Below are 288,358 nucleotides of genomic sequence, written 5' to 3'. Positions count from 1 at the left end.
TCTTGTCCTAGTATACAAAGACCAAAACACCAATTCAAAAGAACCTATGCACCCCAATGTTCACAGCAGCACAATTTACAATAGCCAAGTGCTGGAAGCAACCTAAGTTCCCATCAATAAATGAGTGGGTCAAAGAACTATGGTACATTTACACAATGGAATACCACGCAGCGGAAAGAAAGAGCTACTTCCCTTTGCAACAGCATGGATGGAACTGGAGAGCATTATGCTAAGCAAAATAAGCCCAGGGGCGAAAGGCAAATACCATATGATCTCACCTATAAGTGGAACCTAATCGACAAAACAAGCAAGCAAGGAAGTTATAACCAGCAACATTGAAAGAAAAACCAAACCGACAGTAATGGGAGGGAAGGAAGGAGGCAGGTAATGGGGAAAAGAAGAGGAAGGGTCAAATCAAGGAACCTATGCATAAAGGACCCATGGACAAAGGCAAAGTGGGGAAGGATTGAGGGATTGAGGGTGGAAGATGGGGCTGGGTGGGGCAGGGGGAAGTGGTGGTGAGAAAATGGAGACAAATATATTTGAACAACAAAAAATAATATAAAATAAAAAATCAGTATTGGTTAGATGTAACCACAATGATCCTGAGGAACAAGCCACCCTAACAACTCTGACGTGAAACAACTCTTTCTCCTGGATCTGCTAGTCAGCTGGTTTACTGCCATTGCCTGCAGGTTGGTGGGGGGCTGCCTGATCTAGGCCTTGTGGCCTGGGCAGCTCTGCAACACGCTGCAGGTGGGCTTAGGGCCACGCTGCTCCAGGTGCCCCCGATTCTCCTCCTGGGACCGGTTACCCACAGGCAATGGAAGAGCACAAGAGGGGGCACCTGAGCATTTGAACACAGTTGTGTCACGTATGCCTATCCCTCATTGACCAAAGGAAAGTTCATGGCAAAGCCAAAGTCCAGGAGTAGGGAAATATATTTCTTTTTTTGTGAGAGAAATGACAAAGTGACATGTCAAAGGACATATGTGTGTGTGTGCACGTGCACCCCCTGTGGGGGCTGGGACTGGGGCTGGTAATTCAGTTTACCACCCCACTCTCTGACATCTTACACCAGTTACCTCCTTACCCATGGTGCTCTAGCTCTATGGGGCTTCTCTCTGCTCCTTGAACACAACAAGTCCCTTCCCACCCTAGGCCTGTTTGCACTACTGTAAAGCTAGAGCTATAAATTTATTGGTAGCTCCAACGCTAAAGTTTGCTTTCCAGAGTATTCCAGTGACATGACAGCTATTTCTTTTTTTTTTAATTCCCCTTTTTAGCCCTTTATTTTTATTTTTGATCATCATTAGAGCACTCATTGACTCTAGGATGGATCTGAAAGCCTTTCAGATTCACCATCAAATCAATAAAACACTTTTATTTTCCTCTACTACTGTGAAACCTGCCAAAAGATGACAAAAGAATTAATTTGCTGTACATTTGCTCGATAGGAATAATGGGCAGTGGGCAGAACACTAGGAGGAAAAAACAAGTTTAATGGAACTTTAGAATTTTGGAGTTTAGATGACTTGGATTTTGTGAGTTTCTTAATTTAATAGATGCAATTTTCTTAACATCTGTAAGCTAACTTTGTTTTTCCTTATTCACATTACAATATACCAGCAGTCAGTTGGGTGTTCATTGTTCTCGTGCACACCAGGCATCTGTGGAGTATTCTGAGACTCCGGAGGAGCAGGGTTTGCAGAGGTGGAAGGTCAGACATAAAGGGTATATTTGGGGTCAGGGGTTGGCCCACGAGACACTTCTGCCCCAGGTTCATGGATGAGGGGGATCCATGGAGGGAGAATTCAAGCCGTTGCCCTTTTTGCTTCTGAGAGAAGAATGAAAGGAGAGGGTTTTGAGACCTGGGGGAGAAGACAGGCTGCTTTCTTACTCTGCTGGCTTAGGGAGAGTGTGCAAGAACCACTCTCCTGGTGAAGCAAAAGGGAGACTTGGCAGTAGCGCTCAGTGGGCCCAGGCCCAAGAGAGTGTGACTTCTGCACAGCTGTGAAGCACGTCATCCTCCTAACTGATTGACCACACAGTAGCTACATGGTTGAGGGCTTTTAGCAGGTCATATGCTATAATAAATGCTTTATACCTGAACTCACGTAACCTGCACAATTTACCTATGACTGTGGCAGAAGTGGTGAGCATCGTTGACACCGCAGGAAAGATTTGTGAAGACACCCTGGGCCCCTGTTGGAGATCAAAAGGACCTAACCTTCCTGAAGGCCCTGGCTGAGTTTTATCAGCTAGGAAACCCATGTTATTGATTAGCATTTCTCCATCCAGCGCTCACCTGGAGCAGTCACCTGCCTCTCATTGTGTAACACTCCCGTCACATCCAGGGGCACAGCTGCACTCTCGCATAGCTCCACGTCCTCAGATCGGAGAGCCAAGCTTATGTCCCACTACAGCCCTGTCCTGCCAGTCATCTCCTCTCTGGTCTCACCCACTCCATTCCTGGGACTATAAGAGAGTACAAGGAACTGGGGTGGATGAAGCTGGTGGACGTGAAAGCAGCTCGGAAGGGGCGTCGACTCACCCTTTCCTACCTGTCTGACTGGCTGATGTGGAAGACCAGGAGTAGCAGCCGTGAACACTGACGAGTTAGATCAACTGAAATGTTCTGTAGCAAACCCCATCTTGCACTGGGAGTTGTTAACGGGATCAAATGAGATGATGCAGATGAGTCTATTTTGTCAACTCTAGTCCTAGGTATAGGGTACTTTTAGTACTTTTGAAAGGCTGTCTCTCCCTGTGGAAGAATTGTTCATCCCCACCCTATTGATGCCAGGCTTGGTCATATGACTTGCTTTAGCCAATAACATGTGAGTAGATGGGGCATTTCTGGGCTGATGCTTGAAGAGCCAGCACAGGGCTCTCTGTGTTCTCTCTTCCCTGCCCCTGTTTTTGTCAGCTTAGGTCTCTGGTAACTTCTGTGAGCAGACAAAGCCCATTGCTGAACCAGAATGGATATGCACATGAGTGAAAATAAAACGTTGTTTTAAACTGCTGAGAGTTTTCAGGTTGTTAGATGTTGCAGAATAGCCTGGCCTAAGCCAACTGATACAAAGTTAAATCCTGGAAGTCTAGGATGTTTAGGAAATTAGGGCTCAGTTGTGAAACATAATGCTACTATCCATAACTAAGGTTGAAACAGGAAAAAATCCTTGGCTTCAGGTTAAAAAGAAGAGAAATTTGCCTTTTACTCATTGTTTTCTTTTATTTTTCTCAATTTCTTTGTGGTTTGGCATATACATATCCCAATGTGCAGAAAATGCAATACAATGTGTTTATTTTTATCTTTTCTTTACTTTCAGTAAACACATTTGATTTCATATTAGTGTTAGGGGAACATGGTCAAAATGACTATTGCCTTTTAAAAATCACTTTATACATTTGTACTCCATTATCTTTTCATGCAGTATTATGCAATTTGTTGAAAAATATCATCTATGAAATATAATAGCTTATATTACATATAAGCTATTTATAAAATAAATAAGCAGTTTATATAATAAAAATCATGCAATTAAAAAATTAATAAGTAAATCTAAAAATATTTACTTTTTTAAATTAAGGATTCCTAAAACTATCATTCACTTAGTTTTTTCTTTTTTAATTTATTTTTTCGAATACATTTGTCTCTGCCTACTCCCCACCACTTTCCCTTGCCCCCTCCCTCCTTCCCTCCCTCAGCTCTTCCCTTTTGGTTTTGTCCATGAGTCCTTGCTATATGTTCCTTGACTTTCCCCTTCCCTTCCTTTTCCCCACCCCGCCCCCCCATCCTTCCCTCTTGTCTCTGTTGATTTCTTTTCCTTTCAGTGTTGCTGGTCTTATTTTCCTTTCATCTTTGTATTGTTGGTTAGGTTCCACTTATAGGTTTTTAAGTGAAGATAAGAATGCTTTAAAAATATCACTGCCATTGAAACGTATTTCATGAAATATTTTTTAAACATCTGATTGTATAAATCAGAAGTATAGAGGATTTAAAAATATAATCATGTAACTTGCCAGGGAAAAATAGAGTGAATGACTTTCCAAAGTTGCTTCATATACATGTGGGTGTATAGTTTTCATATGTGTATGTATTTTATATAGATATGTGTGTAGAGTGAGAGAGAAAGAGTCACCATTTTTTGTTTTTAGGATTTTTACTGTATTCTTGCACGGAGAGTACAAGAACAATATCAAGAAACATGCAGCTTTCTAAGGTATGCATTTCCTGTGTATAATTTTTGCAGCTTTAGAGGAAAGTCATTGATATTTGATATTTTAAATTTGAAATTCAGGGTAATCTCCAATAAATGTCTGCTATGGTGAAAGCCAGCAGGGCGTATGGAAAAGTACATGGGCCTTGAAGTCACACAGACCTGCATCTGAATCCCAGTGTTACCACTTATTCTGCATTGGGCAAGTTAATATACCTCTTCTAGCCTCAGCTTTTTCACCTATAAAATGGACATAATAGTACATTCCTCCATGTTGTAGATTAAATAAAACAGATTTTTTAATCATTGTTTTTATCAGGCTACCTATAAGAGTGCCTGAGACTTAATACATATTCAATAATATTTGTTGAACAAATGAATGATTAACATAGATGAAAATAGTAAAACAGTTACATGAGGCCTATGAGTTTGCATCTACTTCTGGATCCCTTATTCTCTTCTACTGCTCTGTCTATTCCAGAAATACAACCAAATCTGGTGGTGAAGTCATTTGTAGAAACTAGCAGCATGTTGTATGTGTGTGTTTGCGTATGCATGTGTGTGTCCTTTAGGAGACTCTTCATTTTACAACTTCACAACAAATGCATCTGATGAGGCAAATACTTCTTCATGCTTTTAATTTACATATGATTCATGGATTTACCATAACTGATATCAGACCAGTTATATATTACATTACCTAAGAGTAAGTGCATGAATTAAACTGGACTGTAAAACAAGAAGCGGAAACATTTTTAAAAACAAGAGTAATACTCACCAAGAAGCTGAGAGCTGTATAGCTTAAAAGCAGCTCAATTGATTTTTTTATTTCATTTATTTTGGGTTTTGTGTAGCAGTATTCTGATAGCTCATTTATGTCTCCTGATCTGTTGGCCTCACTATCCCTCAGATTTTCTATTAATATACTATATTTTAAAACAGTGATGATATGACCTCACTCTAGGTCCACTTACATGCAGTGAAGGCTCGGGAGGATGTGAGCCCGGAACTGTGGAGAAAGCCTTTCCAGGCTGCGCAGCCTCCTGGCTTGGCTTTGCTCTGCAAACCAGCTTCATTCCTCCTGCTTTCTGAGGACTGGCTTCCTGGGCTGTCTTGGGCATGATTCATCCGAGTGACCCCACAGATGGTGCCCTTGGCTGACAAGAGTTCTAATCCAGCACCGATATCTTACTGCAGGGGGCCTTCTACGTCCCTGTTCCAAATTCCTGTGAGAAAAAAAAATCTGATTAGGCCAGTAGAGCGTTGCGTGAGCTGCCACTTACCAGCTGTAGCCAGAGGGGAGAACAAACGTGGTTTCAGGCCTTACAGAGGGGAAGTGGGAGGAGCGGGAACTTTGCCTTCTGTCCAGCACCTGAGGGTATTTCATAGTCTGCTTTCAAAAATGTAGTCAAAGGGATTCCATTTAAAAAACAATCATAGTAACTAAAAATACTGTTATTATTCTTTAAAACTAGATTTATTTAGTCAGATACCTCACCTCCCACAGAACAAAGATAAAATCTAAAGGTGTAGAGTGTTGTTAAGTAAGCCCAATCTCCTAGGAAGAATTATAAATGGATGATTTCTCAGGGTTCTAAAGCAAATTCTGAGAAAAAGCTATACCTAGCACTTACATTATAAGTAATGTCTTGAGGTTCTGTGGAAAGCTAAAACCTGGAAATTATTTAACAACAAAGGAAGCATTATTTCAGAAACTAAGTTGGAACATTATGAAAGACTAGCAAATCTATAAAAAAAAATAAACACTAGATGTGCTTATTAGAGTAGAAAAGGACTGTAGGTCAGAGAGAAGGAGTTTAAAGTAATTTGGCTAAGATAAAAAAAATCCAACATTCAAACTATAATTTTAAAAAAGGAGATGCTGTGGTTATTTTAGTTTCAACAGGCATTCTGCAAATGATAAAGCAGCACAGTGAGGTTCCTTTGTTATTGACAAATTCATATGTTGAAGACCTAACCGGCAGGTGTGTCTGAATTTGGAGCTGGGGCCCCTTAGGAAGTAATTGAAATGGAATGAAGCCGTAAGGGTGGAGCCCTGATCTGTTAAGGCTAGTGTCCTTATAAGAAAAGACACCAGAAAGGTCCCTGGTGCGTTCTCTCTCCTCGTTCCTGTGTTGAGGGAAGGCCCTGTGAGGACATAGCAAGAAGGTGGCCATATGCAAGCCAGGAAGAGAGCCCTCGCCAGGAACCAGATGAGCCAGCACCTTGATTTTGGACATCTAGTCTCCAGAACTGTGAGGAAATAAATTTCTGTTGTTTAAATGACCTGATCTATGGTATTTTGTTAGGGTAGATGATGATATCCTTCAAATCCTTTTTGTCGTGAAATTTGTTATCCAGATATTACTGTTGTGTTCTCTGTGAGCTTTTTGCAGGCCAAAACAAAAAACCTGTGGTGTTTCTCAGAGAACTGTGAGTAAGGAATTCAATGTATTTTCTTTCAAATGTGTAAATGGTGTCAGCATCTTTCCTCGATCAGACGTAAAGCGCCTCTGCTTGCCCCCGTTGGGTGTATGGATGAGGTGACTTTATTGTAAGGTATGAAGGCCCAAATTTGAGTTACAGTGTATAACTTAAATATATTTTAAAAGTTACATATTAATTTATCTGTTTGGGAATGCAATGTAAATCTCAGTCCCATAAGCCCTATAGCTGCTTTTCTCAGTTCTGCTAAACTTCCTTATCAGAGCCAAAATCTGAGCCTTGGGTTGTTTTAAGGCACGTGGACAGTCACAGGGATAAAAGGCCACTGCCAATGCATCTCAGCAATCCACAGGCCTGTCATATGACTGTGTCAGGGAACGGGGCCGGGGCGGGGGGCGTATATATGGTGGTCTTGCTGACTGAGAGTGGCAGAGGTCCTTACGCATGGTGAAGAGTGGTTTGATCAGAGACTGGAGTAGATTTTAGCCACAGACTGTTCACTTATTAATATATTATCCAGTGAATAAAGTCCAAATTCCCACAACTTTTAACCAGAGGCTTATGGGCCCCTTCTGGCCTGCAGGCATTTTATTTTATTTTATTTTATTTTATTTTATTTTATTTTATTTTATTTTATTTTATTTTATTTTATTTTTATTTTAAAATTTACTAATATTTAAACACTTAAAGATCTCATAAAAATCAAGCTTTTTGGTTTCTCTTTTAAAAAGCTAAAGAGCTTGTTGGGTCAGAATAAAGTGTACCCCTTAGGACAGGCCTCGAGGACCCAGGTCTCTGCCACTCCCTAATGTCTTTTACCTGTCCCATTTCACCGATTCATATTGTGTGTGGGTCATTTGAGGTCAGAGACTTTTAAGAAGGTTGCTTTAAACCAAATTTCTTTTTCTCAGAAAGGTTTTGGAGAGCTGTATGAGAACACCAGGCTCAGATACAGAAAATCAATAAACTCTAGTCATTTTTTCACAAATAAAACATGAAGGAGAGAGGTTTTATTAGAATGGGTGTTAATATGTCAAACAAAAACACCTTGAGGAAACACAAATTCATCCCTGGGCAATAAGATACAGTCTCTGAAAGAAAACTGAAGTTTACAACCTACAAAGTAGTATTTGCCTTTTTACAGCCTAGATTTTATTAAATGAGGCATGAGTAAGCATGCTCCTTAGCCACTCTGAGGACTCGGCAAACTGATCGGTAGTGGCGCGGTTGTCGGTGCGTAGGGAATGAAAACGGGGAGGGAGGAAGAGGAAGAAGAGAGGAGAACTAAAGAAGAAGGAAAGAAAAGAGGAAGCACAAGTATCGCAGGATTCCATTCACTACCAGTTCCTCTAAAACCAATGTTCACATTCACTTTTGTTCTGGTCTGTTATTGTTAATTAATCCACCAGATGGTGCTCTGCAATACCAAATAAACCTCAGTCCTTAATTTAAAAAATTGCATTGCCTGAACTGTCCAGGATTGACAGTTATCAAAACTGGAAAGGAAACATGCCTGACTACTCTTTATTTGAAAGTATATAACTATATAAAATATTTTTATGAGGAGGATAGAATTTAGGAGGAAAATTTGAGACATTTAAATGTTGTTCTTTTCAGTTTTCTTAAAATTGTCTTTACACTTTTATAAAGTATAAATATTAAAAACCAAGAGAATCACAATGAATATTTATTTCAAAAAACAACTGTAAACCTAATTTTGCCCATGCCTGTATGTCCTGAACCTGTTTTTATGCCAAAATAAGTCCTTTAGAAAGTCCATTCATCTGAATTCTTTTTTATTCTCCAAACTTGTATAACCACAAATGCTTTCTTTTTGCTATGGAGAAGTCAGAATTTAGCCTCATCAGATTTTATGTTAAATGCTTAAAATCCAAGCATTTAAAATCCTGAGAGAAGTAATAAACATTGCTTAATAGAAGTGTTAATGTGCCACTTCATTAATGGTAGAAATGGTTGTGAACATCTGCTACTTTTCACAGATAGTGTTCCTAATCACAGATGCAGAAATATTGTAGTAATTGGCATTTAATCAATTTCTTAATGAAAATTTTATCTCCAAAATTTTAGCCTATTTTCCACAAACAGCAACAACTATTTGAGCAATAAACCAAAATGCTATGGTTCCTGATGTCATAGTTTGGGGAAAGCCAAAATAAGATGCTTCAACTTGCCAAAGCCACTCTTTTTAATCTCCTCTAAGAAGTCGCTCCATGAATACCTCTTTAGTTTAGTTTATTTAGTTAGTTTAGTTTAGTAAATTGCACATGCAAGCATTTTCTCTCTTTTATAATCCTGAAAGCTTTTTTTTCTCTGCATACTGCTTGTGGAAAACAATGAGATCAGTTTTGATGCTAAGGTGTTATGGGTTTTATTTTGAAATTTGCTTAATGAGAACTTGAAAAATCAATGTAAAGGATGGATCTTATGGGCAAGTTGGATGAGCCAATTCCAAAGAGTTACACACTGTAAATTAATAGAAGAGTCGCCAAGTGACAAAGCTACAGTAAAAACAGACCAGTGGCTGCACAGGCTAGTGTTGGGGATGTAACACCCAGGAGTTTCCTTGTGATGGAACACTTCTTGATCCTGATTGAATCTACACATGTGGAAAAACTTCCTAGAACAACAGACCAAGAAAAAAAAGGAAAAAGATAAAAACAAAGCAGTTGATGTGAAAATCCAAATAAGATCTGTACATGAGTTAACAATATTGAATATCATTATCCTAGTTTTGACAATGTGCTAAGGTAATATAATGTATTATTATTGGGAAAAGCTGGGTTAAAGGCCCATGAGAACTCTGTACTACTTACACACTTTCTTGTGAACCTTAAACTATTTCAACAAATTATTTTTAAGTCAATGGAAAGAACTTATTAGATATATGAAGAAGTGGTTTTTTGGTTTTTTTGTTTGTTTGTTGTTTTGCTTTTTAATGCCAGAATGTAAGTTCTCTGAGTCCTTGTATAAGGCAGTGACACGAAATGCTTTAGGGAAAAAGGGGTGTTTGCAGTAATCCATAGGAATTTTCCAATAGCATTTCCTAAATAATGCTTCCTTTTAGTGTTAGTTTCTTCTCTGCCCCTTGTTCATCCAGTTTCTGCCAGTCTCCTGTGCCCCTTTATAGAACCTGACAACATTTTGCTTCTCTCTGTCTTTCCTACTGTCTCCTCTTCCTGTGTGTAGTATCTCCTTATTACTTCCACAAAACCCCAAAACCAGGTCAGGCATTTCCATTTATAGTTATTGCCTGCATGTACTTCTGTGTATTTCTGGAAAGAGGATGGGGTGTTAGGTGAATTCTAATGAGCAGGGATTGGTGAAACAGAGAAGAGAATTTATATTTATATTTTACCGAGGGTATGAGTTTCAAAATTTAAACCTCTGAATTATTCCTTTGGATGGCAAAGTTACATACAGTTGCCCTAAGTCCCTAGATCGCTCACTTTTAGGAGTGTTCTTCAGGAGGCACCTGGAAAGGGACTACAGTAAATAAGAAATAGGGTGACAATATTTTCCGTATTATTGACCTTGGTCAAAATCAGGTCACACTCAGAATTGCTAATTTTCTCATTTCAGTGCAAGGCCTTTTGGCACTTCAGGAGTCAGAGTAGATTTTCCCAACTTGTTTTGGGGATAATGCTTACCTGGGGCCTTGCGATCAGTTTGCTACCGAATCTCAAGACAATAATCCCCAGTTGATTTTTATTTTACCCTTAAAAGGAAAAAAAGTTGTGGGTGCAAAAGATGATTTCTGATCGATATTCAGGAATGATTCTACATTGCTTGATTATATAAATAAACGTTGGAGATTCTTGGTCTTGCTAAATTTAATTTCCTTTATAATTTTAGCCACTCCAAACTCTTCTGCAAAGCCTTGGGAAGTTTGGGGGTCAGGGAAGGCCATAATAAAAATTGTAATTGTAGTACATATTGTGTCTCTGTGGAACACAGAAAAATGACTTTTTAAAAATTAAATAGTACACAATAAATAATTGCCAAGTGGACCCTAGTATCTACTGGTATGTATACAATTTGATATTGTGGAGTAATAGTGGTAAAAGATTAATCATGAAATTATCATTTATGAGACATTAAATCAGGCCCTACCTCTGCATGTCTTCTCTGCCTTCCATTGAATTTCAAATAAAGAAATTGTCCTGATTCCAGTGAGCCTTATAAAAATGAATGCAAAAATATCACTAGATGGGGTTCCTATTGATTTAGGACTTGATAGCATCATCATTCCTTTCTCAGTGTCTCACCAGATGTTTAGAGATATCTTAAGTTGTTGTCCTAACTGTCCCGAATGATAATTTGGGAACCTCAAGCATGTAGACTGTTTGAAGGCATGATTTTATGTATTTCATGCCACATCCCTGGACCTTAAACAGTGTCTGACACAAGTGCTCAGTAGCTTTTGGTTGAGTTGAATTGGCAATTTGATGTTGGGAAAAGAGCTTTGTCTCTGGAGTCAGACCGACCTTGGTTAGGAGCCTGGCTCTGCCGCTGGGTGATCTGGGATGAGTTACTTCACTTCCCAGAACTCCAGCTTCCTCATGGGTAAGGTACTGTCTGGACTAAGATGGTGTGCTTGAAACACTAAGCCCGGAGCTTGGGAAGTACTGAGTGCCTAGTGAATGACTGTTCCTTTGTTAACTTTCTCCCATCTCTCCCATCCTTTCTCTGATAGAGCTCTCTATTTTTGAAAATGCAGTTGATTCAAAAGGGAGGATTTTCAGAGAAAACCATCATGATTTCTATGAGGAGTATCTAGATACAGAATTCCTGGGCAGAGGAACTAACTCCTGCCTGTATGTACTAGCTTTACTGACCCTAAATCAACCAGTCACTTCCACATAGGATCTCTACCAATATAAACATGGAGGACGCCACCCCCTAGATTTCCACCAGCCTTTGTTATTTCCTCCAACCCTCACATTCATTATTTTCAGGCAGGTGGGGAAGTTTGTGTTCAGTTGTGTTTTTGTTTGTTCCAATTTAAGTAGATTGGTATATGGACCTCTTCAATATCTAAGATGTCAAAAGGAGCTAAAAATGCAGAACTTTTTTCTTCCTTGACTTTTCATGGTTGATATATTAATTCCTCTGAAATGTGACTTCTAAGCATTCTCGTCTTTGAGGTTGATTACGAGTTCTCACTATCATTCAGTTGTCGTGGTATACCTTAAATTCCTCACTTATTTTATTAATATTATAACCAATTATTGATCACTTACAGTGTATCTGTGCTTTCTAGTGCTGTGAAGGATAAGTAAGAGCAAGAAAGTTGAGGGTATAGGCTCTATTCTCAGGGAGAAAATAAATATAAAGTAAATTAAAAATGTATTATATGTATAAAATATATTTTTATATATAAAATGGCTTGCATAAAGATACTAAATAAGAGGTTATTATGATTACTAGGTTTGTTGTTAAACTGGAGAGACAATTCTTATATATACTAGACAACTAAGAAAAATTATTTGGGAATATTTGCATATGCATGGCAGTACAGTAATTAATATGTATGTATATATTAATTCTCACCCAAAGATACGTTTATTGACCTTGTGAGAGAGAAATACTGATTGGTTTCTGCCCATATGTGCCCTGACCAAAGATCAAACCCACAGCCTTTTGGTGTGCAGGATGACGCTCCAACTAACTGACCTACCAGCCAGGGCAATATATGTACTTTTTAACATGCAAGAAATATCACAAATAGGCTGCTGGCATCATGGGCTGTCCAGCAAAGAGGAAGTTACCAAAAAGGGCCAGAAGAAACTAATGAGTATAAAGAACTGCTGCCGTCTCAGGAGGGCCCAGAGATGAAAATCAGCATGACCGTGGAGGGTGGAAAATTCCGTTACGATATGAGTCTGCAGCACTGTCCAAGGAAACCGATCCAAGGAAACTGGGATGTGGGGGTAGGCACTCTGAGCTTGGGGTGGTTCTCTGTGAGGCATGTGACAGAATCGTAGGTCAGGGAGGTCCTTCTCGGTTAAAGGGGTCATGGTTAGAGTGACCTTAGCTATATGACATGCTGGGATCATGGAAGAAAGAAGGGTAGGGTTGAGAATGCCTGGAGTCAGAACTAGAGGAAATTAATTGGGAAAAAGAGTTAACTCTCCCTGCCTCAGGAAATGGGCTAGAAGTCTCAATCACCAAGTCTAAGAAGGCACAGAAAACTCTAATGCAGTATTTCCCTAAGTGCCAAAAACTCCTAGTGATCACCACGTTTGTTAAAAACACGTAGTCACCGCTGCCCCACATGTCCTGAGCCATAATCTCCAGGAGAAAGGCTTGGGATTGTGTATTTTTAGCAAGTGTACCTGATGACTTTTATGACTAAGTAAGTTTTGGCAACACAGCTTTAGCCCAACCCTGTCTCATACCAGAATTCAAGTTCTCTGACACAAGAGGTTTGCAGGGCAAGGCTAGGAAGCAGGGCTTTTGGATGCAGAGAGGCTGTGTAAATAGTGTTTCAGGATCCCTTCACCCTCTTCAGTTTCTCAGGTTCATGGTCAGTATAATTATGTGCCAGACCTCCCTAAGTGAAAGGAGACCCTCCGAGGACTTGAGTAGTGCTATTAAGCACAGGACAGCCTTCCCACAGGAGCCTTAGTCCCCTGAAGCGTTGGAGGAGGCTCTGAGGTGGACAGTACTCTCAGGTGAGGCTAGAACAGGCAGGGGGAAGCGGCCATGAGTCGTAAGGAAATGATTCATGGGCCAGGAGTTGGGACTGTTAGGCTGGGAAGCAGTGCATTTTGATTTTGATCATTCCTACAGAGTGAATGCTTGTGTCCCCCCCCACCCCCAAATTCATATGTTGAAACTTAACCCCCAATGTGATGGTATTGAGAGGCCTTTGGGAAGTGATTAGATTATAAAAGTGGAGCTCTCATAATGGAATTGGTGCCCTTATAAGGGGCTGGTGGGGTCAGAGTTCTCTCCTTCCACCATGGGAGGACACAATAAAAATTTAGCCTCCGTGAACCAAGGGGGTGGCTCTCACCACACACTGAATCTGCTGGCACCCTGATCTTGGATTTTTCTAGCCTTCAGAACTTTGAGAAATAAATTTCTGTTGTTTATGAGCCACCCAGTCTGTGGTATTCTGTTGTACTAGCCTGAATGGACTAAGACAGCCATAGAATTAATAATAGAAATTAGAGCTTTTTGGGTTCCTTTGGATATATTCCCAGAAGTGGGATCACTGGGTCAGAAGGCAGATCCATTTTTAATTTTCTGAGGTATCTCTGTACTGCTTCCCACAGTGGCTGCACCAACGCATCCATGTTCATTGCAGCCTTATTTACAATCACCAAGATGTGGAAGCAGCCAAAGTGTCCATCAGTAGATGAGTAGATAAAACAGCTTTGGGACATTTACTCAGCCATAAAAAAGAAGAAAATCTTACCCTTTATGAGAGTAGGGATGGACCTGGAGAACATCATGCTACGTGAAATAAGCCAGTCAGAGAAAGACAAATACCAACTGACTCCACTCATATGTGGGATCTAATGAACAAACTGAACTATAAGAAGCAAAACAGAGACAGACCCATAGACATAGAGCAGGCTGGCAGCAAAAGCAGGGAGGATAGAGTGGAAGGTCTGAGCAAAAAGGAAAAAGGACTCATGGACATGGACAACAGTGCAGTAATTGCAGGGGGTGGTATAAGGAGGCTAAATAGTAATGGGAAAAATACATTAAAATATGAAAAAAGAAAAATGAATTAAAAAAAGAAATTATAGCTGCTTTTAAAAATTGAAATAGTAACTTGGAGTATCCTTCTAAATTCTGATGCATTTGCTTTCCTTTCTCAACAGGAGTCTCTCATTGTTCTTTTCATGGCCAAAAGAAAAGATAGACTTTCTGGTTCACTGTTCTTTACGCCGATACTACAGGTTATATTGTTATATTTTGTATCCTAAGCTTCTCTTTTAGAATCAGCAAATCACTAGTTGAGTAAAAGTTATTAAATGATTTAGAGGACTTAATTCTCTTTGTCTTTAAGAATCCTCTCTGACAGTCACACTCCTACCGGTTGCTTATAATCCTACCAATACCACCTCTTTCATGAGCCCTCACCTGGCCCCTCTATCCATATATGACTTCTACATCCTTTGAAACCCCATAGCATGTTGGTTTATAAGTTCTTTATGCCACTCATTTATTCCTTTTACTCTTCAACAACACTTAGTTTACCTTTATGTAGAATTTATTTATAACCCTTTTTGTTCCACAAAGGGAATAGAAGAAAATATAAAATAAATGAAAAGATAGTAATGAGAGGAAAATAAGTGTAAGCTGGTAAGATAAAGCCAACTGTGACAAACATTCATGGGGTACTTGTCATGTCCCACATGCTAGACAGTCCCTGCTTTCCTGGAATGCAGAAGTGAGTCAGATCACAGGTGTGGCTTGCAGACTACTTCAAACCTGGGAAGCAGCTTCAAACTATCTCTAGAGATTTGGTATTACTAATTTTGCCACCTACCCATCCATCTTCTTACTAATTCACCTGCTTCTCACTCTTGTTTGTTGCTGGAAATTAAGCTACAGCCTTTTTTCAATTGTGCTAATACTAACACACTTTCTAACTCTGTAGATATCTTGGTAGCTCTTCTTCCAGCCTCTTCAAGGTTTAAGGGCTTCCAGGCCAGAACTGTAAGATCATTCACATAATTTCACTGGGGGGACAGGGTATCCCTCAATTTTTTTTCAGGGAATTTCCATGCCCCTTGTGTGTCCTTAATATATAATATTTAGTAAACTTAATCCCTGGCAGTTTTCTATCAAGTTACAGCTGCCTCTGTAAGGGCAACTTCATTTATATAATGTTTTCTCTACATTGGCTAAAGGGCAGCAAATAAAATAAGGAAGTGATCATCATGTTCTAAATGTTGTAAGAGCAACTGATGGCACCAGCATAGTCATTTATGGCTCCAGGGCAAAGTACAGATGGAATGTTATGACTGTACTAATATGCCAAAGTGTACATTATTATCATGACCATGTTAAAAAAACTACAGATTTTCCTCAAATCACTACCTAATTTCTATATTTTGACCAAAATAATTGTAGGGGAAAATTCCTTCTGAACCATTTTTGAAGCAGAGCATTTGCATTAGGAACATATTTTAAAAATTTAAGAATATTTACTCTAATTTTGATTTATATCTTTGTGTATAAAGCAAGAACAAGAAAAACTATAGATGAAATATAATTTTATTATAATTAACCTTATAAATAACATTTTATTATAGCATCTATCATATCAGGTAATAACTAGTAATCAGAATTTTTCTCACAGGACTTATTTCTTCAAAAATACTGAATTTTTTGCTCCTCTATTTTCAAAATTCAACTAAATTGCTAATTTAAGATCACGAGTCTAGGTGCTCCTACATGAATTAGTAGTACGCTGAGGTAGCTCCGAGAAATATTAATTTCCTGGGTCTTTCTTTTCCCCCCCATGATATAATAAAGTCGGTTACTTCAACCTAGAGAGAGGATGTTAGACCATCCTTCCCAAAAGAGCCAAGTGTATACGTTATGTATATCAGGAGCTTTGCCACCCTCTTTTCAGGGCTCTCTTTCAATGGGAGGGGCACGGTGCATCTGCCACGACGTTGGGCAGAAGGGCAGGCAGGGTCAGCGTGCACAGATGCATACAGGGGTCGGCCTGTGATGCAAGAGGGCAGGCAGGGTCTCATGGGGGAGGTCACCTGATGCCAGCAGGGGTGACATTAAAAGCCAAAGGCAATTAAATGAGGAACCTGGGACCAACTGCCAGGGATCCAAATAAATTTGCAAAGGTAATTTTCTTGCATAGGACAAATATTTAGTAAATCCATGGCCATGTTTCTCAAGCTTATCTGACCACAGATTAGTTAATAAGAAATATATTTTAAATCATAGCCTAACACACGCTCACTTGCAGCCCCCATTGCATCCAAGTTTCAGAAAGATCCCTGCCCTCACCATGGGTGAGGCACTCTGATATTTTCAGTTCTCTTAGATTCTATTCTATTTATTTAAAGATGCTGGCAGAAGATGTATGAAACTGAAATCATGATCTGTGAGTCGATAGAAGTCCATAGCTTCAAATATACGGTTTTGGAGATTGGGAAGATGGGATGAAGAGAGTAGGAAAAAAAAAGACTGAAGGTGTGGTTTCTGATGTTAAGGAAATTGAAAGCTCCTTAGGAAGTTAGACTGTAACATGTAGAGCAACACTCAGAGGAGGGTAAATCAAAACAAGCATATTAACAGGCAAATCATTATTAATACGTTAGTTATAGAAGTGTCGACTTGAGATATGAATAGTTAAGCTCAGTGATTAGAGGTTTTCCAGAAAAAAATAAGTGTGAAGCCAGCTTTTGAGTGACAGGGATTGATGGGGAGTTCTGCGATGGAAATAGCCCAGAGGGTGTGGTGTCACAGCAAGCTCTGACAGTGCGTGGCTCTTGGTCAAGGTGGGCAGTGTGTACTGTATGGAAGGGTGGAGAAATTAACTGAGGAGAGGGGAGCTAGATGGAAGCTTTCAATACTTTAGCCTCAAAGTCTTAAGGGGAAAACTGCCTTTGCTTGTAGAAATGGCACAATGCAATTGTGTTAACAGATTATTCTCGTGACCTTGTTGCAAGAGGATGCATTGCCCTCAGACCTCATAGAGACAAAGGAGATGGTTGTTGTAACTTTGAGAGTGTGAAAAACCTGGTCTAATGTCACAGAAGTGAAAATATATGCAGGGAAGGATCCAGAGGGCTAAAGGATGCATTGGCTCCTGTAAATCAGTTTTGTGATGTATCTTCTTGGAACGAGAGTCTAATAATGCTGGACATGACCTGAGAAGTGATTAAAGGGACTGGTTGTCCACAGTGTCTCCTGTTGCTCTGCCAAGGCACCATTTTCCTCCAGCCTGCCCCTGATTTGCCAGTATTCATCCTTCCTGGGTTACACCACAAAGATCAAACTCATTCGAAAAAAGAGGTCAGGTCAAGGAACATGTATACAGGACCCATGGACAAACCCAAAGTAGGAAAGGATTGAGGGTAGGAGGTGGGGGTTGGTGTAGCAGGGGAAAGTGGTGGCAGGAAAATGGAGTCAAATATGTCTGAACAATAGAAAAAAAAAGATAGCCAAAAAAAAACCCAAAGACTTTTCACTTGGTAGGATGGGAGGATAACCTTTTGTCAGCCTCCCTCTGATCTCTGAAAAGCTACGTGTGCATTTAGAAAATGTGCCAGGTCTTTGCAAAACTGGGCCTAGACTCTCCAACGTAGTGAAAGAAAAGAGATTTTTCATGCAGGTGGGTGTGGCTGGACATCAGACCCCTGTATCCTCTTTCTAGAGATTCATCTTTCCCTTGGGGTTCCCACTAATTGCCCCTGCTCCTTTTTCTGCTGGAGTTGCCCTTCTTTACCTGTCCTGCCTGGGAAGATCTAGGCCTGAGCTCATTAAGGGAGCTCGATAGCAGATTTAGTTGCAAGAACCCATTACTGTCAAGCATGCTGTACCTCAGAACCAACTGCACGTGCATACATGGCAGCTGGCATGGAGTGAGTGCTCAGCTCCCTCTTGGTGTCATGCCCATACTGTCCCTCTGTTTGCTGATTAAAGTGCTCGTGCACTGATCTCCCCCCCCTTTACTAGTTGATAAGGCCCCTTATTCATCTTCATAATTCCTTACTACTAACACACAGTAACTTGCACTGTTGTCTGTTTTTTTTTTTTTTCATGAGACTATAAAGCATTGTTGTTATTCCAGGTGTCACTACAAGGCTGAAGTTAAAATTTTATCTTTTATTTAGAAGAATGACTCTAAATCAGTTTTTAGAAATTAGTTTGTTTATCAAATTACCAGGAATTTATTTGGCCTTGGACTATCTCTGAGGCCAGGCATGATGGCTATCGAAGGGGAGTCCTTAGAAGGTGCCAGGGGGCCTCAGAGATGCCCAATGAAAGGAAATTCTGAATATGAGCAGAAGCAGAGCACCAAAGTCAAGCTTCACCTACTTAATTACCTTAGCTCAATTTTTCTGCCTACATCGCTGCTCATTTACTAAATGCCATCTCCTCCCACTTTTGTTGATGGGGCATTTCCTCAGTATCGCCAAAGAGAACATACTGTTGCTTTCCAAGGCTAGACACGACGGGCTGTCCTCCCTCTCAAGTCTACAGCATTGGCACACTGATACTCAAGAGTTATATATTTGTGTCTGGGAAAATACATGAAATTCCATGCAGTGAGGGACTGTCTCTGTTTTGCTCATTTTATCTTTAGCCTAACACACAACAGTCTCAATGAGTAGTTTGGTAAGAGTAAATACCCTTCGTTGCCTCTGAATTCCATCCTCCCTCCGCCTCCCCCCTCCCCCGGCCCCAACACCTTTTCTTTCAGGGCTGGAACAACCGTCATCTCTGACAACTTAAACTCCTACTTTCTTGTATTCATCATTTCTGTAAGTATGCAATGAAACATTAACTTTTTCAGTTAAAATTCTACAACCAACGATTATATCCTCTGAATGACTTTCATATTTGTGGTCAGCTCTGGAGCTAGGGGGTTAGTTGAACCTGACCACAGATTACCCAGGAACATTAGATGGTTCAGTAGTATCAGCTCCTTGTTGAAGTTGTCAGTTAAATAATCTTTATATGTCAGTGCAGAAGATGATGCATTTAAGAACTTCAAGTTTCTTTCTTACTCATTCAGAGTCTTTTTTCAGGGTCATTGTCGGATAATTGCTCAGATGACGTATGAGGAAATATCTGTATGTTCCTGTGTAACGAAGACCAGTTCTCCCACACTGAAAAATTTCCACGCTGTTCTTCCACCAGGAGGAACTCTTGAAGTGACTGGAAGAAGTTTGGGAAGTAAGAATATTTCTGTCTGATAATGTTGCACAAACATTGGAATTTATTTCTGAGTTGCAATCTACCAACTCTGGGTCCACATCTGCCACATTATATTTATTTTTGTAAATGACATGAATGTTTTTCAGTATACCATAAAAAACGGAGGAAAAATTAAAATGAGCATTTTCTTTTTTATTAAATAGTCTTCTACAACACCATTTTAAAAAAGTGCCTAGTGTTGTACCTCATGAATGGCTTGTAATGTAAATAAGTGAAAATAGAATTTACAACAACAAAATACCTGTTCTTATTTAAGCATCCACAGTTTCTCCCAAGACTTCATTCTCAGCTGCTAGGAAAAGAGCACTAGACAGAAAGAAACCTCCACTCCAGGTAAGATAAATGTTTTAAATTTGATGTGTCATTGAAGACCTGAATCTTGGGTTCTTTTCTCTCTAAAATATCAAAAGTCTTTGTTCCAGGGGTTGCAGAGTAAAAACATAGGAAGATCTCTGTTGTCTTGGCACAAACCAAGGGGGCACCCAAAATTCCTGTGTTCATTTCTTTAAGTCCCAGATGGTGTCTAGATGTCAAACTGATCACTTACTCCTTCAGGAAGCTTTTAAGATGAGAAATCCACTTTTTCTCTGTGATATAAGGTAGTCTAGCAAGCTGGACAAGATAAATAGCAAGATTTTGTGGACTCTTCCTTGATTACACTGAACAATGCTCTTGATTATACTTGATTTATGAGCCTACAGTCACCGTCATTTGTTAAGCAGCTCGTCTTTTCTGAAATTGGGACACAAGTATGAGTAAGGCCTGATCTTGCAAGGAAGCGAGCTTTCAACCTCCACGGGCAAAGCAAATTATTTGTTAATGCTTTTGAAGAGTGCAAATTATCTGTAAATAACATTTGTGAGTTTTTTAAAAACGTAATTTATTATTATACACATCTATGGAACAAATGGCCTGGCCCGCTCCGTATCATACTTCTTTTCTCTGGAGGCCACGGTCCTAGAACTTCGGGTTCCTTCCATATTTGCAAGTCCTTAGTAATAAGCAACCAAAAAGCTATGTTTGGTAACTACAGACAGACCATTGTATTTGATAATTATGTCGATAATGATCAGCTTGCTGCCATTCCATAATGTCCCACAAAAACACATTCTCTTTCACATGAGGATCTGCCATTCCTTAATGTCCTAGAAGAACACATTCTCTTTCCCAAGAGGATCTAACCATTAACTATACCACCCTCTACTGATGGATGTCCTATCAGGTGTTCTAAGGTTGATGGCTCCCTGCTCAGAACGGATTTCTGTCCTCCTGGTGTCATCAGCTACTCCATGTTTCTTTTTTTTCTTGCTTATTTCACTGATTCATCAAGTATTTCCTGAGCATCTATTCTGTGGTGCTGCTCTCTGCCTATGGTACCACACAGTGTGGGCCCAAGGCATTCCCTACCTTTTTAAAAGTCACAGGGTTTCTATTTGTTTGTTTGTTTTGTTTTTAGGAAGTATGTTTTATTTGTTTCTGTAACAGGATTGTATTTTCAGTTGAATAAATTCTTTGTAAGAAGGCTTTAGTTTAGTCTTTTCAAATGAACCTGAGAGTTCCTCAACTGTCAACTAATAGGCACAGCTCTATCCAGATCCATGGAGAAGGGAGGGCTCAGAAAGGCCATTCACAAATTTCTTTAAGAATGTCTGGGCAAAGTAAACTGATAAACAAAACAGAAAGAGAGGCACAGATACATGGAATGGACCCACAGCTGCCAGAGGGGAGGCTGGTTGTTTGGATAATTGTTCCAGTGCATGTCCTGGATGCATTAGAGATTTTTCCCTGGTACTTGGACTAATAGGAAAGTAAGGTAACTCAGATTTAATTGAATGTGGTACATCTTATTTGATGGAACTGAGGAAAATTATAAGCACTAAAAAATTTAAATTACTTTAATGAAGACAAAGTAATTTCCTAAATTAATTAATATATCATCTATTAACTGCCATTAAACCCTTGTTAATTAAATAGAATGGTAAAGTTAAATAAAAAGATGGACGATTTCCTGAACGAGATGAAACTGTGATTTAAACATTATTCTTAATTGGTTTAATAGACACATACAACATTGTATAATTCAGCCAGGACTTGGAGCCAGAAGATGATGAAAAACCTCATGCAGGTAGAGTATTATGGGAGAGGGAAACAGTGAGGATAATTTTCCAGAGAATGACTGTAATCTAGTTTACTCTATTTCAGTGGTTATTAACTTTTGTCAGTTAAAAATTCAATATACATAAATCAACTAATATCTACTGAGTATCTCTTATATGCCAGACATTTAGGCCTAGGAGCTGGGGAGTTATGTGAGCAAAAATAGTTCCTTTTTAGAATTCGGTGAAAACTACGGTCTCCTTCCAACAGAAAAAAACTGTGTATACATGCACAACTGTGGACCTTGGTTAAAAAAAATTGAAAGCCACTGTGTTCTGCTAACTCTTATTTCTTGAGAGTTATTATGAATTTGTGTCTTTTATAGACTTGGTTTATTTCAGTTAACCAAAATGATGAGTGTTATTACTCATTTTAGTAATTACTAATTAGAATTATTATTATAATTAATAATTATTATTTCATCATTGAGAACAGAACTTCATTGTATCAATATCCCACAATTTGTTTTTCTGTTTTTCTTTGTTAGACATTTATGCTATTTCCTTTTTGAGGCTATCATTAATAAAACTGCTGCAAACATTTTTGTGCCATTTTTGTGGACATAAGCATTTATTTCTCTTATATATTTATGCTTATAGTGGAATTCCTGAGTCATAGGGCCAGCAGATGTTTGCTTAACCTTCAGAGAAATTTCTAGGTAGTTTTCCAATGAGGCTGTACAGTTTTACACTCCACCAGCAACACTTAGGAATTCCTGATGCTCCATATCTATTGGGAAATGCCCTGTCTGGCTTCAGGAACTGTGGCCCTGCCAACAGGCAAGAGGGCCCGAAGGTGGGAAATAATTAAGGAGGCCTTGGGAAACCACCACTGAGGAGACCAAACCTGTCCCCCTGGCGGGGGTGCAGCCCCTGCCTCCCTCACATCCCCCTGCTTGGCCCTGTGAAGGCTGGTAGTCAATGATGGATAAGATCCGTCGATGGAAGGGGCAACCTAAGCCAGACACAGCTGAAATGGAAAGCAGGACAAAAATTTGGGGGTCACGGAGAAAGGGCAAAAAGGCCCGCACCCCTCGGCTTGGCTTGAATATGGCCGGGGTCCTCGTTCTATCTGAAAGAAGTCTCCCTGTCTCTTGACGGCTTCCTGCCCCGGCCTGGCTCAGGCTTGAAACAATACTGGAGAGAGTCCTAAACTGGATCTGGCAGTGTCCTGGGGAAATCAGGCCTAAAAGTAAATTCTTTAAAGCATGCTTTTTTTCCTTCCTCAAAAGCTATGATAGCCAGCTTATGCTGACAAGGAAATTTACATTATTCACAGACCCTAACCCTAAATCCTTTGGCATTCTCAATGTTTACTCTCTCATGTTTACTAGTCTCCTCTCTGACTCATGTAAATCGGTGTGTTCCTGCCATTTGTTTTCTTCAAAACAGCATCTGTTCTCTGTAAACATTAACATACTGATGTAATGACATCACCTGCATATTCCTATTACCTAGCCTGACTGATAACTCTTTCAATAAAAGCCTTTGGACACAGGGGCTCGGGGCCTTCCCCACTGGAGGGAAGAGCCATTCCCTTCTCCTGGCAGACAGAGAAGTGTTTGCGACAAGTCATGTTTATTCCCCGCATCTCTGACAACCCTGGGCCCCCAGACAGGAACCCTCAGATCCAGGAGGCGCTGTGCTCCCTACCACACATATCCTTGCCAACGTTAGCTGTTATTAATCTTTTAATTTTTTGCTATTCCTATGGGTATGTGGTGGCATCTTATTGAAATTTTAATTTGCATTTTTCCTATGACTAAAGATCTTGGGTATCTTTTCAGCATGCTTTTTAAGTATTTAGATATCTTCTTTTATGAAGTGACCATTCCAGTCTTCTGCTCATCAAAAAAAAAATATTACTGATTTGTTCTTTATCTTTTCTATTAGTCTATGCTTGCCTTTTTACTTTAACAACAATGTATTCTCATAAATAAATTTTTTTAAATTTGATGAGATCTACTTTATTTTTTTTAGGAGTAATATCTTTTGTATCCTAAGAAATTGTTGTCTACCCCAGTGTTTTGAATAGTGGACTACTCTTAACAGAGATAAAGATGAGGATGTATCTTTTTAAGGTTATGAATTCACACTGATTTTTTTTTTAATTCTAAAGAAAGAGGAAGGGAGAAGGAGGAAGGGAGTAGAGGTAGGGGGGAGAGAGAAAGAGAGATACACAAACAGACAGACATCGATGTGGGAGAAACACTGATCTGGGGACCAAGCCTGCGACCTAGGTGTGTTTCCTCACCAGGAATCGAACCCACAGCCTTTTGGTTTAGGGGATGACACTCCAACCAACCAAACCACACTGGCCAGGCCTCACTGATTTTTAGTTTAATTTATTCTTTCTTGTTTTGTGTTTATTTCTCATTTATCTTATTATTTTATGACTTTCTCACAGTATCAACAGTCTTTTGACATTTCATAACATGTTGTAATTAAAATATATAACATTATATTACAAAAATATAAGTACATGTGAATATGTTGCTGGAGCCTCTTCTAGACCTTGGAAGAGGCCTGTGCAAGGGAGGTGCTTTAAAGCTTAAGAGTCTATTTCACAGTGAATCTGCCTTTGCAGGTTATCATTTACTGCATGGCATAATTCAAGTGCATAAAGTGAAAAGATTTTTAAAACAATTATAATTTTTGTAAGCACATTTTTAAAAGCATGAGTATTGCTGTACATTGTTGGAGAATATGCTTAGCAATGTTATAAAGTAGTCTGCATATTTCAAGTTTGACATTTTCATCGTGATGCAGTGAGTCAAGACAGAAATTTGGGATTCTGAAGAATGAGCTCTTGAGTAGCTAAACTAGTTTAACCAGCACTTTTAAGTTGATAAAAAATAATAGATCTTATTTGTACATCCTAAATATATTGTAATGCTCACATGTGACTTCCACTTTATTCCATTTAATTAAATAAAATTATTTATGCACCAAGATCATTGCCTCCCATAAAGAAAAATGTTAAGTATGTTAGTTGCATCCCCTTTAGCTTCTAATTAAATTTAACAGATGTCAGTTGCATACTATTGTGCCCAAAGTTATGCTAGATTGCATGATTAAGAAAATATATCTTATTTATTTAAGATGTTAATATAACTCATAGTTTGAAAAAAATGGTAAGGAGTGGCACTTAATCCAACAAATGCAGATTTAAGTTTCAAGCTATAACAGGCAGGAATTTAGAAAAATATATACAACATTGTTTCTATCTTTGAGAGGTTTACGCTTTGCTGTCACATTTTGAGAGTAAAACCGTATGTAAATAAACGATCTATTGTCTTGTGTACATGGTAGGTAGGCTGCCCTTTGGGAAAGGGCAGCAACGTGACCTGGAGTGGTCAGGTAGAATGTGGACTCAGTTGCAATGAATGAATAATGTTTGGATAGGCAGTGAAAAAAAGAGAGCTTCCTGGAAGAGTAAATGCTTTCTCATTCACAAGCAGAGCAAGGAGTTTTTAAAAGTATTTAGAAATTTATCATTCAGATTGCGGCATTTGCTGATGCCCTGTTATGTTGGCTATAAAACTATTCCTTAAGAGGTGTTTTGTTTAGGTCTCGGTAAAAATCTCCTTTAGAAATTCAGAGGACTCAGAATAAGGAAGACAGTCTTGAAAAAGAAGAACAAAGTTGGTCAAGTTTGTGCTTAGACATCCTTAGCCAATTTGATTTTTACCTTTCTCTTTGAATGTGTGCATAGCTTGGAGGCAGCTGGGCAATTCAGAGAGTTTACTTTGTTGTTGTTGCACCATTTCAGCCGAGGGCTAGTAGCTTAGAGGTTCCTCCTCTGACTGCTCATCACCGGTGTTGGAGAAACAATGAAAAACAAAATCTCCCACCCAGAAAACCTCCACAGAGATTCTTTGACAGGTTTGTCTTCTTTCTTCCATCTCCTTTGTTTAAGTTTCAGAGGATACCAATAGGCATCCTCAAACTAATTTAAATTTCCTAAAATGGTCTGTTGTGGGTTTGGGGCGATCAGAGAAGTTTCCAACAGAAGAGGTGATGGACAACACTCCTGCCTGCTGGGAATTTCTGCCAGTTCCTGTCGCGGTCACTGTGGTCTTAGACTTGCAGTCTGACTTGTGGATCATGGTCAACTTGTTGGAGGTCGTGTTTGAAGGATAAACATCACATGATATAAATTTACCTTTTGATATTAAAAAGAATCTTCCAATTAGAATTAATCATTTATCAGCTGCATCTTGCCATGGAAGCTATGTGTGGGATAGGTTGTTTTTACATAACCATTTGCAGTGCAATTTATCTGTGATCCCCAGGCATCAGAATCCTACCCCCTCCATGTGGTAGGTTAAAACTCCTTGACCTCACCCCAGACCTACTGAATCAGAATTTGGTGGGAAAAGCTGGTGCCCAGGGATCTACAAGTTTCATAAATTATCCAGATGATTCTTAGAACTCAGGTTTGGAAACCACCATACTAATGAGCTGGAAATTATTCCTTTCAAATTGTCCTGCTGAAAGCGTAGAGTCAAGATAGATCAACACTACTTAGTAGGGTAAACCTGACATCATTATGCTGAAAACAAAATACGCTTCACCAAATCGTTTGCCTTATAGTAGATAATCCGGACAGTAACTTCATTTGAATGTTTTCCTCATTAATTTCTGTTCTTGAATTTAGTTTTGAGTGATTATGAAAACACAAATAATTTGTGGTATTTCTGCTTATTTTAAGCTGCTTTTTAATTAAAAGTAACAGATAAAATCATTTGATTCCCTTCTTTATGTACCAAACGTGTACACTAGCTTAGTTTAATTTATTGTCACAAGGGGACATAGTATATAATAAATTTCTATGAGTGTAAATCACACCTCCCCCACCAAAAAACAACAAAAGAAACCCCTCATACTATAAAACTCTTTTATTTGATAATCACTGTTCATATGTCCCTTTATTAAACTTTAATCTATTAAGTTATCAATGTATTTTTAATTGTAATAAATACATATAACATAAAACTACCATCTACCATCTTAATCATTTTAAGGACACAGTTCAGTAATGTTAAATATATTCACATTGTTGAGCAACCAGTCTCCAGAACTTTTTCGTCTTCCCAAACTGAAACTTTGTCTGCATTAAACAACTCCTCCTTTCTCCCTCTGCCCCGGTCCTGGCAACCACCATTCTACGTTCTATTTCTATGAATTTCACTACTCTAGATACCTCACATAAGTGGATTCATGGGGCTTGTCTTTTTGTGACTGCCTTATCTCACTTAGCGTATTGCCCTCAAGGTTTCTCCATGTAATGGCATGTGTCAGGACTTGCTTTTCTTTAAGGAAGGAATAATATTCTAAGTATACATACCACCTTTTGTTTTCCATTCATCCATCAGTGGACACTTTGATTGCTTCTACTTTTTGACTCTTGTGAATAATGCTGCTATGAACATGGCTATAGAAGTGTTGCCATGGGACTCTGAATTCACGTATTTTGGATGTATACCAAGAAGTGGAATTGTTGGTTCATATGGTAATTCTATGTAAAAAATTTTGAGGAACCACAATTCTGTTTTCCACAGTGGCTGTACCAGTTTACCTTCCCACCAACATTATACAAGGGTTCCAGTTTCTCCCTATCCTCTTCAATACTTGTTATTTTCAAAGATTACCAATATTTTGATTTATTCTTTTCAGGGACCTTTATCAGCAACATGTTTTGTTGAGATAAGAATTTTGGAGCAAGGTGAAGTTTTTGTAAGTTTTCTTAGTTTATTATTACAATTCATTTATATTTCAAGTTTCATAGGTTTATTTATTTAAATACTTAAGATTTACATACAATTCATGTTTTATCTACTTCACATGGTCTGTAATACAGCCAATCATGACTTATATTGAATAAAAATAAAAGCAAACATTTATATAGTGTTTTATAAGTGATTTGCAGTTTACAGTGGGTCTTCATATGTTTTCTTATAATAATCTCATACTGATTCTCTATAGCTGTAGCCTCTCTCAAATGCAAATCTGATCATTTCACACTAATTTAAGGGGTTTTAATGATTTCCCAATGTCCATAGAATAAAATCAAACCTCCTCATAGTGGCAAACCATTCTCTCTAGCTTCATCTCTTGTTCTATCTTTCTTCTACTCTACACCTCAGCCAACTCAAACTGCATGTATGTAGTTTGGTGACTACCACACCATACTGTACCTTTGAGTATTTATTTATGTGGTTCCCTCTGGCTGGAACACCCTTCCCATCATCACACCAAGATTGACTGGGAAAAATGTTTTGTACTTTACCAAGACTTAGCTGAAAGGCCACCTTTTCCGTGATGCCTGTCCTCTCTCTCCCATGGTGTCTGCAATTGTCTCCCACCAAGTAGAAGTGCCCTCTTCTTTCAGCCCGCTGCAGCCAGAGCAGGTATTCTTTAGAGCATCCACCACATTTTACTACATTGTTTTGTATTTGTCTTTGTCTCTCTTTCTAGACTGTGGGCTTCTTGAGGGCAGAGTCTGAGGTCTAGTTTAACATGTGTCTGGTGACTGGTCCTTAGTGGGTTCTTAATAAATGTATATTGAATGAGTAATCCCCCAGGGTGTCCATCCTTTTGGCGTTTCTGGGCCACACTGGAAGAAGGACAGTTGTCTTGGGCCACACATTAGATACACAAACACTAATGAAAACTAATGAGCAAAAAAAGGGTTTTAAGTAAATTCATGGTTTTGTGTTGGGCCACATTCATAGCCATCCTGGACCACATGCAACCCATGGACCGCAGGTTGGACACCCCTGGAAGGGATTGTTGAGTGGGTGGATGGATGAAGGGATGGGTGAATGGGTGGGCGGGTGAGTAGACTGCTGGATGGGGTAGGATAGGTATTAATACTACTACAAGATTAAAAGTGATTAAACGGACTGCCCACAATTATATCACAATAATTTGGGGGCTAAAAATCAAATTCAGATCTTCTATCCTAATGCTTTTTTCCTTTACACAGTGTTGCCTTCTAAATTTAAAATTGTAATATTAAAAACATTGCATAAGAAGACAATAATCCATTTATTAAATAATTGAGTTTTTTTTTAATAGGTGGATAAAACTAATCGGATCCCTTCAACACATTTAATTGGGTTTCTGTTTCCTGATGATCCTGTCTTACCTCATTTATGAAATATTTCATTAAAATTTAATCAAGGCTCCATATCATTTTGTTAATAAAGTCTTGATATTAATATCAATATCCAAGAGGTTACAAACATTTGCAAAGTTTTCCTTCAAAGTGTGTCTCACAATGATTTCTTTTCCTTCCATTTTTCCTGTGGGGATCCCTCTGTGATAAAAATAACATGAACATTGCACCCAGAGACATTGACCTGCATTGGCTTCTTGGGACTGTCACTCCCTAGTTATGTGACCTTACCAAGTCACCTCACCTATATGAACCTCAGTTTCCTCACCTACAAAATGAAAAGAATTATATCCACTTCATATCATTGCTGTGAGGATTAAGTAAGAAAATACATGCCCAGTGTCTGGCACATATTAAGTATGCAAAACATGTCAGTTCCCTCCTTACATGAATTCAATTTATTTAAAAAAATAGATTCTTGGGGAAAAGGAAGGGAAGGGGAAAGTCAAGGAACATATAGCAAGGACTCATGGACAAAACCAAAGGGGAAGAGCTGAGGGAGGGAAGGAGGGAGGGGACAAGGGAAAGTGGTGCGGGGAGGCAGAGACAAATGTATTTGAAAAAATAAATTAAAATAAAATAAAAAAAAATAGATTCTTGTCCCCCCCCCCGCCCCGAATGCAATTAGATCAGTTCAAAGAGCAGGTCTTGTGTTCCAAACAAGACTAAGATTTCTTGAAGGCAAAGATCACATCTCATTTATCTTTCTCACAGTTGCTCACATATTTTGAATAAATATTTCCTGATTGCTTATCATTTCCATCAGGCATGTATATAACACTTTTCTTTTTTTAAAAAAAGAGAGGAAGGCAGAGGGAGGGAGGGAAGGAGGAAGGGAGGGAGGAGAAAGAGAGAAACATTGGAACATCAAAACATCAATTTTTTGTTCCACTTATGTATTCATTGGTTGCTTTCTGTATGTGCCCTGAACAGAGACTGAACTTGCAACCTTGGTGTACTGGGATGGTGCTCTAATCAACAGAGCACCCGGCCAGGGCCTATAATACTTTGAAGTAACTTTTATGGATTATCGTTTACCATATACCTCAGAAGAAGAAATGCCTTCATTTCTAGAACTTCAGGTGGTCACCAGTGAAAGATGACTGGTTATGCTTTGCATGTTGTCACTGTGCAATGTCTTTACAGATGAGGCTTAGGTGGTGTCTTGCAGCCTGTCAGGGCCGGGCAGGTTCAATCTGGATTTGGGCAGATGGAAGAAAAGTTGCGGAGCTGTGGGAATGTCTGACATGCCTTTATTAAGGGTGGGCAATCCACACTGCCACAAGCTGCATTTTGCACAGTGGGAAATCCCAACTCCCTTACACACTAAATATACACAAAGCCAGCAGGGTGCCAAAATACTGTATAACAAGCGTGACTCTGCACATGTGGGTCCATTCTCAAGGCTATGGGAACACTGCTTATGGGACCCAGTCTCAAGGCTGCAAGAATGCTGCTTACCTTAGGTACCCAGACATCTGGGCAAGGGAGCCTGACTCTGTTTACTCTACAGGTGGAGAATTAGAAGCAAAGCTCATTTGGCCTCGTGTTTATCTGGCCTTTTGCACTGGCTCCATTCTTGGTGAGCTCTGGAAGAATGAGGCATAAGATTCAATTACAGCCTTCTCAGAGCTTACTATTAGGAGTCTAATATATATTTAATTTTTTATTTTGCAAACATGTCAGTAAAACAATAATTTTAAATGAATATTTACATGTTCCCTCATAGTCTAAACAACTATTAATTTATTCTCCTGAACAAAAACTATTCGGTCCTACAGGTCCTAGCTCAAACGATCCCCCAAACACTAATCACTCATTTTCGCCATTAGGAATATTTCTTAAAGCTTGACCGAAAATAGGTTATGTGTCTTTGTTGTGTTAATTGGTGGTGTGGCTCATTCCTTATGAATATATGATTCTCAGCTTTATATTTATTTTAGAATCCGGTAGACATAGTTTGTATTCCCATTTTATTTGACCTCTGGAAAACCATTGCTAGAATTAATAAAAAGCTCATGTTTCTATCCTGACTCTTCTTGTCTCTTGCTTAATTTCATTGATAAAGAGGTGCTTTTTATTTTTAGTCATCGAGGCTCTCTTACAATTTTAGGGCTTGGCAGAAACATTGGGCAGTTCACAGGATCTCCATTTGTACCTGGTAAGAGCATGGCCTTTTCCCAAAGTGGTCCCTGAGTCCTTCCTAGAAAAGCTGTATGCTCTTCCCCGTCTGTCAGCGCGCAGGGGCTCGCAAGCCAAACATTTTCTCGCAGCTGTCCGCAACATAGGAACCCAAAGAGGAAGCTGACCCTGTAAGAATCAAAAACTTCAGGTTTAGGATTTTTGAAATAATTTAAATAGAATTACATTTTTAAAAAAACTTGCCATGTAATTTTATTTGGTCTCATTGCCTTTTTTTCAAGAGTAAATACCTTCTTTTTTCTTCATCTGCCACTTTCCATGTCAGGATTTATGCCATGTTAACCGAAACAGTAAAAAGACTCAGGCTTTTCTCTCACTTTTTGATGGGCACAAACGTTTTGCAATAATAGAAAGTAAGAGTATTTATTCAAGAGAGTTTCGAAACTCACATGTCCAGAGCTTTGCTTGGCGAGGCCACACGGGATGAGCCTACAGAGCCGCTTGCTGTGAGGCCAGTCTCTGCCTTCCTGAGCAGGCAGTAGCAATAGGGACATTTGTGCTGGGGCCATGGAACAGCTCTAGAAGAAGAGTCATTTAATGAGAGACTGGATTTCCAGGCATATCCAACCTACAGTATTCTCTTTTCCTCTTTGAAAATCCTAGAGGATTCTAATTCACTCCACCCTGCCACAGAAAATATTTAAGAGGCCCAGAGGTGTGATACACTGGATTGGGAAACCGTGATTTTAAAGAGACCACAAATTGCAAAATCAGAAGGAATAACTGCTGAACCTTGGGAGGAACAGAAATTATGAATAATTGAAGAGAAAAGGAAGTCTAATGTAAGAAAGGGATTGGTCTCTTACAACTGTGTCCCCGGCGCACAGGACGCATCCGAAACACGGAACCAGAGGTCAGAGGCAGAGAATGTGACCCAGGAGAAGGAAAGGAAGGCTGGGGCAAGGACCAGAGCGGAGGCACAGGGCCCTGTGTCTCACTGATGGACAGTAGCAGCGAAGATTGGACCCACACACCAAGCGACCTGAAAATTGTTGTATAGCTACCTATCTTACATATAAACTGTACATAGGTTATCCCATTTAGGATACGTATTTTCTTAACTAATCCTTTACAGTCCTTATGCAGAATTCCTTAAGGTTTTGGTAAGGAGGGGTGTCAGGATGACAGGGACCCAGGTGACTTTTACAGTGGCCACCCCAGTGCCCAGATTGGGTAGACCAGTCAGCAGCTCCTTGTAGGCACAGCTTGTCCTTGTTGATTGATTGGACCCTCGGGCTGGGTAGAGGGGCACCTTAACTCTTTCAAATCCACGTTTGACCCTCAACTACATTACTCTCGTGAATTAGACAACTAAAAATAGATAAACGTGTTTATTCTGTCTTCTAGATCAGTGAAGGAGCGGAATGCATCTTTATTCCCAAGCACTTGTTTCTTGCAGAAGCCAGCACTGATTTCGGGAGGAGAGCTTCAGAGCTGGTGTGTGCCTACCCCGAAGAGGAGGCTGCTAGGGGGTATCTGGTAGAGCAGCAAGTGTGGAACGAGTACAAGGCCAGACTCTTAGCTTGGCAGCTGAAGAGAGGAAGCTGACTCACTGGGTCAGCTCATTTTTATTTTTAATGAAACATTTTTAAAGAAATTGAAAAACACACTTGGGAGGTTATTTTAATAAGGCCTTAGAAGTGTTTCTGTCGAGGTCAGGGCATGGGATTTATTTATTGCTGGAATAAATGATGCCACACCCTAACTTGCTCAGGGCTCCAACTGTTAACTTCCTCATCCTAGAAACATATTGGAAACTTGATAAGATATATTGTTGTTTGTCACTGAACTGGTGTGTTTAAGATTTAGTAAAGTGGTATCATTTCACATTGGAAATTGTTCTGAATCTATTTGTTAATGATAAAAGCAGTCCATAAAACTATGACTAATGTGATTTCAATAAAATGTATATGCATTTTTATAGCATAGTCAGTGACAAAATTTTATCAGTGGTGATCTGTGAACGATACAGGTTTTTGTGTTTTAAACCTTTTTTGTGTGTGTATTTTTTTCCATTACAAAAGAAGTCTTAAAAATTCCAGTTCTGCCTAGGTAATGTTCCTGTGAGATGAGCTTTGCAGATTTTGAAAGACTAACACAGTAAATAATGAGGGGGAAGTGCCTCAGGAGTGCTTCACATTATATGAAAACTGTATCTCGTCCAGGCAAAGTTAAAAATGGTACTATCATGAGGTACTTCAGCAGGAGCTTATTGATGCTCCCACCTCACATACCCTCAGCCCACATCCAATTTCAGCTCTATTAGCTCCAGCATGTTAACAGTATTCTACTTCCAGATTTGGGGATTTTATGTATAAAAGCCTCAGCCTCCCAGTCTTTGATGGAAGGTTTCTGAGGCATATTCAACACACTTCCTCAGAGGGTCCTGTGGTAGTTACCTGTTTCTTTTAACAAATTACCTCAAACTTGGTGACTTAAAATAACACGTTTCAGTTCTGTAGGTCAGGAATCAGGTTAGCTGGGTGGTTCTGACCCAGAATCTCTCACAAGGCTACAATCCATGTGTTAGCCACGGTTGCGGTCAGCTGAGGTGTGACCACGTCTGAATGCTCCACTTTGAAATCACTCATGTGGCTGTTGGCAGGAGGCTTCACCTCACCACAGGGACCCCTTTCTAAGGCTCCTCACTCAATGGCTTACCCCAGAGAGTGGTCTGAAAGAGAGCACCAGTGCCCTGAATGGAAGTCGTCTTTTTTATGACCTGATCTCAAGAATGACATACCATAACTTCTGTTTTGGTCACATAGACCAACCCCGGAGAGGACATGACACAGGTGTGACTACAAGGAGGCAGGGGTCACTGGGGACCATCTGGGAGGCTGGCTACCATGGGTCCCCAGCAGGATTAGTCCCAGGCACCTACAACGAGAGATCAACTGATAATGCATTCCTGTGTTGTCTTTTCCTTCTTTCCTGTGACATTCTTCCCATTTCCTCACTTCTGCTTCCTGGGATGTCCTTTCCCCTCCCCTAGTCCTCTAAAACTGACCTCAGCCTAAAGTTCACTCAGCTTCTCATTTCAGAGGGACCAAAATAAGAGAAATCCTTGCCCATTAGGAAAAATGTCACTCAGGGTCTTCCTTGAGCTTTGTTAAGAAAAAACTGGCCCAACTTCAAACTTTTAACTTTATTTGGAAATAATTTAAAACGTAAAGTTGCAATAATAGTATAAAGAATTCCCATATATCTTTACCCAGATTCACCGGTTTTTAATATTTTACCACATTTACTTTCATCCTCAAGAGTCTAAATTCTGAAGCTTATTAAAATATCCAGTCATTTGTGCTTTGCTTTTCTGTATTTACAATATGACTTAATTTTATTTCATTTTCATTTAATTTGTCTTTTATCTTTGTGGTAGTCCCTAATCCCTTTACATTTGTTTTACTCATCTGAAACATGAAGATAATAATATTTATGATTTTAACTTATAATAAGGATTTAGTTACGCACACAAGCCATTTAGTACAAGGTATTTAATACACAGTAAGTGCTCAGTAAGTATTAGGGTTTTGCCCGTTCATTCTTTCAACAAATATTTATTGAGAAACGTGTTGCTGTTGTTCTTACCATGTGTCTTTGATGACTGATAAATAGCTTGATCTCAGGAGTTAAGCCCTGGAAATAATAGTAAAAAATGTCATACGTAGACACAGATGGAATAAAATGGTATCTGACCTTCACTTCAAAATAATTTGCAGGGGAAATAAGTATGAGTGTAGAGAAAACAAGATTGTTGAAGCTGAGTGATGGGTACGTGAGGTTTCATAGTCTCCTCTTTCTTATATATGTTTGAAGCTTTCCATAATACAAAGTTTTTAAAGAAGTACAAAGATGCATACACCAAATTAACCACTCAAAGTCCAGGTAAATGTCACATTTCCTCAGAGTTAGGTCATTTAATTGGTTCAAAAATTAATAAAATGAGGCAATGAATCTTAAGATTCTGACAAGCACAAAAGTCAGCTTCCTGTACCTTTACCATTAATTTTACAGCCACTTTCCACCTCTTTATTTTACTGTTGATCCTTGACACAAATTGTGTTCAGGTATTTACCCACAGGCTCTGACTGAATAGCAAATTATTCATGTCATGCTTATTCTAATACATAGGCTTTTATAAAACTACATTTATAAATGTGATTCTTAAATTTACTGATCAACTTAGGCTTTAAGCAATGGGAACCCAAACATTTTCAAGGCAACGAAGCCAGTATACTTGAAACTTGTATTATGAATGGCTATATTCTGAGAGTAAGCAGCACAATTTTCTTGAATTATTGTCAATAAAATAGGGGAGGGTGGACGGCCTAGGTGTGCGCGTCTGCGTTTTGCTGTCCCGGAGGGGGAGCTGCGCGGTCAAGGTGACCGGGGACTGAGCATTTTAGATCAGCTTGATAAACCTGGTGCACTACCATGCTGGCCACAAGACTTGTGTGTCTCCAGACACTACCTTCCTGGATTTTCCACCCAGCTTTCACCAACGCCTCCCCGGTTGTGAGGAATTCTATCAGGAAGAATCAATGGCTTTTAACATCCAGCAGGGAATATGCCACCAAGACAAGAATTGGGATCCAACGTGGGAGAACTGGCCAAGAACTCAAAGAAGCAGCACTGGAACCATCAGTGGAAAAAATATTTAAAATCAATCAGATGGGAAGAGGGTTTATTGCCGGAGGGGCTGCTGTTGGTCTTGGAGCATTGTGCTACTATGGCTTGGGAATGTCAAATTGAAGCAATTGGAGCAATTGAAAAGGTTGTAATTTGGACCTAGTATGTGAAGGATGGAATTCATTCCACCTATATGTACTTAGCAGGAAGTATTGGGTTAAGAGCTTTGTCTGCCCCGGCAGTGAGCAGAACTCCTGTTCTCATGAATTTCACAATGAGAGGCTCTTGGGTGACGATTCGTGCGACCTTTGCAGCCATGATTGGAGCTGGAATGCTGGTACAGTAATACCATATGACCAGAGCCCAGGCCCAAAGCATCTTGCTTGGTTACTACATTCTGGTGTGATGGGCGCAGTGGTAGCTCCTCTGAAGATATTGGGGGTGGGGGCCTCTTCTCATCAGAGCTGCGTGGTATACAGCAGGCATCGTAGGAGGCCTCTGCACCGTGGCCATGTGTGCACCAAGTGTGAAGGTTCTGAACATGGGAGCACCCCTGGGAGTGGGCCTGGGCCTCGTCTTTGCGTCCTCTCTGGGATCTATGTTTCTTCCACCTACTGCTGTGGCTGGAGCCACTCTGTACTCAGTGGCAATTTATGGTGGATTAGCTCTTTTCAGCATGTTCCTTTTGTATGATACGCAGAAAGTAATCAAGCGTGCAGAAATAGTACCAGTGTATGGAGTTCAAAAATATGATCCCATCAATTTGATGCTGGGGATCTACATGGATACATTAAATATATTCATGCAAGTTGCCACTATTCTAGCAACTGGATCCAACAGAAAGAAATGAAGTGACTCAGCTTCAGACTTCTTTAATGCATCAGACATCTTGCTTGTTTAATAGGGGCAGGTATTCACTAATAATTTGTTCAAGCAGCTTTTGTTCAAGTTTAGAAGATGCCCCTATAACTTGTTGTGTTGGAAATGTCCCAGTAATGTGATGCTTCAGGTCTACCTTTTCTCCTGGAGAATAAATTCATTAGTTCTCTGCCAAAAACAACAACAACAACAACAAAACAAACAAACAAACAAAAAAACACACCAAAAAGCAAACAATAGAGAAGGTATCAAGGTGAATAGTTTCCAAGTTAGAAAACTCTGAGCTTTTACTATGGACCTCTGGAACGCAGTCTTCAAATGACTTTTCAGATGACTGGGCATTTACTCCACCCCTCCCACCTCCTTCAATATCTTGCACTATTCATTATCTTCTCCCCAATCGTATCTTCAGTCTCCCTCCACATTCTTACTTTTTATGGTTTTGTGGAGTAGTGTGATCTGATATGCCTTATCTTAAGATACCATGTAACTCGTTCCAGGCAGAAAACTCTTGCAGATGCACAAGAAGAGGAGAAGAGTACCTGCTAGGCATTCAGAGTGGATAGAGAGAGCGATGACTGCTGAATATACCAAGGTCAGGGGCCATGGACTGTGGCACTAACTTGCCTTCAAGCTGCTTCTTACGTGGCCGCCCCCGGGCAGTATGCCCCAGGCTACATGAGAGCAGAAATATATTTAATAATGATAGACGAGTCTCCCAAGCAACTCTGAATAGGCCAGTAAGTAAGGAGTAAAATAAGAAATCACACAGAGGAATATCAGGAAAGGGTTTATTTTGTCCTCTTAAATCCCAGAATTAGCTCTGACTTCTTCCTTCATGATCCTCCCGTTCCTTCCATTCCTTTATGGTCCATTCTGGCTGCCTCTCCTGATAGAAGATGGCGCAAGTCTGACTTCATTCTTTCATCAGAAGTACATGGTTTTAGAATGCAAAAGTTAAGTTTTTTAAAGCAATGGATTCTAAATGGAGGTTTTTACACCTGGCAACATTGTGGAAAAGGGGAATTAGAATTTTTCTCATTTCCGTCCTTATTATATTGGAACTCTTTAGAAGGACTTAGTGGAAACAAACTCAGTTGGGCTTTGTTTAATGTGTACTCAGTGATTACTGAGAAATGTTTGAATCACTGGACTGGTTCCTTATTTTTGTTCTCGCAGTTGTTCTCCACAAAATATTAACTTAATTCTCCCTCTCCCACTCTCTGTTTATTATAGCTATAGCTTGCCAGAAATAAATAATTCTAGTATTCAAAGTCAATAATGTGTATTTAGTGAAACTAGATATGACTGTACTTTGGGATGGAAACTTGGTCCAGAATGCCATACATTTTCATTTTTTGTTTCTTTTTCTGTCTTATGATGATTTGTGGATTTGCTGCATTTTTTCACTAGGTCTTAGAATCAAAAGGTACCTTATACATCAGTGCAGGGACTGATCCAGTACTTGTCCTCTGCACCTAGCCCCTGGAACATAGTATGTACTCAGCAAACATTTGCTAAATAGCTTTATCAGGTTCAGACTTTCCACCCAGTAAAGGAATATTTTCAATCATTTTCCTGAAAGGTGGTCCTTCATATCTTCTGCTTGAACCTTTCCAGTTCCAGGGATTCCTTTCCTTCCTTCTCCCCCGCCCCTCCTTCCTTCACTAGATATATAGGTTGAGTTCTTACTATGTGCAGGCTCTGGGATATGTTGAGTAAAAATACATTCCCTGCCTTCATGGAATTCACAGGTTAGTGGAGGGCCACAAAAGAGAAGTGAAGTCAGGACTGTGATATTTGCTCAGAGGGCGAAATGGCCTCTTCTAGGAGGCCACAAAGGTGGGGAAACTCAGATGAGGAGGAATGGGTTTGGTATAGAAAAGAAGGATGACCACCCAGGCAGAAGGTCCTCACGTTCAAGACCAGGAGGTGGAAAGAAGCGTGTTGTACACCAGGGACTGAAAGGAGGTCGGTATGGCTGCAGCCAGCTGAGTGTGAGGGGAGAGAGTACAGCTGGGGGTGGACACAAGGAGGGCCAGCGCCAAGGGGCCTGTAAACCCTCAGGAACATGGGCTTTATCCTGAGAGCACTGGGGAAGCATCCAGTGGTTTTCATAAGGGGGTAGCATGATCAAATTTGTATTCAGCTCCCTGTTAGATGGGTGTGCACATGCGTGTGCGCGCACGTGTGTGTGTGTGTGGGGGGGAGATATCTTCCTTCTATTGATTTTAAACTGCCTCCACATGACTTTTTTCACTGGTCTTGCTCGTTCTTCAGGAGCTCTATGGAAACAAATCTCAGCGAGGGCTTTTCAAACTCCAGTTCTGTTTAAATTTCTTATTATCCTGATTGTGACTTTCTATGCCATATATATAGCTAATAGAGTTGAGTACAGTTCTCCAGAAAGTTTTAGAAAACAAATATATTATTTTCTGTAATATGGACGCTGTTCTTGAACACACACATCATCAAATGCTTCATAATAAGTCTGTAGCCCACCAAACAATCCAACCCCTGGATTTTTCAAGGGCCATGCTAATAAATTAGGAGGTCTCTCGGATTACATTTTTGCTCCATTATTTGTTTGGGTTTTTCTTACATGAATAAATAAATGAGTTCTGAGCACCATCCCTGACACTGCCACCAACTGAGCTGCGTAATCCTGAAAAGGCCACGTAGTCTCTCTGGGCTCCCGAGCTCTACAGAGAGCAAACCTCTTTCCCTAGTCCCGATGTTTCCTTCTGTGGGGTGGGGACCCCATTCTTGAACCAGTCTTAGGCTCTCTTCATTCTTCTCACTCAGTCTACCCAGAGAAGGAGTGATTTAATCTGATGGGTGAGTTTGGAAGGAGAAAATGAACATCCATAGCGCAATGCCTTTGTCTTCCCTCCTCTTTCTTTGGGAGCAAGCAGCACACAGAAAGCGTGTGCTCTGACCAGTTCTCCCTGTGCTGTGAGTTTTGCAAGTATTTGAGTCCCCAAGGGAGCCCTTCAATAATCCAGGGGAATTCTGTGTTGGGAGGCCCTCTTGCCTGCAAATTTAAGCTAGTTTCTTCATTATTTATCAGTAAGAAGGTGATAGCTCTGTCATATGTCATTGTCTTATTTCTGAACTGGTTCAGCACACAGTGCTATTTCTTGGGCTTTCCCAAATAATGAAAGGATAACCAATATTTATTCTCTAAAATTCATTGCCCCTAGGAATATGACTACATTTATCCCACTAAATGTCTTTTGGTTTTCCTCAGCCCATTCTTCATTACAGACAAAATTAGTATTAATTGGTACCAAGTAGTCTGGAGGAGTTAATTCTTGTCCTAAACCAATTAGCTAACTCTGAGGAAGTGAAGCTGGTCCTGGAGTCCATTCTAGAAAAACAAATGCAGTATGCTGGAATATTGCCATATTATTCTTCTCAATGTTATTCTCTTATTAGGCTATTCTCAATACCACACTGCAGTTATATGGAATCTCCCATTAGTAAAGTGCCATTTCTTAGAAAGGCTCAAAATCAGATCTGTCTGTAATCAGTACCACTCTATTATAACAAATGTTCCAGCAAGGTTATGTGCTACACATTTGGCATATCCTTTGAAAGGTGTGTCCATGGTGCCTGTCACGAAAGAAATGCAGAGGAAACTTTTACACACTGATGATGGTGATGTGTCAAAGTGTTAGTAGTTTATGTTTGCCAAGTGCTTTATGTGATTCAAAGAACTTTTTAACTATTTAAGGAATAATTATTTCTGATCTCTCTACCTAAAAGTTAGAAATATCAAATTAAATAACTGTTCAAATGCTTATTTTGGTTAAAATAATACAACTACAATTAATTTTTAACTGTTTCAAAGAAAAATTTAACCCTGATGTTGCTCATGGATATACTAAATATTAAATTTTACTCAGGTGCAATACTGAGGGGCTCTGATACAGGCATCTATTACTATTGTAATTGCTATCAATAGTGATAGTAAAGGGTCACCTAAATAATTCAGTCCAATAGAGAAGAGATCACCTTAATTAAACCAAAAATGCTTTCAAGTGTCCAGAATGATAGGAGTTAGGTAAAAGACCTTCAGTGAATGGATAAAAATTAATGAAAATTTCCAAATACTGAGTCGTGCTTCAAAAGTGTGTTTATAAATCAACTCTGTGCAACTTTGTCACCTTTCCCCAAATAAATGGTTTAAGAAGTTGAACTAAAGATGAAATTCATAATTCTGGGTTATGACAGCATATGTGAATCACTTGTGATATGCCCAAGCTGGTACTACAAAGACTCATTCTAGTTTTAATTCTGGGAACAATAAAGAGATGTGAAACTGAAGAGAGGAAAGATCTTTTCTCTTCTATCTGAACAATGAATTGCAAAGTTCTGGCCTCTCTTACTCCTTTCTTCTATTTCCTATTATGTCTCCTCTCTGGTCCTACTATGTTCTACTTTTGCCCCTTTAAAGGGTCTGAGCTGAAATACCTGCCTTTCATAGTAATCTGAGAATGACTAACCTGACTTTAAAACTCCCTGCAGTATTTGAATTGTTTAACAGGATATTTGTGAACCCAAAGCAACTGCTATTTCATAAGACTTCTGGCTAGATGACAGCAAATTTCAAAGATCCAGGTAGTGAAGGAGAAAGAGTTTGAGGTTTTGCGGACAGCCTTGTTGGCAGTTCCTCACCCTGTTGCCACTTGTTGCTGCTCTTTCTTTTCCTTCTGTTCCAACTCCACAGTTTTTCTAATATCTCTAGGATTATTCCCATTGGCAACTACTGAAATGTTGTTTGGGTAAGGAGCAGAGGGTGGTGCTTAATGCTGTGGCTCCTTATGTAGAGTAGAAGTCAGCTGAGCCACATTTCTGTGGACTTCGGTGATGTTTAAAGGCTCAAAACTACTATCTCAGAACAATATTTTTTTTTGCAATCTGATTTATAATTTTAATTTACTAAGTAAGTTTTCTTTCCTTCTTTCTTCCTCCGTCTCTCCCTCCCTCCCTTCCTTCCTTCATTCCTTCCTTCTTTCTTTCCTTCCTCCTTCCCTTCCTTCTTTCCTTCATTTTGGCTTTAAACAACTTGAATTTATTATTTCATAATTTCTGTGGGTCTTCCCTTCCTTTTTAAATAGATAGGGCTAAGTTATATTATACCCAGCAATTACCTGAAGGAGTCTAAAATAATGAATAATCTCAAAACATGGGCAAGTAAAATATAATTCATAACCTGCAGTTTCTTAGGTGCTGTGCTTAAAGAACAAGGACTAAGTAACAAACTGAGTTTGAGTACAGGGATGGGCAAATGTGCTCAACTGTGCATTGTTCTATTTCTCTTCCATTATGTCGCCGTCATCTTTCTGAATCATAAGGCCGTTAGGTTCTGTAGAAATGTCTTTTACATCCATCTCCTCTTCACGCCCACTGCCTGGATCAGTCCTGAATGTGCACAATAGCTCCTGTCTTATGGCTTATTCTTCTCTCATACAGCCTCGCACACTGCATTAGAGTGATCTTTCTAAAACATAGGTCTTACCATGTCATCTACCCACTCGGAATTCTCGAGGGCCTATTATCACCCTGTGAATACACCTTAGCACAATAAACAAAGCCCCTTTACAATCTTGCTGAGCCCATCTCTCCAGATTTGCCTCCATTCATTTTCCCACACAGATTTCTCACTGTCATTTACCAGTATACTCTGTTCACCTTCCTTCCTCCCTCTCTTCTGTCTGTCCTGCTTGTCCATCTGCCTGGAATTCCCCTTTTATTTTACTGCCTGAGCTGCCCCCTCTAAAGCAGAAATAATCATTCCCTCTTATTATACATAGTTCCCTTATACTATGTATAATACTAAACATTGCAATTTTTATAATATCTAACTTAGTATTGTAGTTATTTTTGTTTGCTTCTCCTAATCTAAGAAATGTGCTCTATCAAGGGTCTTCATTGTTTCTGGTACATAAAAGATGCATAAAATATTGGGATCAAATATTGAGAAATGTAGAAATTGAATTAAGTCAATTTAAATAAAGCATAGCAGGAAGCAGTAACCACCTTACTAAAATCTTAATGAATTAAACTGCTTATAGCACATACATAAAACATCTTTTCCTTATGCCATATCTTTCGGTTAGAATCTTAAATAAAAATAATCAAATAAAACAATTAGAAATTCAGGAAATTGGAGAACACAGCAACATATGTATAAAGACTCCATAATAGAACATAGCACTTTATAATATTTACACCAATGGCAATGATGAAATACTATTTGTATTATGCCTATTCACTATGGCATTTCTTATATGACACAGCATTAGTTTATAGTCTACCCTTGAGCATCTACTACGCAGTAAGGCTTGGGTTGGCACTGTCATGCAAAAGAAAATGAAGGACCTGTCTTTGCTGTGGGGGAAACTTCACCAGGCCTTGACATGGACAGTGTCCACAATATTGGAACTATTATGCACCCAGAAATATCATAGCTAGTGCAAAGACCCTTGTCATGACACAACCCTTTATTCTTTTAGTCATTTGTGTCTCTTTGTGAAAGGGACATCTGAATGACCTAATGTGCAGGGTACTGATCCCATCTAGAGGAGTAGCAGGTCCAGAGCGCAGCAAGGATGCCAGGTAGTTGCCAGTTTCTAGTTTGTGGTACTAAAAGTCTAAAATATTTTTTAGTCTATTTTTAGAAAGTTTCCTATGTACAGGCATATATGTCATACTCTTCTGTCTAAAAACTCCCCACTGCGTACCTATTCTGCACGAGGCAGAGTGGTGAAGGCTCTAGGGAAGAGGGGACCCAGGTCTTGCTCTGCAAAGATGGTAATACGGTGGCGCTGTCAGATGTAACTGCTGTAAGAAGGCACTAACACATGCTTTGGGGGTGGGAGAGAGACCATTGAGGGATGAATAAAATCTCCAGAGTAGGGGCAAGGTTTATTTATGTTTGCTTTGAAAAGTCTGGGCTCTTCATACAATACTGACATCTGCCTGCGTGTTCTGAGAATTTTTTCTTCTGTACATGTTTTCCACATTTACTACTAATGCCAGTGATACTGTCCAATTTGAAGGTGCAGAGGCCATCTGGGCGGGGGCTGCTTGGCTGGTTTTCCAGGCAAGACCTCATGGATTGGTCTCACCTGGGTGAAGTCACCAGACTCCCTAGTCTCGTTCTTAGCTTTGTGACTCAGGCATCTCATTTCCTCGGCCTACCAAAAATGTCATCTGAGCCAAGTGATCTCATTTAAACTGACAACACTGACCAAATTATCCATTTATGGTGGGGGGCTATTCTTTTATGGTAACATGTTTGCATCTGCCCGCCAGGAAGCTCTTCCTGGTTTCAAAATATCTTAAAGTCCATGTGGACATAAATCAGTTGGTTGCTCTTTAAGTACCACGTCAGAGCAAAAGGAGGTTTCTGCATGGCCAGATAGCACAAGTGGCTAAATGAGTCATTTCTCACTCGGAGCAGGCACTGTCCTTCGTGAGCATGTGTAATCTCCTTAGGGGCAGTATTTCCTCCCCTGGACAGCGTTAGATGGGTGCTGCCAGCTGTAGTTGTCCTGATCCCCATTTTCATATATTCATGTAGACCACCCTCTCACATCGCAACATTCGTTATTAAGAGATGATATATCACATAGATAAATTCTCTCTTCCTGTTTAATCCTTATTTATTAAATAAATAACCATTACTGAGTAAATAAATATTTATTAAATAAGTAACCCTTATTTATTTAAATTTAGATATATTTGCATATGTGTTGATGTTTTCAGTTGAGACATGTCCTTACCCCCTTTCCCCACCTACATTGTCCTGCCCGTCGGGCATGGCTTGCTCTGAATGGGATAAATCAGACAGCCCCATGCAAGAAGTTATTTTTAAAACTTGCATTGTGCTTACTAAGATAGCTGTAAAAACACTGCTGGGGAAAATTAAAGAAATAACATAGCACTAGTCCGCATAAGCCAATATTTGGATTACAGCCATTTATATTTTGCTCCTATATTGGTTTGTTCTCCATAAAACTCTCTTATGAAAACCCAGAAGAGCTCTATAGACCACAAACACAGTCATGTCAGATGGCTATTCAAATTCTTAATACCTTTTTTCCTGTGGGGTGTACTCTCCCAGATCTTATCTGCTGACTTCCTTATTAACTTGATCTTTAAATGTCATTATATGTATTTGGCTTATATCTATGACTAAAGGCCAATGTTTCTTCCATTGGCAGTTTGTGCTCATTTGTTCTGATAAAAGCTTTACAAATTTTTTTTCTTGATATGACTGGATATTCACCCATTTCTTGAAGTTATGACCTCCTCTATAATGCAAACATAATACCAGGACCAATTTATATTAGATTTAATCCACTGGTTTAGTCTCCAATGACTTTTAGGCTCCCAACCATCTACATTCTTTAGTTCCAAAGAGAGGGAATGTGTGTTGCATTCTAGGAGTTAAAGAAGCTCTGCTGTCAGGTAAGAATGCCTGGAAACCTCCTCAAATTCTAACTTATATTCCTTCTCCAAACCCTGGGGAATTTCGCAGTGCCATTGTAGTGGGCGCTGCCGGTGCCTCGCCCAGACCCTCCCCTGCCCCTTCAACATGTTTTGGTCCACTTCCAGCTGCCAGCATCTGCACTTGCACACCCGAGGGCTTTTCCAGAGCCATGTTCTCTGCCCAGATACAAAGGGGTAGGCTAGAAAGAAGGAATGGAGAATTAATATTCCTGAATATCCTCAACCAAGGCCTGATGGGACATGGTATACAAATACCATCCAACTGATAGCAACTTTTCCTCCAGGGTGGATGACTTTGAAGTGTATTACACTGTTTCTCCAAGTTCCTGGCATCACTCAGCTCCAGTTGCCCACAGCGCTGGCTGGCTCAACAACACACCCTTCACTGCTTCCTTCCTTTCCCTGGCTCACCTCCTCATTCCCCACCAGTACTTTCTGCACCTTCCAAATAAACCACTTGCACTTGAATCCAGGGTTTGCTTCTGAGCTCAAACTAGGGAGTGATGTAATGCAGAAGAGAAAACTTCCTAGCCTTAGGACCATTCTAATCAATATCCAGAAGCTGATGAAATATAATGGATATAATACCTGGTGCATGAAAATTACTGTTATGAATGCTTTTCATGATATTGTCCCTTGTGTTCTCCCTCTCAAGGGGTGAAAATCCAGTGGGAGAGGTCGACTTATCAACCATGAGATGTTAATACACTGAAGTTAGTGTTAAAAGGGAGGAGTGAGGAACTTCCTGTGGGAGAACAGAGGTGAGCCAATGGTGCTTCAGGATGGGATTGGGAGTGAAGGAGGGGTTTCAGGGAAAGTTTTATTGAGGATAATGACATTAGATAAGGAAGTTGGAAAAAAACATTTCAAAAGGAAGAGCATGGAGAAAGAGGGAGAGAGAGAGAACCAGCTGTGCACACTGCCCTGTGAGGGGAACAGTGAGCAGGAACATGAGTGTTAGGGGAGCAGTGACTGGGATGCGATGGTGGAAGGCCACAAATGCCTCGCTAATGGGAGCTGGCCTCTTCCTGCAAGTCACAGTGACACATCAAAAGTTATTACACAAAGGAGTAACATGATCAGCTCTCTGTGTTAGAAAATCTTGTTTTCAGATATATATAGAATTACTATGAGATCCTTCAGACTCTTTTTGGACCTCCATTTACATAGATGGGGCAGTGGAAGGTAAGTGGTTAAGCATGTCGATGCTTTTGTTTGAATCCCAGCCCTGTCACTTACTAATCATTTGATAAAAATAACTAACATATATTGAGTCTAGTAAGTGACTGGCACAGTTCTGAGTGCTTTGCGTGTACTAAACTATTAAAACCTTTGTCCTCCAGATTTCTCATCTATACAATGGAGATAACATTATTTTATGTTAAGAAAATATTATTTTATCACAGTATTTTATGTAGCTGCCTTGCAGAATAGTTACATGAATAAGTTTATGTGTGTAAACTTGTCAGAACAGTGCCTTAGAACATAGGCAGCAGGTGCTCAGTTAAATGTTATTGTTATTATATTCCCCTCTGCTCTCAGAAGAGCTCATATAAAGAGGGATCTGTGGCTTTGCTAAGTTCCCTAACATCTGAGTTCAGACATTATTGAAAAGCATCCAAGGCAGGCATCTGCCCAAGTTGAAGGGTAGATAGGAAGCTAATTATGGTGCAATATCACATAGCCTTACTTCCTTTGTGCAGCTCTATGAATTTTGTGCCCTGAAAAAGCTCTGTTGAATCTAGACCACAGCCTGTGCAGAGCTGTCCTTTAGTGGAGGTGCTGAAGGAGTTAAGGTAAGTTGTCCATCAGCCAAGGCACTTGAGCAGGGTTCTCGGTGTTAGAATCAAAAAGAAGCATAACACTGGCAGTGAGTCCTAGGATCAGAATTTGGAACAGTGTCTGTCTGGTGTGTCTGACACCAAGGAGCTTCTGCTCTACTGTCTATGGAGCCGTCTGTGGAGCCTCTAGTGAGCAACCAGGAAGTGGCCCAACAGCAGGAGAGGATTCACATGGCTTTGCTTGTCTGTACAAGGGCTGCTGGGTTTCCTTCTGGAAGGAGCTTATCCCTGAAGCTTCAAGTTCTGGTTATGGATGTCCTCTCTGAAACAGGTGTGACATCTTGAAGTACAATGGAGACTGTGGGGTAAAATGTGAAGCTTCTTATCCAGACAGCTTATGGAATTGTAGATTCAGAATTATAAATATGGGCTCTAGGCATCCATGACAATTTTGGATTAGAACTTGACTTTCAAACCTGGAAACAAGTCAGGTATGGAAAGAGAGAGGTTCACTGATTTAATGTTTATATTCATAGTTTGAAGTGATTGTAACTTTTTCATAAAATCACTGCATGACCACACTGCTTGCTTGCATGCATCCTTCCTGATTTTTGTCCTTTTCACTGACTCTTCTATCCTGAGGCAAGCAGTAGAGGTAGAACTCAGCTTCCTTAATAAAATATGATTAACTTGCATCTTAAAATATTTCATGTTCACAAGGAACTTGTAGGCCATTTTCTGATTTCTTGATGGGCCATTGGTTGTGCCCATATCTAACTATTGATAGTCTCAGTACATATCCTTGTCTCTTGCGTGTGTATGTGTGCATTGTTGACATCATATGTATGCTTGTCTGAAACCTGTTCACTTTTTTGAATAATATATCATATTTAAAAATGTCTTTGATATTTACCTAACTTTTAAATTTGAAAAGCAAAGGTGTGAGAGATAATTTTGCAATTTGTGCTCCCTTGTGTCGTATAGGCAATAAATGGTATTTTAATCTACATGCTCTAGTCCTACTCTTTACACTTAAATTTAAGCATCTTTTAAAAATAAGCCAGGGGGCGAAAGACAAATACCATATGATCTCACCTATAAGTGGAACCTAACCAACAATACAAAGATGAAAGGAAAATAAGACCAGCAACACTGAAAGGAAAAGAAATCAACAGAGACAAGAGAGAAGGAGGGAGGGAGGGCAGGGAAAAGGAAGGGAAGGGGAAAGTCAAGGAACATATAAGAAGGACTCATGGACAAAACCAAAGGGGAAGAGCCGAGGGAGGGACAGAGGGAGGGGGTAAGGGAAAGTGGTGGGGGGTAGACAGAGACAAATGTATTTGAAAAAATGAATTAAAATAAAATTTAAAAAAATAAAATAAAAATAATATACACATATGTGACTTTTTATTGTTTGCTTTTCTTATAACAAAGTGCAATAAAAGAGAATTCACTGTGTGAACAGCCTGGCAATTACTGTTTTTTACTACGCGTATGGTTAACATTTTTATTATTTTGGGTAAAATCTGAAACATTAAGTAGGTTAAATATCAACTTAGGGAATAATATTATCAACTATTATCAGTAAGGTAAGAAACCGACTTTAGAATCCTCCACACTAATTATATCAGTGTACAAAATTACAAAAATAAAAGTGACTCAAATTTTCACCACACAGCACCAGAAGCCATCTGATTCTTTCTTTTGTTGATGTGGGGAGCATTTCTGAGTCCTAGAGGTAGACCTCTATACCTCGTTAAATAGATCTAGCAACAAGCATTTTATTCTAGAGACTTATAGACCTCTAGAATAAAATGCTTGTTGCTAGATCTATTTAATGAGAGGTGAATCTATGTGTTTATGTGTTTAAAAACACATATTTATGCATCCTATGGCCTCGCTACTCAAAGTATGGATCCTGGACCAGCAGTATCAACATTACCTGGGAGCTTGTTAGAAATGCAGAATCCTGGGCTCTGTTCTAGATCTCTGAGCCCAAATCTGCATTTTAATAAGGTCCTTGACTCGCTCATATGCACATTAAAGTTTGAAAGGGGTTGTGTTGGGGAGATAAAAATATATACTGAAAGAAGATTTTTTTTCAAGAGTACTCCTATTTACTTGTTTGTAGTATTTAGGAATTCTCTGCAGGTAGACAAAAGAGTCAGCTGGTCCCTTTCCTCTTTCCCATGTTGTTTCCCTATGCACTGAGGTCTACTGTCTCATGTAGAGGTGTCAGACCTCTTTAGTTTGATTCCTGTCTCCACCATTTGTATAATATCTCTATGACCTCAGTTTCCCTACCTGTATGAAAAGAATAATAGTATCTCAAACAGTTGTGAAGATTAAATGAAGTAAAGTTTATAAATCTAGAACTTCAGTAGGTCTGTATTTTGTAAGCTGTTGTCTTAAAATCTCAGGTCCTCCACTAAGGCTGTTGGTGGTGGCAGAATGGTCCAGAGACAAGACTGGTCGGCTCAGAGAGCCTGGGATGGACAGGTTTGTCGGCATCCTGTTTAGGATATGTCTAGTTCTGGCATAGGACTGCCATTTAGTAGTTTAGTGCCCAACTGTATTGATCATGGGAGATTAATTACTAACCTCTTTTATCCAGTTCTCTGAACACTTATTTTCTCTATTTTGTAAGAAAACAAGCCTTTTGAATTTAGTGAAAACCCACTGTTAATGTACATTATTACGTAAGTTGATATCATTGATGGAGTAAATACTGGCACCTTTTCATTCCCTTTTTACCTCCTGCAAATAACTGTAAGTAGACTTAAAATGATAGATTGAGTGAAACGTAAATGGCAGGAACAAGAATTCATTCTTTACCAACCATTTTTAAGAGAGAAACGTGCCATGCCAAGGAACACTTACCAGCTGGAGATTTGGTCTCTAACCCCAATGTGGAGCCTTGAGACACAAGGAGGAATCCTTTTGCCTAGGTCACTACTTCTGAAACTTTAATACACAAATAACTCACCTAAGTATCTTGTTAAAATGCAATTCTGAGTCAATGTATGTGGGTAAGGCCTGAGGTTCTGTATTCCTAAGAAGCTCCCAAGTGAATTCAATGCTGCTGGTCCATAGACAACACTTTGAGTGAGGCCTAGGTTGTAACCAGTCTAAGTAGGTCAAAAAGATTTTTCTGTATCTGCGAAAGTCCTCACCTGAATCTTGGCTGACTTCATTAGTGGTTCTCTGCCCTAGTTGTACATTATAATCACCTAGGGTTCTGGTACCCACCTCCAAATGTTCTGGAATTCAAGGGTGGAAGAGAGCCAGAAAGGAAGGATGAAAAACAGATGATTCTGAGAGAGCTCAGGCTTTTCAACCCTTTGTGTTAACAAAGAAATTCCTCATCAAACAAAGAAATTCCTATGATGCAATAAAATAACCTTGCCCTTGTCCCTGGTCCAGATTTGGAGTAGAGTGTCAACAACAAGTGAAATCCTTGAGCTTTCCATAGAGATGAATCATAATTGCATATAGGTAACATGGATGTCAAACCATTTTTATAGAGCAGTTGCAGAGTACTTTTCAAGATGTAGTGCAGAAACATGTTCTTGGGTGAAAACTAGGTTCACAAGTTGAAGAATGCTGACTGACTCAGACTCTGGCAAAGGGACAACCAAAATGTGTTCACTTGGGGGAAACTGTATATATGATCCTTTTTTTGAGGTCCTTTCTCTCTAGTTAAGGAAACAAGACCAATGCATATGTGCAGTAAATGTTTAACTCAGCAGGCCTGGTTTATTCAAAGCCCCTTCTTTCCAAAGAAAGCCTAGCACTATAGGACTGGCTCTTGGCTAGCTCATGGGAGGTAACTGCTAAGCCCTTGGAATAGACTGCCCGATGAAGTGTTTTTTGTATGCCTGAGGTCCTGAACTGCATTCTATCAGTTTAACTCCTGGGGCACTGGAGTCTGTGTAGTTAAGGTCAGTCATGTGTGTACTATGTGTGCCCCTCTGCCTGATTTGCAACAATAATCCTGTACACCAAGTCTCCAGGGAGCTTCCCTAGCTGGCAATACTACACATGTTTTGTCACATATCACTGCATGGAGAATTAAGTGCATCCCCAGGCCACACCCTTAGGAGGGAACACCTAAAAGCTTGTGCCTTATTTCTCTTGGACTTTGTGCAAAGCACTTCTCCTGTTTGGTCATTTTAATTTGTATCTTTTCACTGTATAAACTGTAGCCATGAGAAGCACAGTTTTTCTGAGCTCTGTGAGTCCTTTGAAATCATCGAGCCTGAGTGTGGCCTCAGAAACCCCTGACAAGATGGTAATAGGCAAGATTAATCCTGAGTCTCTCATGAGGAAATTTATTTGGGACACAATCCAGGAAACAGAAAAAAAAGAAGAAAATAAAATCGTTATTGTAAGTGCCAATGGCTTGATGCCCTGGGACATTTTGAGGAGGTATAAAATCTCTCTCTGTCTTCCTGAAGGGCGGTAGGAAAGGTTTGTCAGAGCTGTGCAAAGCTGGTTGCCATTGTAATGGCTGGAACGAAAGATGGGCTGAGAGCCTGTGAGGCTGAGGGTAAGGATGCTCTTTACAGTCCATTTCTTGTATCACAAAGTCCACTTGTGTCCTACATCAAGTCCAATCCAGAGCCCCCCAAGGTGGTGGCTGCACATAATCTCTACAAAAGACTCAGTTAAAGGAGGTTAATGGAAGAAGTTAGTCACTATTGCTGCAAATGGTCTCAAGGCTATAGTTGATCTTTATTATCTATTCCTTCAACATGCATTCTGGATTCCCTCACCCTAGGCCCACAACCTAGGCTAGCATAGTGCAACATCCAAAACATGTAAAAGGAAATATGTAAACTATGTTAGATGATTATTAAAATTCAAACTGATACGTGATAATGGTTGTTGGTTATACAAATAATAATTTATGTTTATAATTGCTGTTCTTGAAGGGAATATGCTACATATTATGTGTTTTGAGGCAGAAAAAGAAGGTTAAAAATTAATGATCTAGAAAACAACTAATATTTGAAAACTTGATTTAAATTTAAAATTTTCTAAAGAATAAAGGAATATCTTGATTAAATATGTACAACAGATCACAATCTATGTGACAAATAAACACTTTTTATGCTTATATGAGAATTATACCCTGTCATTTTATTACTATCTGCTGGAATCCTGTTTCATAGAACTAACCAATAAGGCCCTTAATTTATTGCAGGGTTCTAATTACATTGAGACAATTAAATAACAATTTAATACCATCCCTTTTTAAATAAAATCACCAGAGAGACTTAGATTTAATGAAAGTTTAGGGAAAAAAAGACACCTCCCCCCAGCATTTTCTATTTCCCATTTGAATTAATTCCTTATTTAAGAAGTTAAAACTCAGCTTAATAGTTTGATGTCAGGTCTACATTTGACCAAGAAACTTCATGAATTCAAGAGTTAAGTTATCTCTTTTTCTTCCCTGTAAATATTGGGTTGGCCAAAAAGTCCATATGGGCTTTTCCATAAAATAAAAGATGTATTTTTCCTTGTCACCAATAACTATTGATTTGGAGATCTTGAGTATGTCCTGTATCTCTTCTGTGGTAGAACATTGGTTATTCTCAATTAGCATCTTGATTTGATCACCATCAACTTCAGCTGGTCTACCCAAATGGGTACCATCCACCTTCCAATGAGAAATCTCCAGCACAAAACTTTGCAAACCACTTTTAACACATTTGATCAGTCACAGCACCTTCTCCGTACACTGCACAAATCTCTTTCTATTTCAGTTGCATTTTTACATCACTTGAAATAATAAAGCATAATATGCTACAAATACTGTGTATTTCCTTCTGTCTTCAGTATTAGAATAGCTACACAAAAATTCAACAATTTTGATAAGTTTTTTAAAAAATGCATGCTGATATGACAGCTGTCACAATACAATTTAACAAAATTGTTTTGAATGAAGTTAAAGACAACTAAGCACTACTATAGCCATCTTCTACAAAAATACAAATAAACTTTTGGGCTAACCCAATAGATAATCAGGGCAAACCTATTCAAAGAAGCATTCACATTATGATGAGAAATGCAATAAAAATGTATATGAACTTATTTTGTAAAAAACATAAAGATGAGATAAAACTGCAGAACTCAACTTTAACTATCATTGTTATTGTTATAGTTTTTATTATTATTCAGGTCTATAATTCCTTGTCTAAAACCTTGGAACTGGACATGTATCCGAGATTTTTGGGCACATGATGTTGGTTTGTTTTATCGCCTCAAATACAGCATCTCTTAGTCACCTACTGGAGACACACTTTGTTCTTTCTATGTAGCTAAATCTTTCCTTGGTCATGACACATCTATGAGAAACATCCAAATATAAAAGTAAATATGAGACTTAGCTTGGACTTTGGTATTATGACAGAAAATGTTTTTGAAGGAAAAAGAAAAGAGGTATGCAAAAGGTATTGAAAAGAGTAGTTATTTATGTATAGTAACTCAATATTTTGCACTTGAAATTTCCCCAAGAGTTTGAGGGAAAATAGTACATAATTTTTAGATAATGGCTGCCAAACAAGGGAGCTTTAAGTAATTATATTTTCAAAGTTCACTCATAAATCAGACTTTTATAATATAGCTTTAAATTTTCACTTTTAAGGTGCTTGACCTCCTGTACCCCCCCCAAAAAAAAGACATTCATAATTACACATTCCACTGATGTTATTTTTAATATAATTCATGAAGGGTGTATAATTTTCAGGTACTTCTATAATGTTTAAGAATCCTTGACTTGAGGAGACACAGAATTTGGGGACTGTCTATAGAGCCATATACATTTACTATAATCACTTATAATATAGCTGAGCTTAAGTTTAGTTCATGAATGTAGAGTTGTTCAGGATAAAGTTAAATAACTCAGGGTGCCTGCAGTATGTCATTTGCTGGTGTATAAGACTCAAAAGTGAGTCAAATGATTTCAAGATTTTACAGTTAATAACCAAGAAAAGTAACACTTCAAATTTATCCCAGGCTTAGGGAATTAAAAGGACTCTCATGAAATCATATCCTGACGGAGTAGAAAGTCACAGAATTAAATCATCAATCAAACCTTGGGAAGAAAAGAGATATTATCCACTTGATATCTTTATAAGTTTTAAATGAGTACTATGTGTGCTTGCAAATGAAAGTCTGGCTGTCAGAGATGCTGATGGACAATGGGAGTCATCTCATTTCTGTCTCAAGAGAATGTTAATAATTCTCTGAACTGTCCTTTGACATAAGAATGATCAGTTATCTTGTGTAATGGGTCTAGATGGTGCCATTTTTGGCTGTCCTTATTAGCGTTTAAAAAGATGGCAACCGTTTTAAATAAGAATGCTAATGTTTGGAAGTTTTGATATTATTGATAAATATAAATACTAATTTCTAAGAAGTAAAAACAAAAATAATACATTAAAGTCTATATCAAATGTATTCATCTGTCTTCTCATGTATTCATCTATCTTCTGGGCAAGCTATTTAGTCTCAAGATATTGAAAATAATGTTAATGGTTTAATAAAATTTGCTTATAATTATTTTAAGTAGTTTTCCATGTTCCTGGGAAAATCAAAGTGCTCAGGGGAAAAAAGTTCAGTTACTTATGAATTCTTCTGTTTTCTCTCTAATAGATTCTCCATTTTTCTTATATAGTACAACTGATACCATCAGGATTTCATAAGAAATTAGTCTGTGTCAAAATCAGCCACATTAGTCAGAAAAACTTTATTTCTAAAAAAGATTTTATTTATTTATTTTTAGAGAGAGGAGAAGGGAGAAAGAGGGAAACATCAAAATGTGGTTGCCTCACACACCTCCTACTGGGGACTTGGCCCATGACCCATGCATGGCCCTGACTGGGAATCAAACCAGCAACACTTTAGTTTGCAGACCAGAGCTCAATCCACTGAGCCACACCAGCCAGGCACAGCAAAATTTTAAATGGTAACATTTCCTCATTATTTAGACTTGTTTCTCTCTGAAATAATCAAATCATGTGACAATACAGCTGTTATATGACTGAATATAAACATGATATTCTCTTCTATAAGGTTAGATTTTAAGGAGAAGTTTTGCGGAAGGCATTGATACTTCATCCCCTTTTAGCACTCTGAGGCAGTTATTTGCTAAGTAAACCTAAGAAACAGGTTAATGTGCTCCCATGTATAATGTGCACCCATGTTTTGTACACATTATATGCAGGATTATTATACCCATGATATGTAATCATTATACCAATGTATAATGTGCATCCTTAATTTTCCCTCAAAAATTGGGGCAAAAGAAGTGCACATGATACATGGCAAAATACAGTAATATTATGTCTGTTTCAACAGTTTACCCATTTCATTTAAAAATGTATACATATACTTCTAAAATATTTTATTATGAAAATTTCAAACTCACAGGATTGAAGAGAAAGGTTCAGTGAACATCCAGGCATTCATCCCCCAACAACAAATCATCAACTCATGACCTCCTGTTTCATCTAGTGCAATCTCACTCCCTGCCCCTTCCCCTCATTAAATTATTATGAATCAAATTCCAGATAGCATTCAATTTCACTTGCAAAAATGCCAGCATCATTTTTAAAATATAAGAACACTTTAAAATACATGTGACTCTATGCTTTCATTACCTTAAATAGTAATAATATTAGGAAAACTAAAATTAAAAAAAGATTGACATCAAATTGTTAAGTGTCTGGAACAACTGCAACTCTCATACATTGCTGCTGAGAGTAAATTAGTGCAATTACTTTGCAGCTTCTTATAAAGTTAAATATACATCTAATATACATCTAAACTATTGCCTAGTAATTTTATTCATAGGAATTTACCCCCAAAGAAACAAAAACATGTGTGCAAGGATATTTATAATGTTTTCTTCATAAGATCCCAAACTGGAAACACTCAATGTCCATGAACAGAAGAGATGTTTTTAAAAAGTGTTTTATTCATACAATTGAATGCTACTGAGAAATAAATAAGAATAAACTATTAATACATGCAACAACATCAGTAGGTCTCAAAAACGTTATCTTGATATATACCCATTAGAATGGCTGTAATCAAGAAGACAAGAACAGGTGTTGGCAAGGATATGGAAAACTAAAATCCTCATACATGGCTGGCAAGTATGTAAAATGATGTAGCCATTTTAGAAAATAGTTTGACTGTTTCTTAAACACTTAAATATAAATGTGCTATATGACCCAGTAATTCATCTCCTACTTATCTACCCAAGATAAATGAAAATATGTTAGGACAAAGACTTACATATGAGTGTTCATAGCAACATTTTTCATACAAGCCAAAACACAGAAACAACCCCCAATGCTCATCAAAAGATGAACAGATAAACAAAATACAGTATATTCATACAATGAAACATTCAGCTCATAAGAGGGAATGAGGTACACATCTATGCTACAACATGGATGGACCTAAAAAACTCAAAAATATGTTAAGTGAAAGAAGACAGATGCAAAGACCACATATCGTATGACTCAATTTACAAGAATTGTCCAGAAAAGGGAAATGTGTGGAGACAGAAAATAAATAGATGAGCAGTTGTCTGGGTTGAATGTGGGAATGGGGATTACTTGAAAATGAGCATGACAGATCTTACTGGAGTGATGAAAATATTATAAAACTGGATTGTATGATGGTTGCACATCTTGGCAAACTTAGTAAAAGTCATTCAATTGTACACTTAGAATGGGTGAATTTAATGAATACATTAGTGTATGATTCCTTTTATGTGAAGTTCAAGAATAGGCAAAATTGATCTATGGCACTAAGACAAGAAATTAGTTGTCCTGTGTTTAAAGTGGTGGAGGGAGGGTTAGTGACTGGAAAGGAACAAGAGGGAACTTTCTGGGGTCATGGAAATATTCTATATCTACAGCTACATCTGTACCTATATCTTATTTTGAGTGATTGTTACCCAGATTGTTAAAGGGAATACAAAAGTTAAAATGCATGAGACTGAACACAAGATCTGTGTACTTTACTGTGTACAAATTATACATTCTTTAAAAACATAATAGTAATTTCTTAATACTATCAAATACGCAGTTCTGAATTGCTTGTTTATTTATATAGCATTGATTTGTTTTAAATAGTATCTAAACAAATTCAACACATTGCCCTTAAGTGGTATGTCCCTAAGTCTTTTTTTCTTAAGAAAAAGAATAAAATTGATTTATAAGTAGTATGTGTTTTGCACATGCATATTATTTACCCTATTTTTCAGTACTTTATTGAAAAGTATTTTACACACAATAAAATACAAGTGTTCAGTGCATAGTTCAATGATCTTTTAAATACATACATGTATTTCTAATTAGAAAACTGATTTAGCCACATTGTAAAACATGTGAAAATAAGAGAAAAATTAAAAAAAAAACACAATTACCATTTTGGTGTATTTTTTTATTTTTCTTTTTTGACAACTTTCTCTTCTGTGAATTAATAATACGTAAAGTACAGTATTTATTATTATTATTACTCCACAGGCATATATTGCTGAGGAAATGGTCAGATTTGTAGCTGTAAATCGTAGTAATGCAACCATACTGAGTCTTGAAGCCCCAAGCATGCTCTCTGATGCTACTCTCCTATCATTTTCATATCTGGGAGATAATCAGGAAAAGGACATGTGTGCAGCAGCATTTTGAATCTGATGGATTCATTTCTTTCTCTAGAGTAGAGACAAACCTGTTCAAATTTTCCTGAGTATTATGAAGATCTTTGTGTTGGATTCAAGGGAAGGATACTGTGTTACTCCATCCACAGACCCACACTCACTTTCCAGTATAGCTTTTCAGTTGACAGAAGGATCACACAGGTCTTTCCTTTGACATTCTCAAGTTCTAAACTGAGTATGTCTTCCTAAAAATGAAGTCATGTCCCAGCATGTTTTGATCTACATTTATTGTTACCTGAATTACTCCATACCCAGGATTTTGGAAAACAGTTTCTGTGTAATGCTTGAGGCTTTGATCTCATTATCCCCCATGTAAATGCCAGGTTTTGTTGAGGAAGAAGAAGTTACGTTAAATGATAGGGACCTTGGGGTTTGGGTATGAGTTTATAAGCAGTACATTTTCTGGTCTGGAAAAGGTCACATCATTTCAGACATTATGCTCTTTTGGGGGACTGATGTTCTTTTTCCTGCTACGGAATGAGATGCAATTGACCTGTCAACAGAAATGGCTTTGAGAGGCTGCAAAGACAGTGAAATCAAATCACTGCAAACAAGATTATCTTAAAGTGACTTCTGAATAAATAGTGATTCTCCTACTCTCTGAACAGCTTTGAAGGTAATGCCAAAGGAATGAACATGAACTTCATGTTTTAAAAAGTTTATGTGAGCCTTTTCAAATAATGCTGTGGCCTCAACTGAATGTCCACAGGCAAAACCTTGACTTAAACTTTATACCTTATGTAAAAATTAACTTAAAATTAATCACAGTTTTAATTATAACACTTAAAAGTATAAACCTTTTAGGAGAAAAAGAACACAGAAGACAATTTTCAGAACCTAGGCCTAGGTGAAAAACTTTCAGGCATGATACTAAGAGCATGATCCATAAAAGAAAAAGTTTGATAAATTGGACTTCATCAAAATTAAAACTTTGCTCTGTGAAAGGCTTTGGAAGAGGATGAAATTCCAAGGCATAAACTGGAAGAAAATTTTTGTAAATAACTATTCAGCATAAAACCTTTATTTAGAATATATAAAGAACTCTTAAAACTAAACAGTAAAAAAATATTAGAAAGTGGGTAAAAAGACATGACCATACATGTGATTGAAGAGGACATACAGATGGCAAATAAGCAAATGAAGATGCCCCAAATCAATGTGTTAGAGAAATGCACATTAAAACCACAGTAAGATATCACTATACATGTACACATCAGAATGGCTAAAATAAAACATAATGATAACACCAAATGATGGAAAAGGTACAGAGAAAGTGGATCACTCATTGTTGATGGGAAAGTAATATGTTACATCCACTCTAAAATAGTTTTTCAATCCTTTATAAAATTAAATAAGTATTAACCTAATGGACCAGCAATTGCACTCTTGGGCATTTATCTCAGAGAAGTGAAAACTTACGTCAAGACAAAAACTTGCGCACATGTGTTCATAGCAGCTTTATTCATAATAGATAAAAACTTGATGCCTTTCAACAGGTGAATTGTTAAACAAAATATAATAAAAAGAGATGAACCGTTGATACATATAACTTGGATGGATCTCAAAAGAATTATGCTGAGTGGAAAAAGCCATTTTCAAAGTAAGATATTATATGATTCCATATATAGAACATCCTTAAAATAAGAAAATAATAGAGAAGATGATTGATGGTTGCTAGGGTTAGGGATGAGGAGAGGGGAGTGGATATGGCTAAAAAGAGTCGGATAAGGGAGCCTGTAGGGATGGAATTGCTCTATGTCTTGTCTTTTTAATAAGAAAAAAATTTACCAGATTTAATTGCATACATATATACAGGGGAATTGTTTTAGGTTTTAATTGTAGAGGTGGTATTTACAAGAATCTGTGCACTTGATAAAATTGCGTAGAACTACACACAAACACACACACACAAATGAGTCCATGTAAAATTTGTGAGAGCTGAATAAGCTCTGCAGATGGTACCAATGTCACTTTCCTGGTTTTGGTCCTGCGCCATAGTTATGCAAGATGTTACCTTTGGGGGTAACTAAGCAAAGGACACATAGGATCCCTCTGTGCATTATTGTGTCAATTTCTTGTGAATTTGTACTTGTTTCAAAATACCAATTTTAAAAGTTCTTAAGAACTCGGGTTTTGTGTTTTCTGAGAAGTCTGGATGGTAATAGATTATTATAGTAATTTGTCTCACCTCCTTCTATCTTCCTGAAGAATTTGTGGGTCTAGATCTTGAAAGTTGCGTGGAAGATAATGAATTCTCTTTTTATGCCTGTTCTTCCTCTTTTACACATCGCCACTCTTCATTATGACATACAAAAAGAAGTAAAACTTTAGTAGTTTTCAAAAACCCTCTCTTCTATTTGAAAATCTTTTCTTCTTCCTCCATTTTCTTGTCATTACCAACATAGTAAAACTTACTATGCACTTATTTTGTGTCAGTCACTGTTGCAAATTTTAGAAACCCAACCGAAACATAATAGAAATGGAAAATTTTCATTTACCTAACTCTGAACTCCAAAGGATGGACCTGGCTTTGGACATGGTTGAATGTTAGCATGTATAATAATTTCAATCTCTTCTCTCTTTCTCCATTTCTCATCACTACTTGGTGTCATTGTCAGAGAGCTTCTTGCATGTAACCCACATGGTCCTTATATGTCAAATTTACAGAGAGAGAGAGAGAGAGAGAAAGCCTTTGCCATAGCCCCTGCACAAATCCAGGGGTGGATCCTTGAAGGGTTTGGGGGTCTTATAGAAGAGGGATGGTTTGGTTTTTCAAAGGAAGGGATGTTGTGCAGGCAAAAAAAAATTACACACTCCCATTTTAGAAACAATAAAAACTGTATCTTTCCCAAGTCAATTATTATTTCAAGGTCTTTCAGCTGGTGGGTGGCATTGCTGTGACTCAAAACGAGGTAGGTGGTCCAGCTCCATCTCTCGAGTTCTCAATAATGAGGTCATGCTGCCTCCCAGAATTTTTGCTCTCCATGGTAGATAATCCCACTTCCTAACAATATTTCTGTATTTATTGTAACTTTCTAACATATGCTTATTGACTCTTCTCTTTATCAATTCTAGGTTCTAAAGTTTCCTAAACTAAGTAAAACCATAAGAAGTAGAGCCCAGGAATATCCTAAGCAATGCTTTCTGCAGTGAAAGATCGTTTCATCATCCCTATTGCTATTAGAAATAAAAGTTTTAGAAATCAGATTACTTATATATTTCAGTTCCCACTATGTGCTAAGTGCTCTAAACAACTCTAATAATTTGAGATAATAAAACAATATGAACGTGAATATAAAATAAGTGTTTTTTTAAATGATAGGAGAGAGTAAAAACCTGGTATGGCATTTTCTTTCTAGTAAAGGGAGACAGATGATAAACAAACCAACAATTACATAGATCAAGATACGTAATGCAGTATATCAGGTGGTAATAAGTGCTAAGGAGAGAAAAAAAAATTACAGCTATGTCAATGATATAGGAAGTGCTGAGGGGAAGAAGGCTGCTATTTATTATCAAGTGATCAGGAAGGGAGGTACCATCAATAAGGTAACATATTATCTGCCTGGAAACTTTGTCTGATATAAAATTAACTCAGTATTCCTGAAGTTCTCTATTACAAGATGGAGTAATGGCCCTGGCTGGTGTGGCTCAGTGGATTGAGTGCTGGCCTGTGAATAAAATGGTCGCCAGTTCAATTCCCAGTCAGGGGACATGCCTGGGTTCCAGGGGGGTGCTTAAGAGACAACCATACATTGATGTTTCTCTCCCTCTCTTTCTCCCTCCATTCCTCTCTCTAAAAGAAAATAAATAAAATCTTAAAAAAACAAAAGATGGAGTAATAATGTGCTAGGATAGTAAAAGTGTAGGAAGATAGGTATGAAAAAGTAGTGCAAATTTAATTTGTCTGATTAACTACAATCCTCACAAATCAATTGTTGGCAGTTGAACAATTAAACAAATGGATGTCATGATAGAGAATATTAGGGGTGATCTGCTTGGAAACTTACTCAGTTAAGGCAATAATTGCCTTAACTTTGTTTTTCAGTTTTCTCTAAGAAGTAAATATATTAACTACTCATTTTTGCTCTTTTCCTTTAATTTCATTAAAAACTTTTAAAAAATATTGTATTGGTTATGCTATTATGGGTGTCCCAATTTTTCCTTCTTTGCCCCCTTCTGCCTGGTACTCCCTTTCCTCTAGCAACTTCCCCTCTTAGTTCATATCCATGGCTTGTATATATGAGTTCTTTGGCTTCTCCCTTTCCTATACTGTTCTTAACCTCCCCCTGTCTATTTTGTACCTACCAGTTATGCTTCTTAGTCCCTGCACCTTTTCCCCACCTCCCCCTTCCCCTTCACAACTGATAACCTTCCAAATGATCTCCGCATCTATGATTCTGTTCCTGTTCTCGTTGTTTGCTTAGTTGGTTTTTTAAGATTCAGTTGCTGATAGTTGTGAATTTGTTGACATTTTAATGTTCATTGTTTTGATCTTCTTCTTTTTCTTAAATAAGTCCCTTTAACATTTCATGTAATTATGGCTTGGTGATGATGAACTTCTTTAGCTTTACCTTGTCTTAGAAGCACTTTATCTGCCCTACCATTGTAAATGATAGTTGTGCTGGATAGAATAACCTTGGTTGTAGCTTCTTGCTTTTCATCACTTTGAATACTTCTTTCCAGCCCCTTTTTGCCTGCAAAATTTCTTTTGAGAAATCAGCTGACAGTCTTATGGGAACTCCTTTTGTAGATTACCCTCTGCCTTTCTCTCGCTGCTTTTAAGATTCTCTCTTTATCTTTAACCTTTGGCATTTTAATTATGATGTGTCTTGGTGTGGTCCTCTTTGGGTCCAACTTGTTTGGGATTCTCTATGCTTCCTGGACTTGTATGTCTATTTCCTTCACCAAATTAAGGAAGTTTTCTTTCATTATTTTTTCAAATAAGTTTTCAATTTCTTGCTGTTCCTCTTCTCCTTCTGGCACCCCTAATATTCAGATGTTAGTACATTTGGAGATGTCCCAGAGGCACCTTATACTACCCTCATTTTTAGAATTATTTTTTCTTCTTGCTGTTTTTGTTGAATGCTTACTTCTTCCTTATGTTCCAAATCATTGATTTGAATCCTGGCTTCATCCCCTCCACTGTTGTTTTCCTGTAGATTTTTCTTTATTTCACTTAGTGTAACCTTCATTTCTTCTGGAGTCTTTTTTATTTTGTGGCTGCACTCTCTGAGTTCTTTGAGCATCCTGATCCCCAGTGTTTTGAACTCTGTATCCGATAGATTGGTTATCTTCATCTTGTGTAGTTTTTTTTTTCTGGGGTTTTGTTCTGTTCTTTGTTTGTTCTTTGGGCCATATTTCTTTGTCTTCTCAACTTGGCTGCCTCCCTATGTTTGTTTCTGTGTATCAGGTAGAGCTGTTTTGACTCCCTGTCTTAGCTGTCTGGCCAGTTGTAGAAAAGGCACCTGAAAGTTGTGTGGGTCAGAGTCTTAGGTAATTGCCAGGGTGAGGCAACCTGCTTCACCACTTTGTGGGCTCTGCTTTGGGGAGGGCTCAGACAGGGGACAATGCTGCTGCCTGGTTTCTTGTGGTTTGGCTGCAATCGCCCTGTGCGACTGGTGCCCTTCTAGCTGTTGCCCTGGTGCTGAATCCCAGAGGGGTAGGTCTGTGTATGTTTTAAGGCCATGTGGGCCCTTTAAGTGGAGTCTCCTGAAAATCTGGCAGTTTCTTCTACCACCCCAATCCCCACAGGTTTTTATAGCCAGAAGTTATGGGGATTTATCTTTCTGGCACTTTCTGGAACCCTGGACTGTGTGGTCTGGCCTGGGGCTGGGATCACTTGCTCCCAAGATATCCTTCTTGATTTTTCATCCACACACATGAATGTGGGACCACCCATTCCGCCAGCGCTGCCTCTCCATGCTGCATCGTGTCTCCTTGCCTCTCCATCTGTCTCTACATCTCCACCCATCCTGCCCATAGGGATGAATGTGGCTTTTTTATATCCTTGGCTCTCAGACTTCCATATGCCTTGATTTTCTGAAGATTCTGGATATTATTTGTTCTGAGGTCTAGTTGTAATTCTTTTGGTGGATGTGCAAGGAGGTGAAGCATGTTTACTTATGTCTCCATCTTAACCAAAAGTCTAAAAACTCTTAAATTAGGGTTGGGGTTCAGTAAGATTGAAAGTAACTTACATCTGAAAGCATACTAATGGGTGGAAACATAGAAAAAGGACCTGTGATTGATTTTTGAGAAAAAGAAATTCAATTACCTTACACATGAACAAAGATTCAACACTGCTAATTTTATTCTTCTCAGAAATTTCTTAAAATAATAGTCTAGTATTTAATTTAAAGCAATATGGTATATATATACAATTTTCAACACTTTATATCTGTATGGTCAACTTAAACAATCAGAGTTACAATTATTTGACACAGTACAGATAAAATGAGTAGCGATTACTTCTTTTATGTTACTAATTGAAGTGTCACTTATTTTTACAATCAAAAACTCATTCCAGGACTCTTTATATTAGGTATTTTTTAATAAAACCAAATTATACCCAATTTTTCTCAATTCTTTTGACTAAATGCAATAAAATTTTTTATTTGAACATGCCTATGTATGAAAATTGTATATTTTTCATAAATACCAAGTGTTTTTACAAAATACAATGTTTTGATTCATTTTAAATAGATTAAAAACAAGTCTAACTATAAAATGCAGTTATACAACTTACTGTGCAGAAATAATGAAACTTGATCTTTCCTTGTATTTTTATAGCTATCACTTAATTTTAGGTTCTATTTTAATAAAACCTCATATGTCTGGAAGTACCTCTTTTTCTGCCAGCTTTGCCCTGATATGATTCATAAATATGTCAAGAAAATCTAATAAGCCTTTCATGAGTATGTATTAATATTTTAATTGCAATTTAAGAAACAAAGAAAAGATTCTGACTTCTACAGATCGTAATTTTTTAATGTCATGTTTCATATTAGCAATAACAGTGCTGTTTTTCTATAATGGCTTTACCCTCAGAACTATCTATCATGTAAAAAAAAAATGTAGTCTTGAGAACATCGAAGTAACTGCAAAATGTTATTGAATTGATTTCTTAAAAATTCTCTTATTACTTATCTCAAAAGAAATTTATCTCTAAAGGCTCTCTGAGATAAACATGTGCCGCTGTCAGGCTTAGAGAATTCACTGACAGTATTTCTACCCACAATGCCTGCTTAAATTGAAGCATGAAACTCAGCTCCTTTTGCAGAAATCATTAGCAGGACTATCTCTTGGACATACAAATCTTTTATTCACCATCAGTCCACCTCACAGTCAGTATGTGCACTGTATGAACTTGAAAACAACCTTAAGGGAAAGTACTTTTAATAATGTTTATTATTTCTGTAAACTGTTTAGATTAATTTTATCAAGTAATTAGAGAAAACAAGAAAAGTTTCTCTGTGAGTTGCTGTGTTATTATCAAGGCAAACTTATTTATCCTACAACAGGAATTCTTAAGAAATGTATTTGGCCCGTGATCCTCCTTTTTTTATGTTTTGTATTTCATTGTTCATTTGTTGTCTCTTAGGAGAATGTTTCTCCTGGGGTGTTTTCTCAGTACAATGTAGTTCATTCAAAAGTCCTTTCTAGTTGAGAGATTTTCCTGGAAGCAAAAGTTGATATCTACATAGTTTAAAGAGACAGGTGGGAAAAAATAACTATGAAATGTTAGTGTTGAAAGAGAAGGCTAACTCAGTTATAAAATGGGAATTTCATCCAGATGCCAAAGATGTTTGTGGAGAGAGCTGAGAGGTATCCTTGTCTCTAAATAGACAACCATCTTCTGAACCAAACAGGCTTCTAGTACATTTATGAAAAGATATTCAACCTTATCAGTACTGGGAATTGCAAACACACAGTGAGATGCCACACCCACCGAATTGGTAAAGATTTTTGCAAGCATGTGCAGCAACGGAAACTTCATGCATTGCAGTGGAGTGTAAACCGGTACAACACATTGGGAAATAACTTAAAGCAGAGTTTAATTATAGATTATTCCCTATGACCTAATAGCTCTACTCCTAGGTATATACCTCAGAAAACTCTTCCACATGTGCACCAAGGGACACATACAAGAACATTCAGAACAACCTGGTTTTTGCAGAAAAGAAAAACTTGTAATGCATGATTGTCTCTTTTGCTGACCTGCTGGGTGTATAAAAAACATAGAGCCCACTGTTTTCAGGCTCCTCTGTTTTTGCTGACATCTCATTCCACACAGGCCACTGATACTAGGGGTCTTTCAGGGCACATCCAAGAGACAGAAGGAAGGCAGTGGGCAACCACAGTTGCCTCCAATCACCTACATCCTTATTTCATTTACTCCTTTACATCTTTTGAACTACTATTTTATTACTCTGGAAATAAATCAAAATACAAACAATTTTGAATCAAATCAATTCTCACCCATCCTCAAACCTGGTCTAGGCCTTATTATAATCTGGCCTTGCTCACATGTTTCATGTATATAAAGAACTTAAAAATGGTAGCCATTTCCCCCCCACTTTTTCTGTCTGGGCTATACTTCTGCCTCTTTCTGACATAGCACTATCCCAATCTCCCTGTAATACAACTATTTGAGTGTGAGTTTGGAGTTCTTTACCTAATTGTAAATTCCTTTTGGAAAGGTCCTATTGTTACTAAATGTAGCCTTAAGGGCAAGCCATGACTATACTGGACTGCACAGTGCATGCCCAACACATTAAAAACCCTGATTTGGCGGAGAAGCATCTTTGGAGAGTAGAAGGGGCAGTGGCTCTCTCATATGCCAATATCCTTGAACAGATTGTATAAATCTCTCCAAACATCATCAAATGAGAATCATAATACATTAACATTCCAGAGGTGCCATGAATATTAAATGAGATAGCATGGAAAAGTGTCTGGCTTAAATATCTCCCTTAAGAAATGTCAATTTGTTCTTTATCTCCATGTCTTGAATTCTACTCTGCTCATTTGTTTGGGTTGTTGATTAAGTTCCACTTACAGGTGAGATCATATGGTATTTGTCTTTCACTGCCTGGCTTATTTCACTTAGCATAATGCTCTCCAGTTCCATCCATGCTGTCCGGAAGGGTGGGGGTTCCTTCTTTCTTACTGCTGTGTAGTATTCCATTGCGTAAATATAGCACAGTTTTCTGATCCACTCACTTACTGTTGGGCACTTAGGCTGCTTCCAGCACTTGGCTATTGTAAATAACACTGCGATGAACATTGGGGTGCATGGGTTCTTTGGAATTGTGACCAGAGGGATGGGGGGAGGGGGGTAATGGGGGAGAGAAGGGGAAGGGGCATGTCCAGGAACATGAATAGAAGACTCACGGGCATGGACAATGGGGCGAGGATTGGCTGTGGCGGGGGCAGGGGAGAGCAACAGGAACAAGGCAGGACAACTGCAACCGACCAATAAAACAAAGAAAGAAATGTTAATATACTTCCTTCCTCAGTGTTAATTTCAAAAGGAGGTCAAATAAGAGCAGTCTTCCCTCTTTCTGTAGAAGAAAATTAAAACCTTATCAGGCAGCGTCCTTGAAGAGGCTGTTCTTGGACGGTTCCACTTAGGAAGTAACTATGGACAGTGTTAGTGGAAGTCAGACCACCCTTCAGGAGGCAACAGCTCGGGAGTGACAGCAGCAAAAAAAATAAATAAATAAATAAATAAATAAAAATGCATAGGAAAAGGAATTACCTTAGGCTCGGACATTCATAAGACAGCCAGAGACCTTCCAGACTTGTTAGAAATGTGTGTGTGGTCAAGCCCCCCCCCCCCCCCCCCGCAGTCCTTTCTTTTCTTGACCTTCATTAACGGACAACTGCATTTTTCTAAATGGTCTCAGGCCTTGCAGGGATTTGGAGAACATCAACATTACTGTTGAACCAGTATTGTTTTTAAATGCACCAGGCATTGTGCTAGGAGCTGGGGATAAGCCAGTGAACGGAACAGAGGTTCTATGGAGCTCAGGGAGAGGGTACCACACTGTTGGGCAGAGCAGGCTTCCCCGGGAGAGTGAGGAACACGGGGCGTCCCAGACAGGCGTTAAGAAACGAGAGAGCGCAGCCACATGCACGTTAAAAGTCCCAGCCTCTTCGGACCACCCGGTATGCCATCCTCCTTCGGCCCCCACTCAGATCCCTCCAAAGGAGGGAATGGACGTTCATTGTTTTAATTCCATTCTCCCCTTTCCCAAAGCTCGTAGAGTGGGGACAACGAAGTGCTGGTAGCCTGAGTCAGAGCTCAGGCCAGGGGGCGCGGGTCCCGCAGGGGCGTGGAGAGGAGGCGGGCGGCGGGTCCGGAGTGACGCTGGAGGGGCCAGGGCGGCAAGCTGCGAGGTGACGCGCCCGGGGACAGCGCCGCACCAGCCCACGTGTCCGCGAGATTTAAAAGTTGGCGGCGAGCGGAGCGGTCAGCCAGGCGACCCAGGCCCACGATCGGCGTTCCAGGGACGCAGAGACAAGACCAGGACACCCTGTGGAGCAGCGCAAAGTCCCGACACCCGAGCCATCCACAGGGCCCAAGATGCCGCCAGCAGCGAGCCGCCGCTCCGGGCTGCCCCCGGGACCAAGGGCTACGGCATCCCAGCTCCGGATGCTGCTGCTGCTAGCCTGCTGCGCGGGCGCCTGCCGAGGTAAGCCTGCCCCGCGACTCACCGCGCCCCGGCTCCGCTCGCCGCGCTTTCTTCCCTTTCCTTCTTGCCTATTCTATACTCTAGGCTTCTGGCCGCGGGGCTCTCCAGGTTCTTGCCCTGGACCACAGGCGCGGGAAGCAAGCGCGCAGGTGCCAGTGGCGCGTCTGGAGCATGTTCCCCGGCCAGGCGCTTTGGTGCCCCACAGACAGGGGACGGAGGGCTTCCTCAGGCTCGGGATGTCCAGCCCCCGTAGCCCAGGGTTAATGAGAGTTCAAAGAGTGAAAATTAAAATTATCTCCCAGCGATTGCAATTACTGGAGGGATTGATAGTTGAAGCAAAACTAGAGTGAGTTTGGTGCTTCACCTGCTGATGCGAGGTAAACTTGGAGAATACTTCTGTTCAGATAATCCTGAGCAGTGGAACAGGCTCTATTTTAGGGGTTTAGAAGGGTAAGTGAGAGAGGGCTCTGTGGCTTATAGGTTTCAGGAACCAGATCAGGAAAAAGGAATCGAATTTTTTATTTTTTATTTTTTCTTAATACAGGGCTGGAGAGGCAAGTGCGCAAAGCAAGGTTTCAGACAGTGCTACAGCTAAAGTCAGGGAAGGCAGACGTGATTTGATAGCAACAGGGACTTCGGAGCTTGCATTAGGGGAAAGAAGTGGGAAAAGCAAAGACAGGATCAGGGAGGGAAGTCTGAAGCCTGGGAGAGTAGAATGCACCTGACAGAGGGGAGATCACTTACCTGGTCCTTCAGGGTTACCTTTCCAGATCCCTTGCGGGGACTATCCTTCAGGGCAGGCACTGGCCCAAGGCCATGAATTTTCCAGCTCCCCAGCAGGTGCTCCTAGCTTCCCTGTCTGTCAGAAACAGCAGACCGCTTCCTCACTGTTCAGAACACTGGGGACTTGAAACCACCACTGCGGGGAACTTGCTGAGCATGTAGCCCAGTTCTGTTAGAGGTGGGGAAACTGAAGCTATTTTTCTTTTCCTACTGTATTTATTTTTATTGCTGTCCTTTAGTTGTTTGGATTTTCTTCTTTCCTGGGGGTGGGGGTGGGGGTGGGGAGAGTCCCCTGCTTGAAAAACAAGATAATTTGACTTTGCTATCTAAGCAATCAGAAGCTAGGAGACCCAAACCTTCTCAATTGCATAGCTGGCAGTGATACAACATGACTTATGCAAAGTACTGGTGGTATCTTTCAACTTGCAATCTGTTCTTGGTAAAATTAGAGAGGTAATCTTTATCTAGATTATTAAAGAAGCAGATAATCATAGTTTAAAAGTGTAGGTTTTTTTTCCTCTGTAAGGCAAATGTACTTTCCAAGCAGGTTACATGCTATATGTTTGCAGTGATTTTTGTATCAGTGAGAGATAATTGTTTTGAGGGGAGGCGGGAGAGTTTTCGGGCTGCTGGCGACTGAACAGAAACTATGGAAGGCAGTAGCTGGTTTCTAAAAAAAAAAAAAGACAAGTCTTGGGCTTTATTTCCAAAACAGCACACCTACTGTCTGACCAACTGACTCATCCCAAAATTTCTCAAGCAAAGGGATAAGACACATCTGTCACTACACAGAGATTTCCTATACTACCCTTTGTGTCTTCTTTCCCCTTCAGGTCTGTTTTTGATACTAAAAGCTAATTTTACCTCTCTACAATTGTAGTGGGTTGTGGGGTGGGAATATACAGTGTGATCTGCCCTAGTCCTGAATCTCTAAAGATGGCACTAAAGGGGAAGCATGACATACATAAAGAAAACCAGGGGATAATCTATCAAGATTGATTGTTATGGAAGATGCAACTGGATATATCTAAAAACAGCAAAACACATCACAAAGCCAGAGGAAAATAAAATAGTGTTGCATTCTTGGCAAAAATGAGTTAGCAGAGCATGCGATAGTAATGGGAAGATAAAGGGCCAGTCCGATTCTGTCGATGGAAACAGTTTGCTATTCAGAGAACAACATTAAAATAAAGAAGGAGATTTCCTATCACAGAGGAGCGTTTTGGAAATCTGCAACAAACTACCACCTGATCTGATCTGTGACAGTAAGTGATCAAGAGCCTAAGACCAAATCAAGAAGTATCCTTTTCTAGTTAGGCCTCTGCTCATTGAAGTATTTTAAAATTCATTCCTACTGCCAGCTCCAGGGAACAATTGGTCTTTCTATAGCTATATATATTTGCATTTTCTGGAAATTCTATACAAATGGAATCATACAGTATTTGGTTTCATTTGACTTAGGCTAATGTGTCTGATGTTTCAGCTCTGTTGCAGTATATATCAGTACAGACGGTGCCTTACTAACGATGGCTCTCCTTACTACTTTTCAACTTTGTGATGATACAAATAAATATGCATTCAGTGAAAACCATATTTTGAATTTTGATCCTTTCCCAGACTAGAAATACTGTCTGATATACTTACTGTCTGATGCTAGGCAGCGGCAGCAAGCCACAGCTCCTAATCAGCCATGTGATGATGAGGGTAAACAACTGACACTCTACAAAGCACTATGTTCCCATCTTTTGGGGGAATGTTGTGTTTTGTGTTTTGCATCCCATCATGGCTATAAAACACCCATCTGTGTCTCCTGCTTGTGGTGAACAAAAAGGAAAGCAATTATTATGGAGATAAAATGCAAAATAACTGCCCAACTGTAGGCTAATGTAAGTGTTCCAAGCACATTTAATGTAGGCAAGGCTAAGCTGTGGTGTTCAGGATATAACCCCATCATAGGTTGAGGAGCATCTGTAGTTCATTCCTTTTTATGGCCAAATAGCATTCCGTAGTTTGGATGTACCACATTTTGTTGACCTGTTCACCAGATGGTGGATATTTGGATTTTTTTCCTGCTTCTGGATATTATGAATAATACTGCTATGCATATTCGTGTACACATTTTTATGTAGATGTAGTAAATGAGTATTTCCTTAGAGTAATGCCTTTGTGATGTTACTAAGGTTTATTTAGTAATTATTTCTTCTTAAGTCAAATGTTGAAATATCTAGTTAAAATAGGAGGGTAGTGATATACAGTGAAAAGTGAGAAATATTACCCAAAAATGAACTACAGTCATGTGCTGCATAATAACCTTTCAGTCAATGATGGAGGTCCCATAAGATCATTACAGAGCTGAAGAATTCCAATTGCCTAGTGATGACCTAATGCAATACATTGCTCATGTGTTTGTCATGATGTTGGTGTAAACAAATCTACTGTACTGCCAGCTGTATACAAGTATAGCACATACAATTATGTACAGTACATGATATTTGATAATAATAATAAATGACTATGTTACTGGTTTATATAATTACTATACTATTCTTTTGATCATTACTTTAGAGTGTACTCTTTATACTTGTAAAAAAAAAATGTTGGCTGTAAAACACTGCGCCACGTCATGCCACATTATGTAAAACAGAAGCCTCATGCATCTCATATTTACCACATCTTTTGAGTGTTCATTTTCTCTTGTGCTTGATTTCATCTCATATTTTGTCCATCACAGCCCCTAAGCATGCAAAGTCCACTGCTATTCTTGCCAGTAAGAGGCATGTAGTGATTGATCTGGAAACAAAATTAAAAGTGATAGATGACAAAGGTGGAAAAATCAGTGATAGGTATTACTCACAAGTCAGGCATATCCCATTTCACCATCACTACAGTCTTGAAGAACAGGAATGAAGTGATGGAAGCTGTTAAAGGATCTACTTCATTGAAGACAATAAGACTAACAAAAAATGAGAAGCGCCTATGACAGACACGGAGAAACTTCTAATGGTCTAGATTGAAGAGCAGACACAGAAGAGTCTCCCACTCAGCACTAGGAAGATCACAGCCAAAGCAAAAATAAGTTTGCAGTGTTGAAAGAAAAGGCTGCCCAGACTAGGTAAAGCTAAAGGAATTCACCATCACCAAGCCATTATTACATGAAATGTCAAAGGGACTTATTTAAGAAAAAGAAGAAGATTAAAACTAGGAACATTAAAAGGGCAACAAATTCACAACTATCAAAAACTGAATGTAAAAACAAAAACAAAAACAAACAAACAAACAAAACAACCAGAACAGGAACAGACTTACAGATATGGAGACCATTTAGAGGGTAATCAGCTGGGAAGGGGAAGGGGGAGAATGAAGAAAGGTGCAGGGATTAAAAAGCATAATTGGTAAGAACAAAATAGACAAGGGGATGTTAAAAATATTGTAGGAATTGGAGAAGCTGAAGAACGTATATGCTCGACCCATGGACTTGAACTAAGGGTGGTGGGAGCATTACTGGAGGGAAGGGTGTTACCGGGCAGAGGGGGGCAAAAGGGGAAAATTGGGACGACTGTGACAGCAAAATCAATAAAATATACTTGAAAAAAAAGAAACAAACAAACAAAAGCAGGCCCTGACTGCAGCGTTGGACTCACTACTAGCTCTTGCTGGTTTAAAAGATTCAACAATTGTTATTTATTACGTAAGGTGAAAGTGAGTGGTGAGTTGGACAGGGCTGACCTGAAGGCAGCTGAAGAGGTTTTGAAAACTCTAAGCAAGCTGGTGTGGTGGACGGTTACTTGCCAGAGCCAATAGTCAATATGGATGAAACCTCCCTGTTCTGGAAATGGGTGCCTGAAAGGATTCTCACCCACAAGGAGGCCAAGTCAATGCCGGGTCTCAAGGCCTTTAGGGACTGGATAACAGTTTTACCTGGGAGCAATGCTGCGGGCTACAAAGTGAACCTCTTGGTGATCTGGCACAGGGAGACCACCTGGACCTTCAGGCATATCAGTCAGTAAGCTCACACTACCAGTGTACCACGAGAGCAGTGAGACATTGTGACTGACCCAGTTTCTCTTCCAAGATGCCCTCCTGAATTGCTAGGCCAGTGAAATGAAGTACTATTTGGAGAATAACATACCTTTCAAAACTTTGGTTATTGCTCATAATGCCCCTGGACATCCTACTTTTATTGGTGATCTTCATTCCAATATCAAAGTGGTATTTCTCCCTCCAAGCATCACTTTGATCCAAAAAATGGATCAAGGAATTATAGCAGTTTTCAAGGTCTATTACATGAGGAGGACCTCTGAGCAGGCTATTGCTGCAACCAAGGAAGGCACTGAGAAGACACTGATGCAATTCTGGAAGGATTATAATATCTGCAACTGCATCAAGAACTTGCTTGGGCTTGGGGTGATGTTACCAAGAGTGTATGAATGGGACGTCTGGAGGAAGGCACTTAAGAGGTTTGTCCGTGACTTCAAAGGATTTTCTAAGGGTAAGGAGGCTGCAAAAATCAAAAAGACTTTTGAGATGACAGACATCTATAACCTGGATGTGGACGAAGATGACTTTGAGGAGCTTCTAGAGGTGGTTCCTGAGGAACTGACTGTTGAGGAGTTGTTGGAATTGGAACAGGAATGCACAGCTAAAAAAGAGGTGAGAGAAAAAGCAACTGCAGGATAAGAAAAAGATGAAGAACCTCCAGGAAAACTCACATTGTATGGCTTAGCAGACGTTTTTACAGACCTCAACAGGCACCTTAAAATGTTTGAAAACATGGATCCCAACACTGAAAGGTTTTCACTGACAGAGAGGCATGTTCACAATGCATTATCTGCTGCCAAGGGGTCTGTGAGGGGAAAAAAGGGAAACAAATCAAGCAAACCACATGGACATATTTCTGAAAAAAGTGACACCTCCTCCAAAACAGCCTCAGGCGGGCCCTTCAGGAGGTGTCTCTAGAGAAGGCAGTGTCATCACAGGAGATGACCGCTCCAGGCGTGTCATCGCCCCAGGGGATCTCCAGGTGGGATCAGATGTGGACAGGGATCACAATGACCCTGACCCCGCGTAGGCCTAGCCCAATGTGTATGTTTGTGTTTTAGTTTTTAACAAAGAAGTTTTAAAAGTAAAAAACAAAACAAAACAAAACAAAAAAAAACCAACACAACCAAAATTTAAAAATAGAAAAAAGCTATAGAACAAGGATATAAAGAAAGAAAACATTTTTGTTTTGTACAGCTGTAAAATGTGTTTGTTTTAAGCTAAGTGTTATTATGAATCAAATGCTAAAAAATCTAAAGTTTATGAAGTAAAAATGTTACAGTAAGCTAAGGTTAATTTATTATTGAAGAAAGAATAAATTTTTACATAAATTTAGAATAGCCTAAATGTGCAGTGTTTATGAAGTGGGAGCATGTACAGTAATGTCCCAGGCCTTCACATTCACTCACCCCTCATTCACTGATTCACCCAGAGCGGCTCTCAGTCCTGCAAATTCCATTCATGGTAAGCATCCTATGCAAGTGTACCATTTTTAATCTTTTATACCATATTTTTACTATTTCTTTTCTATGTTTAGATACACAAATAGCATCATGTTACAGTTGCCTGCAGTATTCAGTACAGTAACATGCTATAGGGGTTTGTAGCCTGGGAGCAGTGGTTGGCTATCCTACATACATATTACGTAGTGTGCACTTACATAAACCTAGGTACATATTAAGCTTTACCGCCTAGGTTTATGTAAGTGCACTCTGTGATCTTCACACAGTGACAAAATCACCTAACAGCACATTTCTCAGAACATATCCCCACTGTGAAGCAACTAATAAATGCATATGTAAATACTTAATTTTAGAAGAAATACTATAAAGTTAACATGTAAGTATAACTTTATTTTTAGGTGCTCCGATATTACCTCAAGGATTGCAGCCTGAACAGGAACTACAGTTGTGGAATGAGGTAAAGAATTATCTTCATAGAAATTAGTGGAAAACTTTACCTTTCTTGGAACTTATCATGGTAAACTGAAATAATATAACTGAGATTTGGGACATTCATCATTCCAGGGCACTCCAAACTTTCTGATTCTAACTGTGTGCCCCTGTGACTCTGCCGGCTTGGCCTATGCTCAGGGCCGTCCGGAAATGCCTGGGAATAAACGCCCCCACTGAGTGCAGCCCTCAGTTGGTGATCCAAGGGAGTTGGCGGCTATATGCCTTAGCTCATTTGGGATAACTCTGAGTTCTGCATTGGCTCCCCAACTTCGCCGGACATATCGATCCCAGTTACCCACAGTGGTAATAATCTGCTCGATAACATTCCCTTTATTGGGTTTCTTCTTTTCCTTGTTGTATTTCTCTACTCTTCCATTAGTGCTTCTTGGGTTATCTCCCCCCCAATCTGCATATATCCACATCCTTATCTCAAGGCTTGTTTCTGGGGACTCCAACCTAAGACAGAAATTCACGTACACACAACCTTGACTAATAATAAAAGTAATACTAAATTCAGTGGGGAAAGGACAGATTGTTTGGCCAATGAGGATTGAGAAACTGCCTTGCTATATGGAGGAAAGTAAAACTCACATCCTAGACAAAGGTGGGCTGCAAGTGGATTAAAGATCTAGATATAAAGGGTAAAATTATTGAATTAATGGAAAATATTTTCTACTAGGAAAATATCTTTGTTAGCTAGGGGCAGGGAAAGACTTCTTAAATAAAACTTCAAATATAAATCATAGGGACAAAAATATGATGAATTGAATTGCATTAAAATTAAAAATTTCTTTCAACAAAAGACTCCATGGATAAGTGATTAATTTCTAGAAAACCTAAGAAATCCTATTAAATCATTTAGATAAAGATGGGAATCCAAAGTAAAACTAATCAAAGGACATAACAATTTAAGACGAAACCTAAAAGACCGACAAACATCTAAAATGATATTCAAATTCATTAGTAATAATGAAATGAAAATTAAGGAAACAGTGAAATGTCACTCTCCACCCATTATATGGGCAAAAAAAAATGGAAATTTAGATAATGGGAACTATCAGCAAGGATGTGGGGTGTATGGACCCTCACAGATTGGTGGCAAGAATGTCAACTCTGGAGCCATCTTGAAAACAGCCTAGATATCCCCATGGTCTAGCATTACCTCTCCTGTGTATGTAGCCCAAAGATACACTCCTACAGATCCATAAGTGGAGGACAGATACAAGGAGGTAATGGAAAGATTGGAGGGAACCCAGCTGCCTATCTTTGGAGAATGTGTAGGTAACATAGGGTGGGTGCATATTGTAGAGTGCTCTACAACAGTTAGAAGCAGCCTACTAGGAGTATCCAGTAACATGGATAGATCTTAAAGCATAGTACTAATTGAAAAAAAATTAAGAAAATACCATATATGTGCACCAAATAACAGTAATATTTTCTAAGAACCTAAGTAAGTAAATGGAGGATCCACCTTAATTGCATTAGAAAAGCTGCCTGTGGGAGAGTGGAATAGGAGCAAGAAATGGAAATGTAAAAAGAATAAGTAAAGCAAGTCCAATGATGATAGTGTGCTATGAGCTGAGGGGAATATCCTCTGTACCTAGCCACCTCCAACAATACATAAAAGGGAAAAAATAAGATAGATGGTGAGTGACAAGTACTAAACAGTCTTAATAGCATAGAAGTTCATAAAGTCTATTATAAGGATCTTTGCTTTGGTATATCAGAATACATGCCAGAAAAATATAAACAAGATGAAAGATAATTTAGACAACCGATAATGTATAATACAGAAAGTTATTTTAGCTTGAAATCATCTATATTTCTGTAAGAAATTTCTGAAAAAAATATTTTAGATGATAATGCTGGATAAAACTCAGATATGTAAAAGCCTTATAAATTCTTTTAGAGAAAAATATTTTAAAAAGTCAAGATGCTAAGAATACTAGGAACACATACTTTCAACCCATATACAGGGAATTAATAGACAGGAAAAATGAACAAGGGACATCTATCTGTAAAAAACAAAAATGCCTGTTACATGTTAGTACATTTTCAAACAAATTCATCAGTGGGCTCTACAGAGTTCTCAAAAGCAATTAGCAGTGCTTAAAACCATTAGGGCCAGTATCTGAGTAAAATGAACAAATGCTCACCCAAATGGAAAGTAGGGGAGCAATGTTGCTGTGCCTTTTTAAAGAAAGGAGAACAAAGGCTGAGGAGCTTTGCAATTATCTCTTCCATTGACTAATTGGTGTTTTTTTTTCTTATTCTGATGTTTTTATTCAAACAACATTGATGCACTAATTAGTTAATCTTGTGGCTCAAGAGTCCTCTGTTCTTGGACAGGGCCATCTCATAGAGCTGTGCAGCCTGCTCCGTGAGTGGACAGCTCTCCCCCGAGTGTGTGATGTCTTCAAGTACCTAAGCACCACAAAAATTTCAGGAGGAACCACTTTTTCCTACTTTGCTAAATCACTATAAATATCACTGGGAGATGATCTATTACACCTTAGTCACAATTCAAAGCTTAAAAGGGTATCTTTTTTTGGCTTTCCCCTCTTAATTGGTTTCTCATATTTCTTCCACAAATTCAATTAAATTTAGTTAAATGAGATTTATTGAGCACTTAATTCTGGGCAAGTTAGGTATGGTATAACCCCTGCCCTCAAGAAGTTGATCGCTGCGCGTGTGTGTGTGTGCGCGCACGCTCCATTTGTGATTCTGGGTTGGTATGTGCCACGGAAGAGAGAGCAGGTGGGTCAGCACAAGGGACAAGTGGATTAAGACAATTTCCAAGTATCTGTGCTATATAGAGAAGATGACAAGTTCTGTGAGGACAAACAGGAGAGAGACATACATGAGCTTATGTTTTCAACACAACTGGACACATTTGTTATTCTCTAAATTAGAAAATCATATATTTTAGGACATGTTCAACTTGGAAGCAATTAAGGATCTTGAGAAATTACGACCAAAGAGTATGGTAATCCCCTCCACTTCAGTTTGGTGGGAGACTGGAAATTAAATTAAACTGATCAACAAAGGATTCTGAGACTAGAAGGGGGCCCCTGAGATGTTATGCCATAAACAGGACTCCACCTAAATGATCCCAGACAGGGAAGAACCAGTACCATTTTTTTCCCCAAGACCATTTTAAAAGGCCATCAAAGAAATAAATGCCATAAACAACTCAGACATCCGGTTGAGAATAACTTCTCAACATGGTTTTTAAAATGATTAATATGTCTTATATAACAGTTTAAAATTTTTTGAGTTTTCTCGTTAGGACAAAAGTTGAGAAGAGCTGGTTGCCAACTCTGATTCAATAAACCTTTTCTAGTGCTGGCTTCTCGGTAGCAAACTGGTAGATTGCCCTTGTTGTGTAAGAGTTTGTAACTGCATACTATTTAACATGCTATTTATAACTTAGCACTTAACGCCATTATCATTTAATTTAGATGGTGTGGTTAGTTTATATGTAATAAAGAACCACGTGATTATAGGGTGCTTCCTAATTCTGAAGCCATTTTTAAATTACCACTCACATTTTTCAGGCTGACGAGTCCAGGAAGTTTTTTCCCTCAGTATTTGAAGGACCTTTATGCTTTCTGATGATTCATCTGAACTGTTCCTGGGAACATCCACCCCCTGTGGCTGGGGGTGAATTTTGGGGAAATCTCAATTTCAGGGCTTTCATAGAAAGTTTAAGAGGTTCTTCTCTCTCAAATCCAAGATTCCTAAGATGTCACGGAACTTTGATTACTATAATGTAGGCAACTTCACTTTGTAAAATCTGCTTTCCATTTTCTGTCTATTTTCAAGAAGTAACTTGCATTTTTGTTTTCTTCAGATAGGTGCTGCTTGTTCATCTTTCCTGCCCATTGGTTCTCAGTCTCAGGTAATTCTAATTGAGGCATTTTGTAATAAATACCCCATCGTTCCCTTTGGATCTGTCATTACTTTATGGACTTATTAAAGCATGCCAACACATTAGAAATTATTACCTCATCTACAGGTAATATTCAAAGCTATAACCTTATGTTTTAAAGTGCTAGGACTTTCATTTCTAAGTAAAATAGATTTGCAGATGATACACATATTTTGGAAAGTAAAATGCTAATTTCAAAATCAAACTCTGTGTTAGGTTAGAAATAATGTGTCTATTGCTGTACTTGGTGGGGGGGGGGGGCGCTGATATCCTGTCCCTTAACTCAATTTGAAACCCATGGAGGGAGAAACTTACAAACTCAGACTTATGGAAATCAAAGTATCATTGTAACCAAAAAGCCAATTTGTGAATGCAGCCTTGGAACTGATGCCAAGTATGTTTCTAAAACTATCCCCAGAATTAAACTGGATTAGGCAGTGACTCGGGACCTCTCACCAGAATCAGGTTTCTTACCACAGGGAAGAGATCTGACAAGAACAGCTGGCCAGGGAGCTGGCTCCCTAAGAGGAAAGGGCTAAACGGAGCACTCTTCTCTTCCTTCTGTCAGTCACCTCTCAGATAAGGCACTCCTCTTCCCACAGGAAAGAGTTAAGAGAGGGTGGGGAGAGAAGACTGTTAGTTCAGCTCCTGTGCGTGGAAACATGAAGAGGGGGATATCAGTGTGTCCTCCTTACACCATCTGTCTGCAGCTCTGTCTCCAAGGTACAGTAGAGGTAGACTTTGTGTCTTAACTTTTTAAATCAGTATCACTAGACTTCTGGATGGAGAAGAGGGCTCAGCAGAGGTGCGGTTTGACGCTTTCAGAGCAATCAGCTGTGTGCCTTGGGCCCTACATAGTCTGGCCAAGGTCCCATGACCTTCATAGGCCGAACGGAATGTCATTCTGGCTGTTGTGGAGACAGACAACAGTGTAAGTATAAGGCTATGCTTTGTCTGCCTCAAGCCGTCCCTTAATTTGCTGAGGATCACTTGAAGGAAGTTAGAAGCAACACCAGGGTCATAATAGGTGACCTGCTTATGAATAATAATTCAAATTACTTTAGGAGCGTTGATGGCTATATAATATATAATGGATACAGCATTCAAGCTTTTGTGTTGTATTTAATATTCAGGAACACCCTCAGAATCACTTTTATTCCTGCAGTACTAAACAGACAAATTTTAAAGCACTCATCTGAATACCACCATGAAGATAAACTAAGTTTTCATTGGATTTGGATACTATGTACATTTTGAGGAGAGGTTGCTAAATTTATTACAGAATCTTTTACATTACCTGATGCGATTTTTAAAAATCATTAATTTTCACATTGTTATTTTGTTTTATGTGATTATCTGAATAGCGCTTTAAAACATTTTTACCAAATAGAAAATAAAGAATCTTTAATGTCCAAAATAAAACAATAAAATATTAAAAATTAGTATAAAATAAATCCTTAAAGGATAGTTGTAGCTAATTAAATAATGGCTTCATGTAAAGAGTTGCTGGAGAAAACATAATTTGTTTTGAAACTTTTTCTGTAAAACTTCAATCTGGTTGCCAAGCCTCATCCAGCTTAGAATATCTTTTCTAAGGAGATACTCATATGTCTGAATTTATTATTCTTCAAATGAAGAGACACATCTTTGACAAATGGTATCACTAGATAGTTTTGTTATTGCTTTGTATTTTGTAGCATTTCTAGATGGGCCATAAAAAGAAGTTTCAGGGATTTATTTCCCAGTTTTTATGGGGTGACCTGTGTCTCCATCCATGAGAAGAAAAAGTGAGAAAAGACGTATCAGAGTTCACACTATTTTTTCTCTCATCCAACTCCCAGCCATAGGTGTAACAGACAATACCAATGCAACACAGGAATATCTAAAGGTCAGAAGACCTAGTTCCCAGGCCACACTCTACCAACTGCTAGAAATGTGTGATTTTGGGCAAGTGACAGTCTCTTGAAACCTTACTTCTTTTATATAAGAGAATAGCAGTTCCTCTCCTATATACCCCACAGATGTGTTTTAAGGACAGAATGTGAATTATGTATGTGAAAGTGTCTTGTAATTTACTGAAGCACTATATAAATTTGAGCCATTTAATATTATTAATAAATATCCTAACAACTTGCATGGCAGGCAAACAAGTGGAAGAGAACAAAGCAGACCTCTGATGCTAGGAGGGATGCTCTGAGAAACTGTTTCATGGCTCCAACTGTATCCCTAACTAAAACTAACCATATTAAGCATGCACTGGTGTTCAAAAGTTGAGGATATTGGTGACCCTGAACAATCCTTTCGACATGTCTCCTAAATCATGAGTAACTACAGCTGTAAATCAAGCTTTACAGGTCACACATTTTTAATGCTACTATTGTTAATTAATTGCTATGTACCTGGCACTGCGCTAAGAGCTTTACCCACATTTAATCCTTCCAAGAGCTCTCCGCAGTGATGTTGTCATCCCTGATTTATGGGTGAAGAGACTGAAGTTTACAGAAATTAAGTAACGAGACCAAAGTAACACAGCCAGTAAAGAGTAGAAGAGAATTTGCACTGCTACAGAGTTGCAGGCTGCTCAACTCTGTAGCCCATGTATTTAACCACTGATTTTATCACCCCCTTGGTTCCAGATCCTCATTACTTCTAATGTGCATTTATTAAGCAATCAGTTGTTCATGGCACTACTGTGTTAAGTTCTGTGCAAAGTAGGTTTCGCCCCTGCTTGTCCATTTGTGCGACTCCTCACCACACCCAGCTGGCTGCTAAGCACAGGGAGCCCTGCCCTACTTCTGCACTCAGATGCTTTGAAAACCTGATCCTGGGGTGTGCAGTCAGCAGCCTGGAAGGGTGGTAACTCAGATTAGGTGCCCATTCATGGCTTCTTCCCCTCCAACTCCCATTGTTTGCAAGCAGTTGCAGGATTTTCCAATTAGCCGATAATGAGTAATACTCAGTGAGGCTCACAGCTTTGGCGTGTAGATCCAGGCTATGCTACATACTGGAAGAATAATCCCTCTTTTGGTACTGCCCTAGTTACTGTCAGTCATAGAAGTCCATGAAGTCTTAGCAAGTACTGTGAACTATGTATCCAAGGACTAAGTCCTCCACCATGGAGAACTTAATCAGTGCATATATTCAGCACATAACATTTTTTTTTTCCCTGATTGGAAGGAAGGTTTTACTTTTAGGAGCCAAGTTATTGTCATAAGAAAAATCAAGGGATTCCAAAAGAGTTTCAGTGGGCCAGGAAGGGTTCTATTCTGGGTAGTTGGAACATCCATGTATTCCTGACATTCTATGCTTATATCTTCCATGCAAATGTTGTTTAATCAGAAGCATAGCAGGTGTATCTTCTCATTTCCATCAGGCATCCAGTGCTCTGGAGGAGCTTTGCTTCACAATTATGGGGACTCTACCAAGAACCCAGGTAAGGGTGAAATAGTGTTCTATTTGTAGGCCAAAAAAAAAATTGCTCAGTGGTATCTTGGAATTTCAACTAGAGGAAAATTTGCTCAATTTAAAAAGCAAGCCAAGAGGAGCCTGAGGAGGATAAGCTGATTTTTGGTAAGAAATAAATACTTCAGTTTCTCTGATGGCTTGAGAATTTAAGGTTATATCCATGGAGTTTACAGTCATCAATTGGAAAGTTGCATGTCCCCCTCAAGTATCTACTCCTGATGATAGAAATGTGGGTTCATCTGGGTCCTTTTCTCTCCCTGACTCACTACAATTGGAGAACAGATACATCTTTCTTTGTTAGAGAAAAAGACATGAAGAGTGCAAAAAAAAAAAAAAAAAAAGCGAACAATATCATCAATGTCAGTTTGAAAATTATATTCTTATTCTGATGCCTTGGTTTCTTATTAAAATCACTTGATTCTTTTGGAAGAACTTTTTGTTCTGAAGTGAGGATAGGTGGGAACTTGAAAAATAGCATAATGTTACTTTATAGTCTGTATCTTATAGATGTACTTATTTTAAAACTATCATATTAAGTGTAAGAGCCTCAAGTTTAGAATTATATTTTCATTAGCAATTCTAATTTAACCGTGACCATTGGTACATTCTGACTGTCATGCCCTTCACATACAACAACTCAAAGAAACCTTGGTTTTTTGAAACCATAAATGTTTTTGAAAGTAAGTGTTTATGACTGTGTTTTTTCCAGTGTTTTTAATGGTGATATTTTCCAAAACTTTTTCTTCTGATTAAAATAAAAGAAATGACAATGGTGTTTATCCATGAGTTTCCTTTTATATTAAAAGTAAGTGAGAACAAAAAAGAACAAAAACAACAAAAAGAATGATGTGGTTCATTGTAAAAAACAGATTTTTGGAGGGAGAGAGGAATATAGAAAGGTTTATAGAAGAAAAAGCAAAAGTAACTTATGATCTTATTATTTAGTGATAACAACTACAAATATTTTCATGTGATTCCTTCTAGCCTATTTTTCTGAACATCCTATAGGTAATCATATCATTCCCATGCCACCTCTGTTGAACTTGTAGGATGTTTCCATTTTTTTACGCATGAATAATACTGTAGTAAAGATCTAATACACTATTTATGAACATTCTTTAATTTCTCATTTATTTTTAGGGAAATATACTTAACCAATTTCAGTCTTGTATTTTACATGTAACATGTCATATGTTTTTAAAACTTTCATGATAATTTCTCATAAATTTTACATTCTTTATTGCCATAATATACATTATCATTTTATGTTATGCATAATGTAATGATAGTTATATGTCTTTTTTCAATAGGAAAAAGATGAAAAAGTTAATACCAAAAGGGTAAGGTGATTTCCATAAATATATACATTAAAAAATAATAAAGGAAACCACTAATCCTCTGTAGTAAAGCTCATTGCTTTTTTTTAACAGTTTTTATTTCATTATTCCAAGACACGGAAGTTGGGCAATTCAAATGTTGTGGTAAGTTGTAGGATTAATTCTTATGAGTAATCATGGGTATATTTTCCTAAACCTGCTTTTGCAGTTTATCTAATAGAACTAGATTAAAATTCCCTTTTTTTTTTACTTTAAAAGTATACACGCATGAACAAATAGCATTCAATATTTATTATACATTTAATTTATATCTCAATAACTACGTGCATATTAAATCATTCATTCATTCATTCAACAATTATTCACTGAGTATCTACTATGTGCTAATCACAATTCTAGGTACTAGAAATATAGCAGTAAATAAAATAGAAAATTAAAAAAGAAATCCCTGCTGTCATGGAACCTACATTCTAGAGGCAAATAAAACAAAGCAAAGACCCAAATAATTAAAACATATTGTTTTAGATGGTGATTAGTGCAAGTGAAAATAGTTTTATCCAAAGGCATTTTAACAATTATTTTAAAAGATGATTATCAAAAATAACATTAAATATAATGACAAATATCCACTTCTATTCCTAAGATCTCCTTATTTGAGATTAGGCATTCAGTGTGAGCATTTACTAAGATTAGCTAGATACCAATAAGTTGAATTCAGTTAATTTCTAAATTGTGTGATTTAGTGGTAGTTTTTCTTTTTATGCATGGATTTTAAAAATGCTAATGCACCTACTTTGGTGTTCCAATTAGAATAGTTAATAATTGACTATAATAGTCTTCCTAAGTGTGTAACTCACTTCTATGGACCAATTTAGAGAATGAGGAGCACAGCGTATTTTAAACATGTAGGTACCTGTGGAAAGAGAACTATAATCTTAAACTCAGTTTTAAAGTTTATCACATTGAATATTCTTACCTAACTTTAAAGTTAGGTTATACTGCCTTCAAAAAACAAGTACAAATTGAATCAGTTAAAAATGGTAATCCATTTGATTAGCGGCTTTAATATTTGTGAGAAGTTTCAATTCAAGCCATGCCTTTAGAATGCAACCAAAGCAGATAGCCACATGTCTCAAATGTGCTTTCATTTTCTTCTGCTTGGCATCTTTACATTTCGAGAAAATGTATCTTAGTCATATTTTTTGCTATCAAAAACATGTCATTTTTTTGTGTCCCCTGTTGTCTTGTTCCAATGTTGACTTTTAAATAAACTATATAATTTATACAGATTACTAGATGTGTGTACAGTATAATCTTCTAGAGAAATATTTTCATAATAAAAAACTGATTCTCCCAGAGGTGTTTCCATTTATCCCTAATCATTTTGAGTAAATCTGGAAGCAGACACTGCTTCTTGGCTGTCAAAGATGCAGAGGGGTGTTTTGCTTCCTAGCAGCTTATGATGGACTGACACCCTCAGGAAAGTGCCTCATCAACGTAATGGCAAAGATCCTAGCAGAGAGCCACCAAATTTTAGTCCATCTCTTGGCTTTCTCCACAGTTCTTTGAAATGCTCACAAAGGGCTGCCTTAGATAACATCTTTCTTGTTTTGTTTTGTCTGGAGCAAGTACAGTGGGTAAAACAAACAGATAGGAAATTGTCTTTATGCCCAATGCTGAGAAGCCTCTGTGCTCATCGTGTGTGTGTTCGTGTCTCTCAGTCGTCTGTTGTGCATCCGTTGCTGCAGCTCGTTCCTCAACTGCATGAGAGAAGAATGAAGAGATTCAAAGTGGACGTATGTAAACAAACTGCATGTTTGCATTGCCACTGTGCGTGGGGTAGCTCTTCTGTGAATTCTGAGCTGTGGTGTTTTTTAAGATGCTCTTTGCAGGATAAACCACACATAAACAGTCAGGTAGCCAAAGAGCAAGCTGTTTGCCAGAGTGTTTTCACATTCAGGAAGAAAAACATGTTTCCCTTCCCCTAGTGTGTTCCTTCTTTCTGAATCTATGAGCAGTGAGGAAGGCTGGGATTAGATTCCCTTCCCAGTGAGGAAACCTATTCTTGATTTAAGTATGGACACAGTCAGCGTGCCTAGGCTCTAGGTAGAAAAAGGAGAAAAAAGGCAATTCCCTGCCCTTTTGTGTACAGGTCGGCAAATGGCTGAGATAGTAATCTTTCTATCCCATTGTTAAAGTGTGAGTGAAAGTAACATTTTAGGCTCAAGAAATAAATATATCAGAAACTAATTGTGGCTGTCTTGTCCAAAATCAGTATCTATGTTTAAGATAAATATAGCTTTGTTAACCGCTTTTTAAACTAGAAATTGTGGAGCTTATATTGTTATTGTAAAAGAATGTTAACTCTTTCAATGATGAAAGTATCTAGGTATTATTTTTAAGTTATGCCTTAGATTGTTACAATGCGTTATAGTTTTCAGTCATTTTATTCTTTTGGCAAATGTTGGTGCTAACATGAGTATTGTTATCCTCAGTTTACTAATGGGAAAACAATTCAGAACAGATAAAGGTGTTTTCCAAGATCATTCTAGCAAGTGAGATTAGAAATTACAATAGATTCTTCTAACTTCTAGTCTTGGCAAATATTTTTTTCACTATACTATTTCTTTTATAGTCTAATCTTGGATACTTCTATTATTTTGTTGTTATATTTTCCCTTAATTTAAATGCCATCTTAATTATATTCTTCTTTATGTACTACCAAAAGTCATCATATACTTTTTAAAATGCATAGTTTAAGGGAAAAAATTCCTCAAAATTTATTTTTTCTGGTCATTATTTCCTCCCTAAATTCTTCACATTCTTAAACTAACCTTCTAAGGAGGTTAGTATCTGCTGCCATCTTGAATGAGAAATATAAGTGAAATTGTAGTAGCCCCTTAAAATTATAGAACTTCCAGTTTGAAAAGAATCAAATCAGTTATTATCAAGCTTTCTAGAAGTAATATATACTTTTCTGAATTAAATTCTACTCTCTGAAGTTTGCTTGACTTATGAATAGTGTAAAATTTCCATTTAAACATTCAGTTTCTTAAAATAAATAAAAAAAATCATGAGTTTACTGTATCACTTCATACTATATTTCCAGACAACTAGCTAAAAATAAAAACTGTGACTTGGTAGTATGTTCTGTTGGATAAATGATAACTCCTATATTGCTGCAAGACAAGTTTCCTAGGAACCTATGAAAGGAAGGAACATAAGCCATGAATAGAGAAAAAAAAATTACAGTACTGTTAGCTTTGCTGAGCCTAAGTCACCTAAGTTTAAAACATATTTTTGATAGTGAAGTATTTTGGGTTCTTAAAGAAAATGAATTTTCAGACCCTAGTGCGTTCCAACACTTTTCTTAAGTTTTTTTTGCTAGGCATCCTCACTTCCATCCCCACAAATTCTCTTTATATACTGTTCTCTGTCCAGTGGTAAGGCTAAAACAACCTGTATATTTAGATATGAAAGTTTTTAAATGTAGCATGTTTTAAGCTACATTTTGTCCTATTTTTCCTTTTTTAATATAATCATATAAATATATAGTTTCTATTATATACATTTATAAATATGAAAAATTGCAATCTTTCAAGTAATTTGAATAGATTTATAGTTAGGATGAGAATTAGGTGTAAAATATTGAAAATTTAAGATATATTTACTGTAAAGCAGGGATTTCAGAATTTGGATAGATGTCAGAGCTACTTCTTAGAATTTTAAAATATTATTTTAATTACATTATGGAATAATTGGAAAAGGTCTTGTTGAAAAATTCTATAATGATTGTCTTCCTGATGCTTTTATAGTAAGTAGTAGATGAAGATAGGAAACTTTTGATATAAGAACCAATTTTATGGAAACCATAAAATGTTAAATATTTTCCCATTAAGTTTAAAATGAAATGTTTTGAGAAAAGAAATACTCACAATATACCCATTATGAATAATTTGTTTATTCCTATTTGTGACTTCTTTTATTACCATTTCTATAAATATAATTATATTGGGAAAATCTCTTCTGAAGTCTCATTGAATAAACATAGCTTACCAAAGTTGTCCTCAATTTCTATTTAAATTCCTATAGAAACAGTGTGTATTTTAGCTCTGACACAATTCTATTTTATATTTTTCCTGTTGTTGTGTTAGCACATACAATATGAATTTAAAAGAAATTATTTTTTTCTAACAAAATGCTAAAAGTTTTAAATATAGTTAATTATGAAGTTATTGTCATTTGTCTTTCTACTTATTGATGAATATACATTGTGACAAATTTCCTACAAATAGAATCTTTATATAAATAAGGAAATAACTTTAAAATACAACATTCTGGTGATACTGCTAGTTGCTGGGAGTTCTTCAGGTAAAAATACAAAGATTAGCTATTGTTATCAATTATATAGTCCTTGAAGCCTTCTTTGTTTAATTGTGATAGTTGGAAGTAACTTTGAGCTTCATTCTCAAGAAGAATTTGAACTTATTATTACTGTTATTTGATTTTTAATGTCCTTATTTTCTCTTCTAGGAAGAATTCCAAGGTCCTATTGCAAATCAAATTCAAAGATACTTTTTATTCAGGGTATGTGCATACTGTATTTTAAAAAAGTCAATTCATATCAAAATAGGAAAATACTTTGTGCATTTATTTACATTAACTCATAAGTTTTGAGTTTTGAAGTTTATAGACAATTGATATCAAGTGTCATAGTCTGAGATTCACTTCTGTCACCAGCTTATTGCTTTAATATTATCGTGTCTATAATCTCTTTAATCTACTACTTGTGTTGGTAAATGCTCCATGTGACATTCAGTTATTTGCAACTTAGTTCCATAAAATTTCACATGTAGGAAATGAGTGTCTTAAAGATGTATTACTCCTTAAGTTCCAAGGACTCATTTACTAAATGTTTTATTCAGTAGATTAAAAGCTATGATTAAAAAGAAAAGAGAGAGATATGATACTCTTCACAAGTTTTTAAAAGTAAAAGAATTAACTACAATGGAGGCTAGAAGTAGACAAAACTTTGTCATTGTATTTAGTATTTTGTATGTCCAAATTGTCAATGAAATGTGAGTTACTTTCTAAGCAGCAATACTTTCTAAAATGTTTGTATCCCTAAAACATTATCAGAAGTTTTTCATTCATTCATTCAGCAACTACTTATTGAATTTTTACTGGGTGCTGAAAAACCTATCAAAGGCTAGGAATATAAAACCAGATAGGATTCTATTCTTATGTTCTAGGAGTTTACATCCTAATACAAGATATTGATAAATATAAATAAATGAATAAATAATGCTATGTTGAATGCACCTTCAATCCAGGGACTATGGTTTCTAAAAGAAAGACTGGGGAGTGGAGGAGGTAAAGAGAGGCTTTAAGAGCTGAGTTTGAAGAATCAACAGAAATTAGGTAATGAAATATTTAACTAAGGAATTTCAACTTTATTGTGGAGGTAATGAGACCTATATGATAAGAATTGCATTTTGGAAAGTAATTCTAAAAATGAATTGGAGAATGAATCAAAGGAGCAAGACTACATAGAAGAAGAAATAATACCATGCATCAAGATCATTATTAGGCTGCTTTCTATGTCATTTAATTTTCTTCCTTAGTTTTGGTGTTTTATTATTAATTTTTTTTCTAGCCACGCAATGGGAGATCAGAAAGTTACATTTGAAATGGTATGTATTTCACAATTCAACCCAGTTTGAAATATTCTATTGTTTTCATATATTCACAAATTAAACTATGCTCAATATATTTCTATTTCTTTGACTGCATGTATACATTAATATTCTATACAAATATGATAATTATAGCAGCTTTGGGGGCTATAGGATTGGAAATGCCAGTATTCGGGGGCCAGAGTTATCCATGCTCTATATTCCTCAGGCTATGCCACAATAGTCATCATCATGAATTTTGTAGACATTGACTTCACCATCATTTTTGTGCAAGTACATGTAAGGGATCGTGTTCTTATTGTGTTAATCAGTGTCCACAGGAATGTGTCAGAACTTACAGAATGAATGTATTTCTGTCTTCTGAATGATTCATTTTCAAAGATTCTTTATAAAAGCTGTGATTTGCCATTTCTAGAGAGTAAGATGTGAAAGATACAAAAGCGTCACTTCTACTATGGGACTCCCAGTTCCCACTTCAATGCAGACATATAATAACACTTAGTGGCTATTTAATGGCCCTACATGTTTAATAAATATGTTAATTCTATTATCTTATTATGCTAAGAATTTTGAAATTAATCCCAGATACAGGTCAATAAATTTATAACACATAAATAAAAGTATATTCTACTTTATGTAATCCTAATTGCAGATTCTATGCTGGAACATACAGAGTCTAGCACAAATGAAGCCCCTTGTTTATTACACAAAAATCTTTTATTACAAAATCATAAGCATGTACTTCTGTAACATAACAATATCATGCTCAAGCACAGCATATGGCATTTTAGGTGAAATGTTCAAATTGCTGTCCATCTTCTGAGAGACATTCACGTATCCTGACAACCACACTCAATGGTGTTACTTCTGCTAGACCCTATATATTTTTGCAGATTTTTCATTCATATCACTTATTTCAACACTTAGTACATATTTAGTTTCAGAATGCTAAAATTCTTAATATTTTCTAAAGAAAACCCAAAATCATAATTCAAAGATGATATCAACCCAAAATTATACAATATCTAGAAAATAAAGATAATGAAAACAATATTAGAACTTGTGTGGTTCAGCAAAAGCCATCCTCAGTGGAAAATTCAAGACTATAAATACTTTCCAGCAAGAAAGAATGAATGAAGTAAGTATTTAATCCAATAAGTTAAAAAAGAACAAGGTGAACCTTAAGAGAGCAAAAGAAATAAAAGTATAAAATGAAAGATAAACTTAATAAATTATAAAATAGTAAAGTAGAAGACATGGTAAATAAAGCAAATTATCTTTTTATTTGCAAAAAATAAAAAAAAAGTCTAATTAGCCTACCCTAATTAAGAAAATAGGAGAAACCATAAATACACAAAAATATAAATGAAAAGAGAAAAATTACAACACATGTGGAAGAAATGGCTATTATAAGAGTATTTTGCAAATCTATGTGCCTATCTACTTAGAAACATATAAAATAGAAAATAGTCTAGTAGAGTAGCTGCTACCAAAATTTACCTCAGAAGAAAGAGCAAAAATCTAAATAGACTTATGGCCATGGAAAAAAATGGAAAATATTATCCAGAAACTTTCCCCTAAAAAATCCTTGGCCAACAGATTTTGAAATTTTTCAGACTAGATAAAGAAGAAAAATTTCAAAATATTTTTTAATGAATCCAGCCATATTTTTTAATGAGCTAATACCCAAATCTTACAGAAGTAGTATAAAAAAGGAAACTGAAAATCAAAACTATTTATAAATTTTAATGCAAAAATGTCAAAGAAATATTACTAAACAGTGTTCAGCAGTATATTTACAGAATTCCATAATCCCATGAGTGAAGTTTGTTCCAGCAACTCACGATGGTTCAACATTGGGGAGTATTAAAGTATTTTCATCTTTAGAAGAAAAATTATATAATTGCCAATAGATGCTTTTGGTAATATTCCACATCAATTTTGAGTGTTTTAAAAGAAAAAAGAGATGAATTTTCTCTTTACATTATTTATATAATGGTTTCAAAGTCAGTACAGGTTTGATAGTAAAAACAATCTGGAGCATTTTATTATTTTTTAATTTAATCTTTATTGTATTTTTTTCCATTACCATTTAGTCCTCTCGTACTGTCTCCCCCCAGCACTCACCCCGCTGCTGTCCAGGTCCAGGCGCCCTTTCTCCTTTCTGCTCAGCCCCTCCTCTCCCGAACGTCCCCCACCCGGCTGGCTGTCGTCCTGCTCTCCATCTCTGAGCCAGTCCCCACTTTGAGTGAGTGTCAGGAACGAAGCAAAGCTGCTCTGTCAGCTTTTATTTAATGTGGTTCTTACACATTAGCCCATTGATTTGGACAAAAAAGAAGTATGCAGACAATCCAGTAGAAAACGGAGAAAAATACATAAACAGGTTCTTTTTAATGAGGATATTTGAAATGTCAACAAACATTAATAAAGGTGTTCAACTTCATTAGTCATCAGGAAAAATGCAAATTTAAAAACTGGCGTGGCATCATTACATACCCCCCAATATGGCTAAAGTAAAAACACCTAGTAATGTGAATTGCTGTAAAGAATGTGAAGCAACTGGAATGCTTATATGCTGCTGACATGATTATATAAAACTCAAAAACAGGCAAAACCTACTTCTAATGTTAGAAATCGGATAGGATTGACTTCGAAGAGAAGATGGTGGGGTAAAGACTGGGAAAGAACTCAGGCGGGCAGTGTGGGAGCCCTGGGGGTGCAGTTCTAATCCTGGCATAATATGGTATTTCTTGATCTACATGGTGATTGTATAACTGTGTTCACTTTGTGATAATCCATTAAGTTGTACACTTAAGACTTGTGTATATCCCTATGTATATACTTGAATTATTAAAAGTTTATTTACATTGAAAAAAAAAGAAGTAAAAGTTACAAATATGAGAAAAGTAGAGAAAGAATTTAACATCCTCATGGGGCATAGTTAGGAACTTAAATATTCTAACTTCTTCTGGCATTAAATTCTGTTTCAACAAAGCCTGTTATGTTCATATCAGAAATATGAGCCAACATAGTCTTAATATTTTCTTTTTTCAAGGAACTAAGAACAAAGAGTTAATTGGAACAAAACTATCTTTCATAATTTTACAAATGTAGAGGCATTTACATAATGTAAAAAATAGTTTAATACTAAATGGAAAGAAAGATCTGTGATTGTAACATCAAAGTAAGTATTAGAGTGCTCATAAATGTGAAATAGAATAATCTATAATTTGATCAATTTAGTAAAAAGTTCTCTCTAAAGATGAGAAAATAGTTTTATTTGGATTATTTCCAAAATTAAGGTCTACATAGACTAATTCACTCGGGATTTCATTTTATTTTTGTCAATAAAAAAACAGTTCAATAATTACTTTTTCTGTTTTTCTCATCTGATTATCTGAGGTCTTACTTTGTCCTGATGACTTATATTCACTTATAAATTATTATATGTAATAGAATGATTTAATTGTAAATACTTAAGGAAATAAATATTACATGAGGAGTAACTATGCAAGTTTTAAAAAATTTCACTTATAAGTTCTGATGATATCAATGTACTTTAGAAATCACTTTTATATAGTTAAATATTGTAAAATTTTGGAAGATATAGACATAACAGAGTAAATATTCCATCAAAGAGAGGTTAAATAATAGCTAAAAATATACACACTGAGAAGTGAGAAATACCTCAGATTTCAGTTTTATGATATATGACAAAATATTCATAGAAACATCTATATACAAAGATTACAGGGTCCAGCACAAATAACGCCCCCTTTTTATTACAAAATCATAAGTATGTAAATCTGTAACATAACAATATCACATTCAAGCGCACATACGACATTTTAGGTGAAACGTTCAAATTCAAACTATAAATTATTACACCCGAATTATTATCCTACCAACCACACTCAAACAGGCATTACTTCTGCTGGACCCTGTATATACACATTCACATACTCATTTGTACTTGAATATAAATTCAATTTTTTCTCTTTTTACAGAATACCAGCTATTTTCCACAGAAGCAATGCCATGAAATACAAAATACACTGATATTTTGTTTTTTTCTCAAAAACAATCCTTGCTAAGTTTAATATGTTTGAGTATTTCTGTGTTGTGAACATTCTCAATAAAAGTCGGTTGAGACTGTAAATGTTTAACTTGTTAGAAATTAAAAAAGCATCTTAAAATATTTTTCTTAGTGTTGTAATGATAGTGTATAATAAAGCTGTAAATAATAATTTTTCTTAGCTCTCTGCAGCTTTTTACAGTACATGCTCTTTTGTTATTTTTATTAAAGGCACTCAGTAGAAAATTGAGGGATTTTTTTTGTTTTTGTTTTTTTTAAGATTTTGTTTATTTTTAAGGAGGAGAAGGGAGGGAGAAAGAGAGGGAGAGAAACATTGATGTGTGGTTGCCTCTCGAGCATCCCCTACTGGGGACCTGGCCTGAAACCCAGGCATGTGCCCTGACTGGGAGTTGAACTAGGGACCCTTTGGTTCACAGGCCTGCATTCAATCCACTGAGCCACACCAGCAAGGGTGAGAACTGAGTTTTAATGAGCTATTTTAGTTTATCCTATTTGGATTTTGTCAGTGACAAAATCACCAGCTCTTATAGAGACCAAAATTCCCAATAGCTCACAATTTTAGAATGTGAATACCAAATAAACCTGCTGAAGGAATACCAAATAAACCTGCTGAAGGAATACCAACTAAACCTATTAGGGTATTTGGCCATGGTCCATCCAATAGTCCAATAAGCAAACTCTGATTTATATCCTGTAAAAATTAATGTCTGATTGCTACAAACATATCAAGGTATTACCTTTTCCTACCAACCAGTAGTATTCACTTTATCTTAAAATAAGTTGTTTTACCTTGCAACATCTGGAAGGCAACCAGTCTTGTCCTTTACTAAAAAGAACATAGTCTCAGAGGATCATGAATACACTGGAATAACTTTTTACATCAAATCAGTGTTGTGTAGACACAGAATTAACTTCAAATGGATGTTAGTTTATCTCCCTTCAGGTTCCCTTGGGTTTTTCCTTTCTGGCAGCCCCAGTCTTGCATAACCACCCTACTCCACCAAGCAGGTTGCTGGCTGATTACAGAGGAGTGGCTCTCTGAGTGGGTAGGACTAAAATTATATTCTTCACAGTAGAGTATTTGACAAATCTTTGTCTTGTAATGTTGATCGCTGATTATAGCTTAAATTATGCCTATACTAATAAAGACCCTGAATTTCACCACTTCCCAATCTGTGAAAAACATAGAAAAAGAACAGAGCAGAATGGGACAAAAAGTCTTTGGAAACTGAGTTGCTGTGACAAGATGGGGACTTAAAAGCTGAGAGGGTCTCCTGCTCTAAGGCACAGATGCATAGGGTAACATTAGGTAGCGCTATGCACAGTAATCAACTAGCGTGAATTTTGGATATTCAAAATAAGAAAATGGAGTGGAATACTGATTGAAACAGCAGTTCCGGAGCCTCTCAGAATGCAAGAGACTTAGGCCATTTACATGTTTGGGAGCTCACATGATATTAAAATGAGAAATATCAAAACATGGTTACAAGAATGTTGGACGTTTCAGAATATTTTATATTTAACATGGTATCTTACACACAAACATAAGAAAACATATAGGCTACTGGGAGTATAGGCTTTGTATTAACTGAAAACTACAGATGGAGTGGTCCAGTGCTGAACCCAAGTTCAATACTATGTCCCTAAAAATCTTCTTTTTTTTCTCCAAATCCTATTAGTATATCTCTGTGACCGTGTGTATATAAGCTTCTTTGGCAATGACATCAAGTGTTTACCCTGTGATCCTGGCAGCTCCTAGTAAACATTTCCTTAACCTAAACACCAAGGAACCCCCCATCCAGATTTCCTACCTAAAGCCAGAGCTCCTGTTTCCTAACGCAGTGCATTTTAAAGATGTAGGTGGAGTGCCATTTGAGAATCTGATGAAAGGTCAGATCCTTCACTCTTCCCCCAAATTGTACACATACAACAAAAATTATGTGTTCATTTGGGATCTGGGGGTTAGGTAGGTATCCCCTAAAATACATCCAAATACAGGCTATGGGTTCCTAGTTAAGAACTTCTCTGACCGGTTCTCTCTCTCCCCAGGACTTTGTTGTTACTCCCTGAAGTTAGCTTCTAGGGATTGAAGGGTGTCAGAGGGCTAGGAAGCAACGCATTGATTTGGTCGCTGTGTAGGGAAGGGTGGGAGGAACGGAAACATCAGTACCACTTGGCGAACACGAAAGGCAACACTCGGGATAAAATACCCCAGGACCTAGTGCGTCAGAACCCGCATCCACCCCAGGGCCTCACCTCCGTGTTGCCCGGCAACACGGCCGCGCTGGACGTGCGTGCGTGAATGTGCGTAAGAGATCCTTGTTCTACCCTTCCCTCCGGGTGGTGGCGGAAACCGCTGTCTTTGCTGGGGTCTCTCTTTACGGCTTGCGGGCACGCGAGTCACGAGTCCTTCGGCAAAGGGTCAATCGCACCGTTGCTGGAAAGCCGAGGGTGAACGTCATGCAGGTCGGAGTCCCAGGCCACAGGCCAGCAGGGTCCCCGACTGAGCCCGAGGCTGAGTGGCAATGGGGAGGGCAGCCCACAGGGATTGGGTTTTCACATTTATTTTTGGTAAGAGCAAAATTTTGCGTGCATCTCAAGATGGAAGAGAAGTCCAAATAAACTCTAAGAGAACGCCATTCCCTGCCTCCCCACCCGCCCCCGCCCCCGCTCCCCCCCTCCCCCGCCCCAAGGTTTGTCGCTGGAGGCTAGTTGTTTGGGATTGTGTTTCACGTCTCAGTCTTGGAAGCCTTATGGTCGCACTACTTCTGACTTAAGAAATAGACCAGCAACTTAAACCCAAGTGTAATTCAATTTAAATAATCCTGCCCCACACCTTAAAAACAGTCAGAATGAAAACCCTAGTAGTTGGCATCTCTCTTGAGAAAGACCAGCTGTCCGTAAAATTTCTCCTACCTGATCGCAAAAGCTCTGTTAGACTTCCATTTATTTTCTAGAAGGCTGGACCTCTGTCTAAAATGCCTGTGCTTTTGTTTCTTTATCAGAGTAAAACTCTCACTTTCTGACTTAGAGAAACAGTTTCTTCCTACCTGCTTCCCCAAAGTAAAACCGTGATTTTTCTTGTTTTACATATTTAATTTTGGTACCCATTTATACTATATAATTTATTAGGATTTTTTAAACATAAACTACCTATAATTTTAATGGATAGTTCTTTTGTGTTAATCATACATTCATAGCTAGTACATTTTATCCAGTGTATGCAGATGTTTCTATACATTAGTGAATAGTCTGAAAGGAAATTAAGAAAACAATTCCATGTATGATCATATCAAAAAAGAATAAAATACTTAGGAGTAAATATAACCAAGGAGGCAAAAGACTTGTACACTGAATGCTACAAAACATTGCTGAAAGAAATTAAGGAAGACATAAATAAGGAGAAAAACGTCACACCTTTGTGACTGGAAGACTTAATATTGTTAAGATGTCAGTACGTGCCAAAACGATCTACAAATTCAAAGTAATGCCTATCAAAATCCCAATGATATTTTTTGTAAAAATAGAAAAACCTTTCCTAAAATTCATGTGAAATGTTAGGAGATCCAAAATAGCCAAAACACTGTTCAAAAAATGAACAAAGATAGAAGGCACACACTTTCTGATTTTGAAATATACTATAAACAAAGTAATCAAAACAGTGTGGTACTGGCAGGAAGACATACAGATCAATGGGATAGAATAGAAAACTCAGAGAGAGACCCTCCCATATGCAGTCAAATGATTTTCAATAAGGGTGTCAAGACCATTTAGGTGAAACGGTACTATCCTTGACAAATGGTGTCGGGAAAATGATATCCACATGCAGAAGAATGAAGTTGGACCCCTAACTCACATTATAAATAAACATTAACTGAAAAAAGGATCAAAAGACCTGGAAGTGAGAACTAAAACTATAAGACTCTTAGAAGAAAATATATAGAGAAATTGCCATGACATTGGGTTGGCAATGGTTTTTTGGATATGACACCAAAAAGACAGGCAACAAAAGAGAAAAATAGGTAAATCGAACATCAAAATTTAAACTTTTATGCATGAAAAGACACTATTGGTACAATTAAAATGCAAACCACAAAATGGGAGGAAATGTTTTTAAAATATATATTTTATTAAAAAAATAATATCCAGAATACATAAAGAACTCCTAAAATTCAACACCAAAAATATAAACCAATTAAAAATAAGCTTATAGAAAAGGCTCCACATCTATGTCATCAGGGAAGTGCAAATTAAAGCAATAAGAGACCATTACACACATATAAAATGGCCACTGACAATACCAACTGCTAGTGAGAATGTAGAAGCAATTGGAACGAACTCTCATTCTTTGTTGGTGGGAATGCAAAATGGTACAGTGTTTGGAAGACTTACCATATCTTACCATTTGATCCAGCAATCACATTCCTTGTTATTTACCCAAAGGAGCTGAAAACTTAATATGTACACAAAATGTGCACACAGATGTTTATAGCAGCTTTACTCCTCATTGCCAAAATTTAGAGGCCATGATTATAATGTCCTTCAATAGGTAAGTGGGTAAATAAACTGTAGTACATCCAGATAATGGAATACTGTTCAGCACTAAAAAGAAATGACTGAGCCATGAAAAGACATGAAGGAAACAAATGCATATTACTAAGTGAGAGAAGCCAATCCGAGAAAGGTCATACTGGATGATCCCAACTATATGCTGTTCTTGAAAAGGCAGAACTATGGAGAGTAATCAAAAGGTCAGTGGTTGCTAGAGATTAGGAGGAGAAGGGATGAATAAATGAAGCACAGAAGATTTTTAGGGCACTGTAAGCACTCTTACTATATCACACATGGATAAATGTCATCGATCAGCATTTTTGTCCAAACCATGGAATGTACACCAAGAGTAAAGCAGAATGTACAATATGAACTTTGGGTGATTATGATGTGTCAGTGTAGGTTCATCAATTGTAACAAATACGTCATTCTTGTAGAGGATGTTGATAATGGGGAAGGCAGTGCGTATGTGGGGGCAGGAGGCAGATTGGAAGTCTCTCTATCCTTCCCTCAATTTTGCTGTGAACCTAAAACTGGCCTAAAAGATTGTCTTAATTTAAAAATAAAATATAAAAAAAGTGGGCAAAGAACTTGAATAGATACCTCTCCAAAAAAGGTATACAATGGCCAACATACACATAAAAAGATGCTTAGTATCATTAATCATTAGAGAAATGTAAAAACCATCTTAATTGCTGGTTCAACTCCCAGTCAGGGCACATACCTGGGTTGCAGGCCAGGTCCCTAGTTGCGGGTGTGTGAGAGGCAACTGATCAATGTGTCTCTCACACATTGATGTTTCTGTACCTCTCTTTCTCTCTCTTTCCCCTTCTGTCTAAAAAGTAAATGAATAAAATCTTTTTAAAAATTTTAAAATGACAACTGTTGGTAAAAATATGGAGTAATAGGAACCCTTGTGCTTTGCTGGCAGGATTGTAAAGTGGTCCAAATGGTATGGACAAGATTAGGTAGTTCCTTTAAAAATTGTATGTAGAATTATTATGTGATCCAGAAATTCTACTCCTAGGTGTGTTGTCATAAGAATTGAAAGGAGGCTCTCAGACATATTTGGACACATATGTTCATAGCAACATAATTCACATTGGCCAGAAGGCAGAAACAACCGAAATGTCCATCATTGGATGAACAGATAAACAAACTATAGTGTGAAGATACAATGAACTATTATTCAGCCTTAAAACAGAAGGAAAATCTGATATGTGCTTCAACATGGACAATCTTTGAAAACATTACGTAAAGTGAAATAAGCTAGTCACAAAATAACTTTTGGGTCAATGATGGATTGTGTAAATGATGGTGGTCCCAGAAGATTATAGTGGAGCTGAATTCCCTCTAAGAAAATGGAAAGATATGTGGTTCAGGAAGAATATTTTTTTTTCTCTGATGGGAACAGTATCTGGGAGCTTGGTCATAGATTGCCTCTCACAGCAGCCCAATTTTGAGTGCACAAGTTACATCCCAATCAGCAGCTCCTGACCTGTTTCAGCACAGAAGAGCCTATCCCTCTCTAGGGCTACATATTCAGAGGGTGCTACAGTCCTCTCAGATGTAGCCTGATGGTCTTCAGAGTACACTGCTATAGATTCTTTGTTGAGGAACTAAAATCCTGTACAAGGACGCAAGTCCATAGAGCCACTGTAAGTATTAAGTGCTATTGCCACTTTAGTAAAAGCTTTCTATGGTGGAGCCAGCCTGTTCCTATATTTTGGAAGTATTTTCAGGTTTTACTGATGTAAGGCATAATTTTGTTTCTTTATCAATTCAATGCCAGCAAGAGCCCTTTTTACCAGATAGGGTAAAAAATAAATTTCCAAAGTCAAGCTATTGAGTCCTCAGTTCTACACCCTTTCCATGTTTAAATATCATCTATTTTTTAAAATAAATACCACGAAGTTCACTAATCTGACTACTACTCCAACATGCTATAGCCACAACCACATTGCCATGACAACCTCCAATGTTCCCTTATCTCGCCATCTTGATTTCTTATGTCTACTGTTCCTCAAGTCACCATTCATTTCCTCCTGACAGTCACTATTATGGTAATCTATACCTTACCCAGCCAGTTCCTCCTCAATATTTCCAATCAGTCCAGTTCACATTCCTGTTCATTGAGCAGCACTGACAGCTTCAGTGTTCTGTTTCTGATCCTGCTGGAAGGAAGCAGGGGACGGGCTTGTGGGACAATGTTTGTAAAATCTACAGTAGTGTTCAGCAGTGTCCTAGGCCTTCCATTCACCATTCACTCACTGACTCACCCAGAGCAATTTCTAGTCCTGCTAGCTCCATTCATAGTTAAGTTCCTTATACAGTTGTACCGCTTTTTAATATTTAAACCATATTTTTACTGTACTTTTCTATGTTTACATACCCAAATACTTACCATTGTGTTATAATTGCCTAAAGTATTCAGTATAGTAATATGCTCTATAGGTTAGTGGCCTAGGAGCAATTGACTATACTTACAGTCTAGACATGTAGTAGGCTAGACTATCTAAAGTTGTGTAAGTGCATTCTATGATGTTTGGACAACAGTGAGTTGCCTGACACATTTCTCAGAATGTATCCTTATTGTTAACAACATATGACTATATACTAGGCATATTTTATGTAAAATAGTACAATATTAAGTTTAGGTAGACTGTAATAAAAGATACCCATTATAACTTTTAGAACAAGTATTAAAACAATAATGTGAAGATATATACCTAAATAATTGCAAAATATGGAACCCTCAAAAAATATTTAATTAGGCAAAAGAAGGCAAGAAAGGAACAGAGGAACAAAAAAGTAAATGAGACTAATAAAAAAGAACAGAAAATAGTAGCTCTATATCCAGTATTAACAATTATGTTAAATGTAAATCGACTAAACACTTTAATTAAAAAGTAGAGATTTTTGTCAGAATAGACGACAAAGCAAGATACAACTATAAACAATTGCTAAAAGACACACTTTAAATGCAAACACGGGTTAAAAATAAGATAATCTTATTTTTTTAAAAAAAACTATTTAAAAAAGTATTTAGGAATAAGGTAGAGGAAAACTATATTAGTAAACAAAAAGACATCAAAATGAGGATTACTAGTAGAAATAAAAATAAATATAATAATAGGAGAAATTCACCAGGAAAAAAAATCACAAAACTGTGTGTTTGGATAATAATGAAGCTTCAAACACATAAAGCAAAAACTAACAGAATTTAAGGAAGAAATAGGCAAACTCAAAATCATGATTTGAGATTTTAATATCCTTCTAGAAACTGATAGAATAATAAGATATAAAATTGCTAACAAAATAGAAGATATGAACAATTCTGTCAACCATTCACTGATTTATAGAGAAATACATCCATGAGTGGCAGAATACACCTTCTTTTCAGGCATTCACTAAGATACACCATATGCTGGGTCACGAAACAAGCCAATATGTTTAAAAATATTTAAATCTTACCAAAGTATATTTTCTGGCAAGAAGAATTAAATTAGAAAAGCCCAAATTATTTGAAAATTGACCAGTATCCTTCCAAATAATAAAAATGTCAGTTAAAAAAAAATCACAAGTGAGATTATGAACATTTTAATTGAATGATAAAAAATGCAACATACTAGAATGTGTAGGGTGTAGCTAAAGAATTTTTTAAAGGGAAATTTATAGCTTTAAGGGGTTATATTAGAAAAGAAAGGTTTATAGTCAATGATCTAACCTTCCACTGTAAAGAGGAAAAACGATGAGCAAAATGCAATAGAGAGGAACCTCTTGTAAATATTTCTTTACCTGCCAAGAGTCCATACTACAAGTCCATAGTAATCAAAAGAGCATGGTACTGGCATAAACACAGATATATAAATCCATGGAACAGAATAGAGAGCCCAGTAATAAACCCATACTTTTATAGTCAATATTCAACAGAGGAAGCAAGCACATACAATGGGCTAAAGAGAGTCTATTCAATAAATGGTGTTGGCAACATTGGACAGATATGTGCAGAAAAATGAAATGACCACCTTCTTACACCACACACAAGAATTAATACAAAATGGATCAAAGACTTAAATGTTAGACCTGAAACCATAAAAATCCTGGAAGAAAACATAGGCAGCAAAATCTTGGCCATTGCTCATAGCAATATTTTATCAGATATCTCTTCCCAGGCAAGGGAAACAAAAGAAAAAATAAACAAATGAGACTATATCAAACTAAAAAGTTTTGTACAGTAAAGGAAATCATCAACAAACTAAAAAGACAACCCACAGAATGGGAGAACATATTCACTGATATGTCTGATAAGGGGTATATATCCAAAATTTATCAAGTATTTACAAAACTGAATACCAAAAAACAATCCAATTAAAAATGAGCAAAGGAACCTGAATAGACACTTCTCCAAAGAGAACATACAGATGGCCAATAGACATATGAAAAGATGGTCAATGTCACTAATCATCAGAGAAATGCAAATTAAAACCACAATGAGATACCATTTCACACCGGTCAGAATGGCAATCATCAACAAATCAACAAATAAGTGCTGGGAGGATGTGGAGAAATGGAAACCCTTTTGCACTGTTGGTGGGAATGCAGCCACTGTGGAAAGCAGTATGGAAATACTTCAAAAAATTAAAAATGAAACTGCTTTTTGACCCAGCAATCCCCCTTCTGGCAATATATCCGAAGGAACCTGAAACAGTAATTTGAAAGAACGTAAGTACCCCTATGTTCCTTGCAGCATTTATAATCACCAAACTATGAAAGCAGCCCAAGTGTCCATCAATAGATGAGTGGATAAAACAGCTATGGGACATTTATACAATGAAATACTACTTGGCTATATAAAAGAAGAAAATTTTACTCTTTGAGACAGTATGAATGCACCTGGAAAATATTATGCTAAGTGAAATAAGCCAGCCAGAGAAAGACCAATGCCATATGATTTCACTGATATGTGGAATCTAATGAACAAACTGAACTAACAAGGAAAATGGGGACAGACTCATCGATGGAGAGCAGGATAACAGCTAGTTGGGGGGCAGGTAAAGGGGTGGAAAGACTGAGCAAAAAGGAGAAAGGCCTCAAGGACATGAACAGCAGTGTGGTGATTGCGGAGGGGGGACGTGTAAGGGGACTAAAGGGTAACAAAAAATACAATAAAGATTAAAAAATAAAGCAAATTTTGATTGAGACGAAATACATAGTTACAAAATTTGTATTATTAAAGTATTGATATTGGCTCATAAAAAATAGTTCCCATGTTTTATTTCTAACTTTGGTTATTTGTGCCTTCTTGCTTTTTCAAATCAGTGTTGGCAAGTATTTACCAATTTCATTAGTCTTCTCTAAGAACCAGTTTTTAGCCTTTTAGGTCTTCTCTATTATATATTCATTTTTTTTCATTTCATCAGTTTCTATTTTCACCTTTATTATTCCTTGCCTCTTCCTTGGACTAATTTTGATGTTGTTTTTCCAACTTTATACATAGGAAGCTTATAATTTAATTTTGAAGTCTTTTTCATTTTGTAGTATGTTAAATTAAGGGTATAAAATTCCTTTTATGAACTTTTTAATTGCAGCTCACATATGTTTGCTATCTGGCTTTACTGATGTCATTCAATTCCTAATGTTTTAAAATTTCCCTTGTGGTTTCTTCTTTGACCCATGGGTTGTTTAGAATTCTTTTCCCCCTAAAATTACAGATATATGATGATGATCTCCTAGTCACTTTTTTAAAAACTGATTTCTGCTTTTTGTCACTGTGCTAATATTTGTGGACCTTTATTCAATTTCTTAGCCTCGTCCAGGTAGATATTGTTTTATAACAAATTATCACAAACTAAGCAGCTTATAACATGGTTTCTATCATTTATTATCTCAGAATTTTTATGGGTCAAGGATCCAGGCATTAATTTGCTGAGCCCTCTGCTTATTAGTCTCCTACAAAGTTGCAATCGAAGTATCAGCTCTGGCTCATTTGAAGTTACAGAGGAAGAATCCCATTGCTAAGTTCCCTTACATAGTAGTTGGGTCTTTTTGACTGAGGACCTCAGTTTCTAGATAATTGTTGGCTACATTTTCCTAGTCACATAGTTCTTTCCATAGGACAACTCACAATATGACAATTTGTTTCATCAAAGTCAGCATGTGTGAGAGAGAGAGTGCTGGCAAGGTAGAAGTTGCAATCTATGGAATTCAATCACAGAAATGGCATTCTCACTTTTGCCATATTCTGCTGGTTAACAGCATGTCCTATTTCTCACCCGTGGTTAAGGAGAGGGGATTATTCAGGGATGTGAATACCAGAAAGTGGAGCTCAGTCAAGGCCATTCTTATAGTTTATTTGCCACAGTATTCATTCCTTTCTTCTGGAAATATCAGGAAAAAAATGAACAGCAAACTGGAGAAAGAATAGTTAACATATGACAGGCAACTTCTGGAAAAGCAGAAAATAAAAAATCCTAAGTAACAAGGAACAAAGGCTAATTTTCATAGAAAGAAATTATGCCTCGACAGAAATTAATCTATAAAAAGATTCTTGGCCTCTTCTAAGATTTAACCTGGGAGTATGGGTCCTATTAAGCTATATATTATAGCTGAAAAGAGAAGCAAGTTTACCTGGAGGCCTTGAATGTATATGTGGAACTAGACACAAAACAGTGTATGTTCATGATGAGAGTTGTTTTTGCCTACCATATTCATCAGAAAATAGCCCTTGGCTTCTTGAGTTTACTTTGTTAATATTTTATATGAGTTCTAATTTTTTTAAAATCTCTGTAATTTTTGATGGTAGAGAATGTATCCTGTTTATCAAAGTATGCAGTCCCATTAGTTCTAGGAAGTGGGAAAAAAAGTAGACCACTTTCTTTTCTTCTTTGAAACTAATTCTATAGTTATCTGTAGAGTTCATTGCAGAGTTGGAAATTCTACATACCCATTTTATACATAATAAAATATACAACTATGTTAACAGATTTTCTATTTTTACATAGGATCCAAATGAAGATACAGAATGGAATGAAATTTTAAGAGATTTTGGCATTCTCCCTCCAAAAGAAGAGCCAAAAGATGAAATTGAAGAGATGGTTTTACGTTTACAGGAAGAAGCAATGGGTATAATTGTGCTTCTGGTGGGCTGGATGAAGGGGATTATACAGTTATGATAATGATAGTGTATTTTATAAACTTCAAGGGAGAGAGGACATTGGAAATCATTTAACATGTCCCACACTTACTTTTGCTGATATATAAAATTCCTAATTCACATGTTGAAATTCACATGCTAGTTAATCACAGAGCTAAAGTTTCCTGATATCTAACCTAGAATTTGTGTTGACAGTCACGTTAGTTAATAACAGAGCTGAAATTTACTAATACTTAACCTAGTGAGCTTTTATTCCCTATCTGCCATATTTTTCTACCTTGTGATAACATCCTATTTTGATCTTTCTATATAGTATGTATTATTTGTCAAAATTTCCTGGTACTTGAGAAAAATCTAAATTTATCGGGTCTATTTTATTATTATTATTTTTCCATCACCATTTATCCCCCCATACCCTCTTCTGCCTCTCACTGACTTTTATACCTACTTTGAAATGTAGCATGGTAGTTCTGTGAACTCTGTTTATAGAGTAATAACTCTATAAACGAACATGAAGCAGTCAGCTACAAAGTAGTCTTATATATTGCAGATACTGCAACATTAAAGACAGTCTTGATCTCCATTTATTTAATATATCTTTTTTTTTCTGGACAGGTGAATATAAAAGTAAAATTAAATTTTAAATAATTCAGTTTTCCACAATTTATTTTGTTTTAGTTAAACCATATGAAAAGATGACTCTTGCACAGTTGAAGGAAGCTGAAGATGAATTTGATGATGAAGATATGAGAGCTATTGAAACATATAGGTACAGTGATTCATTGGGATAATTTATGAGTTTTGGAAAGAGGTATTATAAGAATGAAACTAAGATAAAGCCCTAATTTCTGTACAGAATAGATTAAAAAATAACAAAATTAGCTCTTAAGTAAGACTTTAAAACTAACATATAAGGTAGAATTTTTTTCCTGATCATTTTCCCCTTTACTTAAATTAAAAACTGTCCAATAATGTACCACAGAACTTCATCAAGTGATGCGAGTGAAGTGGAAAATATCAATAAACAGCCAATAAAAAGAGGGGCATAACTTTCCTTTTTATTTAATATTAACTTTTAATATACATTTTATTGGTTATGCTATTATAGTTGTCCCATTTTTTCCTCCCCTTTATTCCCCTCACCCTACACTGTCCCTGCCCCCCGCATGCCCCCTCCCTTAGTTCATGTCCATGGGTCATACATATAAGTTCTTTTTTCTCCATTTCCTATATTGTTAACCTCCCCCTGTCTATTTTTTACCTACTATTTAAGCTGCTAATTCCCTATACTTTTTTCCCCATTATCCCACCTCCCCTTCCCCTCTGGTATCCATTTCTATTGTTCTGTTCCTGTTCTGGTTGTTTGCTTAGTTTGTGTTTGTTTTTTAGGTTCAGCTGTTGATCGTTGTGAGTTTGTTGTCATTTTACTGCTCATAGCTTTTGATCTTCTTTTTCTTAGATAAGTCCCTTTAACATTTCATATAATAAAGGCCTGGTGATGATGAATTCCTTTAACTTTAGCTTATCTCGGAAGCACTTTATCTGCCCTTCCATTCATTCTAAATGGTAGCTTTGCTGGATGAGTAATCTTGGATGTAGGTCCTTGTCTTTCATGACTCTGAATACTTCTTGCCAGCCCCTTCTTGCCTGTAAGATTTCTTTTGAGAAACCAACTGATAGGTTTATGGGAACTACTTAGTAGGTAACTATCTCCTTTTCTCTTGCTGCTTTTAAGATTCCCTCCTTATCTTTAATCTTGAGTGACTTAATTATGATGTGCCTTGGTGTGTGTTTCCTTGGGTCCAACTTCTTTGGGACTTTCTGAGCTTCCTGGATCTCCTGGAAGTCTATTTCCTTGGCCAGATTAGCGAAGTTCTCCTTTAGTATTTTTTCAAATAAGCTTTCAATTTCTTGCTCTTCCTCTTCTCCTTCTGGCACCCCTATTATTCATATGTTGGAACGTTTAAAGTTGTCCCAGAGGTTCCTAAGCCTCTCCTCACTTTTTTGAATTCTCGTTTCTTCATTCTGTTCTGGTTGAATGGTTATCTCTTCCTTCTGCTCCCAATCATTGATTTGAGTCCTGGTTTCCTTATCTTTACTGTTAGTTCCCTGTAAATTTTTCTTGATTTCTCTTTGTGTAGCCTTCACTTTTCTCTCCATTTTGTGACCATACTGAACCAATTCACTTACCATCCAGATCACCAGTGTTTTGAACTGTGCATTTGATAGGTTGGCTGTCTGTTCATCACTTAGTTCTATTTTTGGAGCTTTGACCTGTTCTTTCATTCAGGCCATATTTCTTTGTCTCAGTGTGCCTCTTACATTGGGAGGGGCAGAGCCTTAGGTATTTGCCAGGACGGGGCAACCCAGGTCCTGCATTGTGACACTGTGTGTTGGGGAGAGGTCTGAGAGGAAACAGTACTGCTTGCTGGGCTCTCGGCTGGCTTTCAGTCACTTTCCCCACTACCCACCAGAAAATTGGGCCCTTCTGGTGCTGATTTCTGAATAAATGGGTTTGTGCTTGCTCTAGGACCCCATGAGTCTAACAGACTCTCCTGTGAGGCTGGGAGTTTCTCCTGCCACCGCAACCCCCACAGGTTTTTACCTCCAGATGTTTTGAGGCTTTCTTTTTCCCGCACTAGAAGCCTGGATTGCGTAGTATGTCTCGTTCCTCACCTGTTCCTCCTGGTTTATCCGCATGCAAATGTGGGAGCGCTTGGTCTGCCGGCTGCCACCTCGCCCTCCCAGTCCTCCATCCTCCACTGTGCTGTGCGTCCTCTCTGTCCCAGCTGGCCACCTCTGCCCCTCCTACCAGTCTGGACAAATGTTTCTTCTTTAGCTCCTCAGTTGTCAGGCTTCCATACAGTTCAATTTTCTGGCAGTTCTGGTTATTCTTTTTTTAAATTTGTTGTCCTTCTTTTGGTTGTGTGAGGAGGTAAAGTGTATCTTCCTATGCCTCCTGAGGGCCATAACTTTCCTTCTCGCATGCTATTTGTCAGTGATTTTAATCGTTTAATAATTAATTGCAAGTCATGAATTCTCTCAGAAATTGGAGTAACTGCCTACGTTACCCAACTTATCTTGATATTAAAACCAGACAAATTGTAAAAATGATATGCTATAAAAAAAATTTCTTATGAATGTTGACACAAAATTTTAAATAAAATATTAGCAAATTAAGTCTAGCAATTTTTTAAAAAAGTATAATGTACCTTGAAAAGTAGACCTGGTCCCAGGAATGCAAGGTTCTTTTAACATTAAAAAAAAGTCAGTGAATTGGTTTAGATGCAGCAATACTCAAGTAGCAATGAACACACCTAGCATGCATAAAAATAGAACCAGTATGCCTTTGAAAAACTGCTTTATTCTATGGTGTAAGTTGAGAAAGTACAATATGAGTCTTGGGCATCTTAAGGTACCAGCAAGCAAAGAAGTGATAACATTTTTTTAAAAAGCTTTTATTTATTTATTTTTAGAGAGAGGGGCAGGGAGGGAGAAAAAGAGGGAGAGAAACATCAATGTGTGGTTACCTCTCATGCGCCCCTTACTGAGGACCTGGCCCACAACCCAGGCACGTGCTCTATTGGGAATCGAGCCAATGACCCTCTGGTTCACAGTCCAGCACTCAATCCACTGAGCCACACCAGCCAGGGCTTATAACATTTTTTTAAGGCATAGGAGCCAGACTAAAAGATCTCTCAATGACCAGAGTTGGAACAAATTGAACAACAAAATAAATATTGGATTATAAAATAAATAATAAAATAAATACCTTTGAGCTCATAGTGATATAAATAATTAACTGAATACATGAACAAGTTTAGAAGAAATAACACTTCTTCCTTACTAAAGAATTCTAATTAATAAGTGTGTATGGAATGAGAAAAATAGAAAAATCACCTTCAGAACACCACAGCAATAATCCCCCATGGGCAAGATCTGCTGATAGATGCTAAAATGAGTGGGTGAAATTTTAAGACACATGGTATTTGCATAATCTCAAAGTATCTCCCCTCCGAATATGTACGAATTATAAAGGAGGAAATTGTAAGTTTACAGTGTAGAGTTTTGGTGGACCACATCTTAGGGAGATGACAAAGGTTAAAATTACAAATGATACATGGAGATACTAGATAACTCCAGATATGGTGTGTTGAAAAGGATGCATACCTTCTATGGTATCTTTTTAAATAATTCATAACCTAATCTAATCACAAGAATACATAAGAGAAACTGAAATTTGAGGGACTTTCAAAAAACTAACCAGATTGCCCTTACCGGGTGGCTCGGTTGGAGTGTACACCAAAGGTTTGTGGGTTTGATCCCCAGTCAGGGAGCATATGCAAGGCAATTGATTGATGTTTCTCTCTCGCGTCAATGTTTCTCACTGTCTCTCTCTCCCTTCCTCTTTCCCCCAAAATCAATAAACATACCTTTGGATGAGGATTAGAAAAAAAACTGACCAGGTTTATGTCAGGAAAGATGGCAGAGCAGAAAACCCCAGAAATCCTTTTTTTTAACTTAGACAACAATTGTATTGGCTGAAACTATCAGAAGTGACATCTTTGGAACTCTGGAGTCTATTTGAACACTTGCAGCTTCCAGCATAAAGCTTTGCTGGTAAATTGTAGTTAGTATTAGTTGATTTCAGCCCTTAGTTGGTAACAGCATTCCAGAACTCACCCTCTAGCTCCATGTCAGGCAGCTGCTTAGACAGCAACCTTTATTTCTGAAAATTTCCTGGAGCAGGGTGGACAATAAGGACTTTGTTGTCAAATATCAGGGTTCTCTCTTCTGATTGTAGATTGCTGCTTCTGATTGCAGAGGTACAGGCACAGAGTCTGGTCATCATTGTGTCAACCCCCACTGGCTAAGGTAGCTTCCAGGGCATTTAAAGGAGCAACATCTATTTTTTAAAGGACATTAAAAGACAACCCTATATATGGGGGGATTTAAAAGTCTTGGAAAAGATGAAAACTCAGAGAAGACCTAGCAGTTTCACCTCAGGCTGATCCCTGGCATTGAGACACCCTACAATAATAATAAAACAAACTATGGGGAAGGAGGAGAATCTGATTTCCAGAGTTAGCACATTATATAAATCAAACGTTTAATTTTCAACAAAAAAAATTACAAAGAAACAGGAAAGTGCAACCCCTTCAAAGGAACAAAATAAATACAAAAAATACCTGAGGAAGCCCAGGTGTCAGACTTACTAGGCAAAGACTTTAAGATAGCCGAGTTAAAGGTGCTCAAAGAGCTAAAGGTAGACATGGACAAAGGCAGGAAATCATTGTATGAACAAAATGAGAATACAGAAATAGACAGAAATTATAAAAAGGAACCAAAATAATAGTCTGAAACAAAAGAATAAGATAGTCAAAATGAAATAAACACTGAGGCTGTAAAAGAACATTTCAACAAGCAGAAGAAAGGATCAGCAAATTTGAAGATAGGACAATTGAAATTATTGAGCGATATAAAAAAAAGTGAACATAGCTTAATTGTCCTTGTGGTTACTATTAAGTGAACCAACATACGTAACATGGGAATCTCAGCAGAAGAAAAGAGAAATTGGCAGAAAGAATATTTGAAGAATTAGCCCTAGCTGGTGTGGCTCAGTGGCTTGAGTACCAGCCTGAGAATCAAAAGGTTGCTGGTTCAATTCCTGGTCAGGGCATAGGCCTGGGTTGCAGGCCAAGTCCCCAATTGGGGGCATGTAAGAGACAACCACACATCAAGGTTTCTCTCCTTCTTTTCTCCCTTCCCCTCTCTCTATAAATAAAATCTTTAAAAAAAGACTATTTGAAGAAATAATGGCTGAAAAATTTCAAGTAAGATAAACTCAAAGAGACCCACACAAAGATACATCATAATCAACTATGGAAATGCAAAGATAGAAGCTTGAAGTCAGCAAGAGCAAATGGACTTGTCACATACAAGGGACTCTTAAAACTATAAACCAACTTCTCATCAGAAATCTTAAGGGCCAGAAGGCTGTAAGATGGTATACTTAAAGTGTTGTAGGAGAAAACTGTCAAGCAAAAATTCTATATCTGGCAAAAACACACACACACACACACACACACACACACACACACACAAAACCCCAAAACAAAACAAAACAAAAAAAAACAATGCTACAAGAATGAAGGAGAAATTAAAACATTGCTAGATAAAAGCTAAGTAAGTTGGTTACTATTAAAATTGCCCTAAGATATTAGGAGTCCTTCACACTAAAATTAAAGGGTACTAGGCAGTAAACTCAAAGCCATATGAAGAAATAGATAACATAGGTAAAGGTAACTACGTAGGTAAATATAAAAGCCAGTATTACTATACTTTTGATTTTTAACTCCTTTTTTCCTATATAACTTAAAAGGCAAATGCATAAAGCAATAATTATAAATCTATGTTAATAGACACATAATATATAACAATGTAGCCTGTAACAAAAATACAAAGGAGGATGTCTTGGCAAGGTGGCTCAGTTGATTGGAGCATTGCCCCATGCCCCAAAAGTTTGCAGGTTTAATTCCTTTTCAGGGCACATAACAGTTGTGGTTTTGATTCCCAGTTGGGGCGTGTACAAGAAGCAACCCATTGATGTTTTTTCCTCACATCAGTGTTTTCCTCCCCCCTTCCTCTCTCTCTAAAATCAATAAACATTGATTTTTATTATTTAATCAGGTGAAAATTTAAAAAAAATTTGTTTAAATGGGGAGGTGAGATGGAGATAATATAAGAAGCAAAGTATTACAGTAAGTCATTATAAGATATTAATTTTGATTCTTAAGGTAACCAATACAAGAATACATAAAAGAAAAAAGGAAATCAAAAAGGTATACTGCAAAAATCAGCTAAATGCAAAAGAAGCATGATAGAAAATTGAGGAACAAAGACTCTACAATGAATATAGAAAATAACTAAATGCAGAAGTCCTTCCCTATCAGTCATTACTTTGTTATGTTGATCCCAGACTATTGATATTGATGCTAATTGGCTAGGAATGCCTGAGGCACTCACCTCATCTGTATTACTCATATGTTGTGGCTGAAACAGCTCTTGTGGTTCTTATGATTGTAGGATGTCTTCTGCAAGAAACTATCAGGGAACTTTTATGAACAAGAGTATTACTCACAGGTCCTGGAGGATACATGACATGTCCAAGGTCCATACAGCCAGGTCACAGGGAGAGAGGGAAAGAGGAAGAGAGGGAGAAAGGGAGGGAGGGAGGGAGAAGGGAAGATGGGGGAGGGGGGGGATTGAACTTGCGGTTCTGCCTTTATTAGGTTCCAGTGGTAGGGTGTGTAGATTTTGGAAGTTCACTCTTTATTAGGTAATTGAGGGCATAATACCTAGAATTAGAGCACAGAAAAGAGAAGCAGGGTCACTGAAGCAGTCAGCTATTTAGGTTACCCAGGGCTTTGTGAGAGAGGGAGCTTCGTGAATGGGGCAGCCTAATTTTTTATTTAGTTGTTTTGCTAGTAACTGCATCATGCAGCTGACGATGTAGTTTTCGAGATGGATGTCTTTTGAAATGGATGGCTTGACAACCAAACCTTAATGTCCAGCACTTATACTATAATCAAAAAGCTTCATATTGGGTACTTAATTACATGTTATAAATGTAAATGGACTTTAAATTCAATTAATTTCCAATTAAATGCAGAAATTGGCAGAATGATTAAAAAGAAACACAATCCAGATTCTGCAAATCAAAGACATTTTAAGAAACAAAGTTGGAGGACCCACTTTTCCTGATTTCAAAACTTACTAGAAAGCAACAGTCATCAAAACAGTGTAGCAGTGACATAAGCATAGACATGCAGACCAATAGAATAGAGAGCCCAGAAAGAAACTTTCTCATATATTGTCAAGGTTTTCAACAAGGGCGTTAAAACTATTCAATGGGAAAAGGACAATCTTTTCCACAAATGCTGCTGGGAAAACTGGATGTCCACATGCAGAAGAATGAACTTGGCAGACCAGTTTTTCAATATTGTTCTGGGAGTCATTCTTGGTAGTCCAGTTTAGATCCTCCTCCATCTTTCCATTGGGTTTGTGAAGCACTTAATTCCGCAGATTAAGCTTCTTGCTGCTTAAAATAACTAGAGGGCTTTCTGTTTATGTAACTGAACCCCAAATGATGATTGTTGAGTGTGAAATCCAGGCCACTGAGCACTAAATCACTTCCTGATGGCAAAACTAGCCCAGGTCTTTATGTCTCTCCCTGCCTAATTCCACTGAAGTAACTAAGAAAAATGAGGAAGAGAATGTGGAAGAGGGGAGGAGGAAGAGATAAAGTTGATAGCTGCACCATAAACTAGGGCATGGTGCAATCATGGGAACAAAAGCTATGTGAAATTTTTGAAAGATATTAAGCCAATGAAATTGAATTGAAGAAAGTTAATGATAGCGATGCTAAATACTCAATGCAAATAAAATCCAGCTCCCAAAAAGTCTTTGGATTAACTGTAGATTATGAATATCTGGGTCAGTAGAGGGAAAATTGAAGGACTTCAGTTTGAAAATTATGAGAGGGCCCTAGACCTGGATTGTTGTCCTAGGCATTCTCCTCTAGGCTTTATTTTGCTTGGATTAGTCATTACGTAGAGTGGTTTTACCTGACATGTTTCTAATATGTGAAATAAGACAGGGGTTTAAAATATCGCTAGGATTTTTTATTTATTCAGGTATAATGAAGCCAACAAATCAGGAAATTCCATTGAAAAGACAGTTTTTCTACTCACAGTTCTCAAGAATAGAGGACATGTACCCTGTTTAATGCAAGGCCACACAGGGAAGCACTAGAGTTGGTTGAGAGGCAGAAGCAATGAGGGGATAGCATGGACACTGGCCGGCCTACATTGTGGTTTCTGTGGGAAAGGCAAGCTAAGCAGGATAAGCAGATTGAGGGTTGGTTAGTTTGAATATGGAACTACTGTTCCAGTGGGGCCCTAGAGGCAAACTCCTCTGGGGGTCAGAAGACCTCTGTAACAACTGTTCTATCTAGGAACCTATTTCATTAACAAAGACTGGGAGAAAATAATAGCAAATGACACATCTGATAAAGGACTGTTATCCTTGATATACAAAAGCTCTATAAACTCAACATAAGAAAATAATCTGATTAAAAAGTAGGCCAAAGATCTTAACAGACACCTTACCACAGGAGATATACAGAGGACTAATAAGCACATGAAAGGATGCTGCACATCTAAGTCTTCAAAAAAATGCAAATTAAAACAAGAGACCTCTACACACCTAAGGGAATGGCCAAAGACTGGAACACTGACACCACCAAATGCCAGAGAGGATGTGAAGCAACAGGAACTCTCACTCATTGGTGGTGGAAATGCAAAATGATACAGCTGTTTGAAAACAGTTGGAATATTTCTTATAAAACTAGACATATTCTTACCATGTGATCCAGCTATTACGCTTCTTGGTATTTACACAAAGGACCTGAAAATTTATGTCCACATAAAAACCTGCTCATGGGTATTTATAGCAGCATTATTCATTACTGCCAAAACTTGGAAGTAGCAAAGATATCTTCCAGGAGGTGAATGGATGGATAAATTGTACATCTGCATAATAGAATATTATTCAATACTAAAATAAATGACTTATCTATGAAAAGACATGGAGGAAACTTAAATGCATGCTGTGAAAGAAGCCAATCTGAGAAGGCTACCATATGATCCCAACTATATAATAATCTGGAAAAAATAAAACTATGGAAACACTAAAATGATCAGTGGTTGTCAGGGGTTGACAGAGGGGAGGAATGAATACGCAAAGCATGGAGGATTTTAGAGCATTGAAAATGCTCTGTATGATACCATAATGATGGATACATGTCATCATTCATTTTCCTAAACACATAGAATGTACAACACCAAGAGTGAAGTGTAATGCACACTATGAACTTTGGGTGACTATGATGTATTGATGTAGGTTCATCAATTATAACAAATATATCACTCTTGTTGGGGATGTTGATAATGGAGGAGGCCATGCATGTGTGGGATCAGGAAGTGTATTAGAAATCTCTGTACCTTCCACTCAGTTTTTGGTATGAACCTAAATACTGGACGGGTAGATTTAACAGTTAACATTTTGTCTGGTACCTGGTCCATGGACAATTAGGACAGAGGGATAGTGGCTCAGTTTAATGAAGGAGGTGATTGAGGGATTTGGCTCTGGACTAGTTGATTTACATTTGGGGAATTTGCTCTCCAGAAAGAGGTTGCTTCTTTCAGAATTAGCTAGACCTGGGAAGCGTAGTCTGTCCAGGATCAACAAGGCCCCAGATGCCAGAGCATCAAGAATACAGAAAATAAGAAAATACAGTTAATATATAGAAAAAAGAGAAGTATTCCAAAGAAAACTTAGAGTCAGTAACTTTTAAGAAACTTGCACATGCACCAGAAAATATTTGTATTTGCTTCATGAGTCCAAGCATTTAATAACTTAATCAGAGTATGTACATTTTGAGAGCTATTTAAGAAAGTTTTATTGCTCTCTATAGATAAATAACTAGGTAACATTGTGCTAGGCACCATCCTAAGAAATTTATATGTATTATTTAATCTCAGCAATGCCAAGCAATTGGGTGTTAATATTAATCCCATTGTAGTTGGGGAAACTGAAGCTTAAAGACAGCAAATATCTTGCCCAAATTCATGCTGCTAGTAAGTGGGATCTGGTATTTAAACACAGTTTAGTGTTTACACTAAAGTGATCTTACAGTTCAAACTTGTCATTCTTCTCTGCCACCTCTCTACCTGCAATAAATTTTATAACGAGTAATTATACATATTCACAAAGGCTTTGGACTGAAGTTCAGCTTAACATGATAGTTAAGAGCATGTAAATGGGGATAATGATAGTATTAACTTTGTATGGTTTTTGCAAGGATTAGTTAATGTAATGGACTTAAAACAGTGTCTGGCAACATAATAAGCACTTAGTAAATGTTAGCCATTGTTGTTACATGAGTATATTCTCCCTTATAAATGTTTAAACAGTATGTGAGAGTTTGTTTGTTCAATGTCTAAATAAACTCTCTATAGCTATGATTAAGACCTAGTTTAAGTAAAAATAAATTTAAAAGTTAGTAGCTAACTTATTTTACTTGCAATATCCACAATAACACAAATTCCCATATAAACAGAGAAATTGGCATTATAACACCATTACTAGTTATTCTATGATTCATTAAAGTTTTTGATATGTACTGACATTACATTCAGTGCCCTAAGTTGTTACTGTATATAGGAATGATCTTAAGAAAATAACAATTTTCTTATGTGACTTTATTTCATTTTTTTTTTAAATTAGAGAAAAGCGGTTACAGGAATGGAGAGCTCTTAAGAAAAAACAAAAATATGGGGAGTTAAGAGAAATTTCTGGAAATCAGTATGTGAATGAAGTCACTAATGCAGACAAAGATGTATGGGTTATAATTCACCTTTACAGATCCAGGTAATTCCTTTTTTGCAAAATATTAATATGTTAATGTTTTAAGATACATATTTCTGATTTTAAGGGTTTATAAAGCATATAACAAAGAGTGCTCACAAAAAGGACATATATGTATATATACACACATATAGTAGAGAATCATTGGCTTCAGGGATTAAATTAGGTATTTTTAATATATTTTCTTGTCTAATTTAAAAAACTTGTCACATTTTTTAGAAGAAATAAGAATTCTTTGGCAGTTAGTTTAAATATAACTTAATGGAGCCTTGTCCAGCACAGAAGCATGACACTTTATCTTAAGTACTTTAGCATGCACTTTCAAAACATAGGGGCATTTTTCTATATAACAATAATAACATTTTCTCATCTAACAAAATTAACAATAATTCCTAATAGCATCTAATACCCAGTCCTTATTCAAATTTTCCCAACTGACTTCAAAATGTCTTTTATAAATATACATATTTTTAAGCAGGATTCAGTCGAGGATCAGGCAGTATATTTGGATATATCATATCTCTTGTCTCTTTTAACAGAACAATTCTTGCATTCCCATGTTCCCCCCGAAACAGTTAATTTTAGAGTGCCTAGTTGTACTAAGTATAATCCATATATCTCCCTGCCAGTTTGGTATAATGATAATTGGGAAGACTGGACTTTTCCCCAACTCTGTGCCAAAGAGGAGTTGCAAACTCCTGTAGCTTCATAAATCTCTCACAGAAACAGCTCCTCTAGTGTAAGGACCGAGGCCCTCTGTCTGGGCTTCGGGCCAGTCCAGGAACAGAGGCCATGACAATAGCCCTCATTGTCCTTATTTCATTCTCTGAATAAAAGATGTCTTCTCACTTCAAGTTCTTAGAGAAATTCTGTACAGAGCAGTTTATGCAAATTAGAGCCTTGCTGTTTACCAGATCTCCAGTTCCTCAGACCCCATGAAAAAAGACATTATTTTTACTATAACTAAAATGCTTGGTAAATAATTTTTTAGTATTTTAGTCTTTAAAATAATAATTTCCCATTTTCCTATTCCACTTATCTAGCTAAACTAATTTGGAGATTTGCTGATTTTGGTTCTTCACAAATAAGTATGTGAAACAGTAACACTTACAATACTAGGATTTGTGTGTCAGAAATGTTATATACTGAAGATGTCCACACTGAATGTCTTTTTCTGAGACCTGTAATCATCAGCAGAATAGATGTTGGTTCTGAATTACCTACCATACCCTGGTATAAAATTATTGTCATGATTATTTCTAGATCAATTACTAATTTTGACCAATAATTTTCAAAAACTCATGGAAGAGGTTGAATGCATTTTAGTCTCAAGGTTTTACAAACTATCTAATGATTTGATGAACTTAAAGAGGATTCATTTGTATAATATTTTAAATATTTGTGAACTCAGAAGGTATTAGTTTTTGTGAAATTAAGAAAATGCATTCCTGTGTCAATATAAGACATATACTTTTAAGAAAATTAATCTATAATCAAATTAGTAAAAGGTAAAAATTATGTTAAATTTTTAATTAAAGTCTAATTTTTAATATTGGATTTACTCATAACTTTTGTACTATAAAGTGAAATATAACTATTAAGTTTCTATTTCTAGCTGCCTTTTATAATTACAGAAGAGTAAGAGTTTGCTTTTTTACCAGGTTCCTAAATTTTATAATTTTAATATTTCTTTGCCATGAAATTTATAGACTAGGGCATACACACACACACACACACACACACACACACACACACACACGAGTGTATATATATAGTTTCTTTTATATATGCATGTATAAATGTATATATTTATATATAAATCTCTATATAAAAAGTATATATATGTGTGTATATACAGATATATATCTGGGCTGTGAAGGATAAAGAGTATTTATTAGAAGGGGACAGAGAGTTGTAAGGGACTTTTTAAAAATTTACTAACTTGAATGTGTTTATGTAAAGTGGAGAAGGAAAGATGGAGAAAACAGGACAAGAGGGAAGCAGAATAACAGAATTAAGTCCCATAGGAAATGGAAGAATTTTGGGATAAAGCAGAAGACTAGCTTCAAAACATTTTAATAAAGCTATGAGTGAACAGGAGAAAAGTGACTAAAAAATGAAGGTAATGGGAGTTAAGTGATAAAGCAGAAGACTTGCAGGATTTGGTCGCACATCCAATCAGTTTTAAATTTCTAATGATGAATACTTCTGGATTATGGGGAACAGGATGTGGCATGGAGTGAGATGTTGAAGAAAATTGTGGGTGATATTTGTTAGAGTCAAGAAACTCAAGGAAGTTTGAGATGAGGGATTTTAAAAAAATTATATTTTATTGATTATGCTATTACAGTTGTCCTGATTTCTCCCCCTATGCCCCCCTCCACCCAGCACCCCCCAGTCCCTCAGGCAGTCCCCACACCATTGTTCATGTCCAGGACATTGTTCATGTCCATGTCATGTGTGCAAGTTCTTTGTCTACTCCATTTCCTATACTGTACTTTACATCCCCATGGCTGTTCTTTAACTACCTATCTGTCCTTAATCCCCTCACCTCTTCATCCATCCCGCTACACCACCCTCCTATCTGGCAGTCATCAAAACATGGATTCTCTGTATCCATGATTCTGTCTCTGTTCTTGTTTCTTTAGTTTGTTTTTTAGATTCAGTTGTTGATAGATATGTAGTTATTGCCATTTTATTGTTCATAGTTTTTATCTTTTTTTTTCTTAAATAAGTCCCTTTAATATTTCATATAATAATGGTTTGGTGATGATGAACTCCTTTAGTTTTTCTTGTCTGGGATGTTATTTTTTTGCCCTTCAATTCTAAGTGCTATCTTTGCTGGGTAGAGCAATCTTGCCTGTAGGTCCCTGCTATTCATGACTTTGAATATTTCTTGCCAATCCTCTGTAGCCTGAAAAATTTCTTTTGATAAATCAGCTACAGTCTCAGGGGAACTCCCGTTCAGGTAACTAACTGCTTTTCTCTTGCTGCTTTTCAAGTTTTCTTTTTATCTTTAACCTTTGGCATTTTATTTTATTTTATTTTATTTTTTGTAGTTTGTAACACTTTTATTAAGAGTGAACAGCATTATCAGTATTTCTAAATTGTGAACAATGGGAACTGAACTATCAAAGGAAACACATTAAGAATCATATATAATAGACAAAAACCCTTCAATTTTCCTACTGCCTTTATACATCAGTGTGTAATATTTAAGTATAACTAAATTCCTTATTAAGCAAACATTTTTGCACATGCTGCCTTCTCTTTTTCTTTCTGTGCCTTTATCTTTTGTTTGACTTTCAGCACTTCTGCCTGGATAGCTTTCTCTTCTGGTGCTATCTCCTGAGCTTTCTTAAGATCATCCAATGCTTGGTCGTATTCTTTTAATCCTTGCCATCCTTGAGCTCTATGGTACAGTGCTTTGGTATTTGATGGGTCAATTTCAAGAGCTGCAAACAACTGTCAGTTGGTCCCTGCCAATTTGACATTCAATGCACAAGCACTAATATTCAGGATGCAGCTTAAAGCTACAGGTTGCAGCTTCAATCTCTCTGCTTACTCAGTTAACAGCCTTTAAACCTTCCATATATCTTAAAACCTTCGAGTATTTTTTCATGGCCATCAACCTGTTTTGGGATTTGAAAAAAGTACTTCCAATGTTTTTTAAGTCTTCTGTTATTAATAGTATTTTATCTACATCTTTTAAATCTATATCTGCATCCTCAGGGAAGTCTGGATGCCTGTCACCAGAACCATCTTTTGGGAATATTCCCCAATCATCCCCTTCCTTCAGTTTTCCGCATTCTGCAATAATGTACAATTTGGCAGGTTTTTCACATTTCACGTCTCTGTTTTCCAGAATTCTTGCCATACTCATTCCTCTAATTACTTGGCCAAATACCACAAGTTTCCCATCCAAATGAGGAGTTGGAACTGCTGTGATAAAGAACTGAGAACCACTTGTATTGCTGCCTGCATTTTCCATGCTCAATAAACCCTCCCAGTCATGCTTATAATAGAAATTTTCATCTTCAAACTTTTCACCATAAATACTTTCTCCACCTGTCCCATTCTGATTTGAGAAGTCTCCACCCTGAATCATAAATTTCTCAATAATTCGATGGAATGAGCATCCTTTGAAATGGAGAGGTTTTCCAGTGGTGGGTACAATGCCTTTTTCTCCTTTATACAATGCATGAAAATTTTCTGCAGTTTTGGGTGCAATACCTGCAAACAATTCTAAGACAATTCAACCAACTCGCTCGCCTTGATGTCCATGTCAAAGAAGTCTTGGAGGTTACTGGGGTTGGAGGGCTTAGCTTTGGGGGATGGGTATGACATTTTGACTTGCAGACACGTTTGGAAGCAGGTTAGGAGCACCTCGTAGCCCTCTGGTAGCTGAAACCAGCACCTTTGGCATTTTAATTATGTGTCTCGGAGAGGGCATCTTTGCATCCATCTTGTTTGGGACTCCCTGTGCTTCCTGGACTTGCATGTCTATTTCTTTCAGCAAATTAGGGGAATTTTCTATCATTATTTTTTCAAATAGATTACCAATGTCTTGCTTTTTTTTCACCTCCTTCTGGCACCCCTATCATGTGAATGTTGGAATGCTTGAAGTTGTCCCAGAAGTTGCTTACACTATCTTCTTTTTTTGGATTTTTTTCTTCTTTTTCTGATTGGTTGATTATTTCATCCTTATGTTCCAAATCATTAATTTGATTCTTGGCTCCATTCCCTCTACTGCTGTTTCCCTGTAATTGTTCTTTATTTCAATTAGTGTATCCTTCATTTCTCACTGGATCTTTTTTATGCTGTTGAGGTCATCACTAAGTTCCTTGAGCATCCTTATAACCAGTGTTTTGCACTCTACATCTGATATTTTGCTTCTCTCCATTTTGTTTAGTTCTTTCCTGGAGTTTTGTTCTGTTCTTTCATTTGGGACATGTTTCTTTGTCTCCTCATTTTGGCAGCCTCCCTGTGTTTGTTTCTATGCATTAGGTAGAGCTGCTATGACTCCTTGTCTTGATAGTGTGGCCCAATGTAGCAGGTATTTCGCAGGATCCACTGGCACATCCTTCCCTATCACCCAAGCTGGATATTCGAAGTGTGCCCTTCGTGTGTGCTGAGTACACCCTCCACTTGTAGTTGAGCCTTGGTTGCTGTTGGCAGGTCAATGGGAGGGATTTACCCAGGCCAGTCAACCGCAAGGACTGGCTATGACCACTGACCACCAACCTCTGTCCTCTGTGGAGGATCAGCTGCGCAGGGGCAGGGTGGTGTTGCCCCAGCAGGGACTGTAGCTGTCCATTGGGTATGTAGGCTCTGGGGTTTCTTGGTGCGGGCCAAGATCAGCCCCCACCTGCATTCTGCTCTGGGCCACCCTGCGTGAGCTATAAAGCAATTTGAGATGGCTGCTACTTGTGCTGGGTTTGGAGATTCCCAGGTGAAGCCATGCTGTGAATATAGACTGGCTGCTGCTAGGACCAGGCCTGGGGCCACTTAGCAAGGGGTATGGGGGTTGGGAACTCACTGAGGCCAGGCTGTTGCTTATTTGAAAAGATTTAGGAAGTTGTGAAGCATGACCCAAGACCAGCCATTCACATGGAAAAGCAGCTGTTAACAGCTGTAAATTGGATGGGACATAGCCTCAGGGTATTTCCAGGGTGGGACAGTGTTAACCAGATTGATAGAGTCTCAGGTATGGCATCAGCCTGCCAGCTCCGTGGTTCTGTGGTAGGACGGTTCAGAAAAGGGACAAGGGACTCTGCCTGCCTTTCTGTCTGGGAAAAAGCTGTCCCCCAGCTCTTGCTTTATTGCCGGACACTTCAGTTCCTCCCTGTATGCCACTGGTACTTTTCAAGCTGCTACCCTGGTGCTGGAGCTCAAAGGGAGCGGGTCTGAATAGGTTGGTCCCTGAGTAGGTTCTTTAATAGGAACTGCTTGGGACTCTAGAAGTTTCTTCCACCAACTCATTCCTCACTGGTTTTTACAGCCAGAAGTTATGGAGAACCCTGGGTCGGGTGGACTGGCGTGGGGCTGGGACTCCTCACTTCCAAGATATCGCTCCTGAATTTTTATCCACCACATGTGGGTGCGGGACAATGTTGTTCCGTGTCTCCACCCCTCCTACCAGTCTGGATGGATGTGGTTTCTTTAATTCGGTAGTTGTCAGACTTCTGCTCACCTCAATTTCTGATGGTTCTGAGTGATGGTTGTTCTATAATTTAGTTGTAATTTTGATGTGGTTATGCAAGGAGGTGAGCCCAAGCATTCTGACTGGAAGCCCAAGATAAGGATTTTTGGATTCGATCATCTCATGTGAAAATAAGCATGTGATGATGACAAGAGCTTGGATCCCTTTGTTTCCACGTTGAACTGCCATAGAGTCCCTAGGAGTGTTATTTATTTTTTCCTTCTATGTCCCTTAAACTAGGAACTGGCTTGATTAAATTGATGCTAAGTCAGACATGCTTAGCTTTAGTTAGGCATCAAATTCCCATTGTAGCAAGCTTTATTCCCAGACTATAATGGTGTTTGTAATGAAAATCAAAGAGCTCTACAGTTTATCATTACTAAAGGTAACAATAGAGGATGATAATTGATATGTTCTTAGATATTATGAAAAGAATATTTAAAGATATATTTTCGTCATGAAGATGTTTCACTTATTTTGTTAAACTGACATAAGTAGCTTTAAAAAAAAAAAAAGATATTGTGTGTACTGTTTCTCTTTTTAGCATACCAATGTGTTTGCTGGTTAATCAGCATCTTAGTCTTCTAGCAAGAAAATTTCCAGAAACTAAATTCGTTAAAGCCATCGTGAATAGCTGTATTCAACACTACCATGACACTTGTTTACCAACAATTTTTGTTTATAAAAATGGTCAGATAGAAGGCAAATTCATTGGAATTATAGAATGTGGAGGTATAAATCTCAAGCTAGAAGGTAATGATATTATTTTTAAAATTTGTTTGTAAAAAACAGGTAAAAACTTGACTAAATTAACAAATATCATGAAAGTTTATATCCATAAAACATAAGGTTTTTCTCTTTCTTCCAGCTCTTCTTGTATGCCTCCAGATTAATTTCCTCCAATAATAACCTTACCATAACACCAATTTCCTGATTTTTACTTCCCAACTGAGTTCTCAGGCCATATCATTTATCAAGTCATTTCTCAGAACTCCATTAATTTCTTATTATAAAAATCTTTTTCTCTTACCATCGTGTTAAAGTCACTGTGAATATTTGTGTTTAACAGCTAATTTATCCACTCTTTTGTTCCCTTAAAGCTGTTTTTGGCCTTAGAGACCTCCAATACTTTAATTGTTCCAGAATTACCTCTTTCATTCTCCTAGTCTTCAAGGCCTCTCTTTGTTTTATCACCCTGTTTTTTCAGCTTGGACCTTATTCCTTTATTTAAAAAATTTAAAAAATAATAGAAAAAACAATAATATAGCAATCATTCATGTAATTACTAAAAATAACCAATGTGAACATTTGTTCATGTTTGCTTCAGCTATTTTTTTATTGCTAAAATAAACATTACAAATATAGTTGAAGTTACCTGTATTTCCATTCCTGGTACCATTCCTCTGTTTTCTCCCGAGAGGCAATTGCTATCATGAATAATGTGTTATCTGGTCCATGCTTTCTTTTTTATTAGTATATTAAATTTTTTTTAAATTGTCATAAAATATGTATAATATGAAATTTACCATCCTTAATATTTTAAAATACATAATGCAGTGTTATTAACTTTAGTTACCATGGTATACTTTACACATCCAGAACTTTAATAAATAAGTTATTTAACCATTTTGAAGTATATAGTACGGTGGCATTATGTGCATTCACATTTTTGTGCTATCATCACAATTATCCATCTCTATAACACTTTTCATCTTGCATAATTGAAACTCTGTACTAATTAAACAATAACTTTCCTTTCCCCTCTCCCTCTAGCCCCTGACCACTACCGTTCTACTTCCTGAATTTGACCACCCTCAGTAGCTTGTATAAGTGAATCATGTAGTATTTGTCCTTTTGTGACTGACTTATTTCACATAGCACAATTTCCTCAGGGTTCATTTATGCTATACATGTGTCAGAACGTCCTTCCTTTTTAAGGCTGTATAATATTCCATTGTATGTTTATACCATCATTTGTTTACCCCTTTATCTGTTGATGGATGCTTGGGCTTCTTCTCTCACTTCGCTATTGAGAATAATGTTGCTATAAACATGATGTACAAGTAAGTAATCAGTTCTAGTCCCTGTTTCCTTTTTTTAATTGTATTTTATTGTTTATGCTATTACAGTTGTCCTCACTTTTTCCTCTTTTGCCCACTTCCACCCAGTCCCCCTACCCCCACCCCAGGCAATCCCCACACTGTTGTTTGTGTCCATGGGTCATGCATATATGTTCTTTGGCTACTCCCTTCACCTTCTTTCATCCAGCACCTCCTTCCCTTCCCCTCCCACAGCTGTCAGTCTGTTCCATGTATCTGTATCTCTGTTTCTATTTTGTTCATTAGTTTATTTTGTTCATTAGATTCTACATAGAAGTGAGATCATATGGTATTTGTCTTTCACTGACTGGTTTATTTTACTTAGCATAGTAGTCTAGTCCCTGTTTCCAATTTTTTTTGGTATATACTTAGAAGTAGAATTGCTAAATCATATGGTAATTCTATTTTAATTTTTTGAGCAATAGCATACTGTTTTCCATACTAGCTGTACCATTTTATATTTCCGTGAACAGAGTACAAGAATTCTAATTTCTCCATATCCTCATAAACACTTGTTATTTTCTGGTTGTTGTTTTTTTTAATAGTAACCATCCTAATGTGTGTGAGGTGTTTTCCTACTGATTTTTAATGTTTCCTATGTTATTTTTTATGGTTCAGAATACTTCAAAGTGTTTCTGAAGTCTCTACAGTGTTCCACTGGTCTATTTGCCCAGCCCTGAATCAATACAGCATGGTTTTAATTACTATAGCTTTATAACAATCTAGTTGTCTCTAGTAGGGGCAAGTCGTTTTCAGAATTTCATATAAATGTGGGAATTAGTCAAGTTGATTATTTCTTAGATTAATTGTTGGAGACTTGATATCCTAATAATAGGGAATATTCCTTTCCATGAATGAGCTATATCTTGTCATTTATTTTGGTCTTATTTTATGTTTTTTACAATCTTCCTCAGAAGTATAATATGTATATATTACATTTTATAATTTAATATATTTCATAATTTTCCTAAGTATATTTTTAAAAATTTTCCTCATCAATATTCTGTTCATCTATACAGTACTTAGGAATAAATTTGACTAAATAATTAATTTTCAGGGTTGGGAAATTTTTGGTTATGAATTCAGCTCTTTTTTTCCTCTTGTTTATATTTTGGTATTTCATATTTTTGTTGCAATTTTCCTATTAAAGTTTTCCAATGTATTGGCATAAGTTTTTTCATAAGTAGCCTCAGAGCTTTAAAATCTTTACTTTGGTTATATCCCATGTAAATTCTTGATACTATTTTTTTCCCTTATCTTGTCATCATTTTTGCCTGCGGTGTGTCTATTAGCCTCTGCAAACCACCAGCTTTTGATTTTTTTGGTCATCTCTACTTTGTTTTCTTATTTTTTCTAAAGTATTTTCTTATTATGTTCCTCTATTTGCTTTTCTTGGGCTTATTTTATTGTTCTTTCCCTAGCTTCCTGATTTGAACCTTTAACCACTATTTTCAGTCATTTTAAAATAAAAGTTTAACCATAATTTTCCCCTTTAAGTGCAATTTTGCCATATCAAATATGTATTTTGATATTGTTGTACTTACATTGTCATCTAGTTCTAAATAATTTTTCCACATGAATTATATTATAATCAATTTCTGTTTCATATAGGTGAGAAAATGTTTTCATTTTTCTAAGATTTTAATCTAACTTAATGATGGGTTATTTATTGTAGAACTTGAATGGAAGCTAGCAGCAGTTGGAGCAATACAGACTGATTTGGAAGAAAACCCTAAAAAAGACATTGTAGATGTGATGATATCTTCAATTAGAAACACTTCTATTTATGATGACACTAATAGTTCAAACAGTGATGATGATACCAAATAGAGGGAAATAGTTAATAAATAGTTTTAAAGTGTTTATGTACTGAATGTTTAATTTGTTACTGCCTTTATAGTCAGAGATTAGAAAATTTATAGATTTATTTTATATTCAGTTTTATGTTATAATTATAGGTTAGACACCATTTCAAAACTTTCAGGTATTTCAGAAATTGCCACTAACAAAACCAGTATTTATACTGAACCCTCAATATTTTTCTTTGGCTTATCCTTTTTCTGACCCAGGTGGGACAAGAACTCTGACAGTACAAATCCCTTGTATGGCCTACTCCCTTCCAAAAAGAGGCCTATGAATAATGAAAGAGAACCATGAAATTGTATTTAATTTATGTTAATAAATCCTAGTCTATTATTTAGAGGCCCTGAGTAAAAATACTTAAATTTATGACCGTAAGCTTTTTCTTTGAAATTTCTTACCTATTAAAAAAATTAACCACTCAATATAAAAATGCAGTTTAAAGATTCTAGAAAGGACATAAGAAACATATCCACTTATTATTGTTGTTGTTAATAGTTCTATTAAGTTAGAAAATTAATAAGTACCATCATTAAGAGACTACAGAATCATTAGAACTGCATGACAAATTTCTAAATCAGAAGAAATGAGAAAAATATGTTGTGAAAGCTTACCTATGTTTTAATAGTAATCACAGAATAGTGCATGAGAAAACATAAAATATTAGGATACTGTAAAAGGCCTGCGGGATGTTTTATCTTGTTTTAATAACACACGCCATTTTTAGAGAAACTAAATAATCCATCATGCAATAGTTAAATATCAGATTTTATTCTATTTCGTTTGTATTGATGACCCACCATTCTGGTTACACTTGGTCACTGATTTTGTGAGAGAATCTAGGCTAAGTTTAAATGATTAGATTACAAAAATAAATTGGTGAGAATTGAGGCATTTTAACATGGAATCAAGAAAAGGCTCTTTGTTCTCTTCGGGGTAGGTTAGGATCATGTAAGCTGCCCAGAACGATGAAGAAGAAGAAAAGTTAAATACGGATTTGAGTAAGATAATGATAATTTGTTTCACTGGGTAGGCTAAAACCAAATGATCTAACTTTGGAAAGAATTAGGAAGACCCCTTTCTTCTGAGAGAGAAAGGAAGGGCTCTTGGAGACAGCTGTCTTGAACAACAATAAGAAAAAGAAAATAAATTAAAAAAATGAATAAAAAAAGAAAAGAAAAAGAAAAGAAGAGCTCTTGAAAATATACATTTTGGGGATGAAGGGAAGGAAAGTTGTGAAGAAAAGTTGGGAGTTGCTCACGAAGGTCTTTATTTTAGTATTCTGCACACAGATAAGTGAAATAATTACTTATAGTAGTCCAACTTCTGAAGTTCTCTTTAAAAAACAATTGGATAAATTTATATTCAAGATGAAATCATTGTGGAAATGAAAGGAAAAGCCATATAATCATAAACTTAAAATGTACTTTAATACCATCTAATGCATGTAAGTAAATATGAACAATATTTTTTCCTTCAATTGAAACCAAATGAAGAAATCATCCTTATAAATGCCATCCTTTCTTAGTAAATATATATTTATCTATTTTTAAATTGAAATTAACAGAGTACTAATAAATAGTATTTAAGATATCTGAATTTTTAAAAAATGCCTTTTTCCCTTTTAACTCTTAACTCAAATCCACCAGGTGGCAGCAAAAGTGTTTATCCATAAACACTGTTCATGAAGACTTAACATTGTAAAAATCCTGAAAATATAACATGTATGTAAGAGGTGGCTGATTGCGATTCCAGCCCCAGACTTTTTCAAATGTACTCACACACATATACATACACACAGACATTCTTCTAGCAGGTACTCCCGCCTGCTGACACAGGTCAGTACTACTTCCTTATGCTACTTCATTTATACATTCTTATTTAAGTAGGGTATAGATATTTGTTAGAATGTAGAGACATTATTTAACTTTAATATTGTGTTTCCCATTTAATGAATTTTAAAACAAAAGTGTTTTTTTAACTGCCAATATTCAACTGTTTTGACCTACAAAAATGGGTATTTCATATGTTCCAACTTAATATTTTTCTCTAATCTTTTGCTGCCAACTATGCTCTCTTAACACTCCCTTCCCTGCTTCATAGTGCCTTGTTTGTCAAAGAATCATCCTGGAAACAGCAGCACCCCAGGGAGCTTGTTAGAAATGCAGAATTTCTGGCCCCATCCTAGATGAACAGAAATGGGGGTCTTATTTAATGGGATACATAGGTGAGTAAGCAGCAGTGAGTGGCAAATCCCTGAAAGACATCTTGAATGTATTCTTTAATCTCTTCCTTCACACTCTTGGTTCCTAAAAGTGTATCTGGTTTAAAACTCCAATCTCAGATCCAAGGCATGTGTTCTTTGGCTGAATTTGTGACTCAGCAACTCTGAAGACAGAAGGTAGGGTTTGTTTAAAACCAATTCTTTGCTTCTGTTCTCAAGGCCCATTCCCTCTGGTGTGGGATGGAAGACTGGGAGGGAAATTAGGAAAGAAAAGGATACATTTCTCTCCACTGGTTAAGTACAATCTATATTGCATCTAAATGTTCATTCATTAATGGGTACACTGTGTTCTATTGTAGAAACTCTGAGACAGCCTCTTCACTGCATAGTTCCTTGACATGGAAGATCAGCCTACAGCTTTCTCTTTCTAAATCTCTCTCAGTTTCCAGTTTTAGGAGCATACCCAGACTCTTGCTGCTTAGAATTTCTTTCTGCCTTGGGTGTCAAGGTGGCTCAAACCTGGATGGCACTTTCTACACAGCATCAGTGGACCCAGGAGAAATGTACAAATCCTTGCCATGCCAAATTGTAGGCGTGCACATTGCTTTCCTCAGCCTCATCCCTGGCTAGCTGTTTCTCTCCAAGTCTCTATCCTTTTTATCAACAAATCTGCCAGGGGTGAGATGCCAGTCTCTCCTGGCAGATACCTCCAGTTTCTCTAGCTGATTCTATTGGAACCGTGTTTATTTAATGTGGAATGGGGTGGAGGATAAATTGAAAGGAAATAACAATACTGTCCAGGAACCTGACTGGCTCCAATGATTCTCTCATCCTCCTCTTCCCAAGTGTTCTGCTTACATGACCTGAGAGTGAGGGTCAGAGGTTTTGACTATGGTACCAAGTCATTTTGCTCAGCTTTTGTCCTGGTGAAAGGAGGTATCCGGCCCCAAATATTGGCAGATATTTAGAAGGAGAGTGGTATATGCTCTTTGTTCCCTGTTTTGGACCTCACTCATCATCCTCTTACATAGGTGTTACCTGTGTCTATTATAGTGTTACATGCTCTTGTGGGTCCTCAAATACTTGATTACTAACACAGTACTAGTATATCATATTTTACTGATTTCAGTTTATCTCTCCGTTGTACTTTAATGCACATTAGTAAGGCTACCACTTGAAAAAACTATAATTTGCCTACAATCATAATGATATAAAGGTGATCCTAAAAATCTTCTAGTATGTTTTACCTTTCATCTCATTTATTCATTCAATCATTCATTTACTTCAGGCACTGAAATGGATGCTGCATATATATGGTGAACAAAATACATGGTTTCTTGCCTCCTGGAGTTTGCCATGTGGTGGTGGGGAAGATAGTTAATAGATAAGAAAACAAATATCAAACAAATATACAAGATCTGTCCAGAAGGTATCCAGCCATGTCATATGAAAAATAAGAGACATTTACTGAAGAAGATACAAGATACAAGAAACATTGTACATAGGACAGTGATGCCTCAGTTCCCTTCAAAGTAGGCACCTTGGGACCTCACACACTTCTCCCAATCGCCATCAGCTGCCCCATAATGTTTTCCTGAATCTCATCAATGGTCTGAAATCTCTTCCCTTTCAAAGGTGATTTTAGTTTTGGAAAAAGACAGAAGTTGCAGGGCGCTGAATCTGGGCTGTAGGGGGACCGAGTCATCTGGGTGACTTGCTGTTTCGCCAAAAGTTCTGTAAGAGACATGATGCATAAGTGGGTGCATTTTCGTGATAAAGGTGCCAAACACCAGTTGCGCATAGCCACAGCCTTCTGAATCATACCGATAGTTTCTGTGAAGGGATGTTCAAGCTTAATGCAAAATTTGATGCAGATTCATTGCTCTACTTGCTCAGTCATTTTGAATGCAATAACCATACAGTCAGTACACATGCTCACTTAGGGGTGGGTGTCTACCACCCCCGATGACTAGTACAGCGAAGCCGTCACTGTTCACACATGTGCATTCCAGTCCACTCTCCTTGGCTGCTAGGTTACACCCATGTTGTGCAAACTGTTCTTATTTTATTAACAATGTCTGGACTTTTTCTAGACAGTCTTCGAATGTGTAATTTAAATTTCCATTATGGAGGAAACAGCACAACAACCCAGAATAACTGTGGGTACTACATGGGGAGGGGAAGGGTGAGGGGTGGGAAGGAGGCCTACTTAAATAGGGTAGTTAAAGCTTCGAGACATGAAGACTGAGGAGGAACCAACCATAAAAAAAGACATGAGGGTAGTGCAGGCAAGGGCATGTGTCAGAGCCTAGGAACAGAGAGAGATTAGCAAGGAACTGAAGGAAGTTCCTGGGTTGGGAGTGTCATGGAAAAAGGAAAAATGGTAGGACATGAGGTTGGAGAGATAGCAGACACTAGATCAAACATGCTGTAATGGCTAGGATTAAGAATTTGGATATTATGGTAAGCAAAGGGTTTTAAATGGGAACATGTAGTTTCATTTATCTTTTCAAAAGAATATTCTTCCTTCTCTGTGAAGAATAGATTGAAGGGGACATCCAAGATATTTGAGACACTCAAGAGGAGACTTCAGGTAGGCAACTGAACATATGTGTATGGAGCCCAAAGGAGAAGTATAGGCTGGAGTTACAAATATGTGCGTTGTTTCAACCATTCCTAGCGTTCCAGCAAAAATTGTTAAAACCTAAAATCACCATCCTTGCCACCCAACCTTTATGTAGCAATTTATGATTTACATGTGATCATCACGGTTCTGAGATACATATTTTTCAAACTTATAGATGAATACTCTTGGGCTCAGAAAAAGTATTTAACTTTCTTAGCTTAGTATTAGTCAGGATTTAAACCTAGATTTTTTTACTACAAAGCACATAAAAGCATCTCATATTATTATACTTCCCTTTTTCTAAAGGATCTAGAAAGAACATAAGTAATTGACTAAACCATGAAAATTTCTCTAAAAAAGAAAACTTACCTTATATTCCCTATTATGCATATCTTGAACTTCGTATGTTCCATTCACTTTAAACTATGGTGGTAAAACTGCCCTGGTTGGTGTTGCTCAGTGGGTTGGGCATCGTTCTGCAAACTGAAAGTCTGTAGATTCAATTCCTGGTCAGGGCACATGCCTGGTTGCAGGCCAGGTCCCCTGTTGGGGGTGAGTGATAGGCAACTGATCAATGTTTCTCTCCCTCTTTCTCCCTCCCTTCCCCTCTTTCTAAAAATTAAAAAAACCAAACAAAACTATGGTGGTAAAGCTAAGACTATCAATGAAAGGAAGGATGAGAGAAATAATATGAAAGAACAGAAAGTACTTTGTGACAGACAGGACATAGAGAACTCGGAAAATTTGAGCAAAAATGTAAGAATTACACAAAAAGGTACATCATTAATAATGGCTGACACTAACATGGGGTTTCTTATGTACCAGGTACAATTATATACAGGCATATGTCATCTACTGTATCTCCTCTCAATTATCTTGTGAGATGGTATCATTATTATCTTCATTTTACAAATGAGGGAACTGAAGAACTGAAGAGAAATAACTTGCTCAAAGTCATGCAGATATTAAGTGGTGGGGCTGGGATTTAAATCCTGGCAGTTTAGTTCCTGATTCTATACTCTTAACCATTGTGCTATCAAGGCATCTACTGGGGGAAGGGAGTTTGAAATGCTCAGTTTAAATAATAAGGCATACAAGAAGGAATGAACAGTGTATCTGAATTACATAAATTGTGTTTGAGGATTTATTTGGTGGGACAAACTTAGGATCTATGAAACTAGGAGGCAGGATTTTCCTTTTAGGGAAAAATGGAATCTGGAAGTTGGGAAAGTTGTTACAAATATGACCTAATTTTATTCTTGGAGAGAATAAGGGGAGAAAGGATAGGTTGTGAACTGAACCGTGGGAAATGTTTGAGTAGTAGCAGAGGACTGGCAGAAGAAAGAGGATTATCAACAGTTCTTGGTAAATGATTAAATACAGAAAGTGAGAGAGGAAAGAGTCAAAGATGAACATGATTAGACTCTGGTGACTAAGAGGACGATGGAACCATTAAAAAGGGCAAAGGTGTTTTTGATGATATATGCTCTAGATGATACAGAATTTGAAGTGGGATCACTTTCTAGAATAAAACCTAGACATCCACATCCTAAGAAATGCATTTAAACCCTTCTGTCTGGATGCAACCCACCTTATCAGTATAATGAACCTCGCTTTCTCTCTTGCTTACCAGCATCAGTTAGGAGTCATGATCACTAGTGACAAAAAGACCTCTCACTGGTCTAAGCAATAAAAGAAACACATGAATTTATTGACTAATTTAAGTAAATTTCCAGAGTTACATTGGACTCAGGACATCACATGCCTTCAGGCTAGATCTCCATCTTTGAATCTGGTTCTCCCTGTACCTCTCCCGGCTTCCTTCTTTCTCAGAATCCGAGTGAAAGATGGACTCAGGCCTCCATTATTTCAGACAAACCCATTAAGAAGAGAGGGAGCCCTTCTTGGTAACTCCAGCCCGTGGGAGAGGATTAACTTAAATATTCTTTCCGCTGGAGTCCTACCCCAGCCATATAGACTGAGTGCAGAAAGGATAGTTCCAAAGGAAATTATCAGAATAGGAAATGAATGCTGATCAGGCGAAAATGTGTACTAAAGTTTTTCTCTGATGGAGTAAGTTAACAAATCATGCTTTCCCACTCTCCCTTGAAAAATCCTCAGGTGAAGGATCGGGGATCTAAGTTCAACTTTTGTTTTGCCTTTTTTTTTTTTCTCTCTGAACACACAGCAAGAATTTGAAATGTTTACTGAAGTGAATGTTACCTGAAGGGAGGATTTTATAGCTAAAAGTTATTTTTTGAAACAAGCTGGCTTCTATTTCAAATCAAAAGGACATGCATTAAAACAAAAACTACTAGGAACTGGGACTGTAAAGACCTCTTTTCCCATAATTTACAACTATTGTAATATAATTTTACATGTGGACCAAATGCGTTTTCAGAATCAAGGGGAGTAATTTTCCTCTAAGGTAAGCAGAAAGTATTCACACGTTTTTCTAAGGAGGAAAGGGGCACTAATTTACTGCTGCACCCCTCATCTTCCCTTATTCTATTACTTGGCCTTAAGAGTTTGGGCCATATGCTAGTGGCCAAAGGGCACCAGAATATTACTTGGGATTGGACGTCGGTTCAGCCACCTTGGTACCTGAGTTCTGGTTAAGAAATAATTCAGTGCCAAGACTCAAATACAAGTAAAAGTTTATTTAGAAAGTCTCAGAGGTATAAGTGGTGAGCCAGCTGGTACGCAGGTGTGATCAGGAAACAAGTTACAGAGGCAAAAGTGGTTAGGGATTGTGTTGAAGGCCAGGTGAAAAACTTGAACACATCCTGACCTTTTGCCTCCCTCCAGCTAAGAGTGCCTGTCCTGTCTCCCCACACCTACCCACCAATAAGAAACGACCCAAGCCGTGTTCCCCGGGAGAGGGGTCAAGGCTGTGTTTCCAGAAGGCCAATCACCTTTGCAAACCTCTCGCCCAGCCCCAGGAAAGGAGACACAGGTGAGGCTGCTGGAGAGAGGAAAAAAACTTTCGCCCGCGAACACCCGAAAATATCTTCCCTGGTGTCTGCAAAGTCATTTCCTTTTCAAGGGAGAGAGGGTCCCGTTTTTGTCTTCCGGATCTTTCATCAAACAGGACGCTCTTTCTCGCTCCCCGCATCAAGAGCCGCCGCGACCTAACGCTGACGCTCCCCCGACCAGCCGCACCCTCCACCAGCCAGGCCCCGCCTCTCCCCGGCTTTCCAGTAACTGGTGCGGAGAAGGGGGTGCCACGAAGATCCCGGTTCTCCTCCGCCCCTGGCGGCGGTTGCGGACGGCGCACTCGGCCCTAGGCAGCAGGAGTCTCTCATCCCCTCAGCGCGGGATACCCTCCGCGGCTCCACGACGCCTAACGGAGCAAGTCGCATGCGCAAGGATACGCGCCGGGGAAAGGGAGAGTGAGGGGAGGGGCAAACGCAGAGCTCCGGCCATCCAAGCCCGCGGGGTCACTGACAACGCATGCGCCGGTAGGGAGCGCAATCACAGACACGGCTTGCGGCTACCGGCTTAAAAAAGGAAACCCCCGACAGCGAGAACAAGGAGGAAATCTGTCCGCCGACGCGTGCGCGCTCCCGGTGAGTGGCGCCTCACCGGGTGGGCCCGGGGCTTGACGTCCGCCGGTAGGCTTGCCAGGGTGGCGCATGCGTGCTCCTGGTGCCAGTGGAGGAGGGGGAAGGGAAGGGAGGGGGAGGAGGAGCGGGCGGCAGTAGCGGTGAAATTATTGGGGGTGAGTTGGGGGCGCCACTCACAACCCCAGGTGCAGCGCTGGAGCTGCAGTGTGTCCTGGTCGCAGCCAGGTTAGTGGTTCCAAGTGACCGCAGCCAGACTCCCGGGTGGGGGAGGGAAGAAGCCGGAGCCGCGGCTAGGCACACGAAGAGGGCGCGGGGTAGGCGAGGGAACGGGGGGCGGTGTGTGTGGGGTTGGGGGGCGGCGGCCAAGGGAGAGGAAGGCGGGAGCTGAAGTCCAAGTTCTGACTGTCTGTAGTGTGTCTCTTCCTGGGAGTTGGGGCGGAGGCCCGCCCTGTCTGCCGGGCCCTCCGAGGCAACCGGGGTTACCTGCGGGGCAGGGGCGGGATTGGGGTGCATGGCGGGGCCGGGTGGTTGGTGCACGCCCCGGGGCTGAGGCCGGTTCCGGCGGCAGAGCAGCCAGGGAAGCCGGAGACCCAGTGTCGAAAGGGCTGTTGCTTGGGACCCGCTAGGCCTTGTGACCCACTTTATTCCTGTCACAACTTGGGCACGTTTGGAGCGGCGCCCAATGGGGCGCCGGGGCGGCCAGCTCCGTCGGGGGAACCCCAGCCCTCCCGGCGCCCGACCCGCGCGCCACGGTTCGAGCGGCGATTGCCGCCGCCCTTGGACTGGTTCCGTTAGTGGTCGTGGTTCCGGGCTTGGTCCCTGGGGAGCGCGGCTCCGGGCTTTCGGCTCGAGCGACCGCGCGGGTTCGAGGGCTCCCGGCGCGGCGCCGGGTCTTCCTTCCGTGAACCCGCGCCTCTCCACTCCCTGTCACCGCCGCGGCTGGCGTTTCTAGATCTCTTTCCGCCTGCGAAGCAGGAGTCTCTGTAGCGGGTCCTGGTGCTCTGGCCCCTGGCGTGAAATTTCCAACACGTAGAGCCGCAGAGCTTATATTCTTGAGTGTGTTTTTGCTGGTGTAGTCGGCCTGTTGATTAAGTGAGCAGGATCCCTAAAAATAAAAGCCTAGGCCTCTGACCCGGCAGGTGAAAGATCGACTCAGGTGGTGGTTTCTTGTTACTAGAATGCCACATTTTGCGACTTTAAGGCTTTAAAAAAATAAATACCTGTTTTCTTTTACAGTGAATAAAAAGCACAAGAAATAAACTATTACTGTCGTTGCTGATTGGACTATTACGCTGATCCCCCAAGTCAAGGGGGGGAAAAAGGTAATATCACTTCATGTTGTATTTTAATTTGTTGTTTTAAGTAATAAGAGGAGCAAATTGTGGGATGTTTTTCCTCTGTCTGAGGAAAAAACAAACATTCTAAAAAGGATATAATTTTCTTTGAAAGCCGTTGAGAGTCCGCAAATCTGGTTTGTTTTAAAATCTTGTTAGGGGAAACAGAAACTAATTCAGGTGTTAAGTAGTTGTTGACTGACTAGAACAATAGCACACCATTAAAGGTTAGCCTGAAGAAAGTAGAAGGACGTTGTGATAGAACTAGTCATGATCATCTGCGAAAAGAAGAATGAGGAAGCTTTCTGTGTACTGACATGGAAAGATCTCCGAAGTATGTTATAAAGTGAAAAAAACAAGGTGTAGGGCAGTGTGAATGATATGCGACTTTATGTGTTAAGGGAGGGGTGGAATATGAGTATGAACTTGTGTTTGCTTTTCTAAGCCTAAGGGAGCTCTCGGAAGATACTGTAAGACTAGTATGGATGGGCGAGAGGGAGAAGTGATAGTCCGATGAGGGGAGGGTGGGAAACGAGATGTACACGGTGTCTTTAAAATATTTGCGACTGTATTATGGATTCATAATCTAGATGAAAACAAAATCCTTCCCTCCAAAATAATTTGCTCCGTGGTTTTTGTCTGTCAGCTTGTCTCCCTTTCCAAATTTATGGTGATTTTGGCCATTTTCAATATGACTGCTCCTAATATTTTTTAGGTAAATGAACCAAACTTTAAAGTTTAAATAAGCTTGGTTATGTACACATTAATTTTTAAGATGCTGAAGTCACAAATTTAACTTGTAAAGGTGTTAAGTCGTATTTTGCTTTGCTGAAATATGTTATGAAATTATTTACATTTGACATTATGGCTGGATTATGCTGTTTTCAGATTGTAGTTTGTCTCCCTTCCTGCCTTTTTTCAGGAGTCAGAGTTGTATAAAATTTTACTTTTTAAACCTCATAGTTGTCGTGACAAAACAGTTGAAGACTATGAACACTCCATTAAACTGATAATATAATTGATTGTCCAGGTAGTTTGCTTTTCATATTGGGAAACTTTTTTCTCTTGATGAAATAAGACATGAGTCCCAGTAAATTGTGAATGTCTCTGTGTGTGTGTGTGTATGTAATTCTTATGAAAAATTAAAACTGAGACCATGTTCTGGTGGTGCACAAAACAATTTTTTATGACTTATGGACTTGTAAACGTTTTATTAGGATTTTTTTTTTAAGTTTGGCCAGTTAGGTTTAATTTGAAAGGGGATTTGGTTATTAGAGTGGATATAAAATTGGGATGAGGTGCCTAATATTGTATAATCAAAGCAATGAATGTTGATTAGTGGGTGACATTTGCTATGAACATTTCTGTTCCTTTACCAGTAGTATTCTTTGTTATTTTACAGGATATGATAATTGTGTTATTTCTGTTTGATCTGTAGGTCTCTTGTAGCCATACTTCCACTAAGTGGCATTTATTTTTCCTTTGAATTCCATGTAGGTCTGTTTAATCTTTTTGAAAAAATAGAATCAGCATTTCAAAATACTGTTTTTAAAACCCAGAAGTAAATTGATGATCTTGCAGAACTAAAACAATACAGTGTACATATATAAAATAAGTGAAAAACTCCTTTTCATATGTGTACTTCTCACATCACTCCCCAGAGATAACTGCTGTTAACAGCGTTGTAAAACCTATATATTTTTTTACTGTGCATTTCCAAACATAGACTTTTCAGTCTTGAAAATTGAATTGTCTTGATTGATCATCTGCTCTGACCATTTGTCTCTCTGTGGGCCATGTTATTACCCCCAGGACAGGGAAATGATTTGGAGTATGTCAGAAGGTTTCACATGAGATATATCCTTAGGACATACATATCTCTTCACTTGTGAGGGTTCAGTCAGTTTGGGGTACATTTGGGGAGTTTGTAGTGAGGTCACTCTGGTATGAACTCTGATTTATATTGAATTCAGGAGAAAGACTTGAATTCAGTGGCTTCTGTAGGATTCTGGAGGCCACCTTCTAGGATTTTCACCTAGCCAGTAGCTCACAGCTTAAACTTTGATTTTTATTCTGTACTTCCAGACCACTGGAAAGTCCCTAGAGCCCTGACCAGCGTGGCTTAGTAAGTTGGGTGTTATTCTGCGAACAGAAAGGTTGATGGTTCGATTCCCGGTTAGGGCACATACCTGGGTTTCAGGCTGGTCCCTGGTTAGGGGCATATGAGAGGTGGCTGATTAATAAGTTTCTCCTACACATTGATGTTTCCCTCTCTCCCTTCCTTCCTTCGTCTGTTTCCTTTTCCCTCTCTCTAAAAAATAAATAAGTGAAATCTTAAAAAAAAAACAAACTAAGAAAGACAGACAGAAACTTAAAAAATAAAGTCCCTAGATTACATCAGCCTCTCCAGGTCCTCTGAAGTGAGCTGAGGCAGGCAGACTGTGTCCTTAACTAAGACACTGATTGACTTGTATGTAAGGAATCCATCCTTTGAAGGGAAAAACGGAGGAGCTCTTTTGGTCTGGTTTGTGCTTAACTGATAGCAGACAAGTAGTATGCATACTCACACCTACTCCCTCTTTCCTGCAGAAAAAACACTACTTTTCGAATACTTCCAGAAATTTTTGTTGTTGTTGTTGTTTGGTTTTAAACCAAGCTGCAGTGAATTACCAAGCCTTACTTCTTTTTAGCTGGTAGAGCCTGCAGAAAACTCAAGGTATATTAATCGAGACTCTTTACTAAGCTATGTGAGATACATAGAAAGATGGGTACAACTGACTGCTCTCTCAGTGTGTTTGAAATCTAGCTTGGTTAAATGAGTATGTACAAAATGACTGTAACACAGGATAGAATATGATAGACTCCAGAAGAAAAAATACATAAAGTTTTTAAGAGTGAGACTATTTCTAGCTCTTTATTATTGCAGCCATGGGGTTTAGAGAGTGAGTATATCTCACAATCTTTTAAATTGTTACGGAATGAAAGGACAAATTTTGAAAGCTCAAATCTTAGCCCCTAAGGAAGTAAGGAGTTAAGTTTCACCATTATAGCAGGCATTTTATGAGACTAATTGATAGTTTTTTGTTTTTTTACTCTATCCTATTAGAAAGAGCCATTTAATGTTTTATTTGATAATTATAGTACAGCCTCTCTTAGATTTCAGGATTGTTAGAAATATTAAATTAGGAAATTAATTCCGTCAATCACTATTGTCTACCATCTAATATGTCAGGCAGTGTTAGTATTCAAAGTAAATTGTTTCTTCCTATCACATTTCTTTTTTCTAAAGCACATATTTAATGTACCTTCTCCCCCACATTTTAACTTCTGGTGCTATGTTAAATTAAAATATTTATTTTAATATTTTAAACTATGAAAACAAACATGGTGAAAAGTCAGAGTTCCACATTACAGTAAAACTCCTTTTATTGCTTGTGTCAATTTCCTTCCAGTTCTTTGCAGATGCATAAAGTAAAAAATTTTAAGTGTAGTTTTTGTAGGCATTGTACCAGTGAATATTGCACTTTCTCCTTTTCTGAGTCTGAATTTCTAGATGAAGTTGTATGAATTATTTATAGAATACTTTTAAGTGTTAGGGCAATTATATCTTACTAATTGCCTATGATTTTTATAATAGCATTAGCATTTATAGATTGCTTTACAACCTTTGTTAGTCATTTTTATAGCTATGTTAGGTGTAATGTCTGCAAATCAGGTGGATAAAATAATATCTGTTTTTCTTTATGCTTTCTGATTATGCAAATGTTAAATTAACCTAAATGCACCCTCAAAAGTATAGTTTCAATTCTGAATTATTACTTGTTTTAGATGTGTATTTCACAAAGATGTAATTCTGCTTATTTTTGTAAATCTTTGAAATCTACAGAACGAAATGACTTGTAAAAATTGAATTTTTATGGATTGCTTTTGACTTTTATAGGATATTCTTTAGAATGTCACTTATGTGTTATTTTTAAGAAATGTTTTATTTTTTACATTAATAAAGTCAAATTGTATGACAAAAATTCCCATCATTTTCAAAGAGGTGCTTAATCAGGTGTTAAATTTAATCAGGTACTTTAAATTTTCAGTTCTCACCCGAAATTGAAAATGTAGGTTGATTCATGATTAAAGGTTTTAAAATATGTATTGAAATACATTTAGTATGTTTGAATTAAAATATGGCTTTAATGTAACAATTCTTCTTAATCTGTTTTATCCCCCGTTATAAAAATAGTGCATCCCTACTGTAGAAAACTTGAGAAACAAACAAAAAAGTTAATTAAAATTTTAAAATATCACTGGAAATCCCACTACAGAGATGCTATTGTAACTTTCTAGAATATTTTGTTTAGCCATTACATAAGTGCATGTACACTTACAGACAGACACATAATGTTACAAAATGGGCTCATAATGCATTCATTGTAGTGCAAACTATTCACTTAAAAGTCAATCTTGAATATTTTTATGTAGTATTTTTCTTCAACATGATTATTTTAATAACTATATTCTCTGTAATTTACTGGTCTTTTTTGTTGAACACTTAAGTTTTCAATTTTTAAAATGATGACATTTGTAGAAGTGATAGCATTAGTAATCATTTAAAGTTGATACTTGAAAAAAAATTTCAGTAGGATAATATTCAAAAGAATTAAAGTTTTTAAGTAGAATGATACTGAATTTGTATTAATAGCAGTTTAAACAAATTTTGTTGAAAAAATGGCATCAGTATATAATAAATTAGCTAACCGTGATTGATAATAATGAATCCAAGATTTTCATAATGGTGTCTTTTCTTTGTAAAGTATGTTTTACTTTGAGTTATTTTAAATTAACTTTGCATTTCATAAGAATAAGTCATTTGGATAGTAGTGCTCTTGAACAGACCTTCTAGGTAGGGTAGGAGTCTATGAAGCAGTCTGCACACAAAATTAAAATTTGAGCTCTAACATTTTTCACAGTAGTTAAATAAAGAGGTTTTTGATTTCTCTAAAGCACTTCCTTAAAAGGAAAATCTAAATACCAAGAAAGAATCCCGTGTCACCTAAACAATTACGTTAAATTATTTTCAAGATAAATAGATACGATCTTAAATTTTAATACAATAGTTTTAATGTGTCTTGTCTAATTTTGGAAGTTACACATTTTCTCAGGTTTTTATGAGTGTTACTTTTGACAGTGACTGCTTTTTCTTCATGAAACTAGGAAGTTTTTAGATATTTATTATTTATTACCTGAAACTTAAGAGATAGAGAACTACTTTAACAAAGTCTTAATTACTTATATTTATAGTATGGTATAGTGACTAAGAGTACAGGGCTGTATAGTTACCCTTCCTGAAATTCAAATCCTGGTTCTACTGCTTACATGAGCCTGGACAAATAGTATCTTAATTTCTCATTTATAAAATGAAGATTATTCCTCGCATAATATGTGAGGAATAAATGAAACAATACATGGACGTTACTTAGAACAATGAGTATTGATTACGTAGTTAAATGTTCATATTTTTTGAAAAATGTTCCTTTTTTTTTTTTTTACTTTCATAGTGTGTATGAAACAGAGCTCTTTTTTCATTTTTTTAAAGATTTTTTTCTTAAGAATTTTATTTGTTTTTTTTTAGAGAGAGGAGAAGGGAGGGACAGAGAAGGAGAGAAACATCAGTGCGTGGTTGGCTCTCATGGGCCCCACAATGGGGATGTGGCCTGCAGCCCAGGCATGTGCCCTGACTGGGAGTTGAACCAGAGACCTTTTGGTTTGTAGGCTGGTGCTCGTTCCATTGAGCCAAACCATCAGGGCCAGCACTCTTATCTTTTTGGAGGGGGGTTGTTACAACTTAAATATATTTATATAAGTAGCTTAGAATTTTGTATTTCTATACAGAGTTTGGGAGTACTTCACCTTTTTATGTGGCTTAGAATAATTAAAAAAAAAAAAAGTAACTAGAACATGTTTTCATGTTGCATGGTATTGTATAGTGTTTTGAAATCCTTTTGCCAAGTAGTTTTGATTCACAAAATTCACGGCTGTTTTTTTCCTATGTTGAAACTTAAAATTTTAGATGAAATAATATTAGAAGTTATTTAGGAAAAAACCCACAAATTAAAGTGAAAAATGTTAGGACTTAAATTTAATTTTACACCTTTAACTTATATTCAATAGAAATTTCATAAATTTTTTAAAATATATTTTTCTTTTTAAAAAGTTTATTGGGGTGGCATTTAATAAAATTATACAGGTTTCAGGGGTATAATTCTATAGTTGATCATCTGTATATTGTATGTTCACTACTCCAAGTCAGGTCTCCTTCCATCACCATTTATCCCTTCTGTGCCACCTTCTTCCTCCCTGCACCCTACTTTCCCTAGGGTAATCACCATACTTTTGTTATACTTTTGTCTGTGTCTGTGAGGCTTTTTTTTTTCCCCTTAATCCCGTCACCTTTTACACTCAGCCCCACGTCCCTGCCCCTCAGCTGTCAATCTATTCTCTGTGAGTCTGTTTCTATTTTGTTAGTTTATTTTGTTCATTAGATTCCACATATAAGTGAAATTGTATGGTATTTGTTTTTCTTTGACTGGCTTATTTCACTTAGCATAATACTCTCCAGGTCCATCCATGCTGTTGCAAACAGTAACATTTCCTTCTCTTTTATGGCTGAGTAGCGTCTCATTGTGTAAATGTATCACAACTTTTTTATCCACTCATCTACTGATGGACATGGGCTGCCTTCAAATACTGGTTGTCGTAAATTCAGTGCTGTGAACATGGGGGTACAGAAGCAAGAAGAGAAATGAGAGAAACATTTGTTAATGGAAAAAGCTATTTCCAACTCTTCCCTTAAATTTTTTGTCTCCATTAGAAATGGTGATGATATAATGTAGTTGTAATTATAAAAATGTCGTGGTTTCATCAGCAGAGTTTATTGTGTGAAATAAGTTTATGTTGTCTTCTTTTTAGACTTGATAATATTCTGTTTTTCTGTAAGTCTGTTAGTGGGATCTGATCATTATTTTGTAATTAAAAAAAAATTTTTTTTAATCCTCACCTGAGGACATGTTCATTGATTTTTAGACAAGATCGGGCATGTTCAGGGTGGTACGGCTGTGGACTGTTCATTGATTTTTAGAGAGGAATAGAAAGAGGAAGAGAGAGGGACAGAAACATCTGTGTGAGAAACATCTATTGGTTGCTTCCCCTGTGCCCTGACCGGGGATATCTCTGGAACCTGTTGGTATATGGGCTGACACTCCAACCAACAGAGCCACCTGGCCAGGGCATAATTGTTTTTTTTCCTTTTGAAAAATAGTTTTGTGGTTTTTATAAAACTGAGTTGCTATGAAAAACCACAAAGTAAATCCATGAAAAAAATCACTTAAAATTATAGGAATAAGACCTGTTAATATACAAGATCTGTCTGGAAAAAGTCCAGCCATTATTAATATAACAAGAATGGTATGTGCAATATCAGTGTAACCTGGCAGCCAAGAAGAGTGGACTGGAATACGCATTAATGAACAATGGCAACTTCACTGTACTAGTCAGTGGGGGTGGTAGATGCTGTTGAGTGAGCATGTGTACTGTGTGGACATTGTATTCAAAATGACTGAGCAAGTAGAGCAACAAACCTGCATCAAATTTTGTGTTAAGCTTGAACATTCCTCCATGGAAACTGTTTAGATGATTCAGAAGGCCACAGCTATGGGCAACCGGTGATTCGCAGCTTAATCACGACAACGCACCTGCTCATGCATCAAGTCTCACATCTCATGCATAGTTTTTTGGCAAAACATCAGATCACCTGCTCATGCATCAAGTCTCACATCTCATGCAGAGGTTTTTGGCAAAACATCAAATCACCTGGTGACTCAGCCCTCCTACAGCCCAGATTTGGTGCCCTGCAGCTCCTGTCTTTTTCCAAAACTAAAATCACCTTTGAAAGGGAAGAGATTTCAGATGATTGATGAGATTCAGGAAAACATTATGGGGCAGCTGATGGCGATTGGGAGAACTGTGTGAGGTCCCAAGGTGCCTACTTTGAAGGGAACAGAGGCATCACTGTCCTATGTACAATGTTTCTTGTATCTTATATCTTCTTCAATAAATGTCTCTATTTTTCATATGATGTGGCTGGATACCTTATGGACAGACCTCATATGTTTCAGCATATTCTGTGGTATTTATACATGTACATGTTACAGTTTTATAGCAAGTGGAATTTGTAGAGTTGAGTAGTTTTCTCTCATTTTCCAGATGTCTTTGCTTGTAAATAAATACAGATTTTCATTTTTTTCATCTAGTTTTAGTCTTTTACTTTGTTTAGTTCATTTACATTTTTGCTGATAATAGGTGAGTTTGTAACTACAATCTACTTTGACTTCTCTTTTGAGTTATATGTTTTGCATTACATTTTATCTGTCTTGTTTTTCTTTTGTGTTAATCAAATTATTTTTATTGTGTTTCTTCCCACTAATAACTTGATAGTTATATATTACTTCACTCTATCTTTAGTGGTTATTCCAGAGATTGTAACAAGCATACTTAATAGTATACAAATTACTGCTTATACCATTCCCCAAAAATGCCAGTTCCTTACACTTTAACTCCTACTCCCGTCTTTTTTATTATTATCATTCTGTACTTTAAGTATACATATTTTAAACTCTAGATAACATCATTAGTATGGTTTTATAGTCAATTTTTTTGTTTATATTTACCCTTCCTAGGGCTCTTCTTCCTGTACTTCTGTGTTTCTGTCTGGGATAATTTTCCTTTTTCTGAATAGCTTCTTTTAGTATGTGTTTTAATATAGGCAGCCCTACTGACTGGATTTTTCCATTTTTTTGTTTGTCTGAAAATATCTTAATTTCTCTATTTTTTGAGTAGTGTTTTCACTGGGTATAGAATTCTAAGTTGGTAATTATTATTTTTTTTTCATTTTAAAAACGTTTCATTGTCTTCTGGCTTTCTGTTGAAGTCAGCTACCAGTCTTATTGAAGGTAATTTATCAGCTGATAGTCTTGCTGAGAATAATGTCTTTTTATTTATTTATTTATTTTTTTGGCGATTTATAAGGCTTTCTCTTTTGTCTCTTTCTTTTTTGTAGTTTGTGATGTGTCGAGGTGTGGTTGCTTTTATAAATATTTAGGTTTATATTCATAGAGCTTTTTGAATCTATACTTTGATGCCTTTTATCTTTGGAAGGATCTCAGTCATTACCTCTAATTATTGCTTTTACTTTTCTCCTTTATGGATTCTAATTTAAATAATCGTTACACCAAATGATCACGTTCCATGTGTCTCTTAACATTTTTTTTTCTGCCTATACTTTAGTTTGGGTATCATCTAATGACCTGTTTTCTAGACTCCAAAGCCATCTTCTCTTTGTCCAAGTCTGTCTGTTTTGTTCTTAATTTTACATCGTAATTTTGAGTTCTAGAGTATCTATTTTATAGATTTTTAATAATTCTAATTTTAACATTGATTATAGTTACGTAAATGCTTGTTTATTAATTTCAATATCTGCATCATCAGTTGGATTACATACATTATTTTTATTGGTTATTGGTCATGTGGGTGTATGATCTTGTCTCTTCACAGGTTTGTTAAGTTCTCAAGGAACTTGTCCATTTCATTTAATAAATTGAAATTATTGATAAAATTGTTTATAATACTCTCTTATTATCCATTAAATAGTTATAGTGAGTCTAATATCTTTATAACCTAAAGAGATTCAGTATTGTCCTTTGTATTGGTAACTGGTGTCTTCTTTTTCTTTGATAAGTGTAACTGAAGATATATCAACTTTATTAAAGTTCTCAAAGAACTGGCTTTTGGTTTAACAGAAAGCAAATCTGTTTTTTCCTTTTGTCCTGTTTTTTATTTCCTTATTTCTGCTCTGATCTGTATTTCCGCCCCCCCCCCCCAACTTACTTTGGGGTTTTGTTTATTTTTTTCTGTTTTCTTGAGGCAACTGAGGTAATTAATTTATGAATCTCCCCTCCCCCAGTATAGGAGTGGTATGTACTTCTAAGTACTACTTGCAAATTTTAATACATATTTTTATTTTTATCCAATTCAAATTCTTATATTCCTTTTGATGTATCTTTGGCCTATAGATTATTTAGAAGCATGTTATTTAGTTTCAAGTTTAGTCTCAGAATCTATTTGTTATTTTTAAGTTCATTCCATTGTGATGAAAGAACATACTTTATATGACTTAGAAACTTTTAAATTTATTGCAATTTGTTTTATGGCCCAGCATATGGCCTATCATGGTAAACAGTTTATGTGTACTTGAAAAGAATGTATATTCTGTTGTTGTAGGGTGGAGTGTTCTATAAATGTCAATTAGGTCAAGTTGGTTGATTATTTTGTTTATGCTTTGTAGTTTTTTATGGAATATCAGACACTGTGAATTAAAAAACAAAATAAAGCAAGTTTTGCTAAGTATGTTCTGCCAGAGGGTATCATCTTTTCTTCCTGGGAGATAAAATAGGGAGCTAATCACCTTAATATGTGGAAGCTGGGTTGCTACTTTTGTAGTGTAATGGTACTTTTCCTCCAGTTTGCCTTATTTGTAGGGTGTGGTCTTCCAGGACTTTCAGTTCAAAGCTTGATGGTCTTTGTCCCACTGGCAGTGACAAGGTGGGGAAATTTACCTAGCTTTACAAAGTTTTTCAATTAATTATTTAGCTGCTTATCTTGCACAGTTTTAAAATTAAGCAAATGTCCTGTGAGAGATGCTAACCTTAAGCTTGAGGTCTCTGCAGTCTCTTAGTTTTGTTTCTCTTGCTTGTGAACAAAAAAACTCTCTTGGCTTTTTGGTTCCTAGCAGCAATGTTTAGTACAGGCCAAGTCTGTTTTCAGCTTCCAGCCTGTGCTAATACATCTGGAAATAACCCCAGGGGAAAGACAACCACAGATTATCTAAACACCTTTATTCGATTTCCCCTTTTCTGGAGTTTTAAATGTCTTGTTTTCACCGTGCTTCCACATATCTCTGCTGCCTTTAAAAGTATAATTTTTGTAATTTATTGGGCTTTTTTTAGTTTTCAGCAAGAGAGAACTGCTGCTAACTATTCTATCCTACTTGGATGTGGACAATTCCCTGTTATTTTTTTAAAAGCTGCACAGAATACTCAATTTTTTAATGAATTATTTTGTATTAAGTATTTTTTTCTCTTAGGTTTTACATAGTTGCATTTTAGTTTTTGACTTAGTATACTTTCTAAAAATCAGATTTATCGAGCTGTAATTTATATGTTAAAATTCACCCACTGTAAGTATACAGATTGAGTTTTGACAGACATATACATTCTTATAAATACTACAGGTACAGAAAATTCCTATCACCCTGAAAAGTTCTCTCTTCCTTGGCAGCCACTAATCTGTTTTCTGTTAAATTGACCATTTATATATTTTCTTTTATGAAATGTCTGTTCAGATCCATTGTCCATTTAAAAAGTTGGGGTTTTTTTTGCTTATTATTGAGGTACGTTTTTTTACTTTATTCTGATATGAGTGAGGCTTTTTTCGGCTCTTTGAATTGTGAAAATTACCTCCCAAATTATGGCTTCTCTTTTTATTTTTTTAATGGTATCTTTGAAAACAAAACTTTAATTTTCATGTAATCCAGTTTATTAGTTTTTTTCTTTTATGCTTCATATTTTTTTGTGTCCTAGGAAATATTTGCCTATGTCAAAAATTTTATGTTTTATTATAGAAGTTTTATAATTTTAACTTCTTTATATCTATGATTCATTTCAAATTAATTTTTATATATGGTATTAAGGTTATGATTCTTTAAAAAATATTTTTTTCCACATATAGTTGTTTCAGCACCATTTATTGAGGAAAGACTATCCTTTCTCCACTGAATTACCTCTCCATTTTTGTCAAAAATCAGTCAGATATGTGTGGGTCTTCTTTTGAACTATTTTTCTTCTTTTGAGCTATTTTATGTAATGAACTGGATGTCTGTCTTTACATCAGTACCTTAATATCTTGATCACTAGCTTTAAGTCTGGTAGTGGAAGTTCTCTAGCTTTATGCTTTTCTAAAAGATTGTTTTGGCTTTTTAGGTTCTCTTTTTTTAATAAGAATTTTAAAATTAACTTGTCACTTTATATAAAAATGGCTGCTGGAATTGTGATTGATTGTATTGAACCTATAGGTCATTACGGGGAGAATTGACGTCTTTACAACAGTCTTTTGATTCGCAAATACAGGATACCTCTACATTCATTTAGGCCTTTAATTTTTCTCAGCAGTGCTTTTTATAGTTTTTTAATATACTTGTAGTAATGGACTTTATCTTGTTCATACAGAGAGTATTTATTGAGTACCTACTGTGTGCCAGCCATTGTTCTAGTTGCTAGTGCTTTACAACAGTGAACAAAGTAGGCAAAAAGCTCTGTCCTTGAGGAAGCTTACATTCCAACTGGGAGAAACCAGATGAGCAACCAAACAGTTTAAGACATGTTAGTACTAGTCATTAGTATTATGGAGAAAAACAAATCAGGGTGTAGGGGGTTGGAGTGTATGAGTGTGGGGGTAGGGAGGGTAGGGATTACAATTTTAAATTCAGTGGACAGAGAAATCTTCATTAAGAATTTGATACATGAGCCCTAGCTGGTGTAGCTCAGTGGATTGAGCATTGGCCTGCAAACCAAAGGTTCACCAGTTTGATTCCGAGTTGTAGGGTACATGCCTGGGTTGCAGACCAGGTCCCCAGTAGGGGGTGTGTGAGATGCAACCACACATTGGTGTTTCCCTTTCTCCCTCCCTTCCCTTCTCTAAAAATAAATTAATATAAAATCTTAAAAAAAATGATCTTTTAAAAAAAAGAATTTTTTTTTCATGAGCAGAGCTTATTCTGGATATATACCCTAATAATGAAGCAATTAACAATTTCAGAAGGAAAAGGAGAAAGAAGATGGGAGTTTGAATAAGTGGGCTAAGTATGCTAGTTGCCTCCCATGTAATAAGTAGGATTCATTAGTATTTAAGATTAACAAGTATTATAATAGAACTATACCTAACAGTAGAAAGTTAAACATTAAGAAGATCATGTTTTTGGTTGGATGAAATCTAGTGATGAGAAAGGGAGGAGGAAGAATAAACATCTTAGCATAGCTTATAGTAGAGAACTAATAGGTAACCTGTAAAGAAATGAAGTTCTTTACAGTTCATTGTATATGGATATGATTATAAAGGTATCCACTATTACAAAAATAAAACCCTTATTAAAGTAACAGTTATATATAAAATATAAAGTAAAAAGATTAAATGAGACAAAGATGGGTATTTGATTACTGTAAAGATTATAATTTATAATGAATAAAAAGCAAAGACCTTTAAAAAATAATATAGCATTAATACTCAAAAGGCAAAAAAGATACTGGAGACTACCAGTAAAAAACTTTACTGGTAGAAGAGTTTAATGCATCTCTTTTAGATTGTAGTGTAGCAAGTGAACAAAAAATTAAGGCTGCAGATCAGTTAAATATCTCAATTAATTAGCAAAATTTGATGGATAAACTGAATCCTACCTTGAAAATAGAGATGATACCTTCTTTCCAAGAACATATACAAAATTGATTATAATACTAGATCATAAAGAAATCTTTAGTACATTCCTAAAGGTAGGAATTATTTAGAGCTGCCTATCTAATATGGTAGCCACTAGCCACATCTAACAATTTTAGTTTAAGTTAAATAAAATTTAAAATTCAGAATCTTAGTCTTACTTGCCACATATCAAGTGCTCAGTATGACTGATTGCCACTGGAATGAATGGAGAAGAGAGCAGATTGAAGACAGCATAAGTGACTAAAACCTTGTCTTTTTTACCTAGTAGTCAGTAGAAAATAATTAGAAATTAAGAGGAAGAGAGACGGATGCATTATCTATAATTATGAAGATAAATATAAAAAACTGCAAACAAATAGGTATAAGTGATTGCTTCTAGGTAGCAGAACTGCAGGTAGGGACAGTTGGACAGACTTCCTTTCCATTATAAACCTTTTGCACTTTTTTTTAAAAAACCATGTGAATTTATTACATCAATAATATGTAAGTTTTAAGAAACTGATGGGATACATAAAATAAAAGCAGCCTAGAACCTGTCTTTGCCCAACAGTTTATCTAATAAGTATAATTTCATTCCATTGTATAAAGTAAAAAAAAAAATTACTAGTTCACTTTAGATTTATTTGATTGCAATTTATACTATAAGTGATACAAGGTTTTTTTTTTCCCCCCCCCAGACACTAGTAGCCAAGTCTTTTCTTACACTTACATATGAGGATAACAAGCAGTTAGTTCTCTGTGATGTTGGGCATATACTACTTACCTTTAACTGACAAAAATATTTAATTTGATTTTAGTCAATGAAAGATTCATTTAGATTTTGGGAGCACCTTAAGATTTTAATCTAACTAAACATCTTCCAACAACAAAAGGGCCCTTAAACAGGTTGGGAAATGAAAATCAAAACATACTCACAGCCCTCTTGTAATGCTGGGGAATATTTTAAGCACAAGTAAAGAGTGATCTTTAACAAGGACATATAACAAATAATGATGAAATTTTACTGCATAGATAATGAAGATATTGGTTATTTAAGATGTTACTTTATATTGCTTTATTCACAACCTGTTGGCTGTAGTTATTATCTATTTTAAGAGATACTACTTCATCGTGTTGCAGAGTCTCTGTGAGAGACGAAGTATAGATAAGGGTTAGGGTAAAAGAGAAAGAGGTTTGCCCTGTTATCTGAGAATATTATTTGAAAGCATATGGGCAAACTAGTATACTAGTACACGTAGTCACTTGTTGAATGAGTACGGTACTTATTTTCCAGTTTCCCAAATAGACTGGCCAAGCTAGTTTTTACAGCTTGACATTCTGAAATTGTCAATATATTGAAGACTGATGATTCAAGTAAGCTGTATGCATGAATAGGAAAATAAAGCATATAGTGATTAAATCCATACACTGGGCTTAGAGGAATAGCATTACACAGCAGTCATCAAAAAGAGCAAAAATAAATCCCCAGTTAAGTGGAAGATTCAGGGAATACAGTGGTACTAATTTGTTTTTATAATGATCTAAAAGTCTTGGTCTCCAAATATATTTTTGAACATTTAAAAGTTAAATATTTTAGAAATGGTACATTTTTCTGTCCTGAGAATGTGATTTAAATCATTTTAATGACTAAAGGTCTTTATGATTATTCTTAAATCAATTACAAAATGCTTGCTGATGGTATAAGAGACTGGATAATTGTTTTTGACTTTAAGGTATACTCTAAAACTTTGCTTTTCCATTAATCATTGTTTTTTTTTTGTTTTTGTCCTAAAATATTAATGCATATTTAAAAACAGTAATAATGAAATATTCTTTAAATTTATTTGCCACTTAACCTACAATTACTAGCCCTAAAATACTTACTTTAATAATTTTGGTTTATAATATGCAGTAAGATTCTGATGAAGCATCATTGAAAAAATACCCAACCTGAAACTAGTGCTTATTCTATTCTTTGAACTGTAATCAAGCCATATATGCCTGCATGTGATTGGAAGAGGGCATCTCTTTGTCCCTAGAACTCCCTCCACCCTTTGCTACCTTTTGTTGAAAGCCCTGTGATTTTCAAATTCCCTAAAGATGTTACTTGTGAGTACTTTCTGTAGGTACTATAAGAATAAAAATGAATGTATGTTTCTAACATAAGTCATAAGTTTCAAATGGTAGGGACTTTGTTTTGTTCAGTGATACCCTGGTAACCCAGATAGTACCTGGACATAGTGTATAGTCAATAATTAGTTTTTGAACATAACTAAATGCAAAAACTATTGATGTGTCCATGTTTACATTTCTACATGTATTTTATAGTCTTCATATTTTTAGCAAATGTTTTAACATTATCAGATATAATAATAGACTGCGAATTTATCTTCCTATCTAAAGGAACATTTAGTTGTATACAGCTTAGTTGGCTCTAAGCATCTTGAGGAGTTTAACTTTCACAGCACTGGAATACCAAATCATAAATGGGAGTTACACATTATAACCTAGTTGCCCAAATATAAATACTCTAATTTGTGTCAGTTGTGAATTCTTACTTATACTAGCCTACTAATCAACCACTGAAGAAAATTAAAGCTCTGACAACTTGGTTGGTCAAACACATTTTATTTAAGCAATAAAATTTAAAGCATATGTTCAAAACTTAATTTTTAAATCTCTAAAATTCTTAAATATTAAAGATTAGCAATTGACACAATATTATCAGAGCAAAATGGGAGCATAGAAATTTCTCACTGTCATCTTCTGCCAAAATGTCCTTAGCTTCTTTGAACTAGGCTCCATCTCACCCTTGTGTCTGCCAGCTCAGTGGCCCCAGGCTACTCCTTGGACTCCAGGCAGCTTCCTGAGCTCCAGGTTCCCTGAGGGTCCCTGTGAACTCAGGCCCTGATCCTTCTAAGGCTAGCTGGCATGTGTGGCCCGAGGCTATTGATAGGCTTCTGTGAACCCAGGCTCCTGGCCCACTCTGTTGCCAGCTAATAACCCCTGTGGGAGCAGGCTCCCAGAGGGCTCCTGGCTCACCTCACTGCCTATTGGCTCTCATGGGTCTAGGTGGCTCCCATAGCATTAGGCTCATGGTGGGTTTCGGTGAACCCAGGCTCCTGGCACATCCCAACACCAACTGGCTCTAATGACCCTAGGAGCTCCTAGGTGGCTCCTGTTGCCCTGAGTTCCCAGTCTGTTTGTGAACCCAGGCTCCTCGCTGGGCCCAGTGCCAGGATGACTACTATTGCCCCAGATCCTTGACCAACCCGCGCCTTCAGGCTGGCCTCTGTGGACCTAAACTCTAGACTGGCTCCTATGGAACTAGGCTCCTATGGAACTAGGCTCCTAGCCCAACCTCAGCTCCAAGCCAGCCTCCATGGTGCCAGCCTCAAGGCCAGCTCCCATAGATCCAGGCTTCTGGCTTGCTTCAGTGCCAGAGCAGTGCTCAAGGCCGTAGATTATCTGATTTCCACAGCCAGAGGTGCCAGGTTTATGCCAGCACTAAGTCAGCCCCTGTGGCCCCAGCTCCAGGCCAGTTCCAGTGAAACTAGCCTCCTGCCCCACCCTAGTACTGGACCAGCCCCCATGGACACATTGGCTGGGCCTACCCTACTGGTACTTAGTGCGTGGTTGAACCCTTGTGGACCCAGGATTTAGGAACACTCATGCAGAACCATGTCCCACGTCCATTGCCACAGATTCAAGCCCTAGGCCTAAACCCGTGAACACAGGCTCCAGGAACTGTCCTTGAACTCAGGCACCAGTAATGAACCCCAATTATGCAAGCACCAGGCTTGCCCACCTACTCACCCAGGCACTACACCAGCCAGGGCTGAATAAAAATTTTTTTAAGAAAGGAAACTCTGTACCTTTTAAACACAAATTCTCTCTCCCTTCTACTCCTAGCCCTTTGCAACCACCTTTCTGCTTTCTGTGATTTCGTTTTTATGATATTGACCACTTTAGATACTTTATCTAAATGGAATCATGTAGTATATTTTCCTATGCTTATTTTACTGAGCATAACTTTCTTTAGGTTCATCTATTTTATAGCATAGGACAGGATTTTTTTCTTTAAGGTTGCATAACATTCAATTATTATATATCTTACATTTTCTTTATTTTTTAAAAAATATTTTATTTATGTATTTTTGGAGAGGGGAAGGGACAGAGGGAGAGAAACATCAATGCGTGGTTGCCTCTCACAAGCCCCATTCTGGGGACTGGCCTGCAACCCAGGCATGTGCCCTACACTGGGAATCAAGCCCCCTAACCTTTGGTTTGCAGGCCAGCACTCAGTCCGCTGAGCCACACCAGCCAGGGCTACATTTTCTTTATCCAGGCATCTGTCAAGGGACACTTTGGTAGGTTTCATCTTGTCTCTTCTGAATAATGCTGCAACAAACATGAGTGTGCAAATATCTCTTCGATATCTTGCTTTGAATTCTTTTGAATATATATAGTGTCCAGCAAAAATAATGCCCCTTTTTTATTACAGAATCTTTTGTTACAAAATCATAAGCATGTAATTCTGTAGTGTAACAATATCTCACTCAAGCACACTATATGACATTTTAGATGGAGTGTTCATTAAAACTATAAATTATTACACTGATATTATTACCCTACTAACCACAGTCAGGCAGGCATTACTTCTGCCAGACCTTGTATATCTGGACATGTGATTGCTGGATCCTATGGTAATCCTATTTTTAATATTTTGAGGAATCTCCATCCTGTTTTCCATAATAGCTGCACCATTTTACATTCCCACCAGCAGTCAACAAAGGTTCCAGATTATCCATATCCTCACTAACTCATTATTTTCTGTTCTATTTACAATGTCCATTCTAATGGTTTTGAAGTGATAATCTCATTGTAGTTTGGATTTGCATTTCTCTTATGATTAGGGAAGTTGAGTACCTTTTTTCTTTTTATCCCTTTTGGCCATTTATGTATCTTAAGAGAAATGTATTAAGTCCTTTGCCCATTTTTTAAATTGGGGTATTGTTTTGTTGAGTTGTAGAAGTTTGTTATATATTCTGAATATTAGCTTTTTATCAGATAATATTGAGCAAATATTTTATTTCATTTTGTTGGTTGCCTTTCATTCTGCTGATTATTTCCTTTGATATGCAGGAGCTTTTTAGTTTGTTGTTCCATTTGTCTAGTTTTGCTTTTGTTGCCTACACTTTTAGTGTCATATTCAAGAAATCATTGCAAAACCCAGTATCCTGGAACTTTTCCCCTATGTTTTTTTCCCTAGGAATTTTATAGTTTTATATCTTATTTTAAGGAATTTAATCCATTTTGAAATAATTTTTGTATATTGTATAAGGTAAATGTTCAGCTTCATTCTTTTACATGTGAAAATCCAGTTTTCCCAATATTGTTTGTTGAAGGGACCCTGCTTTTCCCCTTGTGTAGTCTTGGCACCCTTGTTGAAATTATTTGGCCATAGTCCCAAGGGTTTATTTCTAGGCTCTAGGCTCTATTATGTTCCATTGATATTCTGTATTTGTCCTTATGCCAACACCACACTGTCTTCATTATTATTGTTTTGTGTAATATGTTTTGAAATAGGGAAGTATGAGTTCTTCAGTTTTGTCTTTAAGATTTTTTTTCACCCTATTTGGAGTCCCTTGAGATTCCGTGTGAATTTTGGGATGGTTATTTCTATTTCTGCAAAAAATGCCAGTGGGATTTAAAATTTTTAAAAAAATTTTACTGATTTGAGAGAGGGCGAGAGAGAGGGAGAGAGAGCGAGAGCGATTTGTTGTACCCCTTATGTATGCATCCATTGGTTGATTCTTGTATATGCCCTGACTGGGGATCGAACCCGTAACCTTGGCATATCAGGATGATGCTCTAACCAACTGAGCTACCTGGCTAGGGTACCAGTGGGATTTTGATAGGTATTGCATTGACTCTGTAGATCACTTTGGATAATATGGACATTTTAACAATACTAAGTTTTACAGTTCACAGAGTATCTTTCCATTTATTTATATCTTTGATTTCTTTTAGCTTTGTTTTGTAGTTTTCAGTGTAGAACTTTTTCACCTCTTTGGTTAAATTATTCCTGAGTACTTTATTCTTTATGATGCTATTATAAATGCAGTTGTTCTCTTAATTTTGTATTTGGATTGTTCCTTGGTAGTGTATAGAAACAAAAATGATAAATGTGTGTTGATTTTATATTGTGCAACTTTGCCAAAAGTTTTAAGTTGTTTGTTTTTGTGAGGGTGCAGAATCTTTAGGGTTTTCTGAATGTATGAATACATCATCTGTGAACAGAGGTAATTTTTTACTTTTTTCTTCCCTATGTGGATGCCTTTAATTTCTTTTTGTTGCCTAATTACTCTAGCTAGGACTTGAGCAGTATGTTGAATAGAAGTGATGAAATGGCATTCTTGCCTTATTCATAATCTTAGAGGAAAAGCTTTCAGTTTTTACTGTTGAGCATAATGTTAGCTGTGGACATTTCATATGCTTTTATTATGTTGAGGTAATTTTCTTCTCTTCCTAGCTTATTGTTTTTTGAGTGTTTTTATCGTGGAAGGGGGTTAATTTTGTCATTGCTTTTTCTGCATCAGTTGAGATGATCGTTTGTTTTTCTTCCTTCTGTTACTGTGGTGTATTATGTTAATTTGTTATATAATATAATTATATATATTTAATTATTATATATTCAACATAATATGTTGAATCATTCTGGCATTCCAGGTATAATTACCACATGATTATGCTATGCAGTCCTTTTAATATGCTGTTGAATTTGGTTTGTTAGTATTATATTGAGGATTTTTGCATTGATACTCATTAGGTATATTAGTCTGTAGTTCTCTCATGTCTTTCTTTGATTTTGGTATCAGGATAATGCTTGCCTCATAAAATACATTTGGAATGTTCCCTCCCGTTAAATTCATTGGAATAGTTTGAGGAGGATTGGTATTAATTTTTTTTTAATGTTTTGGAAAATTTTCCTGTGATGCTGTCTACTTCCAGATTTTTCTTTGTTGGGACCTGCTTTCATTTCTTGATTAGTTAACTTCAAGTTATTCTTGACTCCATTAGGAAAAATGTGAGGATTTAGTTTACTTAACACTGTCATTAATCTGTCCTTGCTCTTCATTCCAAAGCTCAAAACCTCTTTTTAGTTCTTTTATTAGTACCTTTGCAACTCTAAATAAAATATTTAAACTTCAAGATTACTTCCAGTCAAGAAGGAGATGTAGGTAAATGCAGTTGGCTTCCTTGCACAACCACAGCAAAAATACAGATAAACTACAGAACAACTGTCACTCAGAACCATCAGAAAATTGAGCTGTATGGAAGTCCGACAACTAAGGAATTAAAAGAAATCACATTCATCCAGATGGGTAGGAGAGGTGGAGGGGCAGATATGCGGAACGAGCTGGTAGGCTTGTCTCACACCCACGTGTAGTGGATATATATTGGAGAGATAGCTCAGGAGCGAGGGATTCCAGCCCCACACCTGACCACCCAGCCCAGGGTTCCAATGTCAGGAAAAGAAATCCCAATAACTTCTGGCTGTATATTCCACTGGGGGTTGGGGCGGCAGAAGAAAATTTGGGATTCTCAAGCATCTCCTCTTGGAGGATCCTGCACACAGACTTATTCAAACTCACTCCCTCTGGGCTCCAGCACCAGGGCAGCACCTTGAAGGATACCAGTGGCATACAGGGAGTAACTGAGGTGTCTGGCACCAGGCAAGAGCTGGGGGACAGCTTCCTTGTGGACGAAACTGCAGAATGACCGTTGTTCTTTTCTGAGCTCTCCCCCACACAGAGTCACAGTGCACCTTATCTGAGACATCAGCCTGGCTCAGATGCTTAGCCCTACCCTGTGGACTACATAAGGCTCCACCCCATCCAAATTACAGGCCCACCCAAGCTGGTAACAGTGGCTTTTCCATATGAATGGCTGGGCTAGGTACTGGCTTCAGATCTTCCTAAATCCACTCAAACAAGCAACAGCTGGGCCCACCCTCCCATACCACTTGCTAAAAAAAGAATCCAAAAAAATGAGGATAGTGTAAGGAGCCTCTTGAACTGCAAGTATACCAACATTCACATCATGGAGGTTGCCAGAATGGAAATCTATTTGAAAATATAATGAAAGGAAACTTCCCTAATTTGGTAATGGAAATAGACATACAAGTCCAGGAAATACAGAGTCCCAAACAAGATGGGCACAAAGAGGACCAAACCAAGACACATAATTAAAATGCCAAAAGTTAGGAATAAAGAGAATCTTAATAGTAGCAAGAGAAATGCAGATAATTACCTACAAAGGAGTCCATAAGACTGTCAGTTGATTTCTTAAAAGAAACTTTGCAAGCTAGAAGGGTTCGGCAAGAAGTATTCAAAGTGATGGAAAGCAAGGACCTACAGCCTAGATTACTCTACCCAGCAAAGCAATCATTTAGAATCAAAAGGCAGATAAAGTGCTTCCCAGACAAAAGTACAGCCAGAGGAGCTCATCATCACCAAACCATTATTATATGAAATGTTAAAAGGACTTAAAAGATCAAAACTATGAACATCAAAATGGCAATAAATACATAACTATCAACAATTGAATCTAAAAAAACAAACTAAGCAAACAGGCAGAACAGAAACAGAATCATAGATATGGAGAACTTTGGGATGGTGGCCAGGGGGAGTGTGGTCTGAGGGGGATGAGGGAAAAGGTAAAGGGATTAAGAAGTGCAAATCAGTAGTTACAGAATAGGTAGGGGGATGTTAAGAGGAAGTACAGGAAAAGGAGTTGCCAAAGAATTTATATGCATGGCCCATGGACAAGAGCAAAGGAGAGGGGATCACTGGAGGGACTGGAGGGTATTGGGTGGAGGGGGGCAAAGGGGAAAAATTGGGACAATTGTAAGAGCATAATCAATAAAATATAATAAAACTTAAAAAATAAACTTCAAGATTATATATTTTATATTTTTATTTTTCAGATTATATTTTAAATCCCCGTTATGTAAGAGAAGGATAGGATCTTTATTTATTTCTCCATCGTATCTCTTCTACTCCTTTACTTCCATTCTCATATTTTGTTTTTGAGTAGGTTGATAACATTTTACATTCTGTTCTGTAATGAGTTAAGATGTTCCAGCTTGTCAGTAGGTGTATTTGAAAAGCTGAACACAATAAACTGCAGTTAATTATTGAGCTAGAGTTTTTTTTCCCCCTCCATGGGTCCGAAGTGATGGTGCTAATGGAACTAAAAAATAAAATATTTGCTATCGAGGTAGATTAGCTCTCTTTGCTTACAGGTCATAAGTTTTTCAAAATCATGCCAGCGGTTTGCTTTACATTCTAACTTTACATCATGATTAGTTTGTTTATAATTTACATCATAATTAGTTTACAATTAATTTGCACAAGTCTTTCTTGTATAGGTGGATTTGTTTTCTAACTGCCATCTCTGATTGAAAGGACTGGTAATTCTTTGGGCATAGATGGAGCATCTTGCCTGCTGGCAAGTGCAGGGATGTCCACCCTGCAGCTCATGGGCTGCACGCAACCCAGGGTGGCTGTGAATATAGCCCAATACAAAATTGTAGATTTACCTGAAACATAATGAGATTTTTTTTTTTTTTTTTTTTGTGATTATATGTCACAGCATATGTATTGTGTGGCTCAAGACGACAGTTCTTCTTTCAGTGTGGTGCAGACACCAAAAGGTTGGACTCTCCTATGGGTGTCCACACAAAGGGAGCACAGAACATGTTGTTAGTCTTAGGAGCTCTCCAGTTGCCATATTGACATGGGCTGTGTATGTGGATACTGACATCCATGCCAGAAGACTCAGTTTCTTTCTGAGCAGTGTGTTGGATTTCTTTAGAAAAGTGTTGCAGTTTTGGGCTTATAGGTTACACTGCGCCTTGCTTAGCCAGGAAAGGAGTGCAGAGAGGAACAGGTGCAGCTGTTTTCTAGGTTGACTGTTTTCAGCCTCTTTATCTGCTAACTCTGAGCCTAGAGTCTCAGGACGATTGACTCAGACCTCCACTGTATCCCTTCATGTGTGAATTTTGGGCAGTGCTTTCCTTAGTTTTGTTGAACCTGTTAGTCTTACCCTTGGAACCCTTGGAACTTACTCTTCTCCAAAATTTACATTGTCATTTCATCTCTTCATAATGTCTTCCATTCCTTTCATTTTTTGTAGATTTACTCCTTTTTGTACTTCTGTGCTGCCTTACCAGTAGATTTTCCAATCAACTGAACCACCTGGCTAGGGCAAGTCCTTTTCTTTTTAAGAGTACAGTTTGTTTAGAAGAGGAGTAACATCATTTTGTAGATCACCTTTGATAGAAAATGTTGGAGAAGAGGCAAACATGAATGTTTGTCATCATCTCTTTCCCTCTCCAGCTGTTCTTGAAAAAGAAAGAAATTGACATGTCACCCCTAAATGCTTTTACAAGTTTCTTTAAAAAGTGAAGCTGTTTTCTTACATAACCTCAATATCATTACTACATCTAAACAAATTAATGGCACTTTCTGAATATCATACAATGTTGGTTTGTTTGAATCAGGTTTTAAATTAGGTACATATATTTCAATTGATTATGTTTCCAGTCCTTTTATTCTTTTTAATTCTTACCTGAGGATGTGTTTATTGATTTTTAGAGAGAGAGGAAGGGAGACTGAGAAACATTGATCTGTTGTTTTCTGTTCATGCCCCAACTGGGGTTGGAACGCACAACTTAAGTATGTACCCTGAATGGGAATTGAACCTACAACCTTTTGGTGTACTGGACGTCACTCCAGCCAACTGAACCACCTGGCCAGGGCAAGTCCTTTTCTTTTATTTAAGAGTACAATTTATTTGGCAGAAGAGTGACATCATTTTGTAGATCACCTTTGACAGAAAATGTTTGAGCAAGTCATTTTTTCAGTTTTGCTATTAATTTCTTACAGCAAAATCTTCCTCAAATAACACATGTTTTTGTGTTGTTTTTTCTTTTGCTTTCATCTTCACCCAAGGACATTTTTTTTTTTTTTTTACACTTCATTTAGAGAGAGAGGAAAGGAGGGAGAGAAACATTGATGTGAGAGAAAAGCATTGATTGGTTGTCTCCGTTTTGTGCTCTGGCTGGAGACCATATGCTCCTGGAACTGGGATCGAATCCCCAGCCCAGGTATGTGCCCTGACCAGGAATTGAACCCTCAACCTTTTGGTTATGGGACAGTGCTCCAACCAATTAAGCCACACCAGCCAGGGCGTATGCTTTTGTTTTAAAGAAATATTGAAAACATATACAATAGTATGCAGAATAGAATAATGAAGTTCCATCTACTCATCACGCTGCCTTAAAAACTATTAACTCGGGACCTGTCTTGTTTCATCTATATCCTTACCCACTTACCCTCTCCTAATAAAATTTGAGGCACATACCACATACCATTCACCTGTAAACATTTCTTATTCTTGAAACTAAAGGTTCTAAGTCTTTTTGAAATTTTGAATAATTCACAAGTCTCCAATCCCTTTTTCTTCTCTTCCCTCCAAGTTGAAGGAACTGGGTCAGTTCTATAGAATGTTGAACATCCTTGATTTGTCTGTTTCCTCCTGATGTAATTTTACATATTCCTTTCCTGTATTAATGTGAACTGGAAGTTTGGCCAAAAGCATTGTTTCTGAAGCTTCCCCTCTCTCTCCACGGATTGCTCCTTTAAAGGACCTTTTTAGACATGTTTTTCCTTATTATTTGCCTCTGAGATGTGTGCACAGATACAGCATTATTCTTTGGAGGGCAAGAAACTTAATTTACTCTTTAAGATTTTTTCATCTTTGGGTGTGACATTGTTACTATTACGAATATAAACTAAAGGTTTCATAGATTCCAATTTGACTCTTTTTAAATAAGAATGTTTTGTTTTATTTCTAATTTTTATTTATTGATTTGAAAGAGAGAGGGGCATTGATTTGTTGTTCCACTTATTTATACATTCATGGGTTGATTCTTGTATGTGCTCTGACCAGACACCAAACCCGCAGCCTTGACATATCAGGATGATCCTGTAACCAACTGAGCTTACCCAGCCATGACCTAAATAAGAATATTTTTAAGTAGTACAATCTTTTATATATTTTATTACATCATGGGGTATATAATATCTGGTTGTCTCACTTTTGGAGATGCTAAGATTGATTATAGTACATTCAGTTGGTGACAGTATGATCCATTGTGAAATTCACTATCACATTTTCCCATAATGGTTTTAAAAACCATGATGATTATTGCCCACCTATTCATTACTTTTGTTTTAATTAGCTGAAATTTTTGAAAAACTAGCCATTACCAACTAGGTCTCTTTCGATACCTTGAAATATAGTTTGAAATGACAGGCAAGAAAGAAAAATGCTATATTAATTCCTTTTTACTTATCAATTTTTTTCTCCTCCTCCTTCCCCTCGGCCTCCCTTGTGTTACTTTTGCTGGAAGATATGACATGAATTTGGCAGACGTAAGGCCTGTTTTCAACTTCTTGAAATCATAAAAAAATATCTTTAAGTTGCAGACATAAGGCAAAGGTGATTGATAGAATGTACTAACATATTTCTTATTTCTCTGGTAATGGTTAAAGTGAAGATCATTTTGTTCTAATTCAACATGCTTCCCAGATCTTGAATTCTAAGTGATTCTAGGTAAATTATGTAAGGTGTTGGCCATAAGCTTTTCACCTGGGTGAACTAAATTATAGCTGTCTTCATTATTTATTATCAGTGTTTTCATTGGATTTTCTCTCAGGTGAGGTTGTTAATCTGAAGTTTGTATTCTTATTGCCTAAAGTTTTAACAGCCCACTGGGGCCGAAATATCTCCTTTTTAATGTCAGGGTTTATCTTTAACAAAAGCATACAGGACAGGGAAAGACAAGACCACCTTGGATATATGTATGGTGATTCCATTAAAGGTTACCACCACCACCCTCCTGTGCCCTCCCCCATACGAGTATTTCAAATTATTTCTTAGGTGTTGTGTTTCTGTATCTCAGGGAAATGCATTAGCGTGAGATTTCAGATGTGTGAGAGAGATATCTTGCTCTTGTTAATGGGAAGAGGGAGAGTTATGAAGTGTAGGAAAGGAGAAACTGGCATGATGTGCTGACCTTGATATTAATTCTAGTAACTGGTTGGAAACTGGAAATTAAGGGTCTGTAAATTGATTATCTCAAAACCGTCTTGTTCCCAGTGTAAAGACTGCTGGATTAAGGTTTATCTTTTATCATTATAATCACTAGATTATAGTGTTGAATCTTGTTGTGTATTATTCACCTACTTTTTATTTTCATAACTCTTAATTCCTTAAGGCCTTTCATTATAGTGCATTGTTTACTGTGATTTCTCTCTGCTTTTGGCGTAAGGATTCTTTTCCATTCTTCCTTAGCGTGCTCCTCAGTGGAACAGGTTTTCATTCTTCCTCTTTGTCCACCTTTTAACACCTGATTTTTTTTTTTTTTTTTTAATTTACAGCTAACTTCCCTCAGGTTTTGATTTTTTTCCCTGTTTTATCTGATTTTGTGTGTTTGTTGGTTCTTCATTCATTCAAAAAACAGGATGGTCGCAAAAATATAATTGTCACAGGCTATCAATCTTCATTATATTTCAGTGACTGAATTCTACTAGGGCAGGAATTTGGTGTGTTTTCCTCACCATTGGGTATGTAGAAACTGTTACAGTGAATGAATGAATGAGCAAGGAACAGACTTTCTACAGCTCTTTCCTTAATAGAACTTGTCACAAGGGCTTCCTTTCAGCTTCCTTTTCAGATCCTTGAGGCTAAGGGACTGGGAAGAGCTTCAGAATGGCTAGTACACTGTTGTCAAGTAGTAAGGGTTTTTCGAAATGGACTCTGCGTTTCAGCTCTGGGTGAGACTTTGGGATTCGAAGCAGATTCCTTCACTTCTTACTTTCCCTTTGCCCATCTCATTTCAGAGATGCCTTCTTTTATTCCTTTTTTTTTTCTGAGCAGCCACACTGAACTTCTTTTACTTCCTCATCAATACCATATTCCTCTGGCCCTTTGGACCTGCTGTTCCTCTTGGCTGAAATATGTTCTTTCTGTCCCCTCCCCCTTGCTTTTTGGCCAGATACTGTGCATGCTTACATTAAATGTCCCTCCTTTAGGAGGCCTTCTCTAACCAATTTCTACCAGACTGGTTTGCATATCTGCCATGCTTTCTCTTCATAGAATCATCATTCTTTAAAGCCTTTCATCCCATTTGGAGCTGCCCTACAGACTGAGCTCTCTGAGTGTGATGGTATGTGACATGTTCATTGCTACATCCCCAATTCCTGGCACATAGAAGGTCCCAATTAATGTTGAATATTTGGATGGGGAAAAAAAACCACTGGAGATATTGTTACTTAGTATTTGGTTAATATTTCTGCAGCTGCCTTTGTTTTATAGAATTTTTATTTTATTTTTTCCTGTAAAGCTGTCGAAACTCAGAAGCTGATTCTGTCTCAGTGTAAGATGCCTTTGGGAAATTCTACATTCCTCTTAGATGGATCTTTAGAACTTGGTGAGTTTCGCTAGACAACTTCAGTCTTCATTTTGAGCTCAGAGGTATGCCATCATTTTTTCTTTCTTTCTTTCTTTTTTCATAATTATTGGGTGTGTTGAGGTTTGAAATCTCCTGGCAAGAAGAGTAGGACAAAGTATTATAAAAATATTTAGGTCATGATCTGTTACCTTCCTTGATAGCTTTTAATTATCTTCAGAATTTTCATTCTTATGAGGAGTGAAAAGCTATTTATTGGTAAGATAATTGATATCCAGATGTAAAGTATTTTCAGCAATTCCTGGAATTTTTCAAATTTATTGCCCAAAAGTAGAATTTATAACTTTCTTTTTTCTGAGATAAAGAAAGGTAATTTACAAATGACTGAGAAGTAGAGTAAGAATTATTTCCTGTTGGATTTTAGGTTTAGAGATAAAGAACCATTTGATTAAGGCGAAAAGGGCCAGTCACCTATTGCAGCTCCAGCTTACAAGCAAGTCTTTTCTGTCAGGGGTCTGTGCACACTACCAGTCTAGCCTGCTGCCTGTTTTTATGTGAGCATGAACTAAGAATAGCATTTACATTTTTAAATGGGAAAAATAATAAAAGAAGAACACTACTTTGTGACATGTGAAAATTATATGAAATTCAGATTTCAGCATCGGTGAATAAAGAAAGCTTTTATTAGAACACAGCCGCTGTTATTTTTTACATACTCTGTATGGCTGTTTTCAAGCTATAGTGGCAGAGTTAAGTAGTTGCATCAGAGACCTTAGGGCCCAGACAGCCAAAAAATACTTACTATGTGACTCTTTCCAGAATAAGTTAGTTGATTTCTGCTCTATGTGGTTGGAGTCTACGTGGTTGGAGAAGTATTTATAGATTGGGTGCCAAGGTTAAAAGAGGAGTGGGAGGAAATTAGAGGGAGGTAAGAGTCAGTACCAACTCTCAGTGATTTGTTTACGCTTTTTTCTGTCCTAGAAAGTGTTACTCATATTATAATTACACTGACCTGTGTCGCTGTTTTAAAATAGAAAATAAATCAAGAGAAACTGATATACTTTTTCTAAAATGAATGTACATATAGAGAAAATTAGTATAATACTCTCAATTTTTACCAGGATTTAATGTTAGCATAGCTTTTTAAGCTCTTAAAAGATTATTTATACCTTTTGTATAGTTCTTTTTCTAATGTATGGAGATTACCTGTTATTTTTAAGTGAGAGTACTAATATATTACTTGGAAACTTGTTGGTGACTCAATTTTGGGGATGTAGGTACATGGTTCTTTTCGGAGTCAAGGGATAGGCATGGAGGACAATCTTAAGAGCTCTTCAGTCAAACAGACAGCTTATATTAAGAGATAAAAGACCACAACTTTAGTATCCTTTTTTGTTCCTATAGAACACTTAATAGTTTTGAGACTTTGGAAACATTTACAACTCTGAATCTTAGTTGCTTCATTTTCAAAATAGGAAAAAATAATACCTGTCCAAATTTACTAAATTATAGTTTCCTAAGGGTAGGTACCTTTCCTGTTTTTTTTAATCTACTGGGTCCCCCTGTGGCTGTCATAAGCATGGCACATAGTTGGCACACAATCAGTATTTGTTGACTGTGTTTGTTGATCTGTGGTAGTCTAATAATTGTCTGTGCGTGATCACATAATTCCAGTTTTTTCTTTTTTTTTTTTTTAAGAAAAGGTTTGCTTATTGGGACTGGGTGTTTCTGTTAAGCATAGGAGAGAATTTTTATTGAAAGCAGTGATTTTTCTCTGGATTCATTCTTTATAGATAGTCATCAAGTTATTGGCTAGATTTATTTGTCTAAGTTGTTATATATTGTTATTTTTTGAAATCTCAGGAGACTAGTTGAACCAGTAATCCAAGAATTACCAATCTCAGAGAAACCTAGAAGCCTTCTTATTGTAAAGCTTTAAAAGGTATACATACTAAAAGCCACTCATCTAAGTCTTATGAAACTTTTCTCGACTCTTCCACCGAACCTCTTTTTTTAATGAAACTTCCCTATATAATTTGCTCAAGAACACAACTTTTAAAATCTTGTCTTTCATAATACCTTGTAAAGATAATACGATTTAGAAGGTACGTAGCTGAAGAAGAGTGTTGCAAATTAAAGGACTTTACAGAGATATGACAGCTAAATGCAGTACATGACTCTGGACTAAATCCTGTCCTGGAGGTGGAAGAAAACCCTAAAGGACTTTATTTACTCAGTTAAAAAAAATTGGGAAATAGACATTAAATAAAAATATTTTATAATTTTCTGAAGTTAGTAACAGTGGTTATTTAAGAGAATGTCTTGGTTTTTAGAAAGTACACATTGAAGTATTTAGGGGTATAAGAACATGATATATACAACTTAATCTCAAATGGATCAGAAGATATGTTTGTATATGATAAAGAAAATGTTGCAAATGTTAACAGTTGGTGAATCTGGATAAAGTATATATAGGAGTTCTTTGAACTCTTCGTATACTTTTCTGGAAACTTAATTATTTCCAAGTAAAAAGTGTAAAAAAAAGTCTAGCATTTAACCAAAAAACCTGGAAATTATGTCCAAATACTGTTGCTTTTAAATTACTATTTACTTCCATTAAAAATATACTTATAATCCTTGATTTTATTTTTCACAGTGCTTTCACACATGCTGTATTTACATAGTGGCACTATTACTGAACAGTATTTTTTGTTGGGTGGTTTATGATTAGCAATGTTGTCATCAAAGTAGGTGCTCTGTTCTGTGATGCTTTACTGGATTTAATAAGTTTAGGACAAAAGTATTTTATAAAACAGATTTAGTTATTTTAGAGTAATGTGGAGATAAAATTAAATAGAACTTTGCAAATGTAAACTGCTGTACAAAGATAAGATCTTCATAGTAACAATATTCTTGCAGATTATCTCAGTTATTTTAATCATAAGATCTTGATTGCATACCAATTAGTGTAATTTAGAACTTTGAGAAATTTTAGGTATAGTCAGTTAAATACATTTTCATGTATCCTGTACTTTTCTTCACTTCAGCTTGTTTCGTTAAAAATCTATTAAGTGTTCCCTTAGCTCTGTAAATATACTTTGTCCTTAAAAGTGGATCTGGTTTTTTTCATTAAATTTATTTGTTTTGAAAGAAATTCAAGAATAAGGATATATTATAGTGTTTCTCAAAGTGTTAATAATTACATACATTTTGAGCATTTATTTTGTGCTAAGCACTTTACATTTAATAATTTGTTTTGTTTCCACAACAACCTTGTGATGACACCTTGACTTAATTTGCTGTTTTCAGTTTCAGCTAAAACTGAGCATTAGGTGCTAGACCTCAGAAGCCTTGAGTTTTCTTACTTATTTTTGCCAGATACAGACTATGGGAGCTAGTGATCTGGAACTTAATATAGAAAAATTGATCAATTGTATTTACATTTAAAAAAAATACTGTCTTAGAATTTTCTAGTTTGTGAACATGGGATAGATACTTCAAGCTGGGCTTTCCATTGCCCTCATAATGTGGAAAGGATCCACATATCAAGATAATTGTTCAGTAATTATATTGAAAAAGGAAGTAAATAGGACTTTTAGTGATCCAACTAAAAGGCAGACTGATGTAGAAACCTATTTCTATCAGAAACTTTAATTTCACCAACAAATAAAAATAACCTAAAAAGAAAAATTAAAAAATCAAGGGACTGATACAATGCCCACTTTCAGAAACTTTTTATATTGAATTAAAACATGCTATATTATGAAGTGCATAAATCCTGAGTGTCCTTTTGATGAAATTTTATGAAGTCGTCATTTTTTAACCAATACCAAGATCAAGATGTAGATCATTTTCATCAATCCAGGAGCCTCCTTCATGCCCCCTGACAGTCCTCACGCACTCCCACAGGTAACTGTTATTCTGAGTTCATTCACTCTTCCTTAGTATTGTTTGCTTTTGCATTTTTTGTCTGTCTGTATTTGATCATCTTGTTTAATAGTTGTCCATGTTGATTTATATAACAATAGTTTTCCTTTTTCATTGCTTTGTAATAACATCATTTGTATGTATACACCACAATTTATTTCTCCATTCTACAGTTGATGAACACTTGGATCATTTTCAGTTTTGGGCTATTATGAGCGGTGTTGCTATAAACATTCATGCATGTCTTTTGATGTACATATGTATGCATTTCTGTTGGCTAAATATCCAAGAGTGAATTACTGGATTAGGGTATTTGGCTGTTTAGCTATAGTAGATCCTTCTAGTTTTCCAAAGGGATTGAATTGATTTTACACTGCCACCAGCAGTATATAAGAGTTCTTGTTGATCTACATCCTCACTGGTACTTGAAATTATTAGTGTTTTTAATATTAGCTCTTCTGCTGTGTATCTAGTAAAATTTGTTGTGGCTGTAATTTATAATTCTTAGTACATGTTTACACACTTGCTCATCATTTGGATAGCCTTTTGAGAAATGTCTGTTTGTGTCATTTGCCCACTTTTCTATTGGGTTGTCTGTCTTAATGGAGTTTTGGGAGTTGTGTATTTATTTATAGTATAGATTTTTTTTTGTTGGATTAAGTATTAAAGCTATCTCTTCTTAATTCTTTTAGTAGCATATCTTGATTAGGATAATTGTTTAATTTAAAAAAATGTCCATTTTATCAAAGTATTCTTTTATGGTTAGTGTTTTTGTGTGTCTTAAGAAACCTTTGCCTATCCTAAAGCCAAGAATATATTCCTATTTTTTTCTATAAACTTAATTGTTTCAACTTTTACATTTAAGTTTATACTTGGTATGTGGTTGGATTCATGGATCATTTTATTTTTCATATTGAAATCCATTTGATCAAGCATGATTTATTGAAAAGACTATCCTTTCCCTACTATAATATACTAGATTCTTTGTTGAAATTCAGGTGACTTTTTATTTGTGGATCAGTTCTTAGACTCTATTCTATTTCATTGGTCTATTTTTTCTTGTGCCAGTGCAGTACACTTTCAGTTAGTGTAGCCTTAAGTCTTCTAGTTTTATTCTTCAAAATTGCTTTGGTTATTTTTGGTACTTTAAATTCCAGCAAAAAATTTTATAGTCAGTCATCAGTTTCCCAGTAGATAAACAGCCAGACTCCTGCTTAATGTTAAGCTAGTTTAATATTGTTTCACTTTAAATTTAATGCTGATTCTATAGATCAATTTGGATATATTGGACATCTTTTAATATTGAGACTTCTAATACATTATCATGGTATATGCCTTTGTATATATTTAGGCCTTTAAATTTTTTTCCCTAGAAATGTTATTTTGTGTGTAGCGTTCTTACACATCTTCCATTAACTTTTAAAGGTTATGTTTTTAAAAGTTCTTATAATTTAGAGATCATAATGGAGTACATGCAGATGAAAGGATATAATTTTGGGGATTTGCTTTTAATAATGCAAAGGGGGATTAGAAGGAATGGAGAAGAGGCAGAGTAAATTAAATAAGATTATGATTTGATAATTGTTGAAAGTGGATGATGATTATGTGCGTTAGTACTTTTGTTATTCTTTTTTACTTTTGTGTATATTTGAAACTTTCCATAAAAAGAGGTTTTAAAAAAAATGTAATGACTACAGTAGGTTGAAATACACATTTATATAAGAATCCAGAAGTTCATAATAATACTTTTTTAAAAAATCCTCATAGGCACCAGTTCATTACCATCTGAAAATTATTGGTAAATGAGAGAATCAATCATTTATTCTTCTTTTTCTACACTTTTAAGGTAACTAAATAATTAGTGAAAGTTTACCATTATAGAAGAATCACAGCAAATAAATGCTGGGAGAATGATAGGATTAGGAACTCACCAGAGTGCATCCTCTAATAAAATTATGAACCTAGGTAATGATCAGTCAATGAGTACTAAAGCCATTAGGTAAAAGTTTGTTGGGAAATGGACATAATACAATAGATGGGCCAAAGTGTAGTAAGTCTCTCTGACTGATTCGAACTAAAAACATATATGGTGACAGAAGGAGATTCGACTTTGGGTAGTTAATACGCAGTGCAGTATACAGGTGATGTATTATAGAATTGCACACTTGAAATCGATATAATTTTATTAATCAATGTCACCCCAATACATTTAATAAAAACACTGTCAGTGGAATACAAAAACCAAGTATCTACAGACTCTGAAAGTTAATAATAGAGAGCAAATCAAGAAGGGAAGGCATAACTTGAAGAATAGTCTGTGTAATGGTGAGTGATCTTTTTCTTTTCCATGTCCCAGTTTTGACCAAATGGGCTAAATTGTGGAACTGTAGAAGTGGGTATAGCAGCTAGCAAAAACTCAGGGAAACCCCCATTTCTAGCCAGACGGTAAGGAAAAGGGGTCTTTTCTCTCTCGTTTGCCTTGAGACCATCTCCACCTTTAAAGAATGTTGCATTGCCACAATGGCACAGTTAATTAAAACTCAGAGAAAACCATTTCCTTGGTCAGAGAAATGGGGAAACAGGCCCCTGGAAACGAAAGCATGCTGGGGGCCCCTCAGAGACAAGAGAGCTGATGTGAGAGGATATTCCCTAATTGTGAATATGAACCCACAGAAATCCCACCTCACACATGAGCTGCACATGCACAGAACAGACCTAAAGAAACACAACAAAGACTTTTAAGAACTGGACTGCAATATAAACTACCATCCAAGTCTCAGATTTGTCCCTGAGTGATGCATGCAGAGGACATGCCCAAATAACACAGTAAAGACTTTGAAAATAGAGCTAACACTGGGACTGCTGCCCCATAGAAGGCTATATAGGGTATACTTCCAGCCTGAGCTTAACAACAACAACAACAAAAATCTTCAGAAGATGTTAATAGAATTTAGAATTTTATAACAATTTTTATGTCTAGGATATAATCTAAAATTGCTTGACATAAAAGAAACAGGAAAACCTGACAATTTTTTATGGGAACAGGCAAGAGATACCAATCCTGAGATGCTCCAGATGATGGAATTAACAGAAAAAGACTTTAAATCAGCTGTTATATCCATGTTCAGTGAGATAAAAATGGACACTTCTGAAATGAATGGCAAGGTAGCTCTCCTCTGAAAAATAAAAAGCATATAAAAGAAAAAAATGGAAGTTTCAGAACTGAAAAAATACAATAGTAATACCCTCTAAAACCTACCCATAGGCCTTGTGGCTGTGAATTTTTGTGCCATTTACACATTCTCTTTTTTTCCTAATTACTACTGCATACTTGCATGCTGCAAAGAACGTCTATCTGTGCCATTTGAGCCCCATCTCCCTTGATACTCCAGATCCAGATAGGGCCTTTACCTGCCATTTATCACTTCAGGTACGAATTAAGCAAATCATTCAGTGGGTTAAAAGTAATAGTCAATTAAGGGGTAAACATACCCACAAATAATTGTTTATTTGAAAGCTTTGAAAATAAATAGGGATCGATAAGTAGAAATGGATAGCATGTGTATGTATCATATTACAAAATCTTAAAACTTAAAGGTAATAAATTTTATCCTAAATGTAAATATAGATAAACTGCTTATTTTGGTGAAGAGAAAATGCTTAATGATTGTTTTCTGAATAATCTGTGGTTCAGGATGCATCTAAACTTGAACTAGTTTTCAGTTGGTTGTCAACTTGTTTGGAGTATTTGGCTGCTCAGAAGCAACCTGGCAGTTTATCCAAGTTTTAATAGGTCAGAACAAATGTCATTTTATAGAGTGATTATACTGCAAAAAGTTAGAGGAACACTTGAGGCCTTCAAAAATTGATATATTTTTAGTGGTATCTGGTGGCCTCATTGATGAAGTTACACATAAGATGTCAAAAGTTGTCATTATATTTATATATATTAGTTTTTATTTACTAAATATCTCAGCTCTCCTGAGCCTAGTATTTCATAATACTACTTAATAATCAAATTTCTTAACAGGTCCCTAGGATTTATAGTATTAATGAAATTCTGTACTTCTTTTAGGGTAATATAATTCATATTCATTCTACCTCCACTTTTTTTCTAGAGAACCATCTCAGAAATTTATATACGCTTGTCTAAGACTATTTCATAATCAGTCCCCTCACCCGTTGTCCATGTCCATGGGTCCTTCATACATGTTCTTTGATTATGAAAGTGAGGGGTGGGGTGAGTGGAGGGGGGGGCAAAGGGGGAAAAATGGGACAACTGTAATAGCATAAACAATAAAATATTTTTAAATACAGACTATACCACAAAGGTTGCAATTTAATTAATCTTGTTTGTATATCTGTTTGATACTCAGAAGTTATACCATTTTTATACATTCTCTGGCACATTAAATAGTTGTCCAAAAGAACTCTGCTCTTACAATCAGGTGGGTGTTAAACAAATCTTTGTCATTCAGGAAAACATCCATAGAGCCTGTTGCTGCCATATAGCAATAAATTTATACTTTGGTTTCATTTGAATTCATGCAACTGGAATTATTATCCATATATTTTTAAAAGATTTTATTTCTTTTTAGAGGGGGAGGGAGGGAGAGAAACATCAGTGTGTGGTTGCCTCCCAGACGCCCCCTGCTGGGGACCTGGCCCGAAGCCCAGGCATGTGCCCTGACTGGGAATCGAACCAGTGACCCTTTGATTCATAGGCTGGCACTCAGTCCTCTGAGCCACACCAGTTAGGGTTTATCCATCTGTAGTTTTCCATTCTCTTGAATAAACATGAAAGGAAAAAATAGTTCAGAAGTTATGAACATACTGGCATGGTGGTACACTTTTATTTACTGATAGATCAAATTATCTTTGATGTTTCATCTTCTCCAAAAGATACTTTATTTTGTCTTTGCCAAAGAGAGACTTCTTTGGTCATTGTTTGTGGTAGGCAGAATAATGGCCCTTCAAAGAGATATGCATCCTAATTTCTGGAACCTGTAACTATATTATGTTACATGGCAAAAACGAATAGAGGTTCCTAATCAGCTGACCTTAAAATAGGAAGATTATTTTGGATTATTTGGGTGGGCCCAATATAATCACAGGGGTCTTTATAAGGAAAGTGGGAGGCAGAAGATAACGGCAACCTGAGAAGAACTTGACCTGCTGCTAGCTTTGAAGATTGAGGTGGGACATCTCTAGAAGCTTGAAAAGGCAAGGAAACAAACTTTCTGCTGAAGTTTCCAAAAAGGAATGCAGTTCTGCACACACCTGGAGTTTAGCCCAATGAAACCAGTGTTGGACTCTGACTTATGGAACTGGGAAATAATAAATTTGTGTTGTTTTATTACATTAGGTTGGTGGTAATTTGTTATACCATCCAAAGGGGACTAATACACAGTATCTCTGTTTAGTTTGTCACTAACAATATGAGTTTAATGTATGGATTAATTGAATCCTGATGTGAATGACAATGTGATTTCCTGAGAACAATTTCAGTTTATTATATTAAGAAGTCATTTGTGTTGATAATATGTTCGGCATTAATGGGCAGACATTTGTTTACCCAGAGGTCTTTATTTTCTACTTCATGGCAGTAGTGACAAGTACAAGTTTACTGTCGCTGCAGAATAGGACATATGTGTACAGTGAGGCTAGAATGAGAGATGAAGCTGGAGAAATGGAATGAGGCTAGAAAGGGAAGTTGGCAAAACAAGTGATCTTCAGAAGTCTTGATTTCCCCTTCCCACATTCTTCAATATTTGTATTATTTGTGCCTATGTTAGTAAATTCTGTAGTTGGAATGGTAAGTTTTTATCAGCAGACTTTAGCTGTATTAGAATTGTAAGCAACCATTGCATATTCCCATTGAATGGTTTATCTATATTATAAACATACAAATGAATCAATGGCAAAAAGGAAGAGTAGTGTTTAGACAGACATGAAAAAGAATTAAACATCTCTAAAGGATGATGAGAAACCTAACCAACAGAGACTGTCACTATCTGATATTCCCCGACCATCTCATACCAACTCGCCTTGCTCCTTCATGGCTTCTGTGGGCTAAGAAACTTGAAGGCCCAGCAAAATTAGGAGGCTAGGAAAGATTTTTTAAAAAGGCATAAACATAAATAAATAAATTAGAGCTATATTGCTAATTTTAAAAAATGCACTTTTGTGTGTGTGGTTTTGAATCAAGCTGATTACATGCTGTATTAGCTTTTGTGAGATATAGAGGGATAAAGTGCTTGAAATTGAGATGGAGAGGTTTATGATTATTGGTAATGGTGAGTTTGAGAGTAACTTCAAGGCAATGAGTGGGAGATAGGATGGACCACAGGATTGTTGGAGAAGAGAAGGTCAAGGAACTGACTGGCTAGGATGTTGGGAGGATCATTTATGTAGCTATTAAAATCCAAAAACAGTCACAAAAGAGGTGTTGGACAGAATACTGGCCCTTAGGGAATGAGAGGGCTTGTTCTAGGGGTTTATGAATGGTTACAACAAGAAGAGAATGATAGTTGATATAGTCTGGAGGCATGAGAGTCAAAGTTGGAGATTTTAGGGATGGGAGAAAATAATTCAGAAATGATAAGTGAGGAACAAGGAGATCACCTCCCCACCAGGACCTAGTCATATGGGACGTAGCAGAGAAAAATAGCCATCATTTGGAAGGATGAGCTAGAATAGAACTAGAGGAGAGTAAGCTTTCCATTTGGGAAAGGAGGGTGAAGAGAGTGTGTAGCAACATTATTGACGAAATAGGATATTTTACTAATGATATACTGTGAGTTCCAGAGGGCACAGTTAAAGGATTTTGGAAATTGGGAAAGTAAGGAAAAAGGGGTCAGTGTAAGGTTATGCAGAGTATATAGGAATAAGAGTCCATGTGATGAGGAATGATCTGGGAGTCTTAGGCCTCTCCTGGTGACTGATACAAAAGGAAAGTAGGGCATAGAGGGATTAGTCTTGATCATTTTCTAGGCAGATTATGCTAAATATTGAGGGAAAGAGGGTTTGAGAAAGGCAGATTTATTAAGAGTTGCCAGAGATTCTGGACCTGTATTAAATTCCTGTTGCTGCAATACCAATTATCACAAACTTAATTGATTAAAACAGTACACATTTATTATCTTACAGCCCTGCAGCTCAGAAGTCTCATAGCTCTCTCTGACCACCGCCAGGAAAGGTCCTCATGTGATTACATTGGACCACCCAATCAAGATCTTTAACCTTAATCATGTGTACAAAGCCCTTCTTGCCAAGTAAGGTAACATATTGCCAGGTTTCAGGGATTAGGGCATGGTCCTTTTAGTGAGGCCGTTATTCTTCTTACCACAGGTTCCTTTCTTCCTACTGATATTAGTGTAGAGGCCTGGTTCAGGGTGTAGTTTCGGGGTGGTATGGGTTCAGGGTTATGGTACTTGGTTCTTTATGTAGTTTACTCTGAGTCTCAGGCTTCAGCTCTCTCTCTTTGAATCTTCAGATCCTCTGTAGGGCTCATTTGAGGCTGGGGACAGGCTCAGACCTCAGTCTCATTTCTGATAATGGAATGAGGTGCTCATGTCCAGATCGTCCATTACATGAATAGGGAGCTCAGACATTATTTGAAGATATAAATATGTTGAGTCATTGTAATAGTCTTGTGTGCCAAGCCACTAAGAGAACTGTGTTAATTTTTCAGTTTTCATTTATTGAATGAAGCTTTAAAAATACCTCACATCTAGAAATTTGACAGGCTACAGTTCTGGTATCATTTGATGTTTGTCTTAAGCCAGAGTCTTCTCTGATTTTAAGAGGTCTGTTCCATGAGACTTTGGTATGGGGTGTGTTTCTTGTTGTCATTTTTAAGTTTCACTTGGTCTTAAAAACTGCTATAGAGTCAGGAATGATTTTCATCTTGCTAATATTTTATATCCATTGTATAGAGAGAGGCTGATGTTCCTATTTAGTATTGAATTGAGAACTACAGTTTAATTTCATCTTTATTCATGTATTAAACAGGTTTTAAAGGATTTGGGTTTTCACAAGTTAAAATTGTTCTCAGAAATAATCATTTTTTTTAGTTATAATACAGACACTAAGCAAATTGGATTTTTTAATACATGGTGATAAACATAGTTAAGGATTATTGCTTAGGTTTTGTGTTATTTCAGCACTGCTTTTAAATAATGCTAGTAGATCTATCAGTCTCAGAAATATCTTTGATATCAGATTTAACCTAAATTTGAAAGTAGGTCAGTGGGTCAACAGGTTATTAGGTTAGAAAAAGATTAATTGTAGTTTCAATTTTTTAAAACCCAGGTTCCTGAGTTTTAAATATTTAAAACTTATTGATAAATAAAATTAAGTTTTCTTCTTTATGTGAACACTACTTAAGAAAAAAAATCTGTTACTCATGCTTTATAACAGTAACATGGTACTTTGTTACTCATGTTTTGTTTTCTGGAACAGATAAGTATGTATTTTATGTACATATATATAGCCAGGGCTCTTTTATTAAATAATCGAAAGGAAGAAAAAAGGTAGCATTTAATTTTTTCTAATTATAAAAATAATGCATATTCACAGAAGTAACTTTAGAAAGTACTAAAGGAAAGTTTTTAAAAAATCCATAAGCTAATTACTCAGGAATAACCACAGTTGATAGGCATATTTGTATTTATGCTTGATGTATTTTGGTGCTACTGCTACTGCTAGTAGATGCTTAAATTTTTCCTAGGTTTAGTATTTTAAACAATAGTGCAATGAATATAAAACTTCGGATACATCTCTGATTATTTCTCCAAGTGAAATTACTGGGTCAGAGGACATAACTTTTTAATGTTTTGACACATCTCACCAAATTTTGGTCAGTGAAAGAACATTGCTAATTGAAATTGACAGGCTCCTGAAGTTTTTACACTGAAAATTTTAATTTAGTAAAATTCACCCTAATTTTTCTTATAGAAGGTGAAAATAAAAACTAAGGTAGACACACAAATACACACAATATGGGGGGACGATGACGACGACATAGACGACATATGAAAGTAATTCATATACATTTATTAGAATTCTTAAAGCCATCATTTGATTAAAATTTTACTTTTATCAGTCAGACTTTGTGAGTGATTTCTTCATTATAAGGAATGTATGTTTGAAATTGAGGACTATTTCATAGGAAACCTGTTAAATATAAATAGTAAATATATGGCAGTCCCTGAGCAGTTGTTGCTGTTTGGATCATGTCATTAGTCTCTATCATGGCTCTGTTACAGAAAGGCCTAAGAAATTCTTCGTTGTTAACTAACTCCTTCAATTATTAAGTGTCTATAAATCAACAATTTTTCTTAAATCTGTAAGAGAGGGGAAGACGTAGGGCAAACCACTGCCACCAGGAGTGGAGACTCAGACAAGCAAATATAAGGAGTCACAGCTTCCCAGAACAGAGCGACTCACCAGCAGAAACTACCTCAAGAACTGTGCTAGATAGGAAACCTCAAGTGTAATTAACAAATTATTGGAAGCTCACTGTGCACAACTTCAGCAGTTAAAAACTCCAGGGGGACCTGGTCATAAAAGAGTCTGTGCAATATTGGGAGATTTACCTCCCGGAATTTGACCAGATTCCCACAATAAATATTAAAGAAAAATCTGCTCTTTTTTCCAGCAGGGGGAGGTGGAAAAAAGAATACTTTTGAAATAGACCAGAAGACTCTATTCTTCTTAACAAGGCCTGCACTCAGAGGGATCTATTGTAGTTAACCAAAGCCTAAAGTCTTGGGTATTATTAGAGCCTAAATGACCTGGGGGGAGGGAAGTACCCAACTCTAGCCTTCCTGTGGAAAAAGGGAAATAACCCAACTCTAGCCCACTCTTACAATTAATTCTGTCCCACCTAAGGAGGGAGAAAAAAACTGAGCAGCACTTGTGAAGTTCTTAGTGTAGAGGCATAGGCTCACTAAAAAGACTGGACCTAATGATAGGACTGTACAATGTTCCCCCACCACTCTCTGCATCTCACCACTGTATTACTAAAGACTTATTTACAACTGTTCCTTTTACCCAGTTCATCATGTCCAAAGCCATACCAAAAGGCAAAAAACAGAATTTGAAGAGAGAGAGCAAGCCTCAGAACCAGACATGGCAAGGATATTGGAATTATCAGACCAGCAATTTAAAACACTATGATTAATAGGGCAGGGGCTCTCTAATGGTTAAAGTGGACACATGCCAGAACAGATGGGCAATGTAAGCAGAAATGGAAATACTAAAAAAGAACCAAAAATAAATTTTAGAGTTAAAAACTGTTACAGAAATTAAGAATGACTTGGATGAGCTTACTAGTAGACTGGACACAGCTGAGAAAAGAGTCTCTGAGCTAGAGATTATTTTTTGAGGATTCAGTGGTATCCTCGAAAACTTAAAAGCAAAGAGAACAATGACTGAAAAATACTGAATATCCAAGGATGACAGGACAGCTGTAAAAGGTATAACATATATGTAATGGGAATACCAGAAGGAGAAGTAAGAGAAAGGAGTAGAAGAAATATTTGAAACAATAATGATTGAGAATTTCTCCAAATTAATGCAGACACTAAACTACAGGTCCAGGAAATTCAGAGTTCACCAAGCAAGATAAATGCGTTTCCCACCCACCCCAAATAACACCGAGGCATATCATTTTCAAACTATAAAAATTTCAAAGATAAAGAAAAAAATCCTGAAGAAGCCAGAGGAAAAAATACACCTAACCTGTAGTGGAAGCTCTGTGTCTGTTGAATAAACCACTCCTTATTTCCCCCTCTCAGGCCCTGACAACCATCATTTTACTTTCTGAGTCTATGAATTTGACTACTTTAGATACCTCCTGTAAGTGGAATCATGCGTTATTTGTCATTCTGTAACTGGTTTATTATACTTAGCATAGTGTCCTCAAGTTTCATCCATGTTGTCACATCTGACAGAATCTTCTTTTTTAAGGCTGCATATATTTCACTCTATGTTTGTACCACATTTTCTTTAATCATTCAGTCCGTGGATGGACTTTAAGGTTGTTTCTACCCCTTGGCCATTATGAATATGCAGTAATGAGCATAGAAGTACAGTTACCTCTGTAGGTTCCTATTCTCAGTTCTTTTGGATAAATACCCAGAAGTGGGATTGCTAGATTATATGGTATTTCTATTTTTAATTTTTTGAAAAACCTTTATATTGTTTTCCATAGTGACTGTACTGTTTTACAGGCCCACCAACAGTGGACAGGGTTGTAATTTCTTCATATCATTGCCAATACCTTTTAATCTTTATTTTGTTTTTGTTTTTATAATGACCATCCTAACAAATGTGTGATGATATGTCATAGTAGCTTTGATTAACATTTTCTAATGATTAGTGATGTTGGGCATCATTTCGTCCATTATGCCTTTTGACCATTTGTATGTCTTCTTAGAATAAATGTCTGTTTAAGTCCTTTTCTCATTTTTTAAATCAGGTTGTTTTTTCTGCCATGTTGGAGTTCTTTATATTTTAGATATTAACTCATTACCAGATAAATGATTTGCAAATATTTTCTGCCATTCACTAGGTTGCCTTTTCATTTTGTTGATTTCATTGCTGTGCAATTTTAGTTTGCTGTAGTCCCACTTGTCAATTTTTGCTTTTATTTCCTGTACTTTTTTGTCACATTCAAGAAATTGTTGCTAAATTCAGTGGTCTGAAATGTTTTTCCTATGTTTTTTCTAAGAGTTTTATAGTTTTAGGTCTTACATTTAAGTGTTCAATCCATTTTGATTGATTTATTTTTTAATATGGTGTAAAACAAGGGTCCAGTTTTATTCATTTGCATGTGGATATCCTGTTTTTTTCCCCACCACCATTTATTGAAGAGACTACCCTTTCACTATGTAGTGTAGTCCCCCTTGTTCAAGATTATTTGACTGTATGTGCATGGGTTTATTTCTGGGCTCTCTCTTCTGTTTCATTGGTATATATGAGTCTGTCCAAAAAAAGTCCAGCCATTGCTAATATAACAGCAGTTTGGATGACTCAATGTAACCTGGCAGCCAAGGAGAGTGTGTTGGAATTCACATGTGTGAACAGTGACTAACTTCACTGTACTAGTCAGTGGGGGCGATAGACGCCTTTTAATTTGTACTGTATGGCAAGTTGCATTAAAAATGACTGAGCAAGTAGAGCAACAAACCGGCATCAAACATTGCATGAAGTTTGAACCTTCCTCTGTGGGAACTATTTGGATGATTCAGAAGGCTGCAGCTATAGGCAACTGGTGTTTGGCACCTTCATCACGACAATGCACCCACTCATGTATCATGTCTCGTACAGAGTTTTTTGGCGAAACATCAAGTCACCCAGGTGACTCAGCCCCCCTGCAGCCCAGATTTAGTGCCCTGCAGCCTTGGCTTTTCCCAAAACTAAAATCCCCTTTGAAAGGGAAGAAATTTCAAACCATCGATGAGATTCAGGAAAATAGTACAGGGCAGCTGATGGTGATTGGAAGACTGTCTGAGGTCCCAAGGTATCTCCTTTGAGGGGACTGAGGCATCATTGTCCTATGTACAATGTTATTTGTATCTTCTTCAGTAAATTCTCTGTTTTTCATATGTGGCTGGATACCTTCTAGACATACCTCATATGTCTGTCTTCATGCCAGTACCATACTGTTTTGGTTGCTGTAGCTTTGTAATTTTTTTTAAGTCAGGAAGTGTGAGGCCTCTACCTCTGTTCTTTCTTATGCTTATTTTGACTATTTGAGATCCTTTATGGTTCTGTATAAATTTTAGTTTTTCTATTTCTGCATGAAATATCATTGGGATAGATCATTGGGAAATATCATTTTGATAGAGATTACATTGAATCTGTAGATAACATTGGGTAGTATTGACATTTTAACACTCGTAAGTCTTCCAGTCCATGAACACAGATATTTTCCATTTATTTGTTCTATCAGTGTTTTGTAATTTTCAGTGTACAGTTCTTCTGCCTTTTTGGTTAACTTTATTTCTAAGTATTACTCTGTTTTATGCTATTGTAAATGGCAGTGTTTTCTAAATTCTTTTCAGAGTGTCCATTGTTAGTGCATAGAAATGCAATTGATTTTTGTTCATTTCTTGTCCTGCAACTTTCATGTTTATTAGTTCTAACATGTTGTGTGTGTGTATATAATCTTTAGGGTTTCTACATATAAGGTTATGTCATCTGTGACTAGAGATAATTTTACTTATCAATGATTTGGATGCCTTTTATATTCAGTGCTATGTTGAATAGAAGTTGTGGGAATGAGCACCCTTGCCTTGTTCCTCATTTTAGTGAAAAAGCTTTCAGTTATTCACTGTTGAACATGATTTTGGCTGTGAGGTCATGATTTTACATATGACCTTTGTTATCTTGAGAAAATTTCTATCCCTAGTTTTTATAATATTTTTATCATGGAAGGGTGTTCATTATGTTACATGCTTCCTCTGCATTAATTGAGATAATTGTGATTTTTATATATTTTTTGTTAATGTGGTATATCACATTGATTTTTTATATGTTGAGCCATCCTGGCATCCCAGGGATAAATCTCACTTGACATGGTGTGTGATCCTTTTAATGTGTTGAATTTGGTTTGTTAATGTTTTGTTGAAGATTTTTTCATTTGTTTTTCACTGGGGATATTGGCTTGTAGTTTTCTTTACTTGTGGAGGCTATCTAGTGCTGGTATCAGGTCGTGTTGGCTCCATAAAGTGAATCTGAATGTGTTCCCTTCTTCTTGTGTTTTTTGGAAGAGTCTGAGAAGGATTGGTGATAATTCTTTTTAAATGTTTGGTAGAATTCACCAGTGAATCTTTTTGGTCCTGGGCTTTACTTTGTTGGGAGGTTTTTATTACAGATTCAGTATCCTTATTAATTTAAAAGTGTATTCAGATTTTCTGTTTCTTCATGATTCAGTCTTGGTGGCTTATATGTTTCTAGGATTTATTCATTTCTTCTGGGTTACTCAGTTTATTGGCATGTAATTGTTCATAATAGTCTTATGATTTCTTTGTATTTCTGTGATATCAGTTGTAATGTTTTCTCTTTGTTTTTTTCTAAAAACTTCGTTTCTTTATTTCCATTGTTTTTAGTCTTTATTTTGTTTGTTTCTGCTTTAATATTTTTTTATCCTCACCCAATGACATGCTTACTGATTTTTAGAGAGAGGGAAAGAAATGGGGAGAGAGAGGGAGAGAAATATCAATGTGAGAGAGAAACATTGATTGGTTGTCTCTCATATACATCCTGACTGGGGACCAGGAACCATTCTTCTTCGTGCTCTGACAAGGGACAGAACCTATAACCTAAGCATGTGCCCTGCCTGGGAATTGAACCCATGATCTTTCGGTTTACAGGATGATGCTCTAACCAGCTGAGCCATACTGGCTAAGGCTCCACTTTAATATTTTTTATTTCCCTACTTCTGCTAACTCTGGGCTTAGTTTGTTCTTTTCTGGTTTCTTGAAATGTAAAATTAGGGTCTGTGTTTGAGATTTGTTCTTTTTTAATGTAGTACTTACCACTGTAAACTTCCTTCTTGTACTGCTTTTGCTTCATTCCGTAAGTTTTGATGTATTAATGTTTTTGTTTGTCTTAATATATTTTCTCATTTCCCTTTTGATTCATTCTTTTACCCATAATGTGTTGTGCAATCTCCGTACATGTGGATTTTCTAATTTTCCTTGTGATACTGATTTCTAGTTTTATTCTGTCGTGGTCAGAAGAAGACATTTGATATGATTTCAGTCTTAAATTTCTTATGACTTGTGTTGTGACCTAATATGTGATCTAGCCTGGAGACTGGTCCATGTGTACTGGAGAAGAATGTATTCTGCTATAGGGTGGAATACTCTGTATATGTCTATTAAGTCCATGGTGTCTTTAATGTTCAAGCCATCTGTTTCCATATTGTTCTTATGTCTGGACAGTCTATCCATTATTGAAGCTGGGGCATTGAAATCTATTGTTACTGTGTTGCAATTTATTTCTTTGTTCAGTTTCAGACATTTTTGTGCTTTGATTTGAGGTTTATATATATTTATAGTTACATATTCCTGATTGACTTTTTATTATTATATAATGCTTTTTGGTTTGTTTCTTGTGACAGTTTTTGACTTATAGTCTTATATATGTGTGGCCACTTCTTCTCTCTTATAGTTACCATTTCCTTGGACTGTCTTTTTTCAGTTTCTTACTTTCAGCCTCTGTGTGTCCTTAAAGCTAAAGTTGAGTGTCCTCTAGATAGTATATAGGTAGATTTTTATTTTTTAATACCCAAGTAGCTACTCTGTGTCTTTGGATTGGGAAGTTCCATTACTTCACATTTAAAATAATGACAGATAGGGAAGGACTTACTAATGTCATTTTGCTCCTTACTTTTGTCTTACAGGGTTTTTTTGGTCATTTTTCTCTCATTGTCTTCCTTTATGTTTCATTGACTTTGTTTTTAATAGTGGCATGCTTTGATTCCTTTCTCATTTCCTTTTGTGTGTCCTCCATAAGTGTGTGTGTTTACCATGGGTCTTACCTAAAACATCTTACAGTTCTAACAATCCTTTTTAAGCTCATAACAACCTAACTTCAATAACTCTACTCTTTTCTTTCCCCCCAACATACTTTGTTATCAGTGTCACAAATTTCATCTTTTATGTTGTGCATCCATAACATTTTTGTAGTTATAGTTATTTTTATATTTTTATCTTTTTGACATTTATATTAAAATTAAAGGTGATTGTTATAGCTTATTTTTTATTTTTAAAATATTTCTTTTTAGAAATAATTTGTATAGTTTAGCATTTGTTACATACATTTTGTGACAGTTCTAATTTTATTATATTTCAAAATTTTAAAACCTTTCTGTGATAAATTTATATATAAGTTGAATAAATCTAACCAATAATTTTTTATTGTTTAAACAGAATTTTGAGACTGATGGTCAGCCGTATAGAAGAATACATTGAATCTGTTGTTTTCTGAAGAATCCGTTCAAAAGATCCAAAAAATAACAAAAGGTACTGATAGAATTGTATCTTGGAATGCACTTTGGAATGACATTTTTTCAGAAGAGTATATATTTTTTAAAAATCTATAAACTGTCTTGACACAATAATTTGAAAAAAGTTTTATTTAAAAATTTTTCCTTGTATTTATCCTGCAACATTTGTTGTGTCAGCTATGTTCAGATACTATTTAGGATACTGTGCTGATCAAGACAAACTATTTCTGCTCTCAGGATTACAAATTTTAAAGAGGGAGAACAAATAATAAACAAATTAAAAAATGTGTGGTTCTATGCAGAGAATTAAAATGGATGATAGAGAATAGTGATAGACACTAGTGACTGCTTTCATTAGGTAGTTAGAGAGGCCCTAAATACATCATTTGAGATCTGAATGGCAAGAATGTGCCAACCATGTGAAGGTCTGAAAGTGTCCCCTTTCTTGGGTAGTTATTGTAAAAGGAGGCAGTGAAACTGAAATGACCATGGACTGCCTGAGGAACAGAAAAAGCAAATGTGGCTGCAATATAGGAAGTGGGGAAAAGAATATATGGAGTTCATGTTGGAGAATTAAAATGGGAGAGGGCAGATTTGCAGAAGAAAGACAGGGGTTCTGTTTTGCTATATGGTATTTTAGACATCTGTAAAATCTGTTGTAATATCAAAAAAGTAGTTGAATATATGACTGAAGTAGAGAATCAGGTCTAGGGGTATGGAGTTGGGAATTAAGTGGCACAGAGAGTTACTTAGAGTCATATGTCTGGATGAAATTATTTAGGAAGTATACATAGATTGAGATGGATTTAGCTCTGGGACTTGCCAATGTTAATCAGAAGAGAAGGAGCAGCCAGGGAAATGGGTGGAGAAGCAGGAAAGTGTTCCGTCACAGAAACCAGGAAAAGTATTTAATGAATGCAGAAGTGGTCATCTGCATCTCATGCTGCTGAGATGTCAAATACAGAGTAAAGCAGCCATTAGATTTAGTAATGTGAATATCATTGGTAACTAATATTAGTGAACAGTCTCAGAGTGAGTGAGGATGAAAGCCTGGTTAAAATTGATGAAGAAAGAGGGAGAAACGTCTATTAAGGTGGCAAACAATACAATTAAATTCCATTTCCTCTCAAAATTTCACTAAAGCTGAAGTAAAAGGATTTTTATAGAATACAACTTCAAAAGAACAAAGAGAATGGGAGAGGAAACAACTGCAACACAGTTTTAGAACCTGAAGAGCAAAAGGAAGTATAGTAACTGTCTTGTAGATCCTGGAATCCTAAGCCAGCTGTGGGAATGCTGAAAAACAAACTTCATGGTACTACAGAATCTCTAAAATGTTCAGGAGGTGAAAGTACTCTTTATTTCTGCAAATAGGAGTGAGGATATGACTAAAAACAGGATGATTTGTTGCAAATATTATTTAGAAGTAACCCTAAAAATGATCCAGTTAGGAAATGGATCATTTTCCTAACTGGAAACCTAGGTAACTACCCCTTATCAGCAGAAGACTAGAGATTTAGTCTCTAGAAAGAATAAGACAGACAGGCATAAAACATAGCTGAGAATGGGGTACCATATTAGAAATAGGGAGATTAAGTACCTGGGCTACCAGATTTTTATAATTTTCAGTCAATAGTTTAGAAGATTTCTTCTCTGGGAATTATAAACAGCCTAAGACAAAAGATCTGAACACACTGATATTAAGAATTGCCCCCAAAGGAAATATTCCAGTCTGATATTTCTGCAATAAAATTCACAGTCAGCAAGCTCTATCACACAGACTTGTAGTGATTTTTTTTTTTTTTTTTAGTACCCCACCCTTAAATATGAGCCTGTGGCCAGAGGTCACTAGACAATTTAGGAAAGAAAGCCTCTTATGTGTGAGTCCGAGACCATACCAAAAGAAAATGCCAAATAAGGGGGAATAGAGGACAGGTTAGCTGATACAAATAGAAAGAAACACAAAACTATGATTTAATAGTATCACCTGTAATAGCATAAGCAATAAAATATATTAAGAAATACTTACAGAGAGGTAGGAGATGCTGAATCCATGAAATATAAAATAAGAAATGGAATTACAAATGAAAAATTCAATGGAAGTGCTGAAAAATAATATTTATGCTTTGAAAGTAAAGCAAAGAAAAAAATAGAAGGGAAAAATAAAATTGGAGCAACTGTCCAGCATCTTTTAATATTCAATAATAGGAGTTCCACAAAGAGAATCGAGTAAATTAAAGGGAGAAATAGAGAATAGGGAATGATGCAACAAAACTTCAGAATTAGAGGACACAAGTTTTCCAAGTATTGGGTTGCCCAAAAAGTTTGTTTAGTTTTTTCTGTACAATGGCTCTGGTGGTGCTTAGTTGTCCTTAACTTCATTCAAAACAATTTTGTTAGATTGTATTGTGACAGCTCTCATTTCAGTGTGCATTTATTAAAAAAACTTACCAAAATTGGTGAATTTTTGTGCACCATTTTAATATTGAAGATGGAAGAAAATACACATTTTTGGCATATTATGCTTTATTATTTCAAGAAAGGTAAAAATGCAACTGAAAAGCAAAAGGAAATTTGTACAGTGTATGGAAAAGGTACTGTGACTGATCGAATGTGTCAAAAGTAGTTGGCGAAGTTTCTTGATGCTATGGACATTTTTGCAAAATGTTTGCTGTGGGGCTGTCTTAAACATTGGAAGAAGTTTAGCATCATCCCGTCCTCTACCCACTAGTAAACAATAGCAGGAGATAGCCAACATACTTGAAATATCCATATCAGTAAAATTATTGGTGAAAATGAAACATGTGTCTTTTATGGAAAAAACTAAACAGACTTTTTGGCCACCCAATGCAAAGAGTCCATGACGTGACCAATACAGATAGGGAAATTAGTTTAAAATATGGCATCACTGTTAAATTTTAGAACAAAGGGAGCTCCCAAAATAAGTAAAATAAGAGGTCATGTGTAAAGGATCAGTAATCAGAATGACTGGATTTTTTGATACCACCATGGAAACTAGTAGGCAACAGAGCCTTCATAATTCTGAGGGGAAAATGATTTCAAACTCAGTATTCAGTATTCAGCTAAACAGTTGATTAAGGATAGACTAATGACAATTTTTAGACTTGTGTTGCCTCAAAAAACTTCATTTGCCATTTCTCTTGGGCAGTTATCATAGAAGGTAACAAACAAAAATAGAGAAGGAAACTGAAGATTAAGCCTGCAAAAGACAGAGAATCAACTTAAGTAGAGACCCAGGAAACCACCAGGATGATAGTGAATAGTGTTCCCGGGATTGCGATTGGTCACTAGTTATAGAGAACCTCTAGTGCCAATAGAAATAGGTCAGAAGGTGCCAAAAAAAAAAATGGCTGTGAGAAGATTAAATTGATAGAATGCCTGATGTGTTCAGCTATGGGAAGATTAATTTGATAGAATGCATGATCTACGACATTAAGAACAGATTGAGATAGGGAAGAGTTTGGGGCAGTATTGGTGATAGGTATATAGAAAACCAGGTAAATAAGAAAAAACAACCTTAGGGAAAACTGCTCAGAAAGGGAAAGTAATTGTAGTATACCATATGACTCAACAGTGATTTGCATTTACAGAGTCATTAGTAATGGTAACTCTGAATATAACCACCTAGCCAAAATTATGATATTGGAAATTTGGTCAAGTGTGTATGTGTACAAGGAAAAGATGGGGGGAGTAAAAGAGAGCTATTCAATAGCTGATGCCTAAAAAATATGACACTATTGAGAGCAAAAGCAAATACTTTTAATAATTACATTGGGACAACTAAAATTGGAGCTGTGTAGGCACCCTACCTTAAACAGAAAAAATCAAGAAGTAACAAAATAAAGATATTAGAGATAGGGACTTAACTACCCAAAGAAACAAAGAGATGAAAGTAGGAAATGGGAATCAGAGGACTTTTGAATTTTTAATATCTCCTGTAACAGCTTGGATGCTTTAAACTGTGAACACATATACATTGGTGAAAAATAGCTTGTAAACACCAAATTTTAAAATAAGAGAATGAAATTAAAGATGTTGAAACAACTGTTGAACACAATTCTGACAATCAGTTTTCTAGTAAAAGGGAGCAGAAAAGGAAGGCAGCACCTGAAGGGGGCTGGTGAGTCATGGGAGTTTTTGTATTTTTTTTTTTATGGTAAAATTCTAAGATGTTGCAGTATCATGTCATTAGGTACTACACAGTTTATTTTTAATACAGAGTATGTTATTTTGTATATAAGGGTTATTTTCCAAAGATAGAATGTCAGGCACTGAGATTTTCTGTTAATTATTTATAATGTTCCATGCTGCAGTAAAAGCATATCTGCTTCTATATTTAGCAAAGTTTGAATTGTTTGTAAAGTTTCTGAATTACTAGTACCTCCCCATTAGATAGATTTTTTTTTTTTTTTTAAGATAGGAGAGGGTAAAAGGGGACTAAATAGTGATGGAAGGAGACTTGAAACACATAGTACAGTATACAGATGATTGTAGAATTGTACACCTGAAACCTATAGACCAATATTACCTTTAACCAATAAAACATTTGGATCACCATCACCTACACAATAAAATCCAAGCTCCTTACCAAAGCATATGAGAAATACCTACTATTCTGGATGCAAACAGCCTTGCTTCACCATATACTAGCTGTGTATTTACCCCATCTCTGCTGGGCTTCTTAATTTTCTCACCTCCATACAAAAATAAAATTGTTTAAAAAAAATTTATGAGAGACTTATGCTGCCCTTGGACTTCGTTGTTACAAAATAGAAAGTAATGTGGTGCTTACTCATCTGGGAAGTCATATCACTGAATGAGTTTGAGCTCAAGTTGCTTATGAAAAGGTGCATTTGATTCCTCGCTGTAACTTGATCTTTTATAATTCAACTTGTGAACTTTGGGTTCCAGTGACTCTGATCCATTCAAAAACATACTGCATACCATACTGGCCTATTAATGTCAATATTTAAGAAAAAAGACTTTTTATAATAAAACAATCTATATTAGACTATATACTTGAAATTCCTTGTTATATGTAGGGACATTGTAAGTCTTCTAAAACTGAATTCTTAGGATCGATAGTATGGGTAAGAGTGAACTCTGGCTCATCTTTTTGTACTGAAAGTGTGAGTCCTAGGGTAGTTGTCACACAAGACCTTTGGCTGTTCCCCCATTACCTCGTTATTTTCTTAAAATTAATTTTTCACTGTTTAAAGAAGTCAAGAGGGTTCTTCTAACAATTTGTAAAGAGTTCTTAGGTCTTACTTCACTTTTCCCCTTACCTTTCTCTCAAATATAGCATGTCTGTCGATTGGCTGGAAAAGATTTTGTACTAGACTCTTAGACATATAGTCTCACATTATTCAGTTAGCCAGACAACAAATAATGTTTGAAGAATATGGGTAACAACAATAGTAAAAGAGCCTAATATAGCATTGGTCTGCATCTTTAAACTATTTTGCATTCCTTCTTCTCACAGCCAGCATGGCCTTTCCTATACTCTAAGCCCTAACTCTTGGAGTCCTTTATTTTCTAGTTTGCTCTGTTTTACCTTTTGATAATTAAATAAGCATATATTCGGTGCAATATAAATCTCATATTGGCCTTTTAACTTCAAACTGAAACTGTTCTTTTTAAATTCACCCAAATTGGCATTTTTACCTTTGTACTGTTCTTTTTGTTCTAATGATGGAACCATTCTCTGTTATTACCAGGATGGTAACTATGTCTTTTGGACCAGAGGACTGTACTTAAGTGATCTTAAAGTCTCTTCTAACGCTAAAATTCTGTAATTCCTGTGTCCCATCTGCTGATGTCGGTCCAGACATTTAAAATCAGTATTTTATCCTGGTGCTAGTTCTTTTTAGTTTTACCATGGGGGACCACTAAGTTTCTATTAAGAAGTCTTAGCTCTTCACAGTCTCACGTCTGCAGCCATAATCACACAGGTAATGCAGCATCATTTTTTAAGGGTTATTCTCTCTTTCTCTCATAAATGTACATTTGAAAGTGGTAAAATATTTTAGAATCTCATGTTCTTTGAATACCTTTAATCTTACCTGGGTTAGTTAGTGTTACATAGTAATTTACACTAGCTTCTAAATTTTAAATAAAACTGTAGTTAAAGTAGAATTTGTTATGTCACAAAACTTTTATGATATTTATTAGAATTAAAGTGATTTTTCAATATTTAACTCTGACTATTGAACAAAGCATCTTCTATGGATTAAACCTTCCTTACAATTTAGAAAAGCTACAGAATATAAAGAGACAAATTTTAGGATAATGATTCAGTTTTAAAACAATCTTAATTTCTTTAATGTGGGTGTAATACTCTTTTTGGTTCTTTTTTACTTGCTCTCACCACTGTCAGTGCTATTCCCTCTTTATGCTCTAGTGATTAAAACTTTAAGCTGTAACATGCCTAGATTTTTCTTTAAAGAAAATTCTAACCCTTTTAAAGTGTCTCAGTTTGATGCTACCTCATCTCGCAAAGGTTGTGCCTTTGCAAATTGCTATTCTTGTGACTTGGAATCATTTCAACTATGACCTCTTACTGTCCTCTAGTCTGTTATTTCTCAAACTTAAATGGTGGAGGAGACCTTGTAGGGACTTTGTTAAAATATCATTCTGATTCAAAAGGACTGGGGTGGGGCCCAAGATTCTGTCTTTTAACAAGCTCACAGATGTTGCTAATGCTGATGGTCTCTGGACCATATTTCAGTAACAACAATGTAGACTACCTGGCAAACTCACTGTCAAGAGTATTTCCTCTGACTCCTTCCTCCTTCTGTACCATCATTATTCCTTTTATTATAATTATTTAGATATATCTCCCTATTTAATTCCAGATTTTTGCCTAGAAAGACTGTGTCTTATATTCTTGTGTTCCCAAAGCTAATCATACTGTAATAAAATAAGATTGCAACAAATGTTTATTGCTGATTAAATGGTGTTATTATAACCTATTAATAGTTACTAGTCTAATATATTGGGTTGTCCAAAAAGTTTTGTTTATTTTTTCCCTATAAGATGGCCCTAATAAAGCTTAGTTGGTTAGACTGTATTGTGACAGCTGTCAGTCATATCAGTATGCATTTAAAAAAAAAAACTTGCCAAAATTGGTCAATTTTTGTGTAGCCGTTTTAATATTGAAGATGGAAGAAAATATGCAACATTTTCAGTGTATTATGCTTTATTATTTCATCATTTTCAGTGTATTATGCATTATTATTTCAAAAAAGGTAAAAATGCTTCAGCAAAAAAAAGATTTGTGCAATGTATAGAGAAGGTGCTGTGACTGAACATGCCAAGAGTGGTTTGCAAAGTTTCATGCTGAAGATTTTTCTCTGGACGATGCTCCACAGTTAGATAGACCAGATGAAGTGATAGTGATCAAATTGAGACATTAATTGAGAACAATGACTGTTATACCATGCGGGAGGTAGCTGACATAGTCAAAAGATACAAATCAATAAAGTTATTGGTAAAAACGAAAAACGTGTCTCTTACTTTATGGAAGACTAACACATGAACTTTTTGGCCAACCCAATCTATGAGTATTAAGCATAGCTTTTAAGTATTGGTTATTTTATAGTAGAAAGAAAATGAATGGTGAACCTCAATATTTTCTGGTAGTCCTTTTAGAGAAGGAAAAAAAGACCAGAAATATGTCCCAGCTAAAGCTGTTTGGTTGAAAGTGTTCCAGCCATTAGTACAAACAAAAATATTTTGAAGTCTCTATAACAACATATAGTGTTTTTCAAGATTATTATGTTTGTGGAATAAGTATTTTAGAAAACTAACGACCATTTATTTCTCTTTCCACCCAAGGAGAAGTACAAATGTCTACCACAAGACGAAAACGTAATATGTTATGTTGTTTACCGTAAGCTGTAGTAAAATGAGCTCGATTGTTGACAGGTACGTTTTTTTGAGACTTATTTTAAATTATAAAGCTATTTTAAAATTCACTGTTAGAGTAATGGTCTATATCAAACTGATAAAAGGAGTTTTATGTTCAGAGAAAATTACTATTACATTGAATTTTTGTATCGAGCAATCATAGTATAATAGTAAGGTGTATAAATATTGTCTAGAGCCAAAGTCAACAGTGTGTGGCTTGTGTCCTGGGTGTGCCTTTGAACTGTAATTTTGGTGATTTGGTCAGAGCTGCTGTGAAAGAAGTTGTGACAATTGGAAATGTTTCCTTGGTACCTTCTGGAATCATCTATCTCCTTATCTCTTATCCTTTTTCTCCTTATTTATTGGTGCTAACTCTATTCCATTAAGCATTTTAGCATTTATGACTGATAAGAGGTAACTATAATTAGGATTTCATTAGTTGAAATTGTAATCTTTAATTCTTGCTTTTGGAAAAAGGATACATCTCCTTGTTTCTTTGATTTTAATACTTATTTTTACGTTTTAAACTCTCAGATATTGGGATTCATTTTACAGCTGGCTTATCATGGTTTAGTTGGTAACATTGTTTTTTTTTTCCCCAAGTACTACATAAAATACTGGTAAGTAGTGAGTGGTACTTAAATTCAGTGAAATACAGTAACATTATTCTAAGCAACTGTTCTTTGATAGCAAGCTAATGTGCAGAGTACTTTTTTTATATGTTATTTTATTTAAACTCTTATTATTTCATGAGATCTTACAGGTAAGGAAACTGTAGGTTAAGGAGCTAACATAATTAAGTGATGAACAGGCCTGGCAGTAAAGTTCCTGTGCTTTTATTACAGTGTACTGTGTGATTCCTCCATATGGGATTCTTTAAGAGTTTTGTAGCTAGTGTTGTATACAGAAGTGACTCGTCAGGGCAGGCCTCCTTCTTTTTCAATGAGGTAAACAGTGAAGACATGTAATCTACTAGAACTTGAGGCCTAAGAGGCAAGGGGTTTCCTTAGAGAGGCCTGCTTGCGCCACTACTGTAGATTTGGCTATGCCATACTTTCTGATGGGATCTGTGGGTAGTCTTCTCCTTGGAAAGGGTATTTCTTCACTGCTCCTGAGAGATCAAACATGATTTGGGCATTATACTTCTGAATGATTGCCAATTCCCATTCTAGACAATATCACATCTAGGGATCACATTTGTCTGTTGAGACCTAAGGCGGCAGTTCTTAATGTGAGTTCATTTTCTCTCTGAATGTGATGAAAGTTATGGACTCTCTTCTCAATAAATGATGTACATACAGAATTTTTTACAAATTTCAGTGCATTCATGGATCCCCCAAAATCTATACATGGACCTCTATGGTACAAAATTTGCAGATGATCTCAATGGTGGGTCTAACAGATATTTTACAGGACTTTATAGGCCATGGAAAGATGTGTTTAAAGGAATGAATAGTGAAGTGGTGTAAAACCTCACAAATCACCTGAAACTATTTAATATTGCTCCTTAGGTTAAGATTTTGTGTTACAATGCTGTTCTCCTAGATCTTCCCATAACCAACTTTTTCTTGTTACTTAGATCTCAGGTCAAATGTTCCCCATGTCAACAAGTCCAGTAACTGAAACAGCACCCGCTTTTAAAAAAATAAAACTTACTGTCACAGATTTTTGTGTTGATTTGCCTCTTTCTGCTAGAAAATAAGCTGTAGAGAGCAGTGACCTACATGTCTGGCTAACTGCTCCATAACCACATCCAGAACAGAACCTGGCATATGAGTGCTAATAAATATATGTCAAATGAATGAAATTGTATTATGCTAGATATTGTGCTTTATGCCAAATATTGTGGTAGATATCTTAAAGCAGTGGTTTAAGTTGTGCTAAATATTGTGTTATGATTGATTTATGATTTTATAAAGTGATTATCTCAGAAAGTATATTTTGTAACTGCTCTTGTGATTAAAAATAGTTTCAAGTGAATCATTTTATATAATGGAAAAATATACTGACTTTCTATAGGTTTTCACTGGTTACTAAAAGTTTGAAACAAGATATTTAACTTATGAATAAATTAAATTCTGGTTTCATATGTTGTATGTAGTATACCTTAGTAGTTTTAAAATTCACATTTGTAACAAAGTTTTAAAAATGTAATAAAAATGGCTAACTTTAATTTTCTAAAATGTATTAAAAAACAGGTTAATAGTTACAGAATTTGAATTTGTACAGTCCATTAACTTTATAAAACTCTAGGATATAATTGATTTGATTCACATGTCATTTTCGTGTTGCTGTTGTGTAATGATCCTTCTCTAATTTTTTCTCTCCACTTTTTAGAGATGATGGTAGTCTTTTTGATGGGTTGGTGGAAGAAGATGACAAGGATAAAGCAAAAAGGTAACTCAAGATGTAAAATAGTAAATAATTGAATAAGAAGTAATATTAAAAATAGTAAATCATTGATTTTTCAAAAGCTCTCTGCCTTAAAACTTAGTGTTTAATAATTAGGTGGAAGAGCTTGGAATGTTAGTACCCAGTTTATAAGTTAAATAAAGTTATCCTCTAAATGTGCTTTTCTCATCAGATATATTATGGAAACCATAGTATCTCTATGTCATCTCTGGGGACGTTAACCTTCATCACTTGGCTAAAATAGATTTGCCTGGATTCACCACTGTAGTTACTATTTTTCTCTTAATTCTTTGAAGTAAGTTAAGTGTAGGGACCTTCAGAGTAGGGATTGGGGGAATTAAGCTTTACCTCTACACATATTTGCAATTCTTCTGTAAAAATAAATTCTCTCTCCTACTTATTTGTACCTGTATGGACTTAAATATACTTATTTTATACTTTAGGTTCTACTTCAGTGCTATTTTATTTTTTGCTCAAATTATTCCAGCTTTGGCCATTGGGAGGTTTTTCATGCTTGGCTCCCGTGTGCTATGACATGCCTCCAGTCTTCAGTAGAAGGGAAAGTAGATAATACAGAGCGGGAGGGAAGAATTGTTTTAGAGGTGTCATCAAGGAGGTGAGGGAATGGAATCCAGAGCCATGATGGTGACAGTTGGGGCTCTGGCCTCAAATAGGGGCCTTGACAGTTAATTATAGTACTAGGAGGGATGGTCCAGGTAGCTGTACAGCAAAGTCTGGGGTCATTGAGAGTAAGTAGTAAATACTTCGGTCTTTTCCAGCCATGTTGAACTATATGGGTGCTCAGACAAGAGTAGAGGTGTTGTATCATCACACCCAGATACAAAAGATAAACATGTAATATGTAATAGTTCCTAAATGTATGTATTTAGCAAAAAGAAGGTATTGGGATGAGGGAAATATTCACAATAACCACATAAATTGCTAAGTACTTTAATGAATGATTAAAATATGAGTATAGCTAAGAAGATTTTGAGGGAAGCTGTAACTTTATTCAAGGAAATAAAAAGACCTGTATTGGAAGCTAAAAGAATATAGGACAGCCCCTATCCATTAACCTCAATCTAGTGGAGAAAAGTTCTTATAAAATCATCAGGGTAGAGATAAAGTCTCTAAGATGGGAATCATCAGTTTTGCCTGAATGAGAAGGCTGACCTCTAAGGAATTGACCTGGATAGTCTTAAGGGCCAAGTTTATAGATGGATAAAGCGAGCTAAGGGTATTCTATTTGCAAAGACATGTATTTTAGTAAACCAAAAATACTGTTGTTGTGGGAAACCTTGGAGAAAGAGAAGGAATCTTGCAATGATGCTGTGAGAATTAAATGGGGCCACTTTGAACTTTCTGACTGAAAACAATGATGAGTTAAAGACTTTACTGTTGAATCCAAAAGAAAAGGAGTTCTGTAGCTACTCCCCAAATGGAAAATCTGAGACCTGTTACCAGTGAGGTCATTCCAAGAACTAATTACTTCAAACCTAAGTCTACTATGAAGTAAAAAGTTTTCTTTAATAGGTGTGGTCCAGTGGTAGAGCTGACAAGGATATTAGCTTTCCATGTATTTTCTTGCCCTGGAATCAGAATGCCTGATTTGAATTGTTACTTCATGGTAGCTGTGTGACCCTAGGCACATTTTCCTTTATGCTTGAGTTGTCACTCCTCTAAAATGGAAAATAATAAGGCCTACATTGTAGAAATTAAATGAGATTTCATAAATGTTTAGTGTCTGGCACATAAATACACAACAAATACTGGCAGCTATTTTTACTCCCTACCCATGTGTTCAGCTACTTCATATATAGATGCTTATTTCTCATTTACCCTTTTCTAGAGGAATATAACTAGATCCACATATCAGAGTACCTTGTTTATGTAAAAACAGACCGTTTCACCATATCTAAATTCTCCCCAAACCATCTGTCCCCCAAAACCAATATTACCTTTTATATATCACATTGATAAACAGCATTGTTAGTAACTTGAGATGCCTTAGATTTCCCCTTTTGCTTCTCCACTCCAAACTGAATCTGGTTTACCAAGAATTGGTTATTCTGCCTCTTAATCCACAAAATCACACTGCTCTGTTAACAGTGCCCCTGCATGATTTATAGGTTAGGATATTGCAGTTGCTTCCTAAATGGTCTTCTGGCTGCCAGTCTTGTTTGGCATATGATAGGTAATATGCTAGATGAATTTGTTTTGCCAAGCATTGATCCTTTCATCAGTCTGATGCCAGAGTAGTCTTTATTAACAAGCAGTTCTGGCCATGTCATTTCTTTGCTTAAAACCTTTCAGTGATTTCCCATGGCTTTCAGGATTAAACTCAAATTCTTTTTTTTTTCCCCTTAAGATTTTATTTATTTATTTTTAGAGAGAAGAGAGGGAGAAAGAGAAACATCAGTGTGTGGTTGCATTTCACATGCCCCCTGCTGGGGACCTGGCCTGCAACCCAGGCAGGTGCCCTATGCTGGGAATCGAACCAGCGACCCTTTGGTTTGCAGGCCGGTGCTCAGTCCACTGAATCACACCAACTAAGAGTCAGATTCTTTTATGTGGCATAAAACTTTATGGGGGGGGGAGGGAGAGAGAGAGAGAGAGAGAGAGAGAGAGAGTGTGTGTGTGTGTGAGAGAGAGAGAGAGAGAGAGAGAGAGAGAGAGAGAGAGAGACTAAATACTCTGACCCATCCCCTAACTCCAGCATACTTGTGCACTATACACTTGGGCCTGTACGTTAGCCACGTTAGCCATGCTGAACTGCTTGTGCAGGTTTTCATCTTCGTACTGGTTTCCTGTGCCTGGAATGCCCTGCACACCCCCTCACTACCATCTCATTCTCACAGAGTCTTCAGGACTCAATTCAGCAAAGTCAGATGCCATCCCTGGCTCCTCTGACTTTCTATAGGAATTAGGTGAATTTTTAAATTTTTATTAAATATATTGGGGTGACATTGGTAATAAAAATTATGTATGTTTCTAGTGTACAATTCTGTAATACATAGTTTCCAAAGGAATTAGGCGAATTTCTTGGGAGGGATATTTTTCTCTAGGACCACTAACCCTTACTGGCACAGTCTCTGTCATTATAGCAAGCATTCAAAGTTTGATGAGGGAGTAAGTTAATATCTATCATGTTTCTTAAGAATTTTGAACAATTGTATTTTTTCCCAGTACTAATACAGAATAAATGCTAGTTCTTTATAGGAAAACAAACAAAAAGTACATAAAATTATCCTCTGACATTTTGGGAGAGTAACTGAAAAACTGAATTCTAAAGTCTGACTTCACAAAACAGATAATTAGAGGTATTATAAAATGGTAGATGGCTCTGTAAATAATTGTACTGAATTATACTTGTCTCAAGAGGTCTCTGTGCAGCTAAGTATTTGTTTACTGGTTATTGCTTCACATGGAATATTAGTAATTATTCACTTAACACACATATTTTGAATGCTTCCTGTTTGTTAAATGTTACGTTTAAGTGCTTAGATAAAAAATTGGGGCTCTTTTATCAAGGAGCCCACAGCTTAATGGAGGAACAGATACACAAACAAATGATTATAGCCCTGTGTTGGAGGCTGGGTGATAGGATTAAAGAGGAGGAATGTGTGGTTAAGCCTCAGGGTAGGAAGATTTTCCTTTCTAGATTTGTTTGTAATATAAAACTTGTAGGAAATGGATAACTTTTTTCTCTTCAATAATTTTTAATAATTTGTATTTATACAGTATATGTACTGTCACAAAATGTATCTTGGTAATATTTATAATGACCTTATAAGAAAACTTCAAAATTCTTGGTAAATGTTAGAGTAAATAAAACCTGAGATTTGAATGTACTTTGTCTTATGAATGTACTTTGTCTTATTGGCATTTTCATAAAAATTTTATGCCAACTGTTTAATATGTAATAGTTTCTTTAAGAAAAATTATTGCTTTTATTGTATATTGTTGATAAACTAGAAGATAAATATTTATAACCATCTGCAATAACAGAAAAACATGTGTGGTTGTGTCCAAATTGAACATTATGTTATACTATTTGTGTAATTAAATGGATTGTTTGAAAACTATTTTTTTATTTTGTCAGAGTATCTAGAAACAAATCTGAAAAGAAACGTAGAGATCAATTTAATGTTCTCATTAAAGAATTGGGATCCATGCTTCCTGGTAATGCTAGAAAGATGGACAAATCTACCGTTCTACAGAAAAGCATTGATTTTTTACGAAAACATAAAGGTAAATTTTTAACTTTGTAAAATGGATTAAAAAAAAAATAGACTTCCCTTAAAGCATAATGTAATAGAATCTTGGCAGTGATGCTTCAAGTTGGATCCTTCCCAACATTTCTTTTAAGAGAAAGAAGTCAGTTGCTTTTTGAAAGATTTTCTGGTATGTTTTTTCTTTTATTCAACAAACATTTATTTAGTGCCTAGTATATTATGTCTTAAATTCTCATGGACAGGGTAACAACAGTCCTGGCCCTCAAGTAACTCAAGCCAAGGGAGACAAACATCTAAACAGCTAATTGCAGTACAAATAATTAAAAAGGTAGAGTGCTTGTGAACCTTAAACTTGTCAGGAAAACACAGAGGAAAGAATGTGTCAGGGAAGGCTTAAAAACAGCTGATATTTTTAACTGAGTTTTCCTTTAAGATTAAGTAAGGAAAACAGCATTTCATGCAGAGGAAATAGCATGTACAAAAGCAAAGAAACAGAGAGAGTTCAGTGTAACTGAAGCATAGTTTGAGTTGGAAAAATATGGCCATATCTGAAAGAAAGGCAAGTGCCAGATTGTAAGGGTTTTATATATTATTTTAAAAAATTGTTTCCTTCCGTGTATATCTAGGAAAGTAACACTATGTTTAAATTAAAGTTATTATATCTTACAGAAATCACTTTGACTACATAAATCATGAAAAGAAAATTTAAAGCATATTAAGTATTTTGGTAACAGAGATAATTCGTGAAAAAGTTGTAAAAGGACATTTCCTTTTTTCAGATGTAAATGAAACTGCAGAACTTCTCAAAAGGAGAATTTCTAATTAGTGCCTCTATTTACTTCTCCCTGGCTCACTCAGTAATGCATTACTAGCCTGATTCATGCTCTACCACTCTTTGAAATTATTTTTGTTAATTTCACTCATACCATTACTCCCCACCTCCTGTGCTACCAGTAAGACAATAGCTTTTTCTCATATCTTATTTTCTGCTGCATGCTTGAAGCACTGGGAATTTTAATCCATCCTCCACTGGCTTTCTTTTCCCTTGGCCTGTGTTATAGTGCAGTTCTTCATTCATCTCCCTCTTCCTAACTAAAATTAGTAGCTTTGTTGTTCCTATTTCTTTTTCTGCTCTTTACATGTGACACTTCTTAAGGTATTATCCATCTTTTTTCTTGCTTTCTCTACACTCTTTCCCTTGGTTATCTCATTCCACGGCTTCGGCTATTGTCTCTCTATTAAACTACTAAATCAGTATTTTAGATGCAAACTTTTCAGCCTTTATTTCCAGATAACTTCTGGATCTTTATTTTGCATGCCCCCAAATTCAACGCATCTGTCACTGAATGAATTTTGATTTTGTCAAGTCACCCCTTTCTCTCAACAGTCTTTTTCTGTTTTTACACCACCAGGCTTTCATTCCCCTAGGACCCAAACCTAAAAAGACTTGCATTTTTTTCAGCTTCCTTATTCCTTTGTCACAGTTGCCAAATTCTCTTAATTCTTCTGTAAATGTATCAAAATTGTCTTCATTTTTATTGTCATTATTGTCTTTACATTTTACCTCTACAAATAGTATTCTTACTACCTTAGTGTCTCTTATTAGATAGTACACTCAGCCCTTCATACATTGTATTTCAATAAATGATTGTTGAATGAAATGAAATAATACACATTTCCCCCGACAGTAGAGGATTAATTTTTGCATTAAGTAGACCAGGGTTTTCTTTTTTCCCCCAAAATTGGCTATAAAATTTTCATAAAAATAAAATTTACCTGAAATTGGAAGGCAATTCTTATATAATTATTACTATTACATAAATCTGTGCTCCACCAACCTTGATGGGATTTGCTTGTGGATTTAACTTTTTTTTTTCCTGAATGTTTATAATTAATGTGAATTTGACAACGTATGACTATATTCCACAGAATTGGTAACTAGACTTTTTAGTTATTCATATTCTAGTAAGGCATTTTTAATATGGAAGACTTTGGGTGACAGTTTAATATGCTATAGTTATACCTGGTCATAGAAAAATCTGAACAACTCAGTCCAGTTTTTACTGCAAAGTAGTGTATATTTTGTAGAGTAAAATTTATGACATAGATTTTTGTTTTGCCTGTTTTTAAAATATGCCTGAATTTGAAAATGGAAAAACATGTTACTTAAATAGTTCATGTTTCATCATTTATGAATAGCTTTGTCATAGCTAAATCCACTAGTAACTAGTATGTTACAAAATAAACTAATAATTTTGTTAAAATATTGTCCCAATCCAGGGATTTCCAAATTTTTGACTGGCTTTCTACCACTAACAAAACATGCAAGGAGATAACTAAATGAAATTACCCTGGAATTATTACTGTAAAGTTTTTGCCCCAAATCTTAATTTAGTCTCCTTGATTAATTAAGAATAGAGTGTCTCATTGGGAGGAATCTTTCTGTTTGGTAGGAGGCAGGCCGAAAGTCCTCTTTGTTAAAAGCAGACTTATGTCCTTGGCTTTTTTCCTACAGTCGCTTGTCCTTATATCTGCCCTAGGTTCTACCACTTAAATAGCAAGGAAAGGAAGAGGAAAAAGAGTATCTTCCTAATGCTTGATCTGTCTGCTTATTCTGAATCTTGTTCAGTCATTATGTCAGGTAGGAAGCAGGCTCAAGCCTTTCAGCAATACAGGCTATCACAGCTTTGTAGAGAAAAAAACAGAGACTGGTATTTCCCGGAGACCAAATCCAAGGAGATAACATGCCATAGTAGTTCAAATATTTCATCATACCAAAACTTTGACCTCCTGATACCCACCTAGAGCAATAAATGTTATTGCCTATGGTTTTCATCTTATATTAGAGTGGGGAGGGAGAAGGGAACTTGCAGGACTTTGTGCTGCCCCCGTCGCCCACCCTGGAGTTGGAGTATGCCACTAATGTGTCAAATAATCTATTTACAGAAATCACTGCACAGTCAGATGCTAGTGAAATTCGACAGGACTGGAAACCTACATTCCTTAGTAATGAAGAGTTTACACAATTAATGTTAGAGGTATGTCCAGATTTACTTTTTGAAAAGTTTTATTTTCCTCAAAAAATAAATCACAGGGGTAACTCATTTTAATATAGTTTCAGTAGTATTAATTTAATGTTGAAAAGTTTTGATTCCATGTAAATCAATAAACTATATCTTAAAATTATTCAGTGCAAGCATTGTAAGCAAATAGTACTATCTGATGAAAGAATGCCAAAGTGTTATATTTTCACTATTATCTGAATTTTTGAGAAGCTTAATAAAAGTCAGAAAACTACAGCTACCAAAATCTCTACCTGAGACCACATTATCAACATTCAAGTGAAGAATAATATATCTTACTCATCACATATTAAATGTTATGAAATGATCCCTCTTGAGAGTAGTATTTTTTTAACAAATTAAAATTTACCTAAAGACAACATAAAATGGTAATAAATGAAGTATTTTGAAAATGGGAAACAAATGAAATATAGATTGAAAGGCAGCTCTTGCTTTTTTAAAATTTTTATTGGTTTTTAGAGAGAGAGAGAGAAACATCAATTTGTCGTTCTGCTTATGTTTGTTAATGCTTTCATCAGTTGATTCTTATATGTGCCCTGACCAGGGATTAAACCTGTAACTTAAAAAGGCAACTTTTAATTCAAGAAAAAATTTTTAAAGGAAAAAAGTAAATGTTCTATGAAAAATTTGCATTTGAAAACAATTCAGAGCGTATTTGCTTATAATTTCAAAACTTCATACAATAATTATAAAATTACAAGAATTTTGAGTCACTCATACCTGTTAACCTTTTCTACTTTTTAATTGTTTTCTGTGCATAGGTTAATATAGATGTCATCTATGCACACAAAGTACACATAGTTCAATATCTAATTTCCATGAAAATAAATAGTAAATAGGAAATAAAGGCAGTATTCTTTGGCAGAAATGGTTAAGGACAAGAAAAATAGATATAAAAAGTAACATAGCAAGAATAGAGGAAAGCAGTTGAGGTGGGAATGTAGATATTAAATAATTTATATCTTTTATCTTGCTTTTTTTGTAAAAGTAATCTCAAATTTGCATAAATTACAAAGTTTTTTATCCACTGTTCTATACTTTAAGTATTTATCTGTGTCATGTATGTACAGGGAGGGGCAAAAGTAGGTTTACAGTTTTGAGTATGTGAAACCCAGAAGGTATTCTTGTATTATTATTTATTATTTTCTGTACAAACTGTAAACCTACTTTTGCCCAATCCTGTATATGTAATGACTGTGTCTCAAGTATTTTTGTATAGTGACTGAAGTCTAAAGGAACAGTATTTTGAAATTGATTTATTTTTTTCTTTTTATCCTTGGATGGAACTGTTAATTAATAGATTAAGTCTATATGTATATTCAGCAGAAATGTTAACATGAAAATTTGTTGGAATATAAACATATTGCATATATTTAAACCCATACTTAAAATCTGCAATATACTTGATCACTTTTCACATATTAACTCAGTGAATCCTCGCAATAATCTTATAATCTTATGGAGTAGACACTATTAGTATCCCTTTCTTACTGCCAGATGAGGAAATTGAAGAACAAAGAGATTATGAAACTTGCCCAAAGTAATATTTAGTAAGTAGGTCAGCTGGGACTTTTTGCAGGTAAACTAGCCTCTCTGATCCTGTGGCCTCAGCACCTGTGAAACTTCTTTCCAATGAATGCTAGCCATGGCACAGCACTTGCAGCTTAGTAACCAGCAATTAGGTCTTTAAATTAGTGAACTGTAAACCAAAAGATAGTTTCTGATTTTTTTAAATATTTTTTCTAAAAAGTAGCTTCCCGTTGTCCAAAATTATCTCTTTAGGTAATAAGTAGTGTGTTTATGAAAGCTAATGTCTACAACAAAGGAAATAACTCATTTGGTTACTCTAATTTTATGATTATGTTCTCAGTACAGTTGTTTAAGATCTTGTGTGGTAATCATTAACTACTTATACTGCTTCATTGGTATGAAAAATTTCTTATAATTGTAAAGTTCCATAATTATCTACACTCATTAATAACCTTAATGAAGGTAAATTACCAGTTTATTAATGAGCTGAACAGAAAAGCATTGTTTTTAATTTTTTTACAGTGGTCAGATCTTTCTTAATGTGAGACACATGTAGTACATATTTAGTATAAAATAAAATATTTATAAAATGCAACAGAAAATTTAAATATTTAAGTAAGTTGTCTCATGATTATCCTCACAGCTTTTAATATTATATTCCTGAAAAATGTTACCTTTATTTATTTTTAATGTCAAACATATTTTTCATTTTTAGTGAGTATTTATTAAGTAAATATGTATTCTAACATTCATATGCCAACATTAAAGACTATACATAAATATGTGTGTATTTTGCAACCTGGGTCCAACTAACCTAGATGTGTTACTGTTGGCTAGTCACGTTCATCAGATTATAGGTAGTATATAGATAACCATTTTCAGCAAAATTTCAGATGTAGGCTATATCTTGATCTTGAGATGTTAGTGCTGCTAGTAGAAGACAGATCATTCACCTCAACCTCTTCATATTATGGATGAGGCTTAGAGAAGCTGCAGCTTGTCCAAGGTGAGATAGCTAATTAATGGAAGGACTAGGACTGAGATCTTCAAATTCACTTATAACTTATGTGTTGGCCGTTTTTCTCTCCATTTCTCTGTTGCCATACATTTCTCCCTCTCTTTACTGTGTTGCAAGGAATATTCTTTGTAACCCTTGGAGGGGGAGGTAGAGAGTATGCCCTCTGATCATCTGCTTATCTCTGAATCAGGGCAATTTAGCTTGACCTCTGTGAAAGTCATCTTTATGTGATGTCATCTCTTAGTGTCTTGTCCTTTCCCTTGGAAGCTGGCCTCTCTCTCTGTAATGCACAAGGGAAGGGCTAGTGCCCTGTCAACTTCATTTTAGCTATAGATCCACAAGGAGGTTCTATCCCCTTCCCTAGAACTTCCATTTCAGTCTTCCCCAGATTAAACACTCACTGATAAAGAAGGTTTACATAGTCCTTTTATTGTGGGCCAAGTAGGTATCCAATAGGAAGACTAGTTTGAACTAATTAGCCTTTTTTTTACCTTACACCATACGGTATGGAAGAGGGATAATCTTCACAGTCTTCAGTCTTGGGATGAGGATGTCCTTGTCTGGCTTGCTTCCTCTTCCATGTCTCTAATCTTCCTCCTCAAGGCCCCTTTCAGGGTCCCTTTAGTTTTTGGTGTACCCACCTACCTGCTTGGGAAGTTAAATCCCTCCACTCAAAGGAAATCTGGACCCTGGGTCCTTACTTGTCTTTAGAATTTGGCGATATACTGGTGGAGGCTTTGCTTAATCTTTGAAAGAGGAAAGGGCAGGCTGTAGTCCTAGGAGAGGGATTAAGTCATTAAGAGTTCTTATTTCAGTTCATTCTCTTTACACAAGAGAGCTGGCACCTTGATTCTTAGTGCATATCCTAAGAGCAAATACAGATCATCATAGTAAATATTAATTTGCTTTCAAAAATGATACATTATAGCCTCACATGAGAAAAGCTAGTTCTTAATGACAACATTTTGACCCTTTTCCTTATTAACTAATAACTGGCATTATTATACTAAGTTTTTGTAAAAATAATTTCATAAATTTGCATAAATTACAGGGGTTTTTATCCCTTTCTTTGACATTAGCTAAGGATGGGGTTTGTCTGAGCCATTTTAGAAGGTAGTCATCTACTCAGTGTAAGTTCTTTGTAATATCTAAATCTTTCCCCCGGTAGAAAGAGAGGTGGGGGTACCTTTTTCTATACATTCAACATATATTTCAACAATTACTTAGAAATAGAGGGAGGTTGCTTTAACTCCCAGCTCCATAAATTATTTTTTATCTACTGAGTGCTACACATATGTTAAATGCTGCAGCTATAATGTTGAAGAAGATAAATATGGTTCTTACCAGAGATTGCTTTCCTATGAGAGAGCCCTATAATTAAATAAATGCAAATGTAATGTGGTAACTGTGTTGGTAGAGGAGAAACTCCTCTTGTTATTTTTTCTGCTGTATATCTTCAACATCTTCCCCACTGGATTTTCCTTTCCCTAAGCCTGCAAATATACTTCGGTGGGTTTTTTTTTTAAATTTTTTTTAAATTTTTAAAATGATTTTTCCTTGATAATTAGTTCTCTTAAAACTTTCATCTCTCCTTTCCTAATGAAGTTCTTGGTAGAGTGGTTTATAAATGTGCTCTGATCATCCACTCATCTCTAAATTCATTGTAGTCTGACTAATTTTCCTATTGCTACCTCTTTTGAAAGTCACAAAATTCATTTCTCATTTTCATCCTATTTGAGCTCATTTTACACTGAACCAACCTCTTCCTTCTCATTCCCCTTGTCATATTCTCTTATAGTGACTTCCTCTTCAACAGTGTACTCTATCTTCTCTGTCATTTTCTCTGGTATTTAACCTTCTCACCCCTGCATGTAGATAATTCCCTCAAGAATTTGTCTGGCATGCAGATATGCAGGTTGTACTTCTTCAGCTGTCACTTTTGTGCCTGAGATTCTCAAATGAAAGTAATTTATAATATATAAAGTGCAGAATCACTTTAAGTATTGTATCCCCTGCACTGGCTTCTCTATTGAACTGTAGTCCTTTCTTTTCTATTCTTAACACTCCTAATTTCATTCACAATCTCATTAACTTCCAAAAGATTTTCCTAACTTAATTTTTTTCCCTCACTTAATTTTCCTAATTTTTTTCCCTCTAAATCCATTTTACACACTACTTCCAGATTACCCTTGAATAAAGTCCTTATGTCTTAACCTGGTACTCTAAGGTTTTTCATGATCTGACCTTAGCCTACATTTTCAGCTTTGTTTCCATTTCACTTTATTCCTCATGTATTTCCCTACAGATCAATCCTACACCTCTTTGTTGATATATACAAAAGGTGATAAGGTATTTTTTGTGTATGCCAAAGACATATTGATGGCATGTGTGCTTTGGAGACATTAGCATCTTCAAATAAGTCCATCTTCATATAATGTGTGAATGATAAAGATAGAACATTAAATATCTTTTAGAAACCAATTGTTCAATAGATGGCCATAGAGTGATGTTTTTTCCTCCAATAGCATTTTTAAATGCACAAAAATATGTACTATACTATGGTATTGTAAAGTGGAAAAGCTAGCATTTTGATTATGTTCTGGAAATTTCCACATTACAGTTTTTGTTATTTAGTAAGTTAGATTTTTATTTCTGTCCTATGAAACACTTTTTTCATTTAACTGACCATTATGTTTAATTTCAGGCTCTTGATGGTTTTTTTTTAGCAATCATGACAGATGGAAGCATAATATATGTGTCTGAGAGTGTAACTTCATTACTTGAACATTTACCAGTGAGTATAAAAATCCTGTGATTTCTTTCTTATTTAATGCCTATTATAAACTTTGTAAAGCACTAGGAAATGTACCTCCAGAGCAGTGTTGAACAATAAGAAGAGTGGGGAGGAGAGCTCAAAATACGTCTTTATTTTGACATGGCTATGTTTTCTCAGTTCAGTCATGACTCTGTAATCTGTAGTAACTATTCAATGATTGTTTTATCTAACCTCTGTTCCTCCTGCCATCTTTTTTCTAGTGCAAAGTTTTCAGTGTTTCCTTGTTTATTAGCTTGGCTACGATGTTGCTAAATCACTGAGAATATCTTGAGAATAACTAAATTTCTACTGAGATAACTAGTTGCAGCTAGAGGAACTCAAATAATTTCCTCAAAAGAATGACTTAAAAGAACACACTAAAAATAATAAGTGCAGAACTTTTGTGCTATGTGGCTTGAATTGATAATGCTATAATGGCCATATTCAATTTGTTACCAATACGACCTTAAGGATACAAAATTAGAAACTAATTTAAACAATTAAATTAGTTTTTAATTAAGATGGTGAATACCAGAATGTTTTTGTTCTTTTACTAAGCCTATATTTATTGAACACCACCTCTCTGCTAGACATTGTTAGGTGTTCTGCTGCAGTTAATAGATTTAATGAATTTGAAGTTTTATTTAATATGTAATGTTCTTATCTAAGATAGGGCTTGCAGCATAAATATTCTACAGTTACTTATAAATTACACTTACAGTGTCTGTCTGTTTAAAATTTATAACAATACAAAGTACCTGTTTTGTAAAGGGCTCTTTCAAAAGATTTTGAAAAGCACTATCTTTCTCCCTCCAAGCACTCTGCCACTTCATAATTTTACGTAGAGAACAGATACTGTCTTTAAAAGACCAGATTGTAAAAGATTAATTTTTTCATGGAAAGCAACCCAGTAAGTAATTTTTTTATTTCTTTGGGTCACAGAGAAAATGACTTGGCTTTACTGCTTTTCTAGAGGCTTTAACAATAAGCTCAAATAGTAGGTGATGAGCACAACATCTAAAAATTGTTTGAGAGTAAACAATGAGATTATAGAATACGTAAGTAAACTAGTATGGGCAGAGAAAAGGACAGATTGATTGACTGAATATTCTGGGCAGCTCTTTTTTTTTTTTTTAGAAATTATATAGTGAAAAAAGCTAGGGAAAGAAACCCACTGTAGGATTAAGATATTAAAATAAGATTGAGTAATTTAAATATAATTATATGCTTTTTAACAATATACAATTGTGTAGGTTTTCTTTTCATTATTTATAGAAACTATGCAACCTTTTATTAATTAATTTTTTTTTAAATTTAGTCATAATCAGAGCATCACTTACAGTGTGAAAGCCTGCTTCTTAAGCGCTTTCCTTGAACTTCATTCAGAATTACATGTCCTTCCCCTCTGTTCTCATATTACCTTATACATACTACCATTGTGACATGGTGGATTGTAATTTTCTGTTTGTTAGGATAATTATGGTAGGTGTATGCTTCTTAAATGCAGAGATTGTTATCTCTGTATCTACATGGGCTAGCTAGTTTCTCAGAGAGGCATTCAATAATTTTTTATGGAATGTATAAAAATGAGTAGGCTATTTGATGTGACTTCTAAAAATTCTTTTCTAATGGCACACAGAGGTTGACTCTTTAGTGAGATAAAGTTTAATTGATTTTTGAAATAGATAACACGTGACAGATCTAGTTGGGATCTAAGCGTTTGATCATTAACATTTCCCCCCTCAATGAAAACCCTCTTCGCCTTTCCATTTCATCCTGGAGTTTTGAAAAAACTTTTTATTTTCGAACTGTTTTTAGATTACAGAAAAATTAAGTAAATAGTACAGAGAGTTCCCATATGACCCATACCCAGTTTCCTCTGTTATTAACATTATCTAGATCTTTTTAATTGTTTGTAATAGCCAAAGCACATAGACTGGCAGATGAATTTTTGGGCAGAGGAGATTGCTGCTGCTTCGCTCCAGTAGACCCATTTCATTCCATACTAAGTTAATAGTATCCTTTATTGATACAGTTTTTTCCGCACACCAGTTACTACGAACACTTTCTTTCACATCCCTGACATTGCTGAATTGAATACTACTTGATGGCTTAAAAATATAAACACAGCGTTTTTTTAGGGGGAACAAAAGGAAACAAGTGTTTTTTGAGAAGAATAATATTTAGGATCAAACATGAGGAGAAAATATGTGATTTTCTCTTTTTGGGTTGTCATTAATAATTAAACTTATGATAGATGCTAAACAGAACTTTAAAACAATCATGTCCCATTCTTTGTGTTTTAATATACACACCTGTTGTTTAAAATAGAATTTTGGTTGTTGCAAGAAGGGATGAAACATTAGCAAATCCCTAAGTTTGGCTTTAGTGTTTATAATTCAGTTTTGTTGAGAAATTAAAACTTCCCATCTTAATCGGTGATTAATATGACTTAAAAGTATGATTTAAATTTTAAATCTGATTATAACATTGCAAGACTGATTCTATAGGTCCTGCAAAATAAAATATTTTCTTTGTCAGTACATACTTAGTAAATCAAGTATATTTTAACCTTTTTATGGCTGATAATTGAGCAGAAATGCTTTATTCATTTTGAGATTGGAAAGGAAACTTACAGATTTTTTCCTCCTGATCTGGCTTTGTATGACTAAATTACAGGGTCATGCCACCTTAATGCCTGAAATGATTTTAGACATCCTTAGCCTAGTCCCTGTGTGTTATCAGCAAGAAACATGAAACCGGAGAAATTGGAGTTAACTGTGCAACACTTGTGGAACTTCCAAGACACAAAGTCGGTGTCTTACTTACATTGCAAGCTTAATATCTGTAAAATTTTACAACTAAAGATTGATTTCCTCACACTTGCTTAACTGTGCTCCTCAGAAAGAATATATTAGATTTATAACCAAGTAATATAGGAAAGATAATTAACCACATTACACTTAACAGGGTCCAGGACTAAAAGGGCCACTATTAAGATACTGGGTGAGCCTTTTCTACTCTTCTTAACTTGATAGTTTGGAAATACAAACACAAATGTGTTTTAAGAAAGTCAGTACAGTGTTTATCTGCGGTATGTAGAAATAGAGTATAGAATTTTTTTGGATAGTTATATAAAAGTTATGGAAGTGTATTTGTTAGGGCCAGAATGTTTTATGCCTGTACATAAGGAACACAGTTGTTTAAAAACATGTTATATTCAACATATATTTAACTTTTTCTCAGAGGATTTTTCAGTCCTTTCTAAGCAGCAACTCTGTACAGCAGTTATTTAACTATCAGTTGTCTACCTGAGGGAAAAGATAATTCGTAACAGATCATAATTTCCACAAAACAATCGCATTAACCAAATGTAGAAAAAACAGGTTGTTGATTTATGTCATATAAGTAAGTCAATAGAAGTTACATTTTTTCTTCATGAAAATGATTAAAGGAGATAAAAGGACCAAGATAGTTGTCTTTTTTTTTTTTTCCTTTCCCTTTGACTTATATTTGGGAACTGAGTGGATGGAATGGCAATATCAAGTATGATTAGCTTCATTTAGAGATTTTAAGTGTAGTGGTTAATGGAAAATTTGACTCATTAGTTAATTAATTAGTTGCCTGCTAACTGATACTTCAGACAATAAAGTTTCAGGGGAAGTACAATGGTGGAAGCAGTACTGGTGATCCTACCACTCTCTGTACTAACCATTCATATTCTTTTCTCTATGAATATGAAACACCTATCAGTTTATAGCTGGAAAAGCAAGGGTAACATAAGTAAATTTATAATTTACTGAAATAGTTAAAGAAATTGTCAGTGAGAATAAATAATAGTAGAAAGCTATAATCATTCCCAAAATGAAAGTTTTGGTTCTTATTTTTTTGTTAAAACTAATTTTAACATTACTATCAATGCCTCTATTTTATTTTGTCAATAAAAGGCAATTTTCTATCAGTTGCATTACACATGCCTGAATTTTCAGTGCATAACTTCTAGAGCCTTTTCAGACTTCGAGAAAAAAAATTCTTGTTAAAATACAGATGTATTTTTAGTTTGGTTCCCACATAAGCCTTTACCAAATAACTCCTCCATTTAGAATCATTTTTTGTACTAATAACTGTTACATGCAATGCACTCTGTTAATGTGCCTTGATTTGAAGGGAAGGAGATAAAATATAAAAGATAGGTCCTTTAATTAACCTAGGGCAGTAGAACATAGGTATTAAAATACAATTGACAGACATTTTTAATGGGAAATGAATGATAGAAATAATAACTACTGAAGGAATTTTATTTTTTTTACTGTGGATTGTGGTATTAAGAGAATATATTTTTGAAGGAAATATGTTAACTGGTTCTTTGCAAGTTGGAGGGCACAAGAATGTGGAGAAAGGGGAAGACTTGTTCCATTTCATGGGGTGAACTTTGAGGGCTGGAGGAAAGAAATGTGAATATATTGCTCATACAGAGAGTATCAAAAAACTCTTCTCCCACCTCCCACCTCCGTAGAGGCTAGGCTGTCTTTTGTTGTTGTTGTTATTGGAGGGTTTTGTTTTTTAGGCTGTGAAGCTGTTTCTTCAAACAAATTTTTACAATGTTTAAAATATAAACAAGATAAAAGTGGAGCTGCTTTTGTGAATACAGCAAGAAAGACCCTTGGCTCTGCCTTCGCAGCTCCTTTTCACTTCTGCCCTCCACCGTTACCTCCACGGTCCTTGAGATACCACTTCACTATCCCCAGGATTCCTCAGAGCAACTTGAAAATTTAGAAAAACCAAATAGAATAGACTGGATTTGGTAGAAAATATGAGGTCACTGATTTGTTTTGTTGTCAGTGGTCCTTACGATAGGAATTGTCATACTGATCTTTGATTCCATAGCCATGGCATATTTTAGGCACCCTGCTGTTTGTCAAATTACAGTTGATTAATGAATCATAACTAAAGTCATATTTAAGCAAGAATTACAATGTTTGACGTATTACTTGTCCTTTGTGGGGAGGGGTAACTAACAGCAGGGCTTTTTAACAATGGGACACAGGGTATATAGATGGCTGGAAAAGATGAAATAAAAGAGAAAGGACACTTTGGACAACTAAAATGACACAAAAGTCAAATCGCTTTGCTTAGCCTGTGGCTAGTCCTTTGGTCCATTGTTGTAGTATATACTACCATAAATTACCAGAGATTTGGATATTTGGTAGGGCTATATCTTGTAGCCAAAGATTTTTCTAATCAACTTTCTTAGTCCTGTTATATTTTAAATGTTCAAATCTGGTGAAATTTACCTTTGTGTATCATTTATCAGACTTTCCAGGTCATATTGATCATGGACCTGATGGAGACACTAGTATCAGAGGCATGGCGATTGTCTTGTCTTCCACCCTCTCTTGTTTTCAGAGCTGTGCTCTGTAACTTGATGTTTGTCAGTTTTCACAAATAATCAAAAGTTAATCACATATTCACCTGCTGTTTTAAGAGTGATTATATACTCTTAAAATGCATGTCTCATGAATCACTAAAGTTATTTTCTTAAATTTCTTTTTCAGTCTGATCTTGTGGATCAAAGTATATTTAATTTTATCCCAGAGGGGGAACATTCAGAGGTTTATAAAATACTCTCTACCCATCTGCTGGAAAGTGACTCATTAACCCCTGAATATTTAAAATGTAAGTAGTAACTGTTATGCTAAAAGCTAAATATATTTGGTCATGTTATACTTTGCTTTTGTAATTTTGTGACAAACACAGACACGTTTAACTAATTAACACATAGCATTGATCCATATACCGTATTAGATCATTTTAAAATTTAAAAACTATATAATATGGAATTATTACTGTATTTTAAAGTCTGAACTCTATTCCAGAGTATATTGAAATCCCTTTTTTTTTCTTGTTAGACTATTTAGGCCATAAAACTGTATTTTACACAAAAATGGAACTTTGTAATATATTTTTATTAATTTTTAAATAAAATATTTTATGTAATGAGAGAAAGTTACACATTTTCATTTTCACTATAATCAACCAATTGGCCACTGAAACTGGGAAAAAAATAGCTTCTATATTTTTAAGAATTTTTTTAAAAAGATTTTATGTATGTATTATTAGAGAGAGGAGAGGGAAGAAAAAAGAGAGGGAGAGAAACATCGACTGGTTGCCTCTTGCATGCCCCCAACTGGGGACCTGGCCCGCAACCCAGGCATGTTCCCTGACTGGGAAGCGAACCAGCAACCTTTCAGTTCATAGGCCAGTGCTCAATTTACTGAGCCACACCAGTCAGGCTAGAATTATTAAATAAACAAAATTGTTTACTTTAATAATTAATAATTTATTGGATATATCTTATGTGCCATACACTTGTGCAGTATCATAGAAGTGCCAAGAGCAGTGAAAAATAAGTTTCTGCCTTTGAGATGTACAAAAATAAATACTATGGTATAATCAGACATTTCTCCTCGATTCATTTGACCAGAATACCTTATTTTCTTTATTGAATTACCCTCTATAAAATCTGCAATTATTATAACATTATATTTGGTCATTAGGTATTTTCTTTAATCACTTTTTTCATGATTTTTAAATTTTGACTTTTCTGTTAATACCGATACTAATTATTTGAAAATTTCTTGGTATTTTGAATTCTCAAATTCTATAGAAAACTGTCCAAGAACTGAGATACACACACACACATACACACACACATATGTCTACGTAAGTATGTATGAATGTATACCTTTGATGTCAATGGGTAGGTAGCCTATCAGAAGGAGATGAGAAAAATTTGAGACTGGGAACAAATTTAAAAGTAGAAAGAAATGACTCAAAGAAAGAGAATGTGTGGATGCTAAAGGAATGAATAACAGTGGTGTGTCCTGGTCCCAGAGAAAATCGTCTGTTCATGGTAGACATAGAGGCATTAACTTAAAATGGGAAGCAAAACTTTTCTTTGAAATTAGAGTGAAAAATGAGAAGGAAGGACAGATAAACATAGGGAAATACAGAATTGCTTATATCAGAAGATCTATTTTCTCTATTAAGAATATGAGATCCTCTCCAAAAAAGGTACTACTTTTACAGTACTACTCTACTTTTACGGACTAAATAAGATGTCATTGAGGGGCTCCTGTTAGAGAAAATGCTATAAACTTACACAACTTTTATAATCATTTCATGTGATACAGCACTCTTGATAAATCACAGGTATATCATATTTTTTCTCCCACTCAGCAAAAAATCAGTTAGAATTCTGTTGTCATATGCTTCGAGGAACAATAGACCCAAAGGAGCCATCTACCTATGAATATGTGAAATTTATAGGAAATTTCAAATCTTTAAACAATGGTGAGTTTGACTCTTCTCTTAAAATGTATTTTAATCTGGTATTCTTTCATGCTATCAAATACATGACATTAATGTTTGAACATCAATAATAACTAGATTTTACTGGAGTAAGTGATAACATATTTCCTTTTTGTTTTAGTAACTACTTCAGCGCACAATGGTTTTGAAGGAACTATACAACGCACACACAGGCCTTCTTATGAAGATAGAGTTTGTTTTGTAGCTACTGTCAGATTAGCTACACCTCAGTTCATCAAGGTATGTTTCTAATTTTATTTCCTAAATGGGATTTAATTTCATATTTTGAGAACAGCCTTTATGTATTTTTTTGCTGTTTCCAGAATAACTGAAATTTCATGAAAACATTAAAGGCAGTGATAGCCATGAGTCTTTAAATATACATGATCATGATATTTTTGAAGCCAATAATGACTTACCAAGGCACTTACTAAATTATAGAATTGCATTTTGAAATATACATCCTTTGCAGCTAACCAGTGGCTGTATATCACTGTTGTCCTGCTTTTGTGTAAAATATTAGTATGCTTTTTTTGTATAGTTCATAACCTACATTAAAGGGAAAAGGCCAAAAATGTAGGTAATTTTAAAGATTGTTTTTGGAATTTTCTTTAGAAATATACAAGTGGCTTTTTACATGTAATTTACCTTTTCAATTTTAAAATTAGATAATTTGTTTTTATTTCATGTGTCTTACAAGCAGATGATTAGTAGGGAAATGGGCAGGTGAAATAATTCAACGATGAGAAGACAGTGGCTGGAAGTAAGCCTAAGATTTTAAATTTAGGGAGATACCATATTTATAGGACAAATTACTGAATTAGCAGTTAGAAGATCTTAAACCAGTCTCCGCTGTCTTGTTTTAATCTTAGGAAATAATAGCTGTGGATAATATTAAGTGCTTATTACATGCTGTATACTATACATGCATTATCTCATTTAATTCTTAAAACAACCCTATAAGATAGATGCTAGTGTGATCCTCATTTTATATAGAAAGAAACTGAGGCTTAGGGAAGTTAAAAGTTACTGTCTCAAAGTCAGAGCTATTAAGTGGTAGAGCTGGAATTGACTGTAATTCTTTTTCTCTCCAAGTCCAAACTCTTAATCACTGCGTTGTGCTATATAAGGTCATTCAAGGACACAGAGGCAGGTTGGAATACAGCGTTGAGTATGACTAGAGTCTAGGGTTACTGTGTGTGTTGGGGGGGGGGGGGGGTGATTGTGGGAGATGATGTTAGAAAAGTAAGCAGAGGCCAAAAGTGAAATATATTTCTTTTTTTCTTGTTTGTTTCTCAATGCTGAAGATTTAAACTTTATGCTAACAGAATAAGGAACCATTTAGGTTTTAGGCCGGGAAGTTATACAATCATATTTAGGTATCAGTGAGATAATTGTGGCCAAAATAGAAGATGGGATGAAGGACAAGGAGACTTGTTTGGAGAGATGCTGTGGCAGTAATGTGAACTGGTGATGGCAAGGGACTAGAATCTAAACTGAGATACCGAAGATGGATGGGATCAAATGGATTTTTTAAACTTAGATAAGTAAATTTGAGAGGATTTAGTAGTAGGCATTTAGATGGTGAAAGGTGAAAACAAAAGTGTATTGTGACTCAGATTGCTGGACTATTGTATTGGTACGATACAGGTATATTTTGTAATGAGATGGAGAATTGTTTTAACTGGATATAAGGAATAAAGCAGTAAGTTCATTTTAGGAAATATTGAGTTGGTGATGTGTGGGGACATCCAGACAGTTAGAAATATGGAACTGTAGTTCAGGAGAGAGAGTTGACTTCAGAATTAGGGTTTATAGGCATGTGATTGAATGGAGAAATGTGTAGAGGAAGTACTCCCCTAGACGCCTGCATTTATTTATTGCCATATTTTTAGTACTAGAAATTAAAATATGTTAAAAAATTGCTTAGGGAAAAGTTATCTATCAATGACTTTTATGGCTAACAGTATTTAGCATTTTTCTTAGGACAGAAAAGTATTTCTGAATTTTAATTACTAATTTATTTGTAGGAAATGTGCACTGTTGAGGAACCCAATGAAGAGTTTACATCTAGACATAGTTTAGAATGGAAATTTCTATTTCTAGATCACAGGTAACTCCATTTTTAAATTTCATAAAAAAGTAATAGTCATATGATTGTTTAAATTAATGGATTTCAAGGACAAACGTTTTCTAATTTGGATGATTAAGTCCATTATCCATTTTTCAAAAAATAAAGGTTCCCTTTATTTTTATTCCAATTGATTTCTAGTTGGAATATCCCTCATTATGGAAAAAGTTATAACACTGTTTTATATGTAATTTAGGGCACCACCCATAATAGGATATTTGCCATTTGAAGTTTTGGGAACATCAGGTTATGATTACTATCATGTGGATGACCTAGAAAATTTGGCAAAATGTCATGAGCACTGTAAGTAGAATTTAATATTTCTAGTGATAATAACTGTTTTTAATCATATAAAGAACTATTGTATTAATAGGAGGAGGTAAACAGACTTTTAACCATTTTGTATTTTTGAAATATAATAAATTTTATTTTATATGTATAACCAATCCAGTAAGAATCATAGATTAACTTTAAATTAAACTTGTTCCTACTTTATGTATTTTAGTCTGTAATAGTAAGTACAGTTTTATAATACGACATGTAATAAACTTTGTGCTGAAGTGTGTAAGTGTTACATCTGGAGTAAGAAAAGTAGATTCCTTTGAAAATACAATAGTATGTCAAAATATTAGAACATTATTTATAAATTTTGAGTTATAGGTATGTAAGTCTAGCCAGGAGGTAAGTACACATTTAAAGAATCTCTTAGGAAACTCCTAGTGTGTGCTTAATGTTACGTGTTGTTATTGTTATTAACAGCAGACATATTATCTCATTGTGCCCTGCACTGTTCTAAGCAATTTATTCATCACCACAGCTCTAGAAAGTAGATAATAATATTTTCTCCACAAGTAAACTGAGGCACACCAAGACCAAGTAATTTGCCCACAATCTGGTAACTCATTGGTGGTAGCAGTGGGAGTAGAGTCTAGACCTACCCCTTGACCATATGGTAGTTATACTTTGTTTCAATGATAGGTTTTATTTGCTTTCCTTACCCATTTCCCCAAATCTACCCTCTTTAATAGCCTCCAGAACAAAATTAGAGATTTAAGATACTTTCAGGATGCCTTACGCTGTATGAAAATTAAGAATGTTTTATGATAGCGTCAACTACATGGAAGATTTTTAGAGTCACGCCATTTTAGCACAAAAGCAATCATCATTTACTTCAAACCACATGGGCACTAAACTCATGATCACACACACACACACACACACACACACACACAAATTGATACTGATTCTTGATTAGCAGTTAATAAGGTTTGGTCAATTGAGTGCCAGTTCATTCAAAATGGATTTTGTGGTCAAGGAAGACTAGAAAACACTTTCAATCAATCCAATACCCCCAACTCATGCCCCCCGAATCTTGACATACAATAACATTCTTAAGTTTGTGAGAAGACTAAATAAACCTGTTTAACAAAGTTTCCCAAATTAATTTAACTATAGTCCCCTCAGCCCTGACCGCCCCCCCCCCACCCTTTACGGTTTAATATCTGTTAAGGCTGCAGAGCTTACAGTCTACAGGGAGTGTTTTGGGAAATGAAAATTTTTAAAAAGCTGCGGTACAAATACTTGTATCGGACAAGATAGACTTTGAAACAAAGGCTATAATAAGAGATAAGGAAGGATGCTACATAACGATAAAGGACGCAATCCAACAAAAGAATATAACTCTTGTAAACATTTATGCATTCAACATGGGAGCACCTAAATATATAAAGCAAATCTTGATGGGCATAAAGGGAAAGACTGATAGTAATACAGTCATAGAGGGGGATTTTAATACCCCATTGCAGTCAATAGATAGATCTTCCAGTCAAAAAATCAACAATGAAGCAGCAGCCTTAACTGACACACTAGATCAGGTGGACTTAATTGCTATTTTCAGAGCATTTCACCCCGAAACAGCAAAATACACATTCTTTTCAAGTGCACATGGAATATTTTCTAGGATAGACCACATGTTAGGAACAAATCTCAGTAAATTTAAGAAGACTGAAATCATATCAGGCATCTTCTCTGACCATAATGGTGTGAAACTAGAAATCAATGTCTAGAGAAAAAACTGAAAAACAAACAAACATGGAGGCTAAATAACATTATTAAATAATGAATAGGTTAACAAAGAGATCAAGGAAGAAATCAAAAGATGACTTGAAACAAATGAAAATGAGAACACACAACCCAAAATTTATGGGACACAGCAAAAGCAGGGAAATTCATAGCATTATGGGCCTACCTCAAGAAATAAGGAAAATCTCAAATAAACAATCTAATTTTATACTTCAAGGAACTAGAACAAGAACAAACAAAGCCCAAAGTGAGTAGAAGGAAGGAAGAAGTAAAGTCTAAAAAAGCAATATAAAAGATCAGTGAAACTAAGGGCTGGTACTTTGAAAAGGTAAATAAGATTGACAACCTTTAACAGGAGTCATCAAGAAAAAAAGAGAGAGGACCCAAATAAAATCAGAAATGAAAGAGGAGAAATAACAATTGACACCAAAGAAATACAAATGAGTGTAAGAAAATATTACAGACAACTATAAGCCAACAAATTGGACAACTTGATTGAAGTAGATAAATTCCTGGAAACATGCAATCTTCCAAAACTGAATTAGGAAGAATAAGAAAATCGGAATAGGCCGATTAAAACTAATGAAACTGAAGCAGTAATTAAAAAACTCCCAACAAACAAAAGTCCTGGGCCAGGTGGCTTCACGGGTACATTTTACCAAACATTCAAAGAAAAAACTAACACCTGTACTTCTCAAACTATTCCAAAAAATTCAAGAAGAGGAATGGACTCCCAGGCTCATTGAAGAGGCCAGTATTCTAATTCCAAAACCAGATAAAGAAACTACAACGAAAGAAAATTGTAAGCCAATATCCTGATGAACATAGATGCTGAAATCCTCAACAAAATATTAGCAAAGCAGATCAAGTAATACATTGAAAGCATCATACACCATGATGAAGCAGGATTTATTCTGGGGATGCAAGGTTGATACAGTGTCCACAAATCAATAAGTATGATATACCACAGAAACAAAATGAAGGATAAAAAACACATGATCATATCAATAGATGCAGTAAAAGCATTAGATAACCCCCAGCACCTATTTATGGCTATATGATAAAAACTCTCAGCAAAGTGGGAATAGAGGGAACATATCTCAACATAATAGAGATATATGACAGACCCACAGCCAACGTGTTACTCAGTGGGCAAAAACTAAAAGTGTTTTCCTTAAGATTGAGAATAACACAGGGATGTCTACTTTCACTATGGTTATTCATCATAGTACTGGAAGTCCTAGACACAGCAGTCAGACAAGAAGAAGAAATAAAAGTTAACCAAACTGAAAAGGAAGTAGTACATCTGTCATTGTTTACAAATTATGAGGTACTGTATATAGAAAATGCTAAACATTCCACCAAAAGAACTACTAGAATGGATACATGAATTCATTAAAGTAACAAGATACAAAATAAATATCCAGAAACCAGTTGCATTTATATATTAATAATAAATTATCAGCAAGAGACCCTAAGAGAACAATTCCATTTATAAATGTGTTAAAGAAAAATACCAGGAATAAATTTAACCAAGGATGGTAAAGAAAATTATAAGACACTGAAGAAAGAAATTGAAGAATATACAAATAATTGGAAGCATATACCATGTTCATAGATAGGAAGAATTAACATCATTAAAATATCCATACTACCCAAAGCAATCTACAGATTCAACACAATTTCTATGAATATACCAATGGCGTATTTCACAGAACTAAAATAAATACTCCAAAAATTTATATGGAACTACAAAAGACCCCAAATAACAACAATAATCCTGAGAAAGAACAAAGTTGGAGGAATCATGCTACCTAATATCAAACTATAGTAGGAGTCCATAGTAATCTAAATAGCATGGTGGTGGCGTAAAAACAGACATATAGATCACTGGGACAGAATATAGAGCCCAGAAACAAATCCATACCTTTATACTCAATTAATATTTGACAAAGGAGAAAAAAACATAAAACGGTCTAAAGAAAATGTGTTCAATAAATGGTGTTGTGAAAATTGGACAGGAGTATGCAAAAAAATGAAACTCAACCACCTTCTTACACCATACAAAAGAACAAACTGAAAATGAATTAAAGACTTAAATTGTTAAACTTGAAACCATAAAAATACTAGAAGAAAAACATAGGCAGTAAAATCTCAGACATTTCTCACAGCAAAATTTTTTCTGACATATCTCCTCAGGCAAGAAAAACAAAATAAAAAAAAATAAACAAATGGTCAAACTAAAATGTTTTTGCTCAGTAAAGGAAACCATCAACAAAATGAAAAAGACAGCCCACTAAATGGGAGAACATATTTGCCAATGATACATCTGATATGGGGTTAATAGCCACAATTTATAAAGAACTTAAAAACTCAACACCAAGAAAACAGTCCCAATTTAAAAATGGGCAAAAACTTGAATAGATACATGTCCAAAGAGGACGTAACAGGTGACCAATAGAGATATGAAAAGATGATCAGTGCCATTGTCATCAGAGAAATGTCAAAATCACAATGAGATATCACCTCATTCCTATCATAATGGCTGTCATAATAAATCAATAAATATCAAATGTTGGCGAGGAAAAGGAGAAAAGGGAACCCTAGTGCATTGGTGGGAATGCAGCCATTGGTGCAGCCATTAAGAGTGGACCTGCCCTGTGACTCAGTGATTCCACTTCTGGAGATATATTCGAAGAAACCCATAACACTGATTTGAAAGAATATATGTACTCCTATGTTCATTGCAGTGTTATTTACAACAGCCAAGATTTGGAAGCAACCCAGATGTCCATCAGTAAGATGAGTGGATAAAAAAAGCTGTGGTGCATTTATACAATGGAATACTACTCAGCTGTAAAAATGCAGGAGATCTTACCTTTGGTGACAGTATGGATGGACCTGGAGAATATTATGCTAAGTGAAATGAGCCAGTCAGAGAAAGACAAGTACCGTATGATTTCACCTGTATGTGGAATCTAATGAACAAAATTAAGTAACCTGTAAAATAGAAACAGACTCATAGATACAGAGAATAGACAGACAGTTGTCAGAGAGGAGGGGGATTGGGGAGCTGTGTGAAAAAGATGAAGGGATTAAGCACAACAAAACAAAACAGAACTCATAGATCATAGTATGGTAATTACCAGTGGAAAAGAAGAAGTTGGGATAGTTGGAGGAAGGTAAAGGGGGGATAAATGGTGATGGAAGGAGACTTGACTTGGGGTGGTGAATACACAATACAATTTGTATGATGTGTTAAAAGATTGTACGCCTGAAACCTATATATTTTATTAAAGAGTGCCACCCCAGTAAATTCAGTAAAAGTAAGAAATAAAGATTAAATATACTTATTTAGCAATGTTTCCCAGATTAACCACAAAACACCCTTTTTTGGCTTAATGGCTGTTAAAAGGCTATAGAACTTGAAATCTATAGAGTTTTGGGAAATACTGCACTTCTTAGTTACTTCCTATAATTAAGTTAATCTGATTTTGATTAGTTAATGTTTAGAATTAAATGTCACAAAGATACTGCACCTGCCAGGGTACAGGTGGGAAAAAACTCAAGTGTGATTACTTACTGCTTTTACCTTCAGTATATCTGGGCAGGAGGAAGTCAGTATGTGAATATTTTATTCTTGAGTATTTGGAAATGTATTATGTATGAAAAGTATCTAAACTCAGCCATAATTGGCTGTAAATTGGACACTGTGGAAAAGTAATTGCTTGAGACCTTAGATATACAGAATAGCCTTTTCTTACAATTTATTTATTTATATTTATATATATGTTACTGAAAAGCCAAAAGAATTGTATATATAGAAATAAGTATAAATGATAACCTTTGTTAAAAAGATTTATTACTTATAATATGAATCAAAAATATTTTTCTCTTCTTAGTGATGCAGTATGGGAAAGGCAAATCATGTTATTACAGGTTCCTGACCAAAGGACAACAGTGGATTTGGCTTCAAACTCATTATTATATCACTTACCATCAGTGGAATTCAAGGCCAGAGTTTATTGTTTGTACTCACACTGTAGTAAGGTATATTCTTTTACTGGATTTCTGAACTATAGAAACATCCATAATGATATTGACAGTGAATTTTGTATGTATAACTTGTTAATGAACTACAAAATGGTTTTCCTCATTTGACACACTGTTTCAATATACTGCTTATTTACATACATTACATAGCAATAGAATGCAGGTGCATATAGATATTCTTGACATAAATTTTATGGTTTAGAGCAGATGTTGTAACTGTGTTTTATGTACCATAGTTAATTATATAAATGGAAAACTGGAGTAGACAGGCATACTCTTTAATTTCTCTTAATTTAGGAACTATGCAGTTACAGATTATTTACATTAGATACCTAGAAAATTCAATTTGAGGTACCTAGAAAAATGCAATTCAAGTTAAGATATTGTACACTATCTTAATTGTAAATATGTAATAGCTTTGTGTAGCATATGGAGAATAGTCTAGAATGAGTAAGACACATAGCAGACAATGAATGGGTGCAGTTCTGCAGTATTTTAAATGAGTGACTGAACACGAAAATTCTATTTTTTTAAATTTGTAGTTATGCAGAAGTTAGGGCTGAAAGACGGCGCGAACTTGGCATTGAAGAGTCTCTTCCTGAGACAGCTGCTGACAAAGTATGTATCTTACAGTTTAAATTAAATTTTTTCATTTCATTTCTGTGAAAGAAAAACTCAGTAATTTATAGGAAAATTATTTTTCATATATTTTCTCACTTGTGCCACGGTTCAATTTTAAATTTAATATTAAATTTCTTTTCTGCTTCTAAAAAAGATTTGAAGGGTCAGCCCTTGCCAGGTAGTTCATTTGATTGGAGAGCCATCCTGTACACCAAAGGGTCATGGGCTTGATTCCTGGTCAGGGCACATACATAGTTTGTGGGTTACATCCCCTGTTGGGGCACATAAGGCAGGCAACCAATTAATGTTTCTCTTTCACATTAGTGTTTCTCTCTCTCTCTCTCTCTCTCTCTCTCTCTCTCTCTCTCTCTCTCTCTCCCTCCCCCCTTCTCTCTCTAAAACCAATAAAAGCATATCTTCAGGTAAGGGTTTAAAAAAACAAGATTTGAAGGATCTGCTTTTTAGTAATAATTGGGTGAGAGACATGTATGGTCTCAGATTTAAACCAACATTTATTTATTGCCTACCACACAGTAGGCTCTGGCTAGGTTCTTTATATGAACTACAAAACAGCTTTTACTCCTTAGACATCCTTCCCTGGTAGGCAATATCCCCACTTTGAAAATATTGAAACTGAGGCTCTAAGAGGTGAAAAGCCTCCCCTAAAAACATGGCTAGGAAGTTGTAGTCAGAATTTGAACTCTGGTTTCTTTTTTTATTACATCATGTAGAAGTGTAGTGTATTAGTTACTTATGGCTGTGTAACAAAACTTAATGATATCAAATAACACAGTTATTAATTCATAGTTTCTCTGGTCAAGAATCCAGTTACAGTTTAGTTGAGACCTCTGGTTCTGAATTGTTTATCAGGCTGCAGTCAAGGTGTCAGCCCAGGGTCTCTTACAAGGCTGTAATCAAGGTGTCAGTGGAGGCCACAGTGATCTCAAAGTTCATCTGGGGCAGAATCTGTTTCTAGGCTCACTTTGGTTGTTGGAAGGATCTGATTCCTCATGTGCATTTGGACTGAGGGCCTTAATTCTCTTCTGACTGGTGGCTGCAGTTCACCCTCAGTTCCTTTCCTGGTGGCCCTTTCCATCAGAGCAAGAATGCAGGAAGATCCAGAGAGAGAAAAATCAGCAAAGTGAAAGTCAGAGTCTTTTGTAACCTAATCACAGAAGTGATATTGTGTCACTTTTGTCTGTTCTGTACATGAGAAGCAAATCATTAGGTCAGTCTACAGTCAAGGGGAGGAATTATAAGGGAGTGACTAAGAGGAGGTGTAGGAATCATCATGAGGCATGTCAGAGGTTTCCCAGCATGGGTATTTTTGACTTGAAGAAAATAAGTGAATGAAGAGAGTCAAGAATCTATATAAAAAGTGTGTTGAACAGGCAGCCTGCCAGGGGACAATATGGGGGATTATCCTTCCATCATTCAGTAAACTTCATTAAGTACCTTCTGTGTGCCAGGAACTGTTGAGCATGACTCATGGATCTGATGTGAAAGAATGTTTCAAAGAAGCTTTGTGTATATACATAGAGGAAGATGATCCAGTATATTTTAATAAAAGAAATTTTCTGAGAAAAGTAGTTAAATCTAGGGTTTCTGAAATGAGGACCATTATAGAAACTGAAATAATATAGATTGTTCCCCCATGCCTCTTTTTTCCTCACGCCAGTGTTCAACCCTAGTAAATTCAACCAGCCCTACTTCCAAAGTATATTCCAACTGTCTCCTTTCTCACCATGTTTACTGTTACCACCATGGTCCTCTGGGAGTTTAGGGAAGAGGTCCATTTTTGACATATTTTTGAGAAACTTCAGTGTATGGGTGGATTGGAAGTCATGAGTCTAAATTTGATCACCAAGGGAATGGGTGTAAAGAGAGATGACAACCAAGTACTAAGTATTAGTGTTGGGGCACTCCAACAGTACGAGGTGAGAGAGACAAGGATGAATCAATCACAGAGGAGATAAGGGGAAATAGCCTGTGAGGTAGGAGTAAAAGCAAAAAGCTAAATTGTCCTAGAAGGTTTAGGGATTGAATGACTGAGGTGGAGTAGAGGAAAAGTTACTGGAGATGAGGAGTTCCTAAAAAGCAGAGAGGCCGGGCAGGACAGGATCTTCGATGAGTCATCCATGTGGACTTTGAAATTCTGTAGGAAGATCGGAATTAGGATGAAGAGGAAGATTTTGAGCAGTCAGATGCTGAATTCCAGAGGTGCTTATAGTACGTTGTCTATAAACTAAAGTGACATCTTTATTGTGTTTCTTTTTTACACTTTCTTTATTGTTTTAATGTGATAAAATATACTTAATAGCCGTGGCTGGTGTGGCCGAATGGACTGAGCACTGGCCTGTGAACCAAAGGGTCACTGGTTTGATTGCCAGTCAGGTCACATGCCTGGTTGCAGACCAGGTCCCCAGTAGGGGCTATGCGAGAGGCAACCACACATCTTTGTTTCTTTCCCTCTCTTTCTCCCTCCCTTTCCCTCTCTCGAAAAATAAATAAAATCTTTTAAAATACACACATGCACGCACACACCCACACACACTTAACAAAATTTACCATTTTAACCAATTTTAAATGTACAGTTCAGTGGCATTAAGTACATTCACACTGGTGTACAGGCATCACCACCATCCATCACCAAGAACTTTTTACTTTCCCCAGCTGATACTCGTATCCATACCTATTAAACTGTACTCTGTTCGTCCCCTTTCTCAAGCCCATGGTCACCACTAGTCTACTTTCTGACTCTATTAATTTGACACCTATAAGTACTGCATACAATTGGAATCATATAGTAATTTTCCTCTTATGACTTACTTATTTGACGTGGCATAATGTCCTCAAGGTTTATCCACGTTGTAGCATGTGACAGAATTTTCTGAATAATATTTCACTATGTGTATATTCCAAATTTTTGTTATCTACTCATCTGTCATTGGATAGGGTTGCATATATCTTTTAGCTATTGTGAATAATGCTGCTATGAACATGGGTGTACAGATATATGTTTGGGCCTGTGCTTTCAGTTTTTTGAGCTTGTACCTAGAAATGGAATTGTTGGTTTATGTGCTAATTCTGTGTTTAATTTTTAAGCAGCCATCATGCTGTTTTTCATAGTAGCTGCATTAGTTTACATTTCCATCAGCAGTGCACAACGTCGATTTCTTCATATTCCCACCAACACTGGTTATTTTCTGTGTTGTTTTTTTTTTCTATAATAGCCTTTCTGATGGATGCGTAGTATGTCATTGTGGTTTTGAACTGTATTTCCCTAATGATTATTGATATTGAGCATCTATTGATGTGTGTATTGGCCATATGTGTACCTTCTTTGGAGAAATGTCTGCAAGACCATTGCTGGTTTTTTAACTAGATTGTTCAGGGCGTTTTTTTGCTCTTGAATTGTAGGAGTCCTTTATATGTTCTGGGTACTACTTTCTTCTTGGACATATGACTTGCAAATGTTTTATCTCATTCCATGGATTGCCTTTCCCCTCTGGTATACTGTCCTCTGATGCACTTTTATTGCTTGTATATTTAAAGTCATATCCAAGAAATCATTGCCCAATCCAATGTCATAAAGCTTTTCTCCTTCTAAGAGCTAAAAGTTTTATAGTTTTTAGCTCTAAATGTTTTAGGTCTTTGATCCATTTTGAGCTAGTTTTTGTATGTGGTATATAGGAGTCCACCTTCATTCTTTTTTTCATGTGTTGTTTCTGTAAATAGAGAATGAAGCCAATACCTTCTGGCTATAAAAATAAATTTTCATTTCTTTACCTAATATATACATAGATATCATTTTCTTGTTATGGGTAAAAACTGATTTTGGTAAGAGGAGTTCTAGTAAACAATATTTTACTCTTCCTCCTTAGAGCCAAGATTCTGGGTCTGATAATCGTATAAACACAGTCAGTCTCAAGGAAGCATTGGAAAGGTTCGATCACAGCCCAACCCCTTCTGCTTCCTCCCGGAGTTCAAGAAAATCATCTCACACTGCAATCTCAGACCCTTCCTGTGAGTACTCTGGCCTGACAGCAGACTTCCTTTAAAGAGAATGTTTCTAAATTGTGTTACTGTTATCAGCATTTTTAATTAAATGCTACTTTAAAGTAAGTTTTGCATTTCTGAAATATATTCAGCTTTCCAGTAAGAGGCGCATTGCTCACACTTAACAAAGAATTAAGTTTATGAAGTAGCTTATAAAGTATATAGGTAATATGTTGGTATTGTTGTTTTTAATCATCCGTCAGAAAGAAAGCAGAACTGTTTATTTCTTTTAGTTATTTTACTAGTAGAGCCAGTAAGTATTCTGTTTGTTTTTGAAAGTTTTTTAAAAGAGCCTTGGCTTTATAAAGACTTCTGTAACTGTCATTAATTAAGTAATTTTTTTAAGAATAACTTTTATTTCTCAGAACATCAAAATTATATATATTAGTAAGGAGGAAATAGTTTGAAATGAACTACTCAGCATTATGGGTAGAGCATTAGAGATTAAACATAGAATTTCTGAAATCTTAGGGAAAAAATTTTCTCATACTATAGCTGTTTTCTTTTTTAACAAATATTTTATTTTATTGTGGTAAGAACATTTAAAATGAGATCTGCCCTCTTAATTTAAGTGTACAATACATTATTGACTACAGGTATGATGATGTACTGCAGATCTCTACAGCTTATTCATTGTGCTTCACTGTAACTTTTATCCATTGACTAGAAACTCTCCACTTCTCTCTGCGCAGCTGTTGGCAATCCTCATTCTGTTTGATTCAACAAATTTGACTATTTTAAATACCTCAGATAATGTAGTCATATACTCCTTGTGTTTGTGTCAGTGGCTGATTTCACTTAGCCTAATGTCCTCAAGGTTCATCCAGTTGTTGCATACTGTAGAATTTCCTTCTTTTTAAAGATTAAAAAGATCAGTATTCCATTGTTTGTATATGCAGGGTATTTTTATATTATTATTAATTGTATTATTTTCCATATGAACAAATCCAAACCTTCTTTTGCTCACCACTGTATATATCACATTTGGTTTATTCATTCATCTGTCATTGGACATTTAACTTGTTACAGCATCTTGGCTATTGTGAATAGTGCTTCAGAGGACGCAGGAGTGCTCATATCTCTTCGAGATCCTGATTTCAGTTCTTTTGGATAAATATTCAGAAGTGGGATTACTGGATCACATGTATTAGCTTTGTTTTTAATTTTTGCAAAACCTCCATGCTATTTTCCACAGTGGTGGCACCGTTTTGTATCCCTACTAACAGTGTGCAAGAGTTCCAGTTCCTTCACATTCTTGCAAACATTTGATGTCTTTTGTTTTTTTTGATAACAGGTGTCCAGGCAGGTGTGAGGTGATATCTTAATGTGGTTTTGATTTGCATTTCCCTGAGGATTTGTGATGTTGAGCATTTTTTCATATATCAGTTGGTTGGTTGTATGTCATTAGACAAGTGTCTATTCAAATTCTTTAGCCGTTTTTCAGCTGAATTGCTAGGTTTTCTTTTTTTTTCTATTGAACTGTAATCATTATAATAGTTGAAGTTTTTCTATTTTAGATCTTTCTTTGTCCTTAAAAAAGAAGTAATTAAAATAAACTCTTACTGTTGTACACTTCATTTTTATTAATTCAGTGTAGAGAAAGGACTCAGACCTTATTTATATTTGCCGAAATGCATTTTAAGATTCATTTTTAAAAAACTACATTTTATAAAATACTAATACTGTTCTGTTTTTGTTGACTAATCTCAGCAACACCAACAAAGATCCCAACAGATACTAGCACTCCTCCCAGACAGCATTTACCAGCTCATGACAAGATGGCACAAAGGAGGTCATCGTTCAGTAGTCAGGTAAACTCTTTAGTATCCTTCTGAATAAAGATTTATTAAAAAGGAAAAAAATAATTTAAATCTTTAGAAATTTATTGATTCATTATCCCTTTCTATAAAATGAAAGTAGTTGTTGGTGTATGACACTCAAGCTCTTACTTTTTTTCATAAAGTAGTTGTCAAATATATCAGTCCTATAATTATTTTTCGTAAAATGTTAGTTTTTGTTTTTAAGTTAAAGGAGCTGATAATTTAGATCTGTCTATTCTATATCTGAGTTTAAATATCAAATGATTTTCAGTTAAGTCCAGTCAGCTTTTATTGAGAGCCCATGCAAGGCAATGTGACAGATGCCTTGGAAGATAAAAACGTAAATAGGGAACATTGTAGATGGGGAGACATTCCTGTACTGAGCTTAAAAAGTGTGAGGCAAATTATAATTCAGTTATAAACGTGCCATGGTGATATTTCTGGTGGAAGTACTCATGTATGGGAATGATCATCACTCCAGTATTGTTTTTCATTTTGCTTCTAGTCAATAAATTCCCAGTCTCTTGGTCAATCATTAACACAGCCAGTGATGTCTCAAGCCACAAATTTACCAGTTCCACAAGGCATGTCCCAGGTATTTTTGTTTGTTTGTTTCAGTCGAGTATTTTGAAATGATAAATTGTTTTTAAGCAAATACAGATTTTAAGAAGAATACTCTTACAGATGGAGTAAATCTCACCTGTGGGCATTTAGAATATCTGGGGATATTTTTGATTGTCATTATCTCGGAGGTACCACTTGCCCTTAGTTTAGTAGGCAAGCACCAGGGATGCTGATTGTCTTTCAGGATGCATGGCAGTTTTGTACAACAGAGAATTATCCTGCTTAACATGCTGTAGCACCTCTATTGAGAAACACTATAGACTGAAAGATACAAAAGATGAAGTAGAGCTGTTCATTTTGTTTTTTCTACGTATATTGAAGACTCAAGTAATTTTATTCATGTATTTATTCATTTGTTTATATGTAGAACATTTATTGAGTTCCTTTTATGTATCAGATATTGCAGGTGCTGACAGTACAAAATCTATATCAATACTAAAAGACTTTATTACAGTGACAGAGAGCTACCTAGTCTTAAGCTTAAGGTATAGAGACTGATGGGTGTGCACATTAGTCAGACACTTAATGCCGCCTGAGGAAGTGAAGGAAAAATTCCTGGAAGAATTTTTGCTTGAGTCCTGAAGGATGCCTAAATATAGAAATTAGCAAGACAAAGGAGAATTACTGCAAAAGTGACATGAAGTTACTTTTGATTATAAGTTTCCAACTTGTTATTTATGACTGTGCACTCATTCAGTGCCTCAAACACATTAAAAATACTACTGAGGCCCTGACTGGTGTGGCTCAGTGGGTTGGGCATCGCCTGCAAAGCAAAAGTTCACCAGTTACACTCCTGGTCAGGGTACGTGCCTGGGTTCCGAGCCAGGTCCCCAGGTAGGGGCATGCAAGAGACAATCAATTGATGTTTCTCTCCCTCTGTTTCTTCCTTTCTTTACCTCTCTCTAAAAATAAATAAATAAATTCTTTAAAAAATGCTGAGTAGTAGTAAAAATAATCCAAAATTTTCTTACTGTTTTGTTTGGCATTAAATATACCTTGACTTAAAAGTATCTAAATTTTAAATAACAATAGTTAACAATAGGTCAAAACAATATTTTTCTAAAAATACCTTTGTCTTATATGATTATTTAAATTATAGAAATGACACTTGTACAAATATTTTGACAATGCAGTAAATTTCCTAAACATCATAAGTTTGACTCTCAGCAATGTATGATCATGTAAGGTGTTTATAATAGCACTGTATTAGTAAATAGTATGTGCAGTTGTAGCAGATTTTATCATCATTGAGTCCTCAAATGCTTTTTGTTCTGAAGGTTAATAGAATCTTTATGTAAAAACTTAGACATACTTTTAATATTATTAGTTCATTAATCTCAAGATACTAAATAAACATTTAGTATTTTTAAAGGATATTTTTGTAAAATAAAGAATACCTGTTATTTGAAAAATGCTACATATTCAAATATCATTTTTGTTTGATGATGAAGACAAACACTCTGCCTCTTAGTTCTGTGGTTTTATTTATTCTGCTTTCTGTTTGTTTCTGTTTTCTTATTTGTACTTACTAGAAGTTTTTTCTTTAGTGGTGGCAGTGTAATTATTAAAGTATAAATAACTTAGGATAAAATATATTTGTATGACATATAACATTTCAAATAATATTTAAAAATGAATGAGCAAGTTGAGGTACTAAACTTGTAATATTTTCTTATACCTAATGTAATCTCATATATGATATATCTGGTTACTATCAACTTCAAAAGCCAAGAGTTGAATACTTTGAAAAATAATATTCAGTATCCTCAGTACAATCTTTTGTAGAAGAAGTAGAGTAAAAGCTTTTGGGAGGCATTCCTCACTTCTAGCTGCAGTTCATTCTAGAAGACTGTTTTAAGACTAAGACAGATTTCCAATAAAGTGAAATTCTTCCTACTCTTATACTGTATCCTGTGCTGAATATTCATAGAAAAAAATTAAAAGAGTGTAATGAAAATAAGTATAGACTTAAGTGGTGAATCCCCAAATGTGACTAAATTCCAAGCAATAGCAAATAGAAGCTGCTTATGACTCAGGTGAAACGTAGAAAAATAAGTAAATTGAAAGCTCTGTTAATAGAATAACTTTTTTCCACTCACATATGTTATTTATTTATAATTGCTTAGTCTTCAAAAGCTTATGTATTGCACTTACCTGAGAACAGTTTTAGTTGAAAATATGAGAAAAATATTGTGGTTGGTTATCTGTCAGATTTTTGTAAGTTTCTAATGATGTGCACAAAGAGGACATTCTAAGGATGTCAGAATTTGATATGAATAACTCTTTAAGTTCAGGCTACTTTTAAATTAGGGTTAAAGGGTAGAAATGAAGTTAAGTAACATGTTCTGGCAAGTGATAGAGCCACTATATGAGCTCAGGTCTTTTAATGCCACTGTGTACTTTTTAATCAGTCAAGATGTAATCATAAGTAAGAAATTTGAAGAGGGGTTATATAAAAATTTGTTAACTGGTAACAGAGATTAACTACTAAATTCTAAAGGCTGCAGGGAAAACAGGTATAGAAAGCAGCTCTAAGCATAGTGAAAGGGACCCAAGGAAGGAACAACTTGGGAGATTCCCCCAAACCCCTGAAATTTCTCTTCTAGGCCAGGATGAGATTCAGGTCACTGGGGGAGATGTGGCTGTAATAACTGGATGGTAGAGAAGTTCACTGAGGTGCCGCAGGCTAGACTGGAGAGCAGGAAACCACCTCCTGGGGTGCCAGTGAAATTTGCTGGCGAGTTGACCACTTGGATCCTAGTGAGACTTGCTGGGGAATCATCTGCTGGGGTGCTGATGAAACTCTCTAAGAAGCTACTCACTGGCAGAAGAACAAGAAGGAAAAGCACTGGTACCAGAAAGATAAGCATCTCTTTTTGTAGTATCCCTCCTGCAGAGTCAACTGGCGTGACTAAGTTTGTGCCTGCTGGCAAAGGAGAAATATTTGTAGACTCCAGCTCCAATATGACAAAGCTGAGCAACGATAGGTGAATTAGCAGAGAGATAATACATTGGTAACTGGCATAACATTCTTAGCTCATGATGTACTGCTTTTCACATTGCACGATTAAGAGGAATATGTGATTCTAAAATATCTTACACTTTTTCCATATATGGTACTTCAGTTTCAGTTTTCAGCACAATTAGGAGCCATGCAACATCTGAAAGACCAGTTGGAGCAACGCACACGAATGATAGAGGCAAATATTCACCGACAGCAAGAAGAACTAAGGAAAATTCAAGAACAACTTCAGATGGTCCATGGTCAAGGGCTGCAGGTAAGGTATTATTATACTTAATTTAAACAAAGCATACCATTTACATTTTAAGTTCTTAGGGAATTGACTGTTCTTAGTTCAAAGTAACACATAAGACAGGCTTCTGGTCAAGATGGAGGAATAGGTAAATGATGTATTTGCCTCATCCCAAGATCACATCAGTAGTACAACTCAGCTACAAAATAACCAACGTTGAAAACCATCTGAGATCTAGCTGAACAGAAGTCCTATGATTAAGGTGGTAAAGTTGAAGCCACGCTGAGACTGGCAGGAGGGGCAGAGATGCGAAAGGGGCTGGTCCCACACCACGTGTGATGGTTGAGAATGTACAGGGATATCTCAGCTGCAGAGGTCCCCCCTGAGGAGCAAGGGGTCCCAGCCCCATCAGACCCCCTAACCCAGGGTTTCACTGTCAGGAATGGAAGTCCCCCATAACTTCAGGCTGTGAAAACCAGTGGAGATTGTGGCTGAGAGGGCTTCTCGAGTCCCAGGCCTTTCTCTCTAATGGGGCCTACACATAAACTTACTAGTCTCACTTTCTCTGAACTTCAGCACTGGGGCAGCAGCTTGAAAAGTGCCAGAGACATACAGGGAGGAACTGAAATGTCTGGCTTCAGGGCGAGGGCTGGAATGACAGCTTTTTCACAGGCAGAAGTACTGGCAGAAGCCATTATTCTTTTGCTGAGTTATCCATCTACAGGCACAGGCAGGTATCATATCTTGAGCCTCCATCAACCTGGCCTATCACTGTTCTCCACTACTGCCCCCTCCCCATGATTCTGAGAGTCAGCCCCTCCCAGGCTGTTTCCAATGGTTTTTCTGTGTAAATGACATGTCTTGATTCATGCTGCAAACTTTCCTAAAATCTCGGTTCACAAATCCCAAACAAGCAGCATCTAGCCTTGGCATGCCCCACTCCTGCTAAGCAGCCCCAAGTGGCATCTGGCATCAGTTATCAGCTTAGCCTCTCTTAGGCACCTCCAAGCTCAGCACAAGTGGCAGCATCTGAAGATCACTTTGTAGCCCTTATCCAAAGTGACCCTAGGCAGGGCATAGACAGTGGCTAACCTTGGTCTGCACCTTTGAAGAGGCCCCAGAATCAACACATCTGGTGGTTAGCTTCAGACTCCCCCAGAGCACCACCCAACCAATTATACAAATGATATTCAAAGGCAGGCTTGGCAGGTACCAGAGCCCTGCTAAAGCGTATCTTGCTCTACAGTGTCATCCCCTGCACAACAGCTCCTCCACTGTAGTCATGGCCAGTCCTCAGTCAGCCTGAGAGTCAATCCCTCCCATTGACATGCCAACAGAAAACAAGACTCAACTACAACAGAGGGACACACGCAACCCACACATGGGACACACCTGAAGCACCTGGTTCAGGGGGCCAGGGAGGCCATGCCACTGGGCCCCACAGGATACCTGCTGCATAAGCCCACTCTACTAAAACCAGAATATGTAGCAGCTCTACCTGATACATAGAAATAAACACAAGGAGGCAGCCAAAAGATGTCCCAAATGAAAGAACAGAAAAAACTAGAAAAAAAGAGCTAAACAAAATGGAGACAATCTACTAGCTGCAGTGTTAGAAACACTGGTTCTAAGAATGCTTGATGTTCTCAGAGAGAACTTCAACGGACTGAAAATACAAAAATAAAAATAGAAAACGTAAGAACCAATTGGAAATGAAGAATGCAGTGACTGAAATGAATACATTAGAGGGAATCAACAGTAGATTACATGAATCAGAGGATCAAATCAATAATTTGGAAGATAGGTAACAGAAAATACCCAATCAGAACAGCAAAAAGAAAAAAGAAATAAAGAAAATGAGGATAGATTAAGGGGCCTCTGGGACAATACTAAGTGTACCAACATTCACATAATAGGGATAACAGAAGAAGAGAGAGAACAAGGAATTGAAAACCAATTTGAAGAAGTAATGACAGAAAACTTTCCTAGTTTATTGAAGGAAATAGACATACAAGCCCAGGAAGTGCAGAGAATCTGAAACATTGAAAGAGGGTCGCACCAAGACACATGGTAATTAAAATGCCAAAGTTTAAAGAGAATCTTAAAAGCCTGAAGAGGAAGGAAGTTACCTACCAAGGAGCTCCCATGAGAGTCAGATGATTTCTCAGCAGAAACTTTGCAGGTCAGAAGGGATTGGCATGGCATTCATTACACATTCAAACTGATGAAAAGCAAGGACCTGCACCAAGATTACTCTGCCCAGCAAAGTGATCATTTAGAGTCGAAGGACATATAAAAAGCTTCCCAGATGAGAGAGAGCTAAAGGAGTCTATGTAAAACATAAAACCAGTATTATAAGAAATGTTAAATGGACTCCTTTGAGAGGAAGGAAATGAAGATAAAAAAATATGAATAATAAAATGACCATAACTACATATCTATCAATAATTACTTTAAATATAATGGATTAAATACTCCGACTAAAAGACATAGGGTGTCTGAGTAAGATAAGAAAACAAGATCCTTACATATGCTGTCTACAGAAGACCCACTTCAGGTCAAAAGATACAGACTGAAAGTAAAGGAATGGGAAAAGATATTTATGAAAATGGAAATGGAAAAAAGCTGGGATAGCAATTCTTATACCAGATAAAATGGACTTTAAAACAAAGACTATAACAAGAGACAAAGAAGAACCAACCAATTCCATTTCTGGGTATTTATCTGAGGAACCCCAAAACTCTAATTCAAAAAGAGATGCATCATATGTTCACTGCAGCATTGTTTACAGTAACCAATATTTGGAAGTAACCTAAGTGTTCATCAAAAGGTAAATGGCTGAAGAAGAAATAGTGCATATATATAATAGAATATGACTCAGTCATAAAAAAAGAATGAAAACTTGTCATCTGCAAAAATGTGGATGAACTTAGAGGGTATAGGATGTTGTGCTCAGTGAAATAAGTCAGAAAAACAAATACCATATGATTTTACTTATATGTGGAGTCTAAAAAACAAACAAAACAGAAACAAACATAGATACAGAGAACATCTTGGTGGTTGCCAGATGGGAGGGGTATTGAGAGGATGGGTGAAAAAGGTGAAGGTATTAAGAAGTACAAATTGGTAGTTAAGTAGTCATAGGGATGTAAAGTTTAGCATAGGGAATATAGTCAATTATATTGTAATAAGTGTATGATTTCATATGGGTTGTATGTAGATTTATTGGGGTGATCGCTTTGTGTGTTATATAAATGTCTAATCACTATGTTGTATACTGGGAACTAATATGATATTGTATGTCAACTGTAATTGAAAATTATTTTTCAAATATGACATGCAAGAGTTACATTTCATCAGTTTATTAGTTAAATAAATACTCATTGGTTGCCTACTTAGTATGATTGCATTTATAGTCCCTAAAGATAATCCATTACATCTACCATTGTCTCTCCAGATTAAAGCCATCTTTTAACAGTTCAATTCTTAATAAACTTTAATTCATAATATAAAAGTGATATTTTGCATGAACTTTTAGGTACATGCTGGTACATTATTTATTATCTTTATTTTTTTTTTTTTACATTACCTTGGTACAGAATTTATAATAATCATTAATCATTATTTTAATTAAATACCAGTAGGCATAATTTCATAGTCTTATTTGGTCAACCACTCTAAATTATGTCTGTCTGAAACTAGAACTTTGGTATAGGGAAACTTTTAAGTGAAAACTACTTTGATCTAATGCTGTAAGTTATAAATAAGTGACACAGAGCTCCCAGTCCAACAATTGGAAACATGATATGGTTAGAATGACTGGAGGAACAATTACGAAGTATGTTTTATTCAGTGATTATTTATTGCTTATTGTTCTTTCAAAATGTCTTAGTTTTGCTACTTTTTAAACGTAAATTTGTAGCTTGTTTTTGCTTTCTTTTTTTTTTTAATTCTCATTTTTTGTTTTTAATCTGCAAGGCTCATTTTAATGTAATCTTTATTTTTAAAGATGTTTTTACAACAATCAACCCCCGGGTTGAATTTTGGTTCTGTTCAACTTTCTTCTGGAAATTCATCTAACATCCAGCAACTCGCACCTATAAATATGCAAAGCCAGGTTGTTCAGACGAACCAAATTCAAAGTGGAATGAATACTGGACACATTGGCACAACTCAGCACATGATACCACAGCAGACTATGCAAAGTGCATCAAGTCAGGTAATGTTACCGACTACAACGGGCTGTGGAGTGTTCAGTGACTGAAATGTGTATTATAGCTGAAACAAAAGTAAAGCTCTATCTTGAACAATACCAAATATAAAAATTAATAGTAATAATTAGTATGGTACTGTAATCATTATTAAAATATTTTGTGCAAAAGTGTTAGTTGTGAAACTGTTGAATGTTAAATACTTTCATTATTTTGACATGTAAAAAATTTTGCAATTTTTAGAAAAACGAACATACAGACTAGTTCTATAGGTTAAAAAGGTTTAACTTGCAAAAGAGGCTGATCAGGAAGCATGTTACCATAAGTGAAGAATATGTTGTCGGAGCAGTGATGGTTTAATTAATACTTCAGGAAATTTTGGTAATTGGTATGTATATGTGACTATAAATCGCAGGGCTTCAAGTGAAATATATAAAAATGACTAATGGTCACTCAGTTTGGCATTTGATAGAAATTCTTTATGTTTATTTTATCTTATCCCTGTTAAGATCTTGCTCCTTTTCTAAAATCATTTACCTTCCAGCAAGATATTGAAGACTAATTAATTTTTAATTACTAGAAGTCATTTTCTCCATGAATAATAATAGGTCCTGCCCTTTTTTTTTCCTGCCATGTCAACTCTCGTTAGAATGATGTAGAAGCATATTTCCTGATGTAAGTTTTTTCAGTTAATCTGTGATTAAAATCTCCTCTTTTCCAGCAGAGTCAACAAAATGTACTGAGTGGACACAGTCAACAAACATCTCTTCCTAGTCAGACACAGAGCACTCTTACAGCCCCACTGTATAACACTATGGTGATTTCTCAGCCAGCAGCCGGAAACATGGTCCAGATTCCATCGAGTATGCCACAAAACAGTACCCAGAGTGCTGCAGTAACTACATTCACTCAGGACAGACAGATAAGGTAGTTATCATATTTCATTAGTCATTCCGAAGGTATGAATTGATTAAAGAAAATAATAATTTATTTTTTAAAAACATTAGTTTGTTACTCCAGCCAGTATTCTTGATTTGAAATAAAGGAGAATGTATTCATTGTTTAAGGACTTTATAATAAAAAGATAGCTACAAATTTTGTTTCCTTCCTCAAAATGTGCTACCGAATGTTGTAGAATCCAAATTCTACAGTGCACTTATACAAATTTTATGACAGACTTTATATCACTGGGAAATCTTTTATCATTTTAATACAAATACTGGTGGGTTTTCATATACTAACAATGATTAGTCTGTACACTACCATAGTTGATACATATTATGGAATAAAAGTAGCGTGCCTTTCTTGAGTGTGTTTAGTATTATACAAAGCGACCAAAACATATCTCATTTAATTCCTTTAAAAAAAAAAAAAAAAGTGTTAGGGTCTTTTATTTCCCAGAAAAGAAAAAAGTAAGTTTTTAGTAATTTGGCCAAGGACTTACAGCTACCTAAGGGAGTGAAGGAAGGGTTCTGAATCCGAGCCTCACATCTGATTTCAAAGCTCAAACACTTAAACAGTACGAAACTTTCAAGGGTCATTCAGGAGTCATCTATGACTTACTTTAGTAGGAATAGCTGACTTAGAAACAAAGTTTTTGAAGAAATGCCATTTTCTTTATAATGGGAAGCTTTTAACTTTAGGATTTCTATAGTCTTAAAACTTCATCTTATATACATTTTAATTGTCAACTATTTTACTGCAATGCAAGTAGGCTGCTGCTTTTATAATACAGCTTTGCTGTTGTATTAGGTCATGTAATACATTACATTAAAACCCTATTAATAATTTCCAGAGAGTAAAGCTCCAGAAAGAACTCATTACCTCTTTTTTGGAACTCAGTTCCTTCAAGGTAAAAAGTCGAGCTTTTAGTTCTAACATTCTGAAAGGAAGTATTATGAATGTGCTGCATAGTAATGCAGAGGACTAGTTTTAAAGCCTGAGGAAAAACCCATTAATCTAGAATGCTGATGTGCATTTTGGAAGACATGACTTATCAACTATTTGTAAACATCTGCTTTTGAGGGGAAAGAACTGATTTTAGCAAACATTTGTGCGCATTCTGAGATGAGAACGGCACGTACGTGTCCCAGGAGAGAGATCAAACTAGTAAAAGCCATAGAAAGGTACACAAATCAGTATTATTTGGTGTCATAAATACTTTGTAGTCTTGAGAAAGGAGGGAGTGAGCAGCTTTATGGGTTGGGGCAAGCAGATGAAAGAGAGGAGTGTGGCAGGAGAAAGTTTGATGGACGAAATACTTGCCCTGAGTCTTAAAGACCTTGGCTCTCGGGGTGTGTGTGTGGCAAGAAGTCTGGGGAGGGTATTTTAGGCAGAGGGGGCAATGTATACAAAGTCACAGAAATGAGAGTTAAGCCAAAGTAGGTTGAAGAGTGTCTTTTGGTTCCAGAGATGGATGAAGTATTCTCATCACATGTTAGCAGGAAGCAGTTGGCAGTTCAGATAATAACTTCTTTTATAATTACAGAAAAATTAGCGCACAGCACCTCTGTGACTAAACTGCTTTATAAATGTTACTATTTCTTTGGTTTTTTAATATATAAATTTAAAATTTTTATGTGTATTTTTTTTCCATTAAACAATGCACTTAGTCCTGAAGCATATAAAATCCATTATTTTATTTTCAAGTGTGGCATGGTTTCAAAATAGATTTTTTTCGTCTTGTGGAACATATAAAGTATGTGTCTGTGCTAAGTTTAATACCGTGTACTTTAAACAGTCTGTAGTTGCAGTTAGGTCATGCTACATCTACAGTAGAGTCATGTGCATCTTAGTTTTTCTCCCTGTAATAGCCTGTGTTGAACCTAACTTCATCTCACAGAAAAGGGAAATAGAAATATTCTTCCCTGAAGAGCCATCATTTTTTGTTTTTGTTCTTTCATTAAAGAAAATAGAAGAAGGAAAGTGAGGAGGGAGGGAATATTAGTGAATTCAAACACAGTAAGTACTATGCTGCGTTAATACACTTATCAATTAAGGGTACTTTTATGCACTGTTAGAATGCCATTTGGTTTTGAATTATAAGATACAACTTGCAATGTAAACATTTCCTATAAACCTAGAGTTAAAATTTCCTTGTGATAACTAAGTTAACTCATGATTAGGTAAGTGAACCCTGTGCCATGTATTTGACTCCAAGGACCTAGTAATTTTTAAAAAGAAAAAAGTTTTAGCAGGTTTAAGTTTTTTTATTGTGGTAAAGTATACATAACAAAATTTACTACATTAACCATTTTTTATATGTACAATTCATTGGCATGGCATACATTCACATCATTGTGACCATGACTGCCATCAATATCCAGAACTTTTTTCACCTTATCAAACAGAAACTGTGCCCATTGAACAATAATTCCTCATTCCCCCACCCCTCTAGCTCCTGGAAACTACCATTATACCTTCTAAGTGCATAAGTCTATGGTTTGAACTGCTCTAGATACCTCATATAAGTGAAATCATACAATATATGTCTCTGTGATTGGCTTATTTTACTTGGCATCATGCCCTCAAAGTTCATGTGTCAGAATTTCATTCCTTTTTAAGGTTAAATAATGTTCCATTGTATGTATATGCCACGTATTATTTATTCATCCTGTTGCTGGACACTTGGGTTACATCCATTGTTTGGGTATTGTGAATAATGCTTGAGTCCCTGCTTTCAGTTCTTTTGAGTATATACCCAGAAATGGAATTGTTGGGTCATATGGTGATTTTGTTTAGTTTTTTGAGGAACTGTCTGTCATAACTGTTTTCCACAGTAACTGCATTATTTAATATTTTTATATTCCCACCAGCAGTGCAGAAGGATTTCAGTTTCTCCATGTGCTCACCAACACTGGTTATTGTTATTTTTTTCTTTTTTTTTTTCTTTGGATGATAGCCACTCTGGTGGGTAGCTCTGATATTGTTTTTCATTGTGGTTTTGATTTGCATTTCCCTAATGGCTAGTGATGTTGAACATATCTTTGTGTGCTTATTGACTGTTTTTATATCTTCTTAGAAGAAATATCTGTTTGACCCATTTTTTAAATCTGATTATTTGTTGTTGAGTTGTATGATTACTTTATACATTCTAGTTATTAACCCCTTGTCAGATACATGATTTGCAAGTATTTCCTCCCATTCTGTGGGTTATTTTTCACTGTGTTGATAGTGTCCTTTGATGCATAAAAACTTTTCATTTTGATGTACAATTTATTTTTTATTTTGTTACCTGTGCTTTTAGTGTCATATTCAAGAAATTATTGCCCAATCCAGTGCATGAAACTTTTCCCGTATGTTTTATTTTAAGAGTTTTATAGTTTTACCTCTTAGGCTTACATGTTTATTCTATTTTGAGTTGATTTTTGTATATGGTGTAACGTAAGAGTCTAACTTCATTCTTTTGCAGTGGATATTCAAGAAAAGTTTGTATTTTTGTTTATGATCACTTCATTTTGCTATATACATATTTGTTTTACTGTATCTCAAAGGGAATCTTTAAAAACATGAAACAGAATTGGTACATACAGCTTTAAAAAAATTAAATTGGCAATTGTCATTGGGTATTTTCTTAGAGAAAATTTCAGCCACTGCCTTTTATAATGTGTATTTTATATTTCTGACTCCCTTCTCTTACAGATTTTCTCAAGGTCAGCAACTTGTGACCAAATTAGTAACTGCTCCTGTAGCTTGTGGAGCGGTCATGGTACCTAGCACTATGCTTATGGGTCAGGTGGTGACTGCCTACCCAACTTTTGCTGCACAACAGCAGCAGTCACAGACACTGTCAGTCACGCAACAGCAGCAGCAGCAGCAGCAGCAGCAGCAGCAGCAGCAGCAGCAACAGCAGAGTTCCCAGGAACAGCAGCTTACATCAGTTCAGCAACAGTCTCAGGCTCAGCTGACCCAACCACCGCAGCAATTTTTACAGGTAATTCTCCCCACAGGCAATCTGTCCAAACCCATTTACTTTTATACAGTGAACTTAAGCACTAAATGGACACTTTTGTAAATAATCTGAAAAATTCATAAGAGCTTATTGTACAAGTTAAATTTCTATAAAGAGAATGTTTGTCCCAGTTAGCTATATGTCCTTCCCTCTTTAGTCCTTCAAAGACTTTTAGTCCTGCCATGGACATAACCAGTGATCTAAACTGCTAGATAAAATAAGTGACTACTTCTTACCCATATCAAGGCACTTTAAAGATTTTATTTATTTTTTTATTTTTAGAGAGAAGGGAGGGGAGGGAGAAAGAGAGGGAGAGAAACATCAGTGTGCGAGAGAAACACCGGTTAGTTGCTCTTGGATAACCTGGCCCACAACCTAGGAATGTGCCCTGGCAGGGAATCGAACGGGCAACCTCCTAGTTTGCAGGCCAGCACTCAGTCAACTGCGCCACTCCAGCCATGGCATCAAGGCTCTTTAATAAAGGCCTTCCAGCTAGAGTTTTTGGAATTCATACAAAGGCAACTTTCTTTCTCCTCTTCCCCCCCCTGCCGTAGCAGCGCATCAAATTCTATTCTTTACAAGGCAGGGGTATCAAACAGGATTTTTAAAAAATTAGTATAGGCATTATCTTAAATTATTTTTTAAGATTAAATTTTATAATAATTTTTGGTTATAAGTTATTATTAGAAGAGAAATCCTGTGGATGTAGAATATATCATAGTTTAGAACTTGGACTTTCAAGTCAAGCTGCTCTGAGATTCAGTCCCTGATCCACCACATACTCTGTGACCTTTGGCAGGGTACTTAACTTGCTAAACTTCAGTTTCCTTATCTATAATATGGACATGCTAAGAGTTCATATCTCATGGGTAAAAAATGCATATAAACCACTGAACATATAGTATAAGGCATATAAACTGTTGCTTATGACCACAAATAGTAAACACATAAACCAAAATGCAGACCCAGATCTCATGTGAGTATATTAGGCAGGATCTATTTATCTAAAGGATACAGAAGTTACCTAGATAGTATCCTCACTGGGGGGTGCTCAGTAGCCAATTATGACATCTGTAAATCCAGCCTTTTTTTTTTTTCTGGCCTGGAGGAGCAACTTTCAATATAGGCTAGTCTAGATTTATGCTTGAGACCAGTCCGTGTAGGCCAGGCACATATCATCAATTTTAGAGTTATACAACATATGGTATAATTAGAAGACTTAGTATTATACTGTATAGTCAGGCATAAATGCAGTGTTAATTTATTACCCTTGGAGTTCTGATCCAAATGTAATTCCTAACCTTGTGATGTGGAAAACTAAAACAGGTTACTTGCCTAAATTTCTCTGTCAAGTCATACGTAGTCCCTTAGGCCTTAAGCCTGTAGTGCAGCCATTAATGACTGGCTTACCCAGGGTTATAAAGGAACTAATTATCAGAATTTATAACAAGTTATAAATGGTTATCTTAGGGAAATATGTCCAGTGAGAATTAAGTAAAAGCTTATAAAAGGAGAGGATTTGCTTTAAGATCTTAGTCTTCTATCAGAACGGATACCCTTATAAGAATGAACACTTTTCTTATCCCCACTTTTTTTTATATCCTCACCCAAGGACCTTTTTTTTTGCATTTCTTTTAGAGAGAGATAAAGGGGGCAGGGGGAGGAGAGAGAGAAATACTAGTTTGAAAGAGAAGCATTGATTGATTGCCTCCTTGCATGCACCTGTACTGGGGATCAAACTCCCAACCTGAAGTGTTCCCCACCTGGGAATTGAACCCATGAGCATTTTGTCTATGGGATGGCACGCCAACCAACTCAGTCACACTGTCCAGGTCTAATCCGCACTTCTAAAGATAGCTTTCCAGGACTTAAGGTCAGGATGGAGTAGTATCCCTCCTTGCACAACCATAGCAAAAATCACAGCTAAACTACAAGAAAACTAGGACTCAGAATCATCAGAAAATTGAGCTTGTATGGAAGTCTGACAACCAAGGAATTAAAGAAGTCACTTTCATCCATGCAGGTAGGAGGGGCAGTGACACGAAGATGCGGAGACATGGAGGAAGTGTCCTACACCCACAGGTGGTGGGTAAAAATCAGGAGGGATACCTCAGGAGTGAGGGATCCCAGACCCACACCATACTATCCAGCCCAGGGTTCCAGTGCCAGGAAAATAACTCCCCATAACTTCTGGCTGTAAAAACCAGTGGGGGTTGGGGCAGTAGAAGAAACTGCAGGATTCTCAGGCATCTCCTCTGAGTCAGGGCCCACAACAGACTTAGGACTTATAGAAACTCACACTCTCTGGGCTCCAGCACAAGGGCAGTGGCTGGAATGGCACCAGTAGCACACAGGGAGAAGCTGAAATGTCTGGCATCAGGGAGAATGCTGGGGGACAGCTTCCTCCTGGACAAAATTCCAGAGGCTAGGTAGTGGCCATTGTCCCTTTTCTAAGCCCTCCGCCACACAGAGACACAGAGTGCAACGCTTTATCTGAGATGCCATTATCCTGGTTTACACTGGTTCTTCTGCCCTGGCAATTACCTAAGGCTGTGCTCCATCCAACTTATGGGTGCACTTTTCTACATTAGGCCATGCTACTTAGACAGGGAGTCAAACCAGCTCTACCTAATACATAGAAACAAACACAGGGAGGCTGCCAAAATGAAGGGACAAAGAAATATGGCCCAAATGAAAGAACAGAACAAAATTCCAGAAAAAGAACTAAAGAAAATGGAGATAAGCAATCTATCAGATGCAGAGTTCAAAACACCGCTTATTAGGATATTCAGGGAATTCATTTGGTACTTCACCAGCATAAAAAAAAAAAAAGATCCAGGCAGAAATGAATGTTACATTAAATGAAAAGAAAATTTACAGGCAATCAACAGTTGAGTAGATGAAGCCCAGAATCAAATCAGCCATTTGAACATAAGAAAGAAAAATATGTTCAGTCATAACAGCAAGAAAAAAGAATCCAAAAAATTGAGGGTAGGGTAAGGAGCCTCTGGGACAACTTCAGATGTACCAACATTTGAATCATAGGGGTGCTGGAAGGAGAAGAGAAAGAGCAAGAGATTGACCGCTTACTTAAAAAAATAATGAAAGAAAACTTCTCTAATTTGGTAAAGGAAATACACATGTGAGGTCTGTGCAAAGGGTATCCAGCAATGTAATATGAAAAATAGAAACATTTATTGAAGAAGATACAAGAAACATTGCACATAGGACAATGACATCTCAGCCCCCTTCAAAGTAGTCACCTTAGAACCTCACAGTTCTAATCATCATCAGCTGCCCTGTCATATTTTCCTGAATCTCATTGACAGTCTGAAATCTTTCCCTTTGGAAGGTGATTTTAGTTTTGGGAAAAGCCAGAAGTCGCAGGGCACCAAATCAGGGCTGTAGGGGGGTTGAGTCACCTGGGTGATTTGATGTTTTGCCAAAAAACTGCATACCGTGTGATGCATGAGCAGTCGTGTTGTCATGATGAAACTGTCAATCACCAGCTGCCCAGAGCTGCACCTTCTGAATCATCTGAATACTTTCCATAGAGGAATGTTCAAGCTTAACGCAAAATTTGATGCAGGTTCGTTGCTCTACTCGCTCATTTTGAATGTGATGGCCACGCAGTACGCATCCTCACTCAATAGTGCTTACTTCCCCCACTGACTAGTACAGTAAAGTTGTTGTTCACACGTGTGCATTCCAGTCCATTCTCCTTGGCTGCCAGGTTACGTCGATGTTGCACAAATTGTTCTCATTATAGTAACGGTGGCTGGACTTTTTTTGGATAGACCTCATACAAGTCCAAGAAGCACAGAGAATCCCAAGCAAGATGGATGCAAAGAGGACCACACTGAGACACATCATAATTAAAATGTAAAGGTTAAAGATAAAGAGAGAATCTTAGAATCAGCAAGAGAAAAGCAGATAGTCACCTACAAAGGAGTTCCCGTAAGATTTTGAGGAGGTTTCTCAAAAGAAACTTTGCAGGCTAGAAGGGGCTGGCAAGAAGTATTCAAAGTGATGAAAAGCAAGGACCTACAACGTAGATTACTCTGTGCAGCAAAGCTATCATTTAGAATGGAAGGACAGATAAAGTGCTTCCCAGACAAGGTAAAGCTAAAAGGGTTCATCTGTTATATGAAATTCTTGAGATGTTGCTATTGTATGAAATGTCAAAGGGACTTAATTAAGAAAAAGAAGAGCAAAACTGTGAACATTGAAATGGCAATAAATTCACAACTATCAACAATTGAATCTAAAAACAAACTCAGCAAACAAGCAGAACAGAAACAGAACCATAGATATGGAGATCATTTGGAGGGTTATCAGTTGGGATGGGGAAGGAGGAGAATGGGGGAAAAGGTGCAAGGATTAAGAAAAACAAATTGGTAGGTACAGAATAGACAAGGATGTTAAGAACACTATAGGAAATGGAGAAGCCAAAGAAGTTACACAGACATGACCCATGGGCATGAACTAAGGCTGGGGTATTGCTGGAGGCAATGGGGGTGGGGAGGTACCCGGTGGAAGAGGGCAAAGGGGGAAAAATTGGGACAACTGTAATGGCATAATCAATAAAACGTATTTTAAAAATAAATAAAAACAGCATTCCAAAGACTTGGGATCACTAAAGTAATAATATAGGAAATACCCTTCAGCAACATACTCCTGTGTAGATAGTGAATATACAATTTGGTTTTTCTCATATATAATACCTAGTTCCAAAATGTACCTCTGTTGCAACCCTATAAGGCTTATGAATATCCTGAGTTTTTTATCTTACAAAAGCTTTTCCTAATGAAAAAGAGAGAAAGCAAATTGTCTAGATCCTTGGCAAACCTTAATGGTTCTTAGGTTCAAGGATTCAAGTGTGTATATGCATGTAGGTGTCCTACATATATTTGCAAAAATCACCCATTACAGTTTCTATTTTAAAATTTGGAGCACTGCATCAAGTTGTGTTGTCAGTAGAAAGGATGGGCTTGCATTGTAAATACTCACTTTCTATTGGCTAGTTTCCTTTGTATCTCTGAAATAGAAATTACGTGAAAGAAACAGATTGCTAGAGTTGAGACGTGCCCAAGGTCCCACAGCCAGTCGGTGATGGAGCAAAACTCAAATCCAGGGCTTTTGACTTCAGATTTTGTGCCCTTTTTTTTTGTTTTGTCTTACTATACCAGAATGCTGCTTATAGCATTCAAGTCTCTCAACTTTGTCCTCATTTTTGTAGTACTTTTAAGTAATGATGTTATTATCTTCATAGAAACCCAGTAGGGGAGGCACTGTGATTGTCCTTATTTTGTAAGTGAAGAAACTGAGGCCCCGAGAAGCAAATAGCTCGACTAAGTCATGCACGTTGTGACAGAGCAGCCAGAGGTTGAACCCAGAGTACCTCAGGGCCTATGCTGAACCACTGAACTACTCCTTTAACCAATGAATCTGGGCACAGGCATTATCTATTTGACCTTAGAATGTGTGTGTTTCATATGTTCTTAGCTATGCTTAAAATTTATTATCTGTTTAAAATTGTGATCTTTAGGACATATATAGAGAGAGAATATGTGTGGTTCATCTCAAGATATATATTGCTGTCTGTATTGTAAAACCTCCAGCTCAGTCCTTTAAAAAACGAAATTTTGTTCCTGTGCTGGGGTAGCTCCATTGGTTAGAGCATGATCTCGATACACCAAGGTTGCAGGTTTGGTCCCAGTCAGTGCACATACAAGAATCAACCAATGAATGCATAAATAAGTGGAACAACAAATTGATGTTTCTCTCCCCATTCCCCATCCAAAAAAAAAAACCCAACAACCCTACATTTTAAGAAATGAAATTTTGTCACATTTTCAAAAAGAGGGAATGTTTTATAAGTATTTCCCAGTGTTATTTTTAAATGAGAAAGCAAAAATTCTGTAGATGATTTTTGACCCAAGGGAGAGTGAAAAACTTGAATAAATCTTAACGTACACAGTATAATGGGGGTAAAGCAATGTTGCATAATCCATTTGTTTTTAGACTTCTAGGTTGCTCCATGGGAACCCATCGACTCAGCTTATCCTCTCTGCTGCGTTTCCACTACAACAGAGCACTTTCCCTCAGTCACATCACCAGCAACACCAGTCTCAGCAGCAACAGCAACTGAGTCGGCACAGGACTGACACTTTGACCGATCCTTCCAAGATGCAACCACAGTAGCACACGTCTCCTCTCTAACCTCAGGGGAGGAATGGGTTGGCCCATAATGAGTTGCTCAGAAGATCTGAGGATTAGGAGGAAAAGGTCTAGGAGTTTCATGAGATGCAGTATTGAGTGTTCTAATTCCTGGAATTAGTTAGCAGGGAAAATGCTGCCTAGTGGTACAGATGTACATTAAATACCAGCCATCAGGAAATGATCTTAGGGCCATAGCCAATTCTGACAGTGTTTTCATTGCCCAGATATTTTTTGATGGAAAAAGAGTATATTGCCAAATGTTAAGAAGCTCAGCTATGAAATATGACCTCTAGTGAATCAGAAAGGCACTAACAATGCTAGTAACTTGGAGAGGTTCTGTGCCTGTTTTCAGGGGTTTGTTTGCAATGATGCCATGAAGACAGTCCAGTAGACCCAGTAAGCCCTCTTTCCCAACCCCTCTCCCTTTTCAGATAATGATGAAATCATAATTTCACAATGTTGTGTAGGTTCAAATTCTCTATGTACAGATGCTGTAAAAATATGTATATGTCTGGATACAAGGAAAGAAAGCAAAACATTTTGTATGCTGCATGAAAGCATTATCTCCTCCTTAAAGGTATGAATACATTTCCTTAGATTCTAATGCCATGTGCAGACTAATACATCCTTTATTTTCCCTTTTGTTTACAACACAATAGTGTTCCATTCACTTTTCCGGGGCACAAGTCTTTTGTTCATACTCGGCTGTGATGTCACAGTTTGTTCAGAGAGGTATGATGTGCTGCTGGGAATGGATTTTTTTTTTTCAGGTAAATGATTGAAATAACAGGCTTTTCAAGTTACTCAGAAGTATCCCTCATTTCATTATTTTTCAATAATGTTTGAAGATAGGATTTGCACTGCTTTATTTTAGAAGGTTGGGAGTTTTGATCATATATTTTGATACAGTTCATAGTTGGAATAGTTGTATAAATGGTTTTCAACACCTGAAAGTAATTTCATGAATGTTTCAGTTACAGGAGTAAAAATTTGCACACAAAACATTTTAGGCACTTTTTAACATTCTCACTGGTGGGAATTTTAACTTTTAGGATTTGTTGGAATCTTTTTATTATCCTTCACAGTTTCAATGGTTCTTTTAGTCAGAAATGATTCAGGGTTATTTGAGGGGAAAAAAAAAACCCATAGTGCCTTGATTTTGATTCAGGTGATAACTCACCATGTTGAACTCACTGTCTAGTTTCAATAGCAATTTTGAAATCTTAGTACATTTTTAATAGCATGTGGGTGTCAGTGCCATTATTCTCCCAAGTTCCTATGAAGACCACTTTGAGTATCTAGGACTGGAGGAACAAATAAATTTAAAAATAAAAGATGACATCCTAACACCATCAGAATCATTAATGTGATCTTAAATTGTTTTCCTCAGCATTTTTTTAAAGCTAAGTAGCCACTGCTGAATTACCAGTAAATATTTGCCTAATATGATTTCTACAAAGAAAAAAGAAGTGTAGGAATTTGCTTTGCCTTCAGACAACACTAGAAGTAACTTAACTCACATGCTTTCTAAACATGAACTAAGATTTCATTTGGCAATTTCGTATTCCAAAGGTAATAAATTCCAACAGAAATTATATTAATAAAACATTTTATATATTTTATGGTACTAATAATAAAATTTACAACTATAGAGCAATGGAAAATATCTCCCTAGAATATCAAAAATTATTACTGAGGAAAGGGAAGACTGCAAGCTGTAAGACATCACGATTGAATTTAGAAGAAAACGTGTAACAGAATTGAGGCTATTAAACAAGAAAGGTTTTGAGCAGTGAAAATAACCTAATACAGACTTGCTAGATGAAGGAGTCAGAGGAACTCTTAAGTCCATTCCTAACACTTTTACGTCCTCAGCTTTGCAGTTACCCTTAAGGGATATATTGTCTTTCTGTAAAAACCACACCTGGCCACACTTAAATTAGAAAATGTTGAAAATGAAAACAACCAAAGAAAGTTGGTACCTACCCTTCTATTAAGAGAAGTGTCGCTAGATACCAATCAGTAGTTAACATATCAAGAGCTCCTCTTCTAGCTAAATGATCATCCAGAAGAGATTTCTGACTTTCTCATGAATGTTGAGGATAGTTGTCAGTGTGTGTCCTTGAGCATGCATACACATAGACAAAATTGATGTTGTAAAATATGGCAACAGTATTAATTTTCTTCCCTTTCAAATTGCCTTTGTTAACCATGTTATGCCATTCCATATATATCTGAGTTGTGCCTCATTCATTCATTGGTGATATCTAGTGACAGGGATTTATCTAATAAAAGAGACGAAGAATGATTAAGATTTATTCTCCAAGTACCATACTTAAAAGAAAGATGGTGGACCGTGAGTACTGTGTACTTAGATTAACAAAAGCCAAGCCTAAGACAAATTAGGCAAAATCTTGCATTTATAATTTCTACTGTTCCTCGCAGCTCACTTTTTTCTGCTTAGAATTGATTGCTAAATTTAAAGGAGCAGCTGCTTGCTTTTCCTTTGCTGTCAGCAGGCATTGGTGTGTTGGAAGAGCTAGTAAGTACCACCTGCCTCTTAGCTCCTTTTTTAACTTACTTCCTCTTGCTTCTCCTGAATTTGGATTGCAAAACTGTCCCTGCCCCCTCAGGGCCCCAAGAATGGAGACTTGACCATTCTGATGCAGATTCAGCAGTTGCCTGTTCTTCCTTCATTTCTGTATCCAAAGTTTTTAAAATCCTAAATCTAAGTTGTGAAAAAACACCAAGTAGGAAACACCTTTTAGCTACTTAAAAACTGTCTTTCCTCTCATAGTCATTTTTTAAAAACAAAACATTTTATTCTGGGTGGCACTTTTTGGTTAAGAAACTGTTGAAGATCAGGCCAAATGTTAGCTCTTGTGCAGCGGTTACCCTGTTTTGGACTGCTGTGGCACTGAGTCAGTATTGTTTTCACAACTGCAAGTAAGTACAGAAGGACCAATAGAGTTGCTGCTGGGAGTGGTGTCGCCCTGAGCCTAGACACTCACAAGTACTCTATTTTTTGAGTGAAAAATACTGACCGAAAAGCATATATGGAGGGTGGGGTTAGTTAAGTACTACAGTCTCCAAATTCTGTCTTAAATTGAGGGGGTAATTTGAATCCGATGCTCTACTTTGTCACTTAAATCTGGCCTAGGAAGATACTAGTAATAAAAGGATGCCTGTGACTTTGAGTGGTTATAGAATACTGAGTGCAGAATAGTGAAAATGGTCTTTTGGATTCTTCAGAAGTTCTTTATTTGTTGGTTGTTGCCTTAAAGCAGCCTGTCTGCAGTTGGGCACTGCAGCAGCGCAGCTCTGTGATGGGCGTCGGGCGCTGACGGGAGATGAGCCCTTGCTCAAGAAGCCTTCAATAGGGGTCCTACTGACAGGGGGAAGCTATTAACTGGATATTATTCAACGTGTTTGAAATGTTTCCACTACATTGAGGTAAAACTTTTTTAAAGTAGAATGCAAATGGCATTTTACTCTAGTATTATTCATTTATTTTTTTTTTTCTCTCATTCTTTGGTGATTGAAAGTTTGTATAAAACTCATTCAAGTCTACGACCTTTCCAATATCTGTGACCCTGTTCATAGTCCCTCGGGAGTCAGTGTTGGAAGGTATAAACACTGGATATAACTATTGCTGAGTGAGTCTACCCAGTTGTAAGTTGATTTGAATTTTTAGATGGTGGAAAAGAAACAGCACAAAGGCACTTGCCATTTTGATCGTGATTGGAGAGAGAGCTAGCCTTTAAGTCTGTATAGGTTGGGTGAGCATTATTCTAAAAGGAGCTTCTGAAGTAACTGCAAAGGAAAAGAGTCGACTATTTTTATAGCATATTTAATATATTTGTATATAACTATGAATACAGTAGGAACCACCCTCCACGTCTCCCACTTTTCTAATCCTCTCCTACCCCCCCTGCCCCCCCACCCCCCCGCCATAGCACTAGTATAGCCTCGTCCGCATGGGTAATGTGCCTATTGTCAGCCTACCAAAAGATAGTGCTGCTGCTTTCTGAGACAGGTGAGATGACCCAACTCTCATGCCTGGGGATCCTCTTATAGGAATAGCACACACTTACAACAACATACCACAGTCTAAAAGCATCATTTTGAAATATAACAAGCACTTTATTGCAATTATTCATTTTGATAAAGTTTGTCTTAGGCATTATCATTTCTAATGGATCCCCAAATCATCACTTAGGTGAAATTTTAAAATGACACATTTCTGAGAAATGTTTAGATCCAGTGAACCGTAGTAGGTTTATGGGAGTGATTTCAAGGTAGCCAAATGAACTTTGACTTTTGTTTTGAATGTGGTGGGAGTTGAGATTGTTGATGCTAGTCCATTTAGACACTATTGTAAACCTATCTTGCCTAATGTGTGGACACCAAAAGAGCCTGTTTATTTTCAGATGTGTAGGAAAATTTTATCAGTGTGAATAGATGTATAGAACCTAAAAGTGATTGTTAGTAATATTTTAGAATACAGTCATTTCAAGAATTATTCTGGGTGTTTTAAATGTGCTCTGAAATGTTGGCATGTCATTTCAGCGTTCCCATTTGAATTGCTCTTGTAATATTTTTGCACAAAAAGGACTAAGAAAAAGACTACTTTGGTTGAAGAAAAAAGTATTTTTATTTTAATGACTCCTGTGGAAACACTGGGGATGAATTTTGTTGTAGTTATAATTCAGGATATTTAAAACAGTATTGAACAGCTCACAAGAAATTAAACATACGTGGATATTTAAAAATTAAAACTCCATGTGACTGTTTTGCATACTTCCCCTCCATGTTATAATTTAACACTACATTCCTTGTTTTTCTTAAATAAAATACTTTGCAGGTTGTTTTGAGTATTTAACATATTTTGTAAGCTGCCTGGGTTTTCCTAAGGAAATGTCCTTTAATGAAATAGGGTATAGTTTATGAAGAAATTGTTAAGTGAAATTCCATTACCACCACCAGCAAACACTGAGGTGCTGCATTAAGTGACAATCAAAATAGTGAGTATTTATGGAAGAATTTAGAAAGTGGTTTTAAAGAAGAAATTGCTTTGTAAGCAGTTCTCGGGGTTTCTTGAATAAAAATGGCTAAATGTATTTATTTATATTTTTGAATATCTTTGTGCTGTTTTCTTATCAAAGTGATTTCTTAGTGTCATGTATTTAATTTGTGGTTTCTTTTGTTTTGCCTTGCAATCTATTTCTTTAGAGAACTGGCTTTTCTTATATGGGGTACAGCCTCTGGCCCTCATGACAGTTCTTTACGGGCAGTCCAAATCCGTTGTTTCAGAACAGCAGCGGAGAGCCCCAGGCCAGATGCCTCCGCACTTCCCTCCTGTTCCAAACTCATTTAAAAAAAAACAAATAAAGGTAACTTCTTTCAAATTGTATAGCTCCAACCTTTTTCTAGTCTTACTTGCTGCCTTTTCCATTTTGGGGGCACTTTTTATATTACAGCCGAAGGCCAGTATGACAGAACCCATGGCACGCACACATTGCCTGTTTTGCCCTTTTGGGGAAATGTCTGTAAAATGGATCAGCATCTTCTAACAGCCCTTACTATCATATCCATATTAAAATCTACTTAAAGTCTTTAAGCATAGGTGGAACAATGTATACATACACAACTGCAAACTCTTCTACAAAGAAAGTTTGCTGTCTCTATGGTGTAATGGTGTTTGGTTCTATAAAAACAAAACACAACCTCCACACATAGCGCTGTTCAGAAAAGCTGTGTTGGACCATTTGAAGCCTAGGAATTGGAGGGCACTTCTTGCTGGTGGGCATTGGAACAGAGTTCTCTACTTCAGGTCTCCCAGGGTAGTTTCTGGGTCCCGAAGGTACAGGGCACACTAGCTTTTGGGATCCCTTAGAGAATGGTAATTAAAAGTAAGTTGGATTGAATGATGTAACATACATTTCTTAACTCTGAGGATTAAATTGAAGATGTGATGTTTTCAAATGTATGCTTTTAAATTTCTGAGGAAACAAACTGTGACATTGCTTTAAAAATGATATTCAAATGTTTTATAGTAAGTGTTCTCTAGTTGGCCTGTACTGGTACAAATTCACTGCTGGCCATGGTTGTGCCGGACTAGTGTTCAAATGTAGGAAAAACTACGTAATCTTCAGACTGATGTCTTATATAACTAGACAATCATCATCAAGCAAAAAAAAAAAAAGAAATGTCCTTTTACTTTTTCCGTATCTATGAACAGCTGTAATTTAGACCATTCTAGAATCGCTTTGGAAGCTGTTTCACTGTGGCATAAGCTGGGGAAGGACCTCTCTATGGCACCTGCCCATTCACTCTTTGTAAAGACTGAAGCCCAAAGATGAGTTAAATACAGTGCTGTATTGAAACCAGTTAGTGCAAAAAAACAAAAAAAGTTTTATCTTTGTAAATTTTTAATTGTTAACATCAGTTGGTAGCTGTAAAAACATACACCGAATTCTTTCTAATGTTCTGTGTTACATTGCTGTCCTTACTGCTTGGTTCTTGGTTTTAAATAAAATTCAGATGTAGCCTAACCTTACTTCTGAAAGGGTGGAGGTACAAGTGGCTAACTGATCTTGACAGATACCTCTTTTCCCTAAAGCAAACATTTAACGGAAATCGAAATAGATATACAAAAAAACAAGACTGACATTTTCCAGATATTGTCTTTAGCCCAAATCCTAAACTGCACTGAAGCACGAAGGGATAATGAATGGTTTCACCGGTGCTATCTTAGGTTCTCTGATTTTCATGAGCTATGTGTGGAAATAACAATATTGTATAAAATGTGGATCATTTTGTTATCTAATACTGCCATTTCAATTCGGTTTTAAAATTGGTTACACTTGTTTCTCAAAGCTACCCTTTAAGATGTAAAACTGTGTTACTAGTTTACCTTCACTCAGGCCTCTTGCTCTATGATCAATTTTCCAGGTTATGATGTGCACAGTTCTTTAAAACTACATGTACTATTATAATGCTCTTGCCCATATTCTTGTATTCAGAACCTAAAATTACAGTAGAAGAGCCAAGCAGTAGCATGTTTTTTTTGTAAATGTAAAAAAATTAGGTCCAGACTTTGTTTCCTTACTCAATCTTAAAAAATAAAAAATACCTCAGTGCTGTTTTCAATTATCACTTGCATTTCTCAAAAAAAATAACACCTGCTTATGTGGCACTTAACTTGTAAGAATTACATTATTTTGGATTTTAAGAGCATTAAATATTTTAAAATCACCACCAATGAAATTTTCCTTTTTCTTACTCAGCAATGGAGTCTACCCACATTAATGATTTTTACCTTGAAGCTTAGGTCTGAGCTACCAAATTCAATAGTTATGTCCTGTTACAAGATTGTGGTGCCTCAGAAAGCGATTATTTATTCACACATCAAGCTAGTCCTAGGACCAGGCTGCCTGCATTGCCAAATTTGGGCTATGGCGGTACAAGCCTCTTTCTAACAAGTTGTTACATCCTTCCTGTTCTTGGAAAAGAATGTAATCCCTTGCTTGTTCTGTTTGTAATAACCTAAGGCACTATTAAGGGTATCTTAACTGCGGAGAATGGTGGTGCAGTCTGGGGACTTACTGTGAGTATCTTTGAAGTGCTTTATATTAATTCATGGATTGTTTTCCTACCCTACAGTACACTGAAGGGAGTTGTCCACCTACCACAAAGTTTTGAAACACGGCTTTTTCATCAATATGTGCTACTGCTACCTCATAGAACTATGGGAGGGTTAAGTAAGAGTACTTTAGAAACTAGTATATAAATATTAATACTATTTTGATAAAATAGTTATGAACTTGCATAACAAAAAAGGGAAAACAAGTACTGGTCATACCACTTTTATTTACATTGTATCTGTTACATTGTTTATTCAATATAGAAAAAATATGAATACACTCATTGTATTCTTTAATTTGGTAATTCCATGTTGTCAAATATTGACTATTTTATATTGGGTTTCCTACCCAATTTAGAAATAATAATGGCCTGGCAAACAATTATATTATTGATATAACAGTACAGTTGTCCCTTGGTGTCTGAGGGGTTTTTGGTTCCAGGACCCTTCCCCCAACCCAAGGATGCTCAAGTCTCTTATAAAATGGTGGAGTATTTTCATATAACCTATTCACATCTACTTTAGATCATTTCTAGATTATAATACCTCATACAATATAAATGCTATGTAATAGTTATATACTATATTTAGGGAATAATGACCAGAGAAGTGTACATATTCAGTACGGACACAACCATCCATTGTAGGCCTAACTACAGCATATCCATCAGCAACAATATAGCATATTTTCCCATTATTTTCAATCTGTGGTTGGTAGCATCTGTGGATGTGGAACTTGTAGAAGAACTAATACATTTCTCTTGCTCTTTCTTTTAAACAACCTAATTTTGAAAAGACTTAGGATTGAACTAGTGCTTACTGTCTCAGAGAAATGCTTTAAAAGGTGGAAATTAATTCACTCTTCCCCCAGGAAAAGTTCTAATTTAAGCATATTAAAGCACCTCAGTGATCCAGGAAAAAATACATATATTCCTTCTAAAGGAGTCAGTGCTAAAAGAAAATCAGATTGTAGACCCCAGTGCACAAAGGTTCTGTATATATCCCTCAACCAAAAGCCAAAAAGAGTCCTCAAAACAGACCATATTAACATAATTATGCTGGGGAAAAGAAAAATCCACACTTAGACTGCAGGTTTCTTTTAAAAATCCATGTTGCAAATAGAATCAATGATTTTTTTTTTTTTTTTTGGACATAACTCATTACTACAAAATACAGTTATCTTCCATCACTTTTAGTTTCAATGTACACTATGTACATAAACACGAATTACCTATCTTAAACTAAATACAAATGAATAAAGAGCTTGTTAAAAACCAGAATCAGGACTTATAAATAGTGCAGAAAATGCAAACGCCAAAAATACGATGCCTCCTATGATTGTCACTGTAAGAAAAGAGAAAAAGAGTTACGTTAAGGCAAAATTCCTCTTTCAGGAAGCCATTATTCTTCCAACCTAGTAAATTAGCCTTGAAAACAAGTTGGAAATGCAAAGAACATTTAACATGGCTAACTTTGAATAGTAAGAATCAGTATCCTCCAGCACTGTTCTGAGAAATGACAGAATTTTATTAAATGGAGACAGTGCTGGCAAACAACAGAACTAGAACTCATCACAACCCAGTAATAAAAGCGTGCCCAACAACTTCTGGCTAGCAACGAGACATCGTTAGGCCCTACCAAGGACATGGGAAATTTTCAGCAGAATCAGTAAATATGGTCTCTCTGATTCCAAATCCTGTAAGACAGATTTTTAGGCCAAAAGGTGCTCATATTTCCCACATGATGATTGTTTTACTGACTTAAACCTACCCTGAATCCGGTAAGGCTTATAGGAGAACCTGTCTTTTACAACCTCCATTGAAGTGAAAAACAGCCTGTTTGCAACAGCAGAGGCAACAGAATGGACCTCTCTGAGATTAATCATTATAAAGACCAAGTCTACTTCAGAAGTGAATACTTAGGTAATTAAAACTGCCCCTTTCTAATCTCTCTCAGTGATTCCAAGAGTTAAAACACACAGGTTGGTTTGTTTGGTGGTGGGTTTTTTGGGGTTTTTTTTTTTTTTTTTTGGTAATTATAAAGGGAAAAAATCTTACCAGTTCGGACAGAGATTTTTTGTGCTATCATTCTTCCTCCAATTACAGCCAACCCAGTGCATAAGCAGTGGCCCACTGTTCCCCCCACGGCCACACCAAAGGGATCCTGGAAACAGAGAAAGATAACTACAAAGCACTGCAAATGGAGATCAACAACAATGCATACGATAGTTCTAAACATTCAGATGTACATTTATGAAACTTGTAATAATAGCTACTTGAAGGAATGTTTCAATTATCCCAGCACTAAAGATAAAAGCAGAAAAAACTCAATGAGCAAGATCAAAATAACCCTAACTCAACTTTTCAGCTTTATTAAACGTAACTCACAGGCAATAGTTAGCTCAGTGCTAAGGAGACTGAACCGAGGCTTCTCTTCCTTAGTATTTGATGTGGTGAGGAAACTTAAGTAATCCTAGTCTACAATATAGCCTGCCTGTACTTCCCAAGAACAGAGACCCTGCATCCCTCCTCCTCCACTGTGTCCTCAGGCATGACAGCCAAGTTTCTCCATTAAAATTCTCTGGATGAATTATGGTAATACCAATGTGATTAGAAAGGTAGGGAAGCAATGGAGAAAGGGTTTATTGGTGATGACAGGAGTTGAAGTGGAGAAAGTCAAGGGTCAGTTGAGTTCAGTGGTGAACGAGCTATGGGACTGAACAGAATAACCCCAGGAGAGAAGGCAAAGGAGGATGTTGACAACACAGTCATGAGGAAAGCAAGGCTGAAGGGGTGACAGAGGAAGAGGTGCTCAAAGGCGACTGACAAGGTGGCCAGCAGGCAGAGCCTCCCAAGATAACCACAGCAGGACCTGCTGATGGCTGCAATGAACCTGAAGCACTGGATCAGCATTACCAGCGAGACCAGAAACTGGTTCTCTGGGTTTAGTGGCAAGGAAGTGGAGCCACGCCCCCTGAGACTGAGGGAAAGGGAGGAAGAGTGGTATTTAGAAGAGAAGAAGGGGCAAAGCTTTTTTAGATGAGTAAAACTTCTGCATGTTAAAATGCTCATAACATTGGGTTGGGAAGAGGCAAAGATTTAAGCCATAAGTAGCGGGGAGAGGGCTGGGATTCAGCATGTGTGATGGGAAGGCCGCCACAGGGAGGCGTGGGATCGAGGCTGGCTGATCCCTGCTTCTCTCTGAAGCAGCAGGCGAGGCTGTTCACCCAGGAGCAGGCAGTGGATGTGCAGAAACTGGGGGAATGGAGACGGTTTAAAACATCCGTCGGGAGAAAATGGGAGAGGGACTGCATTTTCCAAACTGTAACTTCTAGATCCAGTAAAGCAGAAGATGCTTTCAGTCTATTTGAAAGTGATATTTGAAAAATGTCTGGATTAAATAAAATTAAATAGTTCCTTTATTACAGGATTTCTCAGTCTGTTATTTCTAATACTCATTCTTCAAAACAAAAACACCAGGATATATTATTTGACAAATATTAGTTGACCCCGAACCTTCTCAACTTTTAACATGACAAAGGACACTAGGATTCTGTGAAATTCAGTGTGGGAACACTAAATTATATTGGAACCAGAGATGAAGTTCAGACCACAATGTGTTCAACTAGACTGCATGGTTTTTTACAAGGAAGAAACGTTAAGGGATTAAAGACAGCTAACCATGTTCCTGCCCTTGAGGAGCTCATTATATATGCATGCCTGTGGTGCCAGCGGTGTGCAAGGTTACTAACGTCGAGGGCTCACTGCGCTGGGGACCCCATGTGCATTATCTTATTTCACAGAACAATCCACAAAATAGGCTGCAAGGAGGTGCTGCCATAATGTGGTCGCACAGCCAGAGACACTCAAGCTCGTTGAGCAGAGGCCACACTGCCACAGCAGGGCAACCCACACAGGGAATCCGGAGCCTTTCACAGGCGCCTTTTAGATGACTGTACTAAGAAAAATGCAGTAATTTTGTCATCTTTTTAGTGCACCACGGCAGGACTACCGCCACCACAACAAAATGGCCTCTTTCTTTCAAGTCCCAATTCTGGGAATCTGAAAGCCAAAAAAAAAAAAGAAAGGCTAGAAATCTAGACAATTATAGGACAAAGCCATTAAAGTTGACATTTTAAAGTTTGTTTTAAAATATGGGAATAAAATGAAAAACCAGATTCCATCCTTTTTTTTTCAAAATACAGCATTTTTGAAGCTTCTCTGACAAAACAGCCCTGCCCCAACTATCTTAGTCCTGCCCTTCAACTCTTTCTTATTTTAAACTGCAGGTCTTTGTTAAGGAACCTGTTCTTTTATATTTCCTAGGAGTTAAAAACAAATTCAGATCAAGGTTATCTAAATCCTACCATCAGATAACAACAGTGTAATTTAAGAGATATAAAAACATAAATAATAAGATCAAGAAAAGCCTGAAAAATGGCAGGAGCAGCGTTCTGAAAATCCCACAAAAGCATCTCCCCAGCTAACCTCAATTAACTCTCTGTGAACATGAACAGACCCCTCGTGTAAAACTTAACTATTGTCCTCAAAAGAAAGATTTAAAAATTTTTAAATGGGTATCTTTTAGGTAAGCAGCATTTGAAAACTATGACAATATATAGCAGAAAAGGCCAGAAGACAGCATTGGCTCTAGTCCTTGTCGCTGCTACCCACCAGCGTATGCCCTCAGTAAGTCACCCCTTTTCTCTGGCCTCAGGTTCCCTATCAGTAGAGCAAAGGCTAGAACAAGATGACCTGACGTCTCTTCTGGCTTACCATCCTAGGACCTTTATTTTGGGGCTAACTGAAATTCTCTAAGTCATCTTTGCAACACTCTTAATTTTTTTCTTTAACACAAAGAGCAGAAGAACCCAAATGTACCCACTTGTTTGGTTTTAGATATTTAATGCCAAATTGGCCTTCATTTATTTATATCAGCTAATATGTGTACTCTCAGATAGTATACACAGCAAAATTCTGAGGAAAGAAAGAAATCCAAGCCAAGACAACTACCACAGCATCATTCTGGCAACACTGAAGAAGATTCAGCCAGAGTCAAAAGAGAGCAATTAAGTTTGCACACAAGAATACCATCTGTCTGACTGTAGAAAGTGGGAGATGGTTAATTTTAGTATTTTTTTAAATTGGTTTTGGTGAGAGAGGGAGAAAGAAACATCAGTTTGTTGTTTCATTTATGCATTCACTGGTTGATTCTTTTATGTGTCCTGACCCAGGACAGAACCTACACAGAAGCTACAACCTTGGTGTATCGGGACCACATTCTAACCGCCTGAACTACCCAGCCAGGTCCAATAAGCTCAATTTTAAAGAGCAGCGAGATTACTAGCCAAGTTAAAATAGTCTAGCCTATGAAATGATCCCTTGGCTTACTGTGACTCTGTCCAGTGTCCTGTGGAGCAAAGTCACTGGTTATGCTCAGTTTTCATAGGAAAGCAGTCATGTCTCAACTACCACTCACCTCTCTAGCTGCCAAAACAATCGTAGTCAGTTGAGAGCGATCACCCCACTCTGCTAAGAATGTTAATGTAAGAGCTTGAACAAAGATGGGTGAAATAAAATGCAGCCACTTTTTCTGAGGTATAGTGCTTGTAGCCGTTTCAACATCTCCTGGTCCATTTAAGAGTTTCGTTCGCTGAAACTAAGTTAAAAACAAATGACATTAACCCCAGGAAGCTAACAAAAGTGCACAAAATGACAATCTTTTTTTAAAAAACTGTTTAAATTCTATGGAATATGCTCCAACACTCTAAACTTATGTGACCCCAAACTTACCTTTTGAACCACCGTCTCACATAGCAATAAATACTATATTCTCAATTTTTCCACTCCTCCCCAACAAATCAAATGGTATTTATTGATCATTTGCTAGCCTAGATACTGTGGGGGGAAAATGCAAAATTATAAACTACAGTTCCTAATTTTCAGAAGATTATCATCAATCTATTAAGGAACCTGAGTACACGTTTAGTATTCATCCCCACATCCTCTTTCCCACATTTCACACTAACCTGGACAGAGTCATATCACACAGCCAGATTTAAGAATGAAACTGAGCAAAATACGCTACCTTCCTGTATCCCACACACATCACACAGCCATGGATGACCACTGAAAAGCCTCTGGACAGTGTTCATTCATAGCTGAGTGCCTTTCTGGTCCCGATATTTAACAGTGCTATGACTTACTTCTTCATCTTTTTTCTTTAATTCTGCTTGAACTTCTTCCAGTTCCTCTTGACCTTCATCTGGACTCATCTTTAAACCTTCCCGAAGCATTCGAATGCCAAAAATGGCAAATAACGCAGTTGAAACATAGTAGGTATACACCCTGGGGATGACTGTGGTGGCGTAGCCAAACAAAACTGGAAGAAATGCAACAAAATATCTGGTTAATTAGCAAGGTTCACAACCAAAGAACAGTTAACCTTCAAAAAATCATAATTTACTACTGTTTTAAAAGAATGGTTCACATTAGAAGCTAATCTAATACATAATAACCTTAAATAATGCCACTTTTTTCCCTTCACCTATACTGAACCCTTAGGTCTAGCCAATGACCTCAGATAGCTTATCAAAAAATCAATGGTCCAGCTGAAGATGGCAAGTGTTCCACAGGGACCTCCACAGGGAGCTCTTTTCCAGCTAAGAGGAGTTTAGTACTTTAGGTAAAAGGGTAACTCTAATGCCCTCTAAAGGTCCCCAAATTTTATAACCTGGAAGCTACACGACCTTCCCATGTCACTATTTCTTCTTCACAAATCTTTAAATTACAAACTTATGCAGTGAAGAACCGTAACAAGATTCTCATATGGCATGATTTAAAATAAAGTCTGCACCTTCATAACTATTTAAAATAAATCTTGTGAAAGAAAATGAATTCCTTATATGTATATTAAAAATAACATTTACAACAAACTTAAACTTACCCAGTACCATTCTTTTCCACTGTTAAGAGGACAATTATGTGAGTTATACAAAAAACTACACTTAGAACTACACCAAGAACCCAAATCCTAACTGATATACATTTATATTAGTAATGTCAGTTTGGTAATTAAAATTTACCAACTGTGGAAGGGCCAGAGGATATTTCCATATATATAAAATAAATGTACTAACTTTACTTCACCAGCTCTTTTATAAAACAGGTACAATACTTAACAAATCTGCCTGAACATCCAAGTATACAACGGCAGAGGCAAACTAGTCCCTATTTCATTATATTACAGAATTGAAAATTAAATCATGTTTAGAAATGTACCAAACCCATGCATTTGTGCACATCTATATTTGAATTATATGTATGTGTATGTGCACACACAATACATACATATATTTTCTAGCTCTGTCCACTGAAAGGCCAAGAAGCAAGACACCTCAGTAACAATGAGTCAATTTTGCACCCAGATCTTTTTTTTTTTTTTTTACCTCTCCCCTCACGTGGCATTTCACCCCTGGGTGTGCCTTCTGTGCAGCTCTGCCTCACTTCCACCCCATAAACGGTGACTTTGAGGCAGGTCACTGAAGTCATGGCCACTTCAGAGTTGACAGAGAAAGGGAAAGGAGTGAGTTAGGCCCACCCCAGTCAAAGGCTTCACAGGACACCTGTCACAGCCAGGCGTTTGGCTGTGGTTCTGCGGCTTCACTGTCGGGCTGGAAGCCAGCGGGCTGTTGACGTGCTCTGCTAGCTGCAGATCGTGGGGGTACGTGGTCTTCTGAGAATTCAAAACCAATGATAAAGTCGAATAAACGTCAATCTGCTTTTTACTGCCTCATGTGCTGGCAAGTTTAAACAATGTCAGTGACAAAAATGCTCCTCCCTTCTGGGGCAGGCCCCTCTCCCCATCGCTGGATCCGCCACTGCTGGACAGCCACCTCAAGATCTCACCAGAGCTGAGCCGGCAGACAAGGTTTCGGTCCTAGCCCCGCTACCCCCAGATCTTGGTTCCTAATACCATTCCCACTAAAAGGCTTCCCATAGAAATGGTTAATTCCAGGACTGGGCAGAGAAGGTACAAGCAAAGCTGCACTACCTTGTCATACTAGAAAGTAAGGAGAACAAAAACAATGGGGGCATGTCACAATGACACAGGAGCCAGCCTGGAGGGGTCTCAGCTACCAAACAGGGGCAATTTAAGCAACAATATAGTGAAGTAGTTAATTATAAACCACTGAAAACACAAACTCATGAGTTTATACTGAAATTAGGCAAACCAATGGGAGACGAAGAGATTTTTCTTAAGAGTAGTGTGCCAGGCTTCCTGGTAAGTACGAATGGGGTACTGGAGTTAGAAAACCATTTTGTAAGCATCAAAGGAAAATTTAAATCATGTAAGTCATCAATTGATGTTAAACTATGGGGAACAGGGTATTTGCATTGTCTTAAACTGTTTCCCTGAAGACTGCATATTAGTTGCAAAGGAAGAAAAAAAGAAAACTGGGTGAATAAATCATATGAGGGCCTGATACAATGTGCCTACAGGGACAAATGTCAGCTATGCAGAGTTCTAGTCAAGAATTCATAATCTCAATCTAATCACCAGGAAACATCAAACACAAAATGAGGAACAGCCCATTATAAGAGTAGGTGCTGTACTCTTTTTGAAGGGTTTTTTTTTTTTTTTAGATTTTATTTATTTATTTCTAAAATGGGGGTGGGAGGGAAATGCTATTGTGTGGTTGCCTCTTGCGCACCCCCAACTGGGGACCTGGCCCACAACCCAGGCATGTGCCCTGACTGGGAATCGTACCAGTGACCTTTGGGTTCACAGGCTGGTGCTCAATCCACTGAGCCACACCAGCCTGGGCAGGGCTGTATTCTTTTTAAAATGTGAATATCCTAAAGCACATAAGAAAAGGCATGTAAACACTTCAGATTAAAATACCAGGAAGTACTAAATGTAATTAATACATGACCTAGACAAGATCCTGCTATAGAGAATAGTAAGTCAACTGACAAAATTAAAATGTGGGTGATAGATTATAGTAATGTATCAATTTGTATATAAATATACATATTAAATTATGCAGATATTGCCCTGGCCAAGTAGCTCAGCTGGTTAGAGTGCTACCCTGATACACCAAGGTTGCGGGTTTGATCCCCAGCCAGGATACATACAAGAATCAACCAGTCAATACATAAATAAGTGAAACAACAAATTGATGTCTCTCTTTCCCTCCCTTCCTCTCTCTAAAAATCAATAAATAAAAATTAAAACAATTATGTAGATGTACAATATACATCCATAAGATATATAAATTGTATGTGTATATACACATATCTATATATAATGTGTATACATATACATAATTTTATTTAGATATAGCTAAATGCATAGGTAAGTCACAAATGCTAAAGCAAATGGGGTAAAATGTTAACACGTAAATCTGAGTGAGTTATATAATTGTTCTTTGTACTATTTACTATAAAGTTTTTGCAACTTTATAAACTTAATATATTTTCCAAAAAGAAATTTAAAATTTTTTTAGTGAAATGTAGCATAACTTTTAAAATCTACTATACTTAATTTTCTTTTTACCTTTAGGTAATCTTTAAAAAAAAACAAACAAACTTGAGTTAGTACTTACCCTTATAATCCCATCTTTTCTGCCCTGACATCTCCAGAGGCAGTAAAAAAACTACTTGGGATTCTAACCTTGTTGTTCTTCCCTAGTTACTTAAAGAAAGAGTTATCTCCTCTTTCTTTGGAAATCTTCCTTCTGACACTCAAGCATTTTTTCTCTGGGAACAATGAGAGGTCATTTCCCTTTAAGCAAGTGCTTTGCATCAAGTCAAAACGGAGCTACAAATACAGGATCCTTCTCTATTGGCATGTGGAAGTTTCAAGAAAAGTATCTGAAGTGAAGATACAAATTTGGGAATCACTAACTTACAGGTAATTGATTAAACTGAGAACACTCAGCATGAGAATGTTAATGTGAGAGGGAAAAAAAATGGGCAGAGAATAAAACTGCAGAATATCAATATTTATGGTACAAAAAATTTTTCAGGGAGAAAAAATATAACTAGACGCACATGGCGTTATAGAAATCAGGAGAATAAAAAATTGGGATGTCCATGAATGCCGTCTGAGGAGCTCTCTAACATGAAAACTGGACTCTAATGAGGAAAGCTGATCATCGAAGCCTTTAAAACAGTGCTGGAAGCAGAAATCAGACCGCTAGTGGATAAGAAGTGAAATGGGAGGAAGGCCTTGAGCAGGGGGAATAGCAGCAGTAAAACTGAAGTAGGTTGGATTGTCATCCCTGCTGTCAGGTGGCACAGAGAAGCTAGGTGAGTGAGGGGCAGAGCTTGGACACAACCCCAGGCAACCCGCCTCTCACTCTTAGCCCTCTGAAGAAGTATAGGGACAAGTGATGCAGGTGACCAGTCTACAAACTCCATACACAGCACCTTCTCCATTCGCTGCACAAATCTTTTTATGCATTTCAGTTGTGGTTTTACTTTTCTTGAAATAATGAAGTGTAATATATATGCTGAAAATGTTGTGTATTTTTTCCATCTTCAATATTAAAATGGCTATACAAAAATTCACCAATTTTAATGTTTTTTAAAAAAGACACGCTGAAGGCCCTGGCTGGGTAGCTCCGTTGGTTAGAGCATTGTCCCAATACACCAAAAATGCACACTGATGTGACAGCTGTCACCATACAATGTGACAATTTATTTTGAATGAAGTTCAAAACAACTAAATGCACTAGAGCCATCCTATGGGGGAAAAAACAAACAAACAAAAAAACACATACACGAATTTTTTTGGCCCACCCAATATAATGGGCAAGAATAGGTTAATAGAACACAATAAACCAAAAGTGACTCCTCAGGTGCTGATTATCATATGTCCTTCAACAGAATATGCAATTCTCTGTAGTTGAGTCCTACTTCTAAGATACCAGACATAAATAATCTTTACCGGGACAAACAAAACAAAACAAAACCAAAACACTACAAAAAAATAGGCAGGGGAAAGTGGTGGGGGGGTAGGTGGAGACAAATGTATTTGAAAATATAAATAAATAATTTTTAAAAAACCGAAACAAAAACAAAAACCAAGAGTACATAGCAAAAGCAAGGATTTCAAACCAGTGAATGAGGAGTATGTACCTTGACTGAATAGCTGAACACTTTATTTTTATTTTTAAAATGCAACATAGTTTTTAGGAATTTATGTACTGAAACCATTTTCTGTTTACAAAACTATGAAACATAAACTAAATTCTAACATAATTAGTGGAATGATTCAGTGACTTAATGCCAAACACCATGCTTTCTTGCCTTAGTCCAATAATCGAAAAGCACACTTACCTGATAAGCACGTCATTAGGCCCAAGGCAAGCATAGCACCAGCTAACACTGTCAAACGGTTATAGCGCATTGCCATAATGGCTGCTATAAAAAATGTCTTGTCACCCAGTTCAGATACAATGATAACTGATATGGCAGCGACAAATGCATGGATAAATCCCAAATTAGTTTGCGTAGCTGGATCTTCTTTATTAGTATCAACTGGGACAGCTGGTGTGAGTCCTTTCTGAAATAAAAAATATATATACATCAGCTACTTTTTTGAAAGTCATTTAAAATTCTTTTATTTTGTATGTGAACTAAGATTGTTTTTCTGTCATCACTGGACTGACTGACATCATTCTGAAAGCCATGAATGATGACAGAAACCTCCGATGGACGGCTGCTACAATGCCGATCCAAGTGCAATTCCACAAAACAATTTTTAAAGAACAGTGTATGCCAACTATATCCACACATTAAAATGACCTTAGTTTCTAAAAATCTGTGAGTTGAGATCAAGTTCTTCCTTTTTTTATATGTAACTTGTGTGAAAGATGAAGGTATGTTTACCAAACATTCAAATAACAGGAAGCTGAGATATGTTTCATTAATACTTTAGAGGGCAAAGTAAGATTCAGAGAGCTCAACAGGCAGGAGCAAGAGTTGGCTTTAGCTAAGATGAGGTCTAATATAGCTGGATATATGGGTGGTCCTACACTAAAGTCTAAAAATATCTTAAGGGATCATATGGTCTGATTAAAAAAAAAAAATGTCAAACCAGAGTTTTGGGTTGGCATTAAGGCCATTTTAAGCTGAAAATGTGACAAAGCTCTAAAAGGGCAACAAGCACTTTAAAGAATCAGCAACACATCCATCATTCTATGCTGTTCATTCTTTACCCAAAGTTCTGTACTGGTTCTTAGGCACCACATTTTATGAACACCAATGGCAGGCATCCTTCTCAGGATTAGAACAACTAATCCTAAAATTTATATGGAACCACAAAAGACCCCAAGTAGCCAAGAAAATCTTAAGAACAAAGTGGGGCTCATGCTCTTTGATGTCAAACTATGCTATAAAGCGACAATCATCAAAACTATATGGTACTGGCATAAAATACAGACACATCAATAGCATTGACTGGCGAACCCAGAAATATAGCCTTGGTTTTACAGTCAATTCTTCTATAACAAAGGAGGCAATAATATACAATGGTGGTAAAGATAGTCTCTTTAGTAAGTGGTGCTGGGAAAACTGGACAGATATAAGCAAAAAAATTAAATTGGGCCATTTTCTTATATCATATACAATAATAAACTCAAAATGGATTAAAGACTTAAAAGACTTCTAGTAAAACTACTAGAAGAAAACAGGCAGTAAACTGCTATCTGTCATAGCAATATCTTTTTGGATATGTCTCCTTGGGAAAACACAACAAAAGAAAAAGTAAACACATGGGACTACATTAAACTAAGAAGTTGTTCACAGCAAAGGAAACCATAGACAAAATGAAAAGACAACCTATTAAATGGGAAAGATATTTACAAATGTTACATCTGATAAGGACATAATATCTAAAATATATAAGGAATTCATACAACTTAACACCAAAGAAACAAACTATTTTTAAAATGGGCAACCCTGGGCGGAGTGGCTAAGTGGCTGGAGCATCCTCCTGTAACAGAAGGGTTGAGGGTTTGATTACTGGTAGGGACACTTGCCTGGGTTGTGGGTTCATCCCCAGTCCAGGCACAGGTGCATGTGACCTCAGGTCTGGAGGCCTATGATCCCTGGTCTGGGTGTGTACAAAGGCAACCAAACGATGCTTCCTTCGCATTGGTGTCTCTCTCCCCCTCTCCCCCTTCCTCTCTCTAAAAAAGCAAATGAAAATGCCCGCAGGTGAAGATTTAAAAAAAAAAGGAGCAGAGGACCTTAAGAGACATTCCTCCAAAGGGGACATACAGACGGCCGACAGAGATATGAAAAAGTGTTCAACATCACTAATCATCAGGGCACTGCAAATCAAAATCACAAAGATAACACCTCACACCTATCAGAATGGCTGTCATCAGTAAATCAACAAAACGTGTTGGCGAGGATGCGGAGAAAAGGGAACCCTCATGCACTGTTGGTCAGATTGCAAATTAGTGCCACGACAATGGAAGAGTATGGAGATTCCTCAAAAAATTAAACATAGAACTGCTATATAATCCAGCAATTCCTCTTCTGGGTATTTATCCAAAGAAAACAAAAACACTACTTTGAAGAGATATAAGCACCCCTGTGTTCACTGCAGTATAATCAGTAAGAGCCAAGATATGAAAGCAACCTAGATATCTATCAACAGATGAATGGATAAAGGAGATACGGTTTATGCACCCCCATGCACACAGACACAGGAATATTATTCAGCAATATAAAAGAATGAATTCTTGTCATTTGTGACAACATGGATGAAACTTGGTATTATGCTAAATGAAATAAGTCAAAAGATAAGTACAGTATGATTTCACTTAATTGTGGAATCTAAAAAAAACACAAGTGAATAAACAAAACAAAACAGAACATAGGTCCCATAGATTGAGATCAAGCTGATGAATGCCAAAGGGAGGAGGGAATGAGAGAGAGAGAGAAAGAGAGAGAGGAGAGAGAGAGAGAGAGAACGAACACCAGTTCCTGGTAGGCTGTAAATGTCTTCGGGTAGGTCCAACCAGAAAGTAAGTGCTCTGTACTTATTCACTACCCAGAAGTATAGAGGAGTTAATAACTGCGGGGCAATCTCTGACCAATGAGGGAACTCTGTTCTGAGGTTCATTGCATATGGCTCTTTCAAAGTCTCAGCAGAGTTCAGTGCTAGTCACTCATGCAGTGGCTAACTTAAAATGCATTGGGGTATAGCCATTTACCTCCTTCCCTGGACTGACAATTTAAAAACAACACTAAGGTGTTCTGAGAATAGGCAGTAAACCATCAGATGAATGGCTAGGGTAACAAAGGAAAAACGGGCCCAGGATGAAAATTCTGTACGGTTATAGCCCAGCTTAGAGGCATGTGAGAAGCCTTTAGATTACAAGTTTTTGAGTAGAATGTAAAAACATGATTAAGGCACTGTGACTAATACATCACAGCTAAAAATATAGAACACCAGTGACAGAACCAACTAATTAGGAAGTCAGTTGCATAAGACTAATTTTGATAATACAGAAGGAAAAAAATTATTTTCATGATAGAAAGGAAAATCAACAGAACTTTAGAAAGGGAACAATCAAAGATGATGGTTAAGGTTTTCCATCTGGTTGACTAAGAGAAATACTAGTATTCCTACAAGGCATATGGGAAAGAGGAATAAAAATAAGGGGTCTGATTTCAGACCTGTTCGATTTGTGGTGATAAAGCAATATTTCAAATAAAGGTGTCCAAGAGGACAGACAAAGGGAACCCATGAGTTTAGGCCAGCACAGCCTCAAGGTATGTATTTGGTTGGGGGCAGCCTCCATTTATCAGCTAGAGCTTTGCAAATAGATGGAATTTCCAAGGGAAAAGGCAGAGGTTAAGTTGAAAAACAGGAGCCTTAGGGAATGTCTATATTTAGGGAAGAGGGTGGAGGGGGAGGGAGAGAAAACAAAAACTGTCTTAGATATTTAGAAAGCCAGGCAACAGAACAGGACAGATGGCCAAGATGGGGCAAACACCATTTCACTGAGCTAAATTAGATGCCTGGTATTTTCATATACGCTGTTTTGTTTGATACCCAAAAACCTTAAGAGCTGTTAACACAGGAGGAGAAACTGAAGGCCAAAAGCGTTAAATAATTTTCCCCAAGTTAACACAGCAAAGATGGGGTCCAATCTTCAGAAAGTGGAGAAGTAGCAGTATCAAATGAGAACTGAAAAAAGAGCCCTGGATTTAGCAATTAGGCATGTTACAAGCATCCGTCAAAGATGAAATTTCAATGAAAAGAAAGGGGCTCACGCCAGATAATGGAAGACTGAAGCAAAGGGAAAAAGCAGTCAATTTCCTACATAGAAGTTTGGTTTATAAAACTGACGAACAGAAATCACAGGCACACCTCAAAGATGTCGCGGGTACAGTTCCAAACTACCACCATAAAGTGAGCCTCGCACTCTTTCTGCTGGAGGAGGGTCTTGCCTTGAATTTGTAAAGAATACAGTGCCTATGAAGCGCAATGGCCTTCTTTTTTCTTTCCCCAAATAGGAAAGAACCTGTGGGCGCGTGGAAGCAGATCAAAAGAAACCGATGAAAAGGAGAGAATAAAGATATTGAGGAAGATACTGGAGGTCAGACAATAGGCAAATAGACACAGAGAAGAATGGAAAGGATTGTAGTTTTGTCCAGTGTCTGAAAAAAGGCAGAAAGTACGGGCAGAGAAGCAAATATTTAGATGTGTACAAGAGGGTCAGATGCGGTGACTCTAATTTCAACTTTGGTATTCCACTGTTCAATTACAGTGTAATGAAATAGTGAGTAATGAAACACAGTGTGTCCTTTGGTACAAACACTATCCCATTATTTTCATTTGAGTCTGAAACCCAAATTATTTACATCTAGAAAACAGTCAGCAACTTATTTAAAAAAAAAAAAACAACCCAACTTGCTGAATAACTCTTTACTCAAATGTAAAATCAGTTCCAAACTGAACTGTAAAAATAAAAATGTAAGTTTATTTAGAAAGTATTCTTACATAATTTCATGATCTTCAAGAAAAATGACAGTCAACAATGAAAAAATAATTACTATTATAGTTGTAGAGTTCAAACAAACATGTTTAACTACTGAAATTGTTATACACCTGCCTCAGAGCCTCTATCTACACACGATGAAACTGAGGAAGAGGAAGATGCTTCCTTTTGGAAAAAAAGCCTACGGCCTGCTGCCAAGACAAGACCGATGTCCCTGCAAAAAAACAAAGTCGCTCAACAAAAGTTATCACATAAGAGGAGGGATTATTTGAAGAGTGAGAAGGAAATGCTTACAATTGGCTTCAATCTGTCTCCCTGCCATTATTTTATAATATAAAGTCAGAAAAACCTTTCTCGGAAGTTGGAAAATGTGCACAAAAAATACGTGTTCAACTTAAACAGTGACACCATGGATAAATCTGGTTTTGAAAGATTGCATTACAATAAAAAATAAAATTACATGTTATAAATTTTCACTATTGTTTTCTTCTATGGATGGTTTAGTCTGTTTTTTAAATATTTTACTTGTTTCTTGTTCATTTATATTAGAATAATATATATTTAACAAACACATTTTGATTTTAATGAATGTTTAACAATTTCATGAATGCTGTTTTTAATGGATTTATAAATTTTGACATTTGAAAGGTATTCAATGCTTCACTGATTTTGTTTTAATGAACTGCTTTGGTGGTAGCATACCAAACAACAGATTCGGTAACAATGCTCACTTCATTCTGACACAACAATCCTGAGCAAGGGGGGAGTCCTCGCACCGCAGGGCCTCAACCTTCGCTATAAAGAGGCTAGAACTGGGAGACTGCACTGGATGGAGCAGGACTGCAACTAACTGAAAATGAACAAAAGTTTTAACATGTTGTGTGGAAGGCCTTCTCACAGTTAAAAGATAATGAATAAAAGAAATGCCAAGAAACAGTAAACACTGAGAATCTGTACTGGGTCACGTAGTAGGCTTTGTGGCCTTCCCAACAGCATTATTTAACCAGAAAAGTTCTTTGGACTTCTATAATATGCAGCAAATTAGAAATTACCCTTATTAAATCTATCTGACCTCCCTCAACTAAAAGGACTTAATGCTTCTTGCATTACATACTCAGCCCAGGGAAGGAGTAAGAAAAAACTGAGTATGTCACTAGAAGCATAAATGAAAGAATCCAAATGATTAACACTACTTTTTTCCATGAGTTTGTAAACTGAGGTTTAATAACTGTTAAGTTCCGAATGAATTCCCCCACCATTTTTTTTATGTGATGATAGAGAAGAAAACATACCCAATATAGAAAACTGTCTGAAATTCAGTTATCTGCTTCAAAGCACCCTGTAAGATATAACTACATTTTAATAATATTTTATATTTGAATATCTATCAATAAAGGAGAAATTTTTCCCCCTCCATTTTCAGAAATCTACTCTCACATAGTGGTATGGAAAGAGTAAGTTTAAATATTTTCCCCTTTTAAAAAAATGTCTTCCAACATGCTGTAGTACTGTTAAGTAGAGAAAACCAGTTGAACCATATCAAAAAAATTACATGAAAATACAATGAAAACAATTGGATTCTATTACAATATAGAAATTAGAATAAATTCCTATCAAAAAAGAACCATTATAAATATATCAAAATATTACAAAAATCATTATATTGTGCCTGCCCTTTCCCTCCACTTCCCCAATTTTAAAGACAAAAATCCTTAAAACCACTTAATTATGGCCACTAGATACTGCTGACTTTATTTTACATGGCTAGATTTTTTTTTGTAGCTGTCGAAAGGGTATCATTCATAGCCATACCTACCACTATTTGTGTCTCAAAAATCACTATGACTAAAACTTTAATGAAAGGCCTGACAAGTTATTCAAAATGTCTCTCCCTCACTCACAAAGTTACTTAACCCAAAATATTTACTGTTCCAGGGGGGAAAACTCCCAATGAGTTAAATGACAGGAGGCTAAATGATAAACTCTGACTGAGAATAAATGTCGTGAATCAGCACTTCAGTTCAATTTCAGGGCTGGAAATGGCAAGCAGGGCCAGCTAAGCCCAGGAGTGACAAGCAAGAGAGAAATCCCTTTTAACCAGGTAGGTAAGTCTTCCCAAAGAGAAGCTATCTGCTGCTTCCTGGAAGGTGGAAACGTTCTGACCAGTGGGCTTCCAGCCCACTGAAGCCTTCAGAGGAGACCTTTTGTTGGAGACACTAGCCACGGAGCACATGGCAAGGTCTTCCGCTTGAGTACAGGACTTGAGCAAGGGGGGGTGACTAAAAAGCCTGCGGGGTTGACTGGAACCCGATAAGGAAGAAAACTGAACATCTTGCTTAAGAGGCTGGACTGAAATCAGTAGGCAGGGGTAACTCTGCGAAGATTTCTAAGAAGTACAACGGCAATCAAAGTATAAGAAGATTCAGTGGGTGGAGACAGGCTGCACACAGCCTGGGATGAACGTGGAGGGGGAGGGGGCTTTGGGCGCCAAGCCGTCCTCTACTTGGACCGAGGGCCTGAATCCAGGAGTTCAAGTCGGAAATGAGGAGAAAGCCCAGGGCTGGTAGATTGAAATTTAAAAACGCTGCTGAAATTTTAATACTAGTGACGAAGTGGTTCTAATAACATAAATTAAGATATTAATCCATATCTACGTAGGGAAAGGAAAGGACAATTCTGGTGTGCTTTAAACTGAGTTTTGGCATCCCGCACCGCTGCAGCGCTCTGTGCCGCAGCCAGAGACTGATTACTCCTCAGCGTCCCTAAGGGCTACTTCCTTACAAGCAAGAACACGTTTTTAAAAAGTGAGAGTCACGCTTCAAAATCCAAGTACATTTGGGGGTGGGGGGGGAGGGGAACCACAATCCACAAGTCGTGCAAAGCTGAATTTGAGTGATCAGCTCGGGATAAGCTGTTTCGACAACGAAAATAGTACATAAAGGCTCCTGGCTGCCCTCTGTTAAACTTCTACTTGAGATGAGTATTTCCAGCTCTACAGAATACATCTGATTAACACGACTGCCATTCCTCAGCAGCATCTCCGTCCTCCCCGAACTAAATAAAGGATTACAGTGGGCTACCTGCTTGGGCTCCCTGTCTCTTCCCCAAAAGGAGCTGGGCGAGGCCAGGCCTGACCGGTAAGAGCGCCCTCCGCGGCCTTCCACCCGCCGGTGCAAGGCCAGGTTCCCCTCCCCCCTCTCGCAGCCCGCTGCCGAGGGCGGCGCTCCTGGCAGCCGCGCGCCTGGTACCCGGAGCCGCCCCGCCTGCTCCGGCCCTTCCGGCTCACCTCGGCCCGAGCCGGCTCGGGGCCCTGCGCGGCCACCGGCTGCAGCTGCAGCTGCTGAGCAGGCGCCTGCGGTTCCTTGTTCCGGTGGCTGAGGTCTTCATTGGGGACAGCCCGGACCTTGGCTGCGGTCCACAGTAGCGGAAGCAGCAGGACCAGGAGCAGCCGGGGCGCAGATGCGCGGCCGCTCCCCCGGGCCACCGCCATCCGGCCCACCGAGACAGCCACTGCAGGAGGAAGTGCAGGAGATGGGCAGCCTCGACCCTGAGCCGCCCCTCAGGCCTCGCCGCCGCCTAGTGACGAGTCAGCACCATGCGGGAAGGGGCAGTGGTGGGGTGAGGCTTCCGGCAGGGCGGTGTCCGGGGCCGCTGGCTGGTCTGTCCCTCTCCCTCGAGGGCCACAGGACTCTGCCAACAGTCTCTCCAGCCCCAGCCCGGATTCCCCCAGACCCCGCCCCTGCCTGTGACAGCCTCCTATTGGCCCAGCGTCCTCCTCGGCGTCTTGACGTCCTCGGGCAGGCTGAGGTGCGGCTCGCGCGCTCTTCCCATTGGACCCGGCGCTCCCGGCAGGTACAGAGGCCACGTTACCTTTTTCGGCTCGCATCTTCCTCACGCCCCACCTGGGCCATCTTCCTCCGATCTGCCCGCCGACCCAAAACTGCACGGCTCGTTACTTCTCCCTTCTCAGTTTTCTGCCCTAAATCTAGGTCGGACTTTTCTTTCCTTTAACCATCCCGAGATGTCAAATTTGTTTCAGCGCCCTGGTTACGTGGCACTCACTGCAAGCACCGCCACACTTAGCGCGGTTCCGCACTCCTTCACCGATTCCCCCTGTGGGCTCTCGACGTGGGGTCTACTAAGGACAAGGTTTTTAGAGGGTCAAGATGCGATTATTTAAAACAAACCTCTGAAATAGGACTTGGGAAGTAACAGACGAAATTTTTCAAGTCTTATTTTACCATAGGTACTATTTGTTTGCCAATAGTCACCCCCAGACAAAACAAAACAACAACAACAAACATGTAACATTGCCCTTGTCCTGCAAAGCCTCTCCGTTTTGGATGTTTTGTGTTGTACCTATTTTAGAATGGCCTCCTAAAATGTTTGGCGTTTGAAAGTGAGTGTTAAGGATTTTTGAAGGATAGAGATTGAGGTAGGCAAGAGCAGAAAACAGGAAAGAGTGGTTGGTTGGGCTTAAGAATATTTTTACATTTTGTATTTAAAAAGTTGTGCTATGTAATTATCCAAAGTTTCATTCAGATAGTGCTAACCATGTGCTAGGCACTCTTCTAAATGCTTTACATATATTAAAGTTGTCCTTTGTGAAGAGCTAAGGAGAGTTATCACTAAAGACTGGAACAAGAAATGGATCCACCAAAACTGGCAAAGGGGACAAAGGTACTTTGAGGTCACTGAAGAACCATGTTATGTCATGCTGTTCTTCCTATCTGTAATTAACTTCCTCCATTCTATCACTGTCAACTGCTTATACTTCCAAAACTGTTTGGGCCTAACCTCTCCGAAGTCTTCCTCCAATACCTCTTCTTACAGAATTTATCACTCCTTGCTTCCTGCTACTGTAGCTTGTGCAAGCTTCTATGGTTATGGAAGTAACCAGGATGCCTCTTATACAATTAATAGTACAGCTGTTGTGCCTCCCAACACACTGGAGTGCAAATATTTGAGCCCTCACTTACCAGTAATAGAAATCCCAGAAGTCCAGGCTGTCCTCCCTCCAACTCCTTCTCCTTTATGCATACAGGATTTACTGTGCTTAAGAGGTACCTGAAAGAGAGTCTAGGAGATCAGTCTCATGGCTGAGGCAGCAGGGTAAATGTGGCAAAATTGGCCATGTGTCCCTGATTCCTGGAAGGTGCTTGGCATATTTTCTGGGGGTGGGCCGCCCAAACCCCAGAACTCTCTAACAGAAAGTGCTTCTGGCCAAATTCCCAGTCACCTCAGCAGATGAGGCAGCAAGAACTTAGGATTACACAGAGGGAGTTGGAAGGAGGACAGTACGGACTTAAAGGTTTTCTATTACTGGTGTGTGAGGGCACCAACATTTATACTCTAGAGACGAACTGGGAGGCACAACAGTCATAACCCAAACTCCTTAAGAGGCATCCTGGTTACTTCCACAATAATGGGTTGTATATGGACTGGCCAGCTGTGTCAGTTGGCTCAGGGACAGGGCAGCAAGGCTGCTTAGCAGAAGATGTAAACAGAGATAAAGCATTGTACCTGTGGGGAACCCGCACAGTGGGGTCAGTGCAATGTCAAGGGTCTGGGCCAGAGTGGGGCCTTTCCAGCCTGCCCCCAAATCACCCTGATCCAAGGGCCATCAGATTCTGCCAGGGCAGGCTCCAGGTGTCAGATTCCAAAGTGATCAGCTCTTTCTGTGCTCAGGAGTGCTAAACCAGGGCTGGTTCTAGCTTTCACTGTCTTGAGAATTTAAAGTCCTCATTATTCTATTCCTCCTTGGTGACTAACTGCTTTGGAAAAAACACAACAACAAAACCCACCAAAAACAAACAAAAGCCATAGGCATGTCCTGATACCTTTCTTGGTGAACAGTTGTTCTTGGTGAACTACTTACTTGATCCCCACCCAGTGAGGATGTGGAAAGGTCTACAATTCCAAGACGATAACTTTTTCCCCCTCCTGGCCTACACAGATATAATCTCACTAAAATGTAATCACTTGCAGGCACCCTCTGGTAGGAATCCCTACTACACGTGCATTACAGTGTATTTTAATGCTTTTCATTCCTACCTCCTGACTGAGCCTTATGCTTCTACATTGTAAGATTATGTCTTTTGTCTTTATATTCCCCAGTACCTATCTCATTTCCTAACATGGTAATAGTGATAGTCGTCAGTACAGTAGTAATAATAGCAGTAATTCTTTATTGAGTGCCTGTTCTAATCCAGACAGTGCACTGAGTGTGTTACACGAGTGGTCTCACAAGGTAGCTACTATTATCATTTTTACAAATGAGAAATTTGAGACTGCCATCAGGTAAATTTCCCAAAACTACAGAACTAGTAAGTGGCACAGTTGTGCTTGATACCTGTTTGTTGAACTTACCTAACTGTTCCGTACTTCCTGAGAATCCAAACATTTAAAGCAGCCAATTAGTGGTGAATATTTTCATTATCTAGTAGAGGAGAAGGCCCTTTCCCATCCGTTTTATGGCTCCATGAGGAGGACTGTTTTCTGGCCTCTGAGAGCCTAAACCATTTCACTTCTGTTGATGTAAAGTGAAGCTAGGCAGAGTGAGCGAGCACCCTGGGCTCGGGTCTGCCACCTTTTTCCTCTTAGGAGGTGCAGCCCACAGCTGCCCTCTCTGAGGCTTCCTGCTCCCAGCCCAGTGCTGCTTGCGACTGGGTGGGGACAGCTCTTGATTCTGGAATTACTCATCCAGCACCCCTGGTTACCAGACCTGACGTTACTCCTTCCAACCTGGCTGCCTGTCTATCACTGTTTTCTTCCCCAACTTTTCAGGAGAAAAGAGGCAAGCTATTTCCTGAGCTTTCCTAAGAGACCTCTCCCTGCATCCCCCCAATCATCAAAAGGTGGATTCAAGCTTTTTACTTTATGTGGTCCACAGAGTAAAGGCTGGTTATAGAAGCCAGGGCAGGGATTGATGTGAAAGGAGAGGGGGAAGCAGAAACCAGAAACTTCATACTGAGAGTCAACTGAAGATCATCCATAATTAAAGAGAAGGCACTTGGTAAATTGAAATGTAAGTTAATGACATCGCAACTTACAACTTGCTTGACCTTCTCAATTCTAAAGCACTTCTGCTTTGTGCAATGAAGCATACCACACCCCCTCAGATGATGGGGACCTGATCCCTTGTAGGGGACCTCTACTGGTCCAGCAGAGAGGGGGAACTGCCCTTTCAGACCCATTCTTGGACTTTTCTAGGTTTCTACAATACAATGGGCAAACAATTCAAAACAGAATGCTAAATATGTGCTTCAAGAATTCTCATTTGTCCAACTGTTTGCTTACCATCTCCATCTGAATGCATCACAGGCATTTCAAACAAAGTCTGGGCAAAACAAATCTCTGATTTCCCTCCAAAAAATCTGTTCCTTCCTCAGGCTTCCATTCTTAGTAAATGGAACCAACCCTTTTAGATTCCTCTTATTTCTTCCTACCCCACATCCAATCCACCAGCAAGTTCTGTTGGCTCGACCTCTAAAATAGATCCTGAATCTGCTCACCTCTTTCTACTTCTACTGTTACCACCTTATCCAACCTAGGTGTCATTTCCATAATCTAACTAACAGCCAGGGTGAGCTTTCAGAATTAAAATAAATTATGTTATTCTGCTTAACATTATCTAATGACTTCTAAATGCTGTTAGAATAAAGTCCAAAGTCCTTATCTCTGAATTAAAGTTCTGTGTGATCTAACCCGCGCCTTACGGGTGAGTGCATCTATGGGTTTTCTCTGCCTTGGGTTCCATGCCCAGCCAAGCTTGTTTTCACCTCAGGACCTTTGTACTTTGCTTCTTTTCTTACAACACCCCTTTTCCAGGCCATCTTCTGATCATTTAGGGTAAATATCACCTCCTCAAAAGAGATCTTCCTGCCCATCCATCTAAAGGAGACCCCTTCCTAACCCCCTGTTACTTTCTATCTCACCTTTTTAAAAAGTTGTTTTTTAAAGCTTTTTTCATAGCACTTACCACTATCTGAAATTATCTTGCTTATGTAATTATTTACTTATTACATTTATTATTTGTATCTCTCAGCTGAAATGTAGGCTCCATCGGGGAAGAAACATTACCTGTTTTGCTCGCCATATTCCCAAGGTCTAAAAGAGCACCTGGCCATGGAAGATACTCACATATGAATGAATCATTAGTTTAATGAAATTTTGAGAATGAAAAGAAAAGACAAAGACAAATCTAGATACAGAGATAGTCTGACTCAAGAACACAGGTTTCTGATCTTTCTGTACCTTCCTCCTAAAAGACCTAAGCAGCTTGGAAGGGTTTTCTATGCTTTCTTTGTTTTTGGCCTGATTCTGAGAGATGGAGTTTATCCTACTTCCTGCTCACATCCTAGTGGCCTTGAGTTCACTTATAGGCAAAGACAAGAAGGGGGTCTTTAATTCACCAAGAACCCTTTACCTTAGAATATCTCTCCTCTCCAAATGATTGCCAGGTCCATTTAGGTTAGACAGCAACTGAGGCTCCAACCGCCATCCTCTAAGCCCCTCCCCCAGATTAAAGGAAAGGGGCCATTCCCTCCATTAGTAGATCAGTGCAGGAAGTTTGATGCTGTGATTCCAGGCAGAGAGCTGGTTGGAAATTGGGAGGAGGTGATGCTCTTGCACTAAAGTAAGCCTTGAGGGTTAGTGAGAAACTGGGACAAAATTAAGTGGACTAGAGGAATACGAATTCATTAAAATAGATGAAGGTATTTAAGAGGAGAAAAGTTACAGCCATGGAGTGAGAGACCCTCTGTTTTCCTCCTCCCATTCCTTGGGAGTAGAGCTTCCCACCATGAAAAGTCTGTGGACACGGAGACCTGCCCTCCTCCCCTCCTAGGCAGGCCTGTTGTACCTTGGTTGGTTGACCAACGTTGTGTCTTGGAGGTAGAGGAACAGCTCTGCTTCCACCAGCATCGGAAACACCTCTCTTTGTGGACTTCACCAATTTGGGAATGCTCTTGCTGCAAATGATGCAAAGAGATTTTTCCATCCTGACTCACGCCCCCAAAAATAGCTGGAGAAACAGCCTAAAAGGACAAAATAAGTTTGTACAAGGGAAGCTCAAATGCCTCTAGGAATTTAAACAAGGGGAGAGAGCCTGGTTGGGGTCTTTAGCCCTGTCTAAAGCAAGCAAGCGTCCCTTATCCTAGGCAATCTCCACAATGGGGAGCATGACCCCAGTTTTACCAGCAATTCCAAATTGTCAAGGAAGAAACAAGAGATCTAAATTTTTTAAGTGAAAGTTCCTAATTTTAAAATTAGGATAACATTTTACTAAATGTAACAGAAAATCCAAAACAACATCTAGCATAAAATCAATATGATGTTTTTCCTTCAAGAGAGGCACTTCAGAACAAATCCTGCAGCTCTTCAGTGACCAAGGACCCAGGTCCCTTCCAGTTCTCTGTTCTGTCTTTCTTAGGGTGTGACCTTTATCTTCATGACCCAGTATAGGGTATGTGTCTTTAAAGGAAGCTGCCACAAAAATACATCTATTTATATCATATTGGCTAGAATCCAGCTGCTTGGCCACAGCTAACGGCAAGTGAAGTTGAGAAATGAGACTTTTCCCAACTTCTCTTACAGACATACATATATATATATATATATGTCTGTCTGTCTGTGTAAGTATGTGTATACATATGTACATATATAAGTATATGTGTGTGTGTGTACACATATATAGAGTTACATTAAGGAACTGGCTCAGGTGATAGGGCCGGCCAACGGGCTAGAAACTCAGGCAATATTTTTGTATTACAGCCCTGGGGTAGAATGCCTTCTTCTCCAGGAAACCTCAGATTTTGTTCTCAAAGCCTTCAACTTACTGGATGAGGACCATCAAAATTATTGAGGGTAATTTCCATCAGTTAAACTGATCATAGATGTGAATCTCATCCACACCTATGTTCAGAGCAACATCTAGATCAGTATCTGAACAAACTATTGAGCATTGTAGCCTAGCCTTGACATGTAAGGTTAACCATCACGGTCACTATTTCAAAATTTTATAAAACTGTGCAGGCAAGACAACACCTGCCTGTGCTGGGTCTGGCCTGCAGTCTGCCAGTTTGCCATCCTTTCTGTACATGCCGGGGCAAGGAACTTGGTCCTTTCCAGACCTCCGTGTGTGTGTGCGCGCGTGTTACCTGCCACTGAGTCAGCTCTGACTCCTGCAGACCCCTCTGAGTGAGTGATGTCCACAACGTCCTGTGCTCAGCAGCCCCGCTCAGCTCCTACAGCTGCTTTGATGGAGTCAATTCATCTCATAGTCTGTGTTCCTCATTTCCTGCTTCCTTTTCCAAAGAGCCCGGCCTTCTCTTCATGTACCCAAAGTAGGGCAGCTTCAGTTTTGTAATTTTTGCTTCCGTTTCAGGCTTGCATTCAGCCTCTGGCAGTCTGGGTATGCATACTGCTCTCCTCCAACACCATACTTCAGATGAACCAATTTGTTTCCTATCAGCCGCTGTCACTATCCAACTTCGACATCCACAGATAGTTATTTACAGACCTAAAATATAAAAATATCCTGACCATACACCCTCCATACAACTGGAATTACCCACACATGGTAAGGAGGGGCCAGCAGCAAACATGCCCAAGTCCCACCCTTACTGGGATACTTTACCTGGATAAAAAGCTAGTTTTATTTTTTATATTTGACCACTGTGTTGATGGGAAGCTGTTTGATAAACAATACACTTTACTCTTTCACCCTGTTTTAACTCATTAAATTATTTGCACTTTAAAACCTAAACTTCGGTGCTATCTAGTGATGGAGGGAGGCTTGAGTGGCAAGGTAGGGAGCTGGGGCTAACAAAGACCTGTGGCTCCTTCAGGCTGCGATCTTGTCATTCCATTTGGTTCACCCAGTACCACCCAGACAGAGCAGTGACTTTCTACTCTCTCCTCATTCAGTTCCTTTTCACTTGTTTTTCAAAGTTAACTTAGATACAGTCGGCCTAGAAAATGGAAGCATGCTGCAAAAAATGTTCACTGATTTGTAAGAAGGCTTTATATATTATGAATTATTTATTTTCTTATTCTACTCTTATATGTATTACAGTTGTTTTTCCTACTTTTTAAAACCTTGTTTATGCCCTGGATGGGTTGTTCAGTTGATTGGTGTGTCGTCTCATATACCAAAATGTTGTGGACTTGATTCTCAGTCAGGGCACATACCTATATTGTGGGTTCAGTCCTCGGTCGGGGTGTGTTCGGGTAATTATGTACATGCTTGTAGCTTTTCTCAGTCTATTTTAACAATATTAGTACTAGAAATGTGGCTAAATGGGCCCATTAAAAGCAATGAAACAACATTATATCACTTAGAAATCTATAATTTCATTGAAAGAAGGTAGAACTAAAATTGTTTTTGCATAAGTATGCATCTTCTTTGTTTCTTAATTTCTGCATTAAAATTGTTTTATATCATAATTATCATACAAAAATAAATACAATTATAATTAAGTGAATCTTTTTTAGCTTTATGGGAAGCAAATTTGGTTTAAGTGCTTTCCCTTAATGTTTCATTTTCAAATGTAAGTCACCTTTATGGTGATTTTGTTTCTACGTCAAGTTTACTGGAAGTTGTCATTTCTAAAGGAACTAATAATAGAAGGGGGTCCATACTGTGGTGCTGTTTCTTTGGAAAAATAGCTCTTTGTACTCAAAAATCACAGCATGCTGATAGAAGGACAATCCGACAGGCTTACTGCTTATAATGCACCTGAGTTTGACCCTCATTTGAATTGATGTTGATCCCTGTGTGAAGGAGAGAGAGAGATCAACTTGTTCCACTTATGCATTCATTGGAAAAACCATAATTTTAACAAGGATACCAATATTGTCCAGAAGTGCTTGTGTGTGTGTGTGTGTGTGTGTGTGTGTGTGTGTGTGAGAGAGAGAGAGAGAGAGAGAGAGAGAGAGACATCCGTTTTGAATCAAATACAAATTTTTCCTTATGCCAAATTGGGCACTTTAGCCCCTTTAGTTTTTTCTGTAAAATAAGACACATTTTTCATTTTGACCAATCATTTTATTGATTTGTAGATTTTGAATATGTCGGCTATCTCCCAGATGGTATAATGTTGATTGCTCTCAATGTTTCAGTTTGATCGCTATCAACTTCAACTGGTCTTATCTGAGGAAGCATGGACAATGTGGAGCATCGTCCAGTGAGAAATCTCCTGCACAAAACTGCAAACCACTTTTCACACGTTTGACCAGTCACAGAACCTTCTCCATACACTGCAAAAATCTTTTTTCTTTAAGCTTCAGTTGCAGTTTTACCTTTCTTGAAATAATAAAGCATAATACACCAAAAATGTTGCGTCTTTTCTTCCATCTTCAATATTAAAATGGCTACACAAAAACTCACCAGTTTTGATGTTTTATTTTAAATGTACGCTTATATGAGAGCTGTCACAATACAATCTAACAAAACTTTTTCTAATGAAGTTAAAGACAACTAAACACTACTAGAACCATCTTATGGAAAAAATCAAATGAACTTTTTGGCCAACCCAATAGGTTAAATGCCTACTAGCAGATAGATTTTATATGAACATATCAATAACATGCATTTTCTTGCATTTCTTTCCCTTTTCTACACTTCTTAAGTATCCATTACTATGAACTAGCTTCCATAACAGCTTATGACAAAAATTTGTCTACCCATACCTGTGGTCAAGGCTGGCTACATAATTTGCTAGGCCCAATACAAAATGGAAATGTGGGACCCCTGTTCAAAAAGCAGGGGGAAAAAAGTGCAGTAAAAGGTGCTAATGTAATATGGGTAACAGTGATACAGGAGTAACTCAGGGAACTTAAACATTGCAAGAATAATGTTTTTAGTGTTAATTTTATATAACACAATAAATAATAGTTTATTAATGTAATATCTTGATTGATTATGAAAATTTTCTGGCTCATTGGTCTGAAAGTTCATCAAGATTTATACTTGTCATTTTCTTCTTTTTTTTAACATTGATGTTTGGTTGCCTCTTGTGCGCCCCCCACTGGAGACCCAGCCCACAACCCAGGCATATGCCCTAACTGGAGACCTAACCGGCAAGCCTGTGGTTCACAGGCCGGCGCTCAGTCCACTGAGCCACACCAGCCAGAGCTTATTTTCATTTTTAATAGATTAATTTCATGCAGTTTCTATTTCAAGAAATATGACTGAAAACTACATCACTCACTCTTGGCAAATGTACAATCAAAATATATTTTGATCATTTTCATTTTGAAAAGGGGCTTCCAGTGCATGTAGTTGTTAAGAATATTTAGAGGCTATGACAACACTAAGATAAATTTATTTTTAATTTTATTTATTTATTAGAGAGAGAGAGATTGACTTGTTATTCCACTTATTTATGCATTCATTGATTCATTGGTTGCTTCTTGTATGTGTCCTGACTGACCAGAGATCAGACCTGCAAACTTGGCTTATCAGGTTGATGCTCAAACCAACTGAGCCTGGCCAGGACTAAAATAAATTTGTTATAAATTATTTTGACATATAAAGTTTAGTATTTCTAGAGTGTTGACTCTTATGAAATAAATTTTCTAAACAGATTTAACCCTTCATATGAATTAGTTGTATGTAAGCCTGGATTTAATTTTAAGTATAAATTTATACAATGGCATTTTAGTGTTTCCTCAGACATAAGAAAACATTTTCTGAAAGTGGTGGAGGCTGTAGAAACAACTGAAAATGTCTTCATGATTTGGCTATAATTCAAAAGGCCTGTTTATGCTTTCTGGCATTATATCTTCAGTTACAAGGGAAAATAATTTTTTTAAAGATTTTATTTATTTTTAGAGAGACAAAGGAGAGGGAGAGAAACATTGAAATATGGGAGATACACTGATTGCCTCTCACACGCCCCCACTCTGGGTACCTGGCCTGCCACCCAGGCATGTGCACTGACTGGGAATCGAACCTGTACTCAATCCACTGAGCCACACCAGCCAGGGCAGGGAAAGAATTTTCATTGTCTTCCTCACTAACAAAAAAATTGGTTCAGTCAAACATTCATATGAAAATAGTATTTTCTACAGAATGTGATGATCTTTACATGTAATTTCTATGTCTTTACCTGTGGTTATTTGCTTTGCAAGGTTGCAGCAGTTTTAAAAACTAGAGATTCTAAACCTTTTAAGAATTCTAATAATTCCCTGAAACGTTATATTGCAATGTTCATACACACGTTCTTATTTTGTACTAATTTACTGATACAGTTTGTGGCCTGAGTGCCAGCAGTTATTGTGCCCGTGTCCGATTGGAGAGTTGTTATTTGTCTAGATGGCACAGGGACTGGCAAACTGGCCTACCGCTTCAGGCTGGACACTGTCCTGGTGCAGAGCCCCTCCCCACCTTTGGAGCCAAAGACCCCACGGCTGTTGCGGCTCCTTCTACTGCTGCTGCCACCATCGCCACTGCCACGTGGGTCCAGGCCCCTGCCCAGCAGCCCCTGAACTGCTCTGAGGCATGTGTGTGCATGCTAGGGTACCTGCATTGCCTGAGCCCTCTGCATGCATGCGTGCATTACTTCCTGTTGTGTTTCCATGGCTCACATGCACGCTCCATTGTCCCACTTAACAAACACAAATTCAAAATAAAATTATTGAGATTTTTCAAGGCAGCAACAGCATAGGATTAAATCAAGCATGGAACCTTTGAGAGGGGGGCCCTGCACAGCGGCAGAGGTTGGATACTCCTGAAGCTGGCCCTGTAGATAGGCTACAGTGTATCAAGCACCAGGGTTTGAGTTGTACATAGAGGAGAACATTAGGTGATGGGGAAAGGACAGTGCTGACATATTCCCTCCATGGCCTTAAATTAAGGCAATAGGTTTTTGAGAAATCTGCATCATCTTCCTATTGAAACGTGTACTCCTTGAGAGCAAGAATCTTGTCTTATAAAGTAGCCCTCTATTCACCACAGATCCCACCACTGTGCTTGCATACAGTAAGTGTTAAATAAATTTGGCTGAAAAATTGTTACTCTCTGTTTTCAGAGGAGTAACATGTAAAGAGCTAGAAATAGGTAGCTGCCTTTTTTCTGTAAGAGGGTACTGAACTGATTCAGTCAGTGCAAAAAAACCTGATCTGATCATCTGACCGCAGAGGAGGAATATCATTAGTAAGCGTTGTATTTCCTGTACTTGCTCCACAAGTGTACGTGTATGTAAACTTCCAGTTTGGTAGGAGTCCTTCTGCCTTTGCCTGTACTTATAGAGAATCTCATGACTGATTTCCATTTTTTTCCCCTTTGTTTCCTAAGAGGACTTAATTCTTTCTCAGATCCAAGATTAAGATGGCAAGAGTTTCCAATGGTAATTTTGTAAATAT

The 288,358-nt window shown here is 36.9% G+C and overlaps 4 protein-coding genes and 2 pseudogenes across 7 annotated transcripts; 4 read left to right on the top strand and 2 right to left on the bottom strand.

Moving 5' to 3' along the window:
• Positions 1-35,533: 35,533 nt before the first annotated feature.
• On the top strand, positions 35,534-36,768 carry LOC129065473 (growth hormone-inducible transmembrane protein-like; annotated as a pseudogene).
• Positions 36,769-80,020: 43,252 nt separating this feature from the next.
• On the top strand, positions 80,021-93,649 carry NMU (neuromedin U). The gene is made up of 8 exons (XM_054566723.1): positions 80,021-80,054; positions 82,497-82,556; positions 83,899-83,928; positions 84,019-84,069; positions 85,647-85,721; positions 88,459-88,512; positions 89,582-89,618; positions 93,629-93,649. The coding sequence occupies exons 2-7, from the start codon at positions 82,533-82,535 to the stop codon at positions 89,612-89,614; spliced, it is 267 nt and encodes an 88-aa protein (XP_054422698.1). The 5' UTR covers positions 80,021-80,054; positions 82,497-82,532; the 3' UTR covers positions 89,615-89,618; positions 93,629-93,649.
• Positions 93,650-95,435: 1,786 nt separating this feature from the next.
• PDCL2 (phosducin like 2) lies at positions 95,436-127,055 on the top strand. The gene is given in 8 exon segments (XM_054566737.1): positions 95,436-95,607; positions 95,933-96,288; positions 105,273-105,393; positions 106,103-106,193; positions 116,774-116,917; positions 123,661-123,869; positions 126,891-127,036; positions 127,038-127,055. Coding segments are annotated over 8 exon segments (1,257 nt in total).
• LOC129065471 (peptidyl-prolyl cis-trans isomerase D-like) lies at positions 120,152-121,284 on the bottom strand (annotated as a pseudogene).
• Positions 127,056-135,156: 8,101 nt separating the features above from the next.
• Positions 135,157-253,243, top strand: CLOCK (clock circadian regulator). 4 transcript variants are annotated; one of them, XM_054566752.1, is made up of 25 exons: positions 135,157-135,494; positions 136,728-136,813; positions 164,880-165,010; positions 168,755-168,854; positions 184,820-184,912; positions 192,754-192,843; positions 195,163-195,222; positions 199,340-199,488; positions 202,419-202,510; positions 207,808-207,897; positions 213,474-213,594; positions 215,158-215,271; positions 215,411-215,529; positions 217,320-217,402; positions 217,617-217,723; positions 223,405-223,552; positions 224,098-224,173; positions 228,061-228,202; positions 229,946-230,046; positions 230,561-230,650; positions 233,805-233,957; positions 237,943-238,152; positions 238,866-239,071; positions 242,786-243,077; positions 249,120-253,243. In XM_054566752.1, the coding sequence occupies exons 6-25, from the start codon at positions 192,797-192,799 to the stop codon at positions 249,297-249,299; spliced, it is 2,580 nt and encodes an 859-aa protein (XP_054422727.1). In that variant the 5' UTR covers positions 135,157-135,494; positions 136,728-136,813; positions 164,880-165,010; positions 168,755-168,854; positions 184,820-184,912; positions 192,754-192,796; the 3' UTR covers positions 249,300-253,243. The 4 variants fall into 4 exon arrangements, with proteins under 4 accessions (XP_054422727.1, XP_054422728.1, XP_054422729.1 ...); XM_054566753.1 differs by lacking the exons at positions 164,880-165,010; positions 168,755-168,854; XM_054566754.1 differs by lacking the exons at positions 135,157-135,494; positions 136,728-136,813; positions 164,880-165,010; positions 168,755-168,854 and adding an exon at positions 179,717-179,735.
• A 2,555-nt stretch (positions 253,244-255,798) lies between these two features.
• Positions 255,799-276,696, bottom strand: TMEM165 (transmembrane protein 165). The gene is made up of 6 exons (XM_054566750.1): positions 276,276-276,696; positions 268,308-268,533; positions 263,168-263,343; positions 262,441-262,620; positions 259,020-259,125; positions 255,799-258,306 (listed from the first exon to the last, which is right to left on the bottom strand). The coding sequence occupies exons 1-6, from the start codon at positions 276,477-276,479 to the stop codon at positions 258,230-258,232; spliced, it is 969 nt and encodes a 322-aa protein (XP_054422725.1). The 5' UTR covers positions 276,480-276,696; the 3' UTR covers positions 255,799-258,229.
• Between the last annotated feature and the right edge of the window lie 11,662 nt (positions 276,697-288,358).

Source organism: Pteronotus mesoamericanus, unplaced genomic scaffold (genome assembly GCF_021234165.1).
Source record: "Pteronotus mesoamericanus isolate MK-2021 breed Mesoamerican mustached bat unplaced genomic scaffold, CSHL_Meso_final contig_180, whole genome shotgun sequence".
Taxonomy (NCBI): Eukaryota; Metazoa; Chordata; class Mammalia; order Chiroptera; family Mormoopidae; genus Pteronotus; species Pteronotus mesoamericanus.
Note: the sequence above shows the minus strand (reverse complement) of the source record. Positions and strands in the feature narration are given on the sequence as shown.

Excerpts from the sequence above, each read along its gene's own strand:
- CLOCK (XM_054566753.1), top strand. The coding sequence starts at position 192,797 with ATGTTGTTTACCGTAAGCTGTAGTAAAATGAGCTCGATTGTTGACAG. Across the intron at positions 230,047-230,560 it reads GGTCATCGTTCAGTAGTCAG|TCAATAAATTCCCAGTCTCT; the intron begins GTAAACTCTTTA and ends TTTTGCTTCTAG. Across the intron at positions 230,651-233,804 it reads TTCCACAAGGCATGTCCCAG|TTTCAGTTTTCAGCACAATT; the intron begins GTATTTTTGTTT and ends ATGGTACTTCAG.
- NMU (XM_054566723.1), top strand. The coding sequence starts at position 82,533 with ATGGGGACTCTACCAAGAACCCAG. Across the intron at positions 85,722-88,458 it reads TGAAGAGATTCAAAGTGGAC|GAAGAATTCCAAGGTCCTAT; the intron begins GTATGTAAACAA and ends TTTCTCTTCTAG. Across the intron at positions 88,513-89,581 it reads AAAGATACTTTTTATTCAGG|CCACGCAATGGGAGATCAGA; the intron begins GTATGTGCATAC and ends TTTTTTTTCTAG.
- TMEM165 (XM_054566750.1), bottom strand. The coding sequence starts at position 276,479 with ATGGCGGTGGCCCGGGGGAGCGGCCGCGCATCTGCGCCCCGGCTGCTC. Across the intron at positions 263,344-268,307 it reads CCTAATGACGTGCTTATCAG|TTTTGTTTGGCTACGCCACC; the intron begins GTAAGTGTGCTT and ends CATTTCTTCCAG. Across the intron at positions 258,307-259,019 it reads AAAAATCTCTGTCCGAACTG|TGACAATCATAGGAGGCATC; the intron begins GTAAGATTTTTT and ends CTTTTCTTACAG.